The sequence below is a fragment of the Lichenostomus cassidix genome, chromosome 1 (assembly GCF_008360975.1).
Source record: "Lichenostomus cassidix isolate B80296 chromosome 1, HeHo_3.0, whole genome shotgun sequence".
Classification (NCBI taxonomy): domain Eukaryota; kingdom Metazoa; phylum Chordata; class Aves; order Passeriformes; family Meliphagidae; genus Lichenostomus; species Lichenostomus cassidix.
Window position 1 is genome coordinate 97,249,591 of NC_139479.1, and position 281,682 is coordinate 97,531,272.

Below are 281,682 nucleotides of genomic sequence, written 5' to 3' on the forward strand. Positions count from 1 at the left end.
TGAAGTTATTACAAGGCAGCCTACATACTTGCTTCACCAGCTGGATGACCTTTTTAAGGAGAAATCAACCCACAACTGTCTGCAGCGGCCAAGGTAACACTGAGAATGCTCCAGTAAGGAGCATAAAGGCAGGAAGAAGAGCAGCTATGACTATGAATTTATGGAAGCAGCTAAAGAAAATCAGCGTGCTAGCAACAAGAAAATCTCTCGCAAAAACAACTTAAAATGACTTTATTTTTTAAGTATATTAGCACAATATTTACAAAATCAGTTCATGTTTCATAAATAAAAACGATTTCTTCGGTAAAGACTATAGATCTATAGATATTTAAAATGTCTATATATTTATATATACACACATATGTACACACACAAATGAAAGCATACAGTTATCAACAACTTTGGTTTTAAATTACTGGTGGGAAAGGGCTGGCTGGGTGTACCAATGACTTTAAACTCTTGCTTTTAAATTCATACCTACAAGAAATCCAGCCCTTAACACAACAGGATGGTGGGTTTCTCCCATTTCTGGGGCAGTGTTTCTGCAGCCCACAGATGGCCACTGAGCTCCTCATGTTCTGACAATTCCTAGGAATAGCTTGGCCTGATCCCATGGTGACAGAGGGGTTCTGCTGCAGCTTGCTTAACAGAAGTTAACATAAAGCTATTATACGTAGTGGTTTTTATAAGGCAGAATACCTCAACAGAATTCCAGTTGATTTGGTTTTTCATTCCTCTGCTGCTAAGACTTTCAGCTTGCCAGAGGGAATCACTAGTTATAAACAGGGAGCACTGCACAGTACTTTATTAGAAAAATTTTTATACTGAATTGCTAAAGAAGAACCATCTCCCATCTTTAGCTAGAGATCACTGAGATTATGAAAAAACCTGTATCAAAAGATTTGTGTGTAAGAGCTCAGATCTTACATGAATATTCCACTGGACAAAGCAGGACAGTGAGTGTGAGCCATACATGCTTCTCCCATGTTTTATCGCATGGATGACCCTCTTCCCTATGTCCAACTCCCCTGATCCCACTGAGGGCTGGCCCATGGCTTGCTTTAAATGGCTCAATCCAGCAGCCTTGGCAAGAGGGACGATTACGACAGCACCTACTGTAAAATCAGACACCTCAATTTTGTTTTGTTGAATTCTCGCTGTGTCTCGGAGCTCAAGGTGCAGAGACCCAAATCCCTGCAACATACACCCAACAACATGGATATGAACCTTAGTTTGTAACATTCGACTCTGAGAAGTGCCAAATTACTCAGGATCTTTAAAATCATGGATTTTATTACATTACTGTTTGGCAACAGCTTTCCAAACCAAGTTTTAAGTTGTTAGAAGGAGAAAACCATGTGTGCCTTTGAAATACAGTACCTTAGTACAAACAGGAAACAGTGTCAAGATTTCTACAAAGCGTACACAAAGTCCAAGAGCAGCCAACTATATTGGAACAACTCTCAAAACAGCTGTAAAACATGGTAGAATCTCATGGAATGTGCAAGTCCTAGTAAACTGATTTTTAACTGCACCACTTAGATATATACAGAAACTGAGCTTCCTCACTCCTCATCAGCTCCTCCTACTTTTTATTTCATGTATTTGCGACATGATGGCAGCAGCACAAACTTGGGTCAGAAATTATACAGCTCTTTTCCATTCAAGAAAACAAGGTTTTAAAACTCTGTCAAAAATACACTAAATAGGACAAATCCTATTTTTATGAAGCATCCACGACTTTCACAAATTCACTGAGTTAAGAAAGCCTGAAATTGCTTCCAGTTCCACACACTGCACAACATGAACACACACAAGAACCACATTCAGCATTAAGATTACCAGCTCCTGTGCTCTGTAATTCCAGTGCTGAATTAGGCTCCAACAGCTGAGCAGTTTCTTATCAAAGGATACAGAGGAGGCACGGCGAGTCCTCTCACTGGACAAAAATATCAGCCACCAGAGCACACATGACTACTGTCCACAGAGAGGAATACTAATGTTTTATGTAATTAGAACTCTGTTAATAATTTCAGGAGAGCTGGGAGTAAACTTTGTACTTATGCAACTTTGTGCATAACATTTTATTTCTTTCTTTTTTATAAAAGTTTTGCTGAATGTCAGAAAAGATGTATTTGTACAATCTCTACTTCCTGCTTGTATCATACACATAAACCATACTTTGTCCATGCACACAAATAAAGAAAACAATAATCTAAATGGTATTGCAATCTCTGGGCTAAGCAGGCCCATTATCAAAGCAGTGACTAATGATAGTTTTTGAAAATAATACCACTAAGGATTACTGCAGGGAGACTCTGTTCTGGGCAAATAGTGCTTTTTATATTCTCACCCTCAACCATCCCACATACACCATAACAAAAGAAAATAAAGATCACATGTGGGCAAACACACATGTTCCTTGCTACAGCTGCTGTGACTATAAAATTATGTCATTTATATCAAAAGCACTTTTGCCACACATGCAAAACAACTAGATTCCTGAATTTCTTCTCGTTGAGTAGTGCATCTTCAAGGCCACGGTGTATCAACAACGGTGTACTTTTTGTATATGCATCACATAACTCTGCAGTTCTGGGAATTTAAAAAGAAAGAAAAAAAAAACATTGTTGTTCTTTCCAAACAATCTTTTGTGCTGCCTACACAAGTTACAGCTAAAGAATTTTATTTTCTTTTTCATTTCAAACTTTGAAAGCGTATTTAGCATTCAAGTAGTGGAAAAAGGTGTTACTAACAGCAAGTGATGTTTCAGCCTCTCCAGAACAGGAAGGTGGAAGCTGTTTGGAGCTCTCACTAGTGAACTGGAATAAGCTGAAGTGGCTCACAGGCTCAGCTGTCTGACCCATGCTGTCTATACTCTAAAGCTGGTTTACTTTCACATGCTATTTTGTAAGCTAGTCAGCTCCACCATCTGATTCATCCCTGCTTCAGTTTCTGTGTGAATTTTCCAAGTAGGGAGGTTAAGGTAGAAAGCAGGTAGAGCTCAGAAGGTTACTGCCTCCATCGTGTGAGTCAGAGCACTTGCCTTCCATCTGTAAAACCTTCTGTCCCTGGTTAGGAGCCATCTTTCAGAGCAGAAAAAGCAGACAGACTTCCAGCTCTACCCTTAAATGAAATGGGTAACTGGCAATTTCTGTGCTTTTGGAAGCTCTACCTTGGCATTAGAAGGTGAGTTTTCACAAGCATAAATAAGACCCAAGGGAAAAAGAGGCAACTTATTTAAAATTGCATCTTCAAGCAAACTCTGCCTTGTTCTTCAGCAGTATGAGGTAACTGCAGTGAGCCCATCCTGAGCTCCTGTCTGGTCTGCTCTGAATGCAATGGACTGGCAAATATCTGTTGTTTCCTGATCTCAAATGACTCTGTGAAGCAGTACCCAGTTCCAGGGCACATCCTGCCTTCCACTCTTCCCAGCTCAGACTATACTAACTGGTATATACATTTATCAGTGTCTTTATCAGACACCAGTGCAGTTGTCCTTTGTACTGTAGAAGTGCTTGTATTCCTGTTGGTTTAGAAAATAATTACACAGAGTATCTGGATGAACCATGTAATAGTCATAAGTAACACAAACCAAACAGTACATGGTATTTCTAAGGAAGCCTGTTTTTACAACTAACTCATACATCTTTTTCCAATTAGAGCTAACCAGTACCTCATATATTTCCACATCATCAATTCATGCCTCCTAGAAGTGGCATGGTATAAAAATATTTCAAGCAATCTAACAGATTTGGAGCAACCTTACTCTTTATCCCAAGCAGCAAAACTGCTTGTAACTGAATGCAGGAGTACTCTGCTAAGGATCTAGTGATGCCCCATGACAAGCTTGCTCAGTATCCAGGAAGAAACATAACTACAAACAGCATCAACAAATGCTTTTTTATCCTATTCCCATGAAAACTGTAGCTTCTGAATAGAAAGAATCAATGATACTGTTTTCATTTTCAAATCTTATCATCTAACCTAAAATTTAAGCTCTTCAATGAGAGCAATGTGAAAAACAATAAATTGAGTGAAATCTGATTGGAGTACAATCTAACAAAACCCAGAGAAATCAAGTAAAACTCAAAGAGGGGGAAAGGGAGAGAAAGTTACTTTTAAACCACTTCCTGTGAATTTCCATGGGGGACTACCAATGCAGAGAGAATGCACAGAGAAAGCTTATTTGTATCAACAACAAAAAAAACCCAAACAGAACAACCCAGCACCACGGAAACATTCCATGCATCTTAAATACTATATGAGCATAAAGGAAACAAAGCTATTTGACTTTCCACATTTGATCAGAAACATAATATTGCACAGCTCTCTCACTGAGTCATCCTCTTCACTGTTTAGGAATACACATTCCTCCCCCATGTTTGGTATAGGATACATGTATTCTTTCTTTTCAATTAAGTATAATTTGAATAAGACCAACACCTGCCCTGAAACCTGTCCTTCAAGTTTCATCAAATTAGCACTGGGTAACTAAAACATCAAAACCCTCAAATACCTAGCCATTAAAATAAATATCTGGAGATATATTTAGACTTACCATCATTCTAACATCACTCCTTTTGCATCTTTGAAAGTTAAACAAATGGATTAGTAAAGAGTGAAACAGCAAGAAATGCTTCATAATTAATATTCAGGTTAATTCTAAAATTCAGGTTAATTCTAAAATTCAGGTTAGACCTTGCTACTACTCAGCATGCCAATTAGTGAACATAATAGCAAAAAAAAAAATCAGTCATCCCTTTTCCACTGTAAATTTCCCTCACCCTAAGTGCTATCAGAGTTTCCCAACACCATGAGAGAGTTTCCCCAACCCAAAGAAATATGAAAAGAATAGAGTGGCAAAGATTGATTTTGCAATGATCATAAGTATTTTACCTAAATGAATCTTTATGAAGAGTTAACATCAATTTTCAAGACCAGTCCCTCTTTTTCCCCCTAAAAGCTGGACATTTTGCAAAGCAAAAAGGGTAGACATAGTATCGTGAGCTATTAAATTTGTCCTAAAACAATCAAACAATGCCACTGGCTAGCAAGCACAGTGGTGTAAAAAGGGAAGGCTGAAGCTGCAGGCAAAATTTCATCAAGAAATCATACTCTTACTGACTCACAGAGCCACGTAAGTTGCCACACTGATCTGCCATCTCAGTGCTGTGGTATTGGGAATTAGAAATATTGGTTCCATCTTTATCCATAATTAATCCCTTAAATAGAAGACAAGCCTTGAATATCACCTACCATTTAGTGGTTCTTCTACAGCTTTCTGCAAAACATTTAAAAATATATATATGTATAAAAAGCCTTCATGTTTACTTCTGGCTGGCCACAGTTAAATTACTCTAATTGACATATACAGTAAGTAGTGATTCTACAAAAACGAAGAAAGCTTAATGTTAATCAAATTAATGACCAAAGGTCTGAAAAAAAATTACATCAGTCAATAGCTGCATTCTCCAGGCTGTTTCCCTTACTGTGATGTTTAGCCAGATGAAATACCCCTAGGTGGCAGCGGAAGCCATGCAGATACTAGTTTTAAGCTCTAAAACCTAACTGATTATTTCTGCCATTTGATCAATGGTTAGTAACAAAGCAGCAGGACTAAAAAAAGAAAAGAAAATTAATAGCCAAGCAAATCAAGTGGAATCTCCTCAAAAAGAAATACACGACAGTTGTGCATTTAGTCTGGTAGACAATCATCAGAAACAACACACGCAATCTACAGAAATGCTAAAGAAAAAAATCAGCCCTTGGTTAAGATGGCAGACTTCAAAATACACCCCTTTTACCCCTCCAACTTAAGAAAATCTCAAGAATCGTTTTTTAAGTGTGCCCCTGTGTTAAAATGAAGTCCTTCAATATTAGGTTTTCCATAGTCTTTAGATGACACAGAATCAAAGTGTTTTCTTAAGATTACTTCACACCTATTTATTGCCTTAAAGCACAGCAACATGGGCTGAACAGGCCTTGATGGAAACAAGCAGCATATTAACACACCCCAATTTCCACCAGGTCTTTTTATATCAGCCATAAGTTCATCGACACAAATTACATCACTTGAATTCCTCTGTATCTAGCCCTCGGTTATCTGCAGCTGCAAGAAACATATTTGTACTTGCTGAGGTTTCCAATGACCTCTAAGTTTTAAAAATCACTTTTTATTTCATTCCTGTCCCCAATTAGGAGAGTAACATGATGTTCATTCCTGTGTTGCTATGGCTATTTTTTTATTTCTCAAATCCTTGCTGCCACGGAAGACCACCTTGTGAGCAGTGCAGTTCATAAAGAGAACAGAGTTCTCATCAAAGGATGCTATTTTGCATGCTGGTTTCTATCTCAAAGTTTATTTATAACCAAAACTAAGTTAAGAAAAAAGAAACCCCCTCTTGCCCCATTTACTTCCATTGTACAAGTAAATACAAGGAGGTTAGATAAAGGCAAGATTTCATTTTGAATTAAGCATATCTTCACTTCTCAGCTCATTTTTATAACATTATTATCTCTTAACCGCTTCAATTTTTTAACTCTGTTCACTTACATTCCTTCCATGAAGAAAGGCCAACTCTCTGAAACACTCTTTCCTTGAAATGAAAGTGGATGAGCAAAGGAAATAAAAAAAATTAAAAATCTCTTGTCCTAACTGCAGTCAGCTCTCACTGTTAGAAACCATCTTCCTTCAACAGCTGGTTCTCAGGCTCTAGACTGGAGACCTGAAAATGTGTTTTAAATGATGGCTGGCATCCAAAAGGTGGGATGAGCTAGTATTTGCCAGATCCCCCTGCTACAAGGAAGTTTTACAGTTGAGCTTCTTTCCTTGCTTCTGGAAAACACCAGAAATCAGGCAGTTCCCATTTATGGATCACTCAAAAGCACTGTGTAAGTCTGTGAAAATTACTGTTTTGGAAATTATTACTCTACAGTTCAAAACTACTGACTGAAAAACCTTCTTTAAAAAAAGCAAGGTATATTTCAATTTGTTCTGTGTTACCTAAAAGACAGACACTCTTTTCAGAAGGTCTCATCAAACTAAGGGGCATTATAGGACAATCAGAAAAAAGGTCAAGGCTATGCCATCTGTATAGCCAGGAACTGAAGAGAATATCAAAGGGTTCTGGAGTACAAGACCATAGGAAAAAATCTTCTAAGTCTTTCTTAGAAGCCACCTGGATACGTTGCACTCACCTTAATGAAAAAGAATTTCAATGAGGTGAGCAAAAGGTCTTCTAAAAATTCAGGGAAAGAGTGCCTTGTAAAAGAATGGCAAACTTCCCTTGACATCCACCACCTTTCAGTGACAGCAATGGAAACTCCACTTGGGCACAACAGTCGGAGTAGCCCTAGGTCAGGGTGGCAATTACAGTACCACAGACACACTCAATAGGGACAATGGAGACCACCAACTCACTCCACATTAGACATCTGTTACACAGCCAGAACTGTTGCTTGCTACCAACCTGGTCTGAATTCGAACTAGTGAAGAAAGGTTCAGTATCTCACTACAATCCCCTGAGCCATCTAGTCACCCCAAATTTATTAATTTTAAGCTTACCCCCGGACGAGGATGATCTTTCATTCTGGAACCTAAAATAATTACAAAAAAGTAACCAGGCAGATAAATAAATGTCATGATCAATCAAGTAAAAACACAGAACCATAGAACTGTTAAGACTTTCAAGAACATGAAGCCCAACCATTAACCCAGCACTGCCACCTTCACCACTAAACCACATCCCCAAGTGCCACACCTAGACATCACTTCCAGTGATGGTGATTTCACCATGTCCTGGGCAGCCTGCTTCAGTGCTTGACCACCCTTTCAGAGAAGAAATTTTTCCTAATATCCCATCTAGATTAAGCCTCCCCTGGCACTACCTGAGGCCATTTCCTCTCATCTTGTCAGTTGTTACCTAGGAAAACATAATCTACTGATAAAACTTGTAACAGAGTAGTACCACAAAACTGATGCTTCCCCTATCCAAAGTTACTTAATTTTATGATCTGCAAATTCTTAGAGCCTCTAAGCACTCTTCTGTTAGGGAACTAAATAATATTATCATGTATAGTGTGTGAATTGCCTCACTCATGCACTCAGCTCTAAAAGTGAATTAGTCTACTCACTATTCATTGTGCTTATTTTGGCATGCTATGATCTTCCCCAACAGTCACATTTGACTTCTTCAGCCAACATAATCAAACCACAAATGCAACATTTATGCAGACCAACAGCACACACCATTGAAGTCAATACTATACAAGTATATACAAGTAAACCAAAGTCAATTAAAAATACATTTATTGTTGTTATTAAAAGGCTTGATTAAAGTCTGCCATATTTTTGACTCATCTTCATTTATCTTGGATATCAAACATTAGGCATTCTGTCTTAATTTCTTCTTTACTGGAAATCCTCTCTGTCTCAGGGTCTATTTCTGGCCATGCCCACACCTGCTGGGCACACACTAAACCTGGGACTCTGCATGGTTCGGTGCAGACTCGAGACTGCTCTGATTGTGAACACTTCAGCAGCCTGAGTCTGGAAGCAATATATCCTCAACTGCACAGTTCTGAGCCCACAGAAGGTGGACAACAACAAGGTGTTCGAAGAGCTTTCATGCACAGCTCAAAACAAATGTCATTCTGACCCAACGTGCAGAATGCACACAGTGTTATGCTGTGGTGTGTCGGCATTCCAATCACATGGCATTGCTGTGTTTTGTTTATTTAGCAATCTTTAAATCTCTCATCTTTCTGAGATCTTATGAACAGACCAGTTTCTGAAACAAAGCTTTGTTATTCTTTTCTCCTGGATTTTAAAATTAAGCACAAGGAAAGCGAGGATTCACTAAAATGAAAGGTGTGCATTGTAATTGCTCTGATTTTAACCTACCTCTAACCAGTGCAAATCAGTAGGCAGATTCTGCATCTTTAAATCCATGTTTTGATAAACTTTTGTCACCACTGTCCCTCAACCCACTCTATAGAATCCCTGACAGCCTTTGCTCTCTTCATTCTAAGCTTCAGCTGGCCAGCTGTGTAAATGCACAACTTGAACAGCAACATCCCTGCTACAACTGAAACACTCCTACTTTGGAAACCTGGCTATGTTGACCTCTAAACAGTTTATGATGATAAACTTGGGGTTTCCTAACTCAAAATTCCTCACACACTCTATGAAACAAAGACAACACATACAGACATTTCAGTAATTTTTAAACTATGTAACTGAAATCACACTTTGTGCTCAAATGTCTACTTGAAAAGAAAATAATGCAGAATATTAGGTGCTACTTACCCATAATTAACACGTAAGCCAGACTAAGCAAACTTGCAATAGCCATAATAGCTAAGCCAGCAATCAGAACAGACCCATGTAATGGAGGACAGGCTGTGAAAAACACAATAAAAAAACCTGTATCAACTGGCAAAAAAAAGCACAAACTCTTATTTTCAGATATAACTGATTAGTAAAGTAAAGAAATGTGATAAAGACAGGCATGATTAATTTCGCCTTCAGAGCTACCCCAGAACTATCCCTGCATCTTTCTTTTTTTGTACACATTGTTTAGTGATACAGAGGAACTTCCTGATTTATCCTGCTTAGCTGAACTATTCTACTAGTTTAGGTACTTTATTGTCATTCACAGCAATTGACAACATTCTTTCATTAACTGTATTTTAAGTTTAAACTTAGATCTTCAATCCCAAATGTTTTGGACTATAATTGCATTAGATGACAGAATACAATACTGTTACTGATAAAAAAGAAAGGTAAGAAGAGCACAGAATATGTGGGTAGCTGTGAGGCAAATCCACCACAGGCAACAGGAGTGCTCCATGTTTACAGGGATAACAAGGCAGGAAGAGGCCATTACAACCCAACCATACTTCACTACTAGAATTCCTTGTTCTCTCTGATCCTCATTTTCAGGGATTTAAAAGTCATTACAACGATCTGTCAGCTCAACCCAGGATGAGCTGTTTCTACTGACACTTCAGGGTCACTGAGGTGAACTTCCAGAGATACAGATAACATCTACCATGTACGACCTGGGAGAAGAATGTCCTGAAAAACTAGGAACACTTTTCATTTATGAGTGTTATAAAAACACCCTCCAAAAAATCCTTGTATTAATGCTTTACCAGAAGCCTCTTTTCAGTTCATTTTGCTATTATAACTTACAAAATGTACAAATACTTCTATAAATACTAAACAATAGGAACAAAACTCAGATCACAACTCCACTGAAAGGGGTATCATTACATTCAGATTAGACAAACCTTTGAAAACCACTTCAAGAAGAAATAGGATGTAAATCCCCAATCAAATCAATCCCTAAAATGAAGAGTATCGGTACAAAATAATAAATCAGGAGTATAAAATGCCTAAAAGGGACACGAGTATGTATTCTCCTATTAAATATACTGCCATGGACAACTAGTCCTAAATTGACCCTTTTCTCTGCTGTAGGGTTCTCTGGTGGCAGGGGGAAGGCAGGGAGGGGACAAAGGGAGACCAGGGGCAGGGATAAGGGACATCACTGTGTGTGGTGTTTAGCTGGTGTTCCTTTACCACAGTGACAGTTTTCCAGTGATGAAACAGTGTCAGCCACAACCATACTTATAACAGCCCAAAAACACTTCCAAGTTCACTGTGTCTATATTTCCCTTCTTATTGTTTTAATGGTACTCATTGAAATATTCACGGGCTCAGCTGCACGCGAGCAAAGGTTAGCAAGGAATTTCTGATTTAATCACTGAACGTCAGAAAAATATTATTTAATTTCTAAATATCCTAGATCTTGGTAAGAGTAATAATAATAGTCGCCCAAAATCAAGATTAACATTCAAAATTAAAACAATTAACTTTTTTTTTTTTTAAAAAGCAGTTGCTCACAGAATGCAATCATGAAACTGATGTATGTAATACTGCCTTTCTTTCACCAGATAAAAAAGCATTAGCACAGTAGTCCTAAACTACATTTACAGAAGTTACTAGCTAACATTCCACGTAGTGAAGCCATTTTCACAAAATTTTAGTGTTAGAAATAAACAAGCATCAGGTGTAGACCAAAGTAAAAAGCACACTTTCAGAAGAAGACAAATTGCTTACCTGGGACACACAGTGCAAAACCAACCACGGCAATTATATAACCAAGAAGTTTCAAACCTATCAGAGCCAACGTTGCCTGCGGTAGACTGTCAAAAACTGGGAGAAAAAAGAAAATTATCAAGTTTAACTACAGAAACATAAAAGGTAAATAATTCACATAAAGCTGGAAATCATACTCTCCAAATTCTAAGCTCAGCCAGTCAGTGTGATAACAAAACTCACGAGTCACTGCAAGTCAAGGCTCTTGTATGTATACATATACATAGAATTATGTGTATGTAAGTAACATTATAAACAAACTACAAGCAGAAAAAAATGGAACACACACATTTTCAGAGCTAGTTATTCAACCCAGTCCCTAGACCCAAGAAGGGAGAGCAGAAATCATTCAGATGTGCTACCCTAAATCTCATTGTTCAAGTAGGTAACTCCTACTTCTTCCCTGAAGCAACTCAGCCCAACAAACACAGGATAAACATTTTGTTTTGAGATACTAGAAATGTGATGAACCCAGAATGCTATTGTAGCACCTGTTTATATAAATGAGAATATTTTGTAGATTATGGGAGTAGCTCAGTTTTTTCTATCCATGTGTTAGTGAGTAAATAAATACTCACCAGTTCCAAACATGACATACTGAAGTGGTACCAAAATCACAGCAGGGATTACAGTAAGGCCAAGACCAGCTTGACTCTGTACAGTATAGCCATCTGAAAAATTTTATGTGGGAATTAGTAAAACCAAAATTGTTAATTGCATTAAAGCACAAAGGAACAAACATAAATCATTAGTATCACCAAGTTTCTTGGGTTCAGAAAGAAATGCCACTGAAGCACCAGAAGTTATTTTGTAGTTCCTAATATTCACCCAAGGCAGTAGTATAGAAAATATGCACAAATCTGGAGTCTGTATCTTCCTAGGATCACTTGAGGGCCTGACAACCCCAATGCTGTTTCTGTAGCAGTCTGTATATTTTTTTATTTATTATTTAAAACTTAGTGGATGGCAATTAATAGGTGGAACTAACTTCCATACTACAGCACAGAAGAGATTATTTTCTGTAGTTATTCCCTTAGATTAAGAGAGCAATTTTAATTGCTTACCTTGGACAAAAAGAGCAGTGCCTACACCAGCTACAACTGCAAAGATGACAAGTGCTACAATACTGCACACTTTCCGCTGAGATTCAATTTCATACTTTAATCCTTAAAGAGACAGAGAGGAAAACAATCAGACATACAGATTCTCTCACTAAAATACACAGATTTATGATTAGGACTGTTCCTAAATAAAGAAACTCAAACTCCTAAAAATTAAAACTGTACATATTCCAAGATGTAATTTTTTTGTTTTCATTGTTTGGTATGCTTAATATGACTTACTCAGAAAAATGACACCTGGCATCGATGCTCTAGTCAAATTCTTAATTTCTCCTTCCATACAATTCAGGTGATACGTTATCAGAATAACTTTGGGACATGGCACAGGTTAATCCAGGTACATACTGCTGACATTTGAATATTACAGTGAATTTGTTACTCAGGTGAGCATCAGCAGTGATTTAGAAATTCCAGGTTTCATTCTCTTCCTCATGACACTGTGTGAGCTCAGACACATCACCTCTGTCCCCAAAGGAACTTAAATCCTAAAAGACAATCCTGTAAACAAAACCCCCCAAAAAACCCCACCTCAAACAAACCAACACAACATCCCCCAACCCACAAAATGAAGAAAACATACATTCCCAAGTATTACACAGAAAAATCATGCCAAATTTAACAACCTATCTAAAGGCATAAAGTACCATTAGTGGATTCCCAGGTTATCTAAAAGAATACAAATTACAGTAAAAAAATGCACTCAAAAAAAAAAAAATCCTGATAAACAGTAAGTACACCCATATTTATTAAGTTACAGGTAGCACAACTCTTTTCCCCACAGAGGCCAAGACCTTTCCAGGAATTTCCCAGGTGCAAAAACATCCAAGCATGCTGAAATTACTCATATAAAATGACAGAGCTTCTCCATTAAATTATTACTTCCCTAAAAATGTTGAAGTTCTGATACGAATGCAGGACAATGACAATTCCTGAACAGATCAGATGATCCCTATACCATTATAAATTACAAAAATCAGGAGTATAACAATAAAGAAATAAAATACTTTTAAAAAACAGGTATTAGTTTTCAACCTTTGAGCATGTATGGACCTTTGAAGAATCACATAACACTTTCAGAGATTCATGAACAAGTAATAAAGGAAGTTATATATAGATGGCTGAATATGTATGTTATTATTAGAAATCACTCAGTGCAATTTCTTTGTTTCTTATGGACTTGACTCTAGCTGAAATGTTTCTTTTTTAATTTGTTTTTTAGAAGTCAAAAAATTGAAAAAGGCTGAAAAATCTCAAGAACTAATGTAACAAACTGCACCATCTGAAAGACCAGGACATAAAGCACACTCCACATTGCACAGGTGTTGGACACACTAGTGTATAAAGAACATCTAAGGTTGTCTGACACTGGTGAATGAATGCAGTGCCTCTAAAAACATTTAACAAAATCACTGATGTCAGTGTTAAACTGTAACCCAGCCAGTGCTGAAAGACTAATGAGAAGTTTTACATCAAGAAGAGAGCACCCCATCCTTCTTTCATATTGATTCTATGACTATATAATGAAACATTTTTTAATTATTCAATAATGTCAATGTGAATCATTAGTGAAGAAAAGCTTTACACACACCATGTCTCTATGTATTATCTGGATCAATTCCCACACATCTTTTAGATGTGAGCACCATCTTTCATTTTACATGGATGCCTTTACGCACAGAAGTGATTTCAGGACAAATCAGTAACTGCAAAGAATTAAAGAGTCAATACTTACCAATAAAACTTAACTGAGCTGCACACAAAATAACAAGTACACATATCAATGATATGATGACAGCCCTTTCCACTAGAAGGAACCATGATCCTAGAGAATAAGCAAAGAAAAACAGTAGGAAGAGAACAAAAGCTTTATATTTATCGTTCCTCTTAGGCTATGCCCTAGATTGCTATATGTCATTTAGTATTAAGAATCACAATAGGCTAAGAAACCTATGTCCTCTACCTATGTATTTTTCTCCCTGATCTTCTGTGTGACAACCTACCTTTTCAGTACTTCCAGTTACCCCAGTATTTCCCAACTGGAAGTCTTAACCTTCACTGGAGCAGAGAATATGCTGGTGCTAATTTTCAGCACTACAAGCTACTGAATTTGTGGGAAAAAAAAATATCTGTAAATCAGAAAAAACAGTGTACTTAGGCTAAGCAGAGAAGATATGAGAAGTCCAATTTGATGCTTCCTCACCTATTCTATTCTGAGTGGTGGTAACTCTGAAAAAAATCCTGATGCATAGTAAGCAACACAGGAGCTAGCCTAAGTGAGAGGGCAACAGTGCCTTTGTAATTCTAGGTCTTCCCAACATCATCCATTTCGGCTTTTCCCCTGCATTTTGGATGCCTTAGGCTGTTCAGTCAGTCATACTTTAAGACCCTGTAAGCCACCTTCCAACATAAAATTCTGAAAATATCTCCACTGAACTAGAAAATGCAGTTAATTCCTGCATCTCTGTTCATATCTTCATTTAGACTCACTCACTGGAATCCAAAGTCTCCATTTCTTACGTTACACTTGCCACCTTTCCTCTGCCTGCCCATCTGCTTCCAAAGAAACTTCTAATCGTCATTAAGATGCATATTTGTCACATTTTTTCTCCATATATAAAAGTTGGATCTGTAGCTCCAGAAACACGTAACTAAGCAGGAATACATCACAACTTTCAATGCCAAGTAAATACCCTGAGGACAGCTTTTAAATTCACAAATTTCCCTCTTTCCCTTCCCTCCCCTCCTCCCTCAAGAGGTCACAGGACAAGATACAGTGCATACAACAGAAATGCAAGGCAAACACTAAGCTGAAGGCAAGAAAATGGAAAAATATCAGCCAGCTTCTTAATCGCCAAAACAAGGTTAATTTAATGCATTATTTGAAGGAAGGCTTTTTGCTTCATTTGCAATTTTTAAAAGGCAACTAATATTGAACAGTAACTTCAATGCACAGAGGCCACTCTCTGGATAAGCCAATTGCTAGTGATGCTGTTTGATGCAACTGAGAATAATTAAAGAAAGTATCTGCAAGCAGAGACTCTGAGCAACTTCACTTCCTCTGTAGCATTTCCAGCTGACACTTCAGGTATTACCAAGAAGCCTGGTATCTGCCAGGGCTTCAGCATGCAACACAGAACCACGTGGGTCCAGTCCTAGAGTCTGAGAGAACTTACTGTACAGAACTGCAGACACATGCAACATGCAAGAAAGAGGAACTGCTGAATGCATTTTCCTGGCAATATACTTCCCTTACTCAGGTGCTTCTTAGTAATCAACTAAACTCTTGGCATAAAGTAGCATTTTGACAGCCAATATAGGCAGTCAGTTCCAAGCTAAGAAGAGAGACTTCCAGACTGGGGAGAAAGAAGAGTGAAGACAAAAGGTAAAAGGGAAAGGAAACAGGGGAAGAAGAGAAGGAAGAAAAGAAGAAACGAGAAGGAGAGGGGAAGAAGAGAAAAAGCAGCAAGAGATGATGAAGAGAGGAAAAAGAAAAGAAAATAGGGACACTTGACAGTCACTCTCCTGATCAGGAAAGAGTGTGTGTGCACAAAGAAGAGGGCACTTGCACAGAAATCTTCCTCACTTTGCTACCCACTGCCTAGATGAATCCAGGAATTCCAAAATTTCTCTAAAGAGAGGGAGGATAGTTTGCTCTTGTATGACTATCTTCGTAAAAGCATCAATTGGAACACATTAGTAGTGACAGGATAAATTCATTGCTCAGAAATAACAGTGTGAAGACTGGTACAGAATTTCCACTACCCACTAACCATTTTCAAAACTCACTTGCTACACTTTCTTCTATAAGCTTACTGTCTCAAGAGTTTCTCTAGAACACTGAGGAGGAGCAAGCAGCAAGCAGTTTTGCCAAAGAACTGGAAGAGAGAGAGCAAGCGACTGTGTTACCTCCAGCTACATCCTCAAGCCTAAGTTTTACATTTTCTAGCATATACTCTCAAACCTAATGTGACCTCCAAACTAATAATGTTTCACTAACCACATTTTTCCTCTGGTGTTTCGTCGCCGCAACTGACAACTAGAAAATGAAATTAGAAAAGTTGTATCAGTTTCCTGCTTTGTTGTCTTTAGACCAATTTCAAAATTACAAACACAGGGAAAATAAAACTTGCAAATGGGACTTGATTCTACTAAATTCTCAAGCCTTACTTCCTCTTCTGGAGCTTAACACGGAATGGCATAAACAGTCAAAAGAGGCTGAGTAACCTGTAAGAGAATGAAGGAAACAAACTGCGTATACCTCTTCCCCTGTTTTTGCAGTGCTCTAAAAAATGAACGATTTTGTAGCATCTTCACTTTCAGAGGCTGTGCCCCTCTCAATTTCAGGATCACATCTGCTTTGCAGGATATACAGTTAACTCAAAAACTAGACCCAGCTGAGAATTACACAAATGTCTGCAGCAGAACACAAGGAACATCTGTTTGGGCTTCACAAAATATTTTATTGTGAAATGCAAAAACTAAGAGCAAAATGAAACAAAATTCTAGAGTGCATGGGTAAGACCCCATGTGTTGCACATATGTAACACATTCAGTGCTTCTGAGCAGCTCTCCAGAGGCAAGTCTCCTATGCAGAACAGATAAACAGGGCACACCTATGTCCAGCAAAACTGTCACATCTGCAGAGCACTGGACAGAGCACACATGTACAGCAGAACCCATTATCCAACAGCTGAGATGGAGAACGTGGGCTGGGACCAACAAGATAAAGTAAGACAGCTCTCTAGATGAGAAATTAATTTAGTGAATTTCATTTAACATCACTTTAAACACCGTCTTTTGAAGGTGACATTTAATGTTAGAAAACCATAACAAGTTAGCATCTAGCAGTAGCATTTTCCACCTGACTAGAAGGTGAAAACTCACCTCAAAACTGAAAACTGCCTTCCTTCAGTTTGAGTTTAAGAGCTCTTAAAGCAGAATTTCTATTAGTTCTACCTGTAGTTTTCCAGAAGAGTTAAAGATTGCAAGAAGCAATTCCTCCAAGAAAAGATGTCTGCAGCCACTGTGATGGATGTATATATTTCAGTACTACAAAGATGTTAGGAAGGTGATCAGAAATATGTAATCCTGTAACATGAGACTGCTGAATATATCAGCACCTGTATCATCAAAAAGATGTGGGAAAGCACAGATTTTCCTGTATTAGACCTAAATCACTCTCAGACATTATTACAGAATGAAAAAATGTGTTCAAATCTTTCCCATGGATGCACTCCCCTCTAACTTAAACCAACATAACCAGTATTAGGTAACAAGTTAGAAGGCCTGGGTGCTACATTTTTTGTATTTTCACTTTAAAGGAATACATTGCCATGTTCATTATTTTTCTCTTCCCCTTAAGATTTTGCTTGCTTTCCCTCCCAACAGGTTTTGAAACAATAGCAGGCAACTCACCTGAGCTGTCTCTAAGTTCCATTCTTGTTTCTCCTTCTCTGGCCAGTTCTGTTACTTCACAGCTGTAATTTCCAACAGTTGCTTCTGCAGTGCTGAGCACCAGCGAGGCCACACCCTTGGTTAAATCCGCCGGGGACAACAATCTTGCTGATGGAAACGATGGATGTAACTTAAACTCCTTTGTTTTTCCACTGTAAGAAAAAATGATTTCTCCTTGCCTCTTCCATGTAACAAACATGACATCTTCCTTGTTCTCCTTTAGATTAGTCACATAACAAGGTAAAACTACAGTTTCATTACAGTTATTTTTTTCTACAATATCTGTCCCAACAAGTGTCAACTGGGCAGAACCTGTAAAGAAAAATGAAAATTGACACATTCAGAGTTATTTCTTAATACTCGAGAACAAAGAAAAAATAATGACAGGTTGGGAAAACAAAACAAAGTCTCCCACAAAACCACAAAAAGAAAACCATGCTTTAGGGAATTAATAGAAGATGGAAAAAAGGCATTATTGTAATTTACTTACTCCTCTACACAAACTCAGCCATTCTCACATCCGCTTAATGTATAGATACCGTAACACACCAGAAATTAAAAAAAGGTTTGGATTGCCATTTACTTGGATACTTCTAAAATGCCACACGCAGAAATGCTGCCTGGTTTTTGCAGAGCACACACATGACATTAACCATAGGCTGACCCACTGATTCCGTTTTTTGCTGCTGATCACACGGGTGTCTAGAAACTGGAGTCAAGGCATCAGCTCCATACAAGCTTCCTTTACAGTTCATTAAGGACACAGGGGAAAAAAGTCTCACTTTTACACTTCTGAGAGAAGGCAGGCAGGGCATCTTAGTCAAGAAAGCTTTGTCATTTGTTCCTTCTCATCTCTGAAGGTGGAGCCAAATACCCATAAGGTTTAGATAATTTCTTGCAAATTCTCTCCTTTTTCCTTTCCAATGGAGAAGGTGCACACACAATACCATACATTAAATAAGATTATTACTTCATATTTGAGTGCATATACAACGAAATTGAAAATGGAGAATTTGTAAAAAATTAACAACCTGTGTTACAAATCACTGTGACCAATCTAACAATGGCATTCATTGCAGATAAGGAAAAATTAGCACCTCACAGGATTATGTTACCACTGCTGGGTTTTCCCCTCTCTCTCCCACACCACATCACAGTTCTAAAACAGTAGTACTGACTGACCACTGTTTCAAGACCGACTGTGACAGGATTTTACCAGAAATGAAGATCCATTTATCTGCTCTTGAGAATATAAAGAACCATAACATCAGTATAGAAATTACACCAGGAACGAGGAGAGGTTAATTAAACTCGCTTGGCGGTAAGCTATGAAGGCTCTGAATATTTTATTTTCTCTATTTTTCCTTGAGTGAAATCATAACAAAGTTTAATAGCTTTCTTAATAGTAATTGCTTCCCAAAGTCCCAGAGACATTAATAATGCAAAATGCTTTACTATATCCATCTGACAAAACCAAATATGAGAAAAAATATGTAAAACAAGACAATCCCTTAATACTGTAAGCACTGAGACTTACAAACTGAAATAGCTCAAGGGACTTCAGGAGAACTGCTGATACATCTATAAAACCAGCTCAAAATGATGATATGTATTTAATGACTAAACTTAATTAGGGCAAGATAGAAAGGAAAAAAGGGAAGAAAAAAAATCAATAAAAGTTATGTCACTATTTGCAGTAGCTCTTTTTTTTTTTCCCCTCAAATCAAGAGTCTCAGATCACATTTAACAAGCATTCCTGTTTTAAATATTGCTTTAATACTCTCACACGGGTTCCTGGATTACTACTGAATATCAAAAGCTTATAATAAACTGGCTCTGTATATATTATGCATGACAGCACAATAAAGGAAGAAGTATTCTCTGGTTTACTCATTGTCTTGCATTTTTAGACTAATAAAAGCAACAAAAGCAGAACAAAGGGAAACTGTACACAAACCTCAACCTATGCCCTAATAAAAAAACAGAAAGCCACAATTAAAACCTTCAACTGCTCTTTGTAAAATACATTTCACATCTGTTTCATTTTAAATCGCTATAAAAACTGTTTTGGGTTTGTTTTTCTTTTTCAAAGCCAGCACATTTACAACTTTGGAGAATTCGTTCACCACTGGCTCCATTTCACCGAGAAAGCTGATTTCCAACTAAAGGATATACTTCCAAGTATTTACCAAAGTAAATAAAACCCCCATCCATCTCTAGGGAATTAAACCACCCTGATGAAAACCTTCTCCCCGCTACTGGCACAGAGGGCGGGGAGCTGTCAGTGCCTGACCCCAGGCTCTGCGGTGTGCAGCCAGTCCATGCGAGCCGGCACGCTGCGCCTGGAGCCGAGCCGCTCCAGCAGCCAGCCGGGCGGGAACGGGCAGCAGCCACACAGGGATCTGCGGCTCTGCCACCCGCCCCTTCCAGGGAACAGCTCGTGTGCCTGCTCTCCCACTAAAGGGAGCCCGGCTGCTTCCTGCGGATGGTACTTCTACTGTGAATTTCCAGCAATTCTGGTGCTATAAGGAAGCCAACGGAACCCTCTGCCAATAACTGCCAAATCCTGCCGGCAGTGCACTACTGGGTGGGCTCCTGGCCTCCAGCTTTCTCGTGGATTCTCACCTTAGAGGTGTCACATGAGGGTGACAAATTCAGAGCCTTACACTAAGCAGCGTGGGGGCTCCTGAAGAATTTGCGGTTGCGAAGCTACCACAGAAAGGTTGCTGAAAATGACACATGCAGTGCAAATCGGGAACTGCTGCACAGGGTTGACAAAACTGGTTAAGTTTGGTCACTGCACCTGATGGGAGCCTGCTCTTCTCATCGACTGCAAACCATGCTGGGGCACTCGGCATTCAAGCCAGTCTCCTCCTAACTCCAGAACCCAGAGTGGAATTTTCGACACTAGCTTTAAACACGCAAGCTCCGATGCGCTGCTTACAGACAGAACAACTCTACGGCACCTGCACCTCGGTGGGAGCGCCGCAATTTTATTAGCTGTCCTCCCACCGAGTTTCTGTTTCTGTTTCTCAAGGCAGAGAAACAGGAACTTAAGACTGTGCGATGTCAGCTGCACATCGACAGCACGCAAACCTAATTTTAACGATCGAGAAACGCCGTCAATCCTAGACCCTGTGCAGCAGGGGAGCAGTCTGACTGTTTCAGGAATGCACACTGAGCTGAGCTGCCCTAAGGCACAGGGAGGCGAGGAGCAAAGCTCTGGGCACGGTGTCCTTCCTCTCCCCCGCAGCTTCTGCGGGAAGCAGTCCCCCGCCGGCCCCGGGGAGGATGCGGGAGCGGCGGGGGCTGGATGAGTGTTTTGTGTGCGTGTGCGTCCGCTCCTTCCCAAAGGATGGCGAGCTGCCGCTACGCACCCGCAGTCCCACACGCGCCTGCTGCCAGCAGGGACACCCGGGAGCTCCGGGCACAGGCGCCCCGAGTTCCCGCTCCGAGAGGCGGCAGGACGGGCGGCAGCCGCTCCGCTCCACCCCGCTGGCCCCGGCCCCCGCCCGCCCCTCCCCTTCCCGCGGGCCGCGGGGGTGGCTCAGCCCTTCCCTCGCACCCCGGGGGCCCGCCGGGGACACCGCCGGGGCACCCATGCCGGGAGGCGGGAGAGCACGGCAGGCGCCTCAAGGCGGTGGCCGCGGCCTCGGCCGGAGAAGTCAGGACGCCAAGGGAAGGGGAAGGCGGGCGGGAGGGAGGGCTGCGACGGGCACTCACCTGCGCTCAGGGCGCCGAGCAGCACGGAGGCGGCCAGCAGCCACATGGCGGAGCGGCGGCGGCGGCGCGGCCGGGCGCAACGACAGCTCGAGCAGCTCCGCAGCGGGCGAGCGGCGCAGGAGGAGGGGCCGAGCCTGCCGCTGATTGGCTGAGGCCGCTGGCGCGGGGGCGGGGCGCGGGACGGCCCCGGCTGCACGGACAGCCCCCGCCCCGCCGGGACACCGCAGGAGCCCGTGGGGTGCGCCGGCATAAGGCCTGGTGCTGGGGATTGTGTGTGTCTTTTTAAAGTAATTACCAGCCCCCGAGCCCCGTGCCGTGGTGTTGTGGGTCGCGTTTCCCCGCACGCCCAGCGGAGAGGGTCGCGTTCGGTGCCGGATAAAATGGCTGCCAGGGGAAGGTGCCGGCTGCACTAAAGGGGGAAGCGCTGACAGGGTGACTCCTCTGCCGCTTTATTGATTTGGAAAGCTGTTGATTTTGCGAAGGGTAAACCCCGTTGGCGGGCAGGGCCGCGGCCCGGCGGAGGCGGGAGGGGACGGAGGGAGCGCTTTCGTTTCCCGCGTTCCCTCCCTCAGTCAGCTGACGCTGATCCCCTCGGGGAGCTGAGGGGATCCTCCTCGTCGGTGAAAGCCTGTGGAAAACCGGCCCTGCCAGGGACACCTTTGCTCCTGGCTGCGGTTATATGCCCTCAGTGCAAGTGAAACACCAAGTGTTCCAAAAAGGTGAAGAATTTCGAAGGGATCAGTTGTTCCACTGCACTTAAAAGCGACGATAAATGCTCCCTTTTCCTACGTCTGCAGTAATAGATACATTCGACTATTTCAGGAAATGTTTCAACAAGTTTGTTTCTTTTTCCCAAGAATAGCCCTCTTTAGAACTTTTTAATGTAGAATTTTCTTAAAATTTTGAATCTATGCCTACTTTGTTCTCAAGCATAGAAGCATTGGTGAAGCATTATAAAAAGGACTGTTAAATGTATTTGGGGAACACACACATTTATGTACATTTATAGATATGGATATATTTATAATGTTGTTACAAGTCCCAAAGGTCAACAGAGGACGAAAGCCAGGGCAGAACTAAAGGTCTGTGAGAAACTGAATTTCCATAGGTTTTATGTCTCACTTGGGTTTACTGCATTTCTGGGGTTTTGCAACATCCATATTGGCTTGGGTGGTTCTACCCCACAGATACCCCACTGCTTCCTGAGTTTCTCTTCAATTCTCCCTCAGCCCTCCCTAAGTGATTAATGGGTACCGATGCCTTGACTGCCACGTTTGTTTCCTGCAGATATTCACAAAGCACTCAGACATCCTCCGGCATTCAAGTTGAGTAAAAAGCCTTGAGCAGTGGGAGCCATCTGACTCCAGAAACGATGGAGGGGGCTGGCACAGAGCTGCTGATCCTGCTCCTGCCAGTCTGACTCAGATGATGCTCTCTGGAGGCCAGAAGAGATGAGCTGGAGCAGGGGATGGCAGGGAAGACATGTCTGCGTCAGCGGTAGCTCAGATCTGTCTGTGCCCTGAGCACCAGCACGGTGATAGCCACAGCTCTGGAGTCCCCTTTGTGGGGAGCTGCGCAGCACTTTCTGTAAGAAAACCGGGGATGCTCTCCTGCTGCAAAGAGGAGAAGGCTACAGCTGCAGCACGCACTTGTCCCTGTTGCTAAGGTAACACATATCACACCCACGCTGGCCTAGAAGCAAAACAGCGCGCATGGGGAAATTTCATACGGCCAGCAGCCTCGCGTGGGAGAGCACTGCTCCCTCAGGTGCTGCTGCCTCCGGTACTACTGAGCTGGGTCTCACAAATCCCTCAAATATAACACTTTGCATGCAGTTTCCCAGATTGTGTTGGAGGTAGCTGTGCTATCCAGCTAGGTATGCACCTGCAAATACTTCGTTTTGTAATGCTCTGTCTTCTGCTGCTGAGAAATGTCTGCAATGCCTCTGCTTGCTGATGGTTTCAGGCAGCAGGATTGTGCAGCACAAGGCAATTTAGATGCCCACTGAAACAAAGGTTGGGCAGCTCTGCTTTTCATTCTGAACCAGCAACACAGAGCAAACCCCACTGTAATACAAGAGCTGCATGCTTTTAAACCACTTTCTAACATCACTCTTCTTTTGCCCAGCAGCATCTCTCTTCACGTAGTGCATGCATGCTGTAGAAGCTCATAGAGAAACACATCTCAGCAGCCATGAAAAGCACATCCCCAAAGCTGACTTGTGTATTAAGTCCAAGTGCTCCAAAAGTGAGAGGTAATATATTTTGAAAACTGACTGAGTCTCTCATTTTTGACTTCCAGGGCACACTTCTGGTCTTTAAATTAGGCAACTTATTTTATTACCACTCCTAGGCACTGATCTGCCATTTTATACTGGTTTACAGCTCTTTGGAGTGCCATTGATCACTCTCTGGGGTCAGCAAGTGAAGCTGTGGCAGGCAGGAATGACATACAAAAGCAAATGTACAGGAGGCAGCGCCTGCTGTGGCTGGCAGGAAACTGCTGAAGAGTGACATAAAAGCCTGAGTGCCTAAAGCAAAGGGTGTCTGTAGCTGTGATTTGTCAAACCGACTGTGAGGGCTGTTTCCCTTGGCAGGAAATGCAGTGGCTAGGCGTCCATCGGTGTTGCCAGACTCACTCGCCATAGGTACTCTGTCCTGACACAGAAACCACCCACACCCAGAGCTCACAGGGCAGCAGCGTGATGGGTGATACCTTCTTCTCCCTCAGACGTCACATAGCATTCTCAGAGGAGCCTTTTATCCCTTTCGCTTCTGATCTGGAAACCAAAGCATGCCGAGGTTAAATGAATTGACTAAGGTTGCATAATTAGCCACTGGCAGAGCTGAGAATAGACACCATCTCCATTTTTCCAGGCCTAACATCTAACTCTTAGGCCCTTCTTGGGGGCATAGGCAGGCTAGCAAAACTATACATCACAGCTCTATAGAATATGACATTTTTAGAACAGGCTCAACCCTGAACTTACTACAGTTCTAAAAAGAAAAACAACAAAAACACGGGGAAAAAATTTTAAAGGAAAAGAAAAGCAACAATATTTTTTTCTTATGAGTGCTCCTGCCTGGGTAAGAAGGTAAAAATGGAATTCAAGTGACATTTATAAATATTAATGGACTTCTAAGCTCTAGCACATTAAATAAGTTCCCAAGGGCCAAAGCCTGAATTAACTTTGAGTAATAGTTGCTGAAGACCTAGGCAAAAATAAAGCAATGCTGTGAAGAAGTGTTAACCTTTCACAGCTGTTTGGTAGGGCTAAAATGCAGTTATTTGTCCTCCATTTCAAAACAAACTATTTTAGGGAAACAGTGCTTCGTTCATTTTCCCACCCTCCCCTTCTTCACTTGCTCCCTTTCTACTCCTGTTGTGTATTTGAGTGCATTTTTTTGCATTTCCTTTCTTCACCTGCTGCTGTTATTCACCTGCTGCTGTAGCTGCTGGCATTCATCAGGCAACGTAGTGACATCAGTGACTTAGTGGGGGGTGAAAGTCCAGCCTGTGCAGGTCTCCTGCCGTGATGGTTCCTGGATGCAGATTTGTGTTTGAGGTCACTGAACACCTGCTGCAGGCCACAGCTGAGACAGCCGGGTAGAGCAACCTGGGGGCTACATGCTGCTGCCCTCCACTTACGTGAGAGCTGGAGAACTGGATCAGGTTATTGACAAGCCAAAAGGAATTACATGTCATGGTAGCTAGGCAGTGAAGATGGTGATCTGCTTTCACCTTAGGCATTTTGCTCCTTCCAAGAATGTCCTGTAATGGTGAAGCAGTATCTATCATTCCACAGAATGGTTCAGTTGAGTTACTCAGTTCTCAAGGGTTCCAGAAAGCTCTCATTTCAGGCAAGATTCACTCAGAGAGAGGGTCAATTCTTCTAAAATATTTAAGGAGAAATGTTCAGAGCTTTAAAGCTGTTTAAAGACACGACTTCCCATGCACTGCAAGTCAGAGTCCCTTTTGATGTCAGAGAGAATTAGGCTCTACCTGTCTTCAAATATCTGGCTCAGTCACCTAAAAGCATTTACAAAGCTGGCCTTAGCAGCTTTCATTAGTGGCTGGCAGGTCTCTGAGCACAGAGAACACACTGTCCCACACACTACAAGTCTTTGTTAGCAATGCACCCATTATGTTCAATTAGTCACAGCATGGAGCATATGCTGACCGTGCCTTGCACTTTGCCCATCCGTCCTGCCTGGGGGCACCTACCAGCCCAGCCCAGCCACCACTCAGGTTTTGCAGCCTGCAAGTGAAGGCCCAGGGCAAAACAGTGCCACTTCCTGCATCAAAACAACAAGATGTTTCCTGCATCACAGCCAGCAGAAAGAAGGTCTGTGCCTGCTCCCCCTCTGCACCGCAGCAGCTGTAGCCACAGTGATGCCCCCTGTGAAATCACACCCATGGGCAAGAACGGTATGTCTTGTGAGATGTCTGGAGACACCCATGCCCACTGACTGTCCAGTGCTGCAGACTGACTGGCTGCCTGCCTTCAGCCAGGATGGGCTGAGGATCAGCTGAGGCCTCCCAGACTTCCTTGACACAGCACACTCTCAGTGTGGTCTTGTGCTTTGTCCTCTCCCTCCTCCTCCTCCTTAGCCCCAACCCAGTCTGCTGCTGTCTTTCACAAAATCCATAGAAATATAATTATCATGGAGATGTCTGCCTCTGGCAGTTTTTGTCTTTGGAAATAATTATAATTGGCTGTGGCAGTTAAAAACTTATCGGTGTAGACAGATGACAGACAGTACAATCACATAAGCTTCCCTCTGAGAAAATAAAGCTAAAACCCATTTATCATCCTGGATGGAAACAAAAGGTCTTCCTTTGAAGAGCCAGGCTGTGAAAACACAAAGAGAAGACTGTTATACTCATGGATTAAATCTGTGGTAGGTAACCAAGCAAAGGCAGTCCATTTGCACCACGATGGTACTGTAGTAATTATCATATCACTGCTTTCATCTAAGGAATACCTAGATGGGGACATATCAGCCTGCTCAGAGGCAATAACTGAGGTCCCAAGAGGATAATTAAGTAATGGGAACCCACAAAAGCCTGAAGAGTGACTGCACCACATACACAGAAAAATGTAAGCATATTCCCATAGTGTTTGTAAGGACTATTTGCATGGGGATCTACTGCTGGACATGGATCACTTATTCCTGGAGTAAGCCATTAACTGCCCTCTCCCAGAGAACAAAAAAGTGTTGATTCCCAGGTATATGTCCTGGAGCCTTCATTCTTGTGTCAGCTCCCATGCCATCCCCAGAAGGAGACTGTGCCCTCTCCACTCAGCTTCCTAGCAGAGCCCAGGCAAGAACTGTGCAGCCCTTAGAATCATAGAAGAGTTTGGGTTGGAAGGGCTCTTAAAGATCTTAAAGATTGTCTAGTTCCAACTCCCACCACCCCCCCACCACGTGCAGGGACAGCTCCACTAGATCACATTGCTCAAAATCCCATCCAACCTGGCCTTCAACACTTCCAGGGATGGGGCATCCACAGCTTCTCTGGGCAACCTGTTCCAGTGTCTCACCAGCCTCACAGTGATTTCTTCTTAACATCCAATGTAAATCTCTCTTCCAGTTTAAAGCCATTCCCCCTTCACCTAATACTACCTGCCCTTGTCAGTAGTCCCTGTCCAGCTCTCTTGCAGGTCACTTTGGATACTGGGAGGCTGCTCTAAGGCCTCCCTGGAGCCTCCTTTTCTCCAGGCTGGACACCCCAAACACTTTGTCCTCCATCTTGGTTCCGCAGCTCTCAGTCTCCAACTGGGCAGGATAATCCAGCCACCTTGCCCACAATCTCTTTTTCAGTAGTCATTTTTTGTAAATTATTTTGACATCTGGCCTCTCTTTGGGCTGAATGGTTTCTAATGGCATGCAGGTTGGGTGCAGTTTAAGCAGCAAGTGGGAGGGCTTCTCTTGGTGCTAATTAAAAACAATTTATCAATTCATAAGAATTCCTGAGATGTTTTTAAGCAAATGAAAGCTGGGTGAGGAGAATGGTTGTCTTGTGGAAGTTGTTGACTACCCCGTACATGTGAACAGATGATAGCCTCAAATTCCATGAGATATGCTTGGATCTAATGGTATTTGCAAAGGCACAAAGAAAAATATTGTTAGCATGCAACCAGTTGTTGTATGGGAGAGGGACAAGAAAGGCATAGAGAGGGGGGAGGATGGGAGAGATAAAGACAGAACTGCACAAAATGTTTTCTGTAGGTCTAGTTCCCAGGATTACAGACAGTCCACCAGTAAATTCACATGCCTCACGTGGCCACATTAATGTCACAACTGTGTCCCTTGGCCAAGTGCTTGATTTCACTGACAAACTCCTCTGCCTTTGGATGAAATTGTAGATGGTTTCTTTTTTTTTCTTTTTTTTTTTTTAATAGTCTTCTTGGCTTCCAACAGCTTTGCCTGGTTATATTTCTCCTTCTAGCTAAAAAAAGAAATTAGACTGATCTATTTTGGCAGCTGTGAAATGCTTGCATATTGTGTATGTTTTCTTGATAAGCTTGCATGAAATGGAATTGGTTTTCTTTTGATGAATACACCACTTTCAGCACAATGTCCCCACAAGATTAGCAAGTGTTTAATTTTTTTAGAGACACTTTCTGTGCATGTAATGTCATGTATGCCATTTCTGTAGAGCATTATGAGTAGCACATGAAGCTGCTTGAATAGGGAAACAGAACTGAGGAATGTTTCCCCAGTGAGTGTGCAATGTGATTTGTGATGATGTGTAGTTTGCTAATCACAAAGCTTCAGTCGATGGCAAGAACTCCATGAGATTTGGGGTTTAATATTTACCTCTTTGTGGAGCCAAATTCAGGTTCTGTAGAATATTTGAACTGGATGTGCTGGGTCTGCCCTGAAAGCAGTTTGGCCCCATGTCCTGTAATGACAGTGCCCAGATGTGGATGCCTGGGGACAAGGGCAAATGTATACAATAGTTCTTACTTTCTTGCCTTCTCAGCCTCCAGTCTATTATAGCTCAGACTCCCTGAGCTCCCATTCCCTGCACATATTAGAGCCCTTAATGGAGAGAGAGAGAGGAGGTGCAACTTGCACTGAAGACAATAGATATGACACTGAAAAGCACTGTGGCTGAATGGGATTGCGCTGGCTTGTATAGTTGTCCATGAGACTCAGCCTAGCCTGTGCTTCAGTGCAATGCTATTATTAAGAATAAAATCAATGAATGACAAAGGAGATGTTCCAAGACAACAGTGAAAAGGCCAAAATTAGTATAAAAGGGTAATAATACTACACAAGATCTTTATTATTATAACAGTATGAGATAAAGTGGCTGGCATGCTGCCCTTCTTTTCCCCAATGTTTAATTTAGCCATGAAGGTCTTTCAAAATTATAATCATGAGAGTCCAGAGGAAAGTGGCCAGCAAGGAATCTATTGTGTCTTAAAAATAAAAGCTTTTGTGAGGTGGAGGTGGGATCATTTAATAATTTCTCTGACAGAGCCTCTCAAGAATAAATTCAAATGTAAGATAAACTAAGTACTGGAATAATTAGCAGAGTATTTTGGTTTTAGTCTTTATGTACTGTTTGCCTGCCTTTGTAGTGAAACTCTTGAGTACTGGTAGGACCCAGTAAGGGCTAATGGAGAATCACAGACTGGCATTGCTGGCAGCAGCTAGATCACCAGTGCAAGCTGGTTTAACTGTACACTGCCAACAGAAAATTCCCCACTGCCTTCCTTTCCTGTTTCCCATTCTGTATCCCCCCAAGGGGCTGCTGAGCCGACTGCAGGGGGTAGATGGGCAGAGGGGGCTCCCAGCAGATTAGTTTTCAGCCTGATCTGTGAGCTGTTCCTGCTCACCACACTGCTGTGCATCGGCAACTCATGAAGGAAAGTGACAGAAACGTGCAGATGAGGAAACAAAATGGGCAGCTGAATACACACAGAGCAGCTTCTAGTTAGCTCAGCTTATGCCAGCAGGAAAGCTGGAGTCCCAAGGCCGTATGTCTGCTTTTTCCCACTGGAACTGTCCGGCAGAGTGCTCCATCTCCAGACAGGCTTCATCCCAATGCCTGCCTGTACAGCTGAGCGGATCTCGGAGCTGGGGCTGCTGAGGCATTCAGAGCCTGTGTAGGCAGTCCAGGAGGCACTGCCATCTCCAGCTTGGTGGATCTCCGTGGAGCCAGGAGTCTTCCCAGGCAGACTGGCCCAGGCCCAGGGCACACAGACATATGGCTGGTCTGTGACTCTGGGGCAGGATGCCAGGGATGCAGGCAGTGCTCCAGCTGAACCCTAGCTGGAACTCTGCTACTGGTTTGTACAGCATTTTGGCCTCCTCACGTGGACATTTTTCTACCTGAATTTGGTTACACATGAATATTTTCAACTAACCTGTCATCACAAGTCTTCAGTTTGGAGTAGGGATAAAGAAGAAACAAGGATGAAATTAATTTTCTGAGTTACAAAAGGCTACTTTAGATTTAGTTTATGGCTCTCCTCAAGGAGCAAATCTGCAACAGATGCTTTTTCAACTAAGTTTCGTTTAACTATAACTGTCTTTAAACCTGCCTGAAGTGGTAATTGTGGGTTCTGCTCTTTGACAACAAATTTGAACTTGCAAACAGGAAAGAAAAGGGAAGTCCTGTTGAAAAGTATTAAACAGGAACTCTGCTGGAGGTACCATTGGTCAACTGAAAAAAATGTAAAACAGCTTTAATTTTGTTTGAAATGTCCCTATTACTTGTCAAAATCATACAAAATATGCAACATTAAATAATTAAATCATGTTTGTCTACCAATTAGCAGCAGTTAAATGCAGCTCATCTCTAAAGAGAAACAAGAAAAAAGCAGAGGGAAAACACAGTGCCCTGGAAAGGGTTACTTTAAGAATTTTCTCCCCTTCTCTTCAAGGCTGTAGCCAAACAAGGCTTGTAGCTGTTATGAGTAGGGCTTTGCTTGTACTACTGCAAGAGTTTACACTGCACTTAACTGTTTCATTGTGGCTGCAGCAAATAATGCAGTATCTCCCTGCAGAAGAGTGGGAACTGCTCCAGCTATTCACAGACAGAACTGGAAGAGCTGCTAACAAAGGAGGTTTATGTGGAACCCAGCACTGTTCCTGCATACTCAGCTCACTGGTCTCTGCCTTCCTCCTCCTCCCCCCTTCCTCTTCTTCCGTTTAGAATTTCCTTTGCTTGTGTATCTGTTTCTGAAGTGGCTTAGACTCATGTCCTCACCTAACCTTTTAACCACTCTGCTTTTTCTCCTCTCTTTACTTCCATTCATTTCTTCTTATGGCTTTTGGACACCAAAGGTAGCTGTGGTAAACAGGTTTGTTTGTTTGTTTGTTTGTTTGTTTGTTTGTGGTGTTTGTGTGTGGGCATAGGCTGGTGGGCATGTCCTGTGACTTGTGTTAGCTTATGTTAAGGCTGTAGAGAACTTTAATTTCTCATTCGTCTGTCCTCCCTACCCTCAATACCTCTTTTTTACCTCTTTCTTTAAACAAGCTGCACCTTTTTCCTATCGTGTGCTTTTCTCACTGTTAACTCTCATAGCAAATATGCTCATTCCAGTGCTTTTTTGCTTCCTTGCTGGCTTTTCTCCACAAATGTAGAAATCCCTTCTGCCCCTCTGCATCACAGAAACATGCTCCTCCACCTGCTGACTTTTCCCATGTTGCAGCCTTACCATTTCTTTTCTGGAATTGTTTCTCTGCGTGGCCATGTCCAACTGTTTCTTTGCATTCACCAGCTTTTGTCTTCCAAGGGAATTATCAGACCTACTGTGTCCTTAACCTTGCCTTTCTTCCCTCTGCATGCTGGTATTCTTGCAGATACCTGTAGAGTCTCAGCCATCTCCAAGGCAGAGGCACTGGCTGTACAGTCTGCAAGTCAGGCTGAAAGCAATACCCTTCTTTGGCTGAAACAACTTTTTGTAGAAACCCAGAGTCACTCCCTCCTGATAGGGTGACATGTATTCCTGGGAATATGATTTCTGGGTAAGAGCAAGGTGTGGCTGAGTGATATAACCGCCCTGGCTGGTCATGTGCTGGGAACCTCAAAAAACAGGAAAGCTTAAACAGTTGTTTCCTGCATGTCCTGGTAAGTATAATGCAAAACAGTCACTCAAAATAGCAATTGTCACTTGAAAAATGTGACTCATTTTGACACTCTTGGATGTTTTAGCTCTATAAACCATTTGTAGGGCTCTAATGACTCAGTGTGAAAATTTGCCTGAGCAGCTTGTGAAAGGCAGGTCAGTGCTAGAATTAGCCTGAGTCCACTGCAGCTCTTCTAGGGAGGTGGTCCTCAGTAAAAGGGGCAGCTGTATTCTAGCATAGGGTGAAAAGCACCAAGAAGTGACTTCCAGTACTAACCTGACCAGCCACTGAAAACAGATGCCTTTTTGTCTGGCTTTTGTTTTGAAATGGCCAATAAGAACAGATCAGCACTGGCACCATTGTCTGTAATAAATGTGTCTTCACGCAGTGGAAGACTGTGGTGTGTTGTAAACAATTATGGCACTGAGTTAAGCATAATCTATCACACAAGTGCCACAAAGGATACATTTGCCAAAGCATGTTTTAAAGATCAGGATCTGTATAATGGAGCTGGCACACTTAAGACATAGTGAAAAGGCAGTATCAGCATTTTCTAGGATGAAATAGAGGATGAATTGTCATAAGAAGACTTCATAACCCTTTATCGTTGTTGCATTTTCTGCATCACAGTAAAGCTTTATCTGCCGCTTGTCAGAAGGTCCCTCACACTGATAAACTGGTATTTTGTATTCAAAGTCTCTAAAAAATAAATTACACGTTTCGTCTCAAATGCAGACTTAGTTACTGTTGTGCACTGAAAGATCTTTCTGTATGCCATAGGTCTTGCTCATTGCTATATTCTTGAAGCTTTATGTTGGGGTCACTCTACTAAAATCAGGATTCGGGTATTTAGGGACACTCCACAATATGTAGGCACAGGGTAAAAATCTGGATTCTGCAGGGAATATTACAGCTTTCTAGAAGATACATTGTGTGGCCATATCTTCTTCCGTTGCTGCTTTTCTTCCACCACTGGACAGAACAACTCTTTTTCACAAATGAAAGGTTCCCTCCTCCTAGCCAAACCTTATGCTGGTAAAGGTCAAGTTAAACTGCTTTGAAACTCTGGGTATCAATACAGCTCTTTGTGGTGCAGATAAAAAGGAAGTTTTTTCCAGAAGCAGGTGGTTGACATATAAGGGGTTTTGAAAGGTGCAACATAAAAATGTCTGTCCTCCAGACAGAGATAAGTGATCCATCCAAAATTCTGAGGCTTTAGGTATAAAGGTTATTGCATGTAGAGAAGAGAGAGGTGGTGAAGAACTAAAAAAACATAGGTGAGGTAGGAAAGCCAATCCTTACTCAGAACATTTAGCCTGACCCCAAAAACTAGTCAAGAGATCAACTCTACCAGAAGAATACTTGAATTTGTGAGCAGGTTCTGTATTTTCTGCTCTTTAATTCATTCTGGGCAAAAAAGTTACTACTTGGCTTCTCCACCACTTTCTCCTCCCCCTGATTACAGCAATCAACAAGACGCTGAGTTTTGATTAGCTGCTTTTAGCAGAAGGGTGACAAACACCATGGTGTTCACCTTCTCTCGATATGTAGCTGTACTAGCAAATTCAGTCTGCCCAGCCTTCTACAGTCTCGTACAGGGTTTTCTTAAGCTCTGCAGAAGTTGAGGTTTCTCTGACAGGAAGTGGGACCAGCTTCCTGTTTCTTATCTTCTGAAACCCGCACTGGATTGGTGTCAGCAGTGGCTGCTCACAGGTGGCGCCCTGCAGAGACACACCGAGTCAGTTCCACCCAGCTTAGCAGATGCTCAGATGGACTGACCACATCCCTTATATTCAGGTCATGTTGTCAAACTTCCAATTATTTGGAGGGAAACATCATCACAGAGGAGTACACTGTGCACTTCGTAGGAATGAAGATTACCTAGAAGCAGCAAATCACTAAGTGAAGGCATGTTTTCTACATTTCTGCCAAGATAATATGGAAGAGCTTTTTAAAGGAAACTCTTTCATTCTGTCCATAAGAATTTGTTGCTTGTTTATCAATCCTGTTCACAACTGAGAGAAAACTGAACTGACTTTGAGTTATCTTCCCTAACACAGTTATCTGCAATTCCTTTTCTAGATAAGAGTTCTCACAAACCCAAACATACTAACAGGTATGTTCTTATTCAAACAGAAAAGTCAGCATACTGGACTACTTACAGAAAAAAACCTCCAAACCCGCCACACCTAGAGTATACTTTTTCTGTCCCAGGAAAAGTCTTCTCAGAACAGTATTTTTTATTCTTCATTGTCAATATTATATAGCTGAAGATGATAAAAATCTTCAAGAATGTCTTACTTGAGTTTGCAGGCACTCTACAGAAGGCTGTAATGAGAAGGTTGCTGGACAAATTAGTACAAAATTAATGAGTGACACTTTTAAGATCAGTGTTTTCATTGTTTTTACTGTTGTTAGACAGCATTTGATAAACGCAGCAGAAATCCTTCCTGCCATCATACCAGGAACTTGTGAACCTCCTGTAACAAAGGAAACACTGTTCAACAGATGCTGTCAAACCTTTTGAAACCTTCTGCACCAGTTTTTTGGCACTAGTTTCTGGAAAATTTTCACAGATAGTGTGTCTCCTTGGTTTGTTTACTGGCTTTCTTTTTTGAATACTGGTATTCTTTCTCAAATGTATTATTTGAAAGGAGCTAAAATGCTCATGGACAAGCAATGCTGAAGAAGGACAAGAACTCTCTAAAACCTTGCAAGAGCCCCTCTACCAAGATAAAATGAGAAACTTCTGCCTTAAAACTAGAGGAAGGATGTGAAACATTTTTCCATGTCCAGGGGATGCCTAGACAACACAGTTTAATTCTTTGTGTTACTATTGAATAACACTAAGGCGTCATTTGAGGTATTGTCATCCTTTAAAAACCACAGAAACAGGACAATATTTTTGAATGAACAATTGCAATTAGTGCATTATCAAGAGGAATATTACTAGAAATAATTATTCTGTCTTTCTGGCCTTAAAATATTCATGTTTGTTGATTTTTACACAGGTAGCTGAGGCATGTGAGTGGCCAGCATCTCTGCGACTTCTGGGATGGAGTATGGAGATACAGCCACTCCTATTTAGTAAGACCAGGAGTGAGAAAGAACAGAGTAAAAACTAGGCAGTAAGTGAAAGACTAGCATTATTCAAATAGTTACTTACTCTCAATAAAAAGCTCTCAACCCTGCTCATTCCAGTGCTGCGTGGGAATAATTGCGAAATGGTAGGGCTGTTACTAGGAGGCTGAAAGACAGACGTTTCCAGCAACACCAAGCCCTGGAGCAATAGCTAAGTATTAGCTAATACATGAGAAAGCCCTGGTAATGGCATTTGCTGAATGAAAAAAATACATCGAAAGGAGGAAATAGAAGATGAAAATAACCTTTGCTATTTCCAAGGCTTCTGTGGAAAGTCCCTACCTATAAGCAGTAGCCATGCAGTAAAGCCAGTGCTCATTATCTGTTTACTTTAACCTCACAGGTACTGATTAACTCTCCCTGAGTTGTACACCGAGCCTTCGCCAGGTATCACCCAACCATTTCCTAAAACGTGAATCCAGTTTATCAGCAAAGGGAAAGCAGTGAGGCTGCAGGAAGCAGGCCAGGGTTTTCACAGGCGTGTTGTTCCGCTGCTGGTCCCAGCCACGGGAGAGGCCAGCGTGTGCCCGGGCAGGGCTGTGCGCATGCACGTGCAGCTGCCTTGAGGGGCACACTGCAGCATTGACATCCCCGAGTGGCACACGGCCAGTGTGGCAGCACAGCATCAACCAACTCCTTCTTTTTTTAATTAACATTTGTCAAGCTTGGAGAGAAGCCCAGGCTGCAAAATTTGGATGCAAAATTCAACGAGCACAGAAGCTGGAAATGTTCACACACAGGCTCTCCATTTATGCCGGGTCTTTTTTATAGGTCATGCACAGATGACTTAATTGCTCTTACTGTAACTTATAATCAGCAATACAGTGATTTTTGTACATCACAGTGCACAGTAGAGCTGTAATCCAAAAAAAAGTGGCAAAGTTGAATAGTAGGTAGACATTTACTTTCCCTTTCAAGAAAAAACTTCCCCTGACATTCCTCTCTTTTGGGTGGGTGAAGAGGGGAAGGCCTTTAACGCCACCAGCAGACAGGAGTGAGAATATTTTGACCAGATTTGGGACTTGTTTCTACCAGTGGTTTCCCAAATTCATGTGAACTCATTCAGCTTCCTGCACAGCACTCAGCAATACAAGTTCAAATGATTAACTTGTCTGTGCTGAAACAATGAATTCTCAACATATGATTGAAATCCAGTTTTAAACTCTTGTAATTTCAGTGTTAAGTCACCAACCCTACAGAACATTCTCTATGAGAGAATTGGATTAAAAGGTAAAAAACCAGCCCTTTGCACTTTTTATCAGCAAAGCAATTCACACTAGCTGCTGACATTAGAAGGAAATGGGAAGTGGGGTATTATATATATTTTATTAAAGTAAGATGGTGATGCATGTAATCACTCTCAGACATCTTAAATGGCCTGACACCAGCACCTCGAATAGAGTACCTAGCACTAAGGCTATTTCCAGTTCCCAGCAGGGCACTTACATCCCAGCCTAGACATAAGACAGCCTAGGGAAATTAGACATTGGGTCATATTATGAGGTTTGGAGGTATTTCAGAGCTGAAGAAACCCTAAGAAGTAATATGCTGCAAGTGTTCTTTTCATGAAACTCTGAGGAGTACATGAATGAGAGTGAGCTGGACACTGATGAGCCTTCCTCAACAACACATTTCCAAGACCCAAATGTCAGCTCTTCTCGGGGTCCCATACAAGACTGAACTATTGCAGTCCTCATGGGAAGGACAAACCCCATGGCTTCTCTAACCAAAGTTAGCTAATGAAGCTCCTTCTTTCTCTCTCTGCATGACTTCTGGGTCTGTCTACAGCCAAGCTTCTACTTGGTTTCTAGGTAACATGTGACAGTGACACTGTGCCTCCACGCTGATGTTCCAGAGGATTGAAAAGGTTAAGAGACACTGGAAGAAGACAGCTGTATATAAACGTTAACTCTTGTGAATAGTCCTTTTTCCCTAGATACTCTCCAGAAGAAGAGAGACTCTTTCATAGAACAGCTTTACATGCATCCTACTAACTTAGGGACATCTCTGTTTTGTTGGTCTTCAGTTCTGACACTGCATTAGATAATGAGCAATGCAGGAAGTAATGCTAACCAAGTGATTTAATTTTAATGCAGCTTCTACTTCCTGCATTGACTCAGCAGTGGAATAATTACACAGATCTTTGCTTTTCTAGAAGGGCTTTTCAGGCTGCTTATGACACGCCTCACTGCTCTCCTCTGCTTTTAAGGAAGATCTTGTGGCCACTTGCTGGATCAGTAAGGCTGCTTTCAAAGCTGGGTCAAGTGCTTTTACCATCTCAAAGGGCAAATGCCACTCTTTGCCAGATGACAATTAAAGGCCATGTATCACTCTTGAGACAACAATGAAAGTGTTCTACTTAGATGAAAGTCGTTTAAGACAGTAGTGTTAAAAATAATGTAGATCAATTACAGATAATTAGCACCCTATTTCATGATTACTTTGGCGCAAAGGAGGCTTTTCTTCTGGAGATTTTTCTGTCACATTAGAGGGTTTTTGGCCATGCTTGTCTCAACGGACTGACTTCTAATAGAATAAGAGGCTCAGTTCACAAGGAAAGGTTTTTGATTAATCATGTTTGTTATATTAGCATGAAGGAGGAGTTTTTTGAGGAAAGTATTTGTGGCTAGCACAGGTTTTTCCCATGAGAAATTTTCTTGTGTTTTATAAATAAAGATAAAGTTTGGATGTTGTTGGAACAGTGTCCCAGAACTTGGACAGTGCAGGCCTGGCCAATCAGGCCTGGGGGAAGGCTTCTGACTGACCAATCTGGGTGACTTTTGAGAACTCTATATATGTGATGAAATCAAAACAATAAAGGTCATTCCTTCTTGCCACTGAGAACTGGTGCCTTCATTAATCTGCTAGCTGCTCAACAGCGACAAGTATTTACATAAACAGTATTTATACAATGCAACATTGCAATCCAAAAGCATCAGTGAGCTGCTTTGCAGGCACTGCAAAAGGGGGTTGCTTTATCTTGAAGTAAACCCACTGTTAAAGTAAATATGCAGTAGCAACAGCATCTAACAAAGGGAACATGAATAATAACTCTTCTAATTTCAGCTGAATGTGGGAGGATATAGGTAGGCAGCAAAAGGAGTTGAAAACTGATTTCCAGTGTGATTCATAGAGATTTTCAGCAACTGCTTGCACAGGTGAATTGTAAAAGTTGACATTTACATACAGCTTTTCACTTATTAAAATCCAATGGGTTTATGGCTTTTTCTTTTTGGCAAATGAAATACTGAAGCACAGCAAACTTACACTAGCTCATAGTACTGACTGTGTCAAGTATCTTGACTTTCAGACGCAGAACTGATCCACTGATTCTGCTAAATTCTGCTCACCTTTAAGTGAGAGAAATTAATTTTGAGATGAATGGAATCATCTACAGAAGTTAGGGGAGGATTTTAATGTCACTGGAATTGTACCAATATTGTTCATGGCTTATGAACAACCAGAACCAAAAGGCTGTACTTTAATAAGGTTATTTCTTTGCTCCACACTCCTTCATTACCACTAACATCTAGAATCACTCCCTACCTACACATTTACTAAGACAAAGCAAGCTCCCTGTTGCCATTACATTCCCAACCCCTTCCTCCTACATTTTTCTTCCCATTCTGTATTACTCAACTAGATTTGGCAACGTTTTTCCTTCACAGAAATCAAAAGTGGGCGTTCTGACACAAGAACAGAAAACAAGAATAACCCAAATTATGTCCACAGAGCTCTACTATGTACTATAAATGAAAAAAGCATTTGACCCAATGCTAATATAAAGTGACTCTGAAACAGTGATGGCACATGGGAAAGAATTAGAAAGCCAGGACTGATTTCCAAACAATCCTTTCCACCTTCTTTGGTCTTATATAGATTTTGATATTGTTGCTGCTGTTAGAGGAGTCTTGCAACTGATATCAGTTTTGACCCAGCCTGTTAGAAAGGGTAATGCTGCACTACTTCAGTAGCATCAATTAAATACTTCATACTAAATGTATGTAAATGGTGATAATAGACATCTTACCTTCCTTTCAAGTCCTTTATAAGCAATTTCCTTTCAGCACTGCAGAGTATCAAGATTACAGGCTGTCAGCATAATTTTACAGACCTTCATACTACATAACATTCTCCAATGAAGCAGAGACATGTTCACTGATAAGAATTTATTAGTATATTTGGAATAGATATGCAGTAAATCTTTACAGCACAAAATTTAACCTGGCTCCATGTTGAGTCTAAAGTGTGCACATTACTTTTAAAAAAAGTGCATGACAAGCATCTTGTTAAAAAGGATCAGGAAAAAAAAGAACATCCTCCTCCCCCAACAAAAACAAAACCTCTGAACTCACAAAAAAGCAAATGGTAGAAAACTGTGTTTTGGGCAAACCAAGTCAGGTCCAACCACTTTCAAGAGGAACCTACCACGGCTTCTGGAATCATTGTTGCATGCATATCTCTAGTCATATTGGATTTCTCTTTCAGCTTTGACTGGAGCAATGTGTGTTCCATCACACCAATCTGTATGTCCATCTGAATGGTTTCTTGCTTCAATTTTGTTAAGGCCTGTTTAATCTTCACTAGAGGAGCTGTCCAAAAAAAGATAAACAGTACAAGTCTGTCAGCCACCTAACACAAAAGCATTGTTTGCTGTAATTCACTCCTTAACACTGAAGAGTTGAATGAACAAAAGGGTGTTCTACTCCAAGGACATGATTGTACTGATATATCGTTTTTAACATGCAAAACACTTTAAAGACAGAAATAGACAATGACAATTTTGCTGTCTTCTTCACATCTAAGAGCTTCATAAAAATGTGCATCAACATTAAGACAGGGTTTTCAAATAGCTGTTTTGCTCAGCTGAAAGGCTGACTTGAGGTTTGGGGATAAGGTGAAGATACCTTCAATAGGGGATCATCTTACCTATGAAAAGCTATTAAAATGGTTTGTGCCATACACTTTGTTTCTAATCCCATCTTTCCTGCTGATATGATGCTGCTGCATCATTTTGCTCCTTGTAATTGCTCTTATTTTTCTTTAATAAAGTGCATATTATGAAATTGTCACCAAGGAAAAGGGTGTGTTGTCTGAAGCAAAAATGTACTTACCACCATCAGTCATACTGCTTCCTTTCTCTTCTGTTTCCTGCTTTACTTTCTCTAATGCTTCTGTAATCTTAAAATAGATTTTTTTTCTTAGTTAAACCAGATGAATGTCAAGTTAAAAAAAGTCTCTGCTGAATAATTGTGTTAGTTTAAAAAAACAACTAATCCATCTTACTTGTTATATCAAGAAGAACAATTTTAATTTTAACTAAATTAATGTTGTAAAAATTAGAGCAAGAAGAGTAACAAGCTGACCAAAGAGCATCAAAAATCTGACAATCTGTGCATCCCCAATAAAAACAACAATGTAAGTCTTTCAGTGTGAGGCTGGATTGAAGAACATAGGAACCAATATCCCTGCAGATCAAGACTCATCAAATAACCATGCCCACTGCCCCTCTGGAAGCATCAGGACTTCAGCATGTTACACTGGAAACCTGAGAAACAGCACTGTAGCAAAAGAAGGTGTAGCAGTCCAGCCTGCTGGCACTGGCACAGGTACAGATATGTAAATGCATGTATGAAGAATACAAGTGCCTTTCAGCACTGTCTAGAACCCAGTTTGCCTTTGTAGACAAGGAAAAAAAGCAAATGCATGATTCTGAAGTACAGTTGAGGTAATAATTCAGTATTCTTGTCTATAATATGACAACAGCCCTTCATTAAGGCTTCAACAAGCCTTTTCAGTAACAAAAAGGAATCATTGCTGCATTGTTACAGCATACCTGCAGTGGTAGTGGTATTGCCAAACGGGCTGAGGTCAGACTGCACGTCTGAAAACAAATCAGTTCTAACATCTAATGTGTCTGGCTCATCTCACACATGCACCACTGCATCTACGTAGTTAGAAGGATGCCAGCTAGTAACATATTCACCATTACTAATCAGTCTATCAGCTTCCAAAGCACACACTGTAAACCTGAAGTCATCATAAAATATTTTCTTTTTCAAACTTACTTCCTTGAGAAAGAAATGGCAAGAAGCTCTAATTCTGCAGTACTCACACACTCAGAAATCTCTGCTAGAAAACTCTCATTAAACTGCGGTATTACTTACTGCAGTTGGACCAGGTGAACACTGTAGGTCCCTTCCATCTCAACTATTCTATCCTAAAATATCTCAAACTTGTTCTACAATTTCCAACACATTCCTATTGTCTGATCTATTTTATTCAATTATTCCAGAGACTTTATTGTCTAATAAATAAAGTTGGTTTCCAAAATGCAAACAGGGCCATTTAAAAATGTTTTGAACTGGAAAAAGGGTTGAAGTATTTAGAAATCAGGCTGTAATTATAAATGAAGTGCCACGAAAGACTCAACATGTGGAGGTGTGGCTAGCACAGGTTTTTCCCATGAGAATTTTTCTTGTGTTTTATAAATAAAGTTTGGATGTTATTGGAACAGTGTCCCAGAACTTGGACAGTGCAAGCCTGGCCAATCAGGCCTGGGGGAAGGCTTCTGACTGACCAATCTGGGTGACTTTTGAGAACTCTATATATATGATGAAATCAAAACAATAAAGGTCATTCCTTCTTGCCACTGAGAACTGCTGCCTTCATTACTCTGCTAGCTGCTCAACAGCAACATGGAGGCAGTTTAGGAGACAGGAGATTTTTATTTAAATTTGTCAGAGCACTGATATAAAGGAAAAAGAAAACCCACAACAGGAAAACAGATTTAGATAATAAGATCATTTGATGTATGGAAAAAGTTACTGTTTAGTCAAATATTAATTTTAAGTGCCTGAAAGATAAAAATTTCAAATCTTTAATTTTAACTAAAAATAAGAGTTAAGCTTTTCTTCTTCAAAAAAATTTATGGACATGATTTATTGAACTTCCATAATTCTAAGACACAGGTTATAAAATACACAACATTTACTTTCATTTACAAACTGAGCTCACATTTCTTGAGTTAAAAATCAATGACAGCCTGGATTTAAAATTTAGGGACCAGACTAGATTGCCTCCCCCAAACCAAGATTAATCTTTAACATGAGAACGAATCAGAAAGAACTGGGTTCATTAAACTGCAACCACTAAATGCCAACTCTCTGAAGACTGTTTTAAAATAAGAAGTGTTTTACCTCAGAAAGCACTCTAATCCTTTCAGTTACTCCTCCACTTCCCTCCTGGTACTTCTCTTTAGCCTGGAAAGAAACATGTCTTTGCTGTAATGACAGAGTTGAAGAGATGTATGCAGATAGCTCAGAGAAAACACCAAGACTTGCTCTCATATGTTCCAATTCCAGAAACTCTCCCACAAAGCCCCAGTGAGGTTTACAAATGAGGACAGGCTTGAAACATCAGCCTCTGTAACAACTATCATTCAAAAATGTAAAGCAGTTTTCAAAATTGTAACAGTCCAAACAGACACTTGATAAGAACTATGGTTTCTAATCATTTACATGAGGAAATAAACATAAAAAAAATTTACCGTAACACAGACAGGATTGAATTCTGAAACACAGAATAATACCTCATTGACAGTAAATTACTGTCTTGAAGATACTTTAACAACAAGGCCAACAGAAGGTGCAGAGGTCAAATTCTGTTAGTTTTATTGTCAGCATGGCCACAAGCAGAAGGGTTTGCCAAAAGGCAGGCTAGAAGGCCTCCTAAACAGGGGATCAAAAAGCTTCTCAGACAGCACTCTATTGGCATAAAAACTAAATGAAGCAAAGAAGTAATCAGAGTGCTTTGTGCATGTTAGCACCAGTATTCAATCTAAGGGATGAATGTTGGACTGAGAGTGTAGTTTTTCCACTCATGACAGATGTGTGAACTTCACAGGGAAAGCAGAACTAGCAATTTACTAGCTGCTTAAAACTGGCAACAGCTATACACAATACTCAGGCAAAAACCATCTACTTTCCCCTGTAGAACAGTTGAATAGAAATTGCTAGTTTAGCTTAGGAAGAATATAATTTGACAGCCAGTCAACATTTCCCCTGCTTTGTATCCAGCAGCAGAATTCACACATAACTCACTCCACGTCGTCTTTGCCTCTACCCTCACTTAACAACAATACTAGAGAAGGCAACAACAAAAGATCAGCAATACCTCACTCAGCAAGGCTTGTGCTGAACGGTATTCTTGAACCAAGTGCTCCAACTGATTGTTGATGTACTTTTCCCTGCTATTGATCTTTTCCAGTGTTCTGCTGATTTCATTATGGAGTTTGTCAAGGTAACCCTAAAAAATCACATTCTGTGGGTTGACAGTTTACAGACAGTATGCAAAGAGTATCAAAATGGTTCTGTAGTTAAGAAAGGCTATGAAAGCTTACAGCGAGAGAGAAAAACAGTACAGAAATGCTGTGTTTAGCCAACAAAAAATTACTCCTAATGTGTTTTGGTTTGCCCACCTCCAAACACATATTTCAATCTTTACTGCTTCATCACTCTCCCCTTCTCAATTAATTACAAATGGCAATGTCAGTTAAGTCACTCCAGCAACAGTATTTGAGAGTATTCTGGGGTTTTTAACAGCACTTAAAGATTGTGTTATTCTGTTTTGTCCTCTGTGGTCAGGGTGTGCTTACGGTAATGCATTCATTAATGGACTTGATAGCCCTGTTAATCCTCACATATACAACTCTTTCCCACAAGGTATTTTGCCAGTAGCACTGTCCCGAATGATCATTATACTATCTTTCCCTTTTAAATTTTACAGCAATAGCACAAATAAAATTAACAAAAAAAGGTGAGTTTAATTCTCAATGCGTATCAAATAAAAGAGAAAATAAAATGCTGACAGATTAGTAAAATATTCTGTACATACAAGACATACCCTAGTTTCTTTCAAAGAAGAATCAATTCCATTCTTATGCTGATGCATTTGGTCTACATGAATCCTCCAATCCTGAAAAAGACATCACAAATCAAAACAGAGGTAAGTACAACTTTTATCTTTCTCTAGATACTAAACAACGATGGGTATGCAAAGCAGAGGCAGTTCTCTTTTATACTACTGCCATGTATCATCCTGCCACTGCCATGTTCATAGCCAGGGGCACTGGCTCAATGTGACACAATTTATAAATCTCCTAAATGTCACATGTGACACTCAGATCCATAAACAAACACTGACATCCTCACTGATACCATAGTAGCTATGCTTTTTAGAGTCTGATCTTCATGGAACTATTTCTGCTAGACACCACTCTGGGCACAAATACTAAAAATATTGATTGTAGCTGCACTAGTTCAGCTTAGACAAAATGAGTGCTTTGGATGCCCAACACCTACCAGTTCTAGACTATCCATTCTTTCCTTTCTATTTTAGCCCTTACTGCTACCAGAAGAATGGAAAGAATGAAAGAGGCAGAAATATCAAAACTTGGTTTTGATAATGGATACAATTAGAAGGGGTAAAATTATTTCCAGCTTCTAGATCATAGGAAACATATATGGACTCAGGGATGGGGGCTGAGAAAAGGTGCTGTGAGTTGGCACAGCACACCAGGTAATGAGCCAGTAGAGAAAATGGGCTTATGTTGCGTTTCAGGTTTGCAGGAGACTTGTGATCTCTTGTTGGTCTATTGACAATTGTTCACAATTTGCCAAACTTTGGAGTTTAAATAAAAACAACAGGCACACAACCCACCCCACCTCTATCCAGGATTTTGCAGTAAGTTCTAGTTTCCAATGCCATTGATTAAATCATTAATACTTGCCTGGTACTATGTTTACATGCACAGATTAGGAAACAGAATATGATGTTTTCTGGTAGAATGGAAAAAGGCCAAACACTTATCCCCAATTATTTCTCAAAGCACAGAAGCTAGAAAAAGAATAATCCTCTTTTCATGTTCATATTCCTTAAGGCCAAGAGATGGTGCATTAAGCTGGAAGCTAGCAAACCTCAGATCCTACAGTGGCTTTAATTTTTCATGTATGTCTTTATTAAGTTTTAATTCCTCACTGTGAGACTCAAGCATCATGTTCTTTGCAACAGATGGGCTTGCTGAGGATCACAGCAGAGTGGCTTGAACCAGGCAATTCTTCCCACAGAAGAATGCAATATAGTGTAAGACAGGCAAGCGGTTCAGCAGAAAGTTGAGAGCTTCCCCTTTTTTTTGGCAAGATAATTATCTTTCATTGTATTCATGTATATGGATTGATATATCAGTGCTGCAGATTGCTCCAATACCCCAACCAGCTGGGTCACTGCAAATGAACAATTTCAATACTGCACTGATCTGTGTGTGCTACACAAGGTCCTAGAAAGAATGCTTATGGCAATGCCAGGAACAGGTCCTGGGTTTGGACTTGCCAAAGACAGATGCCTACTTACTAGCTGCTCATTCTAGACTCCTTGAAATAGACTACAGAGAGAAATAAACAGTTCTAAGAAATTATGAATTTCACCCTGAGATAGCTATCTGGATATGGTGAGCAAAATCAGTTGAAAAAGCGCTCACTACTTTTCACTAAACGTAAGGAGAGCTCATGGTGACTAGATCGGGGGTACTGTCCTAGGTTGCAATATTGATGTAGTTAAGTATTCTATTACCACCAGCTGTGGGCCATTAGCTGCTATCACCCACTCCGGATGGCAGGCAATGGGCCATCCTTAGCTATTATCACTTGCTAACGACCCACCCCGCATGACAGGCAATGGGCCATCAGGGACCCACCGTGTGACTCATGGACTTATCTCATCCCATTGTGAGATGCTCTGCCGAGGAGGGAGGAGCCAGGTGTTCCCACCTGGATATAACCTGGCCTTGGAACTGCCTGAGCGAGCCCTGTCTACTGGGTTCCCAGAGGACGAGAGCTACTACTGGATCTTCAGCTGGAGACTAGACCTTCACAGGATCACCGCTTCAACTGGACTACTTCAGTTGGACTGCTACTACCACCCTAACAGGGTGTTAGGTTGTATCTGACTTTGTCAGTGCTTTTCCTTGTATTATTTCACTTATTTTTAATTTCAATCTTGACTTGTGATCTCCCACTGGTTTGTTTTCAAACCAACACAGGTACGTGACCTGACTGTCATGTAAAGTTCAGCAACAGAAATTCCATACAATCAACCTTTCATGTGATTGACAAATGGAACAGTTGAAAGGTAAGATCATCAGCTCTCCTCCAGGAAGATGTTTTAATAGCTGGTAAACTGAGAGTATAATTTTTTAGAAGTGTGAATACATTGGAAATATCAGAGGATTGAAAAAAAAAATTCTCCAGTTAATAAATATATAGAAATAAGGTCCCCTGTAAGTGTCAGAAAAAATATAATATTGAAAAAACACCTTACTGAAGATTATTGCTTCTAGGGACAAAGGTCCAGGCAAGATAGCACTGGAGAGCCTGTTATTCAAAAGTCTTGGCATGACAAAAGACAAAAACCACAAACAGAAAGTAAACAGCTTTGACTGAAAGCACCTTTTAATCACGACCTGTACACAGGCAAATCCATTCTTCCATACCTTATTGTCAGTCCTGACAGTGACTTTCAGCTGTGGAAGTACACGTTCCACTTCCAGATTCCACTCTGCTGCATCTGTTGTGGACTGTAAAATCTCTTCTTGCTTTGCAGTGTCATTCATGTTCTGTGTAAAAATCACAAAGTTTATACATAAAATATCGTTGTTATGCACAGTGAGAACTGTTAGAAATCACTAAAATGGCTTACAGTGTTAGTATTAGAAAAATATTTATATCCAGAATGATCTAAACTACAGATATAACAGATTTCTTTAATGGTTTTCTTTGAACTCATAAAGATTTGGAATTAAAATAAATATATCTTCTCATTATACTTAAAAATGAAGACAATGAAATTTATATAAGAAATTATAATACATTTCAGAAATGGTGTTTGTATGTATGTGAGATTAAAATATATTCAAGAAACTAATACCATGTTTCTTGAGAAGTCTCTGCAAAAAATTTCTTTTCTGCAAATGCTCCCAGCTTCAGTGATATCAGTTTAGAAACTGGCTGCACATTATTCTTTCAAAATAAGCTGATTCATTTCAGATGGAGTGTTTTTTCAAGTAAAGACTATACAACGATTTTTAGACTTAAATCCAACAGAAACAAATTTCTGGTACAGATGTAAAAATCTCTCAAGAGAGGACTGATGGGTAACAACTTACTGATGTGTACGTTTGCACCTTTAGAACATTCAGGTCAATATAATTTTCTTCATTGTCTGACTCTTCTTCCTTAAGAGAAGTTGCAAAGTAAGACCTCAGTAAGTATTGTGCAATCTTTCTCCATAATTTTATTTTGCAGAAGCACAGAACAAGGAGTATTAAGAAAAAAAACCCAAGATATGAAGAGTTTATGATAATGGAGCTTATGAAGAGACACAATATATGGGACAAGCAAAAAGATGAAAACCACCCCACATCTCCTTCAGAGTGCCACAGTATTACAAAAATAAACCAACCACCACCACCACCAAAAATCCCCAAAACAAAACAAAACACCAAAAAAACCCCCAAATCCCAAACCCTAAACCTAAGACCTGTGATATCAAATGGCCCATTATCAATAGTTGTATGGTAACTGTAATTTTTTTGTGTTTCTTAAAGCTCTACCTTAAAAGTAAAACCACACCAGACCTGAACATAGTTTTCAAGATGTTGTTTGCACTACATATTTGGAGTTGCAGAATGATGCCACATCATAAATGCAGAATAACATAACTAAAATTAAGGCAATTGATTTTTTCTTGCCCATGAGACAACACACTCAGCTCAGTTTTATAGAGATCTCTGTTATAGTCTCAAAATTCCATTCTTCCATTACTATGATAAGCTGAGAGCCCATCACCCATAAATAAAGATGCTTTTTCTGTGCATTAACCTCCACTTATCTACACTGTATTTCATCTGCCATTTTATCATCTATACACTTCACCCTTATACACCTTGTCCCGCTCTTGACTGTCTTTTCCACCGAAGGGAAATTTCATCATCCACCTCCTTTCTACAGAAATCATGAAAGCTGCAATAACACAGATCTTAGGGGAAGAACCCTTCAAGACTCGGTGAAAACCTTTATTTCTCTTTCCTCTACCAAGTTTTTAACTAATAGGGACCACAATTTTCTTCTGGCATGTTTGATCCTGAGTCCCCTGAATACTTGCAAGAAATTAATGGTGATTAGATTGAGACAATCTTTTGCTAAATGGACAATACATATTTGTGCAGCACTTCAAAGAACAAAGCATCAGAACAAGAAGCTGGTTATCAGAAGTGAGAAACCAAACTGTGCAGATTTCCTTGTACACCAAGCCTCACTGGCTACTGCTGGCCACCTGATACAGGCTACCTGATTCCCCACGATTTACAGAACTGGGCTTATCTCTGGCAGCCTCATCATTTTTATTCAGAAGAATCAAAACCGAAGAACAATCAGTTAACCTCATCATTGGCATTTAATTGCTGGAAATACTTCTAAATTAAATTATGGATACAGCTAGTATCAATATAATGGCAGCAACAATGGACTGGGCGAAAAAAAATACATTGGTATGTAATTAATCCCTGTAGAACCACCAGGGACTCTAAAAAGTGAGTATCCTTTTGGTATAGACTGCCTGATAATGAAATACCTATCAGGTAATAACGCCTCAGTGGTTTTATTAACATTCAGAAGAGCTAATAGAACACATTAGTTCTGAAAATCATGGCCTAGGACAATACCTGAGAGAAAACCCAGAGGTTCTTTAAAGGATTTCAACTGTGCTTTACTTAACTGTTTCATCCCCCACTTCCCAATTTAGGCAGCTTAGACCTTAAGATACAGAAAAGAGCAGACAGCTGACTGTTTTCCTATTTTAAACCTTTAGTTTAACATCAAGAGCTTGTATCAGTAGAAAAGAAACAATTCTTAATCTCTGTGATTTTATTGCATGGTTACATTCCACTGCATGTAAGAACATATGCCCTGTCTTGAAGAGTTAAGTTTGTCTGAAAAGCACCAAAGAACTCTAGAGAATCTGACAATGCAGGCACAGAGCTGCAGGAAAAAAACTTGAACAACTAATAGAAAAGACTTCTTAAACAATGCCAAAGAAAATGAAGAGTGAAAAAAATTTCCTCATAGCTGCCCAATACCAATATAACCAAAGCCAATTAAATAAACCTACTGCAACATCCTCTTCCAATTTACTAAGTGTTAATTCTGCATCATCTTCTGTTATTTCTTCTTCTTCTGGCTCTTCGGTTGGATATGCTGGCCTAAAATTAATTCAAAGAACAGCAGAGCTTTAAAACACAATAATACCTCTGCAAACAAAACATTTCATGAGAAGAATGGATGATGTGGAATATACCTAGACAGTGCTTAGTGTTTCACAACTTAAATAAATATATACTCAGTCTTAAAAGTCTTGTTCATCTTAGGACTGTCTTAAAAGTAAAGGTTATTTACTATGCCAAGCATTACAGTACATTTACACCACAAAGATATCTAGGAAGTAAATTTTGTGATTTTTCTGTATTGGTCTAAGATCTTAAAATTCAAGTGCAAGTCACTGCAGGCATACTGTCAGCCTACAGTAGAATTTGTGTACTAAACAGAAGTAACAGTAAAATATTTCCAAGGTAGAAATTACTTTGCAATATTGATTTCAAAACCTATCAGAAGGAAAGCATGAAATAAAGAACACTTTAAAAGATATTTTCATATACTTGAGATTATCTGTCATCTAATTTGCCCTAAGATTTCCTTCAGATTAAATAAAATTGTTGTAGTCTACTTGTTACAAGATCATACTGTGCATAACTCCAGGAACTTATTACTGATTGACAGAACCTAAAAGGACATTAAATGTTTCAACTCAAATGTCAGATTAACAAGGAGTTATGCATAAGGAAATTAAAAAAGGTCATCAGTTAAACCTTAATTAGCTAAGTCTATAATGGCCCAAACTCAGCCTTGCTGGTAATAGGCCAGTTGTGTGAAATTGCATTAGGAATTAATTGGTCTCACTGCTTCAAGCCTAGTTGAATTTTCTATCTCATGAAACGTCAAGTAAAACGTCTTTAGTCATTCCTATGTTTTGTTTTACCATCACAACTTACATCTGTTTGCTGGAAAACAATGCATAAGGGAGGGTGCTTAGAAGTGTACTTTACCTTTTCCAGCTAAATCCAGTGTGTTTCAAGGCTTCGTCAGCTAAACAATCAAGAACATAGCACACTTGCTCTCCGCAGCCTGTCTTTAATTTTGAGGGAGGAAAATCCACAGGCCTTCCCTAAAATAAAGAGATACGCTGTTTACTAACAGCCTAACAACCCAAATTTCCTCGTAGGAAGATAAGTTTCTGTACACTAAAACCAAAGTGTCCCTTGTGTACGAAGATTTTAGTAATGCTAACTCATATTCTTCTCCTAAGCAGCTACAGTCAGGCACCAGAAGGAAAACCAGACAAAGCCGAGGACCAGATGCAGGGTAGAAATCTTCAAGCATGTGATAAGAGGATACTCCCAGGTAGCAGAAGAGTCAGAAGCCACAAGGGAGCTGGATGGTCAAGCACACAAGTGACAAGCTGGCAAGGTAAGAGCAACTATGGAGAAACTCAACTACTGAGACTTAACTACCAACTTTTCAACAGCGCCCTCTTTGCTCCAGATTTTATTTATAAAATATTTTATTATAAAACATTTTAATTTATTGCTGTCATGTAGAATAAGCATATTAGTTTGTTATTGTTAACTCCTTTAGGGAACAGTGTTCTTAACAAAATTCACAGCTGCACCACAGTATAATCTTCCATAAGATCATACTTCTTGTCAGTTGATATATTCTCCTGAGCTTTGGGGTTTGATTTTTTTCCTCTTTTTTTTTTTTTTATGTACTGGGAAAAAAAAATCCCAATAGTTCCTGGCAGTTTATACAACCTTTAACTCCTTAAGAAAAAAAAAAGCACTATTCTAAATAATTTCCTACACTATGAATTACATCACTGACTTTGGCAAGAGCAGGATCACAAACACTGTGTAAATTTTCCAATTAAAATTTCTGTAAATTATGCCACTATAAATGAGCAACATATGTGGCACTACAAAAAGTAAGCCCAGGTTAATCCATTTTACATACTGGAGGATAAAATTAACTGGAATCATATATAAGACCATTCTTGTAGGGCTAGAAAAATTAGCAAGCAGGTGCAGCCTGTGTAAACTTCCAATTAATCGACATAGTTCAAACTTAAAGCTCGGAAAAGTCTGTCCAAGTCCTTGGTAGCATACCCAGCAGGAGAGCAGGGTGTGATTGCTGTTATTTCTGAAGGGAATGCAGATGTTTGCAATACCCTTGGGAAAAGAGCCTGTGTGACACTCACAAAGGATCGTAGTTCTGAGAGCACATTTGATATCACTGCATTGGGGTCATCATACTCCTGTGGCTGCTCAAAGGGATGTCCTGCTTTGGTGATCAGCCAAGCAGCAAGCGTGCAGAACATGAAGAACTGCTCACCGGGATTGGTGGGCAGGGCAAAGTAGTGCCTGTTTAAAAAGACGACAAATGGTACATATTTTGAGCTTCTGGAGCTCTTACAACATTATAAGTAAGCACAGGCTACAGAGCAGTTTCTTTACCCAATTTTCTCAATGAACAGCCCATCAGAAGTAAATTCCAGATGCCTAAGTTTCACACATAACCACAGCAGCAAGTTTCTACACCCAACTTGCCTGTTTCCAGCTTTGAGTAAGTTATTAGTCAGACTTGGCTGTCAACTTCCCCAAACCACCTCCCCTTCACAGGTTTCCTCAAGAGAGGCAAGAAGCTGGTGTACCTAAATCAGTGCATTCAGCTCAGATCAGGAGCATGTTTTGAAGTGATACTTCCACCTGTCCTTGCTGACTGTGCCTTGCGCTGCTTTGGAGAGCAATGAACACTGGATCTGATTTGGATCACACCAAATTTAAATACGTGGTCCTAACGAGCATTCAATCCATAAAACCAGACCACAGTTATTGCCCCGAAGTATAAATTACATCCACACTGGATACTGGGAACCAAGTGCTTCTCTTTACAGACACAGCTACTCACTAAGGTACACCAAGGTTTGCTGCCCTGCTCCAAACATTCCAATGCTTCAACAGCTGGCTAGAACCAACTTACAGCCGCTGTGCTCATACTTGGGCCTCCTTTCCAAAAAGGGAGTAACTTGGACTCCCTTACCAAATTGTTGCTTATTAAAAGCTTAATTCTGTGACGCCCTGCTGTGGAGGCTGGCTGAAAGTGACAGATGGGTTTAAAAGTTATTTGGGGAGGTGGATGTTGGGAGCACACTGGTCCCATTTCCCAGGCTTTCTGTCTCCCACCACAATTTAAAAAAAAAAAAAAAAACCACAGAGAAACATTATATTTGAAATAAATATGTACTGAATATGAAACCCCAGCCTTAACAATGGGTCCAAGACCCTTTTTGTAAAGGGTCAGAGTATTAAAAAATATACAGACTCCACAAACACCTATTCTGAATTCAAGAAATTTATTTAGATTAACTTAGACTTTAGGCAGAACTATTTTCTGAAGAATAGGTAGAATTCAGGTAGAATTTTTTTCCGTTGCACAGGTTCCCTGACATGCAGATACCCAGTACCTGCCGGGGGCAGGGAAGGTCAAGGGACTATTTACGTATCACATCTCAGCGGGGCCTCGCGTTTTGAAAGCACCGACCACACGGAAAGCTTTGCGGCCGGCTGGCTTTCCCCCGTCTCACAAGAGCCAGGCACTCTGCCCCGCGGGCCCTGCCCTCCCTCGCCAGGCTCCGCCGGCCCGGAGGGGTTCCTGCCCGCCGGCCCGGAGGGGTTCCTGCCCGCCGCCCCGCCCGCGGCATCCAGCGCCCTCCGGGGGGCGCGGGCCCGCAGCACCTGGAGAGAGGCCGCATGTTGTGGCGCCGCAGCGCCTCCTCCTCGTAGCTCAGCAGCTTCAGCTTGTCCAGCAGGTCCTCCATGAGCACGAACATGTGAAAAGCCGCGCCGGGGCCGCGCTCCGGCGGCACCTCCTCACCGCGCTCGCCGCGCCGCCCGGGAGCGCCGCCCTCCTCCGCCATCTTGCCGGTAACCCCAGCACCGGCGGCGGGGCGGGGCGGGGCGGGGCGGTGCCCGGAGCCGTGCGGCCACACAGCCAATCACAGCTGCTGAGGACACAAGCTGACAATTCCGCGGGACGTGGGCGTGAAAGCGGCATTCTCGCGGAAAACTTTCTCCAGCTCTTTGCCCCCCTCCCCCAGACAAACTTCGGAACGCCTCGCTCCGTGCAGGTCCGGAGCGGACAGCGGCTGTGGCTCGCGGGCCGAGGTGCGGTGCTCCGCTGCTGGATGTGCGAAAGAGTGAGTCTCTGGGGCCGAGGAGCTGAAGCATCAGCCGCTGGGCGAGCCGTGGGGAAGGCAGCGGGTGGGAAAGCTGCTTGTCCCGGGAAGGTGCTCAGCACTGCTGAGGCACCTCGAGTGCTGTGCCTGCTTCTGGATACCTCACAGCAAGACAGACACTGAGGTGCTGGAGCGTGTCCAGAGGAGGGCAGCGGAGCTGGTGAGGGGTCTGGAGTGCAGCTCTCTCTCGAGGAGCCGCTCTGGAAAGACCTTATCACTTTTCCTGAAAGGAAGTTGTAGCCAGGTGGGGGTCAGTCTATTCTCCCAGTTAACTAGTAACAGGACAAGAGGACATAGCCTCAAGCTGAGCCAGAGGACGTTTAGATTGGGTATTGGGAGGGATTTCTTCGCTGAAAGGGTTGTTAAGCATTGCAATGAGCTGCCCAGGGATGTCACCATCCCTGAAAGTGTTCGAGAAACACATCAGTAACGCCATGGTCTAGTTGAGAAGTTCATCAGTCAGAGGTTGGACTCGATGATCTCAGAGGTCTTTTCCAGCCGAAATGATTCTGTGAATGCAGGAGACACACCTCACCTGTGTGTTGCTAGTGCCAGCCAAGGGCTGTGAGAGGAGATATCCTTCTTGCCACTTCTTCCTGCATTTTGTTTGAGTTTTTTGCCTTTTCCCCCTGCACTTTGTGTGAGTTTTTTTTGCCTCTTCCCGAAAATTCTTGAGTCCTGCTGGAAACCAGATGGCACACGCAAGGCTTGAATGGTGGAGAATGAGTCACTGTTAAAATACTGTTAGATAATAAACCTCGCCCTGCAGGCAACCCTAGACAATTGCACTTTGTTCCAGGTTACCAGCTTTTTGAGAAGTGCGTCATGATTACTTACTTTTTACATTCTTCTCCTGTGCCCGCGGAGATCTGGCTGCTTCCTGCGCTCTGCCCCGTAAGGGAATTGCCGCTGTCGTTGGTGGGCGGGCGACACCGTGACTGCTCTAAGCTTGGCACTGCTCTTTGCTCATTTCGTCCCCACTGCTTGCTGGAGCTGTGAGCGTGCTCAAAACCAGGCACAATAAATGGTTCAGAGGAAAAGCTTTTTGAGCGCGAAGAGGAGGGGAAAGCAAAAGGCGTGGAAGCTTCACGTGTAGTTCGCACTGCTGAAACAGCTGCTTCCCGTAACGGGACATGCATGAACTTGTGTGTTAGTTACTTGAAATCTGTGCAGCATGGGTGTGCCACTGTGTGACTGCAGCTGGAGAGAGGCAGAGCTGCATATTTGTTTCATTTCTTGTATACATACCAACCCTGCGGGCAAGAAACATTGGAACCAAAAAGGCTTGTGAAATAAAAAGAGGTAAAAAACTCCTGACATTCTTCTGATAGATCTATAGTGCTTAAAGGGTATGAGGCGGGGCAGATTTGGAATATGATATCTGTATATTGAGTTAAAACATAGTATTTTTTTGTCCATATTCTGAGACAAATTTGGATGTTTAGATGGTAGGAACTTTCTTCCCTTGGGAGTATTTCTCAACAACTGAAGTATGAAGTTAGCATTTAAGTTGTAAATGTTTCATTGTGGGGAGGCAGGACTTAATTCTCTTTTCTACTACAGGAAATCCTCTGACGGCTCAGTGAATAAATTCTGGAAAGCTGGTATCATTGTGGCAGGTAAGAGATTTTAGCAGTATGTGATTAACATGTGTTTTTGAGAATTTTATGTTTGTTTTTCCTGCTTGCTTGTTGGCAAAAATTGAGACCATCTGGTATTTCCTAATCCTCATAAGCGTGTGTGTGCTTGAAGTGTGTTGTTGTTAAGTTACATTGAAAAGGAATTAATTAGAATCCTTTGCACTAAGAAATAAATAGCTTTTGTTTGACAGGAGGATATTTCAGTATGCATGTTTGATCTCCAAGGGGTCACAGGAGAGTACACTGAGCAGCCACCAATCCGATAGCTGTTCGCTGCAGGAGTGCTCTGGTCAGGTTTGAGCTTGAATACATAGTTCAAGGATGAGGAAAGATTTCGTTTGGTCACTGACTAACAGAAGAAAAAGAAAGCATGTATTCTTTTCCTGTAAGTGGCCAAAGCAAATGCAGTGTTCCCCCTACTGCTATTTGAGCTGTTCAGTGTGTCTTTGGAGAAGTATTTTAGCACCTTACCTTGCTCTCAGAAACCCTGGCTGAGCTGCTTTCCAGTTGAGTATGTGGTGATTCTGTATGAAATAATTCTCTTGAAAACTAGGGCATCAGTAAGTAGCATGACTACAGTGATTTTAATTCTAGTTGTGCACTGTCTGTATACATAATTTCATGTTGATATTTCACTACAAAGCCTAAGAGCATGATTTCTTGGTTGTGCCATTTAAGTCTGTGACCAACAGGAAAAGCATATTTGCTCAGTACTTTGCAGTGTGACCCTAACTATCAGCATACACTCACTTTGTTCCTGTAAGATCCCTGAACCTGCTGGTCTGAAAAGACTGGCCAGAGCCTACTCATCAGATTTTTCTACAGATCAACATACATTTTTCTCAACATGGTGTAATAGGAAGATCCAAAGCTAAGGTTTCTGCTGAACATGAAAATGTTCAGCTTTCAGAACTAGCTGTAGTTCTGTGTTTTGGAGCAGGGTTATGGGGTACAGCTAGAAGGTGGGAGGCAGTATGTACTGTCCATGCAGTCCTCAAAGGCATCACAGAACCACTGGAACCATGTTACTCCCAGAGCATCACTGCCAATAAAAGGTGACTGTCGATTAAACGTGGCAGATCCCTTGCTAAGGGAAATACAGCATTGATTGTGGTTTCAGAAATTCAAACATCAAGCACAGTATATTGTGCCAATCAAGTTGGAAGCAATAGGTAAATGAGCAAAAAATCCAGTAAAACATGGTGTACCCCCCTTGCCAATGCAAGGAGAGATGAAGATACATACTGGAAGTTGTTGCTGACATGGAGCAAAATTATATATCATAAATGTTTGTTTTACCCTTGCATCACTTCTGTCTCAGATTTAATGTTTTGGTGCCTCTGTTGTTTTGTTTTGTTTTTTCTCATAATAGAATAGTGAAAATACATAAAACAATCATTCTAGTTTTTCAAAAGAAATACTCAAAAACCTTTGGGATTCAAGATTCAGATTCACCACAAATGCAGTCTCACACACCAGTGACAATTATTCATTAGTACTAAAAGATCTGACTAGCAAGCGTGGATAAACCCGTGCCCTGTGTCATTTAGGAATGGTACCTATTAGCTGCCTTTTGGGGAGAAGAAAAGGCCTAGGTAAAATTCTTTAAAAGCTTTTCAAGTTATTTGATTCAAGAGGTAATTTCTTCACTGGGGTATGCTGTATTTTAGGACAGGAAGACTGCATTCTTCCTCCACTCAGGTAATAGTTACAGTAAGGTTATTTTTTTTCTGTTATGCATGAGAACTTCCAGTTCATTGCTATTTAACTGACAAAGCAGAAGATATGATAAGAGAACCTCCTCCTCGTTTGCATTCCTACCCTAGATTTCCATGCATGCATTTTTGAAAGTGTAAAATGCATGAAAAGTTCTCTATATCTGCAGTATTTGCAAATGCAGTCAAATTTCCTACCCCAGAAAGTCATATGTTGCAGTTATCAGAAATATATTTTAAGAAGAAAATGAGGCTTGACAAGGGACTTTTTACATCATTTTGCAAAGCTTACTTGACCAATTTTCCTTGGTGTCCTGTTCAGAAATGGTGAATTTTAATATTCCCTAGCCCTGCAAGAACACTGAGAGTAAACACGTTCTATTTTTCAAAAATGAAGTATCAATCTGCAAGGACCTACAAGGTAATGAGAGGGCCTCAACCTTTATGAAATGCACATGATCATATAATGAATGACCTTAAAGCCAAAAATCTGGACCAAGTCTCTTGCAAACAGAAAAAGTAGTCATATAGGAAGCTGTTGTGGTGGTTTTGCTTAGCCCAGAGCATCAGCAAGTTATCTTTAACATCTAAGAAAAATTTAAACCCTTCAAAAGCTGCTGTGGTAGGCCTGGGGAGGTGTCTGAGGGGTGGGGAGTGGCACAAAGGTGGCTTCTGTGTGTATCCTGTGTGAAGGTTCTGGAAGTTTTACATCAAGTCCAGCAGAGCCAGTCTCTGATGGCTCTGAAGGTGATGGACATGCTGTTAATTGGCCAAGTCTGGGCCAATTAGAGGTGCTAGTTACGCCTCTGTGAAAACATATTTAAGAATTCAAAACAAAGTAGTTACGCGCTTCTTTGTAACTAGAGGAGGAGGAGGAGGTGAAAATATGTGAAGGGAAAAGAACATGGAGACACCAAGGTCAGTGGAGGAGGTGGGGGAGGAGGTACTCCAGACACCAGAGCTGAAAACCCTCTGCTAGCTGTGGTGAAGACCGTGGGGGGAGCAGGTGTTCCCCCTGTAGCCCATGGAGCCCACGGGGATGCAGAGATCCACCCACAGCTTGTGGGGAGGAGCCCATGCCAGAGGAGCAGGTGGATGCCTGGAGGAAGCTGTGATCCAGTGGGAGTCTCATATAAAGAGTTAAAGTTGCAAAGGCCTTGCAAGAGACAGAAAGGCCTTGCTCCTGGGATGGAAGCAGCGTGGCCTGGGCTCAGAAGTCTGCATCATATAGACAAAAATCCCACGTTGCAGCAGAATTCGGGCAGGATGTTGCTTGTGAGATTAGACCCACGCTAAAGAAGTTTGCAGAGGACTGTCTCTCATGGGAAGGACCCCATGGCTAAGTAGAGGACCCCTCTCCCTGATGGACTGGCCAGAGAAAAAAGCCCTTACCCTGCCCCGTCTTCATGCTGTTGGTTGGAAAGAGGGAGGGGGGTGAGCAGAGAAATGATGTCTTAAGAGGGAGAGTGATGAACAGAAAAACAGTGTTTTTAGTAGAAGAATTGTAGTGATAAATGGATTTATGGACTAACAAAAAAAACCCCATACCCTGGCCCCTACCCAAGCTGTTGGGTAGCAACACTGTCTTAAGAGGGAGGGGGTGAATGAAAGAATGGTGTCTAAAAAGCTTATTTTTACTTCTCATTTATCCTCAGACTCTGTTAGGTAATAAATCATTTTGCAACTTTAAGTTTTGAGCTTGTTTGCCCTTCTTCTGTGTGTTCTGCCACCAGTGTCCTATCTCAACTCATTAATCTGGTGTGTGTTTAACAGTTTTTTTTCCTTCCCTCTTCTTCATGTCTTCGGCAGGAGAGAGCTGAGGTACCTGGCGTTTAGTCAGGGTCAAACCCCAACAGCTGTACAAATGAAATATGATATGGGCATGTCTTTTACCTGCATTGAAACAGGTTTTCTCCTCTGCTTTTATTTTGCCAGTTTGACATGAGTCCATGAACCAGCGAAGACATGAAGGGACAGAACATACCACCTCTTATCATCTTTTTATTTTCCATCAGTGCTACACTTTGGGGTAGGTTATAGCTGAAAAATAATAAAGAAGATCATTATTACTAATTTTTAATAAGGAGAGTTAATGAATTCAAGCACTGTTTATTAATGGTACAGAATCAATTTTTGGGAAAAGCACAACACTTTTAAAGCAAAACACTGTAAGGTGGCTGCATGGATGGCTGTGGCCATTGAGCTCATTGATTCCCCAGACTGTTACCTGCCAATGTTTCTGCCCCACGGCTCAGCACGCAGTGGTTGTCAGTTTGGCCTGAAAATAGTTTGCAGCAAATTGGTTGACTTTGCATTGAGAAAACCAAGGAAAAGTCTTTTAGATTGTCCTACCAGGTGAGCTGGAGAGGGCATCAGAACTTCTGAGAAGGCAGCTGCAGCTGGGCACTCACTACCAGCCTAACAGGTTGTCTGGCCTTGGTCAAGAAGGTCCACATGACAATGCTAAGTCAATGTAGTCAGTTTTTTAAAAGAGTCATTTAAAATTGCTCTTTTATGCCAGCAAGGCCTAAGTTAAATGTTGACAGAAATGAGATGCTAGCACTTGTGTGAATTAACTTTGAGGAATGCACACCTTAATTATCTCAAGGGGCTGGGACAGAGCACCCTAACGCTGTCTGTGGTGGCAAAGCTGTTTCAAGAAGGTCTGTCCTTCCTGTCAGTTGCAGCACCATGTCTTTTTTTGTGTGATGGTACAACTGCTTGGCACTATGTGGGGGTGGTTGGTAGTGTGGGTCATTGCAGCATGGCATTGTGAATGTTTGAGCAAGTAGGAAGCTGCAGCTCAAAATGTTTTGAAGTCCAAGGTGGAAAAGATGTGGTTCAAGGTGTGGAAACACACTTGAAGCTCAGGTCATAAAGTGTTGATGTGCTGATTTGAATATATAGGTGCTTACTCAGGATTTCTACTTAAACTGATTAGAAGTTCAAAGAGCAGAGCTCTGTGTTATAATTTTGATTAAACTGAATGGAGACCCTCACTGTCCCAAGAGACTTGCATGACAGAAAAAACATGACAGAGATGTTGGCACACTTGACAGGAATGTGTTGCCTGCAAGAGTGTTTTTTTTTGTCAGGGATAAGGAAGGGCAGAAATATAGTTGAAGAATGGATTAAACTTACTCGTTTGTACTTACGGGCTTTAGGTTTTACGGAACAGGAAAAAGTAACAGGGCTGTTTTCCAAGGATTGCATCCTCCCTTGTCTTTTCCCACCTGGACATAAGGAAGTAATTCACTGGAACAAAGGGAACAAAATAGTGCACAGTTACTACCAGCAGAAGGATCAGCTGGAAGAACAAGATCCACATTACAGACACAGAACACACCTTTTCCACGAGAACATCCCTAATGGAAATGCCTCCTTGAAACTTAGTAACCTGACCATAACTGATGAGGGCAATTATACCTGCTATGTGGGAACAGCACAAGACAAAACAGAAGTGGAAGTGCTGCTACTCCTAAGAGGTCAGTAAGACATCAAAAAAAATCCTTGGATTGCACCACTGCTAATGGGATGACACCAACAGATTTTCTTGTGTTGTTTCTCCCATGGAATCAAAATCTTCCCACCCAGCAGAGCACCTTTTGGGCCTGATGGTGATATGAAGTAGTCTGTCTTCTCTGGTGAAATGTTGTAACATGAGTTGGAAAATTGTGGTGCAGCACTTGTTTTCATAACCTACTGCACCCTTATTTCTAAGGGGTAATTATGTGGTACACATAATGTGGCTTCTTAGAACAGTACAAATCCTGGCATTGAAAGTAAGTAGCAATGCCTTTCGCTGAAATCAAATGCAGATTTTGTTCTCAGCTGTATTTATTCACCCTTATGTTATTGCAAAAGAGCAATCACTTAAAAACTATTTTGTAATTGGTAGGATTTTTTTTTCCCCATCTACAGCTCCTTCTTCTTATGCACTGGAATACCAAAAGACAAACACAGAAAGGAGACTGAAGTGCCATGCCTTTCTCACTTACTCAGCACCAGATATATCTTGGGAACAAGGCAATATATCCATAAACGAAACAGATCGGGAAGAAACCAGGAATGGAGTTCTCTATTCTCTTAGAAGTGACCAGAACATTGTAAACATGGCAGATGCTTACTACTGTCATATTCGTTTCAGTCATGAAGTGTGGTCTGCTGAATGGAAGATGCAAGGTAGGAATGAATGGAAGTCTCTTCCTGCATTGTTACTGAATTTCACAGCTGGCTTCAGTCAAACTAAAGACAGTCTTTCTGCAGTGGGGCAACATGGATATGGGACAGTGCAAAAGGATATACTTTTCTCTTTGAAACTCATCTGTTAGGATTACAAGGCAGCATTACAAGTTACTTCCAAGAAGTAGGAATGAGAGGGGCTAGCTCACCCTTCTGTAAGTTACCTTCACTCTGAACATCTTTTCTATACCAGTTTCATATTTTAAGAGATGCCTAATAAACAGACTTTACACTCTATCAATAAAAGAATTTTTTCTATTGGACAAAATACATGGAAACCTTAGAGAATGTGTGAGTTCTGTGAGGGAGGTGAAAGTTTGTCTGCTGCTGTAGATGCCTATGATCTTTACTCTGTCCATTTCCCATCTTTTGCCAGACTTTTATCAGTACTGTTTGATCCGTTTATTGTACTTCTCTTCACATGCATCCTTAAGTACCCTTTTGAGTGCTGGGGTGCATGGCAATGGAGAGCAGCAAACACTGTCTGCATTTTAGCAAACAGCAGTTGATTTTGTTAAGGAAAAGCAGGACTATAAAATTTCAGCTCTGCTTTGTCTTCCTCCTGAATTTAATTGAAACTCACTTTGAGTAAATAACTGGTACTTTTCAACCTCTCCTGTTTCTAAGGAAATATTTTTAATTGAATGAAGAGCAATGCAAGAGCAGTTCCCTCGTGAGATGTGCATGGATGCTTCCATCAGCCTGATTTCCCCCTAGTACCCAGACATTCTCAATTCCTAACCCAATGCATTAGCTTCAGAACAAGGGTGTGGTTTTCAATTTACATAGAATAGCTTCAAGTAGTAGCTTCAAGTAGTAGCTTCAAGAAGTAGCTTCAAGAAGGTTTCAAGTATGGCCTCGTAGTAGCTAACAATTGCACTGTAAGCATCTGTTCTCTTAATCTGTGCCTCTGTTGCACAAGAGAAGAAAGGAACATTTCATTACATGTTTATTTGAATTTCTCTTTATCCATCTAACCCCTCAGTAGGATATTTTGAAAGCAAACTGCTTTCCTTTTGCTTCTGTAATAGCAGTGTGTGGTACAATTTTGTTTTGTTTTGTCTTCATGATTTTCAGCCCCACACTTCTGTTCGTTAAACGCCCCACACAGAAACCAAGTGTACTTATACCATGTCAAAATAATCTATTACCTTCCTCTCCAGCTGACTGTCAGCCACCACTGCTGTCAAATCCCTGCTGTCAAATCAATAGTTGTGCTATAATGTTAATTTGTCTTGTATTTAATATTTTAGGTATTAGTTCCACTTACCTGCCTTCTCCTTCCCTGTGTTTTTTAAAGCTACTCATTAATTGTTAAATGTTCAACATAGACAAGTAAAGTACTTAAGTCCACCATAGCTGAAAGGTATTTCTAACTACATACAATCTTTTTATTCTTTCAGTTAAATTATGTTGTGTTTTATCGTTTTTCTTCAGATGTGCAGATAGCTGATTATTTGCATTTTCCTTCTGCTCCCTGCATGTGGAATTTCCTGCTGTTTTACACAGTAACTTAGACTAGACCAAATCACTTCTATTAATGAGCCCCTCAGAGGAAAAAATAGTCAAATAGAAAAAAAAGGATTTTTATAAATATTGCCAATACCAGTTAGAGTTTTTTTTTAGTGTAAGATAGGCTTGGTTTTAAAATCTTCAGATGCTTCTAGAAACATACTGTAATGTTTGAGTATGATATCAAAGTAGTGGAATATGTTTTTATATTTGTCCACAGTAGTATCAAACCTCAAAAAAAATCAGAAAATCTCTAAACAACCTTCACAGTATTTTTTAAAAAACTGCAGAGATTTCTTAATCTGTTTCAGACCACCTGTTTAATGTGGAAGGAAGTAGCACTGTAATTCCTTGTGAACACGGGAATGACATTGCACACACTGACGGTTTCAGTGCTGTCTGGACATTACACAGAAATGCAGAGACCTCAGTCCTGGCCTCCTTCAATGGCACATCTCACTCTCACCAGCCTCGAGTTCGGGTTAACGAAAGTGACTTTTCACTGATGTTGGATCATCTTACTGCAGAGGACAGTGGAGAATATCTGTGTAATATTTCAACACCTCTCTACACAAAACTTACTGTGAGAACTTTGCATGTCGGTAAGTTACCACTCTGTCCATTTCAGATGTTGATGACCAGTTAGGACAACACACAGCCAAAGAGTCAATCAGAAATTTATGAAATACTGAGGAAAAAAAACATCTTCTGTGATATGAACAGTTAGGTTGAAGAGATATATATTTTATTATTGTTGGCCCAGGGGAAAAAAAAGTTACCTAAGACATGTTTATTTAAAGACTAGAAGTTTATTTTTTTCAGTCAGCAGCTTATTGTGGCAAAGGTTTCAAAATCAGTGGCTGCTTTCAGTTGCCACCAACTGCCCTCATAGCTGATGGAACAGCAGGGCTCCCAGAATCCTGTCCTGAATGCTCTGCTGACAGCAAACATAGCTTTAAATGTGGCAGAGATGATGGGAAGCCCAAAGCATGTGGTATAAGTTTGGCTACGGAAGAAAGCTTGTTGAGAACACACAGTTGTTAATTTCAAAACTTTAATTCTACACAGCAAGCCTTTTTTTAGGCCTGGGGATATATATCGTTAAATCTATGCTTGTGTTTTTATGAACTGTACTAAATTTCCAGCTGTGAAATCTTAGTTACAGTTATTTCATTGTCAGTAGCTCATACAACAGTAGCACACAGGCATTTTACACAATTAAATACAATCACCTAAAAGATTGGGAACTAATATAGAGCGCCTCTTCTAAACAAAGAGGAGAACTTGAAACAAGCCAGTTAAGACATGAAAAATAGAGGCAAAATAATTGAAATGGGGCTCGAATAAGTGATAGTAACTACATCTTTTTGTCTTCCTTTCTTTCCCTGCCCTCATGATAGCTCAATTTCATTCTGAAAACTTGATGTTTTAGATGGCAGCAGTTATATGTGACCTGAAGAATGGGAGGGGAGTTGGATTAAAGAAAACAGTTAAGTCAGACAAACGTATTTCCCTGCAGCTTGAATTCCAGCATGATCTTCCTTAACTTGTAAACCTAGTATTGTGTTTCTAGAGTGGAGAGCATTGAACCTTTCCAAGGAGTTAACACCTTTAGCTGACACTCCTAACTTCTGTGCTCAAGCCCATAAGTCTCCCTGTACATTTACAGGAGACAGTCCAAATGTGATCAGGATCATCTGCTACAAATGCTTTTCTCCAGCTGCTCTCTGTAGATGGATCTTACAGTAGCCAGTAGTGATACAAAGCCCCTCTTTGGTGGTGACATTACTGTGCTGCTCACAGAATCTTCCTATGTGGACCACTGCTACATTATACACAGCAGAGAAGACACAGAGGGATGAGCACCTTCGTGGCAGCACAGCTTGAAAGCAGAAAGGTGGCTAGAGACAGTAGGGAATGAGCTAGACCATGTTGGATAGCAGTCATGGCACAGCAGCTGCTGAGCCATTAGAAGGATTTCCCAGAGCCACTGGAAAGAAAGCTTTTGAGGGGAAAAAAGAGATGAATTTCCAGTCATCGAGGCGGTGCTCTCCTTTGTAAGGAAGGGGTTGCAGCTTAAAGCTGCTCTACCAGAGGAACTGACAAGATGTAAACATAGGTCTGCATGTAGGTACAGAGTCAAGCTAAAGGCAATGACTAGATTAAATGCTCTGTTATAGCAGTTCTTATGTTTTAGCTGTTTGCCAGATAGCCATCAGAAGTTTCCAGAGGAGTGATGCATTTTTCAAATACTTTGGATGAGAAACAGCAGAGGAAAGGTAGTCTGAGGTAGAAGAACCATACTGCTCTTTTGACAGTTTGGTGTCTTGCAGAGGTTTCTGCTAGGTGGGCTTTGATCTCCTGTGGAATCCATTGTTACCACCCACTTCAGGATTTCTTGTGTCCACCTGGGTTGCATGGTTGCACTGTGAAGCTGGGCAGTGTTTCAGATTAAAATTTCAAAGAGTTTGCAGCAGAAGTAATGAAATTTATGATCCAGGCTGGATAACATTTACAGAGCTGCCATACTGGAAATCAGCAGTACTGTTAATGGCACTGAGCACCGTGCCTGGAGACAGTGTTTAGCATACTGGGCAGTTGATTGGTTTTAAATGGGATTTGTATTAAGAAGTTGTCAAATCCTATCGCATGAGCACACATGGAATTTGCTATCAGCACAAGTAAGTAAAAGAATCTGCTTTCAGCTATTCACACTTAAGTTGGTAAAGTACCACTTCACAGTCTTACAGTGTAAGTCAAGTAAATTGAACATTGTTGTATTTGCCTCAGTTTCCTTTTAATGTTTCTTTCTCCCTAAATCCTACCTTTTAGATTATAAATAAGAAAAATCATAGCTTTGATATATTTATTGAACAATAGTGAATATTAATTTGCGATATAAAGCACTTCTGTTTTGTGTTTGTATTTTTAAAGAAAATTCAGGTAACACCTGGAAGATTGTGCTAGGAGTGCTTGTTGCAATGGCAGTAGTGGCAACAGTGGTAATAGTTTACTTTCGCAAGGTATGTACAATCATTAGAGTACTTATTTTTATGGTGCTGTTGATGCTAAGCCCCTCAAGATTTGAATGAGGGTTTGGGTCACTTTGCTCCTTTAAAACAAGTTGTTAATTGGTAGCTGTAGGTAGACTCTGTTATGATTTGACTGCACTGTTTAGCATTGTTTGCTAGGCTGATCTTTTGTTTTAAGAAAAAGGAATAACAATCCCAATGTGAATGTGCTGTCTGAACAAGGAGCCACCAGGAAAGTGGTGAATTGAAAAGAACTGAGCAGTAAGTGGGGAAAGGTAATTCCAGCATGGGAGATTGTAACCCATTGACCACTTCCTCAAAATAGACCCCCAGCTCAAATGAAGGGAAGAATTTAAATCCAGACCTTGAATGTTTGACCAAAACCTAAGTTTGATTTTCATGGGTTAAATCATACAAAAAAGACTTGAAAACATAGGAAGGTAAATTTCAGCATAAACGAATGGTCCTCATTCTTGCGATGTTGTAAGTCCGAAGGCCCTCTGTGGCACGTCTATGCAATAGCATTTTGGTTGTAACAATGTCAACAAACCCTTCCTTTGATCAGATGCTTTCCTGTGCTTCCTAAAAGGATGAAAGAGTTGGTTACCCTTCACAATATTTTCCAATAACTTGCTTAAAGAACAATCAAACGGCAGGATTTTGCCATGTGTCATTTAGAGCAAAGAGAATCTAAAACAAAATGTGTTGTTCTTCAAACAATGCTCATACCTGGTTTCTATTAGGGTCCAAATTACTGTTTAGTTGTATCCAATGTCAAAGCTTGTCAAAACCTGAGTTTGCAAAGTGATACTAAATTGCTTTGTGTACGAGATTGTTAGAACCCTATGGTCCCTGATCTTACCTCTCTGCACACCTCTCCTCTTTACTGGAGTACAGCATCTTCAAGTGGATGCATTTTATTCTCATGTGTTTGTAGTAGGCTGGCTCTGTCTTAGAATATTCTGTCTTTTCTCTGCAACTGTAGTGAGTATCCTTAAAAATCCAAACTTTAGTTCTTTGTCCATCCTTCTGTACCTGACCCTACAGCCCAATCCATTGAGAGATTTACCTTCAAACTCCCTGCGTCTTTTGTCACAGGCTGGATTTGGTAAGCTTCAGGAGACATGTTATGATTGTTAGCATGAGGTACAGCAAAAATGCATGAGAAAGAAAACTCTGAAATGATTATGCCTCAGTCTTTTCATTTTTCTCTCTACGTAGAGATTCACTTGCATGCTTCTTATTAAACACTTGTAACATGCTTTAGAAATTAATATATACTTTGAGATGCAGTTGTCTAAACAATTTAAGCAAGATTAATCTTGGGACCTTTTGAGCCCTCAAACATATTGTAATCAGAGGAAGGTTATCTCAGCTCTAGTTACATTGATGAAGGACTAGATGGAAAAAACAGGAATGTTTCTGCACTGTTACATGAATGCTTATTTTACTCAGATAATGCTAAAATGGAAAATGCTGACTTGTCTTTATAGTGAGTGTATCTTGTTCTGTTCCCACTAGGGGATTAATTTTACACATCAGTAGTTCTTACAAGATTTTTATTTTGTCTAGAAAAAAAAAATGAATGGAATCATCTGAACACCTTGACATACAGGAAGAAAATTGCTCTCTGCACACAGGTACTACTGAGATTGTTGATGAAAAGAACAAAGAATTCCTTCACCTTCCCCTTTGAGTTACAGTAAAAGCCCATGGAAATTTGATTGTCTAGACAACAGTAATGGATGAATGAGGAGGACAAAAAAAAGTGAATGGACATTTGCATGTGAAAAATCATGTAGCAGGGCATCTCACCTTCCTCCCCACCCCCAAGCTTATCTGTTGTTTGAGTTATCTCAACAAGCACAAAGCTGTCTTGTAGTGAGTTGTTTTGGCACCATGGGATTAACACTGGTCTGGCATCTCCTAGCTCACAACAAACATCTTGCTGTGGAAGTGAGATCTGAAGAGAGAAACTGGATTTCTGACTGACAGATACCTCACCTGGTGAGCTGTGTAAGCTACACCAAGCTTTCTCAACGCAGAAATCTTCTGTGCATTTTCCTGGAAACGTGTGGAGTTTCTCCCCTGAGCAGGATGTCTACTTTGCAGTTACTCCTCTGGAGGCTGAATGAAAAAACTCGGTGTTCATTATCATAATTTTGGTAGTAAATTATATTTGACTCTTAATTTATACTGTTTTGTTTGCTAGCTTTAATACAGATATCTTGATATCATGTACTATTTTGTGTAGTTTACTGTAGTTCTTTTGTTTTTTACTGTGTCGTAAGTAACTCTGATTAAGACCTTTCAGGCGTTACCGCCTGTCTGTTCAATAAATAACTAATTTTATAAATAGCCCTGATCTGCCATCCTTAGAACTTGCGGGCCAGAGTGATTCCTTAATTTCAAGCATTGCCAAAAATCTGAGGCTAAGGCAGGGCTTGTCTGAAACTCCCCACTCGTCCCATGACAAGTGGGCATGAAAAACTGGAACTTGGATTTCCTAAAGAGACAAAGAAGTTTCCACAGAAGAAGAAATCCATACATTATGAGAGTTGGGATTTTTTTCAGGATGAGGGAAAGAGGGCTTACTGCTTTTCATTTCATTTATTATTTTAATTTAAAGCAAAGACTCAGTCTACTGTTGACAGCAGTGAGTCTGAGCCCAGCAGAGTGCACACCCTGGCTGTGGCAGGGGGAGCAGAGAAGTGTCAGAGTGGGAACAGCTGTGGGGAACAAAACAGTAGCAGACTGTGGTGTGAGTAGCTGAATGCTGCTGAGCCCAGCCTAGCACAGTGGTCTGGGACATGGATGATCATGGATGACATGGAGGTTTTGGGGGTTTTTCTGTCGTTGTTTTCCATTGTCTCAGGCTCAGGGATGGGAAACATTAGCTGTGGGAGCCTCCATGCACCATCTTGTTTGGTTCCTGGGGGCCATGTGGTGTGTGGGAATGGTTGCCATCTTGTCTGCCAGAAAACACGTGGAGCTGGCAGCACTGGAACAGCTGCCATCTTGTCCTTGTCCTGGAGGACCACATGGATGGTCCTACAGGGAGCATCCACCATCTTGTCTTTGTCCCAGTGGCCAAGTGGAACGAAGTTGAGGTGGTGAACACCTTTCTGTGGGTAAAGCATCTTCTCTTTTTGTATACTTTTGTTATTAGCATTGTTGCTGTTACTGTGCATTTTCATCCCATTGCTTTTTGCTTTCAGTAACTTCTTGTTTCAACCCACAGTCTCTGCTTTTGTCCCTTACCAGAAAGGGGTGGGGGAAGGGGAGTGGCTTATTTGGAGTTCAATTTTAGGAGTGGCTTATTTGGAGTTCAATTTTCTGGCTGGTGTTAAACCACCATAGACCAGCTCCCTGTTTAAAGGCAGGAAGAGTCTAAGAGAACACTCTGAGCCACAGGGAAGTGTCCCTTGGCAGCATCTCCTGTGCCCTGCAGCTGGCAAAGAGAAGTCCTTGACTGGTAGTAGTGAAAGCTTATAAACTGACTGTTCATATGACCACCTTTGCTTTATCTTCCCATCCAAAACTCTGGGTCCTACTGGCAGGACAAATGGAAGCTGGGTTTGTCCCAGCTTTAAGGGCTGTGCCCCTGCACAGGTTTTGTCTGTGCTGCTGTCCTGGTTCCAGCCAGGACAGGGTTAATTTCTTTTCAATAGCCATGAGGGGGCATGACCAGGACCCTAATGTTTCATGATATGACCTCACTTCATTGGAGGGTGGGGGCAGGGAGAGGGACTGGACTCCCTTTGGGGTAAAAGGGGTGCCTTCAGGGAGGGGTCAACAGTGAGCATTTCTGCATTTGAGTCACCCTCCCTTTTGTATGGTTTTTAAATCAATATTGTTGCTTTTACTATTCATTTATTTATCTCATTGCTGTTTCCAGGAAATTGTTCTTATCTCAGCCTGTGATTTTTCACCTTTTGTGCTTCCAGCTCCCAGCTTCCTTCCTGGAGTGGGAAGGGACAGGGGAAGGGAGAGCAAGAGAGTGGCAGTGTGGTTTGAGTGAGTCAACTGGGAAGTTCCATTCCTAAACCACAACAGCAGCTTTAACAATCTGCATATGAAACACGTGAGGCTGTGATGCATGACTGGATTTGCCCTTGGTTTTGATTTTGTCAGAGATCTGCCAATTAGGATTTGTTGCGACATAATGAAGTCGGCTGTTGGCGAGATGTAATCTTCTATTGATCCCTGAGGCTTGGCAAAATAGAAACACAAATAAATTAATGAAATATGCTATAGAGTCTACTTGGATTTTCACTTGATGTTTATTTCTGTAAGTGCTTATTTTTTTCTACAGTTGTGCCTGATTATATCAAGCACCTTCTCATATCTGTCAGCTTGGACTTTTTTATTCCTCTTCATGAACCTGAAATGCAAGTGAGACAGTATACAACTGTTAAAAATGGAAGCGCTGACGGGTTTTAGGGTAAATTAATAAGTAAATGACAAAAGCTTCTCTTCGCTAATACTTCTGCTCCCCAGTATTACCAGCTTGTATCTGAAATAGACCTGCAGCATTCTAGCCATTGTTTGCTGTCTTATTCCAGCTAACCATGCAGGTATCTTGTCCTCATTCTAGATTATATAGATCCCTTTGATAGCAGAGGACTTCTATACAGCCCTGTTTCAATGGGTGGTGGTGTTCTGAATCACACACGCTCCCCAGAGTTTCCAGGAAATGGGTACTAGTAGCAGTAGATAAAGTATTTCTAATGCTACAGGATTAAAGTAGTCTCTACAGTGCCCTTCTCTCCCCAGAGATGTGTTGTGATTTTTGGGACAGCAGTCGCCACCTGAATGTGTTTCCTGGCAGCTCTTGCAGTTGCTGTCACAAGACCCTTCTTGTGGAGTTGAGACCTCTGCGTGCACCACTGAGCACATCTTTTGGCAGAGTAACACTCTGCTACAGCCAGAGCTGCAATTGGTGTAGGCAAACAGCATCTGACTATTAAAAACAGGCATCCACTTTTCTGTGACTTCTGCATATTTGAGGCAGAAGGAGGGTACTAGTAAGGAAATTAACAGGAACCATAGCAGTATTTAAAAAATACACTACTCTCATGGTTTAGCTATTTCAGTGTGTGAAGCCATGGCTTTGTGAATCTTTAAATGAATCTATATACATTTTCGCTTTTTTGTACGACTGGAATAATTTAGAAAAATCTGTGGAAATTTTTTACCCTTAAAAGCTGCCAATCTTTTGCTTCAGTTACAGTACAGCTTCCATTGCATGTAAATGTGTGAGAAACCAAATATTCAGGTAGTTTTAAGTAGCTTTGCTGTACATGGTGGAGCAACAGTCATTTGTATCAGTCAAAGGTGACTTCATTAGGCCAATACCAAAGCAGAAATTAAGAGTGTAAAAGGGTTTTTCCTCCTCATTCTTAGCTTGGAAGCTGTCAACTCCATAAAACTTACCTGATGTCAAGCATGCAAGTTTGTTTCACTTGCAAATGAAATAGATTAAGCAATGCCCCAGCTCCTCTATTATTCCTAAAAGTAACAACCCCACTCTTACTTTGCTTCGGTTGCCACATGGCAAGCTTAAATAAGTTTGCTTTCAGTTCCATACTGTTCTTTAAGTGCCTTTTAGTTTCATGAACATTATTCTACTACATTCAGTTCAAGTGCAAAACACCACAAATACTAATGCCTTCCCAGCACCTAAGTGACTGATCACCAATATTTTCTTTTCATCCAGCTCTCCAAATCAATACAAGTTAATTGAAAGAGCAATGTTAAAATACCAGCTAATGTGGTAATCCCCAGCCTGTATTACATACATAGAAATTTACATCATCAGAGAGAGAAAACGGTGGAGTCTTAATATCCCTTGGAAAAAGAAACCCCAAAACCCAAAACAGATCTACCAAATCACCAGTTCTGCTTCTGCTGCTGAGAACAGAGGTTAAGTGACAACATCAAGAGTACAGATAATGGGTTTTATCTAAGTGTCAGATTGCTGTCCTACAGGGTTACCTTGATGATAAAATAAAGGGTAGAGTGAAACTAAAAAAATGCAGTAACCCGAGAATTTATCCTAGTCTACACTACTTTCAGAGATCTAACGGATACCGAGCATCCACCGTAGTGTGTTAAACACTCACACCTACCCCATACAGTATGCCCATACCTTTTTCATGCCAATATCTCTTGACTTGCTCCTCAGCTTATTAACTTGAGATTCAGCTATTTCAGCCCTTTCTTCAGCATCATCCAGATCATGTTGCTGTTTTCTGTACTTCGAGAGGTACAGATTGGCTTGAGCTTCCTGGTAAGAAAAAAGAGTGCATCTGATTTCCTCCTGTCTACATGAAACAAAGCTTTTAATTTGAAGTGGGCTGGAAAGTGCTCAGCATGACTAGGTAACAGCTGTATGGGCACCACTTGCCTCCTGCAGAGCTGAGATTGCTGTTGTTTTACAGGGTTTGTCTTTCTAGTGGCATTTTCCATGTTAAGTGAACTGGGAGGCTCTCAACGTGCCTTCAGAGGGGCTAGGAGGAAAAAAGTCCTTCCTGTTCTTTCCCTTCCTCCCCTTCTCTTGCTAATTATACTGTAGTCTTTGGATAAAATGGAATATCTTTTCTTAAATATAATCAACACATATGCTAAATATTTTACTTTATATATAATATAAATACAGTTTTATATATCGGGCTTATATGGCTATGAATAGAAATATTAATGGACACAAAATGGGTATTTGTACTAAAAGCTCCTATGGATAAAACATTGTGGGTTTAGAACAAAAGGCCCAAATAGTTACTTACAGCTTCCTCTGCTTGGTGCTTGTAACTCTTCACTTTTAATTGTAGCTTGTCAATCAGATCCTGCATCCTGGCAATATTCTTCTTATCTTCTTCTGACTGTATCAAAACACCATTAATTGTGTTGATAGAGTAAAAAGGCTTGAAGCATCTCCCACAATACAATAATTATGGATGCCTTACATATTTTAGAAACTTACAGCTCAAAGCACAAACTGGCCACAGGAGTGTACACATGAGAAAAATTTTGGCATCATCATTGAAGGTGTGTGTAAATGTGGAGGGTGAAGCCTGAGAGTACCCTTCCCATGTATATATGTGTAAATATAAACATATATAAAGAAAGATATATATGTGTACACACTTTCAGAGGAGTACAGATATATACAGACAGAGTTCTTCGCTCAGGGGTGAGGAACATGTTTGTCATTATAAAGCGTGTCATTATATATTGAAGCAGATATGGGTAGGCCTAGAACTATGTAATTTGCATAATTTGAAGCTTGATTTGAAGGCATTTCTGGTAAAAGGAGCCTGGTTTAAGCTGTCACGCTCCATAAGCAGAAAGACCAGCTAATTCTGCCTGCGCACGGTATTCGAAGAAAACAACCTTCAGCTTCTGCATACAAAAGTCAAAGTAAAACAACAGGTAGGAGGCTAAATAATCCCCTAAGGCAGATGCATGGGTTTATCTTCTTAATGCTGTTCAAAGCAAAAGGATAAGTGCTCTGTGTTGCAGGCCTTTTTTGAAGGGCAAGCAGCAAGAGCAGCTATTAGCAAACCTGCAGGAGGTTCAAGACTAGACCTTGCTGCTCCATAATAGGTGGCAGAGCCTTGGGACTCAGCAACCCTACACTGAGCAGGACATTAGGGTCACCTCAGTCCTTCTGGCTCCTTTTAGCAACAGCAGCACAGCTGAGAGGGAGCTGGGCGCTTTCTTCCCTTGCATTGTGAGTAGTCATCAAAGCCTGTTCCATATTAATACTGCGCTAAAACTGTCCAAATCCCAGCAACAGAGACTTTCTAACATTAGTTACAACAAATCAGGCAGGAGGATGATGATCACTGGAACAGGTTGTCCAGAAAAAGCTGTAGATGCTTCATCCCTGGAAGTGTGCAAGGGCAGGCTGGATGGAGCTCTGAGCAGCCTGAACTAGTGGAAGGTGTCCCTGCATATAGCAGGGGGGTAGAGATGACCTTTAAGGTCCCTTCCAACCCAAAGCATTCTGTGATGGAAGCCCTAGGGAGATGTTCCTCCTGTGCCTAAAGCTTCCTGCAGTCAGAAAGCTCTGAGTAAGGCCAAGCTTCATCCTTCACAGGAACACTGAGGCAATTTACGAGGTTTCTTTCCCGTGACTTGGTGGTCACTGCATACCTGGTAAGTCAGTTCCTTTATGCGTCTCTCAAACTTGCGGGCTCCTTTCTGAGCATCCGAATTGCGGCGGAGTTCAGTCTCAAGTTCATTCTCCAGCTCACGAACCTGCAAAAAAGGAAAAACCCTTGCCATTATGCTATGTCTGTGTAAAGCAGCAGATAATTTGGTTCAAGAAACTCTGACTTTCTAGCATCTCCTTAGAGTCAAATTTCAGGAAGAGATCAAAATGTCGCCTTTCCATTCTGCTTCTTCATAAAAGCATTTCAGCTGCACCATCAGTCATAGCTGCAGACACATGAAAAGGCCAAAAACGTTTAACTGAGACAAGCATTGGAGAGGCTTTTGATGATTTTACCTGCTGGGGCTTATAATTTTTTTTAATCAAGGTCTTTGTTAATCTGTTGGTCAGCAGCTCATTGTAGCTGGATGATGAAGGGGAAGCATGCCTCCAAGAACTGCTCACCTGCATTTTTTGAAACAGAGGAAAGTGTCCATACTACCCCTTGTTGACCTCTGTGAACTTATCAGGCAGCCCTAGGCTATCTATCTGGTGCCAGTTCTGGAAGCAGAAGGCAGTCTGAAGTTGGATCACAAACTTACCCTGGATTCCAGTTTTTGGATCTGCTTCTTGCCACCTTTCAGAGCTATTTGTTCTGCTTCATCCAGTCGCTTCTGGAGGTCTTTAATGGTTTGCTCCATGTTCTTCTTCATTCTCTCTAAGTGAGCACTAGTATCTTGCTCCTTTTTGAGCTCCTCAGCCATCATTGCTGCCTGAAAAACAACCACATTTTACAGGAAATCCCTTATGCTATTGGATTGTGTTCCAGAACGGATGATGGAAGATGAGTCCTGAACTATCCCCTATTTGGATCATTCACTGTACCCAAAGCTCCACAGAATACCTTCTGTGTGCATGTCTTGCCTGGACAGAGAAAATGGCAGGACAAAAAAACCTTGGAGACCTTGTCCCCCTCCCCATTCTAACACTTTCACTTAAGATTCCACCTCTCCCTTTTTCTCCTTTTCTTTATACCTGTGCTATATCACTAGAGTTCTCATTTACAAAGCCTACAAGTAAGTGTGTGACATTCACTACAGACATTTTACAAAGAAATTATTTGGAATCTAATCTTTGTGTTTGGAGCTTTTGCAAGGTAGTAGCTTAAGACAACTGGCAGACAAATGTCCCTGCACAGCCACAGGTGAGAGCTGCCTGAGTGGCTGTAAGAGCAGAGAAACTTCTGCAGTCTGTGCTGGGATAGAGAGCTCAGCATCAACATCTTACATAGTCCCTGGTCTTTCTGTAAGACAGGTAAAAGGATGCCAAATTAGCTCATTCCTATTTTGATGTTTGTGTCTGCCACCAAGAGCCATTTGCAGCTTTGGTACCCATCACTGACCAGCCATCAAAAGACAGCATTCACTGTAATCCAGGCTGGAGCTGCATCAAGGAGAATCAGCATCTTCTCTCTGGCAGGCAGTAATAGTGCTGTCAGCCAAGAAGCAGTAAAGACCCAGGTACAGGAATAGCTTTGTTCAGGCACTCCAGACACATAATGCACAGAAATCTCCAGTTTTAGTTTTCTTTTTGTTTGTTGGTATGATATGAAGCATCAGCTGAACTATGAAGACGTGGATTTCTCCAGGTCTGTGTGAAATGAAACTATACCTGCCCAAAGACCTGTCCTCCCTAGAGGAAGAAAACACTCCCTTTCTAGGATCTTAGGCCTCATGTTTTTCCAATTCAGTACTTTTGTTTGTCACCTGGATTCTATGTACACCAGGAGACTGGTTAGCACTAGTTCAGTCTGTACTGGTTTAATCTATTTGGGTGAATTATTTCCTTGATAAAAAGGTGACATGATCTGAGACTTTGAGGACCATTGGAAATGGCATTGTTGTGGAAACAAAACCCTAAGAAAACAACTAAACCCAAACCCTAAATATCAGAAAAAAATCTGCCGTCTCTTTTTACCTCTAGCCTGCTTTATTTCTGTAGTTTCATCAGTCACCTCCAGATAACTGTGGAGGGCTTTGAATTTGTGAGCTCTATAATAAGCACAGAAACGTTGACGTAGGAAACACTTTCTTGGCTGTCCTTAGACATTGTGGTACAAAAAATGAGCAAGGAGCCACTCTACTTACATCTGTGATTGCTTTCTTGGCTTTTTCTTCTGCATTCCGGCACTCCTGGAGTGATTCTTCCACTTCATTCTGCATCTGGGAAATGTCACCCTCCAGCTTCTTCTTTTGATTGATCAGGCTTGTGTTCTTTTTTCAAGTTTTCCCCAAATGAACAGTGGAAAAGAAGGAAAAGCAATTATTAGAGACAACTCCTCTAAATACCATAGCACACTAAGGCTTCCTGTTTTTTGCAACTTCGGGATTACTCAGACGAACATTTGGGAAGGGAGACCCAGGTATGTGATGAGGGCTGCCTGACTAGCATAGATAGATATGAATAGAAAAAAATACTAAAAGTACTCTCAAAGCCGTAAATATTCAGATTTTGACTAAGATAAAATAATAAGCAACAGGCTGAAATAGAAGAATGAATAAGGCTGTTCATTTTGGTGAATTAACAATGCTTAATCAGCCAGTGAAGTGAATAAAACAAGCCCAATGCCACCAATGGGCTGGAGCAAACACTGCAAAACATTGCCAGCCTGTAGCACATACTCATTTCTTTGTGACTCTAATTTGGTGAAGAGAAGCTTTGGGTTTGTAGTAAAATTGCTGTCAAGTCAGGACATGCCCTCCATGGCACCCTAGAAATAACAGTGCCCACCTGCAGAAAGCCCAAAGGCTGATCTCAATGGAGACCTGCAGGCACAGAGAGCACTTTGCTGCAGGTGGATTCCTGTGGTTTCCTGCCCTGCATAACCTCCCTGTTGTGAGAGCACAGCCCTGGGGTTTTCACTGCTGAATAACCAGTGCCCTGCCCAAAAGCAGTGCTTGTGTTGTTCTCCAGAGGAATGCCTCACCGTCCAGGGCACGCCTTAACTAAAGCAGGAAACTGGCTTTACAGAAGGGAAGAATAAAAGACATCAAATTTACTCGTGTTATTTTCCATTAGTGTTTTTTCTGGAAGCTATTTATAGCAGTTGAATCAATCATCAGTTCCAGCTAACTTGAACGGAGTCAGGTGTCATATCTACAGAGTGACTTAACTCCTCTCCCCCATTTTCCCTCGGGAGGGATGGCAGGGCGTGTCTGACTTGTGATGGCCACGACAAACAGAGACAGTGCTCAGCAGAGAAGGCTCAGTTTGACCCAAGGAGGGGAAGCAGAAAAAGCCAACCTGACTGTGAAGCAGGTTCACACGTTCAGTGGCTTCCAGCAGTTCGTGCTCTGCCAGCTTCCTAGCCCGTTCAGTCTGGTCCAGCAAAGCCCTCAGCTCATCCAGCTCTGACTGGAGAAGATTGTTCCTCCTGTCAGAGACTGCCAGCTGCTCCTTCAGATCTTCATTCACATGTCCGGAGTCATCCAGCTGCACCTGAAGCTCCTAGAACAAAGCAATACAACTCTATTTCAAGTCTCTGTGCTTATATTGGAGAACCCCAGATTGCAGAGGTCATCTGGGACCAACCTCAAGAATTTCAGTGGCTTGTTAATTTATTATATTTTTATTTTACTTCCAAACTGTAAGCTGAATGGCTTTTGTGGAATATGGTGCAACAGGGGGAAAAAAAAATCTGTGTGCTCAAATCTCTCAGAGCTGGCAGGTCTGCCTGAGGCAGAAGTAGCTGCTTAGGCACGGGAGAGGAGACAACAGAAGAGGTGCCTTGGCAACAAACACTTCATTTTTTTTTAAGCTATTATAAATGTTGATGCAAACAACAAAGCCGAATATACACACACTGCCTGTACTCCAGACAATGCACTTGCTCTCTACTTTTATAAGACTTGCAAGCTCAGAAGAAAAGCACAGGTTTTCAGTTCCTCATGCCATAGCTTTCTGCCCCTGCAAGAGGCTGCAGCTAGCAAGGGTTTTATGACTGGATCTCATCCAGCTTGTATGGAAGTCTGAGGAGAAATCCACATTTCAGTATTCTCTTACACCAGACGTGATCATCAAGGCTTTCCCTTTACATTTTGGGAGTAGCTTGCCTCTTAATTCCCATCACAACTGCTGGTTTGGTCAGTGCTAACAAAATCCAGCCCATGAGTGCTGCTGGGTGCTTGGGAGACCAGCAGTACCTTTATTTGTGTCTGCAAGCCACGTGCTGACTTGGTTGCTTCTGCAGCGTGCCTGTTAGCATGGCTGAGCTGGATCTCCATCTCATTGAGGTCCCCTTCCATCTTCTTCTTGAGCCGGATGGCCTCGTTTCTGCTGCGGGCTTCAGAATCCAGGGTGGACTGCAGTGAATCTATGGCACGTTGCTGGTTTCTCCTGAAAAGGACAGGAAGGATGAATGGAATAATTTTCCTCTCTGTGCAGGAGCGTAGAACTACATGCAACAGCACTTCACTTTCTGAAACTGTCTCCCTTCCAGAAATAGTGTATTTCTGACTGACATACGTAGCACACATACATAGCATACGTAGTTTCTAGTGCCTCATTGCTGTCTAACTGGCTGGTGTGCTTCTCACCCTCAGCTAACTTCTGATCTGTAAGCACCTCTAGCATCCTTCTATGTTTCCTTTGGCAGTACTGGAGCAAAGAGTGCTCTCAGAGCTCTTGTAAACAGAAGCAAGTATGGATTTGAAGCAAACAAGATGTACTTCCAGCCTAACAGTCGCTTACTAAGATATTTACTGAATAATTTACTGGGATGTTCTACATCTCAGCCTTTTGCTGGAGGCTTTAGTGGAGGGGATTAATCAAACTGAAGGTAGGCTGCTACATTCTAAGCTAATTACTGTAGGTGCTCTTTATAGTAAATAGCATGGGTAAGCTACAAGATATTGCATCATAAAATAGATGTTGAAAAAACATTTTGTATGCTAATTATAAGGGGAATGATTCATTAATAGAAATCTGTGTTACAGACATCTAAATTTAGAAGAGATTAAACCTGTGCAGTTGACAGCCTGGTCCTCCTGTGAAAGGCAGCTTAGTGTCAATTTAAAGACAAAGCAGATACAAACAGGGGCTTAATTTTCTTGATTCTCTAACAGAGAACTCCTACCATGAAAGTTTTGCTCTCTCACAACCAGAAGGTAACTCAAAGCACAGAATACGACACACTAGGAAACATTTATTTCACAGCTGGCCAAGTTTTCCCAAAAGTGTAGGAGTTCTGGGAAATCACTGAGTCAACAAAAAAAACCAGGAGGGTTTTATTGCTTCATCAAGACAATGAACTGTGCTCTAGACTCTGAGGAAACAACACTGTGTCTGCTGAGCTCTTGTTATGAAGCTGAAGCAGAAAGCACTGATTAGGACAGCTGGTCCCAAGATCTCTGCAATCCAGACATCTGCAGGACATCAGCATGTGAAAGGGCCAAAATATTCTTGGCTCTGAAACAATTAACATTTCAATCTCTGGTACACTGGCCAGGGTGGGCCTTGGACTTTCCCTGCCATATCCTACCCTTTACCCTATCAACAAACACTGACATGCTTCTTGAATAAATAGCAGTGCAACGCTGGGTAATTCAAGGCCAAAGCTTTCTGAACGATTGGACACATAGGCTAGCATGCTGTCTTGTTAAGGGTAAAACTCTTCAGACTTGCACTTCTGCTGGGTGGGAAGGGAGAGACAAAAGACATCACCTTCCTCTCATCTAACTGTTTTCCATTTTGCCTGTTTATCCCTCTCTCCTGCAAGTTCCTATCCTGTTCTATTTACACTTTCTGCACGTCTGCAGTTCTCACTGCTGACCCAACACATTAACAGCAAGCTCCTCACATCCTCCCACACTCAGTGTAGCTGTAATTGCATAAATTAATGAAATGCCTTTAGGTAACGTAGGTTTGAGCACCACTGAGGCAAGTACTGCTGATTTTGCCTGAAGGTCCACTTTGGAGGCAGCCATCCCACACATGATTAGGAGATGGCAGCTCTCTAGACTTGCTTGCCGCCCTAATGTCAACATATAGAGTTAGTGGCCCCTGTGAAATGATTATGCCAGCCAGTTTTGTTACAGCTGCAGTGTGTTATGCATGATAGGTTTAATTGTATACTGTCAGAGACTGATCTGACAGGAATATTTCAAGTGAGCAAGAGAAATGTGGTAGGGCTACCCTTTGGCAAATAGTCAGGGCTGTCTTGGTTTCTGGTACGGACAGTATCTGCCTGTGCTGGCATAGCTACCTGTGGTGAATTTAGGTGGCTTAGGTCTTGAGAATAGTTCCAGTCTTTTCAGACTTTCCCCTTAAGAAACATGCTGCTTCCTGCACAGTACCTTATATTTTCCATTTCTTCCTCCTTTTCTGTCAGTTTTCTTTCAAACTCTGCTTTAACCTGAGAAAGTTCAAGCTGAAAACGAAGGGTCTTACTTTCTTCATGCTCCAAAGCTCCCTGAAATAGAAAACACCAAGAGCTTGCAAACCAGGAATTGATTTTTTTTCCAAAACACAAACAGCTGCACAAAGATGATCCCTTCACACTTCTCTTCCTGTTTCCTCCTTCTGTCTCTCTAGGCAAGGACACGAGTAGCTTACATGGCAAAACAATGCATTTATTTGCCTTGTAATGCAACCTGACAGCTGGAAAACCGAGCAGCAAGCTCCTCAGAGGACAAATTGTCAAACAGTCCACAGCTCACAAAAAGCCCCCACACAACACACCAACACCTTCAGCCCTGCCTGCATGGTTTTGACATCAACAGATGTTCCCTGCTCCACACCTCTGTACAGACACCCTCCAGAAATTCACAGGCTTGTAAGGGACAGGGATGAGCTAAAACAAGATTGTTGTAGGGAGAGTGAGGAGGTCCACATATCCATCCTCCCACTCACAAAAATCCCTCCAAATACAAAGTGTTGAGAACCCCCCAATTACGTAGTCTTATTACGAAGTACGACTTCAAGAAAAGAAATAACAGACATCAGCTCTGTGTGACAAAATGCAAAAATACTCTGTCCTTTCCAATTAATGTGAAGACAAGTCTGTGAAACAGGTGATTTATTCCTGTGTCTTTAGTCCCACATTTCTGTCATATGTGGAAGTGAAGAACTAAGCAGACAACAGTCCCTACAAAAATAACAAGGCCTTGGACTTCAGGTCTTGCATAAGCCAGGCTCAGTGTCATTCTGTCTCCTTGCTGCTCTCATTGAACAGGAACGAAAGCACAGAACTAAACATTGTATTTTTGGAAGTGCTCTCTGAAGGGTGAAACTGCACAAGCTTAGCTGTGCTTCCCTTGAGAGAAGATGGAAACAGAATGAGGGTTCTGAAAACACAGCTGTACAAAATCCCTGCTAATCTCCAGCCAACATGCAGCAGGTTGGTCGAATACACACAACAAGGAGCCACAACATATTAATGGGAACAGCTTGTGAAAGTTCTTTGTCACCAGCAGTGACTGCCAGAGACCCAAATTCACAGGGAAGGGAGAAAACCTGCATTAACCCATTTCTTCACCATTAGAATATGATCCATCATCACTTTGCTTTTGTTAGTTCCTATTAGCACTGAGTTTTGGGAGGCCATTCCACACAGTCCAGGAAAGTAAACTGTGCCCCTTAGATCCCTCAAGAACTGATGTATTCTTCCTAGGAAGGGAAGTTTTTTGACAGAGTACATAATCATTCTCCACCTCTCAGAGCTGTGGAAGGAAGACATGCTCTTTCCTCTGCTCTGATCATGACACCTGTTTGTCAGGCTGTGAAATCCCTGCAATGTATAAAGCATCATAAAACAGACAAAAGAAGTTGCACAGCATTAAAGTTATTAACATATACCTGTCAATGGGTGATATTTGGTTTAGCAGATATTATTTAGATGCAATTCAAAAGAAATGGAGCCTTCACTAAAAATCCCTTGCTATGTGCTGTAATGCTTCAGCCAGCACCACTTGTTCCCCTTTCTTAGCTTTGTAATGCACCTCACTTTTGAGAAAATCTGTCTGCAGAGCCCTTTAAGTGAATAACAAGGATTTCCAGTTGGATTGTTCTGTATTTGTTTGTTTCTGGAAATTGAGAAGAGGAAACCCTCTTGGGTGTGCACATATTTGGCACTGTGGAAATTAATGCAGTGAGGCAAAATGTCTTTATCAAATTCCTACTGGACTGCTTTAATTTGTATTCTGAGACTACTGCATTTTTTAAAGCAAGCTGCAATATCCAACACAATATCTGAGACCTGATAAAAGAGATAGTCATCAGGAGGTTTGTTTTCTTATTCTCATAAGGAGAAGGTGGTGAATTTGTTTTTGGAAACTAGACAGTAGAAATATTTGACAAAAGAGTGTAAGACCATATTTTTCAGTATTTCTATTTTCTGAAAGACTGAAGCGTACATCAAAGGGAGCAAGGACTGAATTCTCAGGCAGTGGGCAGAAGATTTCTGAGCTTTCTGGAAGTGAAAAAAAACCCAGACACCAACCAATCAATCAACCAGAGAAGGGCAACAAGGCTAGAGGAGGGGTCTAGAAAATATGTATTATGAGGAATGGCTGAGGAAGTTGGGTTTGTTTAGTTGCAAGAAGAGAAGACTCAGGGAGCACCTCATCACTCTCTACAACTTCCCGCAAGGTAGTGAGGTGGGGGTTGGTCTCTTCTCCCTACAGTGAGAGGACTAGAGGAAATGGCATAAAGCTGAGACAGAGAGATGCAGATTGAATATTAAAAAACTATCACCATTTAGGCATTGGAATAGACGGTCCAGGGAGGTGGTGGAGTCCCCATACCTGGAGGTATTCAAGGAACAACTGGATCTGGATGATCTTAAAGGTGTCTTCCAACCTTGATGATTCCATGATTCTAACAAAATCCCAAAAGCTACAAGACACTTCCTTGCAAAAGGCCTCCACTGATGATCACAGGGCTGGTATCTCCAAAAGTCACTAGTTACTCTTGCAGACACTGGCCAGCAAGGCTGGAGGAGCTGGGTGCAGAGAGGTTGCACATGCTAAAAATCAACACACTGGCTATTTTCCTGAGAGGACTAAAAGGATGGAAAATCCTGATAAAGACACCCTCTTCCTCTCCCCTTGAGCTTTCTTTCCTTACCTCTGCTTCTTCCAGAGCCAGCTGAACTTCTGACTTCTCTTGTTCAACCTGCTTCTTGATTTTTTCTATTTCATGAAGGCTCTTGTTTCCTTCACTAATCTGATTGGTCAGATCAGAAATCTCCTCTGAAACAAAGAGGATGGATAGATTTAGCAAACAGAGTGTTTGGAACATCCTGCAATTTATGGAGTGTGAATAGAGGAGCCATGCTTCAACCTGCTACTTCAAGAGCTTTTTTGTACTCAAGCCCTGCCTTACTTTCACTTACAACAATAAATTTTTGCCTCAACAACTTGAAGGCATAGCTTTTCTTGTGAGTGCTTTTTGAAGTGGCTATAGTGATTTTGTTTTCATCTGTGATCTGCAGGCTAGGAACACTGTGCTCTGCTTTGAGAGCTGTCTAGGCTTTATTCACTGCACCTTTGTCATCTTTCTTGTTCCTCCCCTGAGACTGCTTCCTCTGCCAGTGAGCATTGGCCAGAGGGCAAAGAGATGCCTTTTTTCCTCTGGCCATACCTATCTCTGTGTTCAAAACACTCATTGTTAGCATCAGTGTCCCAAATGACATCAGAAAGCTCATCTCAGGATGAGATAAATACTTTCCCCACAGCTGCTGCAGGGCACCTGCATCCCTTCAGCTGTTCTCTGATGCGGCTCTTGCACTGGCTGCAGGAGCCAAATGAAGCCTACCTTGGAGGTTCTTGTTTTCCCTTTTCAAAGTCTCCAGGTGGTCCAGAGTCTCCTCATAGGCATTCTTGAGCTTGAAGAGCTCAGTGCTGAGGCCACGGGCCTCCTTCTGGGAAGCCTCCAGCTCAGCCTGTGACTCCTCGTACTTCTGCTTCCAGTCATTGATGATCTTGTCAAAGCCACGCTGCTTCTTGTCCAGAGCAGCAGCTGCTGAGTTGGCCTTCTCCAGGTCAATCATCATGTCTTCCAGCTCATTCTGCAGCCTGTGCTTTGTCTTTTCCAGAGAAGAGCACTTGGCATTGGCAGCCTCAATTGCTTCCTCAGCTTCTTGTAGGCGAGCAGCAAGCTTCTTCCTGCCAGGTGGGAAGACACAGTGAAATGACCAAGTGTCACTGCTGCCGTGTTGTACAGAAAAACTGACACCAAAACAATGACTCAATAGATCAGTTCTGAAAGGGAAAATGGGGAGGGGGTGAGGGTGAGGATGGGGCAAGAGGAAGGGAGAGAAAAACTAGAGAGAAGGTACTATGATGGAAAAAATCAGCTTAAATTGTGCATACTGGTATGCAGCAGATAATTTTGTGTGTGCCTGTGAATACTTGAAATTGAACTTTTGAATTCTCAGGCACCAGCTTGCTACTTACAAGCTGTAACCAGTATGGGCTGGTTGTAAATTTTTTATAAGACCTGCTCTAAGTGACAGCATCATTTTCCTCCAGTTAAGAGATATGAGACAACCACCTATTAGGAGGCTGGTCATGTCCTGGGCTTTTGTTCATAGACTATTTGTATTGGGAAAACAGGGAGTCCTGGCAAGAAGAGGTGCTGGAAAGAAAGGATGGCCTAGAAGGAAGATTGTGGAGGTACTAGATGGAGAAAGTATGCTGAAAGTTGGGTAAGATCCTGCAGGTCCAAGATGTGCAGAAGCAGAGGTTGGAGATATTCAGAGACCTTGCCCAGCAACGTGAGCCTAGTAACTGGGAGCAGCTCCACAGTGTGAGTCAAGGTGACTTTCTGCTCTACTTCCCAGGGCAGCCATCATCTGCCAGTGGGAAAGGGAAGTCAAGCCCAAGGAAACATAGTACTGGGCTGGGGCAAAGCAAGTGTGAGAGTAACCAAGTAAGGCTAATTTCATTAGTTCTCAAATAAACCCCAGTATCCACAACCACTACTCCATGAGCAAGCACTCAGCAGAAATATTGACCTGCCCAAGCAATATAAACAACTGAAGAAGGACAGCCCCAAATTACAGCAATGAGTCAGAGGGATTTTCCAACCAGGGTTGGAAATTATTTCTTTAGTGCACAAGTCCCAGTGAGCACAGCCCTGCCAGTCAAGGGCGTGCTGAAGCCAAAGTAACTCACTTGGCATCTTCCAGCTCCTCAGTTCTCTGGATGGCATCAGTCTCATACTTTGTTCTCCACTGTGCCACTTCTGCATTTCCCTTGGACAGAGCCCGCTGCAGCTCTGCCTTGGCTTCCTGCTCCTCCTCATACTGCTCTCTCAAGAGATCACAGTCGTGCCTGGCTGCTTGCAGGGCATGAGCCAGGGCGTTTTTGGACTGCAGGGATAGAAAGGTCACAACATTGCAAGGTTACCTACAGCAAAACCAAAACAACCAGCCCCTAGAAATTCAAATGGAGGCTTAAGTTTTTCTCTTTTAGCCTCTGGCTTTGACAATCCAGGTTGAGTGAGGTAAGGAGTGTTTGAAGTCATCCCTAACTGGTGACATGAGGAGGAAGTTACCAAAACTGAGACTAATTTCATAACTTTGGAGAAACACCCAAACTTTTAAGATATAAGATCTGAGATTTTGGTTATCCTACTGGGTAAGTTTTATTTAGCATTTATGTATACTGATGATTTTTCCAAACTCTTCTTGTGACTTGCCTCAGTCAGGGGCAGGAACTTATATCAGTACAATTATCAGGAATCATTGTCTCTCTTCTCATTTCAGCTTTTACCCAGGCTGCAACTGAACATGAACATTTTCCGCCATTCCATCTCAAGGAATGGGACACATTTAAAGCATTACCTTGGTTTCCTCTTCTAGCTGTCTCTTAAGTTCTTCAATCTGTTGTGTAAAGGACGTTTTCCCCCGGGACAGCTGACTTATCAGTGATTCCTTCTCCTCGAGTTGTCTAACAAACTCACCTGCCACAAGATTTGACAAACAAACAAAAAGAACAAGATGATGAAGTCAAAAGTCAAAAATCATAGTCCCACCGGTCCAGTTCTGCAGAGGAAAAGAACTTACAGTGATTGTGACTGACCTCTTGTTAAGCTTCTTCCAAAGTTGTAATCATCAGACACCTCACAAGGATAATTTTTCTTAGATTTTTTTTTCTTTTTTTGTGCGGGTTTTTTGGTTTGAGTTTTTTAAAATGTTTTTGGTACTGCTAATACCTTGATTCATTATTCTTACTTCAGTTTGTGGATCAGATTAAACTGATGCTTATTTTCATGGGCAGTTGTAGTTGGTTTTGTTTATACTTTTTTAATGACTTCACTTTGCTTTTCCATAGACTTCAGAGGGCTGTAAAGCACCCTGAGAACCTCACAACAACCAGCATACAGGATGAATACATACAGAAAACTTCACTGGGCACAGGAAGTTTTTCACTGGGGGGTGAAAACCATAGTCTTATGGTTAACACAGAAGTTACAGCACACATGAAATGAAAAATGTCCATGAAAATACACAGAACAGTGATATGTGATGAGGATGCAGGAATTAAATAATACTGCTCTGGCCAAAAAGGTAGCAAGAAGTTAGAGGATATGTGCTATTTCTGGCCAGATGTGAATGTCTTCCAGGGCACAATGTCCAAGGTCAGGCTGAGGAAGATAGGATTCACACAGTGCCAACTCCTTTTTCCCTCTAGCGTTTCTAGATGTACACATCCTTGTTCCCAAAACAACAGGTACCTAGGTAGTCTGGCACATCCTGGGTACTGAGCTGGCATATCAATTTTGGCTCATGAGATGGTACCTCAGCATGCTGATAAATGTGAGTACAGGTTTGTTTTAAAAGCCAGTCCAAGGCAAGGTTTCCCCACCAAAGTTATAAGAATATTGAAGGTAGAAATGTCAGTAGACACAAAGCTACTTCTCCATTCAGCAATCGCAGCCCAGCCACCTTCAGAGCAAATGCCATCACAGAATGCATCTCACTGATGCTGTGCTGAGGTGCCCCTGATAAATTCCTGGGAAACAGTTTATCTGGGCGTAACATGCACATACCATTCTCACTCTGTAGTTTTGTCTTCTGAGTAGTGAGGTCATTCATGAGGCGAGTCATTTCCTCCAGTTTTGTTTTTGTCTCATTCAGATGGTCTTCATAAGTGCGACAGAGCTTCTCTGCATTGGCCTAATGGGAATCAGGAGAAAAGACAAAGGAAGTTGTAGCCTCCAGGCAGACATTTGGAAGCTGTAGCCTTCAAAATGTATCCTTTTCTCTGTGTGTTTGTCTTTCAAAGGAATGGCAGACAGCAAAGACACAAATATCACAGCAGTAGAGCAGGGAAGAGCAGCCCCATGTCTGTGATCCCAGGCCATGGGACTCCCCATCACCTTCCCCATTTGTTTTCCCTGAAGTCTGTTCTGAATGTAAGCACCAGTGTAAAAAGACTCCGCAAGAACTTCAGCAGCAGGCACATGCCAATGAAGTTCAGGCATAGCCTCCTCATAATTGCTAGATGGGAAAATCACCGCCAATGAAAATTGCTCTACTGATTTGGCTTTAATTGCCATTTATTATAAATTGGGTTTGATGACAGCTTTCTAACTCTGAGAATACTGACATTTCTTTTCCTCACTTGCACTGAAAGAAATCTATTTAGAGTGCTCTGAAAGCTACTGAGATTATCTACTCAGGAAACAAAATCCACAATTCAGCTGTAGGAAGTGAAAATCACACACAGTGTGATCATGCAAGCCTTTGCTTTGCACTCCATGATAACATGGATCAAAACTGTGAACCATGGGCAGGATCTGAAAGGACTTTTTAGGGTGAGAGATACCCTGCCTTGGATGGTATCACTCCAGTTGTCACCAGCCTGGAGGAGCCTAATTTACGTGACACGTTTTTGTGCATGGAGATACAGGGATAAAAACTGTGCCTGCGACTGGGGATGCACTGGGTGTTTCAGACAGGCCATCTTAGTTGCTGTCCCTTCTCCAGGGAAGAAGGGTTGTACCACCAGCTGGAGATGGGAGACAGGGTGCAAGACACCACCCTCTAAAACACTCCAGCCATACCAGGTGTCCTGGGAAACCTTCAGACCAGCCTTAGCTACACATGACTCCTGGAGACTTTGGAAAACCTCAGGATCCTTACTTTTCCTTTGACCATCTGCTCCATGTTGGATGACAGATCATCCACTTCCATCTTCAACTCGCTTTTCTCTTTCTCCAGTTTCTGCTTGACCCTCTGCAGGTTGTCCAGCTGCTCCCCCATCTCGGCCACACTGTCTGCATGCTTCTTCCTGAGCGTGGCGGCCGTGGCCTCGTAGTGCAGCGTGGCCTCCTCCAGGTCCCGCCGCAGCTTCAGGAACTCTGCCTCGCGCTTCTTGTTCATCTCCAGCTGGGCAGCTGTGGCTCCCCCAGCCTCCTCGAGCCGCTCACTCAATTCCTCCAGCTCTCGGGCCAAATCTGATCTCTGCTTTTCCACCTTGGCTCGAGCAGCTCTTTCTGCTTCCAGTTCCTCTTCTAGTTCTTCTATGCGAGCCTGCCAGAGAGACATGAACACTTTTGGGTCACTTTTACAAAGATTCCCATCAGAAAACCATGAAGCACATTACAAATTGTCAAACCCTCTGCCAGCCCACATTTCACAATACTGGCAGAAGCTCAGCAGTTAAAGGACTTGCCCATTTGTGCTAGATGATCAGATCCTGAGCTACAGTAATGATGATGAGTCACATCTTGCTCGCAGTAGATTGCTCTGCAAGCTCTAGTTCAAGACATTTAGGTCCAGTGCATTGACCTTATCTTCATGTATTTGGCATTCTGCTGGAGTACATGTGAGGACTTGCATGCTACAGGAGTTACAGCAACAAATTGTCATTTTAAGAGCTCAGTGACAGAAGTAATTTCTTTCTAGAAGTGTTGAGACAGAGTTTCAAATATAGCAGTGTGTAAAACTGTATGGATAACAAATATTTATCGGAAGCAGTCTTTTTATTAAAAGGTTATTTTCACCAATGTGCACTTCACTTCCAAGTTATCCAAATATTCTTTATTAACAAAAAAAAAAAGCAGAGACAGTATTTTTGGGTCCAGACATTTTGTTTGGACTGTACTGACTTTCCTTGGCCTTTTAATTTCTGTTGAAAATTTCCTGCATGTTTAAGACTTTTCTCTAAATTTCAAATCCATGCATATCACTGCTGAGCTCCTCTCCAGCAACTACCCTCACCTCCATGGTTTGGTACAATATTATTTGCTTAAAACAAAATATGAGAGCCTTTCTGCCTTGCCTGAAAGCACTACCACTCTGTGGTCATATGTCCTGCTACTGGGAGGAAACACTACAGAGCAAGCATCCTGAGGGAAAAAAGGGATCTCTGTGGGAAGCCATGGAGATGTACCACTTTGTGTCCCAAAGAGGAGCTGCAGCTAGCCATGAAAAGTTTCTGCAAAGTCTTTCAGTGAGGCACAAAGAGAAACTCATCCTAAGATACACGATAAAAAAAGCATGCTGACCTGAAGCTCCTTGATCTTCTTTTGCAGCTGCATCACTATAGCTTGTTCATCTTCTATCTTGGAATTCAGCTGGCTCATTTCAAATTCTTTCCTGCCACAGAAAGGAAAATCCTACTGTGACAATTTGCCTTGCAGCTTCAAGTTAGGATTTTGCAATTTTTAAAGAGTTGTTCAATAAAACTTCTAAAGTATCTAAAAATGAGAACAATTCTCATGTATTGCAATTTCCATGAAAACACATTTTCCTCTGAGCAGCAGTTTCCAAGGCAAGCCTCTGCAAGCATTTGTGCAATTATATTTCTGTTTCTTTGTGTCATACAAAAATAACTCTATTTTCAGACTCAATGGAAAAACATATTTAAGTCAGGTCTCCCAACAGTAATACCAGCTAGCTAGGATGAACAACTTTAGAGAGTTCCTTTAGCTTTCTCCTCTAAGCAATGAAAAACATTAGTAAGTTTCTAGGTGGCTTTTTCTTAATGTGAGAAAGTTTAATGAATTCTAGTATTTCAGGTACTGTGTGTACAAGAGTAATTTTCCCTCCCTCCTTCCATTTTCATAATGGAATTTTCTTTGAGCCACCTTCAGAGCAGGATGCCATACCTGAAGGCTCTGAAATGATACTGTAACTATGCTGCTTTATTTTGTACAACAGAATCAACTTCTTACTTTTTCAACTTTTCTTCCATCTGCAGCTTATCATTCTCCAAGTCCATGACACTCTCTTGGGTCAGCTTCAAATCCCCTTCCAGTTTGCGTTTTGCCCTTTCCAGATCCATCCTCACTTTCTTCTCTTGTTCAAGTGATCCCTCGAGCTTTAGGAACAAAGTCACTTAATAAATAGATTGAACACAGATGGTTTAAAACAGTCAGATGTATGCTGTACCCAGTTCTGTGCTGAGTTCTAGCAAGCTGTGAACAAGAAGCACTTAACCACAGGCATCCTAGTGCACATTTTTTTGGTTTTTAGCAGCCAGTGGGCATATGGGCTAAGGAAAGAGAACAAAAGGGTTAGTCCATGCTTTTGTGTAAACATTATAGCTCTCTTAATGGCAAAATTCTGTTTGACTTCATGCCAGTTACACTGCAAATGCAAGTTGGGAGGATTTTCCCTTGTCATTGCAATCTTTTCCAAAGGCTGAACACAGAAATTTTTGTAGTGTTCCTGTAATTGTACCTTTTACAGACAGTACTAGGACTATGTTTCTAAAAGGACAGGAATACATTTCAAAGCTTTGCACTGTAAGTGGTGGTCAAATGAGCCTCGTGAAACATAAAGGCAGAGCCAACTTACATCATCCACTTGCTGTTCCAGCTTCACTTTAGCTTTGCTCAGTGTGTTGACCTTGTCCTCCTCTGCTTGTAGGTCATCTAGAACTTGCTGATGAGATTCCTGCAAGGACTTTTTCTCCTTGGTGAGTTTGCTGATATTCTCATCAAGTGTTGCCATTTCTTCTGTCAGATTTTTGACCTGTGTGACAAAGGAAGATGTATTTGTGAGACTTTGAAGGAAGGGATTATCATAACATGGCTCAAATGACTGCCTGGTCTGAACTTGTAAGCACGAAAACAAGAGAAAGAAAGGGATCTCTACTCTCCCAGCACCTTATGGCTTTTTGTGTTAAATTACCATCAAGGGAGTTAATGTCTGCTAGTTTTTGTTGTGGGTGTAGTACAATATTTCAAATATACTAATTTCTTTTCAGAGTCACTCCCATTGTGAGGACTCCAGCTTCTGATTCTCTCTGGAAGAAATAGGAGATGAGCTTTTTACATTTACAGGCTTTAAGGAGGACACGTGGAGGAATTCATGGTTACAGCAGAAATTGTTTGTGATAAATACATATCATAATATTGGCTTTTTGCAAATATTAAAATAGATACTATGTGTATAATTTTAATTTTTTACAAAGGTAGCCTTGCTGTGAAAATACAGTTGTGTAATGATGACCAATGCCTTTCTTTTTGCTAGCTAAGCTTAGACATAGTAGTGAAATAGCTGATATAGTTATGTTAGAATGCTTGAACTGCCTGCTTGAATTAAATAACATCCAAGGAACAGACATTCCAGCTATTAGCACCTGTTGTCTGCAGAAACTACAATCTAAGAGTAATAACATGACTAATTAAAACCACAACCAGAAAGATGGTGCATGTTCTGAAGAAGCATATCCAAAGAGAAGCTATGCTAAACAGTTCCTAGAACATGTAAATTAGTTCAAAGAAAAATTTGAATATGCATAATTGGTTATGAATGTGCATTAAACTGAAGAGTATGTAAAAAGTGTCTCTGTCAATACCAAGCATGCTTTCTGGCGGAATGCCAATCACCCAATGCTGTACTTTTACTATATCTCTGTCTCCTAAAGTCTTTTGTTAAAGTTTTAAATCCTAACAGGAGAGTAAACCTGGTTTTTCACATTGTTTACTTAAAAATGCCCCAAATAGATAAAATTCTTTGGCTGACTTGCAGCAAAACTCATTTCAAAAAAGGGAAACTTAGGCTCAGAGTTAACAATTTTTATCTCATAAGGTCAAATTACTGTATCTACTGATCCTTCAGTGTGGCCTGTCTAACAAACAGTGTAAAACCATCAGAAGACCAGTAGCAGTCATCATAAAGGTAATCCATGCCCAACCTCTTTTGAATACATGGGGAAGTTCTGAATGTACCTTGTTTTCAGTAGCATGCTTCTCTTTCTCTACTTTTGCAAGTGTTATTTCAAGATCATCAATATCCTTCTTGAGCTCAGAGCACTCATCTTCCAATTTTCTCTTCTTAGAAGTCAGCTCGGAATTCATCTCTTCCTCGTCTTCAACCCTCTCTGTCAGTTCCTTGACTTTGGCTTCCAGCTGAATCTTGGATTTAATCAACAAGTCGCATCGTTCCTCAGCATCTGCCAGAGTGTCTTGCTCCTGGTGTGGCACAAGGAAGAGGACAGCAATGACTGCCTGGCCTTTTCTCTCTGTCACTTGTCCCCTAGCCTGTAACTAGTCAGAGAGCCTGATCCAACACTATGGAAATAGTTGGATCAGGACAACATAAGGACAATTTCCTACTCTTGATTTCATAAGACTAGTAATTAACAGAGCAGAATGAGATAGTGGTGAGCATGGCTAGTCACATATGAGACTACTTCCAAGTGGTACTGCCATGGACATTGCCTTGTACAGAACCTGTTAAGATTTGCATTGCTAGCCTAGCTGGTTATATACTAAAACATGAGAACTTTTATTCACTCTAATTTTTGATAAGACTCTGACAAGATCAACAGCTTATTTTCCTTAAATTCCACCAACACTCTGGTCTGTAAACCTTTGAGTTTCAAAGAACACCTAATAAGTATATATGTGTCTACTCACAGCTTGGAGCTGGAGAAGCAAATCATTTTTTTCCTGAACTAAAGAGACTTGCTTTTCCTCAAGTTCCTTTCTCCGGGCTTCAGATTTTTCCAGGGCCTCCTTCAGTTTTAAGAATTCTTCTTTCATATTGGCCATCTCCTTTTCAGTTTCTGCACTCTTCAGGAGAGGCTTGATCTTAAAGAAAAGCTTCATCCAAGGCCAGTTCTTGACAGCCATAAAAGCACGGATGTTCCACTGAATTACAAGAAGGGCGTCCCTGGTTTAAGAGAAAACAAACAAAACTCCCTAAATCCTAGTCTGAATTTAAAAAGCAAGATCTTTTTTTTTATTCTCAGTCAGTTTCATAGGTTTGTTCTGAGCAATATTAGGAACCTGCACTAATTGCCAAGAGATACAATAAACTTCCTTCAGATCTCTTTATTTTTGGAGACATGAAAAATTTCCAAATCTCATTTTTCACCAGAGCTGCAGGCAGCTAATGTACAGTTGCTATTATTTTTATCACACATCCACTCAGAGCTTTTAATTTAGGGTTATCCATAGCCTTAGGGACTGTAATTAATGGCTCTATTCAACTTCTAATTAAATGGTAATTACTATTATCTGCTAAGATTTAAGGGGGTTTCTTCATACCTGCGCTCCACTATCTTCTGATACTCAATCCGCATCAATCTGCCGCGCGCTCTTGCCTGGATCATCGTTAGGATTTTTGCAAGTCTCTCATCCCTCATTTCTTCTAGATGGCCCAAGAGACCAGCCTTGAAGAACACCTGGTACATGCACAGATGTCAGTTCACCATAATGAAGGATTTAAATCAGAGTTACACAGATCTAGCTGAAATAGTTCAGAATGGTATTCTTATTGACACCTTATAAACTAGAAGAGTACAGAGGGCCAAATAGCACTGCATCAGGGGCTTGACTGTTCCAGAGTTGTTTTTAAACTGGGTTTTATCTTCCCAGTTTTGAATAGGCCAAACTATTTTATTGCCACAATACCTTTCAGCTGTGGCAGGGTTCCAAGTAGGTCAGCTGAACCACAACTCCTGACTCCCAGAAATCCCTGCTAATGGGATCATGTGAGAATTGCACATGGCCTCATTTCAAAAGCTGCAGCTGATCTTGTGGTCCATCTATGTTTGAATGTACCTATATTGTATGAAATAAGCTATTGCTTTACTGGGGGGCATGGAGCATCAGCTGCTGCTGTGTCCACTTGCAGAGTTGCTCTAATAAAAGCCTTGTGGGAAGTTGAACCAGAGAATTTAATTTCCTCTAGCACAGCTTACCTACTAAAACCTACTATCACTCTGCTGCTATTTTGCTGGTTTCTTCTATTATTAAGTCTCCATTGATCACCACAACTGGAAATTGCAGTGTCTTATTCTCAAAATTAAATACGAGATCTATCACTTTTCTCTTTACATAAGCAATGATGGTCTTCTCTGGTTACCTTGGTGTGTCCAAAACGGTATTGGGTATGGTCAACATCTAAAGATGCCATCAGTTTTTCAGCAGCTTTTCTGCTATCCACAAACTTATCCTCTGGGATTGCTCCTGGATTCAGGATGCGGTACCTGTTAATAACAGGTGAGCAATGAGTAAAATTGGCCTAGATTTTGCTTTGGCTTTTTCCCCCTCTTTCCTCAGAGCTTAAAAAAAAGCCCAAAACAAAAACACACAGGATAATCTCCTGCTTTGCATCTACACAGACACAAGGAAGAGTGGAATTCTTGTCAGGCAAGCTGAATGGAAAATAAACTGGAATGGAACAGGTGACATCACAGCTCTGCATTACCTTTGTTTGAAGTCAGCATAAAGCACCCTGTTTGGGAAGCCCTTACGGCAAATGCGGATGCCTTCCAGGACACCATTACAGCGGAGCTGATGCAGGACAAGGAATGCATCCATTTCACCTGCAGGGGAAAAACAAGGCTAAATTAAATGGAGTTCCTGCATAGGGCTTCATCTTCATTTCCCTGAGGAAATTGGAAAATGTAAGATGTCATCTCCTGAAAGAGCAACACCATTGGTAAAAAGCACAGACAGTATTTAAGTACAATCTGGTGACTCAGAAGTAAGTAATAGAATGACAGAGTTAAATATTCTAAAATGTTAAGACTATTGTCTTCCATACCTGGAGTTTTTGATTCATTTGGGATAATGCATCGTACGAAGTGAGGGGCTGTTGATTTTAGGTTAGTCATCAGCTTATTTAAATTTTCCTAGAACAGACACATTAAAAATAAGATTAGCAGTTTAGTGGAATTCCAATAACTTATTTCTGTGGTTTGTTGAAAAGTCATCTTTCTAAAGTCTCCTACAAAATTATAAGCTTACCAAAATTATTACAGAGAAATGTGTTCAAATAAACCACAGTACAATTTAACTTGATTACAGGATTCCACATGAATTTTAGCAAAGAAGACATGTGCTTCACCTACAACCCCAAAAATGTCAAAACCCAAGATGAACAGCATGCAAGATTCAGTACATTCAGTACCATCCTGTGGAGTATTTCTGTGAAGGCCACTGCATCTTTGCCTAGTCACTTCCCCACTCAGTGTGGAGAGCTCACCTTTCCCACCTGTTCCTCATAAAGGCTGGGGTTTTGTCTCCTGGCCAAACATGTTCCCTTTACTGGTCTTAATCAGACATGTCCCAGGCAGACAAGAAGCTAGCTCAGAAGAAGCCAACCATTCAGTGATCACCAAGCTCTGGGGAAAGTGTTTTGTGTAGTAAGAAAATGGAGACCATGGGAGGTGGAATGCAATGCCTCAGCACAACTGTGCAAACTGCAAATTTCTCATACACCAGCCAGGACAAATTGCCTGAGCTGGGTGCTACCAGCTCCTTATGTGCCTTCCATCTGTGGCTTATTAATTACTGCCTGAGTGCTCCTTCAGCCACCTTTCTACCTCTTCAGCTGGTAAGACACAGGTCTGCATTTCCCATGATTTTCCTTCACGGGGAGTATCTCCAAACAAGATGAAGTGACATGACTCGTGGGTAACTACATCTTTCCCATCCTGAGGTTTACCTACATTACAGCTTCCTCAATGTTACCCACAGAAATGTAATAATGCTAAAATAATGGTAAAAAGATGGTAAATAGCCCCATTTTTCCTCAGGCACGATCTTACTGACAGCTTCCACCGGGAGCACATGCCAGTCCCAGTAGAAGGGAATAAATGAGGGAAAAAGAGGCTTTATGCACTTCATTCAACAACTTTTGTTTCCCATGACTGTTCTAACCCTAGGATCTAATTACAAGCAGTAATCAGATAGGGACTAGCAAATTACTTGTAATCAGTTCCTGTTCCAAAGACAGGGATGAAGCTGTAAGCCACAAAATAAGTGCTGAAGATTGTTGGCAACATTTTGTGATACTTTCTCAAACAAAGTAAAAAGAACAATCTCCTGACTGCTCCAAGATGATGAAATGGAGCAGCCCCTGTCATGCAGTTTTAATAGAAGTGTATTTCCTTAGCCAAGGTCAATAACCCTGTCCACGAGTCAGATTTCAATGTTGGATTTCAACTTTTTCTGGTCCATTACAATCTTTAACATTCTTCATCAACACATTGTCTTAACTCAAACTGCCAGGTGAGGAGAGGTTACAAACCTTGTGCAGCGAGGACACTGTTTGGAAAGAAGCACCTTTCTTGCGTTTCTTTTCTCCACCCTGGTCACCTAAGGGGGAAAAAAGAAACATAAACCAATCTGGATCTCAGCAAGGGGTGCAGGCAGAGTGTGGGAAACAGAGAATTTTAATTGTGCTACTCCCTTTGACTAAAAGGTGCTGATTGCTCAAATATTATACAAGAAATTCTGAACATCGTGTGTGATACATCACACATTTGCAGCTCTCTGTCCATAGTTAGGAATTTTGTCAAAGACCACTGTAAGCTTTCTGGATTGCATTTGCATTTCAGATCTATGCTGCATCACTTGTTATGCAGAAAAGTCCATAAATATGAATAAGGCTGAAAAATAACTTTTAACAAAAGTAATTTGTAGTTTGTTAAAAGCCCCATAGGGTGAGATGATGCAGAAAAAAAAAATTAAAAGAAAAATAATGCTTCTAGAAAATTTATACTGCACATTGTACTGCATAGAAACTGGTTCTCTGCTATGCAGACACTGAACTTGTGCAAGAAAGATTTGTCTGGAATAGAGGGAAATAAATATTTGTAATTTTAGATATAGTAGCTTTGCATCCCCTGAATTTTGCTTAAAGCTTCAGAGTCAAAATCACTCAAATCCTCCCAAGGAATGCTAGCTTCTGACAAGACCTTTACAAAGTTTCACAAGTTTCAGACATGACCCAAAAATGTACAGCAGTTGCTGCAGCTTTCTGAGCAGTGGGCCATTAGATCATTCCCAGGAGGTCTGTCATTCTGTCACCTGTCAACAAAAGTCAACATAAAAGGAGAAGTGAAGAGTGCAATATGCTTGATGCAGTTATCCACAGCCTTTCCCCCTTCAGAAGGTGACACTGCTGAGACTGGAAAAGGCTAATCTGGACAGGCTGCTCCTTTCTCCTGACACCAAAGAAAAGCAAGGTAGTATTCTGACAGACAGGAATATCCACAGGCAAATAGGCAGTTAGTAATGTGCAAGGATTTGCTAGTGGCAGCATGTTTCTTATTTACATTCAGCTTCATCTCATTCCCATTACGAAGTCTTCAGCCTGCTTGTTTCCTAGGAAAGTGTCATATGATTCATGGCAAGAGCATCTCTTGAAATGAGGTTGCTAATAAACAGACTGTAAGTGATTGCATCTTCAGGACATAAGAGCTGTATCTTTGTAATGAATACCAGTTATTCACTTAAGATCCATTTTCTGGATGTTTGCTACTTGTCTTCTCACAAATAAAAGAGTTTTGTGTCCTCAGATATACATCATTACATTTTATATTAGTAAAATGTACACGATCAATTAAAAAAACCAGCAGCAAGCAAAAAGGAAGACATATTGGCAAAGCTTTCTGCTGTGACCAGTGTGGAATGGTGTTCCAGTACCTCTAGTGTGTACTTGCTACTAATCCAATAAAATACTCACAATTCTCTCTTAAAATTGGCATTTCTTATTTATTTCAGGGTGGCTAGCAAGAAGTACTACAGCCTGGGAAACAAGAGCTGTTCTTGTTCATTGGCCTTTATGTACACAATCTTTTGTGCAACACTTGGCTGCATATCTGAACACTTGCATGCTCAATCCCACTGGATTGTTCACAACACAGTTTTCCCTGCCAAAGTCGCTCAGAGGTACTATACATTCAAACTCGCTGAGTTAATGGTCTCCTTCCTATAACTGGCAAACTCCTACAGATGCTGTGCACATCTAAATAATTAGTCACTGCTTCATCTAGCACTGAGGCAATTGTAGTTGAGAGAATTGCTTAGTTTCTGAAATTCATTGCCAAGCACACATCCCAAAACCCAAAAAGAGCTGGTTCTGCTTACCGCTGTCAGCACCAACGTAGCTTTCAAACAAGCTGGCCAGGAGTTTGTTGGATGATTTCTGGAAAATACCTACTACAGTTTCATTAAGGGGGTCCTTGTTCTTCTCAAGCCACCCAATGATGTTGTAGGGAACCTACAGCAAGGCATTGAAAAGAAATCAGAGGTTGCAAATGTTTCCCTTCAGAACAGCCAGGAGTTCTTTGTGGTTTGGCTTGAAGCCCATGACTTTTTGTGAAGAGCTCTGCTCAGAGCAGTACCAGCTGCCTGGCTTTTCACCACTTCCCCCCCCAGTTCTCTGCTTCCTAATTCCCAAACCTCTCTTCCCAGTAATTAGCATCTGAATCCCACATCTCCCTTCCAAACTATCTGGTCCCTACATCTTCTCATGGGCTCCATGTTGTTATCTGTAGAGATACCAAATGGCATTGGTGTCCCAGGAACCCTATTAATAAGTACTGAAGTACTTATTAATACTTCACTTATTAATAAACCACACAAGTAATAATTTAGCTTCCAAATAGCACGCTACACTGGAATAATTAGAGTTTTCTAACAGAATCTTAATGATTACAAACTAAATCCAGGACTTTGCCACAGCTCTGTTTAGTGGGAAAATATGTTTCATTATCAGTACCATAAGGGAATAGAAATTCTAATTTTCTTTGCTGAATACATTAACAACTACAGATAAGTACCAAGATCAGCATTATTTCTTTTATTAATACAAAATTAGCTTAATGCTCAATTATAATTTGAAATTAACAGCATCAGGTAAATTCCTGCTCTGCTATGCTGAGGCTTCTTATCAATCATAGTTTGATTAAAAAATTCCTATGACTCTCTGAAATTCTTTCTGCCTATCTGGCCTGAAAACAGAGCTCTGAAACTGGACAAATTTTGGCTCAGGTATCACAGTACTGGATTATGTTCTTGTTCACATCATCACCAGTAAACCTGTAAACTGAACCACCACCACAGAGCTAACCACACTTCCTATTTCTACTTTGACACACTGGTCCTAAAATAAGTAAAAAGTGATGTAATTTTTTTAACTGTCCCTTGATTTATGGGGGAAATTGAAATGAATGAAAAATTAGTTCATTTTTCCAGGAAACCAAGGAAAAAAGTCAGATGCTGCTGCTGTTTAATTACTAGTCTTAATCTGATTCTACACAAAGTGATAAAAGCAAAGCAAGGCATATTTCCAGCAAAAGTACTATTAGCCTTCCTCAGTTTATTTAATTCTATTTGTGCATCTAAGGAGCAGATGTCCTGGAGTCTGGTGGCATCTTACTCTGCTGCAGCACTTGTGCAGAGAGAGTAGATGTTTGCTTTTCTCCTCACTGTTCCTTTCTTCCCCTTTTCATCCTTCCCACCCTCCCTTGTTGTGTGCTACAGCCAAATCCCACCTGGAAACCTTCTGATACAAAGTCTACCTGCCAGCAGAGGAACTTACTGCCCCAGCATAATGAAGGAGTTCAAAGTGAGCTTCATATTTCCTTTTCTTATCCGGCCTGGGCTTCTGTAAGTTGGGTGACTTGCCAAGATGGTTGTCGTAGAGCTTGGATTTGAATGTCATATCTGTCGCTTTTGGGAACATGCACTCCTCTTCAAGGATGGACAGGATTCCCAGTGGCTGTGGATTGAAGAACATCTTTGTTGGAACATCTTTAGGCTACCTGCTTTCAGTGGCTATGCAGCCTGTAAGTGTTATCTGATGGAATTTTAAGCCTGTAAAATTTCTTCTCCACCTGAAGAGGAAGCCTTTGACTATGCTGTTAAGATAGTGAGCACCCCTTTCACTATTCACTGTGTCACCTTTGACTACACAGTATGTCACTTCTCTCTTAGGAGGCTTTATGATGATTTCCAGAAAGGGTTTGATTGACCTTTCAAATGCTAGTTGGACCAACTAGGATTTTATCATTCATGTCTCAGGAAGAAATGAATGAACTTCCTAGCAGTGGGCAGATTGGTTTTGAGGGACTAAAATCATGCACAGATATCCTGCCCTTGGATAAGAAAATTATCAAATAGAAAACCACTTAATAATGTCTTTCTACTTCTGCTGTTACAAATCTCCTGCTAATGCAAGATGCAAAATTTCATGTTTCCTCACAGAGCAGCAGGGTTAAATGCTCTGCCATAAAACATGGTAGAAAAAATGATACAGAGAGGTGATACAGCAAGGGACAGCTGTCCCCACCAGGACCACATTATACTCACAAAGAAGAGAAAAGGAAAGGCATATCCTATGCTGGGGAAGTGGTGAGGGGTCTCTTTCCTTTTCAGTGTAGGAAGAGCACAAAGGACTTTGCACATCAGCATGTAATGTGAGAAAGATGAGGCTCACAGGAGAGGTGCAGGGCATGAGACTAAAACATTGCATTTGCCCTGGAAAGCTGATGAATTTGATGTTAAGCATATATGGTGCAGGCTAAATGGAGGAACAGCAGGGACAGAGAAAGATAAAAGTGCAAACCAGGGAAGATAGAGCTGTACAAATTACCAGTTACACCTTGTTGGCTGCTGTTGTCTCTGTAAGGCAAACTTACAGAGGTAAAGCTGAGTAGCCACAAATACTTATTTTCCTTTGATTCTGTACTGCAGGTAGAAAGGCAAGAAACTTATCATGATGTTCATCCTACTCTGTTCACTGGGCTGTAAGGACACATCCAAGGGATCATCATGAATAAAACCAATTCAGTAAGTACTCCTTAGCATATACACACCTTCTCAATCAGATCAATGCAGGCCTGCAGGTCCATGCCAAAGTCAATGAATACCCACTCAATGCCTTCCTTCTTATACTCTTCTTGCTCCAGGACAAACATGTGATGATTGAAAAACTGTTGCAGTTTCTCATTAGTGTAATTGATGCACAGCTGCTCAAAGCTGTTAAACTGCAGAAAGAGATAAAAAAGAAGCATTTGCATTGCAGTTAACTTGGTGGAACAGCAAGAAGGAAACTGTTTAGAGCCCTAAGCATATGAAATGTTGTCCCCAGGAACTATTGGCATGTCCAGCCAAGTGGGTTTTATATGTGTTCATAAAAAAACCAAAAAAAAACCCCATGTAAAATCATATACACTATTTGCCTTATGGCTTTCTCAGCGCTTTGCCTTCTGTTCATTTAGAAACACCCAGCCAAAGGCTTTCTCCTGGCATCTGTTATGTCCTTCCACCAAGTCCTCACACATTGATACTCACATCAAAGATTTCAAACCCAGCAATATCCAGGACTCCAATGAAGAACTGTCTTGGCAGCTTGGTGTCCAAGGTCTTGTTGATACGGACCACCAGCCATTTGAACATTCGATCGTACACTGCCTTGGATAAGGCCCCAACAGCATACAGAACCTAGAATACATGTTTCAAAATACCACTGTGTGAAGCAAAATTCACTGTGAAATACAAGGGTTTCAGTGCAGTAGCCTGTTTAAATGTCTGTTTACAGCTTAAATGAAATTTCACAATGGTTTGTATAATCACCAAGGCACAGTTAATACTACACACAGCTTCTCTGCTGTACTTCCTTCAAATCACTGCTATATATATGTATGTGCACTAACATTACATAAAGTGCTCTCAAAGTACATCTTGGGAAACAGCTGGACAGCAAGTTCCAGAGGTTTTAATCCATTATATTTCTGTGGAAGTAAGGTATCAGAAAGCTCACAGGCCAAATGCCAGCTATGATGCCCAGAGCTACTGCCAGAATAGGGGGGAGGTCTATGCTCAAGTTGGTCATTGACATTTGTTTCTAATTTTTGAGGGATTCTACGGCATGAGCAGGCAACAGGAAAAGTCTGTCCAAAGTCTCTTCTTTAGCCCATTAGGACAGATCTCTCTGTAGCAGTTTTCTAATTTCTGAGCCTGTACCACAGGCTGTCTTTAAACAGCAACTTTCATTGTAACCAAAATGCTTCTTCTAAAATAGCATCTTCTACCATATTGCTACAGCTGCAGCATAGCAACCCAAGGACTTTTTTTCCACTAAATTAAGAGGATACTGTAAGTGGCTATTGCCTTTAGCTAATTGAGGTCACACAGAGATTAAAATTACATGAATAATGAATGAGTGATGAGTGAATAAATAATCCACGGCTCAACTCTTGTAGGTAACTATTCTCATCCAGAATTAGCTATCAATCCCCATGTGGTTTTAGTGCACCTGGTTTCCTGGAGTGGCTGCTACTAACACATCAGAAAAACAATTCTGTCAAAGGCAGTGCTGGCCAATATTCCTTTGTCAGTCTCTTCACCAGTTTTTCTACTTTTCACCGTGTATTCCCTCAAATTTGGGGATATAAAATGGGAACAGGTACTAGAGGTTCATGTTAATATTTCTAGCAACTGTCTGTCTCTCTGAGATTTTACAGGCAAATCCTCAAGGCTTGCAGGACAGGTATCCAAATGTCCTGAAAGCTTCTCCTTACCTGTTCAACACTTTGGCCTTTGGTCACATACTCATTGCCAACTTTCACTCTAGGGTGCAACAAACCCTTAATCAAGTCAGAGGAATTGATTCCCATCAGGTAGGCAGCTTTGTCAGCACCTGGTCAAGAGAAACAAGGTTTCAATTAGCTTTAAACCTCTACATGAAAGCATGCCCAGCTAAAAAAAAAAATAAAAATTAAGTACATTCACTTTGAGAGACAAACTGGATAAAGACCTTGGTCTTTTAGTGATTTGTGTTAGGTGTGCCTGTACTCTGCCTTGTGGTAGGTCATCTAACTAGCTCTATACCCCAATTGCTGCAAAAATCTCCCTTAAGAAACTCTTCAGGTTTAGGGGAAAGAACATATCTCCACACTGGTTATAGACAGTTTCAGGTGCAAGAGAAAGTAAAGAAGCAAGATCTGAAGTCATGAAAGTTTAGGCAGCAATATTTCACAACCATTTTGCGCAAAAGGTCTCAAAAATGGAATCTGATCCTGTTAGTCTGGCTGTGTCTGTTCATGTCCTGCTGAGGAAGGTTACCCACCACTGAACAAGCCTACTGGAAATACAGCACTCTTGGCTGAGCAGGAGCTACAGTGTGCAAGAACAAAGCAAATGGGCTGCTGCTTCCTCAGCACAGTGCCTGGTACACGCCAGACTTTTGAAGGTGAGGAGTTATTTTAGGTGATATTCTTACTTTCAGTGCCATCAGCCTCTGCCTGCTCTTCTCTGGGTCTTTGTTTGAATTTCATATTCCCAAAGTGCATGATGGCACCTGTGAGCTTGTAGGAACCAGCCTTCTCGTCAGGCACAAATCCCAGGATGTCCATGGCTTGCTGTGAAAAGGAAACACAGATATTTCAGACTGCCCTGCTCAAAAGCAGTGGTGTTTTGCAGCCCCACAATCTACCTTTGTATGGCAGATATTGCTATCCTGCCAAGGGGTGTTATCACCCAAGGCAGCCACTGGAACACCCTGAAGACCCAGCAGTGGCAAGGGAGCCAACATAGAGCTCTCTTTACCTTGCAGTTTATATATAAAAATTATTAAAAAGGACATTACATAGAGCAAGGCCAGATTCAAAAGCATGACAGTTTATGAGGCCTTCACAGCCTAAATGCTACTAAGACCCAATCCTGCTTTTGCTTTAGTCCAATAGTGTCAGTGACAGAAGTCAGGCTCTTCCCAGAGATCTGCCTCCCCAGCCTAGGAAACCCAGCATCAAATCCATACAGACTTACATCTGTTGCCAACAATTCTTCTCCATCATCCAAGTTGTCCACTGTAACTACTCCTTGTGAGCAGAAGTGGTAGTCATATGGGTTGGTAGAGATCAGTAGCATATCTGTAAAAGAACTGCCAAGGTCAAAACTGCCATCCATTCAGGCTATCCTCAAAAATGTAGATGGAAAAATCAACTGTGACCTACATTTGTCTCTGCACAACTGAGTTGTTTAGTTGTTTTTATTTTAATGACTTCAGGGCAGAAACCGACTCTCTTATTCTACTGTTTTAGTCTGAAGATGTACAGAAAGTGTGAATAAAAAGGATGTGGGAATATAGCATACACATCTATAAAGCATGTATTGCAGTATTTTGAGTTCATAATTTTCTGTATAGCCCTACTTTCTGCCTTCCATACCTTTGGGGATAAAAATCCCATCTAAATAGAGAGGAGAAACAATTTTAGTATGATCCAAGACAGAGAGTTTAGGCATGGCTTCCCATTTTTATAAGACTCACAGAATAATGCCTTCCAGCACCCTTTGCAGAAGACACTTTGGCTTTTGATAAACAAAATTCAGAATATGGCTCACTCCATCTCACATCTTTCCTTTATATCAAAACACAAAAATGCAGCTATTTTCTACAAGGCTAGCTGGCTCCAAAAGTACAGGCAGAGTACCTGCTTCCTTAAATCAACTGAAAGTTTCACCCACATTCAGCAGACCAAGGTTTGGTCTAGATTTCAATCTTTTATATGCAGACACATATCCTTACATGTCTAAATATGTATGTATGTAAATATATGTCTCTCCATATATGTTTATATGAAATCTGATTCTCTATAAGCCTGTCCTACTCTGCTATGTAGTCACTATGATATGTATTAATTATAGTTATGCTCATCCATACTTACTGACATTTATACTTATCCATATTTAGATACAGATGTGTTTATACACAAGCACATACATTTCTTGTCTACAAAACACAAGTCCCTGTTGGTTTCAGCCTGTTCAAGAGCCTGCAGATGGGCTCCTGCTGGCCAGTGAGGTGTGTGCTGTTGTGGGGTATACAGAGACTTTATGAGAAATAGTGCATTTTCCCAGCACAGGGATTCTCACAGAAATCTCAGTGCAAAGCTTCCTTGAAATCTTTCCCATAATTGTTATTAATTAGGCCACATAAAGCTTAGAGTGTTAGAGACTTGACCACGCACTGTCAGGATAATAAGACTTCAAAAGAGATTATGATTGCTACGGCTTAGTGGGAGTTTAGAAGAGCAATAAAGTGACTCTCCAATGTATTTTACAAAATGTGCTCCTTCAGAGCACAGATGGAAGTCAGCAAAGCACATCGCTTAAATAACTAGAGAAGGTTTTATTCACAGCATTTAGAGATGGGAGCAGAGAGAGCTTGGCCCCTCTCTGCCCTTCTCCAGCGTGTCTGTGGGACCACACTGAGCCAGGGGAAGCTTGAAAGGGGTAATCGCCACATAATCAGCAGCAGGCAGCTTTGAATATTCTCTCCTGCTACACAACATGCTGGGATGCCAGTTTTGTCACTTGGGGCAGAAAGAAGAAACTAGCTTTTCTTCATGGACCTATAAGCAAATCTTCTTGTATGTGAAAATCTGGATAATTAAAGTTTTATCACCACAAATGCTTTTGGAGGCATGGCATTTTCCAGATGTTTTGAGACCTTGGATTACGCAAATTCAGTGTGACACTTTTTGCCTTCATTGTGCTATATTTTGAAAGTCCTGCCTGAATCTTACTCCCATTAGATTAATCTGTAATATGAGAAAAAAGTCTCTGCTGCTGCCACTGGAACAGCATCTCTAAAAGATTGTATTTGACAGAGGAAGTTCAGTTTCATCAAGTGGAAGCATAAGGGTTTTTCTGCACATGGGTTTGCCCCTAACCCCTCCTTATCCAGTCTATTGAGTTTCAGGTTCTTAAAAGCTGTGGATCCACATAATGCTTACCCAGTAACTCTGGTTTCTTTCCTGATAGGATTTGGTAGAAGATATGATAGTCTCTTTCACCAGGTTGCTGGAAAATCACTCGGGATTTCTCCAATAAATCTAGTTGCACAAAGGAAAATTCAGTGAGAAAGGCTCTCACAGCTTTCAGATGAGCAATTGTATTTTTTAAAAGGAGAGAGTTTGCTGCTTACAAATCTCAATGTCGGCAGATGACAGCTTGCCTGTAGTTCCAAAATGGATTCGGATAAATTTACCCTAATTCACACAGAAGAATATTCTAATTAGTGCATATAGTATACACAGAAGGAAACAAAAGATGCTGCTTAAAGGCAATCATTTGGCCCAAAGAATCAGTTTATACCAGCTCCTTGGCTTTGCCCAGGCATGTTTTCAATGAAGAATATCAAACAATCATATTACTGTCTTCCAAGTCTAAATCTGTATGTAGAGCTATGTAATCTGCTTGTGGAGAAAGGATAAGAGTGTACTTATCTACCAGGCTAAGATATGGCAAAGCACATGGCTTCCAGTTGCCTGATGCAGATTTCCTGTAATGCAGGACTCAGAACAATAAGCCTGGGCTTAAGACACACAGGCTCCTTTTTTGGCTTCTCCTCATCTGCAGTCCTAACTTACATGCAACTACTTATGTCAGAAGAGCACTGTGATTTTACACTGCTTTGCCCATTAAATTTACATATCCATCCCTCCCAATTCATAAAAATTTAGTGGTTTTAATTTAGTTTCTCATATTCAAACATATGAACTTTAAAAAATAATTAATTTCTGTTCCAGCTGACAAGCTCCTTATACAGTTGTGTAGCTTTATAGATGCTTACAACCTCTGATCCTCTCCACCCCTTCCAATTTAATTTTTAATAGGATTTGTTAGGGAATCATGGGCTCCAAACTCAGGCTTGTCGTCCTCATGCCAGTCCTTTTGGACCTCTGGGACAATGCCAACCAAATGTGGCAGAGGCAGAGCCCCCAAGAGGATTGCTCTCCTGCAGACTTCATGGAGAGGAGGAGAGGCCCGAGGTGATGGCAGCACGGAGGGACAAGCAGGGACAGCTCACTGAGCCAAAAAGGTAAATGTAATGGCTCAAGGGTAGCAGTACTGCTGCAGGGTGGGTCTGCGGGGGGGAGGATGTGGGAGGGAACAGGGACTGTGGTGTATTTGTGACACTTAGTGGCAAAGTACAGCTACTGTAGGAAGGGCGAGAGACAGGCTGGTGGAAAAAAGGGTAGGAAAATAAAGCAGAGGCAGCTCTGGGGAAGATCTACCATTGCTCTTCAAAGGACTTGCTAAAACCAGCCTTTGCTTGTTTTCTGTTCATTTTAAACAATTTAAACAGTTTAAACTGTTTAAAATGATTCAAGCTTGATCTTTCTTTGTTTCTCTTTATTTTTAATCATTTCAGGAGGGGGTTTTTGTTAGATCCTACTATGTTATTCTTCCACGCTGTGGAAATCCAATAATTTTAGTGGACAAAATGCAATCTATGAAGGGATTATGACCTAGGTGTTATTAATTGGCCATTGTTGAATAAGACATCACTAGATTATGCTGCAGACTTACGAAACGTGAGGAATTGTCATTTCTCAGGGTTTTGGCATTTCCAAAAGCTTCTAGGGCTGGGTTTGCTTGAATGATTTGATCCTCCAAGGTTCCCTAGAAATCAAGGTTGAAATACTGTTGAGAAACTTACAGGCCACAGACTCAGCTGTCGGCTCTAACTCAGCCATGCATTCGCTTAGAGAGTAGAGCCTCTGTAGCAAAGTGATTTATTTAGCTTCACCCCAGGGGCGGCACAGTGTGAATGGCAGAACAGCGAGACCATCAGTCAATTATGAGTGCTTAAAAGGCCTCGAACATTCTGCTGCTCCCTACTGTTTAGCTTTGCTGATTTATATCTTGTGCCATCTGCATGAGACAGAAATCACCGAGTGTTCTGCGGAGCATGTGGGGACATCCGAGGGAGGAACGTGTGTGGGAGAGGGGCTACTGGAGACAGTGACAAGCACTAGAATGCATTTGATTTGAAAGCACCCAGAGCTTGCAATAGTTGGGATTTTTGGAGATGGGAAAAGCTTTAACTGTGGCTCACAGAGACTTCAGTTTGGGAAGTGAACGACTTTTCCTGCCATTGTTCACCGGGGAAACACACAGAGTGAAGTGCTGAGACTCGTGACACATCTGACAGAGCCCAACACCAATTTTGCCAGGGAAAAAAATAGCAATGCTGATGACTTACCCCAGTTTTGGTAGCTGGCTGTTGACAAAATAGGAACACAATGGAGAGAAAAAACAGAGAGAATGTGAATAGTAACTAACACAAAGAACAATACAAAAGACAATACAAGAACAATTAGCAAGGTTAGCTGTCTCGTGGGCACCCACACACCAGCAGTGCTTTTTGAAGCCTTCAAAAAGCACGTGTGGCTGTGACTTTGCATTCACTATGCATCACTATGGTGCAAAAACAGATATTGCAGCTGGAAGATGTTTCATGTAGTTTATCAGCTCAGGTTGCACTTCATTTTCATTATCATCACCCTTTTCTTTCCCCAAATAATCCAAAAGTTCAAGTACAGCACATTCTTATTGCCTAGAACTAGTCTGTTTGCATTTACACTCTTTTATTCTTGCCACCTGGCAGCTGTCTCTTTTCTCTTTTCCCTTAGTTGGTGTTTTGGCCCATCGTGGGACATCCCTAGCGCAACGCCAGGTAGATTTCTGCAGCGGAGGTTAAAACAACAAACTAGGGGTAGGAGCACCATTGTTGCATGAGCAAACCAGGTTTTAGACACCATGATGAGCACCAGCCTCATTGCATGCAGGAAGCTGGCTTTGGAAAACTGAACCATTTGTTAAGAAAGCCTTGCAGGCCTCAGGAAAACATATATTAGATTTTGATGATGTGAGTTCTGCATACAGACTTGAAGCTGATTGCTGAAATTTTGGCCTTATAAATACAGTTCATAGGAATCAGTTAATTCACCACAAAAGAGCACTGAACCCTTCAAGTGCAATGAAGCTCATAGCAAATAAGCTCATAGCAACACAAGATAAAAAGCAGCGTGATTACAGTATTCACTCTAACCTTAGAGTGCACTTATAAGCAGAACAGCACTTATCCAAACAGAAATACAGAAAAGCTGTTTAAAAAAAATCTTTTGTCAAAACAATCCTTTTTTTGTGGACAAAAAAGCTTTCAACAAAACAGACATTTTGATGAGAAGTTATAATCCTAGTCTCTTTGGTGACTATTTTCCATTTGAAAAGAAAAATTCTTATTCTTTACAGTCTCCCCATCTTTTGACCAGCTTTAACACAATCAGAAGGATATTTAGCACACACAAAAACTGAAACTCTTGGGGGAAGGAAAAGAAAAAGAAAGTGGCAGCAACAAGCATCTGTCCAGAACCAGAAGTGGTGTCTCTGATCCATCTGGAGCATGGCAAGTTCATGTGTGCATTGCCTTTCTACCTTCAGAACAGCATGCTCTCAGCACTGCAGACTCGTGAGGTTAGCTGTACACAACAGAGGAAACTGGGAGTCTGAAATGAGTCAGCCACCAGCAGACTTACATTCTTTTTGCCAGTTTCACCCAGGGCTGCCACTGTGGCAAAGTACTGGATGACTCGTTTTGTGTTGACAGTCTTGCCAGCACCGGATTCTCCGCTAGAAGAAGGGGAAGGAAACAGGCATTGCTCAAACAGCTGCAACTCACCCTTTTAACCCCTGTCCAGCCAGCTCCTCCCCTCAAGGCTGTTCTCACACTCACTGACTCTGGTATCTGCAGCCTGTTGCCCAACCATTTCCGTGGAAATCACATCACACTGACTGAATGAAGAGGTGAAGTCCTATGATAGCAGTAACTTGTACGTCATGCAACTGAGCTCAGAAGTTCCATACAAACCCACGTGACACTGAGCTTTTTTAGGGGCATGAAGTTTTATTACAAACATCCAGACTATCTGGGGTACACCTATATACAGTTAATGAGCTAGAAAAAGTAGAGAAAAGCCACAGCAATTTGCCAGCATCACCCAGGGGCACATGTAACTTAGTAGAGACACCCAAGTCTCCTTCTTTCATGCTTGCCAGTAAACATCACACCTCCTCCTTTCTACCCTGGTCATCTCCCTCTCTAGATGCATCTACACAACACTCTGAAATACAGCTTTCAGCAAGAGTAACCACACTGAAAAGGAGTCCTCTGTGCCCAAAGAGGATAGCCACAGAAGGGCTAATCCTGGAAGGAGCTGTTTTAATTGCCTGCTGATTTGTTTTCATGCCTACATGGAATGTTCACCAGATGGGGATAAGAAATGGGCCAGGCTCCATCAAACCTTTAGCTACTCTTTTCTTGTGGAGCTCAAGTTAATCATCAGATGACCACATTGCCAGTTACTCAGCTTGAGTCAAGTTCTAGGCAATTTAGCTGAGATTTTAAGAGTCAACTTGTATTTTATCAGGATTTTTTTCTTCAAAGTTTTTCACAGCAACAGAGTCTCAAATCAGTCAAAAAAGAAGCACTTACGTGATCAGCATAGACTGATTCTCCCGATCTGTGGAGGGGGAAAAAAGAAAAAAGAGACAAACTTAGTAGGGTGTACAAACCACTTATTATAATTGCAAACAAGTACCAGAATCAGTCATGCAAGGACAGGAGAGAATTACATGAAGCAAAACCAGAAAGATAAAAACTAGTATCATCTAGAATGATTTCCAGAAGTGCAAGTTCCACCTCTGCCCTGAATCCTCCTCTTGTATTTTGCTCAAATTGGTATTAAATACCTGTCATTTGTACACATTCATCTCTGTCTGGGAAACTATAATAAAGGAAGTAATTTCCTGTTCTCAAAACATTTATTCTCTTACTCCTGAGTGTGTCTTTGCTCACGTCTGACCTTTCTGCTCCTGCAATACTAGACCAACCCAAGTAATTTTGCTCTTCTTTCACAGGCTGCTCCTTAAAATGCATGTGTCCTCCTCTTCAGTTGGCCCTGCTGCTAGAATAAAGCAGCCTATTGTCCAGGCCTAATTGCCTGATCAGAAACAAGCATTTATTAGAACACTCTGCAATCCTAATATATTATTAATCAAGTTCAGTGAATGCTAAATCATGGCAGCTTCACAAGTCATTGAGCCTAAATTCCTCTTTTCTTTTTATAATTCCAGCCATCATGGCAGGCTCCACGTTGAGCAGCCTTATCTGATAAAAGAGCAGCTCTTTGCAGCCACACTCACATCCCCTCTGCACGGTGCTTTCTGTCCCCTCACAACTGAGGCGCTTTCCATTTTATTAAAACCAAGTGACAGTGGGATGTGTTCTGGTCAAGGCTGTTTTGGATTTATCCTGCTGCCTCACAGGACCTGTTGTGAGCACATCGCTGCTGCCCTCTGCTGATAAACTCTTTTTTTCCCAGTAACTTGAGGGTCAGGGCAAGGAAATTTCCCAGGATTGGTGCCCAGAGCCATGGCATCTGCTGCCACACTGCCACAGGTCAGGTTCACTCCAGCAATGTGCTCACAGCACCCCACAGAGCTGCCCTTCACTGGCCTTTGAATGCATTCATCTTATCAGTGTCACAATACGGAGCACAGACTGACTGTAGGTTTCTTTTTGAGTCTGGGAAAGCACTTACAGGCCTTTGGGACATGGCCTCATTTCTGCTGTGAGCTGATGGATTCACTCAGATCAGACAGCTAAATTTGTGCACCTTACAGACACTTAACCAGAAGTACCACAGCAATGCGTAGGGCAGTTTAAAAACAAAATAAGTACACAGATACACACATTTATATAAAATCATCACAGACTGCCAAGCCCCGGTTGCTTGTGGAGTGTTTTGATGTTTGTTACATGCTGCAAAAGCTCTCACACACTTCCCTGCAGCACAATCCCATCAGCTGAAGGAGGCAAAGCAGTGCCACTTACTCCTCAGCATGTCGTGGTAGGCGTTGTCAGCGATGGAGAAGATGTGGGGAGGAGCCTCCGAGCGCCGCTTGCCTTTGTACGCAGCAACAACCTCCGACTTGTAGACTGGCAACCACTTGTAGGGATTTATGGTCACGCAGAATAAACCGGAGTATGTCTAGAGAGGAACACAAAACCAGGGTGAAAAAATTCACCCCGGTGATAAGGCAAAAATTCTTGGTTAACCAAGCAGGGTGTGGCATTGCCAGCTTCGGATTTGGGTTTGGATTCTGACTTGAATTTCAGATTTTCTGAATTTCGGAAGCTGCTGGTCTGCTAAGTGATTTTCTAATGGAAACTCATACCAAAACCACAGATATTGAACAGTTTTCAAAAGGGGAAAAATGGTTTTGAGGTGTCAACCAGAAATGGAAACATACCCTTCAGTAAAACAAAGGAGCAGCAAATAGATTTGTGTCTGATTTTGTGCCTTACTACTCCATGAGAGTTGTTTCCTCTTGAAAGCAGACATTGCAATGGAAACTTACAGCTTCCCTGTTTGAACTCCATTTTTGGGAGGAAAAACAACCTCCCATTATTAATTTCATGAAAGAACCTCGAGACAATTTCTGGTGGGCGTTCAAAGAGAAAACCACTTCATAGTGTTGTACCCCAAAGCTGTGGAACTTTTTTCAGCTTTCAGAGATGGCAGGTTGGTAAAAATCTCTTTATAGTCGCTCTTTGGATGATCTACATCAGTTCACTGGGGCCTGGTCACTCTGAGGAAGAATGATCTTTGAGTTTTAACTGCAGGGAATTGGTGTCAGCTGGTAGCTTTTCAAGTACTTTGTCCAGCTTTGGGCAAAAATCTTCAAAGAAACCCAGTTATATGGGCACAATGACTATATGCACACAGATTAATGAGCTCATTTAAGTTCTAAAAGTTTCAGGTGAAATTCAGGTCCCTTCCCCTAAAAATAGCATTAGGACATGCTCCTGAACAGCCTTGGCATGAATCCTCAGTCCTGTTTTCTAAAAAGAAAAAGAATGAACCCCTACCAGTAAACAGACTAGGGCAAGGTGCCATTTTAATTTTCTACCTATACTGATCTGCAAACAAAGCTATGCTTTAGGCCTTACATGTCCATATAGAGGTTACTAGAGAAACACAGAAAATGTTTGACAATAAGAATTTAAATGGGTAATGTTGGATTTGCTCTGATGAACACCAAAAACCAGAGAAGGGATTGGCTGGAAAATCAATGGATTCCTTTGACTGATTTCAAAAGCAATTGAATGCAGCAAACTGAGAGCAAAATTCTGGCCCCATAAAACTTGAGGCTACTGAAGCTTGTTCTGGTGCTGACAGAAACTATGTTAGTGATGTCATGGGGAAGATACAGAACTAGGGAAAAAGCTAGAGTGAAACAAGACAGATGTTAGCACTGAAAATGAAGGGAGTATAACTACTGAAACAAATTTAAGAACTTGTGTGTGTAAAGAAATCTAAGCTTGAGGCATTTTTTCTTAACAAAGAAATCCCCATGGCTGGTGTTGACATGGATTAGTATTAGAAGATGACAAATAAACTGGGTCTCCCCAGCACCTTGACTGAAGAAAACTGTTCCACACCACACCTTTCCTAGGCAAGCAAGCAAAACCCAGGAGCTAAGCACCATCTTATTAATTCAGTTTTGTCTGTCTGTATTCAGCCAGCTCCAAGTAGCATCTGTCTTGAGGAGATGAGCAAGACCCTCACTCACTTTTGTGACTTATCAAAGTTGTAAAATGCCCATGAAGAACACAATACTTTCAAACACGGTGTCTGCACTTGAAAAGGAGGTTGCTAAATCTACCTCTGTAGCAGCCCTTACATAGATCATCCAGTTGCTGTAGCGCTTCCTCAGGTTGTACAACACAGACGCCTCGTTCAGGTGGGTCAGCATAGACATGTCCTCAATCATGTCGAATTTGGGAGGGTTCATTGTCTGCACGTCATCTTCTTTTATTGTCATGGTCTGCAAAGACAAACCAATACAGCAACACTGGGAGACACTGGCATTTTATGTTGCTTCATGCGCCTTATAGGAGAAAACATATTTTTCCCCCAGCAGAGGTAAGTCCTTCAGGTCAATCCTGCCTATGTGCACAATACCGTGTGTTTGCACAGGTATCAGAAGAACCGGGGAAGCCTGAGGTGATAGAAGTAAGAAGCACGATGGTATGCCTGCAAAAGGAGCCATGAAATTTGGCTAGAGCATGGGCTTTTAGCTCTGGGGACCAAACCAGAACTGGCTGGTTGCAAACCTCCAACCCACCCCTGGCTGTGCAGAGGCTGATGCCACCCACCCATCGCTGCATTGATGGTCTTCCCTGGGTGGTTTTTGATGTGCTATCCTATCCTGAGCTGGCATCAGTTACTGAAGCTTCCCTTTCACAGCCCATTTCATGAAACAGGCAACCAAGCTGAAAGCAGGACAATTCTGGTGCTTGCAGCTCTGGCCTTGTTAGTCATGGATCATACAAAACCAGTTTTGTACCCTTCCATCCGATGTCTGCACGGTCACTTTGCCTTCGCTGCTTTCTGTAATTTCAGCTTCAACATAAGCTTTCTTTTCATCAGGAACCCAACATTTCTTCTTCCCTGTGAAATTAAGAAGACTGAGGGTTCACAGCCTTGCAGCAAAAAGCAACACCATGCCTAGCTAAGTGAGATTGCTGGATTACTTTTTCTGCAGGAGTGACACAAAACCTCTGGGATTGCAGCAGATTGGCAGTGCTGGGAAGCTGCCTGATGAAGCAGAAGGCATAGGGCTCCCAAATGTTGTCTTCCTTTGAAACTACTGCTCGGCTTCCTCTAGATCCTTCCAGCACAAGGTGTCAAAATATTTCACAAATGCTGGCTAAGCCTCAGCCTCCATGGGAAATCCATAATCATTATCACCAGTGTGCAGATGGAGGAGCTGAGATCCAAGCCCAAATTAAGGCGTTTGCTAAAAAGTCACACAGAGAATTTCAAAATGCTCAAGGAATCCAGCCCACATTACTTGACTGCCAGCTATCAGATTAAACCTTATTCCTTCACATTCTTCTGAGGTTTGTTTTGAAAAACAGCAATATTAATAACTCATATTGAGTTATGTGTGTGCCTTTTTAGAGTTTGCAGCAGCTGCACTAGATTTTAGGTCTTTAGTTACAGCAACTGTTGTGAATAGGGAAAGGCTGTGGTTATTGATGTATTTACACTTACTACTAAACCTCAGGGCTCATTGAAACCCATTCCATGAAAAATAAATTATGAGAAACTAAAAGCTAACATCACATTATCATACAGGCTGCAAAACAAATGAGATACCTAGTCAGGCCACAAAATCCCTTATTACAGACACATCAATGTCTGTTGTTTTTCTCTGAAACTGACAGAGACATCATCCCCCTTTTAGAAGAGAAGTACCAATAAACCTTGCTTCTAAATCTAGTTAAATATTTACTTGCCATAGATTATTTTTATTTTGTACTATCTGTGGCTTTTTAATAGCTTTGCAGAATAAAGGAGCCCAAACTTGGTTGAGCCAGCTGCCTCCAACTGCAGCCCCACAGCAGTGACAACAAAGGCTTTGCACCTTGTGTTTCTCTGCATTTCCTGGCCTACATTTGTGTGTAACCCTTGTCCCTCTGGACCAGGCCCTGGCAGCACACAGAGGCAGCAACTCACCATCGAAGGCAACGGTCTGAGCCTTCATCAGCTCCTTCTCGCTCTTTCGGAGGTAGGGAGCAGCCTCCCCAAACTCTGACATATCGACCATCATCTTGGCAAGGCTTCAGGGTGGCACAGCTCACAGAGGAAAAAGAAAAGCACCTGGGCTACCAAAGAAAGAGGGGAAAAAACAAAAATAAAAAAGTCTATTTTGTGAACAATCTGAGGCAATATAAAATGCTCAGCATAACATGGCAGGTGGCTGATCAAAGGAATGATTAATTTTAAACACAAATGCCTAACACAGATTTGGGACTATACTGCACCTTTAGTTAAACCTTTCCTCGGATCAGTTTATTAAAAGCCAGCCAGGTCTTGAAGGGCTCTAAACCTCAACATTGGTCACAGTTATCTCCACAGGAGGATTTAGTCTCTTCTTTGTGGCAAAAATGGTGCTTAAGAGAGGGAGGGACCACTTGAAGCTGTGATTTTAAAAACCACGTAGCAGGGGCCTCTTCTGGCCTCTTTGAAAATCGCCTGGAGCAGAGGTATGCTCTCCCGCAGGTCTCCCTGGGGCTGTGCCACTCAGCCACTTCAAGCACCATCTCAGGCAGGCGTTTTCTGGGAAACAAGGAATGAGCCTTCACCGCTGCAAAGCTCCAGGGATGTATGCCCACGCTCTCCCTGCAGAAAGTCAGCACTGCAGCTGGAGACAGCTCTGCTCCCTGCAGCACACTGATTCAGGAATTGGCATGTCAATAAAAACAGCACTAGCATGGCTCGGGGGTGTCCTGTGCTGGTGCAGCTTCCCAGGTTGCTGGTCCCCCTGAATTCCCTCTCAATTCCCCAGGCTGGGCACCTCCTGCAGCAGGGCATGGCTGAGGGACAGTGTATCTGCAGAACTGCTCAGAGGGCTTTGTGTGTTTTCAGATTGCTTTATTAGTCCAGCTTAATAGCTACACTTGTTTTCTCAAATGACAAGGGCAAGGTTTTTAGGACTCTTCTATCATGAAAGGGAGCGCAGGGGACATGGGTATCAGTGAGACTAATTTGCTGCATTTGTACTGCCAAGTAATTAATTTGATTGTTTTGTACTCTTTAATGTGATCAGATATGTTGGGTTTTTTTGTTTAGTTTAGTTTAGTTTTTTTTCAACACACAGACATAAATACTTACACACACACACATAAACTACTCAGGGTGCTGTCCAGAGAATGTCTAAAAGAAGTTCCAATGCTACAAGATGTACACACACAATTTTAGAATTTTGTATATACTTATATTCAAAGGAGTATAAGTGACCCTCAGGTTAATCTCTTCCCTTATTTTATTTACTGTGAAATATCCAGAGCAGCAGGACAAATTTTCAAGACCCCTATCAAGACAGACACTGTATCTTTCAAAATTTAATTCAATTTATCTCTAGCAAAATCCTGGTAGAGATAAAAACTCCTCATCAAGCAAGGCAGCTTTTTTTCCAACATGTTCCTCCTGGGGAGCGTAAAGCCCTTAGACAGCTGAGTTGCCAAAGTGTTATATCCAGCCCTCTCCCACTGCTGCAGTAAAAGATTGATACCTTCTGTCTTGTTGCTGTAGAGCAAAAAATTTCCCAGAACTAGCCTTAATTTTTTTCTAGATTTTTAAATAATCCTTCTAACCTTAATATTTTTAAAGATTAAGCATCTACATAAGCACAAGTATTGCCAATTCTTTTAATATTCTCTGAACAGACCAAAATTCCCAGCTGGAGACACAACTCAGTGGCAGAGCCTGTCTCTCTCTGAGTGTGTCTCAGCTCCCATGGAGCAATGAAATTACATCAATTCATACATTTAAACAGAACAGTGTTAGAGCACTGAAGCGTCATTTCACATTAAACGTGCAAATGCCAGAGGGGCCACTCCAGTGTTGATCTCCAGGACTCTGGGCAGAGTCTTATAAGTCCTAGAATACACTAAAGTGCTCTGAACAACTTTTGTGCAACCTGGCTCCATTTGCAGACCTCCTAGGGACAGTTCCTCAGCTATCACCTTCCTAGCTCTTCCCTTGTCCCACTCATATTCAGGATGAACCACTATAGCAACACTGTTATGGTGTAAAGCAGCTGGGAGAGAATCCCTTTTCCTTCAGCAGCCTGGGTGTTTGGATTTACAGCAGAGGCTGGAGCCCAGGCAGTGCACACCCTGTGGGTGCAGAGAACTCAGTGAGGCTAATCCATCAGCAAATCCAAGAAATGGGAAATTTTCTTTTGTTATGGATGCAGGATTATTTTAAAATGCAGAATAGTTGAGAAAGACAAGGCTAAAGCTAAAGGTGTTCCCTTTCAACCTGTTCTAGCTAACAACAAAAAGAGCCAACCCTTTTATACCAGCTCTGGGAGATCCTTGAAAATATGTGCTCCCTCTAGAAAGCTGATATTATTACACAGAGTGAAGTGGCACACCGAGGACCACCAACAGTTTAATGGTGCATTCCCACTGAGAAAGGAGGGACCTCATCTGTCTCTGCTGGGGCTGTTGGAAGTGACTGTGGCACTAAGGGCAGGCAGGGACAATGTGATAGCAGCGGTGGTGGTATTGCCTGGCCCAGAAAGAGAACCCAGTAATGCTCCAAGGGTTGTAACTCAGCCGGGATCAAAGAATGCCTCGGACCAACAAGCTGCTTAAAATTGCAAATTGCACAAGCCATCATCTCTTGCAGATGATAGAGAAGGCAGAAGAGATGACTTGCAGGCATTAGCTAATCATTTCACTCAGATGCATAATTACAAGGGACCTGACACTTCCCTGAGTGGTTATTCCAGCTGGTTAAATGAATGCACTGATGTTAGAGAAGAAACATGTACTTGCCATTCTAGCATTCATACAGCATCCTACAGTGACTACCATAGGCTAGATGTTTACTGATACTACTATGAAAACTTCAAGCCACATGAAAACTTTAATCATATCAAACCCACGGCACAGTGTTAGAGCACAGCACCCACACTTAAAAGTGAGAGAGGATGGTACTCACCCTGGAGAGCACACAGAAAGTGTCACGACTCTGCCTGTCCAGACTTTATATGTCCCTATCTCAAGGTCACTGCTGATAACTGTTTAAAGGCAGCAGCAGTTTTTCCCCATGCCTATATTTGTCTGCTGGATCCCAGCTGAGGAGACAATGCCCAAGGAGGGGACACGTGTGGCTGTGCCCTGACGAGGGGGGCAGGAATGTCAGTGGGGAGTGGCACTCTCGGTCCAGCCACCCCTCGCCGCACCATTCTTGCTCCATGACTTCATGGAAGAAGCCTTTCCTGCTCCTGTGTTTTCACTAGGGCAAGTCTTCCTTTCCCAATTGCTTCAGAACTTAATTACCATGGGCTTTTTTTTTTGTGTGTGTGTGTAAATCAAACCTATTCAGACATAACTCCTCTGGAATATGAAAAACAAAGCTTTTTGCACCAGGGACAAATGATTATTAAGGGAATTTGGTCACGTGAGCCAAATCCCCTTCAAGCAACAAAGCTAGGATGTGGGTTCTCACATCCCAGCCAAGGGTTTTAAATCCCTTTCTAGAGTTCTAAATCCCCTGGAGTTTTAAAACCAAGACTGTAGGCTCAGATTTCAGATACACAGGTGCTCCCCAGTTTATGAACAAGGCAAGACAGTGGAGAATGTATTGATTCTGCCCGGAAAGTGAATCACAGACAAAGGACAAAATAGGCATCAATTTTAGTGATTCCTTTGCTTTGGGAAACTAATTTATGTGTCCCAATTTAGGCAATGTCTGGCCTTCTTATCGTAAACTCATTTTTCCTGTGAAACAAGCGTCATGAGTAACTCAGGTCTCATTTCACTGCAACCCATAAATTACAAAACAACTCACACTGCCAGATTGATTTGCTTTTACCAGCATAGGTAGATATATAGGTTTTCTTTGGTCCTAGCATAAATTGAATATAAAAGCAGAAAAGAAAATAAATGCTGTGGATAATGCTCGTTGGCCACAAGGGAAGACAGTATATTAGTGCTTTACAAAACTCAATTCCAAGGAAGCAGGGAAGGAGCTTATCCACAACTTCACTGAATTCCTAGATACCCACAGGAACAAGTGGCTTGGTTTGTGACCAGGCAAGAAGGAAAATGTCTGCATACTGAGTCTGCTATTTTTAAAGCTGTTGAGCTGATGACTGGACAGGGACAGGTTGTACAGACAAAATTGGTTTGTAAGAAACAGGAATTTCTGGAAGTGATAGGCTCAAAGACAGGAGTGATGTGCAGACCTGAGGATCTGAGTTCTTTAGTAACTTGGTATTTTTAGCCCTTGGGGAATGCACAGAGAATCACTACTGCTGTGCTAGAGACATGCTCACCTCCAGACAGACCAGAGAAGAGAGTGCTCTGCTAGAGCTAGGGATGAAGCTTTCCATCCTGGTCTGGATTCATCTGTGAAAGGAACCTGCACTCCAGCTGAACACCAGAATTGCTGGCCAGCCTGCTGCTTTAGAGGTGTTTGGTGCCCTGCAGCACACATGTCGATGTCAGATCTAAATCACCATCTCTTTGCTTTATATCTGGCAAAAAATGAAAAGATAGGTGGTGATTTTGGCTGCTTAGGTGAAGAGCGAGTAGTTGTGTAAACTCAAGCAGACAGTCCTGATCACATTGTTTCTACAAGGTAAATCACAAGCATCACCAAGGATTATGGACATTGTTAATCTGCTGTGAAGACCGAGAATATGATTGTTTCAAGCCATGAGGATATAACATGCTGATACTCTCTCCCTCTTTCTCCTCTCTCACATTGCCAGGAGCTTTACTTCTAAACACAATATTCCCATTACCACCTACATGGCTTAGAAGAAGCCATCGTCTTACAAATATGCTGTTATCACTTACATCTTTTCTGTTCTACAAATATTCAGCTTTCATCAGTCCTTCATGAACACTACAATCTTTCTCCCACGCCTCCCTTTTCTTTTTTGGTGTTGCAAACAACTGTTTCCATAGCTGATTCTAAAGCAATTTCAATGCTTATGTCTCTTAGAAAGGGACACAGCTAACTCTGGTTCAAACATGACCAATTTATTTTCCTTGCTAGCCTGATGTGAATGGATACTGCATGGTAATCCCATTTTTCTGGAGTCTATTTGCTTTTTCTTAATATGAAAGAGAAATTGCAGCACATTTTCCCTAGATTAAATTTGTAACAGGGACAAGCAAAGACATTTGTCTCTTGCAGGGGCTACTTTTAGAAAGGTTAATGCTGGTCACTGTTTCCAGGGAAACAAGGGTCTTTGATAAGGAGCCCTTGTGACTAACCTATTTTTAATAACATTACATATTGGAAAGGAATGTAATAACATTTATCAGCTCTAGACAGAAGATAGTGTCAATATTGTGGTCTAATATAGAAAAGTTGACATCTTCGCCAGCTTCATAAAAGCCCAGTTATGGAACCTCTTTCTTTTCTTAGACAAAAAGATCAACCAACCAGCTGGGTTTTGACAAAAGCTGGCCTTTGGACTACTCTTAATAAAATGTGTACTGTAATAACCTGGCACTTCTGAAAAGCAAGATCAACGAGAGAGAAGGACACCAGTTCAAGATACAGATGCTTGGAAAAAAGATCTTTGGAGTCAGGATCCTCTGGGCAGCTCCATAAGCAAGCAGAAAGACCATCTCTCCACAAGATACATCTAAAGAGACTGAGAACCTATTATTTACCTCAGGGGCCTTTTTTGGCCACTGGTCCCTGCTGCTGTTGTAATCTCTGTTTAAAACACAGCTGGAAAAGAACCAAAATTATTTCGTTGCATGAGGAAGTTCATCCATCTGGGAACAGTTTCAGCAGAAGAAAGGTGCTAACATTGTACCCCTTGGCCAAACCAGGCCCATTCTATACAAGTGAATGTATTTTGTCTTGTGAAAAATTATGGCTTAATTCTTCAAGCTGTTGATTGTCCAAAGAGAAATTGGAGGGGGAGAGAAGATTTAAAAATAGTTGCACTTTGCTACATCTCATAAGGATGATAAAATTGGCACTAAACAGTACATTAGAAGTGTGTTTATGACAGCTAAATTCCCATTATTAGAACTGAGATTTTCAGGTCTCCGCCAGCCTTTGTGCTCCCCCTGCTGCAGTGCCTATGCTTGGCCATGGACACACATGTCTGCAGCCTGAAGAGGTATGGGAGCATCTCCTTGCCTTCCTTTCAGAATCATCCTTTTAAATACTTTCCCCCAATTAATTCTTTGCTGACAGCTACTGTGTGGTGTGACAGTAGAACGGAAATTTAAATCTCTCTATGGAAAGCATCTGCTTTCATACAAATATGCCTGGAGAAATAATTCCTAAGCCACCAAAAATGTTTTAAGTGCCTTTTAAGCCACTGTAATCCGTGATCTATTGCTATCAACATGCAGACCCCTGACACATCTTCCCGTTTTGAACAGCGAGAGGTCACGGGGGACTGCAGAGCATTAACCCCCAAACCACAGGAGTGTTGCTGATCTTCCCAGCTTGGCAGCACTCATTCCCCAGCCTCTCATCCCCAGCCAAGCACCGAGCTCCGGGCTGCAGCGGCACGCTCCCCTCCTAGCCCTGCCTGGGACAATAAACATTTCAGAGCTGTCACTGCTGCCTCTCCCCTGCTGACATTCAATCATTACGGTATCTTAAGAACGTTTAAATAGGTCAGGTTTTTAATGGGAGAGCTTGGCTTCTGGGAGTGAGACTGACAGCCTTTTGAGAGCAGATTAACAGCACTGATAAATCAATCCCAGACTGACACACAGCCATAAGAAAAATAAGAAGATGAAAAGGGAGCCTAGTAAAATAAAATGGTCTCAGCTCTTCGGCTCTGGAGATGTACCAAGGAAGGGAAAGAAGATTTTTGTCATGTGCTTTGTCACTCTTCTTTTTCCAAAAATTAAACACATCCCCCACTCCACCAATTCCCTTTGTGAAAAGTTTTCAGGCTACAAATATCTTGAGCATCCCGCCCTGCCCATCAGGTCAGAGATTAATGGCATGTTTTGAGAATTGCTGTGCATCCTTTTCCCAACTATCACATAGCCTAATTGCCATTAGCGAATTCTGGGCTTCCCCCCTGCACCTCAAACTACTCTGCATCATCCATAACCGCTGGGGGAAGGCAGGGGGTTAAAAGCAGTAATAATGCATGTAGCTTGTTCAGGTTAATCTCTTCAGTATTCATTAAGCATTTGTTTGCTGTAGCCCAGCCACAAATTCCATCAAGCCCTTCTGAAGCTAATAGCAGAAGTATTTTAGTCTTGATCAATGCAAAGAAAAAAGAATAAAAAATCTAAGCATCTCTCTAGGGTTTGCATTATGCAATCTGACTTCAAAGACAGGGTACTTCATTAGCCTACTTCAGCCTCCAACTACGATGCACTCTCTGCTCCAGCAGCCTGAAAACCACATTTCCATTTCAATAGGCAGCACTGTCCTAAAATACTCCTAGGTCTTCAGACACAACATATTCTAGCTCCTGGTGCCCAAGCTCCTGCAAGACAGCTTGCTTTTTTTTTTTTTTTTCCTTTTTTATGTTTCAGCTTCAAGGATTCAGAGCCTGCCCTTCAGGTATGGGTAGAGGTGGGCACAGCCCTTGCTGATTGCCTGGCTTTGCTGCTGTGAAAGCTTATTTTTCAGAAGAGCTGAGGGGAAAAGAAGTAAAATATTAATGCCCTTTTAGACACAAGAGGTTTTGTGATTTTTCAATTTTTCGCTGCTGTAACTCCATGAGTCATAACTCGACTTTCAGTCAAGGATGGTTTGCTATCTTGTGTTTACCTTATGCCAACTGCAAACTACACTAAAACATGCAGAGACAGTTTAATTGGTGAAATAATTGTCATGGGGATACTTTATGAACATTGCAAGTGCTGACGGAATAAACCCAATGTGATTGGCATGATGCTAAATGGCAGGAAAACACTGCAGGAAGGAAACGGCCTGAGTTTTCCAGCATTTACATTCTGTGAGCCACAGCACAACATTATTTCTGTCCAAATACAGATACACTGGGCTGGTCACTCCACTGAAAATTCAGTCAGCAAAGCTCCTTGAAATATTAAGGCCAGTTTTAAAGGAAAATCTATTTTCAGGAGTATTACTTTCTGCCCGAAAAAGCACAAGTCTGTGCTTCTCAGATTGTCTAATGGCTTGATGCTTTTTGTCAGTTGAATTTAAACACCTCCAAAAACGGACATGACATCCTTCTCTCCAGCAGCAATGTTCTGGAGTGACTGGCTGGGGTGTGCATTTAAGTGTATATATATAGAGACACACATATATATTTCTGCCTCTGTGTGTGTATCTAAACATATCCATACATATATATAGAGCTATAAATATGAAAACAGGTTTATTTTCCAACCTCTGCCCTCCCAGCTGTGATGCTCCACACTGACATCTCAATAGTGGATAAAACAGACCTTTCCTTGGGAGTGCTGCAGCAGCACAGCCGAGCCGCGGCAGCCTCCAGCCCTGCTGAGCTCCCCTGGTGCTGGAGCTGAAATCCTGCCCCCGGCAAACCCCTGCAGTGCTTTAGGCTCAGCCTCTGTTCTGCACAGGGCGTTCCTGTTCTGGGGGACGAGCACATCGTGTCTAACCCCAGGGTAACTTCTGGAGAGGCACAGCAGGGCAGGGTGGGGAAGGGGTGAGCAGCAGCAAAGCCCCACTGCTGCAGCACTGCTTGGGGAGGGCAGAGCCAGGAGTGATGAGGTGACAGGAGTTACAGGAGAGAGGGCTGGTGACAAAAGGCTGTGCTGGACCACCCTGAGCAACCCTGAATACTGTTGGAGAAAGGTTGCACTACCTGCCTAGACCAAAACGCACGGAGAGACTATTGCAGAGACCAGCCAGGCATTGCCTTCGAGGAGGACAACCAATTTTATCACAGCAGCGAGCAGCAGTCGAGATTTCTAGTGATGCTACAGGCACAGCTCTCTTCAGAGTCACACCGGATCCCCAGAAACAGCCAATCATGCTGTAACAGAATTGGTTTGAATTGATTTTAAACATATTTTTCTTTTTCTTTTCTTTTTCTTTTGTAACTGAAATACACATTTTGTCTTTGCAGGAAAAAAAAATGAGGAAGCAGATGGAACCAAAAAAACCTCAGATCATATGCTTGAGGCTTCTTGCACAAAGCCAAAGTATCTGCTACATACATAGTTTTAGGCACTTTGGTCTCACACAATGGTCTGCAAAAGAAAAGGGGAAGAAAATGATAACATATGTGGTATGATGCTGCAAAACTAACTGCTGTAAAAACACTGAACAAGAATGGAGCACAAGCCCTGCCTCAGTGGGTGCCTCTGAAGCTTCACCTTAAATACCAGCAGCTCAGCAGCATGAAAGCACCAAACAGCTCATTTGACAAGGCCACCAGCCCAGCTGAGTGATTTGTTTTCATCAAAACTCCCTCAACAGAAAACCTTGGATTTGGATCTGTGCAGGCTGTCCCACAGAAACTTCTCACCAGCAGGTCCATCTATTCAAACCTCTTCACCAACAGAGCATTTGGGAACAATCTTGGCTGAAGTTCTGTTTACCACCCTGTGGGTGCACACTGTTACTCATCTCACCTTTTCAGAGGCCATTCTGCAGGTCTGGTGGCTGTGCCTTATTTCTGCTGGAGAAGAGAATGGGATCCTAACAGTAACTCTTGCAGGGCAACAAAATAACATTTTTGTTAACACAGCTATAGAAAAATGTATATCATGTTTTAAAAATCAAACGTGATGTTTTTCTGACAAACCAAATTTACAGCAGGAGGCTAACTGCAAAATTTAACACAGAACTTTGAGAAAAATATGGGCTATTTTTGGGTATGAAAATATGCCACATTAAAAAAAAAAAAAAAAAGAAAAAGAAAATAAAAGGAAGCTGTATTATTTCAGTTAGATTGTTCTGCCTCTTGCCTGTCAAGCTACACCAGTCCTGGTAGAATCTCTGGCTCTTCTTGTATTGCAGCTGATCAACAGGGATTTTCCAGAGCAGAAAAGTCTCTGCTGTTGTCATCACCCAAACGTGCACCAGAACCACAGAGCAGGAATTGCAGATCTAAAGTCCAGGTGTTTTCCATTGTATTGCCAACATGGCTTGGATACCTATGCTCATCCATCACTGACACACCTTCATACTTCAAGATATGCAAGGAATCCATGGTCAGAAAGAAAAGCAAATTAAATAAACAGTGTGATGCAGGAATTACTGATACCTTTCTAGGAAAGGGAAACTGAGGCAAAGGTACATCCATATAAACAATGAGGCTTTTAATTCCCTCTGCTTTCTCTGTGTGGAGTTACAAGCTGATTACCTTCAAAGAAGAAGGACTAAGCAGTCTGTTCATGATCATGCTGTTGGACCAGGAAAAGCAGCCAGGCAACAGGGCTGTAAGAATTTGACTTTCTCTGAAAGTCCCACTCTTTTGCATGGGTAGACAGGCTTCTCACCACATGTGTCATCTTTTTCACACTTAACTTGGTTTCAGAAGTAGGAATTTTACCTGTGTAAAAAATAATGGCAAGTTTTTTTTTTCCCAATCAGTTTATTCTGAATCAAGAACGAGAGGGGCAGATTTTAGATGCTGTATGTGTAAGGAGCAATGCACTAATTGGCACTGTTGTTCAAAACAGAATTGGTAGGTGCATTCAAAGGCAATAGCAATGCCCCTTATACTTCCAGCTGTATTGAGGGAAGATTTGGCTCACTCTTCACTGGACACAGAGACTTGAGTTTTAGCTATTTGAAACATTTGGAAAACTACCCTGAATGCACCTGAGCTGCTTACAGTTTTCTATTGCCACACAGGATGTCTGTACCTTGTCAGGTAAAAAGCATGCACATTAAAGCGATGAGACCATTAGCAAAATTAATTTAAGTGAGAGGACGAATCAGAGAACAGATGTATAGATCTATTCCCCAAAAATAATAAACCAAATGACATTTAAGAACAAGTCCAACAGTAGAAACCAATTCTATCCCACACTCATGCAATGCCGACAGGTTTTACCGATTTTTTCACAGCATTTGTATAAAGTTCAAAGTTCAAACCCGAATACTTCCTTAACCAGAAAGGACACAGTCTTTCAGACTCCAGATTCAAAATGTGTTTTAATGAGTGTTAAAAAAGTATGAATCTTAGGGGAGGAGATTCCAAAAGGACAAATGGAACAGAATCTTTCACACTCTCCCCATTCCCAATACCACAGGCTGTTTGTTGGCAGTAACAACGTGTGACATGTCACACGGGGCTCTGCTGAGATGAGCTCCACACCCCTGACCCTGAATCCCTGATAAAGTAATGACATGGAAAAAAGGGCAGCCTGAGTGCCTTCAGAGCAGCCAAGCTCTGGGACTCAGCAATGCCTGCCATAATCCTGTTATCTCCTCTAAGTGTCTCCTACCATCATTATCAGAGCCAGAAGTGAGGAGGTATTAGCAATGGAAAGGTATTTTTGCACTCTGTTCCTTCTCTGGATGGGGTTCCTGTCTGTCTCCCACTGTCCAGTCCAGCAGCAATGGACTGAGCAAGAGGAGCCCAGCCATGATGGCTGCTTGGAATGGGGGCATTCAAAGAGAATACTAATCAGTCATTCAGCCAGGCCTGAACAAATTCAGAGCATTTGGGTTTCCTTAGCATCACCTCCCTTCTCTCCCTGCCCTCACCTAAGGACAAGATAGTCTAGGAGCCAACCTGTGATCTCCCTTCACACCTTTCTCTTCTTGGACTTGGGAAAAGCACATGGCAGAAGGAGAACACCAGCAGACCTCATGGCTTGTGGCTCCAAATTTACAAACCCAGACAACCAGATATGGGCAAGAAAGAACAACTAGCAGATATTTGTTTCAATCTTATTCCTCCTTTATTCATTAATGTCTTCAAAGATACCTCCTTCCCCCCCAAAAATAATTCCCTGACTGAAACAACAGGGTGGACACTTCACCTTGAGTAGCAACCTGACCAAAGATAACTAAGCACTGACATCATTCCCAAGATTCAGCACTTGCTATGTTTTTCAGAGTTTCTTTGGAGACCTCAAATATAAAAAAAAAGGAATCCAGTACTTGCCAAGAGAGTATCTTCCTAGTCATAAAGGATTAGAGTTCCTAAATAAAAGAAAAGCTGAAAATTCTGTGTGAACTGATGATAAGAGCAGATCATTAATATTAAAAATGCAAATACACAGAGGATATACCATCCTCCTACACCAACAGTATTTCTGATCAGCCAGTCTAAGTATTTATGTACTCAGCTTGAAGTAAAATTTTAAGGACAGAATTACAGTTAGGAATATGACAATGATGCTGCCAATAGCCTCCAATCAAGCAACACTAATCCAGGAAATTAAGAGATGAGATAAAAAGAAACCCAACTGAAACTGAACTGAAATAAGAAACATGCAGCTATGGTCTTCAAAAAGTCTTCATGTTGTGGCATGGTGAGGACAGATTGTGACTAAGGCATCTGTTTGTATTCCTACAAGCCTTTTTAGAGCTGATTCCACCTTTCTGGATTCATAGCATGAGTAATCACTAGCATTCATTCATTTTATCAGGCTTTTTTCTTCTCCCTTTCAGGAAGTTCCTATTTCAAAATGTCTGTGTGGAGACTGAACGAGAGCCACCAGCTGGGGCTCCTGTACAAGATTTCTGTCTTTCTGGAGGAGCAGAATGCTATTTTAAGGGCAGAGCTACTGGAGAAGCATAAGACAGCCAGCACCTAAAGTCCCCAACCCCTAAAGAGGCTTCCACAAATTACATGACTGGAGGCTCACAAAAAGCAGCCCATTCCACACAGGTCTGGCTTTTAATACGGGTTAGGGTGGTTTTTTTTCTCTGAAGGGAGAACACATACAAAAAAATGCTGTAGGGATCTTTCCAGCACTGAGTGTTATCTGTGGTTCTCCCTCATTCCCAGCAGCAGGCAAGGTTTCAGTGGTATGGGGGACATTTCAAGCAGAAACATGCAAGTCACTCAACCATTAAACCATTTAACCTTTAGAGGCTAAAGCTAAGTGACACAGCTAATCCACCAGTGCAAGTCTGTGTGTTCTCTGTCTCTCCCATAAGAATGACATTGCAGCCACTGCAGAAGACTAATAGTAAATTGCATTATTTCTGATATCATGCCAGAATTAGTTAGAAGTTTTTAGGCTATACTCTATATGTAACATTAAATACAGCCACTGCTAATAACTTGGCTTAATTATTAGCTGATTTGTTCTTATATATGCAGACAGAAGATTTGAATTACTTTTAATTATATGGAAAGTTCCAAGTGTCTGTTTTATTCCATTAAGATCATTCAAAACTCTGTAAAATCTGCAAGCGCTTAATTCTTTACATGACAGTTTTTAATTAATTTGAACTCAGGCTAATTAAAATATTTGTAGACTGCAACAACCTAATTCATTTTTAAAAGGCAAGCTTTTTCATCTACATTAAATATGCTCTATTTTCCACTGAGATTAAAGATCCAGCCCCTATTTAAAGTGCAAAACCCTCTTCAGCCTTAGCAGTGGAATTACAAATGACAGCAGGTAATAGAAGTGCTCTGTTGGTTTGGGCTGTATGCTACAAACCATCTCCTGAGCATACTCAAGTCCACTGCTCCCACTTGCATGAAAATCTGGGCACTGGAGGCAGGAATAAGAGCTTTAGCAAGCCTTTGGTGGTAACATTCTTGGCTTAACTCCTCACCTATCAAATACTTGCCATTCTGTGCAGCACTGGATAAAGGGGGAAACCAGTGGCCAGCTCTGACAGCCACAACAGCCACCCTGCAACAAAATTTTCTTGGCACCCCATGGAACCTCTGTCTTCAGTGGGTAGCTTCGAAAAGGAAAGACAACAGACTTTAAATTTGTAAGCAACAAAAAGAAGGCTGTGGTTGTGCTATAGATGTCTCGCCACTCACAGCTACTGGTGTCCCCACTGATGAACTCTAATGTCATTGACAAAGGGAAAGTGGCTCTCATGACAATCCCACAAGTCAGTAGCTGACTACAGGCTGGACTCTGAGGCCAACAGAGTTAGGAGTTGTTTTGGTCATATTCTGTACCCCAGAGCCCAGGTCTGCTAGCACCTCCACAATTTCCAAGCCAGCATCATGACATGCCATTTCCACCCCAGCAGAGCAACCTCCCCAGGGATAGAGTAGAGACCCCATTGCTGGAGGGGTTTAGGATGTGACTGGACAGGCTGCCATACAATCCCATCCAGGTTCCCTTTCCCATGAAAGGGTGGACCAGATGGTCTTTCTAGGTCCCTTCCTACCTGGGCTGTTCTATGATCTCTAGGGATACAGAGAAGAAGAAACTTTGGTGTAGAGCAGAACAAAGGCTTAAGGAGGACAAAGGACATGACCCCACAGTACATAAATTTTGCTTTCAGTCTGCGCTGCTTTAAAGGCGTGAAAGTCACCAAGTCCTTGACTGGCATGAGCTGAGTTGGATTTTCATCACAACACCTTCACACAGCTGCTGGCAATGAGCTTCCTTCATCTACAAATATAGTTAATGTATACAGTGATTGTTGGCTTGATTCCTCCATTTAGAGTGAGCACTGCATATAGCCATAGTAACCAGCTCCTGCTTTACAGAGTAACTGAATCCTCCTCTTCTGAAGTCAATCCATTTATGCACAGCTCTGTGAAGAGGAGTTCACATTTCTCCTGGCTGGTAGAGCAGGAGAGGGAGATCTGGCTCTTCAGCTCTGCCACACACTGCAGACATGACATGGAGTGACCTTGGCTATTGTTCTGTAAGTGGTTTTCCAACACGCCACATGCATCTGTTACCCACTTATCGACCCACTTGAGTCTGTATAAACCAGCCAATATTCTCTTTCCTAAGCAGGGTTATTAAAAATGCAACATTAATGTGCAGTAATATCTCCAAAGAAATTTCTTATTCAAGGTATTAATATTTTTAAAGTGTTGGAAAAACATTTTCAATGAGTTCATGGAGTTTCATAGCAAAATATGCTTGTAGCTAACATTCACATTAGCATTTTTCCTGCCTAAAGGATATTGAATCTGAGGACGTTTAGCTTTTAATGCTTTAAAGATATGAGCATGCCAGAGCCTTTAACACAAGATAACAAAATCCAATTTCACTTGTCTCGATCAGCCTTTGTAAGTGTTGCTACTTGAGTGCTGAACTCAAGTCCCAGATCTGATCTAAGCTTTATCCCTTTCTAAATGGGTAAAAATAAACACATCCTTTCTTGCCCTTTATGGAGACAAAAACATTGCAAAGAAGGAAGAACACGTGTACTCTGAAGAACTGAGCCAAGGAGCAAAGATTACCTCAAAAGGGCATGCAGCAAGTGCTACTTTAGTTTTTGAGTTCTTTACAGTAAATAGTGGTGTTTGTATATAAAATAAATGATTCCTATGGCAGCTTAAACCACAGACCTGTTCCTGGAAGGAAAAATCCCACCTTCTTCCCCAGAAAGCCCTAAAGAGGTCACAGAGACCTTTGTGTAGAGGAATAATATGTAGAGACCAAGAAAAAGCCCAAAGCTATTGTGATACTTTTAATCACTACACAGTACCTTACCGAATGAAAGGGGAGTTGCCCATATGCATGGACTGTGGGAAGCAACTATTTTAGACAGCAGTAAAACAGCTTCGACCTAAATGCCCAAATCTAGAACCTACCAGAGCCCAGCTGGCATCAGTAGCCCACTGAATCCCTGAGCTGTGAGACATAAGTGTAACTATGCAACAAAAAATTACCAGTTTCTATCAATGCTATGAATGGTCATTGTTTAGTATTTCAGTCCAGCACAGTTCTTACCCAAGCACATGTCCTTGTTAGATTTTCCTGGGACTGATGGTGTTTAATGAGTCTGGGAGAAATCCAGGAAAATGTTATCACTGAACAACAGACAGAGACTAATGCCAGACTTCAGCTACCTGATCTAAAACTGTTATCACACTTCAACGAATGGAAAATAGTTGCCAAAGATTAGGACCATTCCTTCTATCTCTAATTACTTTCTGCCTTAAGTTCTGAGAAATGGAAGAACTTAGGGGAGGTGATGGTGTAGAGGACGCTCTGGTTTGTGTAAGACAAGCCCTGTGCTTCTTAGCTTGTGGGGAAAAACCCCCATTCTTACATCCTTCCATCCCTGGCTGTAGTGCAGTAGGTTTTTAAATTGCACACATGTGGGTTAAATTCTTACAGATTTAAACACCAATACTTCAAACACTTTCCCACTGAGACTTATTTACATGAAACATCATCTTTATCTCAACAGGATAATAAGGAAAGATAGAGGAGACTTAATAAGTATCACCCTCAAACAAACAGCAAAGTTATCACCTGGAGACCTGCAGCTCAAGACTTGCACTTGCTTGGGCTCAGCCAAAAGGCTTTTCACCCTCCAGCAATCGTCACTTTGCAATCCCTCCTTGTGAGCAGAGTTGGTAAGCTAATAAAATCTTGCCTGTAGTTTAGGTCTAGCTTCTATCCTTTCTTCTCACCAACTTATGAATAAACATGACAGCATCATCAGGCCTTGAGTAGTTAGATATATAATAAACAAAGTTTGGGAGCAGGAGGGAAAGAGGGAAAGAAAAATGTCATTTGAGTACTCCAGGCTTCAGAAATAGAACTCAAATTGGAGGCTGTGTGACCTCTCTCCAGCACCTGTGTGCGTAAGCGCTCCGCTTCCAGTGCTGTGATTAGACGCTATTTTTCCCTGGGGGCTCTGCCTCATTCTGCATATGAGATAGGTCTGCGTGGGGAAGAAGGCAGAGTCAGGTGGTGCAGGAGACACGGCTGTCTGTTTGTCCCTTTCCACTCTGGTGCAGAAGCTGCCTTCTGTGTGAATCAGAAGTGGGGAAAGAAAGATGATTTTAAGATTCAAGTAATTGCTTGCTGCGTTAGTATGCCAGGAGGCTTCACTACAGAGTATCTGTGTGATGGCAAGCACGTCATTTACACCAACTTTTAGACAGACAGCCACCATAACTGGTTGTATTTCTATGTAGTTAGAGGCTGAAACCCCTGACTTGCATGGAATTGCTGAGTGGAAGCACATGAAAGTGCTGCATGCCAGGGCTGCAGCCAAAGCCACCAGGAACATTCTCTGGAGCTATGGAAAGCACACTTTTGCATGCAGGTGTGAGGTGCTAGGTACTGACAAATGGAGGTTTTCAACTTTTCACATAAAGAGCCCCAAATCAGCAGTTTTACCCCAATGCACCTTGGCTCCCTGTTGGTACCATGAAGGTAATTGTGCATAGATACCATTACAATAAGTACCCAACAGAAATGAATGAAAAAGACTACACATGAAATCTTTTCTCTTATGGTTTAATAGCTACATACAGTCAAATCTTCACTCATACAGGACCACAGAAAATGCTGAGTTGGAAGGGACCCTCAAGGACCACTGAGTCCAGTTCCTGGCCTGCCCAGGACACCCCAGGAATCCCATAGTGTGCCTGAGAGCATTGTCCAAATGCTTGAGCTCTGCCAGGCCAGTGCTGTGACCATTCCCTGGGGAGCCTCTTCCAGTGCCTGACCACCTGCTGGGGGAAGAACCTTTGTCTAATAATACCCAACCTAAGCCTCCCCTGACACAGCTGCATGCATTCCCTTGGGAGTTCCAGCACAGTCTAAGCAGCAGCAGCCTTTGGGCAGTTACACAGCCCTGTTCTGCTCTTGAGGGGAGAGGCAGGAGCAGCCTCTACTTGGCACTCCAGAGTAGAGCAACCTGTTAACCTCTCAGGGGCAGAACAGTCACCTGGGAGAGCAGCGTGCATCAGCCAGCCCAGACTGTGCAACCTAAGCACACCTTGCCTAAAAATACAGAGCACTTCAGCCAGACACTAAGTGCTGTTTCCCAGTATACTCACACACACTCCTCCCCAACAAAAATGACTGCCTTGGATAGTTACAGGCGTGAAGGCATTTACTTGGTCTTTGCAGAACACAAGTAAAGCAATAGCACAATGCCTCAAAGTAAATTCTAAAGAGTTTTTTGGTGTTGAAGCAAACTACTCAACTGATAGCGAAATGAACACACTAACTCTGAGATTTCCCACTGCCTTAGAAAGCCACAACAAAGAACTTACATTGTTTCGCCTCATCCTGAATATAAGCAGGAAAATTAAAAGCTTCTTTCAAAAGTAGATTCACTTCCAATTACTAGATACATGATAAAAATAAACCTAAGATATTTCTCTAAGCTATAACCTCAAAGGGTAAAAAGAGGAAAAATTAAGGCACACACCATGAGACATGAGCAAGTAGATATGGCCCCACACTCCAACCCTGATTAAACAAAATATATTGTAACTGATCACCACTGGATTTTTCCCCCTTTACTATCAGGTTTATCAGTAGCCTCTGGCTTTTAAAATTAGAATAACCTCATATTTCCTTGTAGAACATCGTGGGTGTGCTGTAAAACACAACTGAAATTCAACTTGTGAGTATCAATACAAGCAAATAATACACCCAGATAGATCATTCTGAAGTAAAACTGAGTCAAAAACGAGCTGCTTGCTTAGAAAATTAGTTTTTAATAACTTAATACAGTGTAAAACCCCAGATTGTTAGTTCAGTTACTCTGAAGAAAAATTTAACCAGGGCAGTATTTGTCCTCCTATGTACAGGCTTAGCTACATCTGGGCAAATAAGGGCTGACCATCCCTGCTATGAGGGGGATCCCAGCAGTGTGAGGTGCTTGTTCTCCATGCAGAGATAACCTTTTCAAACATGTACAAGATCCTTTGGAATTTAATCAGCGCCTATTCAGTGACAACTCACAGGCTGGACTAGAGACCCTGTAACACGAGCTAACAACATTCAAAAATCCCTGCAGTCAACTGTGATACCACAGCAGCTCAGCCAAAGAAATTTGGGATTTTTCCACTCCTGTCTTAGGAGCTGGTGGCACAATCTCCCCCTTTCCCTGCAGTTTATTCTTTGCTTATCCCAGAGTATAAGCTGTGCTGGAAATGTCTCAGAAAAACAAACAATCAAAACTGTGTTGTCTGTCTCCCTAGGCTTGCTGTGTTGCAATGAGGAATGTGCAAGCCACCTCCATCACATTTCTCAAACACTGATCATTTCTGATGCAGAGCTTTGGAAGGAAAAGATCTTTTAACACCCTGCAAGCAAGAGTTCTTTCAAAGTCCATCTAAGCAACAAGAGTGCAATGCCCACTCCCAAGTAACATGCTGTCCTTGCCTTGTCACTTCTTTCTTTAAGGAGAAAGCCCAGCACCTTGTATCACACACATGTGCACAGTACCCTTGTGCTCAGGACTGGCATTTGGTACTGGCTAAAAAGGTACTTCAGATCACACCCAAATATGCTTTAAGATCCTCTGTACCTTCTTCCTTCCTACCTCTATACACCTAATAAAATGTTTAATTACCTGTTTTCCTCAATGTAATGCAAAGGCTCAGCTATTATCCCAACAGCTTTGGATTCAGTTTTACAACTATGTACATTTGATACAAAGAGGTTGAATATTTCCTATTGCCATTATGACTTCTTGCCTAGACTGTGGCCCCTTTTATCCACACAGTCCATTTTCCAAGTTAGGCCAGAGCCTGCACTGCCACACTCAAATTCTGTGAGAGGTTAACCCACATACCTTTCCTCACAGCCAGAAGTCTTACCCTCAACACCATAATTTTTGTTTCTTTGTTTCCTCAATCAACATTGAAAATACAGAAGGCTAAATTAGAAAGTTGTACCCCAATAGTTTTGTTACATTCATTTCCCTTTTTAGGGGTTTTTCCACAAACCTTCTGTTCAGAAAGGAAGATACTGGCAGAAGAATGCAGCATGCAGTGATGCTCTTACACATTTCTCCTGGAAAGATGGGACAGTGGGGCAAACATCACAAAAAAATTAATAGTGAAACACCAGGAGTTTGCATATTTTCATTTCCAAAGACATCCTCAGTAACCAAACAAACCAAATCTGTTGTTATCAGCAAAGTGGCTGCAATGTTAGCTCAACACCCAACACAGCCCAAAAATAATAGGTCAAGAGACTATACACTGGTAGCAACATATTACATAAGGGATCCCATAACTCCTGAGTTCCCATGTTTAGACAAGAGCTAATGGCCATAAAAAGTCCCAACCGAAACCAAATTCCACCTTCTGGACTCAAACTTGCACTTAAAGCTCAGTTAAAAAGTCATGTAGGCAAAGTCATGCAGGCATAAGAGGAAACACAGAGTTCAGTGGTAATGCTGAGCAGGAAACTCATACATGGACCGAGCTGGCTTTTACTAATTGCCCTTTACAGGAATCATTCCCAGCAAGACAAAATCTTCCAGCCAACCACCAGCTCTTCAGCCAAGACCTTACATAATCTCAGGTCTAAGAGCAACAGGTCAAAGTGACATGAGGTTGTTCCTTAGGAAAAGGTTAACATACTGCAACCATGAGAACCTCAGGCATGGCAGATTCAAACAGAAGCTGGATGTAAATACAAGGCTTGCACTACCTTGTTATTTCTGCTCTGAAATGGATGCCTCTTTGGGACAGCTGAGCAGAACAACCCAGACTGCCATTCAGGAGGTGGGGAAGCACCTGGCCCTTGCCTGTCAGGTTCCCAGGACTCCCAGGATACTTACATCAACAGCTGTACAGCTTCTAGTGTGCATAACTCAGCCTAACTCTTTACCCCTCATTTCTATGTACTCCTAGGAAAGGATCCAATTTAGATTGGACTGGGGCAGAGAGAAAAAAAATGTGTCACTGGGGACATAAAACTAGCAGACTGTTCCAAATTTCATAACTCTGCAGAAGGGAAATTGGTGAGGGAGATGGAAAGGAAGCATGCTTCAGTGAACAAATCTGAAGATTTCAAAAGTAACCAGATGGGAACACATGGAGGAGTTTATTTATATATAAACCAACTTTGCAAGGTTGAAAGCATTTTTTGTGAAATAAGTACTTGCCTAAAAATACTTCCTCTTTGGCTGCTAACAATAAACTCTAAGAAAAAGGAGCAGAGAACCTCTTCTTACATCTTCACAAGAATGTTGAATCAAACCTATAAAGCTGGGTGTCACAATTTCAGTGGAGTTTGTCCCATTTTTGGCCTGCATTTTCTCCAGAAAAGTGCACTGCCAGATAGCTCCTGGAGAACTGGGCATGTCCCTCTGAACCAGGAAAAGCGCAAGCATAAAATAGACATAAACCCTGACCAGCAGCTAACACTTTCTGGCACTGCTGAATCCCTAGCATAAGTGGCTTTTAGATTTCTTTACTCATGATTTTATGTTTTGTTTACACCATCACTAAATAAATCCTACTGCTCCCTGTGAGCACTAAGTGCTTCCTGAAAAATGTATCCAAGATCATACTGGCTGTTCATTAGGTTTCTTGTTTCAAACGGCCTACTTACCAGCCCTTAGATTTAGGATCACCTTCTACTTCCTACAGCAAAGCTGTACTTTCAGTCTGTAAAGCTCAGAATTCCTACTGTTTGTGCAGGATATTATCCTGAAGTTAAGAAAATTCCAGCCAAAATTTCACAAGGTTGGGAGGAAAAAGTTGTTTGCTTACATTATGTTGCATATGCTAGCACAAATACCACAGCATAGATATTTTGACAACACTAATAATAATTATTAAAAAGCTCTGCCTTGTTTATGACAGAGATAAGAGGGAAGGAGGGGAACAATGAGAGCTGGGAATTGGTTCCAGCAAAGCTTTCCATTCCGTCTTCCATGGAGGTGAGGATGATCAATTGCACTTACTTCAAAAGTGAGAGTACCATTCCACAGCCCGTTTTATCCCAGAGGTGGGAAAGACTCCACTAACAGATCCAAACAGCACACAATAAAAGCTTTCTAATTTCAATAAAAGAAAGATTTCACCAGGGAAAAGCAAGTGGTGGGCATTGTCAGCTGGAATCAGTGGTGAAAGAGAAGTGAAGAGATGGAGAAGGGGAAAGTGAAAGCCTGAAATAAACCACCAACAGGGAAAAAGACCGAAGGATGCAGAATCGATACTAAAGAGAAGGGGAGTGCTAAGATAAAGACAACACACAGCAGATAATGAAGCAGCATCAACTCCAAACCCTTTATTATGTCATTTTTCCCAGTAAGTACACCAAAAGTGAACTAGACAGCATAGAAACAAATACAGAAAACACATACTAGAGAAAAATAAATACACATTTAGGGGTATTTTTACTCATGAATTAAATAACATACAAAGCCATATAGAACCACAAGCTGAATAGAAAACTCTCTCCAGATTATGTAGAATAAAAGGCAGCTGCTTTCAGATAAGAAGTACTGGACTGCCTGATATTGAGACATGAGTGTGCTCAGAACAAAGACAGCACAGAAATCCCTGCTTGTAGAACAGGCAATTGACAACCTGACATGACACAGATAATTAAAAATCGACTCTATTGGAGAGCTATTTGTTGTGCTGGTGCCAGCTACTCCCTGCACTAAATGAAGGAGCCTGTGGGGAAAGGGAAAAAAAGTCCAATAGCACAGTGGATACAGCACATAACATGAATATTAAAACAGCACAGGGAACTTGACTGCAGAATTATTTTGATTACAGAACTGATAATATCAAGATATCTAAAACCAAAACACCTTACACAGGTATTTCTCAGCATGAATTAAGTACAAAAATCTCCAGGTTTTTCTACAGTGAAGAGAAACATATGTTTTGAACAAAATTTTAAACAGGCATCAATTTCTTTGTTAGCTCCATTAGCCACTCTTCATTAGCATTTGGAAAAACACTGCCACGAAAGACCACAGAAATGCTGTCAAAATACCTTAATGTATCCATGCATTTATTTGCTATGCAACCCAGAGTTCAGCTACACTTTGCTTAGAAGAGCATATTGAAACAGCACATTTTTCCAGGGGGAAAAAGAATAAAATCAATATTTATATACTCTGGATTCTGTCACATAAATGCTAAAGATTCATTTACCATTTTCTGCAGATATGTATATTGCTGCCTTACTCTGGTGAGCAGCCCGCTGTTTTTTCCCTCCCATCCCACCATTTAAGAAAGTCATACTGGCCTTTATCAATTTAGTTATTAACATGCTTGGCATTTTCTACTAGAATTTGTTCACTCAAGCATTTTCTGGTAGAAAAGGACAAAAAAACCCCAAACAACAAAATCCCCCCCAACATTTACTTACCCTTTCTCTATGAGCAAGAGGTTTAAAGGAAAGAATCCACGTCTGCAAATTCACCTTGACATTAAATGTTTTTAACCCATTAGACAGAAGCAAATATTCATGGTTAATGATGCTTTCTTTCCCAACTGAGTTTGCAAAATTCCAACAAAACTCTTTAATTCAGCAATTCTGACAACTTTTTTTCTTTTTTTGTTGCTGACCTTTGTAAGCAATAACTGCATTATGCAAAAAGGCAGTCAAACTGCATGCATTGTGTACAAAGCTAGCAGACATCCCTATAATTTAGCTCACTTAAAAGAATCCATAAAACACAGGAAACAGAGCCCTACAAACTGAGGTTCACTGTGTCTGCATTTAGCTTGCCACCACTTAGTTTGTGAATTATGGCAATCATGCTGGCATGTTTGTCCAACTCTTCCTTCTGTAGATTTACGAGTGCTTCTTTTTCTTCCAACTGTCCTTCCAACTGGGATTTTTGAACTTCCAGAGAAGATGCCTGCAGAAACAAACAAAATGTTATCGTTTCCTCCATTACCAAATGAAAAACATACAGTACAGAAAAGCTGAGTGGCCTGGTGGTGAACTTGAACAAGTAATTAAAAAGCAGTTTTAAAATTCCAAGTTTATTTCAGAAATCTCTCTCAGCTATACATTTGGTGCACATGAGTGATTACAGCTACTGCCATTCTGCAAAATGTTGGATACCATGGGAAAGCACCAACCCCCCTGTTATCATTGTGCTACCATCTACACTTCATTTTAAGCACCACACCAGTAAACATTTACTGAGAACAAAGAAAATATTTGCTATATAATGGATAATATTGTCAGAAGAGATTAAGCTTTTGCTTCCAGGAAATGGGAACACAGTAAATGTGTTTGTCAGACTGCACATTTTACATTTGCTGGTCAGTTTGCATGTAAAATAAATCTCTGCCTTGTTATTTAACAGGGAGTCTTACCTGCAGTCAAGGACATATAGGATACACTGAAGCTTGGGGGATTTAGTTGGGGTTTTTTTGTTATTTATTTTTATTATTTATTATCCTGTTAACCTGGTATAGTCCAACTGGTCTTTCTTTTGAAAAAAAGACTCTTTTCTTGGAGATGAAAATGTTTTTTTATTAGAATTTCAAAGATCAAAAATACCCCAGGTGCACTTCGGTGCATACATATGTACCTTAATTCAGGATGTGAGAAGAGGAGGGAAAGCAAGCTGATCCACATTGTCAGTAGTCAAAACTACTGAAGGGGAATGTGTTAGACTCTGTTTTTTAACATTATGCCACAGGTTTGGTGAGGTTTTTCCCTTCCAAACTTTATGTACTCACATACCATGCCCAAAAAAGCCTCATTAGAACTTGATCCTGACTTAAAACTCAAGAGGTACACAATTAAAGTTGAGAGAATTTGTTCTTGTCCATTACTACATAGACCACTCAAGGGTCTTCAGGTACTTAACCACCAAAACAGCAATTTACCAGCTCTATCAATTAAACAGATACTTAAAACTCCAGTGTCAGAAATGCAGGCACAAAGAATTCCTTACCTTGATACTCAGTTCTTCCCTTGCTTGCTCTGTTTCACTTAATTCCTTTCTAAGAATATTGATAGTTTGTTCCATATCTGTTTTTTCTTCCTCTTGAGTTTTTATTTTTTCTTCCAGAACATTTATTTTCTGTTGCAAGGCTAAAGAAAATGAATACATTAAAAGATTGGATGCCAAACTTAGAAAACAGATAATGCATTGGCCTGAGAAACAAGGGTTTTTTAAATTAATTTTTTTTTAACTCAACATGGCTGCTAATTGAATTACTGAGTAGTGCCACCTACTGCTAAATTTTAGTGGTTGTTTCCAGTCATTTGCAGAAAGAATTAAATTAAGCTCTTCTATTTTGCAATTCCTACAGAAATTAGTTCTAATGGACATGTTGTAAGAAGATCCTGAGGGGACATATGATGCTATGCAGACTTTCAGTGAAGTCTGGGAAATAGACTTCATGTATCCTTTCTAAAAAATTAAAATCTGTATTTGTTTCATTCAACTATTAAATTACGGATCTGTGGCCAACTTTTAAGATTTACAAGTTGCTCAGGAAGATACAGCAGCTTATCTAGAGCCCATAATAACAACATGTAGTTAATGCAGATAGTTCTCTAGCTTCAATGACTTTTAGATAGGTGACTTACTCTCTATTTTGCCATCTCTCTCCTGTAGCTGTTCCTGTAATTCTTTTCTATGATCTTCACTTTCTACTAACTGTGCAGCAGTCCTAAAAGTGAAGAGAAATTATTTTTAATGACCAAAATGAGATATGCCACAATTTCCCTGTCCTAAGAAGTTAGAATGATTTTTGCATCATTTCCAGTTGCTGTCAAGAGCTTCAGCTCATCAAACCTATGAATGGCTAGGGTGTGAGCACAGACAGATCTTATTTCCTTCCCACCACCATGAAACAGTCACTGTCCTTCTCTGACATGGTAGAAACTACTGAAAAGGCTGGTACCTGGAGCACAAAACCCAGAAACTGGTGCCTTTCATCACAGTCACAAATCATTCAAAATACTGTGGCAGAACTGAAACTGTCAGTCAATACAAGTAAAAATTCCCTGCCATTAGTGATTAAGGATGCTGGGGTTTTAGCTCTTACTATGCTTCTGAAGAGACAATGCCATTAGTATAACCTGTTTCAGGTATTATCCATGCAAGGACATCTATGCTCAAAAACTACCTTTCAGAATATCTTCCTAATTGTCACACAACACTCAAAAATGACCATACCATAAAGATAATGCCACAGCTTATGTACAAGCCTGCCTCAGTTCACACTGGCTAGGGCAATGCTCAGTTTCTACACCCATTTAATACATAGGCACTGTCACCTCCCAAGAGTACAGCTGTAACGTCAGCTCTTTATACTCTCTGAAGCTGATCTGCTTTTTCCATTACCAGCTACACTAATTTCTAAGGCATATTCTACTTGTCACTTGCCTTGCCTAGATGGCATCTTCTGTCACTTTTGTTTACTTGTTTATCCACTTCCTGTCAAACAAGTTTCTAAGCTACAGCCTCGAGCAAGAGGGAGGGACATATATTTGCATGGTCTCCATTTTTGTGGCAGTTCAAGAGTATCTATATAATAACTGCTCCTCCAACCTGCCTTTAACAAGAGTCAGCTGTCATCAGAATATCTCCCCAATTACCCTGAGCTTCATATTGCACTCCTGGATGTAAGTGGCCAAATTTATTTAGTAGCAAATTGAAGTGTCAGTATGAAAATTTTCCATTTGAATCAGAACTCAAGGCAGTGTTTTGGACTGCTCTGATTACTGACAAGACAAGAGCCTGGAAGGGTGAAGTGAACTTTGCAAGTAAAACCAAGAATAGCATTTTATTTCTCAACTGAATACAAGGCCTGCCTATGAACATACTTTAAAGACATGTTCTGAAAAGTTATGTATTAAATACAATCTGTCAAAGAAGAGTCCTATATTCCCTTAGTTACCTTGGTGAAAGGTATATCCAACCTCTATTTTAAGCCATCAAAAAGGAAAAATGATAATTATTCCTCAAGAAGACATAGCTAATGCTAATTTTATGGTTGAAAAATGTTTTATACCACAGGCAGAACACCAACCATCATGACTTCTAACATAATTTTCAAATATGTTCATTTAGAAGGGTTGGTTGTTTTGTTTTTTCCCAATCTGACATTAAGAGAAAACTTGCAGGCTAAACGGGAATAAATGGAAATCGTTGGGTGATAAAAGCATTTAAGACTTCAACAACCAAAATGACACCTCCACACTCTCCCAAATGCACCCAAGAACTGGGTCGTCATCATCTTTCTCTTCCTACTATCACTGAAGTCTGTGGATATTCCCTCACCACCTCCAACCAATTAAGCAGCAAACAAAATAAACCACTGAAGCCACTACTACAGATTCTCATCCAACATAAACATATAAACCAACCCTGAAGCATCCTTGGCTCCCTCTAACTTCACTTCTCAGATATTACAGTTGAAAAACTGAGACTCAAGTGCTATTTAGTTTTACTGTTTAACTTGTTTAAAAAGACAAGCCTGAACTTACCTGTCATTCTGCTGCTTGAGTGATTCATTTAGTTTCTTCATTGCTTCCACTTGTTTATTTAATGAATTGCATGTAATCTGTAGATCTTTATATTGTTTTTCCATTGTTTCATACCTATAAATGAAGCGTAATTGCTTTTGGAGAGCTTTTACTTAAACAGTTTGTAAAATAAAAATATTTGATGTGATCTGTGCAATCATCCCACTCAAGCAACAAGCAAGATGTTTTGGGAAAGGGGGCTGCTCTGTTTTTTTGTGAGGTTTTTTTTGGTGAGAGTTGCCTGTTGGTGTGTTAGATCTTTTGGGTTTGTTTTTTTAAATGAACATACTTAGAATCATAGAATCATTTATGTTGGGAAAGACCCTTTAGATTATTGAGGCAAACCATTAATCCAGCACTGCCAAGTCCACCACTAAAGCATGTCCCTAAATGACCCATCTACACATCCTTTAGATACCTCCAGGGGTGGTGACTCAGCCACTTCCCTGGGCAGCCTGTTCCAATGCTTGACTTGGAAGAAGAAAACAAACAAAAAAAACAAACCAGCCAAGCTTCAGAGGATCCCTTACATATTCTTAATTATTTATGATCAGGAAGCAACCTTCCTTCAGTAGAAAACTCTTAGGAATTGACTAAACTATAAATACCTTTAGAAATTGGCAAAGAGCTAATCCATTATAGTTTGTGTATATAAGTCATCTTTTAAGGGACCTTTTAAGTCAGGTTATGACCTCCAGTTGTCTCATGATACTAAAAGCTGAACATACTAAAGACAATGCAGTGTGCAATTAATACAGGTTTAAGAGGCAGATCTCATGCTCTAAGCAAACATTTTCCTACCTTCCTACCAAAAGGCAAATTCTCTCTCCTGATGTTAGTTGATTATTTTTAAGAAGCAGTGTATTCGAAGTATTAAAATTGTTTTAGAAAGCAAGTTTTTGTTTTACAAACACTTCATAAGGATTAGAAAGTTTTGTTCCTAGTTTAGAGAATTTAAAACTTTTAGTTACTAGGTTGAGGCTGATTTATTTCACATGAATTAGTCAAACACATGTTCACAAAGTGTATGGCCGTGTACAATTCTAGCAAAATTGGAGGCATGTCCACAATGACCATATTAGACACTTACTCAACAAATCTTATAATGGAGAAAAGTTTTATACTTTTTCCTCCCTCAATGACTCCTTTATTGGCAGCAGTATGGCTTCAAAATTGTCTAATATAATGCCTGCTCCCATTAAGCAAGAAACTTGCTTTCAATTTGATCAGTTTCTTTGCCTTGCTGACACCTAGTGACCAGACCAGCTCATGTGACAGCTCACAGAAGTCAAAAGCTCTTTCAAGCCTTTATTCTTCCAAAGCACATTCTAATTTCAAATATTTTCTCTTTTTGTGTACTTTATGTGTCTCACATGTTCTTTTTAGCTTAAGATCCTCAAGAAATAGTGCTTATAAATAATTCAGGACACAAAATTGCCTCCTTCCTCCCTACCTCACTTTTACCTAATGTAAATCAAATTTGGTACAGACTTGACCAAAGGTTCAAAGTCCTAACTTATGCAAACATACTGATATTGGCTGTTTCTCCAGAATACTTGTCATCAAGACAGCACATAAGATGAAAGACACTGAGAACATGGTAAAATGCTAACAAAAACCAGGCATTGTTAATTCTGTGTCTTGGAGAACAATGCTCCCTTTTATACAAAGCTTCTGCTATTTCCTGAACTGGACCTTCAGTACCTACAATTCAGTTCTCATTCCACTGAAAAATGTAAATTTAAGTTCTTGAATCACTTAAGTTAACCTCATTTACATGCATATAGAAGAAAGGGAAAATAATGAACTTTTCACTTAAAAACATGACACAGCATATAACATTACTCTTCTGATGTGCCAGCACAACAAAGGACATCATCACACTTTGAATATGAAGTTGGTGTATAGAGATCTTACATGCCTTACCTCTGGAGAAGATCTAGAGAGGATTTTTTCAGTACTTCATGTTCTTCAGCAACTGCCTGCAATTTCCTGTTGTGTTGAAAGAGCTGTTCAATATCAGTCTGTGCTCTTTCAGATTCTACCTGTAGAGCTTTCAGCAAATCGTTAAGCTCTTCATTTTTTCGTTCTGCATCCTTCAGCATTGCAGCAAGAGTTCTTGCCTTTGAGTGGAAAGACACCCCCCAAATAAAAAGAAAATAAAAAGCCACATACACCATTACAGGGAATTCTGTTTCACAAGTTATAATAGGCATGCTTGAGGCCATAGATCTTAGACCAAAATGCCATCATCTACATTAAGAAAACAAATGTTCTCACCTAATATTAACTAGAAATTAATTTGTTCACTAAATTCCTTTCACTCCATTTATAGACTATGTAGAGAAGAACAAAGTAAAAGATGATACATTTTAACTATGGATTTAGTAATCTGTAGCCCAATCTTTAATATAACCTTTAAAGAATAGAAATCATTCTCACTTTTCCATGTACAGCTCAAATACATGCCCCACAGAAGCAAGCTTTATTTGAAAGTTCATCTCTGACAAGTGAATTCAAAAGCACAAACAGGAAACAATTCTTCATATACAAGCAAATTCTATAGAGAATTCTAGTAAGTGGCTTTATTAATTTTTAATATTACAAAATTAACACTAATGGTTAACAAAGATAATGAGCACAGTAAGTCGGTTTTGTTGAATTCCTGTAAGGGACAGGACATTAAAGAAAACTGTGCCAAAGAACGACCCAGAGGAAAACAGGATGTTCATGATGAAAATTAAGACTGCCCTAACTTATAAGCACAGCTTACAGATAAGCAGTACAGTATCCACATGCCATCACAGTTAAAGCTACACAGACAATAATTCCTCAGTCCCACCTCTGAGCTCTGCCTGCTTACCTCAGACTCAGCCTGGGCTCTCTGACAGCGGTACTGAGCCATCATCCTCTCAGCCTGAGCCAGAGCTACTGCCTTTACTTCCAGAAGATCCTGCAGCCTCATTTCTTTAGACTGTACATAGGCAGAACATTTCTCATTAACATTTTCTGGAAGTACCAACTGCAACATCCCAATGTGTGTTAGGTTGTACTCACTGCTAATGCCGACAGCTTCTGCTCATAGACATCCATTATGTCAGATATTCTCACATCAGCCAAAGGCTCCTTCATCTGTGGAAATGTTTCCCAATTACAGTTAGTGGAAATTTGTATTTACTTACACAGCCAACAGGTAACTAAAAAACTCAATAGTTTTGTAAGCTCCACCTGCCTACTAGCTTTTTGAATTCTCATTTTTGTATGTGAGGCTGTCTACTCAAAGATACCCACCTGACTCTTGTGGAAAATTTGTGAGCAATTAAACTGGTTAGGCTTAATAAGAATATTAGTCCAGCACTATAAAAAGGTAAAATCACCACTCTAAAATCATTCCCCTTGGTTTAATGTTTGCTGGAGAATTAGCAGTCCCCTCATAGGACACCTAAAGTAATCTGCCCTAACATTAACAGCACCAAATGCATATGGTTAAAACTCCTTGTTCATCCTCTGTGGCCTTCTCAACATACAAATTAACAGAAAAGGCCCAGGAAAGTGTTCTGAAAGGATACTTTGGAGGACAGAACCTACTGTGTTAACCCAGTGACATACTAGAGGAAATGTACCATGTATGGCACAACAAGTCCTAAGTGTTTATAAAGTATATGCCCGAGCCAAGCAAGAATACTACTTAATGATTTTAGGATCTTTTCCCTTAGGCAGTGCTGCTATAACACCAGTTCTGAGCAGCTGTTCATAGACACTGATGCATGACCAAGTGCAAACTATGCCAGCTGTTCATACATTGAACACCTACAGAAAAGCCACCATATCTGCACCATCTTGAACCACTATGTAAGAATGGTTTTTCCAAATTAACAGGAGACCCTGTGTAGCTCCAGTTCTCAGCTCATTTTTCTGTCCCCAAAGTATGAAACAATTAGTTTGTTTTCCTACTTCCACACTTAAAATATCTTCAAGGACATAGAAATGACTACTGTGAGAAAAGCTCTATGTTCCCTTCATTTTCTCTGTAGAGTAATACTATAAAAAGTGTTTTCTCAATTATGTTTTTACAAGCATTTGAGCTTCACACAATAGTCACATGGAAATGAAGTACTGGATATTTTAGGTGAACATGTATATTGATTTTTAATTACTAATTAGAAGGTCTAAGAAAAGAATCACTCAACAATTAATCAACAACTTTCTCCTCTAAAAAAAATAAAAGTCGAAGCAGCTTTACAATCTGTCACATTACTGGAGGATGCTGCACTAGTGCTGTGTAGGCACCTGTGGGTGCTTTGACTTACATTAATATAAACACAGCAATGCATCCACAGACTGTCACATGCTGTCCTGAAAAGGATGATCAATGGGAGCATTCAGTGACAGAGTAAAAAGCAAGCCAAGGAAGACTCATCTGACCTTTTTCACTATTATTCTGGCAGCTGAATGGAACTGGTAGCTCTCTGAGTTTCACTTTTATCAGTTACAACAAAGATATGAGAATTGCAAAGCTAAGGCCGGAGGCAAAGCCACGAATACAGATATCAAGCTGTTATCAAGAACCTTTCTATTCCTTTTCCCAATTTGCATACTGTTCTTTTAAGCCAAAAGAAAATAGAATCAACAATCCATCACTCAGTCTTAAGCAGCTGCAAAGCAGCTAACTTGCTTTGAACAGAAAAGGGAAAGAGGAGATGGCAGAGGCAGGATGGCAGAGGCCATCCATCTGCCAGGAGGCCCACAAAGCAGCAATATGTGGTGCCTGGCTGAGTGTCTCATTCATGATGCAAGTCGCTGCAGAGGGCAGTAAAAACTGTCGTCAGGAACAATAACAGCACCTTTCCAGGAAGAGAACTGCAAAGCTACAGCCAACAAAAGGAAAATGTCAGTATGTGTGTTTAGGCACACAAGAGATGCACCACACTCTTCTAAAGCAGAGTAACATCTCTATTTTATTACAGGCTATTTCTTAGGAAGCAGAGGGAGCAAGTTCCTTGTAGGTGTCCCAGCAAGTCTAGGCAGCTGGGCTGTACCTGCCTCCAGCCCCTGTATCTGACAGCTGAGAGGACTGTGGCAAACCCCTGGAGAGGGACCTCAATAGGGAGCCCTACCTTCTGGTGTAGCTCAACATAACATCTCAGAATTCTACTCAGGAGCTCAGTAAAAGGAGCATAGTTCAAATAGACAGGAATCTAAACCAAACTCAACTGTTACACACACAGTAGATCGACACTTGCATTTTAATTTCCGTCCCTCCCATTAAAAAAAGTGTCAAATATTTCAAAAGGGTGTTTAAATTCTACTAACCTCTAGTCCAGAATGAAGTTTTTGTATTAATTCCTCAATATTTGAAGCTTTGGATTCATTACTTGAAGGACAGGATGAAGAACACCTCACTGAAGCAGCATTGGTCACAGGTGACTGCATTTGGATTCTCTTTGCTGTGTGCTGCATTTCTTGTTGCCTGTAGGCATTATTTGCTGCAATGCTTTCACCCAGCCTGTATAAACAGGAGGCTATTAATAACACAACCTGCTACAAATATCATTGCAAGAATTGAAGAGGAGAACAATTTCATAACAAAATTTACAGTCACATTTGTGACTACCACAGAATATGAAGATGTGTATTGGACATGTGCCCAAATTGGCCAGAGATACAGAAAAAGGGGGGAAAAAATACCATGGCTAACCTTTATAGACAAATACAGAGTCAGAACAGGCATGGTACTCAGCACTTTTTGAGCAGAACAGATCATGAATCTGTGAAACAGTGTACTTCACCTGTTATTCAACTGAACTAGGCCGCTGTTTTGTTTGTCTCAAAGGAGCCTGAGAAAGTATTTCATAAGAATTTTTATGGGGCATAAAAGTAAGAAGATTGAATCAAGAAAGGTAGATTGCTACCAATAAGCCTGTTTTTCCTTGTCTGCAATTCTATTTTACAATACTGTATTGTGTACTGCACATTTAATTTTCTAAGATTCAACCAAAATGTAAGTATGCAGATAAAAGTGCAATCTGTTTAAATTTGTATAGGGAAGAGAACTCAAAAGCTCAGAAAAAAAAGTAATTACAGCACCTATATTCCAGTGTCTTTATGTAAATTGTGGTTGGTATTTTCAAGGCAAGTACAATAACATGTTTCAAATAAGAATGATAAATCAGAAGAGCTGATTTTAGAGGCACCAGTCATAAATTTTTTCCTCTTGATAAATTCCTTAATTACTAAACTATGCCAACCACTTCACTGAAGAGCTGTCTCAATTGCTTCCTAAGTGGGCAAAGACTATTTTTAACTTGCATTTATAGATGTGTTATTTGGCTACTCCATTGTACAATTCCAGACATATTTGATTGTACAGATCCTTCATTCTTTCAGCCAGACTATTCGTTACTGGCCATTATAAAAATGCTTCTCATATCCACAAACCCATATAATTACAGAATAATTAAGGTTGAAAGGGACCCATCTACAGACCACCTAGTTCAACTCTCCTGCTCTTAGCAGGCTGCCAGGACTATGACCCGTAATTTTGAATCTCTCAAAGGATGAAGACTCTGCAACTTCTCTGGGCAACATTTTCCATTTTGACCTCCCCTTACAGTAAAAGGGTTTCTTTTCTGATAATTAAAGGAATTGAAAAGGTTTTTTCTTATGTTTCATTTGTGCCTACCTCTTATCCTGTCAATGGATACCACTGAGAATACCTTGGCTCCATCTCCTTTGCTCCTTTCTATCAGACATTTCAACGCACTGATAAGAACCCCGCAAGTCTTCTCAAAAGTAAACAAGCTCAGCTCTTGCAGTCTCACCTTGCATAACACATGCTCATCCCTCAAACACCTTAATGGCCCTTCACTAAACTCACTCTAGTATGTCCCTGTCTCTCTTGCATGGAGAGCCCAGGCCTGGACACAACGTTCCAGGTGTGATCTCAGCACAGCTGAGCAGAGGGGAATGATCACCTCCTTTGCCCTGTCATCAGTACTCTTCAGGGTGCTACAGATCATCTTTGCCATTCTTGAAGACAGAAGTTACATTTGCTTTCTTTCAGTCTTCAGGAACCTCTCCCAGTCACCATGAATTTTCAAAGGTATTCTGGAGTGGCCTTGGAATGACATCAGGCAACTCCCTAAGCACTCAAGGGCACATCCTGTCAGGTCTTATGGACTTCTGTAAATCCAGTTAGTTTAAATGTTCCATAACCTGACCCTGTGCCACCCAGAGTAAGTCTTGCTTCCTCTAGGCTTTCCCACTGCTCTCAGGGACATAGGATTCCCAAAGGCAAAGAATATCAGTGAAGACCAAGAAAGACATTCAGTATGTCAACCTTTTCCATGCCCTTTGTCAACAGGTCCCCTGCCCCACTCAGCAGAAAGGCACTCCTTTTCATAGTCTGGCTTTAGCTGCTGATGCAATGATCTTACTTGTTGCCCTTGACATCTGTCTGGTTCAACACCAGGTTGTGATACAACTTAAAATCTTTTTTTTTGGTATTTTATTACATCTACAAGAAATAAGGACTCTATAAAACAGAGTTTCTCAATACTTTTTTCCTTGTTTAAATCACCCTAAATACTACCTGAACTACCATCTGCCTGTGTCTTATCCTAATCTGTTCTTTCTTGGAAGCTACTGCAAAGGGGTGAGCAGAGCTTTAGGAAGTGAAGAATGACATGTCTGACAGTTCAGTAAAAAGAAACCTGATAGTCAGAATATTTAGATGCAACCTAAATTCCAAGCACAGACTTCAGACAAATGAGCACTTAGGGACAGAAGTCAATCACTCTGTGCTATCTAGGATCTGACATAAAATGAATGCTACATCAGCCATCAGCATTGGGATGGCTTCCTCTGGCCTCCAGGATCACTACTGTCTCATAGGTGCACATAAAGAAGAAACAAGACAATTTTTCTTAAGTTTCTACCTCTGATAGAAAATAGAGCTGAAAATAGTACTCCAAAAAACATGAATATCACTAAGCTCATAAAGATGTCAAATCTAACCAGAGTTACACAGAGTATCACAAAAATACTTACACTATGGCAGGAAAATCTGGTAAGGGTGCAGCCTCAAACAGTATTTTAAGTCCTACTTGGACTTGCTCTCCATGGTTTGATGTTAAAGCAAATGTCAAAGGCGTAATCAAGCGTTGATCCTAACAAAGAAAATAGTTTGGTCAAAACAAGATACAGCAGCAAACAACAACAAAAAACCCCACCAAACACAACCTACCAAAACATCACAGTATCAAGGCCCATGAGCACAGAAATGTTTTATTCAAAACTTCAGTTACCTTCTTAAAGTTTGCCCTTCTAAGCCCCTGAGCCTGAAGTTAACAAAAGACAAGTGATTTAAAAAATCGTCTATACTGCTGAGTATTTAAAACCACTTTTCCCATTAAAGCCAGCACAAGAGGTAAAGAGACTAGTTAATTCCTGCAAGTTTTCAAGTGCTTGATACTCAACATGAAAGGTCACAAGCTGAGGTTTTTAAAAGATTTATTGAGGACTGTAAAACTCATTGTTACCCATTAAATTACACAATTCCCATTCTACAATGAAAAATCTCCAAAACAGCAAGAAGTGTTTGACTATCTGGATTGTTTTTCCATATACAAAGTAAATTACTAAGGTATCATCTGACCAGTAGGTACCAGAAACTGTTTTGGCCATACAAAGTTCCAAATGAGATGCACATATTTAATAGCAACCAACCCCACAATTAATTGTATTGTTGTGATAACAGTTTTCTACTTAGCTATCTCTAAACTGCAGTCATAATGCAGTTTTAAAAGGATAATTCTTACCAGGCAGCCGAAGTATGATTTCAGATGCACTACTGAAACAAATGACTGGAGCAAAAGCAAACTACTCTTATTTTAGAAGAGCTAACAGTGAAACAACTTTTAAGAATTGTCCACAAGGGACTGTATTTTCCAAGGAACTTTACCATTTCAGAGATAAGCAGGCAAAATGTTTAGAACTAAAACTACTGTAGTACAGTAACATTTTATTTCACAGATACATTTCATAAAACATTTTAAAATAATACCTGTAACATTTTGTAGAAGCTGACCTTCATACCAGGTACATCCTGCTGCAATCTGCTCATAAGATCAAGTGTTTTCAAAATAATATCAGCAGCAAGTTTGCTTTTAAACATCCAAGCAGAGATGGAAATTGCATGGGGGGGAACAAAAAAAAGGTAGATTTGTCAAATCAGCACTGACAAATTCAGTCAATTAAAAAAATTAATAAATACTTTCACAAAGAAATTAAAAATGTCTACCAAGACAACAATGATAAAACCAAAGAGATCATATCTTTTTTCAGAGTTCAGAGTTCCTTTGACATGTGCCTGAGCTTCTCCAGTGTGCCAAGGATGGTAACAATGAAGACCAAAAAAAAACCACTTCCAGGTTGAAAATGAGCAGGGTTTAATTATAGATCCAATTATATTTCACTGGGTTTTGGCCATTTAACTCTTAGTTATATTGCCATTCTGGTTAATGACAATAAGCTGAAGGAATATTTATTTCATTTTCAGTGAAACAAATGCCCCCATACTGATGTGTGGTATTTTTGAACTCTGATTGCGTAAGATCAAAATGAAAAATTACGTGCCATGAGCAGCTCTGGTAAGCTTCAACTTGGATCAGCTTGAACTACTGCCTGAGGTTTAAGGTCACTGTTTCATAAGTGCATCTCCAGCTTATGCCAAGAACATTACCTGAATGTACAAACTAGGCTTTACTTATTGAACTGACCAGAAAGATTATCTTTTATTCCCACAAAAATACTAACTTTGACTTAATACCAATATTGATTTATATGCATTTAAACAGTACACTCAGCTACCATACTCTTTCCATTGCAATAGTATCCCAACTCTCACACCAGTCATGCTAAATTAGATTTTTGATAAATGTGTGCACTCACCACATTTTAGAATCCACCAACTTTGTCCCAAAACCAGTATCAATCCCACTATAAGGAAACTGGTGTTCTATCAGACATGTGCATTGGCTGGCAGTCAGCACCTTCGAGACACGCATTTTCAGTATGTCATCTCTGCAGAGCAGTAGGCAGAGTCAAGAATAAATATGCTCAGGTATTGGCACCAAAAGGCAACATTTTCCAATAATAAAGGACAAAAAAGGTAGTGAATCAAAGCACAAGAGCCTCCAAAAATATTTTTAATACCCAACTACATAAACCACTTAAATCATGCCTAACTCCCAAGCCAAGAAGGCTTCATTTTTCAATTAATACACACACTTATGGGAAACAGAGAGCTAAGGGAAACCACAATAAAATGGGTGACATAAAGAAACAGTGAACAAAAGGCAGGGACCAGGCAGTCACTAATAACAGACCCAGTTACACAGAAGCGAGCTAGCAGAGACTTCACAGAACTCAGCTTAGATGCAGGACTACACCCTGCAGTCACATCCTCCTTACTAAACTTACTGCAGACTGTAAGGACTCAAAGAGGAGAGTAAAACTTTATCATTCCACATTAGTTTTCCTTGTTTCTCTGGTCTAAATTTTCATCATATTTGGCTGGGAGCTGCACTTGACTTAGCTAGGCAATAATGTGATATAGATCAAGAAGATGGCCACCCAAATTCCCCACACAATTTCAAAAGAAAAAACTCATCTTCCTTTTTTATCTGCAAAGTGCCTCTGTTCTGTTGAATAGCCACAACATTTTATTCTGCATCGCTGTATTACAAAATAATTTCACAGCAATTAGAAAACTACTTTAGATCTTTCAAGATGACACTCCTAAGTAAAATTATTATTATTAGAAGCTATTAAAGTGACCCAAGATGGACACGTCTTCTAACATCTTAGGGCAGATCATGGTGGAGGAATAATAAATCAGCTGCCAATAGGCACATAAAAAGGATATTTGTCAGGACATTAATAGCCTTGACAATTCTTTCACACTTTTTCTTCACTAATAGCTCATCCACAATCTGTTCTGGCATCTGAAGATGATCAAGAAGAACCGGCAGCAAAAGATCCATAAAGTGTTCTGCTGAGACGCCGTTCCTGTTGTTAATAACATCCTGTAATACAGACATTTTATTTTATGTCAATATTTAAAAATACAGCAGAAGGAAGCCAAGCTTACTCTACCCCTTCCTGCACCAGCCTATGTTCCTGCTTTCCCAGCCTCTTGCAATTTCAGGTTTAAGACGGCTGACCAGTATCATACTGGAGGAGGAAGTTTAGCAGAGAACAGAAACAGCAGGAAATTCCTCACTACTCTAAGTCCTAGAAAGGAATTCTGATAGTTTTCTGTCTACCTAATGACCTCATAAACTCCCATGTCTTCCACTTACACCACAGACATATTTCTAAAATACTCTTGTATGTCTTTAAAAAGAACAGTTGTTTTACAAAGTATGTTTATTTCCACATAACTACTTTACCAAGAAGTTTATTACAGCAATTTTTTAATGTGCTATTTTTCAAGTCAAATTATAGTAGTTGTTTAAAAATCATTGAAAAATAAGAGCTGCTAAGAAGCTCTTTTAACTCAGTTATCAGTCTTGGTACCTCAAAAATCTCTTTGAATAGTTGCAATGCTAGACCTGAACAGTCTTCAGAGCCTTCCAATGGTTGGTTTGACAAGTGCACCAATGCAACAGATGGTTCAAAACTCTTAGAGCGAGTCACAAATCTGGTGTTTGCAGAGACTGGCAAGCCAGCTGGTTCCAGTATCGCCTGCCGCAGGGTATGACGCAGTTCTAGCACAGAGCAGAAGGCAAGCAGCAGCTCTAAGATCTGTGTGGAGTGAAAAAGAGTTCAAATCCTTTTAAATCCAGAACTTATACTGAAACTGCAACTCCCATAACACAAGTCTAAAGAGATATGCAAGTTCTATGCAACTCCTTTTAACACTTTAAAGTTTCTGAGGAATAATTTTCTTTCTTTAAAGTCAAGTCAGCACTAGAAACAGTTCATTGGACTGGCAAAGGCTTGTGAGAGTATTCAGTGTATTGCTTTCTTTGTTTTTTTAAAGGACATGACTGCTGGCTAGTGATATAGTAAAAAGTGCAAACATGTATATAGTAAAAAGTGCAAGCATGAAGAAACCTATTGAAGAGAAAACATTCTGAGACAGGAATGGATGCACGTGTCTCTGAGCATGCACAAAGAGAAAACCATCCTGGAAAACTCCTGTTAACATGCCTCTCTAAATAAACCAAATAAACAACAATAACAAAAATCATACAGAGAGAAATAGAAGCATCTATTATTAACTACATATTCATATTTTATGAGTATGTAACGTACCATTAAGAAAAGCTCCAGATCTGTTTCACAGATACATTTAGTCACATCATTTTCACATTTCATATTTTAGTCTTTAGTGACAGCCAATGTTTCATTTACATAAGGTGGTAGTGAGACAAAGTTGAATGTAACAGTTCACTGCTTAAACACACATGGCATCTATTTGAACAGTGAGTTATTATCAACTTATTCCTAAAGCTTAGAAATTAGCATCAGGGCTCCCTGATCATCAGCTGAAGTCTCAGCAGTATTAATTCAAGTTTTAGAGAGCGAAGTGGGATACACTGCATTCCTGGTAGATCCCCAAGTTTCTTATTAGCCAAAGCACAAAAGGTGTTTATGTTGGCTTTTTGCCTTTACTTCTGTTGCCTGAACGCAGACACACAGTCTGCAAAAACCCCAACATCAGCAACTCAACCTGACAGCCTTTTGAATAACTAGAAAATATAAACTTGGCGAATACCGTAGGTCATTTAAGAGTCCTGAAGTCAAAGTACTTCATTATCAACCCTAGTATATAAGGAAACTACTTGTAACAACAGAAGAACTAGATTAGGATTGTAGCCTCTCAGCCTTTAACTGAAAAAGTATAAATACCTTGGATGATGAATCAGGATCCCTTCCATGAAGAAGATCTAATACTTGACGAAGGCAAGAGGTAAAGTGCTCGTATCTATAGCATGCATAGAGAAGAAAAAAAATTAACAGTGAAATTTCACCACATTTAGACATTTACACCAAACGATGAATAAAAGTGTCCTATTCTCCTTCTTACCCCCAAGCACTTCAAGTAGTGATGGTTTTGATAATTTAATTTCTATTTGAAACAGCATATGCATGAAAAATATTCTAAGATTGAAAGCAAATTCTTTAAAATAAGCTATGATATTTCAGCTATTCATACTGCTTGATTTAGACTGAAAATCAGCAACTAAATTCTGCTAGCTGAATCCACAGAACTACTTTCTGTAACACCCCTCCCCCCGCAAAATTGTTACTTCTTACAATTTCAACCATACTATTCCACTTGAAGATTATATAGCACTGCAAAAGGCAGGATAGCTACTCATGTTCTCTCTCTGCCAACACCGCCCAGACCAAGAATTACAGAACATGGTATTCAATATTCCTTCAGTGACAGTGAAAAAAAAAGGTTTTGATTCACACTTCTGTGTCAAACTAGTAACCCAGCGACCCTTCAGGTTTAGATACAGCAGTTATAATTATAATCAACTAGCAACATTCAAATAGCATTTTAGGATTTTCTTCCACAATGCCTGGTTTAGAATTCAAAGAGAAAAGAAACTGAACTAGAGCTTAGGAAAAATATCTTCTACTTTTAGGAAATGAAGCCATACCTGGTAAGATAATCTGCAACTTTGGGGTTCTTCATAAGATCCATGAGTAGATCAACAGAATATTTTCTTGTGAGAGTATCTCCATTTACAACAATATTGAATATTAACTGAAATGTCTGATGGATATTTCGAGCATGAAAGAGCTGAAAGGAAGAAGAAAGTTATGTGCAGGCACATACTTTGCTGGGTCTCTTGCTTATTAAAACTAGCTGGAATTAAAATTTTATTTGGCTAGTGTGACAGTTAGTTTTATCTACAACTTAAGAATAGAACAAACTTCAAAGACTCACTTACTTTTTCTCCTACTTCTTCATTTAGGGTAAGGCTTGATAACACCGAAAGTGCAAACACAACCATAGTCAAACTGCTATGGGCCAAGAAACTTATTAAAGTTCGATAGAAACTCTTCACGTTATTCTACAGCAAAAAGGAGAAACACAGGTAATACAAACTCACCAAGCTTACAGATTTTACATATTTATAAATAATCCATGAATAATACAAGAATAGGCTAGTATGGTAACAGTTCTCTAGGAAAGCTATTTTGCTGTTATACTGTATAATACTGGCATTGATGTTAATGTTCTCTGTTTAACCTGTACAAGGAAAAATGAGGAAAAAACCCTCAAACAACAAAGAACCAACCAAGGAAGAAATTCCATCCTCATTTTAAAGAAAGATGAGAAAGTAATTTTGCTAAAGCTTGTAAGAGAAAATAATCACTGAAAATTGACTCCCATCCCTTCTCTGCTCAATGATCTGATCTGACAATAATTCCTCCTTTTTTTTTGCCCTCTGCCTCTCTTCCAAGGTAACAGTACATTTGCTGCTATGTAGATTAATTTCTATTTATGAAATAAAAAATAAAATGTTTGCACTGATTTATGAAGACACGGGAACCAAGTAGTTTAGATAAGTATATATATTTGAGGATTCAACGGCTGTGAGATGAAGAGCAGTACTATCTTACGGGTTTATCTTTTGAAAGGCAAATCTCTTTCTTGCTTACCAAAAATCAAACAACAGGTTTTTTTTGTGTTTTAACAACAGTTAGTTTTTCTAAGGAAGAATGCTCAAATTTTAAATTCACCTTTCAGCTGCAGAGAACAGCAGCAAAAACTAAATGCATTACACAAACCAGGGCAACACAGCAATGTACCAAAGGAAACAGAATACCCAATTTCCTGTTCTGCTGGTTATTTTCTCCAACATGAAACAACTGCCTATTTGGCAGAACAAGCAGGTCAGGGTTATCATTGCTGAAAGAAAGTCTAGGTTCAATTAGCTCTTATCCTTAAGCCAGACAATCATGACACAAAAGCAAAACTCTTACCAAAGATTTTATCTGGCTTTGAATAGACAAGTTGTGACGACAGAGGTTTGCCAGGAGTCCTAAACACGGTATTGTTAACTCATCTTCAGTGGATTGACTTAAAAGAAAAGCCCAAAAGACGTTTTTATTGAAGCATTCTGAATTCAATTACAAGAAATTGTAGGGTGGGGGCTAGGAGAGTTGGGTGGTTGGGGGACTTTTGTGTTTTGGCAGGAGTTGTTTTTTAATTAGACACCATTTCACCAAGCAAAGCAAAATTCAGATTGTAATCCATGTGGTGTGGGCAGCTTTTAACTGAGTACATGTGAAAAAACCCCTGAAGTAGCAGAGAGCACTGCTATCAGAGGTCATTTATTGCATATACTTCTAATACTCATTGGACTTCTTACAAGGACACTTGAATCAAAATGTTATTAATCTAACCTAACAAGTCTGCTCCTAGTGACAAGCATGAATTTCCTCCAGGCTTTTCTCTTCGTTAGCTCCCTGCTCCCAGAGTTGTGGGGGTGGGCTAAGAGGCCAATTAATATTCCATCACCCAAAGTCCCACAATCATTGCATTTCACAATCTGTAACAAGTACATGGTTTTCAAAGGAAAGTCTGTGTTAACTTCAGAGAAATCAATGCCACAGCACGCTCTGGAGACCAGGTTAGTACAGTACTCTAATGGCTTTCAGAAATTTAGAAATTTAGCTTGCTGTTTCCCATAAGAAAAGACACTGAGCACACACTTACACACGATGCATTAGAAATGAAATTAATCCATCGATGTTGGCACCAGCACAAAAGACTGGAACATTGTAGGTTAGTCTCTGCAGCAGCTGAATACCCTGAGGAAACAGAAAGCTGTTCATATGTCTGTCCTAAAGCACAGCAGGAGGAATGTTATAAGTTACCAAAGATGAAACTGAAAGGACAAGTATCAAGACACCACAACTGAATTCATTTTCAGACTCTAACGTAACAATTACACAAGCTGCTGCAAGCACATTCTAATGTTATACCATACCTACGTACTTTTTAAAAGCAGAAAAATATTATTAAGATTTTCTTTTGACAGTGGAATTACCTTTTCAGCCTATCCAATTCTCCCCTTTGCCTCACCAGCAAGTTCTCCTTTCTGTAAGTGATAAACAGGCTTTGCCCTATTAAAAGGTCTAGAAGTCTCATCAAAATCCAAAAAGCACTTTGAGCAACCACCTATAGAAAGGATGCTTTTAGGAAAACAGGTTTGCTGTAAAGGCTGCCAAGAGATCTAAGAGAAGCAAAATCCTTCATACAACACTTTTTGGGCACATAACTGAAGTCAATAGACTCAAACATGACAAAAATCACAGAAGAGGTTAGCAGTTAAACTCACACCATTTAAATACCTAAGAGCTTCAAGGTTTTAACATTAGATCTGTTGACTACAAAATCTCTCCCATTGACTGGCCAGTCACTTGGATCCCTAAATTTTGTGGTAGTGCTTTGAGAAATATGCAAAACAGGAGAAAAGTGATCTTTACTAGATGCCTGACTCATTTACCACAGAACAAGGGCCACAGGACTACTAGTAAATTAATTTTCTGCTTTTCAGGAACAGACAAGTGACAACAGGCAACCAGCAAGTACTTGGTGAAAGCTTAGGAGAAAACCTGTGCATATTAAAAAAAAAAAAAAGAAAAAAAAAAAAAGAATATTTAGGGACAGGTTAAAATTAGTGAGGTCATTCACTGTAAGCTTTGATTAGTACACTCCCTGGCATTCACTGGCAGATGGAACTGACCAGAAGGGAGGAGGCCATGCACTGACCATGCATGCCCTACAAACCTCCCTTGAAAACAGGCAGCCACAGCTTTCCCTTTCCTCCTTCACAGTTACCTGTCAAAGTACTGATTAGACAAAATGATCTCAAGGCTTGTGTTATGAAACAGGCTTGTGTCAGGAGAGATAACCGAATACCTCAACTGGAAAACAATCTGATGATGTCTCAAGCAGTGACTTCTTGAAACAATTTTTTAAAAGCTGCATTTTTTTGTTTGGTTGTTATTTTTGCTTTGTGGGTTGTCTTTTGGTTTTTTTTTTTTTACTAGAGTAGGTAAGAAGCACAGTAAGATTAAAGAGAGTACAAAAAACTCTATAAAAGTGTTAAATTCCTGTCATACCCACCTTGTACAGCAAAGCACACAGCCAAGATCAACTTTCCCTCAACACATTATTTCCAATAGAGATTTTGAAAAGTTATTATATGAATAGAGTATAATGTTTATTGTGGAACAGTAACCAAATATTAAGTATTAGCTCCTTTACCTGTAATAAGACTGGGTCATTCAGATTAGTAGAGCTTCGATGAACCACTCCTGCCAGCACACTGGTCAGATTGTAGGTGTCATGGAGAGCTTCTCTCGTCTCGGTGTCTGAAGCTGGAATTTAAGAATTATTAGGAAAATCCCCATCTAATAGAAAAAGTTGTATTAGCTACCAATCTAAGCAGAAGCCAAAGTCTCTGACCACATCCTCATGTATGTTTTAAAGGTAACTACAAATAAGTGACAGCTCCTCTCCACCTTACTTCTAAACATTACAGTTAATTATAACACTAATTCATTTCCATAAGATGCTTGGACACTGAAGGAATGGCCTACCTCCTACCTACCAAGTTTCAGTCCTGAGATCCTGAAACCAGCATTTCAAAGGCTTTAGATCTTAAACTCAATGATCTCAGTTTCTTGCTTCATGCTATGGTGGACAAGTAGACTTAAACTGATAACTTGATAGGGTTATTTAGCATTAGTTTAATAAATAAATAAATAAAAAGCCAGTTCTGCTTAGGCAATGCTGAAAAGAGATGTAGCAAAACAGATAAAGCAATAGGGTTGGAAGAGGACTTAATTCTTAAAATTTTCCAGACCCAACCCCAGCAACAATTTTACAGTAACTGTTCTAAAAATGTAAAAGGAAGCTCAGAGAGGCATAAACTCCATGAATCAGAGAAGACAAACAATGGAGCATCATAAAGGACTCAAATCTTGAATCCTTGAATTCTCATATATGATGAGAAAATAAGCAGTGAAGAGATAACTTTCCCCTGTATATGTAGGTTGTGCTCTGAGCACATGTCCCTGAACACTGAAGTCCCACTTCCATGAAGTAGAGGGGAGAAAAAAAAAAAACCAACAAAAAAAGGACATCTCAAGACACATATAAAAGGCAGTAGAACCTCTTTTGCAGTTGGGAAACTTGATGCACACAGGCCTAGGCTATTGGAGAGCCCACACTGCCACACACTGCCAGCAAACACTCCAGTGAGAGAGGTAAACTGAGGTGATGACAGTTGTTTGCTGTGGCATGACTTCTCCCTATCTTTGCACCCCCTAGCCAGGTTTCTCACTTGATTAAAAAGGTAGTCTGTTCCAGCTCCAAAAATAAAGGATAAGAGAATAATTCCTCACCCTACCCAGTGGAGGAACAAATTCTGACAAACACGATCATTGTCATTTCACAAGGGATGACTTCAAATATGCTTCTCATGGCAATATAACATGAGAATTAATCCACAGGTGGCTTAGCCAAGCACTCCACTACAGTGAAAAATACTTCATCTTTCACGCCGTATACTTCTTCAAAGAAATTAATCACCCACACCACAGAATCAGCACCTGTCTTATCTTCCCTTGCCCAGGCAACAGATAAAAAGCTCAGATGCAAACCTTACCTAGCTGTGATAGCAAAGTAACCACAGACAAGGCCAGAGATGGGTTTATATTAGCATCCTCCAGGAGCTCTACAAGACAACTGAGACATTCACTTGGTAGAATCTGGTGTGAAGCAAAAAAACGGGTAAGCTTCAGTCCAGAGATAACCTGGAGAGGAAAGGAGAAAAACAACCCTACTTACTCAACTGCAACAATGTAATTAACACAGAAGTCAAAGCACAGAGTTTTATTAAACAGATTTTGTCCTACTTGACAAACTGAGAAACTAAGTGCCACTTCAATGGGACATTTGTATTCACATTAGCTGGAATTAAAAAAAAAAAAAAAAAAAAAAAAAGAAGTAATGGAAAAAAATCTGGTTTTCATTCCTTTATGCTTGGAAAGTACCAGGCTTATTTATTGTGAAAGAACAACTCAACAGATTGCTCAACACAAACACAGCAATCAGCCTGCCCTCCAAAGCCATGGGCAGGAACCCAAAGGTGGCACTCTGCAAGGAGGATCAGCAGCTGCAAAACAAAACAGGGCTGTTTTGTTTTCTGTGACTGGCATGAAAAAATGGAAACCGAGCTTGGGGAGCCCTCTGTAAGAGGACACCAAAAGTTATACACCTGCACATCAATACAGGCAGACACGATTTATATTTTGCATATTGGAGACACATAATGTTGGATTTGCACATTCCCTCTGTGTCTCTTTACAAGTGATACAGAGAAAAAAGCGAAGCTAGGCACTAACTCTCATATAAACATTTTGGCAATTAACATAAGTCTGTATTTGAAAACCTTAACTCGCAGATTAGTTCAGTCAAAAGCCACCACAAAAGCTGTACACAAGGCTGGAGGAGGTCAGGGGAAAGCACTGCACCAGCTCCTTAGCAGAAGCCACGTTTGGATACGTGCTGCACGGAACTGGAAAACTCCAGACACAAGACCAGTTCATCATTCAAACTCCATTTTTTTAAGCTGTGAAAACAAATTATCCTCGTGGGCCAGATCTTTGGGGATGCATAAATAAAAAGTCCCTCATAACACATACTACCTGCTTAACCTGGGTACATATAAGCTTACTGCCCACCTCCGTAAACACACAGACACACCATAAAGCATTATAATAAGCCGCCCCTATGCCTCCTTCCCCCGGGCCCGCGGGCCGGGCGCCTCTCCCACCTCCAGGCTGCGCTGCAGGAGCGCGGCGCTGTGCGGTGTCTTGGCGGCGCGGTACTCGGCGGCGGCGAGCAGCAGGCCCTTCATGCAGCCCGGGGCGTCCATGGCGGCGCAGCGCTCAGCCGCTCCGCGCGCGCCGCTCGCTCGCATTTCCCGCCGCCGCCGCCATCTTGCCGCACCGACCACTGAGCGCGAGCGGCCGCCGGGGCCGCGCGGCACCACGGGAGGCGCCGCCGCCGCCATCTTGCTTGAGGGAGAGAGGCGGGCAGCAGCTCGGCGGGAGAGGGAGGAGCCAGGGAATGCGGCCGCTTGGGGCGGTGACACCGCCTTCAGCGCTCGCGTGCCGTCGGGGCGATGCACAGAGATACTTTTCCTAAGCGAAGCTGTACGTGGCTGGGGTAAGCTGAATCTTCCAGCTCCCCAACCTCTGGAGAGCTGCCTCCCGGTGGAGCTGCCATCGGTTCCCACCCGGCGCTCACAGCCCTGCTTCGCCTTCCTGCTCGCTTTCTAGTCCGCATCATCCTTTCCTCTCCTATTGGGGAGGGCTTAAAGCCGGCCAGCAGCCAGCCTCCCCTCCCGCCCGTGGCTCCCTGGCCTCTCCGGCGGGACGGGGAAGCCGTGGCGGTGGCGGGGATCGAACCGGCGTACCGGGAGCTGCCCGCTCGCACAGGGACCCCCGCAGGCCGCTGTGGGCACAGCGCCCTTGCCCGCTGCCTGCGCTGCGGCGGGAATCCTTCCCTGGCGCTCCCTCCAGCTGGAGCGCACTGAGTGCCGTCTGACACCGGGATCGTGCCCTTCTTGCACCGTCTGCTTCCTTACACCCTGTGCTCGCACCTCCCGCGTGTGCAAGGGGCTCTGCCCCCGCACTGCTCAACCCCCCGAAATGGACACATACGCACTCACCCAGCCACCCACCTTTGGGATGTCGGCAAGTAGATGCTGCTGCGTGAAGCTTTTGAACATGTTTTCTCGACTCGTGCACGGATTGTTTTGTGCATAATTACGCCTGCAAATATGTGTAGGAATATCTATATTGTCCTCATTTTCCTACACTGTTAATAGGACAAACATTACTTTAAAGCACAGGCGAGTAATGTGAATGCAACGTTAATGTCATTCTGTGTCTCTTTTTCCTTTTTCCTTGATCCTTCTCGTGTCCCCTGTGTCAGGAAAATTAATCCACAAACGCCAGAGGTTTATGTCCAAAAAGGAGACAGAGGAGTCCTGTAACTTTATTAATGAATAAAAGGAGAGGTCATGGGCATTTCCCATGGGGTCTCTCAAACTGATAGAGGACGCAGCCTCTTTTATCCTAATTCCCGGCCGCAGTTCCCCTGTCTTTCCCCATTGGCTGAGGTACTCGAGAGGTACAGATTTCCCGGAATGCCTAACTAATATACATCCCCCCCTAATACAGACAACCCCAATATACAGTCCCCTTTTCTTCTTCTTGTGTGTCTGTTCCTGTAGTTCATTGACACAGTTTTGGGTAAATCTAATTAGGGAAATTCCTATGGAAATCCTATTAATTGTTTCTTCTATCTCTCAGTATCAAAGCTATCTTACCAGCAGACTCAGGTCTTCTCTTTACCAGCCATTTGTTTGTAAAGACACTCCCTTATTCCTTTCACCTGCTTCGCACGACTGCCGCAAGGGAACGCTGGAGAAGTGACTGGTGTGGGCTTGGAGTCACCCTCAGTCCTGGATGCCACATCAGGAGCTGCAGCCACCGTGACTGTTGTGAATCTGAGTCCAAAACATGGCTGCCAAGTGCCAGCTCGCCAAGTGCCAGCTAAAAGGCACTACAGCCCGGCCCTTGTGCCCTGTTCAGCCATCAGTCACCCAGGATGCACCGTGAGGCACAGGCTGGGATTCCTTGTCACTCAGTCTTTCCCAAGTGTTGCTGAGTTGAGCACCTGGGGGACTGCTGAGACTGTCATTTCAGAAAAACTACAGTGTTGTGCTTTGTTAAGGACCAGGCTGCTGGAGGTGGGGTGTCTCAGCACAGCAGTTCCTCAGTCTGGTACCTGTGATAACCAGCTATCAGACAGGCTGCTCAGTTCTGCAAATAAAGAGGCATGTCATTTATGTGCTTCTACAGAGCAAGGCCTGGGGTTTTTATGTCCCATAGTACCATTTTTCATCGACAGCTACTTTATTTTCAATTAATGACATTTTGGACACATATTTTAGTATTTCTTGACAATGCTAGAGTTAATTAATAGTCTCATTTTTTTGGTCTCCTTCATGCTACAAATACCAGTTGAGCCTGGAGCCAAGAATTGTGCAGCACTATTAAATTCATAATGAAGTCTAAAGCACTGAAAGGTCTAAAATTCCTTTGACAAATAATGGTGTGAGAGAAACATAATAGAAAAAAATCTAACTAATATTACCCATTAAAATACATAAATAATTTGTGAAAGGTCTTAAACACTTAACGAATACAAATGTTTTCGTGACGGTCTCAAATGGTGAGAGAGTGTGTACGAGTGACTGGCCACCTTCAGAACTAAAGTATTAAATATTTAAAATTGGGGGTAATATTAACCCAGATTCTTACATTTAAAAAAACACAAAAAAAGACATACACATAATACAGAGCTAATGGCAGTAGCAAATGAAATGGAATAAGCACTCCCATATGTACCGAACCTATTAAGAAGAGGATGCATTGATGTCGACATGCAGGTAGAACTTGTACACCTCTTGTAAGCTGCCAGAACCAGTTCTCAACATTAAAAGTATTTCAAACCATTTTCCACTGGTTGATTAATTTTTATGGCATGTATTTAACACAGAGTAACACATAGTAGCTGGTACTGGATCTAAAATACAGCTGCTCTGACAGTCCACAGAAGGAGAAGGCTAATTCCAGATCCAGAGTGGGGAGCACTGAGCTGGTAGCTCCCAGAGCTGAAGCATTGTGCTGTGGCACAGCCTGGATTGGCAGCTTCCCAAATCATCAGGTGCACATCCTTCAGGGTAACACAGTGATGTAATCACCGCTGTCATCAACTTCTGTAAAGTAATCGATACAAACAAAAAAAAGATGTCATTGCAAGAGGCTCTTGTGAAAGGCCATGGGAAGCAGCACTGCCTGTGGCAGGGCAGGGATCAATAACTCACTGGTTTCTCAGTGTTCTCTCTGCTATTGCAGGGCCAATGTTTAGGCCCCCTGTCCTATGGACTGGATTCTCCAGGAGCCCACATGGAGGCAAAGCCTGCCATTGTCTTCTCTGACCCAGCAAGCACCGTTATAAACAATTGTATCCACATAAGACTCCTCCTTCCTGAGGAGCAGTCAAATGTTGGAAATCATCCATTGTTGGTAAAACAGATCAATAGCTGAGATATCTGTGACTCACATAACACAACACCCCCCCTTCTCCTGTATATAAATACCCAAAAGAAAAGTTTGCATCCCAACTAAGAGAGGAGAGCCTGAAAAACCCCCTCTCTCTTACACCTTGTTAGATTCATTCTGGGTTTTGAGAAGCCAGGGAAAAGGCAGAAATTCAGTGCTTGGGACTCAAAGCTCCACTATGGAAACCTACTGCTCTTCAAGCTGCCCTCAGAAAAGCTGTCCCTAGGCCAGAAAACAAAGGTGAAATATCTCCAACCACCAGGATCGTGACCCCAGTCCCTTGAGGTGTTCCACTGGTTGCACTGGAGCGGTGGCACTGCTCGTGTGAGCAAAACCCCAGCGACTGCTGCAGAGAGGCTGCCCCACTCCACCGTGCTGGGATGCTGTTGGGCTTGAGATGCAAATCACAGGGCAGGGTGGAGACTCCAAGCTTTTGTTTCCTTTCTGACAACCGAACTCAAGGAAAGGATTTCCCTTGCTCACGTGTGCCGGGCTGTAGTTCTTGGCACACTCTGCCAGAGGTCATGGAACAATTTCAGGATTATTTTGCAGCCCTCGGCCTGATGGATGCTGCGGCTGAGTGTTGTACAGCAGGAACATGCAGAATGGCTTTTCAGAGGTGTGTGAGGTATGCTGGCGGGTTACCAACAGTATCTCCACTCACTCTTCTTGAAACAAGGACATAAGGATAACATAGGGCTATACAACACAGTCTAAAGCTTTATGAAAACTTCTCTCTTTCTTGTATCCATTTGCATAATTCTGTCAGGTAGAAGCACTGTATCCTTGTCCTACACCTGGGACTCATTAGCAGAAGAGCCACGAGAGGCTGAACTCTGGTTCCAAAGCTGTTATCCTGAGCACAATGCTATATGCTTGTTACCAGGTAGTCGTGTTCTAACACAAATCACAAGCTGGCTTGCATACTCGCCCATCTCAGAACTAACTGAGTAGGGTTTTGATATAAAAAAATCTTAGAACCTCGACAATGAAGGTAAAGGACAGCCTCAATGCCCAGTGAAGTGCAAGGGCCTGGTACCTTGGCAGAAGCACATTGGGAAAAACTGGTTCTCAGCTTTCCCCAGCCTAGAAGCATTAACACCCATGAGGGAGTGAGCTGTGGGCAGCTTTATTCATCATTCTGTATCTCTAGTGATTTTCATTGGTTCATTTGTAGTGGGTGAGGGTAAGTAACCTGTGAGCTAAGAATAACGACTTCAGTGAACACAAGAGAGAAGGGAGGATGTTGAACTTTTTTCCCTGTGAGAGGACATTTAGCAAGTATTCACCACAAACCTGTCAATGCCGTCATCTTAAAAAACCCACAAAGGCAGAACTAAATTTCTCACCAGCATAAACACTGTCCATTCCTGACTTGAACCTCTGGCTTCTTTGGGAGGCCTTCAATTTCTTCACTGGGTAGCGGAGGTTTGTTATTAGTCCTTGATTTGGCTTTTCAAAAGTGTATATTAGGTCCTTTAATGTTTTGAAAGTCCTCTCTGGAACACCTTCAGAAGTCTGTAAGCAAAGGATAACAAAAAGTGTTTGCAAGTGCCCTTCACATAGAGTCCCCTAAATGAAAAGAATGATAAGTCGATTCTTATTTACCAAAGAGCTGTTTTGTAAACAGATTTGGTGATAGAATATTGCATTGTCCTGAAAACACTAGGGACACCTGTTTGGTGGCGTGGTTATGGCACTAAAAGTAACCACCCTCACCATCTTTTTTTCCCAAAAAGAACATCAGTGTAAATTTTTGGCATAAATGCTCGTGTGTATTTGTGTGCTGAGGCCTCACTTTCCATGAGGTGGCTAAACATTTGCCTCCCAATGGGAAGGAGTTGCTAAACTCCTTCTTTGCTTTTCTTGCATGCACAACTTTGCTTTACCTGTTTAACTGATTTTATCTGGTCCAGGAATTTCCTCACTTTTGCTCTTTGTGTGTTGCTGTTGAGCCGCTAGCAGAGAAAAAGACCCAGATTCTCAGCGTGGCATAGAAAAGAGAGCTTTATTATTTTGATTCCAACTTATATAGACTTTTCAGAGGTCACCCAGATTGGTCAGTCAGAAACCTCCCCCTAGGCCTGACTGGCCAGGCCTGAACTGCCCAAATCTCGAGACACTGTTTTTAATCACATCCAAACTTTATCTTTGTTTATAAAACACAGGAGAAAATTCTCATGGGAAAGACCTGTGATAGCCACATTTGTGTTCTCTTCCCCTCGCACTGTCCTGCTAAGGAGGGAGAGAGTGAGAAGCTCTGGGGGTGCTTAGCTGGTCAGGTCCAACCTACTGCACTCTAGGAAGCTCATGGCTGAATCTGGCCTTTAAAAAAACCCCAACCTACCTCTCCTCCACCATCAATATATTATTTCAATTTCAGTAAGCCAAAATAATCTGAACTAAATTTTTTCAAGAACTGAATTCTTCTTTCACATTATTGGCAAAACTTTGTAAGGAAAATGGGTTTGAAAAAAATAAAAGTGTCTGAGTTATTGGTTATCTGCCAATAGGCATGACAGCATAACCCCAGTGGAGTGGCTAAGGTCCAAAACAGAATATTTTTTGAAAACAAACCATTCTTCTTCATGGGAAATTGTGTCTTTCATACTCAGGCAAAACCATTAATAAGCAATAAATTACCAGCATGTGAGAGCTCAGTGTGTCCTTTATGAAGTGATTTCCTCATTCCACTTAAATGCTACTTAATTATTGGCAGTGCTCTTGGCTGTCCTACTACAAGTAGAGGAGTGAGCCAGCTTTATCTATGTCCTTTCACATTGCCTGGGGATTTGATTGAAGGATTAGTCTCTCTTACACTTGTTTTGCTTGAATAAGCAGCATTTTCTGGCGTCATCACTTCAGGTGACTCATAATCACACAGAATTATATTCTTTAAATCAAAAAGATCATTGCAATATCCCAGATCCCCATGAAATGCTGTGTGCAATGGCAGAGCTTTCAAGTAGAAGTAGCTAATTAGGAACAGGAGAAAGTAACAAAAGTAATAGATTTTTCATCAGTGCTAATGAAATGGTCAAATCAGAAAGCAGCTGGTTAATAAATAACAGAGCCACTTAGATTATAAGGAAGTTCTGCAAACTCAATAGCTACTTTTGAGCTCATATGTAATAAGACAAGAATTGCGTGGAGAGCAAACTTGAAAGTATTTTCTATGGTATTGTGTGCATGAATTTAAAAAAAATCTATGATTTATCAAATGATCATAGACTAATATGACCATAGATTAAAATGGTCATTGATTATAGATGCAGCTAAGATCTTTTAATCTATGAAGTTTGAAAATTTATGATCCTTAGTGCAGTCTTTAAAGATGTAATGAGAGTTACTCACCTGCATTCTAAAATAGCCTTGGTGTTCCCTGAAGATACGGTAAGTGTAGATGAGGTCCTCAAAGCTGTGAAAAACATTGTTGTATACATTATACACTACATGAACAAAGTGCAAGACTGGAAATATCTGCAAATATTAGGTGGTATTAAAGACATGAGAACTTGTGCAGTAAAGTTGAACAAGGCAGAGACAGAAAGGGAAAACATAAGAGATTACAAAATGAGTATCTTGAAATATAAGATTACTCTAACCAGGGGTTTCAAATAATTTATTAATTAAACCTAATTCAGGCCTTTTATAAGCATAATTTGATTCCACAGCTATCACCTCCTGTTATCTCTCTCTTATCTTCTTCACGTGTGATACCTCCCTAGTGCATAGAAATGCACTTTATTTTGCATTTCTGTGACAAGAAGGCCATTGAATTCTTGGAGAAATGTTAGCAGAAAATGGCCTCCAGTCACCAGCACCCAGAAAATGACTATATGGCTCCTACTTTTAAGAATAAGGTTCTTCCTTTGCATTTCCCAGTTTTTTAGTTATTTTTGATAATATGCATGTGTTTGAACACTGAGGCTACTGATGTCTTCAGATATGCTTTGTCAACAGAAATCAAAGCTTTGTCAGATATGCAGTGGCAGTGCAGGAGGTGAACTGGGGATCATGACTGTGATCAAAAAAGGTAGCAGAGTTGCAAGAAAATATACACCACAAATAAGTGAGAGGGTTGGGGAGAGGGGGAAGCAGCATCTGAAAACAAGTCTTTTAAACTAGTATGCCTCCATCAGGACGACTTCACATGTACCTCTGTGGCTATGTGAAGTGAACTGTCATGGGAGGGAGAGTCTTAAGGTGAATACCTGGCTCACAGACTTGAACATAAATGAGCAGTTACTCTGAAAATAAACTACTTTGTTCTGCAAAAAAATTTACCATGAACTGAGATCAGGATAAGGCTTCCAGTTACAATAGATTTGTTTTAATTCAAAGAGTGGTATCACAGGGATGCATATTTTGATTTTTGCCTTCCTGAGAAACCTGTTGAAATCCACATGTTCCTCGCTGAAGAGTACTTGCATAAATGTGCTCATTCTTTGCACAGAGACAGAGAAGTGAGAAAAAGAAATACCAGAAACTGATCATTTTTGAAACTTGTTCTTTGCTGTTCAACGAAATTTTAAAACGTTACTGCCTGGATATTATTCAGCTACTATAATTTTTACTAAATAAACATGAAACTACCATTAAAATGGAAACTTGTGTTTCCACATTAACTACTAAGTGCTTACCAAGAACTAGTAATAGGGTACAAACAAACAAACAAAGTGCTTAGTCTGGAAGAAAAGTGAGGTGAGAGGAAGTGTGACATGTTGAACCACAAAGAGAATAGAACAGCAGCAAAACCTGTAGGACTGAACTGAGGCACTGTCAGAGACCTGGGATAATTCTGGATGAAAGAGACAATGTGCTGGGGAGGAAGGTGCATCAGCACCACGCTCCATTAGAGGAGAGATGCCTTTGAACTGGTCTCACCATTCTGACTCCCCAGTCCTCCATGGGAGTGCACTTTCCCACCCATATCCCAGTAATAAAGGATAAAAAAAGTTGTTTGTTTGCTGTAGCAAGTGGATCAATATCTCTGCCCACGGATCAGTTAATTTGAGAAGGGTGCATCAGTTTGTACATCAAGCCCATTAGGTGCTAAACAAGGTTTTAAGATGCAATTTTAATCCAAAAATTGCCTTGGAACATCACTAAGAGTTTCAGTGTTGACTGCGCCCAGTTTTAGGGCAGTTTGCCTACTGAGCAACTGCCGGACAGCCCAATCTCTGAGGCAATTCTCAGCCAGTACACTAATACCATCCCATGTGCTGTGTGAACACAAGCCTTGCTCTTACCCGTGCATGCCACCATCTGTGCACCATTGCTGCCACCCTTGCAGTTTAGCTGTGGCATTTGTTAACGTCTGAGTTATGGTCAAATCCACTAAACCCTACAGTTCTTAGCAGCTTTTAACACTACAAACCCACAGAGGCAAACTGGAAGTCACATGACTTTTCATGTGCCTGCCCAGAATATTGTGGCAGGCCAGATGTGACAGGCCAAAGCATGTCGGCGAGATATCACAAGGCAAATCTGCTTTGCCCTTAAAGAAGACAAAAGGGGAAGCAAACATGTTGGTGTGGCACAAAGCTTAACCCAGGTTTTTACATTGTCATTCTTCCTCTGTGTGAGGTTCCCCATTTGTCCCCTCTGATAGGGCATGTGTACCCATTCCCTATTCCCTCCCATCTCCTTCAACTCTCCTTCCCTCCCCTCACCCCCTACATTGTCTCATTCCACACCATACTGAAAGCAGGTTCCTCTAGGTCCCTCCCTGAGGGCTGTTTGTCTGCCACTTATTACTTCTCTTCTCCTTGTTCTGTCATTTTGCAGACCTCCTTTCTTCTACCCACCAATCCCATAGTACTCCATTTCTCTCTCCTTTTTCTCCCTTCTCCATTGTTTTGTTTCATTAGAAATGCATTTTTAGTGATTGATAAAAACATCTTCTTGTATTTTTTAATTAATTAGAGGTATTAAAAAGTTTTCATGTCACACTCAAATGTCTCCTCAATGAGAGTGTAAAACCTCATAGGTTCAAACAAAGAAAGACCTAGATTTTAATTTTTTTAACTTTGAATGCATTTTGAACAGATCATTTATATATGAAAAGTGTAAAACAGCCATCTTGAAAGGAAAATAAAAGTGCTATTCCCTATAGAAAAAGAAAGTAATAAAATTTTAATTGTAGTAATTAAAGCTAAGGACTAGAAATAGTCTTCTATGCCCATCCTCTCTGTGGATTTGTCATATGAATTCAAAAATAATTTTGTAATTTTCAGTCTCAACCTATGTTCTTATATCAGGTAAAATTCCTTTGAAACACAAGGCTAGGCTTTCATCAGACAGAAATTCTACCAAGAAGGATGTGTTTTGTAACATGCTGTGAGACTTTTCAGTGTCTCAACAGTGCTAAACGCTGTTTTACCCTTCGTTACAGAGGCAGTTACTTGCAGTAAGGTTCTTAACATATTTTGGCAGGCTAAACTATTTTCTCTGGGCTCCCCTTATTTTCTGCAGGGAGAGACCAGCATCAACATATTATAGTTAATTTATCATCTGTTACATGAAATTTTTTTGTTTTTTTGCAAATGCCACCCTCTCACTAGTCACTATAAAGGAAACCTAAGACCAGCACTACTTGAATACTTAGACATACTCTCTTGGAGTCTGTTAAAATCAGGGAAGAACTATTAATGTTAGAGAAGATGATTGTTGTCTTTGGATCCATCTGAAAACTTAAAAAAAAACTTTTAAAAAGCTACAGGATAGCTACGTTGACACTGAGGTATGGTTGTATTTTTAAGTTAACTTTTCTGTTTAAAGTGGCTCAAAGCCCTGAAAATAGGGTCCTATGCTTCAGGAATAAGTCAGGACTGTATAGGGGAGGATAAAATTATCTAAAGGCATTCTTGTCTTTTCTCAGGTGATTTTAGGTGATAATCAGGTGATTAGAGTACTTACAAAACACAGAGACACAAGGCTCCTTCCACGCTCTCACTCTCTCGTATTAAATAGCTGCCATTCTTTTTCTTCTTGCTCAGCAGCTCTTCACAGGTTCTTCTTGTTATCTTTCCATGAAAAAATGGGAGCTCCATGAACAAAAGAAAACAAGGTATCTTGCCTTTCAGAGCAATTCCAGAGCAAGTCAGAAGCCTGGCACGAAAAGAAGACTTATTCCAAAAGCAGCTTCCTGCAGGCACCTAAAGTTGGAGGTGCCAGGGACACGCAGGAGTCCATCTGTGCTGTTTACTGAACTGTCCCCAGTGAGGTGGATTAGCTCTGCAGCTTGACAACTCATGAGCTCCGTGGGGGCAGGAAAGGGCTGGTCTGCACTGGTCACAGTCCGCATCGAAAAGGAAGACACTTTTGTCACATTATACCAGCAGACTTTTGGGTTATGTGCCACACCACTAAGCTGTGGAATAGCTAAGTTGATATATTTTTAAGCTAACTTTTATGCTTAAAGTGGCTCAAAGCCCTGCAAATAGGATCTCATGCTTCAGGAGTAAGTCAGGACTGTACAGGGAAGGATAAAATCATCTAAAGGCATTCTTGTCTTTTTTTCAGATGATATTGAGAAGAGAAAATGAGTGTTTGTGATGTTTTAATCAGCCTCAGTCACGAAGCCCTAGAAACTGCGAGAAAGAAACTTGGCAAGTCTCTGTTCATGCAGATGTTTAAACAAATTTCATCAAAATAAGCTGCACAATGACACAAGGTGTTTAATAGGGGAACAGTGTGAGATGCAGGGACCGCTGTCATCTTGACAGAATCTTCTCACAGAATGAGAAAAACAACCTGTGAAAAAGGTAAATACTGACCAAACTCTGTAAGCAAGAACAGCCATGTTGTACATGCAGCTGTTACTTTCATGGTTTTTCTCTGACAACTTTGTACACACAAAAATTTTATATTAACATTTGTGTGTTTAACTGCTGGTTAATCATGTGTGACACTAAGACCATTTCCAGATGGCATCTTAGTTAGTTTAGGAATAGAGTACCTCTAAAAGTGTACTGTTTTGTCTCAAAGAAATTTAGAGACTTAAGGAAAAAAGATTACCCTAAGTGAGAAACCTAAAAATGGCAAGGCCAAGGTGATGCTATAGCTGAGGTCTGTGCTGCAGTGACCACAGTTTACTGATAAAACAAGTCCTGATCCCCAAGGGGATGAACTTGTGTTTGTACTTAGCTCCTCCAATTTCAGTTGTCTGCAGATAGCTGCATTTGGAATGAGTCTTCTTTTATCCTCCAATGGGATGGGGGATAGTGATACTGGGGGGGGGAAATACCCTGGTCTTGTAAACAACCTTAAGAGCATGTGACAAAGATTCTCATTGTTACCAAATGCACTTGTATTTTCCTACAAGTTAAAAATGTTTGTGGCTTTTTTTCTACACATCTTATAAATAAACAATTTCCATGAGGTATTGTGAGATGAATGGCTTTTCCAGAAAGCCAGCTCTGTAAACGAAGTGCAGCAGCTGCTCAGCACTGTCCTACTTCAGGTGGGTTCTGTCCTTGCATTGAAAGGAAGGTAGATGGAAAACAACTGCAAATTCCTCTTTCAGGAAGGTAATAAATAGATGTTCTTCATAATTTTCCCAAAACGACCTCCTTACCTAAGTAATAGTAGACAGTAGTTTCAGTAGATCTTGCAGGTCTGAATCTAGAAGTTGCTTAAAGGGAAACAGCAACAACTTGCTGACTGCTGACAGCTTAGTAGAGTGTTTTTCTGATTAAAAATCCTTGAGGAGAAAGCTCTTGAGGAGAAATGGGGGCTGGGGTCTCTTTCCAGCAGCAGTTCCTATCCCCTGGCCTGATCAGCTTCCTCCTCAGTTGTCTCCACAGCTTCCTGAGAGCACTCAGGAATTAACATTGTCCTTTAACCTCACCTTACCTGTCTGTAGTATTCAAATGGACCTGAGAATAAGAGCTTGATTTAAAAGCAGAAATAATAGAAATATAGCAGAGAAAGGGGTCTGGGAAGGAGAAAGAGAGAGGCTATAAATACAGTCTGGTTAGTCACTAAACCACAAGCACAATTCAGTGGCCAGGCACCAGAACTTCCCATTGTGTTTTGTATGCATACGCACATACATATATATATATGTGTGTGTGTGTGTGTGTGTGTGTGTGTGTGTGTGTGTGTGTGTGTGTTTGAGGGCTAATCCAGGGCACAACACACACAGCTTCTGGCAAAAACAGAACAGAACTTGCAGATCCCAGCCTGAGATACCTGTTGATGGACGCTGTGTAATCACCTGGAAGGTGGGGGGAGATTTCCTTGTCATCACCACAGAGCTGCACCATGCACCTCACCACAGCTTGTAGCACACAGCGTTGAAATTTTACTGTGTGTGTTTGGGTTACGTAACAATATATTTCTATGGGAAAAAAATGTATCTGTAAACTCTGAGCAAGTATTCCCTAATATAAACATTTCTGGCTTCACAAATCTTGCAAGTATTTCTGGCTTACACAAACCTGCATACCCAGGCTGCCTTCTCAGCAAAGTCCTGAAGAGCAGTCAGAAATATGAGCTGATGGTATTAATTCTGATTAAATGTGTGATGAGAGGTCTGGGGAGCTGGTGGGGCTTAGGTGGTTGAGGCAGTTGCACCAGGCTGACCCTCTGGGAATCTTAGCTACACCAAACCAAGCAAAGGCTGTGGTGAATCTGTTCTTATAGTCATTTTACTCCACTCCAAAATAAGACTGGGTTGTTTTTTATTCCTCATCCATTTAAGGAGATTTCACAGGATAGCTGCCTGCACTGACTATCCTTTCAGATTACAGAGAATGGGGAAAAAGCAAAGTTCTTTTCCCTGAGAGACTGCCTCTTGGCCTGCTTCTACCATAGCATGAGGAAAAAAACAGGTAGAGTTTCACTTCCTAAAAATCCTCTGTATGTTGAAACAATTAGTCAATTTTGTGTTTTCTGAACTTAATGCAATCACTTCCTTCAGTCTTTTTCCACAAGCCACCTTTCCTTGCAATTGTTCTGTTTACTTTTCTCTGACACCACTTTGAGAACTACTTCTGTAAAATTTGATACATGTAAATGAGCACAGTGTTTTGATTAGATGAGCAGGATAGTTAGCCACTCTTCCTTTCACAAAATAGCTGTTACAGAAACAAGACCTGCAGCATTTTGGCAGCAGTGCCATGCCCTGGGTTGGCCATATATCTATTTGGTTTTCTGCCATTCAGGTACCTTGACTAATTTTCTTTTTTATTTTTTTCCCCCTCCTGTTGCTGTAGGGCTTAGTGGGGCCATTTCATAGTGATACCTCATGTTAACAAGCACACTTGGAGCTGTGGTTCTACAGCGTTTCCTGGCTGCAGCTCTAACACAGCAAAGCTCTTGACAGTGCCTTCTGTAAGAACAGGAAATCTGGGGGAAAGCTAGGCTGCTTGACAAAACTGAGGGTTAGACATTCAGTGAAGCATCAGGCAGAGTGTGGGATATCAGGGCTAGATAAAAGCAAAACCAGTGTGCTTGTGAATAAAGCAAGAAACTGAAGGATCATTTTTTACTGGACCAGAAACAAAACACAGCCACAAAATTAAAAAAAAACAAACCAAAAACCCAGAAAGTAAGTCGAGTTTTAGCTAAATCTCCTGAAAATCTGAGCTTTCATTGAGCTGTGTTGCTGGGCAATCACATTCCTGTGGCTTACTCCAGAAACAGAACCAATAAGGTTTTTGCAAGAGGTACTGTTACAGCAACAGATTACATTCAATTTTGCAAAATCCACAGCTGTAGCACAATATCTACACCAGTCTGTACTTCTGCAATTTACTGTGCTTTGGTGCAAAGGGTTTTTTTTGTGGTATCTGTAGATGGCAAGATTTACTTGAGACTGAAAGAAAGATCATTCTGATGTAAATTCAAGAAGAAAATTGAACTAGTGTGTCTATTACTTAGAGATTGCTTCTAGAGCTGTCAGTGGAGCCCCAAGGCATCAGAGCTCTGCCATTAGATTTCTAATAAAATACAAACCTAGGAGGAAAAGCCTATTTTATAACTCTCTGACCATATTGCCAGTTTTTTAAAATATAAGTACAGTGAAAATGGTAGTTCAAAACGAAATGAAAATGGTAGTTCAAGCTTGTCTGTGCTAAAATTTGAATTTAAAAGTCACAGAGTGACTTTTAAAAACAATTTTAAAAAGGTTTTATATCTGTAAGATATATGAGCATTTGTAATTAGTGGGGTTTGGTCTTGAAGTTACCTAGAATTTTGCTTCAAAGATTGTGTACAAAATAGAGTCACAAAACAATTTCCTTTGCACTGGAAACTGCATTGTCAGGGTTCAGAGTGATCTACCTTCAATTAGTCCCTGAGCTTGCAATAGCTGCAATTTTTGTAAGTGTTATGACCTGCCTCTGAGGATCTTGTTAATGGATCCCTTGGGGTGAATTAGAGTTAATGACACTGAATGACCAGTGCATATGTATATATGAGACATATTTATTTTAAAACAATTTAATTGCAGCAGAAGGAAGTGTGCAGCTGTTTTAGTTCTTTTCTACAAAAATATAAAAATATAATCTCCTGAAAATTCAGCTTCTAAGACATCTTTCACTGGTCTCAGATATCACATAAATCAACTAATGAAATGCAGTAAGAAGTCAGTTAACACCATAATGCCCCCAAATACTGCCTTCTTGTTAAGAAATGTGCAGATAAAGCTGTAGGAAGTGATAAACCTCTCTTACACTTAATCATGTTTCTATACCTCTGCTGCATACTCCATCAAATATAACTGCACTATAAAACTTGGAGCTTTTGTCCTAATATTAGACAAGACTGAGACCAGGGTGTTCACCTAGAGTCATGTTAACAGTTACATCATTTTGACCCTCTGAATTTTCTCTGACTAATAGATCTTTTTACCATTACTGATATTTTCCTAGTCACTAACTTTCAGTGCCCTGTCCAGAACGCTCTGTTCTGACAACTACATCTTGCCACTTTGGAACGGTGCCACTGGTTTCTCACCTTTGCATTATACTGAAAACAACACTTCCACACCCCTTCCCCCCACGCCCCGTAGTAATTAGGAAATGAATAATGTAAAGAAAAACAGGATGATAACATATAAACTTCAGAGGGCTCTTGCATCACTTTCTAAACCACATGGGTGCCAGCATTTAATTGTTGTCCTACAACTACCAAACTTCCCTCCCATAATCCTATTCCTTTACTGGTGGTGTGGGCAACACTACAGAGAAATTATTAGAGAACCAGGCTCTCTGAGAACATGCAGTGCATGCACAGGACAAAATGATGGTCCCACCTCTCAAGAGTTTACAAGACAAATTCACGTAGAGCTTGGGCTTGGATCCATATCTTGGTTAAGACAGACATGAATCCCCATACAGAGGCTTATACTTGAAAGTATCAACTAGGCTAAAACTCAAATGGGAGTTTAAGTCATAAAAATATAGTCATAAAAATAATAGGGTCAAAAGAATAGGCTAGGAGAACTGTTTAAAGCAGAATTTATAGAGCATATCAAAAGTAAAGAAAGCATTTAGACTGCCCATCTGGTTTGAGCCAAAAACCATTTTTATATCCCACTTCCAAAAATTGTTACTAGTGGATATGTAGAAAAAAAAAGGTGATAGCAAAATACACTATTTTTTGACAAAAGTGAGTACAGTTCTTATACAAGAGAGGATAAATACTGTGGAAGGACAGCTAGGATAAGAACCTTATCTATAAAAATCAGTAGGAAAGGCCATGTCCTTGCTAAACAGAAGCTACAAAGTTCAGGTGAAGACCGAATGTGGTAACCTAGAGATGCCCCAATGAAAGTAACATTTGGCTTTGTGTCCCTTTAGTTATGCTCTGGGATAGAGAACATAATGGAAGAATGGTTTTATGGAAAACTGGCTTGGAAGTCGTAGATTCCAGAGAATGCATCAACTAAATTAAAGGGGTTTGTCAGCCAGTTGTCTCAGTCAGAATCTTCTGGGATTCCTCAAAGGAAAGGCAGAAAGAGGCAAAGGCAATCCCTCAGGGAGAGTGCAAATCACAGCAGAACAGATCAGAGGACAGAAGGGAGGGAGGCAGACAAAAGGGGCACAGAACGAGCAGCATGCAGTAGGAAGCACAGGTGAGATCCTGTAAGTAGTCCATAGAGTCGGGTCACCAATACCACAGGAAGAGTGACAGGTGTCTCAAGGCCAGTGACATCCAGCAGGTCCATGGCTGAGCTCAGCCACACAGCAAGGGAAAGGCACAGGCAAGACAACAAAGGAGGGAAAGGAAGGGAACTAGGAAAAAAAAAGACGATCGAATGAAACAAAATCTGATTTTCCTTAAAAACAATCAAAGGCTGGTGAGAATAATAAAAAGGGAGAAATATCTAGAGACCATTTAACTTTATTTTGTTTTAAGACTTATGAGCAAACACTGATCATATGACAAGTGATTTATTAGGGCAGTATGGAGTATAGATATCATGACTTTCATGTGAACATAGCCATGAACTGCACTGCAGGATGGTTTTCCTACACTGTTTCAGCTTCTCTGATCAAATTCATGCAGCTAGTTTTGATCTTCCCCAGCACAGTTCTATCTGAGCAGATGAAGTTTTCTCTTTTTCAAGGACAGTTTATAAGAGTGATCTGAGTGGAGGCCATGTGAGGATTCACAGCTTTTCTGTGGATTTCAGAGCCTAACAGCTTCACTTTGGAAGCCCACTATTTGCCTGCAAAGGCACCTGCCTCTCTCAGTGAGAAACGTTCTCCCTAACCTTCACTGGTCTTCTGCTAGTTTTCATTATTTTGCAAATAATTGGGTGGAAATTTAGTAAATTAGTTTATAGTGTATTATTTCAGCCCAAATCATCTCTTACAGACCCCCAAACTAGTTAGAGAACCTTAGTTCTTTCTGACATAAATTAGTAGAGGCCGACATGTAGAGAGGGCTTTGTGTTTTTGCAGCATGCCTAGATTAGAAGTGCTGAGCCAGGCAGGAGCACTTTTTTTGTCACTTGATTAAGAGGGGTAAAAGAAAGGACTTGAACTACTGCAGCATAGCTATAACAGACTAACTCTTGCTGATGGAGTTCTCAGTTCTGCTCCATTTTGACTCCCTTTGACAGATAAAGCTTCCCACTGCTACTGTTGCTACTATCAAATTCATACTCAAACCCAAATGCTCCATCTCACAGCATGAAAGCTGAGTGAAATGATTCTCTGGCTTGGTGCCCCTGAAAATAACTCCACTGCAATGGTTAAATTAATCATGAAGAAGGAAGCAGAAATGAAAATTAACAGCATGAACACTTCAATTTTTCTTTGGAAGTCAGGGAGTTTATCAACAAGGCTCACTTAACTCCTGTAGAGGAGAGAAGGCTAAGAATTTGCGCTAACATAAAGACTGTTATAATATATCTGTACAGATGAGCTCCGTTTAAAAGGGGCAAAAGAAACCTTACTATGCAGTTGTTTGTGGTTCAGCTTAGTTCTGCAACCTGACATGTTGGCAGTGTAAGTGTGACAAGCCCTCACTGTTTTGTTTTGTTTAGTCTGTCCTACTTGCAGCTCAACACCTCACTTCTGTGATCTAGAGAACACATTTGTTTGGCTATGAATTCACAAGGACCTTATTTCTCACCTGTGAAGAAAAAACTTATAAGACACAACTTAATAAATGTATGCAAAAAAATCCAAATGTTCTGCACCTGTAATTAGGACCAAGAGAAAGCAACAGCAGGGCAGAAACCCTTCACTTACAAACTACAAGGGCCTCGAGTGCAGCCCCCATGGGATGACTGGCATGGCTGCGAGGTGCCCTGGGAGCTGCTTCCAGTCCAGGTCCACCAGAAAACCATCATCCCAAGGGGTCTGCCTGGTGCTGGCCATGGGTGCCAGCCTATCCCCAGACCCATGGAAAAAGCCCTGAACATGACTGTAAAACTACACAAGTGGAACATCTGGTTTTGCACCAAAACTAGATTTTACCCGCAGGTTTCCTTGCAAAATTGGAGATTATTAGTCAGATACTAAAAGGAGATTTTTAACAGCAGAGCTCTCAGCAGACTATCAAGTGGATCTGTTTTCTTGTACACCCTCTGAGAGCCCTAATAGGCCCTTCCGCTCTGCAGCCCTTGCTCTTTACTACATGCTGGGCTTTTTGTTTTAGTGAGGAGTTTTTTCAGCAGTTTTACTGCTGAAAAATATGGAAGATCTGTCATGCTGGTTTGCCACTTCATGATCCATTAAATTGCCTTCTCAAACTGAGAGCTGCTCTGTAGGCTTCCTCAACAACTTTCATAAAATAACATCTCACTCAGCTTGTTACAGACAAAAATGCAATGATTACATCTAATACTGGGCTACCAGCTGGTGGGATAGACTTTGGTTTTAGAAAAGTACTCAACTTTAGATCCCCAAAACAAGCAAGAAGTACCTTTCATAATGGGAAAGAAAACAGATTTCTGGATAATGTTACAGAATTTTTCCAGTTATTTGTTTTAATCCAAAATTAAATTATGTACAGAAACTAAGAAGGAACCAACAAGGTAATTGATATAAATCAACAAAACAAAAATATCTCATCTCTATATTAGCATATTATAATTAGGCAATACACATATCTCTATATCTATCTGAAGAGAGGCAGAGAGGGTTTTTACTACTATTCTTAAAGTAACTCTTTGAAGGGATAGGACCCATAACTGAGACCAAGCTCAAGAAGCACCTGTGGGGCTCCCTTGTATAAGTATTTTTGGTTGGAACATACTGTAATTTTCTTTCCCCTTTTGACATTTTACTCAGTTGATTTAAGAGAGTGAAAAAAAAGGAAGGTTCATTTTGTCATCTCAGAAAAAAGTCAGGCTGATGGGTACACGGTCACTCTGTGTCCAGTGGTGACTGATAACCCCCAATACACTGCATTCCTTTTGCTTTGACTTGCCTCCCTGGATTGAGGGCAACAGCAGGATGCTGAGGCCACCCTCCAATTTTTAATATGTCCCATTTTCATGAATCAATTCCAGTCTTGTATAAGGTGGAAAAAACCTCCTCTTGCAAGTTAAAGAACAGGTACAGAAGGCAGCAAGGCAGGGATTTACACACCCAGCTGAGCATGGGGCTGCCCTGGTTTCTTCAGAGACAGCATGGTGGTGGTGCAGGAGGAGCAGGGCTACCCCATGGGCTGCACAGCAACTGCAGGAGAAAAAAGCAGTGGTGGGGCTTCCTCTGGCTCTCACATCCTCAGTGCCCCAACACAGACACTCTACCAGCTGTCTCAGGGAGGGCTGAGACTACTTACCCTGCATAGTGGTCCCTGGATGCAGATATGCACAATGGCTCTTCCTGCAGAAGAGAATCCTGGGCTAGCTGTGCTAGTCATCAAGCTTCTAGCACCATTCTGCTTTCAGTTCTCAAGGGGACAAAACCCTTTCATGAAACAAAAACAACATAGTGAGATGGCGGTATGATAGCTAAACACAATCATATGCTGATTCCTGAAGCAACAAAAAGCAGGGTCTCTCTCTCTCTCTGCCAGTGGAGGAGCAATTTCTTCAACAAAATGTACTTTGGGAGATGTGAGGGTCCAGTAGGCCTGCCAGTGACTTCTCCTTAACCCACACAGTATGTTTTCATTATCATTCAGTTACCCAAACTCCATTTTCACTCTGCTTAAAAGGGAAAAATGAAGATTTTAGGTTTGCATGGTATGCAAAGAATACATGTATTCAGGCACCTGTGGCAGGATGCTGTGCCTGGGGGTACAGCAGCTCAAACTGTGCCTTATTTACAAGTTGGCAGTGATGGATTGAGCAAAGAGGATTTTTAGTGTTGAAGAATGCTGAGACCATCTTGCCAGACAATCTCAATTTAGACCCATCATAAGCAAGTGCCAGACAGATGCTCCCGGGCTGAGGTTGGCACCAGCTTGGTGTTCAGGCCCTGAGAGGGATGTGAGTGCCAGAATTGTTGAGCAGAAGAAACGCAAGAGCTGATAATATCTCTTTCAGTAATAAAGTGCCTTTTGCTGAGTGGGTGTATTGGGTCTGGCTGAGCTGGAGTTCATTTCCCCACAGCAGTCCTCACAGAGCTGTGCCATGCGTGGGGAGCTGGAAAAGTGTTGATAACACACCAGTGTTTGGCTCCTGATGAGCAGCACTGGCACAGCATCTCCAACATTACCATCTAAGGGCTGGGGGTGGGCAAGATCCCAGGAGGGGACACAGCTAGGAGAGCTGACCCAAATTAACCCAAGGGATATTTCATATCACAGGACGTCAGCTCAGATATAAAAGCTAAAGGAAGGAGGAGGAATGGGGAGGGGGCTTTTGCTATTTACAGTGTTTGCCTTCTGGAGCTTCCCGAGAAGTGTCTGAACACCATTTGCTGATGGGAAGTAGAGAAGAAACTTTTTTTTTCCCTCTTTGCTTATGCACACCCATACTTTCACTTTTGCTTTAGTAAACTCCCTTATATCAATCTACAAGTTGTTTTTCATCGTATTCTCTCTGCCCTGTCCAGCTGGGAAGGGGAGCAGTGGAGCAGCTTGTGGGCACCTAGCACCCAGCCAAGGTCAGCCCCCCACAGTAGGCACAACACATAATTGTATATGATTGACAGTCAATCACTTTACACTATAAAAGACCATGTTTTCATCGTGGGGATTTCTATCATACCTCCCTAAGGTGTGTGAAGATCCTTCCCTTGTGTGGGGATGCCCCCCAAGGACACCCCTCAAGGCTGGGTGAAAGGGATTGCCCATGGCCATTGGTAAGGGTGAGTTACATCAATCTACATTGGATAAGCTAGTTCTGATATTATTGATTTAATAAGAAGTACACTATATTTGTAGTTTTACTGTGTAGTAAATAATTCTGATTAAAGCCTTTTGTCTTTTTGACCTTTTGTCCTTTTCCATTTTCACCTTTTTTTTTACATTTTTACCTTTTAAAAACATTTTTACCTAATCAGTAACACTTTAAATAAATTATTCATTTTATTAGTATTGAATATCTGGTTTGCCATCCTTAATCCTGCAGGACAAACTTGTATAAAGGTTCAATTTCATGTATACAATTTTGTAGACATAAACTAATGACCAAGTCTAGGGATAGGACTGGATCCAGCCACACCTTGACTCCTCTCTGAGAAGGAATTTGAAAGTGTGATGATCCATCCTACACCTCATGACTCAGCAAGGGGGTGTCCCTGATAAACTTTCCCTGAAGTTCCCATTCAGTTCTGTGACAGCATCCAGTGTAAAGGCTGTGGGTAGCTGCTGTCCCAGCTTTGAAATGGCTTTACAGACACTGAGAAGGGCTGAATGGGGGAATGCCAATATGGTGGAATTTCTGAGCTTTCCAAATAACCTGTAAAGCCTCCTAGGGCTCCAAATCTTCCTCTTCCTTCTCCTTCAAAACACCAAGAATATGAAATGTAAGCACAAATTATGGCATCTCTGCCGGCCATGGGTTCCCAAATCCCCAGAAGTGGGGATGAAATGAAGTGTCTGCATCTTGACCACAGAGACAGGAGACATAGCCCAACTGATTTTGGATGCCTGACTGAACTACACAAACTGTGGCCATGAACCATGTCACCCAACTCCCAAAACTGGCTCTTTCCTCTTGGGCCATCTGAATCCCAAATTGTCAGACACAGATGCAGGCAGCTATTTACAGGGGCAGATCTCAACCCCTGCTTCAGGTCTGAGGAAAATTCAGAGTGGCTTCTTGTAATTAGAAGACATTAATTAAATCTGTTTGGTTTAATTAAAAAAAAAACCAGAATGTGTTACCTTTTTCATTTGCTCATCCCAGATTGTTTACCTTGGTCTCTCTGAGTAAGTGGCTTTTACCAAGTGTCTGTTCCTCACGCATTATGGAGCAGAAAGCTCCTCAAACACTGCACTCTGCCTGCCTGCCTTCCTACAGGTGTGAAGGCTGTGTTTTCACAGCCAACACTCACACAGGCTTCCCAACACAACTCTAATCAGAAAGGCTGGAAATGCAAAATGCTTCCTGTGGGAACTTTGCCTCCCATCCCAATATATAGAGCAAGGGAAGGCATGTGCCACTTGCACTTGCTCTGAAGTTCTCTTGGATTATTTCATGAGAGCACAGTGCCTTCTGGTGTATAACATCACAGCTGCACTTCAGCCAAAAATACTTCAGGGGCTCAGGTTGGTTGACAGGTTAGTTTTGTTTAAGCCTGCTTTCACTATCTTTGCATTTTCATGTTTAAGATCAGATTTCAAAAAAACCCAATGGAGGCAAGAGGTAGGCTCGTGTTCAAAACTGGATATTAATAACTGCAATGCAAGCTATTGTTTCAGTGAAAAGCAGTGTTCTCGAGGCATAATGTTTTAAACCTAGGTATGGCAACAAAGCCTTCTCTGCTCCTCAAGTGTCAGTTCTGAAAGCTGCTCAGAGTCTGTCTGCAGTCTCTAGATGGCACTGTGACTCTTTATAATGATTAATCTAAAATGACCAAGCCTTTTTAAAAAGTGTGCTGACAATTGAGTAAGAAGTCACAGCTGCCAAATGACTAGCTTCCATCCTTTGTGTATCAGACATATAATAATAGCTGTATTTATAGTGCTTATTTACTTCTTGGGTCACAACACAAGCTTCTGCTTCATAAAATACCTCCCTCATCTTGTTCATAGTTAATAGCACACATATAGCCAGCTGGCTGCTGTTTTACTGCTTTGTTCTTCCTTAAGTAACTTGAATTATCCAGTTAGAGATTCACTTCACTACCATTCAGTGCCTGTACTCTGGATGTAGCAGTGTCTATACCCAGGTTGTTACGTCTGATTAGAAGCACATAACTTCAGTTATAACAGGGGTATAACAGGGTTAATCAGCTGTTCACAGTTGCAGGGTATCAGTGTAATCAGTCAGTGCTAGTGAGTTCACTGCTAGCCATCATCTTATTAAAGACATGGAGAGATATATTTATCCTAAGTCTTAAATCAATAGAGATAATATTTTTTCCTGCTTCCAGGGTGGAAATGAATATAATTTAAAAGTTTTAAAATAGAAGTCAAATTTCAAATCTGCATTACCATTCAGAATAGCTACTTGCAGAAACACAGGTGTAGGTGGTGGGGGATGAACAAACCAGAAGAAGGTTCAAGATCACAGGGATCTTTTGTATTATCAAAGACTGGTATTTAGTCACCGCCTGATTCATAATGATAAAAGCCTCTAACATGATTTTCTTAATGGAAAGCAGCATGATAACTATCATGATGAAAGATCAGGCTTAACATTTTGTATAAGCATTCTGTGTCTTTGGGCTGCAGTTGGATATCAGCTCTAAGAACAAGAGAAGAACAGAATTTTCACAAAGAAGCCTAATCTGTTCCAGCCCTCTGAGAAGTCCAGTACATTATATAATCCTTTCTTATTTGTAATAAATACTTCTAAACAGTGATATGTGTTATCATTATGTGGCCACATTATATTTCAACAGGAGATATAAAGAAATATAATGAAGGTACAACAGTTGGAAAAAGGTTATCAAGTGAAAATGACAGAATCCTTTGTGGTCACATACCACAGGGGCCTGAGGTGTTCTACCCTCACCTCTGGGATGCAAAGGTATGAATTTTTCCTAACTTCAAGCCAGATGTTTCTGATTTGCACAAAGATGATTTTACTGCTGCAAATCCAAGGAGGAGCCCAAATCAAGCCCAGAGGGCCCAAGGCAGTCAGTTGGTTCAGTTTCTGTCCTACAGAGTGGATGCAGACTGTGTTCAGACTAGGTGCTACTGATTTCTTAGCACAGTCATCAAAAAAGATGGCGAGAGGAATGGGAGAAACAATGATCACCATGAATTCCATCAAGTCCTAGACAAATGTCTCCATGTAGCAAATTTCTTTTTAACACCCATAAGGGACCGGAGACCATTATGGTATAAGGATGATCCACACAAATATTGTCAATAAATAATGCTGACTCACAATTTTGTGTCTCAGATCTCAGTGGGAAAATGAGAAACAACTGTAAGATATAATTAGTAAATTCTTGAATAGGTGAAGTGAGGAAACTTTAAACTTCTTGCCTTTAAGTTGGTTTTCAAGTGCTACATTTAATTCTTCTAATATCCCCAATGTTCCTCCAAGATTAATTACCTATTTTTTGACAATTTTCATAGCAACAAGGAGCTTTACCAGATGTCTTTACACAGAGAGAACCCAAGCAGTGCCCTGCCCTCGGAAGTGGGCTTGAACATTCCCTGGAGCAATTATGGATACTCAGTGCCAGGGCAAGGTGGGAGAGGAGCGCTGGCCATTTGGGGTCCTGTTCTGGAGGATAAAAACGATCAGGCTCCAGTTGCTGCTGGTGCAGTGTGCACTTCTGGCTGGCTTGGACTGGGGCCCCGAACAGCCTAGAGAGGAATGTTTTAGAGCAACAAGTGTTTTTTGTTGTTATTGTTGTGTAAATATGCTGCTATACAAGGAGCAGCATGGTGGAAATAGCAATTACAACTGATTGAGTTCTGAAGATCAAAAATCCTCTCCAACAACTAGGCATCATGTGCAGTTCAGCTGTCACAGGGCTTGTTGAAATGGATGGACCAAGGCAGGCCCTGAATTACAGCAATAAATCAGTTTATACCTGCTTCTTGCCCCAGTCCCAATGAGGCTGTGTTCCAACCTACATTTTTTAGCTAGAAATGTGAACTAAATGAGAAGTTAATCTGAAGTAACCTAGTTTCTGTTTTGCAGAATGAATGCCATATTTTTACTGTCCGTGTCCAGAGAAGAACCAAAGTGAAAGCACATTTTGTTCATGGAATAGCTGTTGCAACTTTTTAATCTTATCTCCCATTCCCTACATCTTCATTCAGACACAAGAATAAAGCAACTGATGGTGCACATTACAGTAAATATGACACTTCAATAATTCTGCATCTCATTTGTCAACTTACACTGAGCTCCTTGGAAATCTGAAGATCCATTGGTTTTATTCATACCAGAAAGCTACAACAGATGATTTGCCAGTAAGATCTACCTGCTTCTGGTTCTCAAATGCCATTTACTTACACATTTAATGCCATTTTAACACTCCTGATTCCAGAACACCAATTCACATCTGGCTTCTTGCTACATTAGAGAAAACAAAGCCCAAACTTGTTGTGTACCAAGATGAGAAATATGTTTTTTCTAGGAAACAGAAGTAACATTCAATGACAATTTACAAATCAGGCTTTCAACTCAGTGGAAAACATAAAAGGTAATTATGAAAAATAAAAGTTGTTTTGAGGAATATTTTACGGGGGAAAGCCTTATTTCTTACATATTTGTGCCATGAAGTTCCAATTTTGATTGCAACCCACCTGTTTAATGGGGCACAGATTTTGATTCAAAACTTCCTATGTGAAGGGTTCAGATTTTGTTTCACTTTGGTGATCCTGACTGAAAAAATTCAACATAAACTCTTTTGTTTCAACTCAAAGATCTGAAAAGATAATTTTGTTTCAAGATTTGTGATTTGAAAATTTCGGAACTTTGCTCTGACAAGCAATAATAATTTAACCATTGCCCTGCATCACAGTAATATATATAAACTTTTAGCTGATTTTCCTTCTGGAAATTCCATTTTTTAAATGTCCAGATTTGCACTGTGATTTTCTTCTTTCTTTTTCTTTGCACCTGCCTCATCACCCCAAGCATATAAACACAGAAACAGATAAATACATTCTTTGAAAAGCTTCTCTGGTACCTACCTAACGGTATAAACCTTGCACTTGGACTGTCCTGGAAAAGTTAGGTTACCTTCCCTCATGCAAAGTGAGACTGGGAGTTTACACAGAGAACAGCCTTTGTGTACCAGCTGTGATAATTTCGATAGGGGTAAACCCTCCTAGCTGGCAATACAGCATTGGCAAAGTTTGCCCTCACCATCTGAGAAATCACTCCTGTGCTCCTGAACCTGAGGCCTGAATATTTTCCTCCTTTTCCTGATAATTCACTTTCAAGTAGTTGAGATTTTTTACAATGGAATGTTAGTAATAAAAATAAACTATTAATTAAATGGAATGTAATAAACTATTAATTTTCTTTTCCTAAGGGAAAAATCTGCAATTTATTCTGTTTTGTCAGGATACTCTTCATAGGCCCAGGCTTTGTAAAACTTCTAAAATCAAAGGACTCATTACAAGCTTTCAGGATTTTAACTTGGAATTTCCCTGGGGCTTCCCTCGGCTTTTACTTGAATCTCATTTTTCCTTTCTTTGCTGATGATATGAAGGGATTAGTTGAGTGCAAGTAGTTACTGCCAGTCAACAGTTTCTCTTATAGTCCAGCCTATTTACCATGCCCTGAGAGTCTCAGCTATTTTCTGGGTAATTTTTCTGTCCATGTGCCTTCTTTAAGATGCTAGTACAAATTTATGGACTATTTATGTTGATGAGTATTATTGAATCACCAGTGCCTTTTGCTGCACCTCCTTCAGTTTCCTTGTTATTCAAATGCTTCTGACACATTTTGTGTCTTGTGCTTCGTTTTACATCAGTCTTTTTCAATATCTTTTGCAGGTGTTCACAGAGAGCACAAGGCTCACCTTTTCTTGTTTACTTTCTTAATATAGATTTGAAATTTACTCATTAGAAAATAAACACAACAAAACACCCAAGCCATTAGCAAAGTGATGTTTCTCACGACAGAATAAAAGGAGATTATAATGTGATTGTGCAAGTCCATCTTTTTGAAAGTGGAACCCTGCTCCCCAGTATTACTTGAAATTGTTGTGATAACATCTTTTTTATTAGCTGGTTGCCATTAGCTGTCTTAGTGATGTCTGGCATTTTGTTCCTTAATTTTCTTTTTCTTGCTGTATAGCAAGCAAGGTTGCATTTGGGGTCAGCTCCTTTGCACCTTGGTGTTTCAAACGTGAACCTTAGTCTGCTGAAGGCCACATCCAGATTACCTGGCTTACCCAGTGTGGCTCTTGCTTCCTGCACTGAATATTGCTGCTCCCAACTGGCCACAAGGGTCCTGCAGGCTCTTTGGTGGAGACCATCACTGGCAGAAGCAGTAAACACGTCCCAGGTGTAACCCCCAGGCAGGATAATATTCTGATATAGAATTATAAAGACATAAATATGTATACAGGATATTTATCAGTTCCTGACCTTTAATTCAAGACTTTAGAGATTAGCAGAAACACAAGGGAATCCTGTTTGATCAAATATTATATTCTGCTCTTAAAAGAGGGAACAGTCAGAAAAAGTTTCTGATTGTGTACTGCTATCTGAAACACAGCTAATGTAGCAGCTAGATACTGCTTTGCCTTCTTGCCTGTTACTTCAAATCACAAAAGAAAATATCAGCTTCAGTTGTATCAATAAAGAGAGGAAAGGTCTTGTGATTGCCAGATTTGGCAATCTGTAATTTAGGCATTAGATCTCTATCAATACAGACATCCAGTCATAATGTTAGTCACTGCTACATGGAGAGGGGGATTAAATTTTCCTTTTATTCCACTGCAACTCATGAGGTGATCTGAAGTATTAAAATAATGGAGCAAAACTGGCATACATTAGGACTCAAGCCCTAAAACATTTGTTCTCAGTAATTTTCTGCTGTTACAAGGTAATTATTATTTTACATTTAACATCTTTCATGCTTTTAAGCCTATTATAGACAGCTACAATTGAGTGCCACCTATACACTAGTCAATCCCATACATTTTCTATTACTTAATTATAAATCTTTATTTCTGAACAATATGTACTGTGGAGTCAAACTGTTGAAGCCATAGAATGGTATTGTTTCTAACAGCAGTAAGGACAAAACCCAAAGGCTCCATTTAAATGGATTATACAGCTTGCAGCATATTCTGAGTGTGTTCTGTAGTGCATTGAGGGGCAAAACACACCTTTTCTTTGTGCAGAGAGAACTTCTGTCTCGGGTTTTAAATCAAGCTCTGTTTTGTATGAAAAACCTCTTTCAAGCAATCACAGTATTTCCTTTGAGAAGTGAAAAATCATGCGTCAAACTGAAGGTGCTGTCTAGAAAAGCTAAAAAGCTATTCTTAAACCATTTTGAGCAACTTATTTAGTGCTCATTTTGCTTTGTAGGCACAGGATTAAACGGCTCATGATTGAAAATAAGGAGCTGAAATTGGGAATCTTTCTGCTTTCTCAAGCTAAGCACTACTGCCCATGTTAAAGTGACTTTGTGATACGGTTTGTAATGCCTTTGACCTCTGTACGCCTACCCAGCCTTTTAGATATGTTCTTTGTACTGAGATTTGGACTACCACACATAACCTTGCTTGAGTAACCAAGGTCAAAATAATTCCATCTGTCAGTCTTGAATACCATAAATTATACACCTTCATGTGCTCTGAGGCATTGAAAAATCGTTCAGCCAGTGTTTCTGGTTAATGAATTCAGCCCTTCAGTGTGTTACACAAGGGTCATCTTGCCATACACCATTCAGGCAAAGCAATGATTGGAGAAACAGGCCCAGCTGCTTCTTGGAAATTTCTCTGACAAGCTTGCAGCACAAAGCCAGTGCTTTTCAAAAGACTTCCTCTTTATGTCAGTGTTTTAGCATGACACCTTCCCAACAGTCCTGTTCTGCCAACTTCAAAAATGTATTCCCTGTTGGTATCCTAACCTTTCCCCAGTTGCCCTGAATGACTTCATTGGCTGACCATGATTATGGGCTCCAGCTCAGAAAGGAAGGATTGGTGCTTTCTGGTCCAATATGCACCATTTGCTCTTCATGTGGCCTATCAGGCTGCCCATTGCAGATAAACAAACACTGACCCCAGAAATAAATTCATGTTCAGATAAAACAAAACCAACAAATATGGCAGAAAACCATTTGTACAATCACACAAGAGTTAAGGGTTTTCAAGACCTTTACACAACTTGTCCTCGCTTTTTAATAAAACGTGTTCAGTTATAGTACAAAAAAAAATGCAGATTCGTGTTGGGGCATGTGCTAAAAGAGGGCAATCAGTTACATGCATGGCTTGAAATTGTCCCCTATTTTTGCTTTTGGAACAGAAGTCTTAAACCATCATATTTCTGGCACCATTCAGGATCAGACCTAAGTTTTTGCTTATGCTTTATACATATGTACAGGTTAAAGGAAGAGCTCAGTCACAGAGATAGAGGGCAGCCCTTTGCATCAGAAAGAGTTCCCTGACAATTTAACTCTGCATTGTACTGTGTCATTCTCTTTAAGCACACAGATCCTGCTCAAGCAGTTTATATATCAGACTAATTGCTTGATATAGCATAGGCAAACCCAACATTAAAATATCTTCAATGAAGCAGACCATTTAGACTCTTTATTCCCTGCTTTATGACTCACTGTAATTGAGCAAGCATTACAATCATTGCCAAAACTCAGAGGATTAAACCCTGAAAGAGTCCGTCATAAATGCTATGTCAGCTCAGAGTTGGGCTATGGGAGTAAAACATTCCTCAGCAGTTAGAAGGGAAACTTTTTACAGCTCAGATTTTAAAACTTCTTTTCCAAGGCGGAACAAGAGGTCCAGAACAGACAACACACAGCATTAATGAAATTGGAGATTGTATCTCCTACCTTTGGGGTGCATGTAATTTTTGTTACTAATCCCCTGTAAATTTAAACATTTCAATTTTCAGAAGGAACTACTTGCAATAAATAAAGTGTCTGAGATGAATGCGTGTCGCTGTTGAACCGCTAGCAGAGAGAAGTCCAGGTTCTCATTGTGGCATCAAGAAGATCATTTTATTAATTAATTCCAACTTATATACACTTTCAAGGGTCACCCAGATTGGTCAGTTCGAAACTTCCCCCTAGGCCTGATTGGCCAGGCCTGAACTGTCCACATCTCGAGAAACTGTTTTAATAACATCCAAACTTTATCTTTGTTTATAAAAACACAGGAAGAAGAGAGAAAGAATTCTCACGGGAAAGGTCTGTGCTAGCCACAAATGTGCATTAGATGATTTGCACTCATGAGATCTTGTCTTCTTAACTTGCATTGGTTGCAAGAGGTCATTGTTGTGGCAAAAGGCTGGGGAGTTTTGTGTGTTTAACACACCAGTACTCCCTCAGCATCCCCCGTTGGACCATGCAGTATTCTTACTGCACCTGTGCTGATGGTCCCATTGCAAGGATCTTCCTTACAGACAATCCTTCTGGAATGCTAAAACCTGGAAACAAATGGGGGAAGCTCTGTTGGCTGAGCCCTTGAATCAAAAATAACACAAGCAAACAATCAGAGCATGGTCTTTGGTTGCATGCTAGACCACGAAATGTTATTTCAGCGTGGAGGACAGCATTGCTAGGTGAGCTGTGATGAAGTCAGAGAGGTTCACACACAACTAAAAACATGACTGTTGTATTACTCATATGTTTTCTTTACCCCAAGAAACAACTATACCTCACAGAAATTTATCACCCCAATATATTAAAAATACAGATTTTGATCAGTAATTTTCATTGCCTGCAGCCCTGACAGAGTTCAACATCAGAATGAATGGTAACCCTTGAGAGATGGATTTGCTGATGCAGCTGGCTCATTCTATGTCTAAATGAAGCATGATCTCCCTAAAGCTAAAGGTTGATTTAAAATTATTTACTTAAAGATTGATGGTATCCATGGACTTATTTAATTACTTAATTACTTATTTAGTTAAGTTTCCCCATCTCTGCCCTCTCTTACCAGCCTCTCAAAGAATGGTTTAGCTTTACATTGCCTCTGTGGTTAGCACTTTATTTTCCCATTGAGAATACCTGCATAAGTGACTGAAAAACTTGTGTACTTTTTGCATAACCAATAGAATCATAGAAAAAAAGCTAAGTTACACTTTGTGTTTGTATGGGAGGTGCCACTTTTCTAATTTGGCAGCTACATTAAACAATCTGTTCACACTCTGGTTTTGAATTGTACTTTTTGTAAATAAAACTCAATGGAAGAACTTAACATTACCAGTGTGAAGGTATGGGACTGATATACTTGTTACAAATACATATTTTTTTTCCTTGTTGGCACTGTCTGAACTTTTATTTGATTATTATTATGTTGATTCTACTGAAGAAATAAGTATTATAGTACTTTTTTTATATTACTAATGGACAGGGGCAGACTTGACTTGCCTTCTTTTCTTAAAAACATTTGGGTGTTTTCTTCAGTGAAATGGCCAATTTTCCAGATTCTTATATCACAAATTTATTTATTTATTAGTAGCAGTCATTAGGCTAGTTGAATATTCTTGTATTCAGTGTGGCATATTTAAATTTTGAGAACAACAGACTGACAAAGTATTTGATTTTTCATGAGATCCATCATATGAAAATAATATCAAAGCTAAACAACTTTAAAAAAACCAAAATGCAATACAGTAGTTGGTTAAAAAGAATTGTCTAATGTTTTGTCTGAAAACTGTTTCTCCTCTCAGCTTTAAGGAAGAGAATAATTTTAGAATGAAGGAAAGATTTTGCTAGGATTTGCATGCAAGTCAAAAATGAAAGATCTAGAAATAAACTTTACTGAATCACCAACAAAAGACAAAATGAGCTATCTAAGAGAAGTGCAATGATTAGTAGTGACACACTAAGAGAAGAAAATCTAGCAGGATGTAGGTGGGGTGAGGTGGTGGTCAGGACATCTTCATTTGAGTAACAGTGATCCAGCTCTCAAAAAAACGGCCCAAAGCTGATCATACATATGCATTTATTTAGAATAATTGTCTCTGTTCTCAACACTGTGTGGATTTCCGTAGGTAGAAGCCTTTCATTTGAAATTAATCTTTATCTTAGCAACATTCCAGACTGAGAATTTAGGTAGTTAGTTGCCTTGCACTATTCTGTACCTTAACATTCCCCTGTCTGTTAAATACATATTTATAGCCTGGGAGGAAGGCTCATAACTAATGGTGGTTATATCTAAGTAGTTACTTTGGTGGCTTCTAAAGAGTAAAGCAGTGCTTTACAGTGACACATCAGTGCTTCTCTCTTGCAAGTTCTGCTACTTTATTCGCAGTAAACAGGATCTTGACAGCTGAGAATTGCTCTGAATCTACTCCAGTTGAGTGTTAGAATGCATCCTTACCTTTAACTATACAAATATCCCTGCTGAGTTCAATAGATGCACATAAGATAAAATATATGCTACTCAGTGCTTTGGTGAATCATGACCAGAATGCACAAAACCTGCAGGATTGCATCACACAGGGATTATTTCCATTGTACTTAATACTCACACCGATATTTATGGGGATATCACTTTTAAGGCAAATACAGGCTGGAAAGCACAACAACTTGATCTACAAAGGTAAGCAATTTAAAATTTCAGAGTGTATATTGCATGCTTGACACTAGGGATCATATCTAGAGAAACTGGGGTTTTACAGTTTAAAACAAGAATCCCAGACAAAAAATTACTTTTAAATGCAGATGGATATTCTTCTTTCCAACTGGAACACACTTTGTTCTTCTTTTGGTGATCTTTACAGAACTACCATAGTCAGAGAACTCCTTTTACTTGTCAAAAAAACCCCCAGCTATTTGTTTGGTAAGAGCATCTATTACAAGTCTTATAAAATTTTGGCAGAATTAATTTGACTATTGATTCAAAAATATAGACTCTTTCTTCTGCTGGTACACAACTTTAAACCCATGAAGGATACCATAGTGGATAGGAACCTGGTAAAATAGTGACAGAAATAGCCAGTGACTCAAACTGAAAAGGATTTTAGGCTTTTGTCACATGAAAAACACATAGGGCTAAAAACAAGATCTTGACGTGGCCAGGTTCACACACCCCCTTTTCCATAGCTGGAGCAAGCCCATTCCCCACAAACAGCCAACCTCTGGATCCACAAGATTCAATAAATAGCAACTCAATCCCCATGGCTACAACCTAGGGTGGGCCTTAATCTGAAGTACTTTTTATGGCTCAACTTGGAAGACAAAAAACATACTTACAACTACCTCATTGGTGTGGTGTTTTCACACGTGCAACTATTTTCAGAGCCATTTCTACTGGCACAAGTGGGAGCCAGGGTATACTTTTCTATTCAGCTCTAGGATGAGAACAATCTTTAGAGACTGCGCAGTTAGTCTGGGAAATAGGAGAGATTTGTTTGGTTCAGGCTATCCCTCAATTTTCCAATACTTTTGTCATCCCTTATGTGCTCTGAGGGCCTCTACGGCTTACACACTACATTTCCTTTTCTCTTCTGGGCTTTTGCAGGAGTGCAGTACAGAAATTTTTCTGCTGGGGCAGCTGGGAAGAGGCTGAGCCAGATTTACACAGGAAAGAGTGGAGATGGAATTAGAGGAGGGGTAAATCAGACTCTTCATATCTGCTGCTGTTACAGAGCTACTCCAAACCCCTTGAATAGCCCAGGCGACCCATATTTTAGCACTTCCTTCCAGCCAGAGGTAGCATAACTAAATTTTGTTATTAACAAGGATGTCTAGATCCACACAAATTGGGCTGGTACAATGTGCCAAGTGAGATGGTTATCATGATCCTAAGTGGAAAAGCACACATGTGGAAGAAAAGGCTCTAAAGGCCTTCCAGTTTCTCAGCAAGACAAGCCATGAAAAGATGGCCTTAGCAAAAGGAACACCTAACATTTCCACTCACCAAAACCTTAAATCTCCTGTTCTTCCCTTTGCCCTTCTTCTCTCAGTTTAGGGTGACCTAGGGATTTTGAAAAGAGAGGAAAAACTGATGAAAGGGCTCAATTTACCATGAGAACACTCAAACCTTTCTTCTGTTCATTTGCTGAAACATGATTAGGGTTGCTGTTAATTAACTTATCTTGATTTTGCAATGACTTGTCACCTCAGCTGCCAATTTTCTCTTCCATATTTTCCTGGGCATAAGAATGGCTTGCTAATGTGGGAAAAAAAGCCAAAGCTTCTTTGGTGAAGTCTGAAGTATCCTGAGGCTGGTGGGGAGACAGGAATTAAGATGTAATGAAGCACTGAGGTTCAACAGGGTAAACACTGCTTGGTTCCAGGCATGCTTTCTTTCAGCCAAGAAGTGCATGAGATAGGAAATGAACTTTTAAAAATCCTGCTGGTTTTAGGAGACAATGCTTGAAGCATTCATACTAGTTAACTTCCTCACTAACTAAAACCAATTCACTGTGGAGATGGTTTAATACCACCTACTTTTGAGAAAGAGTTTTCCTCTCTGAGGATGGAGAGAAGTAAATAGCAAGGTATTGATTTCCCTTCACTTCTCCATATTGATGGAATGGCCCAGCACAGGCTGTGGCACATAAAAGGCCATCAGTGCTGATCTCAGACGTTTGTGTCTGATATACTGACCAAGACTGGCAGAACCATGGCTGTTTAGGAATTGTCCAAATGGAGTCAGTAATGTTCCCTGTTGGTGTACTATGCTAACATTAGTTCAAGCAAGTCAGCTAAGCAGAGGCTAGGGGAATCACTTGATCAATCCCAGGGGCTGGCAGCAGTTCTGGTACTACAGCTAGTGGCCTTTTGCTTGGCTTTGCTGGGTAGGGGCGAAGGTCAGGTTAGGAGTGACAGATCAGATGACACTAAGTAAATAGCTTGCTGATGGGATCTAAACCACACACTGCCAGCCCCTCTCTTCCTTATCCCATAACCCTAACACGTCTTTAAAGAGGGACATAAGCTAAAGAGCCAAGACATGCTAGTTATAATTTACCAAACCTGAGCACTCTCCAATTGAAAGAAATCTTTGTTCTTTAGAAAGCCAGAGACATCTGCCCCAAATCTCTGCAATCAACACTACAGTTTTACCTTAAAGTCCATTTTGAGGGCTGTGGCTCCAAAGGCACCTTACAGAGGACAGTACTAGAGCCAGCAGGAGAAGTGCTCTCTTCCCAGTGGAGCAGTGCTTTGCAGCATTTACATCAGTTTGGCCTTCCCCTTGAAGTGCTTTCATTGCTGGTCCAGGTGGCCACACGGCATCTCTGGGCTCACAGCAGGCCAGCAGGACGTGGCAGCTGAGCTGCAGCAGGCAGGGTGAGCTGTGAATCGCCAAGACTGCCAAGGCTGTAGCGCAGTGACCAGGCAGCTTCAGTCCCTCTAGCTGCAAAGCCCCAGCTTCTGTGCATTAGCTGCTATGCTGCCACACAGATGAAGCACCTCTGGCATTTTAAACTAGCCAGGCTTTAGTTAAATTTGATAGAAATTACCTTGCTCCGTGGCTACAACAGCTGCCAAGATACACCCTTTACATCAAGTTCTTAGGTACCTGCAGGAGAGGAGCACACTGTGTATCATGTGCAGCTTTAGACACAGGAATTACATTCAGTTAATACTCTAATTCAAGACTGCAGCCCTGAAAACATACTCTCCCATTTCACTGACCCTGTTAGGATCTGAAATTTCAGCCATACTCCCCCCCAAAAAATCTAAAAGCCTCCCCCATTTTCTCATATACTCAGAGATTCTGCTGTGTGAGGTACAGCAGGGTAGAACTTAGGTGTTTGTTAGTGCTGGAGTGAGCAGAGAACTATTCTGCATCTCAGTTTCTATCTCTAAAACACAGATGCTGGCTCTTCTCTGTACAGTAAGAACATCATGCCCATATATGCACTTTAACCCCTGGATACTGCAGTGAAAACAGATCAAAGGCAGACTTTGTTACGTGTAAAACTGTAGAACTTGGGAGGTGACTTGTTTCCTGCATGTGCAGTCTGTCCTTTTTACTCAATCTGAATAGCAGCTTCTGGCACATCTCTGAACCATCTCCATCAGCATGGAACACCCAAGGCTTCTCCTGAGCAGCTTGGCTGTCTGCTGTAGGCAGGCAGTGCTCTAAAGTCTATACCAGATTGCTCCTTCATCTCCCTGATTTAGTGAAATGTGGGATGTATTAATCTTCAACTGAATATGTCTCACTTGCTCCTACCTCCTCCTCTTCCCCTCAAATTGTCTTTCTACTTAATATGCATACAAAATTACAGAAAATTGATTTCATCTGAATTTGAAATGATCTCTGCATTAGCCTTACTTTCTTAAAACCCTTCATTTTCAACCACACCTTTTATGACCCAAATCTTAGTCTGAGACTGATTTAAAAAAAAATTCATAATAGTAAAGACTGGCATTTCTTTGTAAAAACAGCTGCAATAATGATACATTTATATTCTGAGGATGAGGCACATTTAAACTTTCAGAATTCCTAGGCACCTGTATTTGCCCCAGTTACGCAAAAAGCTCATGTCTTAGCCAGACAATCAGTTTTGTAATAGAAACCTCTAATTTGCAGCCCTTCCGTAGCTTCACATGCCAAAACAGGATTTCTTGTTGCCTTTGGAGTCCATTTAATCAGCTTAGCTTTTGGTCTGCCTGTCTCTGAAGTTGAGTGTAAGAGTGTCTCAGGTCAGAGCTTGTGGTTCTGCTTAGCGAACCTCCAGCTATTTCAAAAAGTCTTAACATCTTTTAAGAATTTTAGTAATTTTCATACATGTTTTATAGACTCTTGAACTGTTACCCCTTCCCATCTGCTATTTACTCTTCTCTAGTTCAGGAGAGCATTGTTATTCCATGTAGGACTAATTCAGTGCAATGGAGGAATCCAAACGCCAGACGTAATCAAAGTAAATGGTTACTGATTACCAGTGGGATGCAGATTCCTTCTCACCATCTGGGAAAATAAATAGTGGCTTTTTTTTTTTTTTGTCAGGATGTCTCCAAGGTAAGAGAAAATGTACAGTTTTATGGGTCACAGGAAATGTTAATCAGCCCTCAGAACATCAAATATTGGCTGCCTTCAGACACAGCACTTCAGTAATTAAAAACTTAATTTATCAGTTCAAAAGGCAATGTAGCATCACAAGCAACTTCTACTGTATAACTGCATTCTGTATTCCTGCTGCTATGACAGGCCATACTTTTTCTGGGAAGCCATTTTAGAGCTGGACCAAATAAAACTAGTTTACCTCTATCTGAATTCTTTGTCTCAAGTATTTTAAAAATTCCATTTACACAGTGTTTTGTTGGTGGTGGTTGTGGTTTTTTTCCTAATACCAAGAACAAAACATATTCTGATTTAACTGTGAGAGTCCAGGTGCTGGGTGGGATTCTTGGTCTAGATCTGGAACTCCAATGCTTCAAGCCATTCCGTGGCAGCAAGGCAATTTCTATAAGCTTCAAGTACTCACCAAGTGTATTGTTTCTAGGCCATCAATTCAGTTCTACCACAACTAAAATTAGAGTTACAAAGTATTTTCCAAATATCATATATCTGAGCTTTTAATTTATGCTGAATGCTTGACTCTATTTCACCAGCTTGTTTTTCAGAAAGAGAAACAGAAGCAGAACCTTTTACAACACTCCTCCTCACTCATCCATGATGTGATTTGCAGACATCCCTAACAAGGGAGCATGGAAATTAAAACAAGTTAGTTGGAAAATAACTGAAAAGTCATTAAAGTGATCTTCACAACCTTATAAATGAAAGGTAATTATAAAATGGAAGTATGACATATGTAATTAAATATAATATGATAAAAGTTTGTATTTGTTATTCCATAAATCTTTCAAACTAATTAATATGCCAAATTTGAGAGAATTGTACTGATTAAAAAGGGAAAATGAAATAAATAATGTTTTCTTCATAGAAAAGATACTTGTCTTGACTACAAAAGGAAGAGTTTACTCTAAAACCCCAGTTCTTGTGAGTTAGCTGAAATGCTGCATCTCCACTGGATTCCTCTGCCATGCCTCTTGCACAAGAATGTGGTGATTGTTCTGGCTATGAACACTAAAAGGCTATGAACATATATCTGTTCTGCAGAAGTATGTTCTTAGGTCTGTTCTACATGCAGCCAGGTGATTCCCATTGTCCAGACCTAAAAATCACCTTTCATTCATTGCAGTGATTATTACACATAAACTTGCACAGAGGATTATTTTCATCATTTCCCTTAGTTGTGTGTCCCCCCCAAGATCCATGATTAGTCACCCCTCAGACAGTTCTGAAGGCTCTCAGCTTTTAGTGAAGACATCTTAGCCATTTTTTTGCTAAAATACATGCAGATAAAGGTACAGTTTTTTGTTTTTTTTTTTAAATCAAGAACCTAATGTGGATAGGGCTATTTCTGGCTATAACACTTGAGGCACTGAATCTGAATTTAACATTTTCAGAAATACTCCAGAGCCTTAGGAGCACAAAGGTGTGCTGACTTCTGCAGGCATTTTGCTGCTGTAAAGTATTTTACAGTTCATGTAGCACAAGCACCATGTGGTATGTAGAAGTATTCTTTGCAACTCCACCTTAAACTAAGCGCTGCTTAGTTTTTTTAATTTACTTTGAAATATTTCACTTTGAAATCTCTAAGCCCTTGAATAGCTTAGAAAAATGCAATACCTCTCTCACCCTCTGAAGGAACCAAGAACCACTCAAAGGACTTTCCCACAAAGATGCTCCAGCTTGGTGTTAGGGTTCTCCAGTGCTTTGACAGGTACCAAAACTGAGCAGGAATTCATAGTTTCGTTATCTCAGTGTAATGTGCACATGCCAAAGTCTCTCAAAGCAAGTACCTGCTGCTTTGTCCCCAGTGGCCAGTGCTGGTGGAAATGCTCCAAATGATGATGAGTCCTACTGCACTTGGCTCTGCAGAAATGCAGATCACACAACCTTTCTTTGGTGGATGATGGATAGAACAGGACTTTGGGTATCCAGCTCTGGTGCTTAATCAAAGCCAGACCATTTTTAGATGTGAGAGTTTAGTTTATGTAGGTTCCCCTAAAAAACTCTTGTTACAGAATAAATTGTGTGAATTACAAAATAAACAGGATCCTCCCACTGACCTGCACACAAAGCAGTGATGTTAAACAAGTTGTTGTAGGACAACAGTTGGGCATCTCCCCACTCCAAGGCTGTGTAGTTGACAAGTGCTATACAGTATTAACAGTGCTGCTTCCACAATCCTAACAGGGGTTTCAGGCTTAGAATAGAGGCTATTTTTAAATACAGTAATGCCAGTAAATGATTACACCAGGATGCAAATGATTCTTTAAACTACCATGATAGCCTAGGACTAATTTTGAAACATTAACTGAAGAGCAAGAAAAGGAGCAGAACAACACAGACAAATCTTTTAAGGTTCATTTCCCTGCACAGCCTGTGTTTAATCTGGCACATCAGTACTGCTTGATTTATATTCAATTTCAAGACTCTGTCTGATGCTGTGTTTGAAGTCTAGTGGAACAGGCAGCTTCTAAACAACACCCAGAAGAAAGTAACCCTGTATTCTGAACATGCACAGGCTGAAACTAAAGACATCTCTGAACATGATGGGAAAAACAAAACTGAAGGCAATCTTCTGAGTGGAGGCCTTGGTAAGTGAAGACTCTCCAGCAAAGAAAAGAGAAAAACCCCCACAACTATCTGGCATCCAATGAAAGAATGTTAAATTCACAATAATCTTAAAGCCTCAAATCTAAAACAGCAGTCATAGACACTGAAATCCTGTGCTTATACACAGGCTGAGAGCCAGTATCACCATGAATAATTTCCAAGTTTCCTTACAGTCCTACACATCACTCCTATTTTGGCATAAAGGTGTGCTCTGGTCGTGGGCTTGGAACAAGTCAGAGTCCTGTGGCTGCTAGAAATCCTGGTAGTAGCAAGGTGGTGGACAAATCATGTGTTTCACATGTCAGTTCACTCAAAGTGACTTCTCATTTATCAAAGTAGCAAAAGCTTACAGCCTGGAAATGAAATCCTATATTCCTTGCCACAGTTACACCAAGCAATCAGCAAACAATGATGGCATATGTATGGATTTTGGCTTAAAGCTTGAAGAGATGTCAATCTCTGCCATTTACTAATACTCAGCTTTAACAAAGTGCTGTCAAGCAAGAAGGACCTCTAAAGAAAATGTGTGTACATTGGCTATTTAGGCACATTCATTTTTTTAAAGCATTCCTGTCACAGGTTTGTGTTTTCACCTCCTTTCTAATCTGTGGATCTGGTTTATGGCAATGAAACCTTTTCACCTGTCCTTCCCTTTCCCTCCCTTGTTCCTGAATTTGGGCTCTGTTTGTAGCTGGGAGGCATACTTTGATCTAATTTTATGAAAGTGTGCAAAAACTTACCGGGACTGGATCTCAATTTAGAAGTTGTGTGACTTCCTGTTTAGAAGTAAAGACATCACAAGCCTCTTCTGGGACATCAGGTGCTGAGTTTCTTCTCTGCATTACAATTGTGGCAACTTGTGCATCTGGCATAGTCACAGCCATGAGTAGTTTGTAATGGATAACTGTTTCACTTTAAAAACATGTATGTCCTAAGTGGGGTGGAAAAAACCCAACCACCTCATCCAAGGGCTTAATTCACCTTAAAAAGGGACCCTGTTAAGAAATTTTTAATACAGCAGCTTTTATCCATATTGCCATAGTGGAATAAGGATGTAGGAGATCTTCAGTTACATCTGACTTTTCAAAAGCTCAGTTACATTACAAATTAACTAAATTTTAGAAAATCTATGTTGGTACAGATCTCATTGACAACTATAGGTTCACTGGCTTGGGGTTAGATACCTTGGAAGCTTTCTACAGTTTGCATCTGAAAGGAACATTGTATGGCCTCAACACTTTCCTCTGTTAGGGAGTGAATGACCCTACTGTGCTGGAGAATGTGACACAAGAACAAATCACCAGAGAAAACACAGGGACTAAAACCTAAACTGTATTTATGCATTAACTTAACATATGCAGTATGTCTCCTTGAGTGCAATTCATTTCTCTCTTCTCTGCCTCAGTTTCCTCTTTTGAATGAGAGGCAGAAATGTCAGCTGTGTAAATACTTTGAACTTCATGAATGGAGAGGCATCAGAATAAAAAGACCCCAAACCCCAGCAAATATCAGGACACTCACCAGAGCATTCTGCTGCAGAGTTTTTGAAGGAACAGGGGCACCTGGTATCTGCAGTACCTCACCACCTCCTCATTCTTGCTTTGTTGGAAAACACAGTTTTCCAGCAAAACTTTTGTTAACTAAATAAACCTGAACAAAGCCTCAGCATACTCAGGCCTCAGTAAAAATCCTAACAAGCTGCAATAGCTTGCTTCCCTGAGAACATTTCGTGAGAAAATATCAAGAAGATGCAGCTGTGTAAGGAATGTACGGGAGTGAACTTGTGATTAACAAAGAATGCAGGAGAGAACCCTGTAGATGTGAGAACAAACTGCAGATACATGTGTAACTATAATTAGTAACATCTGTAACAATATATAAGTTTCTCGTTTGGTGAAATAAAATGGAGCTTACTCTATATCTCATATTGAGACTGCCGTGAGTTCCCTCTCGCCGTTTCGTCATTGCTTAGTGAATTACAGGACACATTGAGAAATAGAGATAGGCACTCAGGTGATCACATTCCTTGAAAACATTTTCAAACTGCAGAGATCACATAAATACTTCTCTTCATTTAGCTGAGAAAGAAATATCATCAAACAACTGAAAGGAAGCAGCAATTAATGAAAACTTTTATGCAAGATGATACCCAGATCAAAAAGTCTCCAGTGGAATGGATACCTTCCCAAGTTTAAACTAGACACATTTGAGTGACAGCCATTATGCACAGGACTAGGGGCTGAATACTCTCAGATTCTTGTCATGCTTCCGGTGCTTCTTGTCCATCTCAGGTTTTTGCTCATACTTTCAAGCACTTCAAAATCTTTTATGTGTAATTTTTTATTGTGCCAGCTGCTTATTGCTGGTGTTATCTAACAGGACTAGGGAGATGCAGAAGGTGGGGATGTGGTGGCCCTTTATTACTTTGGGAGATTAAATGTTTTCTTTATAACATTTTAAAGCCTAATTTCATTTTGCACCAATTTGAAATGGAATGATTTCTCCCCTCCCCTCCTTCCCTACCTCCTCCAATGTTTGAAGAGCAGTGTGTCGCCTTGAAAAACAGCATGTGGGATCAAGATGAGAGAGGAAGAGAGAAAAGCTTTCAGGAGCAATCTGTAGTCCTGTGGGAATCAAAAGTGTAAATCTGAAAAGCACAGGATTAACTATAATCTGAGGTTTCAGTGTGAGAAGTAATGAAACAGCATGCTCTTGTGTATTCTTGTTAAAAGTAAAAGCAGCTTTCTCCTTAGAAAGAGAGTGGCATAAAACATCAGGTAAGATTTATCATTGTGTCTCAGAAGCAATTCAAAAGGAACCTGATACATTTGCAAGAATTCTGCAGTTTATATAGCTACTTCCCTCTTTTTCTACAAATTAATTTCTAACAAGTGGAATGGTGAGATAATAAGAAACCCCATTGCCCAGTAGTTAATTAGAAGTATACCAGCACAGGAGCCCACAGATCTGTCTAGACAACCTCCTATGGAAATTAAGATACATTACCTGACATGCTGTTACAGCTGTGCTGATGTTCTTGCATCTGAATGCAATGTGAATGGTGACAGATAAAAGATATTGTTCTAGGTAAGGATATATTGCTGTAATGGACACCTCATCCCTTCCATGAGCAGAGCACTCGGAGGGAAGAAAGATCCTCTCCAAAGTAGAATATTTAAACATAAATAAAGGCAAGGGCAGGTATGCTTCACAGGAGGCCTTGCTTACTTTAATTTGGTGCCAGCTGCTTTCAGATACACAGCAGAGTACATTTACTGAGGAAAGTGGCCAGGCTGCAGCAGGCTTTCACCCTGACTAGCAAATTCTATAGGCTTGATCTCCCATCCATGAGTCTCTCTCATCATATTTAACTGCTCACACATGACACAAGTCAGTGCTATCACGAAGCAGCCTTATTCCTCTGCTGCAGACACATGCCAAGAGCTCTTAAGGAAATGAAATTAAATCTCTAGGGTTTGGTCAGAGGAGTTTCAGATCCAGGTTGTGGTCAAGGCTTAACTCTTTACTCTCTAAGTCAGTGACTGTTAATTCACGCATGAATCACTATAAGAGGAAAGAAAATCACCCCAGCTTTCAGTTATATGGGTTGCTTTGCATTTCAGCTTTAAATTTATCCTTAGACTTTCCTGAATCCTATCTCTTTCACCCTTTCTTTCCTACCCTGTTCTCTACCCCATTTCACCTTTCCTACAAATCTGCATTCTGCTGGATTTTAAGTCTTACATTTCCCTGTGATTTTGATCTACACATAGGGAAACTTAATGTTCAAAACCAGCAACTAGCGTTATGTCAAAGCTGCTGGAATGAGCTGAATTATGCAAGCTGACAGGTGAGAACCCTGCCTTTTATGTATTTACTTCTTCCACAGCAAATTGATCAATTTGCTATCAGTAAGAAGATGCTCAGCATAATTCTAAAGCAGAGATTCCCATCCATCTTCCTCCACTAATCTTCATGAGCATTTGGCTTGAAGGAGTCATTACATCCCAAATTCATCTCGTTCAACCTCTCTATTAGGCCATTTTATTAACATCTGTGATGTGAGTGAAGCATTCCAGGTTTCATTTGTAACCTGTACAAACCCCAGCTACAGGCGTTGGTGATAAATGAAGCACCAGGTTCTACGTGAAACATTATTACACAATACATCAGTTTTATGCCAGAATTACTGATGTTTTCATGGTCTCTCTATTCAGAGAAATGGGCCTGTACTCACAGGGGCTTCATAATTTGAATAGCAAGCATCTTTTAGATTGACAAAGTCATTTATAAAACCTGTACCATGACTCAAGGCTAGTTATGTAAATCAGAAATTTTTCTTGAAGTGAGAGTTGCTGTTGCTTTCTGTAGATGGATGTGGTCTGCATGTTCTCTGGAGAAACTCCTAATCCTTACCAGTATCCTGAAAAAAAACCATTGTGCTAATAAAGGCCATTTTTCACTTGTAATCCTACCCAATTAAATCTGAGCAATGGCTTTTTGCATATGGACCTATGTAACTTGATTTCCTGAGCAATTCCTTTCTCATGACATAATCAGAGTAAGATCCCACAAATTCTGAGGCACAACACCTGCAACAGCTGTTCTGAGTCATGACAAAATGCATGTTTCCTACTTTGGCCCAACATAATCTGAAAAATGAAGGTTGAGATAAAGCAAATAGCCTTCAACAAAGTATTTCTGAACCCTCTCGGTAAACCTGAGTTGGGCTGGTAGACCCTTTGTTGAGCTGAAGGAAATAAATCAAATATTACCAAGTAGCAGCTGCTTTTATTTGTTTTTATTTCCCCCCCTAAAATATGCTTTAAAATATCTCTTAAATGTATCTCCCAGCTGTAAATTAAGGAAAATTGGATTTAATGCATGGAGGCGACCAGTTGCCAGCAATACCAGACTTGATGAATTAGCTCAAACTCTTTATTGCTCCAGTTCTTGCTATGAGTCCCTTCTTTTTTTCTGAATTCCCTGTCCTGTTGCTTTGCCAAAATCCTGATAATCTGAACAAAGAGACACCCCAGCAATGCTATTGCTGGACATCATGCTGTGTTCTCACTTGCTGTCCTCGTTACCCAAACGCAAATGAAATATGTGTTTCATATGAAACAAAATGAAATTAAAGGTGGATCTTGAAACTTCAGCGTGACAAAGCTGTTCTGCAGTGTTACTCTCATGTGGAAAACAGGGAAACTGGAGGAAAGTTCAAGGAGTTCATCATTATAAACCAGATAACCCTAAGCTGCTGAACACTACATTGCCTCATGTTTGTCTATGACTCAACTTTCTCTTGTTAATCCTGTTATTCTAATGCTCTACTAAGATGTGAAACAGTATTTTAAAACAGCTTTAGGAAAATGGTTGAAAAGTTCTGAGTCCATCTCAAATCCTAAAATATCCAAATGTGAATGTTTTCTATTGACTTCTGACGATAAAAATAAGGGAACAAATTCCCTTTTGGTGTGAGGCTAAGAAGAATGGTTCTGAATCACCCTTTCCTTCCTACCAGTGAAGCAGTGAGGGTCTCACTGGCAGCTACAAAACTCAGCTTGCTTCCCTCCGAGCCTGTTGCAATCTCTGGTTTATTCAGGGGAGGCAGGAACCTTCCATAATTTAAGATTTTACTGTGTTCCCATGAAATACTCTGTTTTGATCACCTTTTATATTCAAAAGGAAGAAAGATGAGCTTTCAAAAGGCTCAGTTTCATTATCAGATAATATTATCTAAGAAAAGCAGCTGTAAGATTTAAATAACTTCAAGTGGCCATTTAGAGATCTGCAAAGCATTCAGTCTTTTCATATTCTTTAACTATTGTAGGACTCATTCAATAGCCATGAGAGACTAGAAAATGTATTTCTAAATTAATGAGAAAGTTATTAGGAAAAAATCTGTAGGTTGATGCAGATAATCTACCTACACTCTCTTCATTTTAGTGTTTCATGTTGAGCTAATTAGCACTTTCTAATGCAACACTATTTCACAGCATTTGCATTCTAAGTGCTGGAGAGGGAAAACGACTTAGATGAACAGGTTTGGAAATCAGTATATTGAAACTTTGGGAAATGTTTAAACATGAGGGGAATAAAAGGTACCATTTATAGGCTGGGTAGCTGCACTGCTGAAGAAGACAAAAGCAAGTAAAAGATACTCCAGCTTAATGCTTTCTCAAAAGTGATCTTCAAAAGAAGATTACTTGAAAACAGCTTAACAGATATTGCCTATGAGGTACAGGAGGCCCAAACCTTTATTTAGTGTCAGGACAGAAGACAAAGGACTTACCTGTTATCAGTTCATTTTTAATTCCACTTACTATGTGTCTGACACTTTGCAACCACAGATAAATATAGTCCCTCCTCCAGGATCCTTTCTGCCCTCAAAGGAAGGAGCCTACTGGGCAAAAAAAAGCAATAAATTGTAACAATGACAAGATTTTCCATAAATATTATAGTAATTATGCATGTAAACTGCTGAGTTACTCTGGGGGCCTCTCAGTGAGAGGAGACATGAAGCAATCTATGAATACACATATACATGCGAGCATATATGCAAATGGATATTAGTCCAGAACAGTAAGTACAAAGTAATCACATGGGTAGGTTGTGCAACATTTAGAATATATTAAAAATTTGTCCTTTATTCCTATTTTTATGTTTTTGCAGTAATGTTTGGCAAGCAGTGTAATACTGATAGTTATTTATGTATACATCTAGTTTTTGAAACAGCATTAGTCTTTCTGGCATCTCAGGAACTTTAACATCCTTGCCTAAAACATACACATAATAATTTAATACAAGGAAATCTAACTGCAGTCTTTTAATGTATAAATTTACCAATGCAACTATAAAATAATGCATGAAATAACTGCAGGTTTCCTTCATGTTCTTCCCAACTTCAAAGAAAATCACCTGCTAGATCACATTTACAGCCACCAAGAGATTCCTTATTATGTATAGATATGAATATTAGAAGACTGAGTACCAAGAGTGAAAGATGAATGACCCTGAACTAAAAAAATAATTATGTTCTCCTCCTCTTCTTCCTGTACATTGCCAGGAAAGTTAGACATAGTGCATTTTACATTGAAAAACCTACTGGTTCAGCACAGCATGCAGGTAGCACAAACCCTGCTTGGTTTTCTTTTCTTGAGAGCCTTAAAATTTAATTTTGTGTTGCCAGCACTGAGCAAATGATGAGATATCATAATGGCTAAGTTCAACTTAAATTATACCACCTGCCCTGAATTGAATATAGAGTATTTCAGAAGATCACATCCCACCTTTCCTGAATTCGAAATAGCTCACCAAAGGGGACGATTGTTTCCTCTGCTATACCCTGCTCTAGCCATTTGGGCAAAGGGTATCTTGTCACCAGACTTCCTGGAGCCTGCTCTCTTCACCACAAGCCACTTTACTCCTTCGTTACAAATTGTCATTCAAAACGAAAGTGTGGCTGAAGGAGGAAGCAGGATTCACATGTTCATAGAACCCCAGTCCAAAGGACTTGTGAATTAGATCCCTTTTTTAGCCAAGAATTGCAATTATAACCCTTCTCTATATGGTTATTGCTGGTATTTGCTCCAGCAGTTAGTTTATGAACCCACCAAGCAACTCCCTAAATATTTTGTGTAGCTGCTGCTAAATGAGTTTGATCTGGCTTTACTTGGAGCTCTTGCAGCTGTTCTCTTCCTGACCCTCAGAAGGGAGCTGATTTCTCACTGTCTTCCTTGACCTAAATTACTCAGGAATTAAAAGGAGAAAGACTAAGGTCCAGGACACTGGATGAGAGATATTAATATGGAGCCTGGAACCCTGCTGCCAAGACACTCAGGAGGAAATTAGTTTTCCAGGACATCACATCTTCAGCCACACACTGCTTCCACTATCAAAAGTACAGCTCACCTACTACTACAAGGAGTCTGCACAGTATAGTTATCTAGCTTTTAATTTGTAAAGGAAAATTAAATATAGGCTTTAGCCTCACTTAATTCTCACAGAGCTGAAATAGGGGGTAGGAGTGGTGGATGGAATTAAGATTTGAAGAGGGTTTGGTGAATTGTATTGGGTTGGATTGAAAAGGTTCAGACGGGCTTCTCAGCCAGTCAGGCAAGGAACATGGAGATTATTCACTGTGCAGCAGTGCTGCTAACAAGAGCTGCATATCAGAAAAGGTCAATGACCTTTTGTCATACCCTCAGCATTCTTCTTCTAAACCATTGTCTAATTCCTTTGATTTGCTTAGTCGTGTTCAGCAATCCCTTTGTGATTTTCAAGACACTGCTCTTGCCCACTGAGAGTGCCAGGGCTGTTCTCTGGGAGCTGACTGCTGCGACTGCTGCTTAATGCCCCCATAACAGCATTTCCCATCAGGCTGCCCTCGGGCTTGGTGAGATGTATTCTCATGCAGAGGTGGGCAGCATTTTGAACAGGCGAGAGGCAGCAGACACCAGCTGACTGAAGCCCTCAGCAAGTCACTTAACATCTCATGGGTGCTCACCAGCTACCCTACATGCTTGCTGCTTGCTGCTTGCTGCAGTAAGGGATGGAAATGTTCCAGCCCCTGGGGATTTGGCTTGAACCTGCTTAAAGCATAAACAGAAGATTTTCCCTTTCTTCCTCCACTCACCTTCCTGTCCTTATGAATTCACCACACTTCTGTCTCTACGTCTCTCCATGTCTCATTTCAAAAGTGATAAAATACTCTTCTTGCCTTTTGCTTTGGGGTCTTCTTTTTTATGAAAGTGTCCCCTTTCATTCAGGTGTGTTTGGTTCTATTAATTGTTTGGCTATCTGTCTTTTGTTGCCCTCATTACTGCTCCTTGCCACCTATTTTTCCACTTCCCGTACAACTATGTATTATTTTGGTTTCACAGCTTCCTGTCTCTTCAGTCCTTGTTCCATTCCATTTCCCTCTGCAGACCCACTCGAAGTAATAAAAGTTGTTTTGATAATAAACTCAGAAGAACATGTTACACTGTACTGGCACAATAGTCTGACTAGTCATAGCTACAATACGCTTTGTCCTTTGAAGGAGTCCAAGGTTTCAAAAAGCTTTGACCCCAAAGGAGACAAAAAGTCAACATTTTAAAATGAGTTTCTGAAAAGTAAGTACTATATATCCACAATTTTTAAGGGAAGAAATATGTGGTTCTGAAAGAGGGGATTTGGGAATGTGTTCAAGAAACACTTGCTCGAGCTTTTCCAAAATGAAACATCAAAACAATTTTTAATAAAAATTTTAGATCTCATTTAAGGCGACATTTTGGTGGAAAACTCATACCTCCAATTGTGAGCTTTCTAGGGAAGTTACTCAAACAGAAAAAGGTGCATATTGCCTTTCATATAGTCGCTGGGTAAATATAAAGTTGCCTAATATCAAGTTTAAAACCACAAAAGAATGGCATTATCATGGGTGCACACATTTATAAAGGTCATCAGTGCTGGACATGAGAAGCAAAAGGCAGCAATGACTCACCTGTGGCAGAGCCCCACTGTGTCCCCTGCAGCACCTGTACTTCCAGCCTGCCCTGGGCTGGGCTCTGACTGGGGCTGGGGGAGTTCAGACCCCTGTGGGAAGGTCAAGCTTTCCCTACAGTGGCACAGAAAGAGCTGGCAGTGGATTATATGGACTGAATAAGGTACTAATGTTGATGCAAACCATGGGCAGGCACTGGGGATATGCCCCCCAGTGCTGTTGGTGATCAGCTGTTAGATCAATTACTGACACTGAAAAGAGATTTCATCTCTGCCTCACCTGCCAGAGCCCCCACTGTTCCCCTGCTACCTTTGTGTCTGCACAGGCAGTGCAGGGAGTCTTCCACAAACTTCATGTGTGGCAGCAACTAGGAATTCCTTGAGAAAGGGCTCTTTTTAACTCAATGGTATTTTGGCCTTAGATACAAAGGAAGAACATCCACAGAAGTATTAGAATTACTACTAAACAAGCGACATCAAAACCAAGATGACACATAAGGTGTCACTATCCTACTGGCTCCCCAAACTTCCCAGGAATAGATGATAATAAAAGTAATTCCTAGAGAAAAGTCAAGTTTCAAGACAAAATTTTAAGTTTTGCAAGCCATTGGCATGGAGCAAATGACAAATACACAGCTAGAACACTTTTCTATTTCTGTTTAGCTTTATTTTATTGGAGTGTTATATCTTACAGGTAAAATCTTTCCTTGCAGTTTAAGACCAAACCCTCAAATTCTCCAGAAGTGTCATGAATTATTTCACATTGCTGTGCCTAAAACCTAATCTTTGCTGCAAGATCTGTCTGAGCTTCAAATCTGAAGAGATAAAAAGCTCAAAAGCCCCCAAATGAATGTGCTTTTTTTTCTTTACAGACCCACATTTTTTCTTAGGATAGTGAAACAGTTTTTAAAATTGAGCTATATAATTAATTCCTGCTAGTCAATATTCAAAGATACAATAGCTGCACTACTCATTGTAAAAAACAATGTAGATAACAAACTCTCCTATCCAATCTAGAGATCAGTTTCTGGTCCTAAATATATTTTGTTGTGAAATATTTAATTCTCCTAGCTACGGAATCTCTCACCAATTGTCCATTTGATTTTCTTTACTAGACAAATCAGTTACTACTGCCAAATTATTTAATACAGAAAAAAGAAGCAACAAAATCTCTTTTCAGTTCACCTGCTGAGTGAACAGGAATCTGCAATGCAGTCAGACAATAAAATAAGAAAATGGCTTAAATGAAGTATAGAGCAAGCAAATGATGCTTTTGTCTGGCAGGTTTTGCCAGATGAGTGTGACAAACTTAGAAACTCTACCCAGTTGTATCTCCACACTTCCTCATTCTTGTATGAAAACCAGAGTGTATTATGATAGTGAAAACCAGGTGTAAATAAATAATTATATAAACATAAGGGCTGTTCCATAGTAAGCTATTCCGTATTTTTGAACATTTTTCCCTCCACACTGAAATAAAAAGAGCTAGTGCTTTCCTCAGGTGGATGTATTTTCACACTAGCTGAAGGTATTTGGGCCCTAGTCCCTCACCGAGGCACGGCTGCTGGGCATGTTAAATGAGAGCAGTCTCCATTTCCCGTGTCCTGATCCCAAAGACCTTGCTGTCCTTCTGCACCTGTCACCTCTGTACTGTGCTGTTTTCTAATACAAGGAGGGTTTTGGAGAGGACAATGGAGACTATTGGTACTCACAAAACTGCGATCAAAACATCTGGATATTGTCCAAACATTTAGAACCTGGTGTGCCACAAATAACAATTTCTGCAGCCTGTGTTGGGGAGCTCTGCATGAGTGTTCTGTGCTCAGGCTCCCAGCTTGCTTTAGGCACTACTGCTTGCAAACAAGCATTAGCTGGTTTTTGCTTGGTCAGAAAGTGACCACCAAGTGCTCTCTGTGACCATGGAAGAAATAATTTGCTATGAAACATCTCAAGCCTGTATTCAAAGTGTCACATTTAAATATGTAAGGTGCCAGAAGTATCATTTGGTATAAGCCTATGATGCATAAAAGCCTTATATATTTCTTTTTGCTCATGTTTGTATCTCTAAGCAAGGTAAGGCAGCAGCAACTTCATCCAAGTCTTACATTCCTCTGACATTAGGAAGAAAATGTTCAGAAGAGTTGAATGGTTCAATGGTTTACTTGTCCCTCTCCCTGCCAGGAAACAAGATGCTACTATGGTTCCAGATATGTTTTTGTATTCAGTTCAGAGATAATGGACATAAGCAGGTAAAAACATCTTTGCCTGTCTCTGTAATCATCTGCACTAAACTGAACTGAGCAGATTGTTCAGTTTCTGGTAAAACAAGGTTTGTAAGAAGAAAATCCCTCTACTAAATCAGCTGATTAATGGAGGGGGAAAAGCCAAACTAAAACCAATTCCACTGGTAGCACTTCACTATCCTGAGGATCACTTTTAAAGTTTTTTCACCAAACAGAATACTCAGTTCTAAGACTCTCCCTCCCCCTTGTTAATATTCTGACTTTATTCAATCTGTTCATATCTACTAGATTTTACAGAAATTTAGAAATGCAGAACACCCAGAATCTTTAAATTTGTAGCAACAGTTGCTGGATCTATATTTTTATAATTGACTGGCTGATGGCTGGCAAGGTGGGGCCCAAGGCATGAATTGTACTCTAGATTCCAGTGAATAAGCTGTGTACTTGCAAATACACTGCTCCAGCAGGAAAAGATGCTGTAATTTCTATTAAATGGAGGTAGGCAGGGAAGAAATAGCAAAGACAGAACAAAAAATAGTTATGTGCTAATACAAAGCCTCACAAACTTGGGCTTTGCTTAGACATTGAGTATTATCATATATAAACATTTTTCTATTAGTGACCTCTGGAACATCTCAGCACTAAGTGGTGCTGGTGTACAACAAAAGAGGGAGCCTTGTGCTTCTGTAAAATAGGAAGCAAGGCCATGCTCCCCCTTCATACATCATCAGGCAGTAACAAGATAGAAAGATTGCAACATTTGAGACACAGATATCTGTGCAGGTCTGATTGTTCCTGTCAGAGCCCCCTTAAGGCAAACTTAAATTAACTAATCTGAGATTCTAAATCATGCAACTTCATGCCCAATCTAACACTGAAAAAGAGGCCCTGATTATGTAGCACTAGTCAGTGATGGGGAAAAAAGATTGAATATAGAGTTGGTCCTCCCTAGCAGGAGGGGGTAAGTCAGGCTGACCAAGATCCAGAGGGACAAAAAGTGCACTTTCATTTTAAGATTATTCCAGATTTCTCAGATGAACACAGCACAGTCTGCCTAGGAGCTGACAGAAAGACGACCTTCATGACCCACTCCCATCCACAACAAACTATGACAGTGCCAAGCCCCTGAAGGTTGTGGAGTGTTCCAAGCATGGAGCACATAAAGCTGTGAGGCAAGGTTGTCACAAATCACTCAGCTCTCAGCTAGGAAGCTGGTGCTGCAAAGAGGTCATGACAGTCTGTGGAAGTTCAACAAGCTTTTCTAAACTGATACTGAAAGCAACTGCCATGACAATAAGGATTAGGCAGGCAGCTGATATGTTTGCCATGCATGTCTATACATATCAAGGGGGCTAATGAGGCCCCTTCTTTGCTGGGATGCTGAGGGTCAGAACAGACCATGTGCAAACACATCTTCTTCTCTATCATCACCATTAGGAAGGTGAGTCAATAGTTCAAATATCTTTCTACTGACAATCAAAATCCAGATTAAAGTCTGTATTCAGAAAGCCACCAATCACTTGACTAAGGTGAAGGTAAAGGAAAAAAAGGCTTTATATACAAATGGTTCATTTTCCTCTGCATCAGTAGATGGTGCTCTTCATATTCCCTCGCAGGTTACTTCTAAGCACAGTGCTTTCATGCCTGGGGGTGAAATCTCTAAGTGCTTTTTCCACACACCCTTCTTCATCTCCTTAAGTTGCCAGACTTTCTTCCCTCTAAAGTGGCTGGACAATAATCATATTAGTGCTCCATGGGTTCAGTTAGGAACTTTAGATTAATCTGTCATGGTAAATAACCAAAGGAGGCAGAGAACATGTAGGATTTCTATGCCTTTCTGGAAGGCTACCACTCAGTAAGTACTAATGTGATCCTTTTTTCGTAAGTGCTTCTGAAGGTTTCTCACCATGCTTCTGTCCATGGTTGTCCTGGCAGGAGTGTGCTGAGCAGCAGAGTGACACCCTGTCTGTGTCACTTGTGGATGGGTGCTTGTAAGTGCTTGTGGGTGCACAGTCTTTGCAGCCAGCATATAAAATTGCATCACACACTGAAGGTGCATGAAAACCACCCTGCACACTTCTGTAACACCACTTACTACTATTAGTTGACTCTGAATCCTAAACACCCCAAAAAGTGACATTCAGATAAAGTTTCCAAGTGCAGAATGAGGGAGGACACATCCTAGGAAAGCAACACAAATACCATCCCATTTTCTGATACCCAAAACAGAGACATCCATGATCTATCCAGTAGCAAAACCAGCTGTCCTCATCCCCACAGGCAGGCACAAATGCCCTTTCCTTGCTCTGGAAATGGAGTATCTGAGCATTTGTTCCACTGTATTCACAGTGGAACTCAGGCAGGTGATGGAGTATCACGCGGTCTGTAAATAGGCTCAGAGGCATGACGAAAGAGAATCAATTTCTGGGATAATAGGAAGAAAATAACTCCAAATATACATACACATAAATCAAGGAAGCTGGCACACTTACATAAAAGTGCTATAAATGATGCAGTACTGAGCAGAGCTCTGTCCTTTCTGAGTTTCTCCTTTTAAGTCTATAGCCTTCTTTAACCAGCCTTCTTTTTTTCATGGCTTCCTTCTGAGTCTGGCTCTAGAAGTTGCTCTAAAGCCAATGTGTTGTATGAAATGACCTGAATTTATTAAGAATACTGTAAAATGCAGCCAGCCCATGACAAGAGTGGTAAGACCACAAACCACAAAAAGTGTCACTGACACCACTGAGGTAGCAATACACTGCAGTGCTTGTCCACCAGCTTTCACACCAGAGGGAAAACAAACAAACAAACAAAAATGAGCCAAAAATTTCGCCCCCACCCAAAACCTCCCCAAACTCCAATGGTGTGCCTGTAATGATTATTGCTGCTTTAATTCCAAAGCACACCTGGTAAGGGTGTCGTTCCTCAGAGGCCTGAGATTGAGTCCTTAAATCTCTGGCACTGAAGGTAACCCACAGCAAACCAATGGAGAGAATCTAGACTTCTTCAGGAATTAGCTCGTCCACAATTGCTCCCTTTTTAAACCCAGAAAAGCCTCTCTGGTTTTTCTTTTTGTTTGTTGTTAGTCTTTTACCTTTGTATAGAGCCTGCTCTGTGTCCTTGGCAGGAAGCATAGTATTTCTTCAGAGCAGGTGAGAAGTAGAAGCATGTACTTGTAATATGAGTCTCTTTCTAAAGTAGCATGATTCATACACTTCCACAGATTTTTTTTCACATAAATGGATAAGGTTTATATGTCCATTTATATGTCCATTACATGCTGCCCCTGCCCTGGCACAACGCTTATGAAAGGGCTCAGTTTTGCTCTTGCAGCAGGGTTCTCAAGAGATTTCAAGAGGGATGTTGTCCAAGTGCTCCACTACATAGCTTAGCACCATTATGTGAGGCTCAGTGCCTCTGGCTACTTTAATGAACCATGGCTCACATCATGGGGCCTTTGTTATCTATCCGTTAAGGAAACAATTAGAGTTCTGCTCTGTGTCTTTCACCCACATATTTTTCTTTATTTGTTACCACTCTCTCATCTTAAATCTTGCCTCTCTTCTCCCTGCAGTATTGCCCAGTTGTCCTTTCTAGTAAGACTCATGATCTCATTCAACCTTTGATGTAACAGGGTCATCATTAAACCCAAGTGTCCATAACCCAAGAAATTTGCTCTCAACAATTTCCTGAGAGCAAAGGAATTCAGCTTCAAAATGTGCTGCTGAAAAGCATGCACAGAGACTCTGGAACTCACTGTCTAAGTCTGCATTTTCATGATTTCTTTCTGAGCTAGAGCATTTGCGTTGAGAAAGTGCTGAATATGGCATGAAGATAAACATAGCTTTGGCATGTTTATCTTCATATTTGCATATGTTTATCTTCATATTTGCATATGTTTATCTTCATTTTGGCATATTTTTCTCCTGACAGAAGCCATGTATCTTATAGCCCAGAAGATCCCTTTCTGTACCTTAAACACCTCTCTCAGAAATGCCACCCTGCTGTGGTAAACTGCATTATGTATCTTCACCTGATGCTTACTGAACATGTATATTGGTTTGTTTTCACTCCATGCTCTGCTCTCTCAAGATAAGACATGCTTTGAACAGTGAAGGGAAGAGGTGATGGTAACAAGAATATGAAAATTTGCTGGCACTGGGAAGACTCTAGCTACTGCTGAGGGCATAGGACAGGTTCTATTAAAGGTATAAAGGTAAGTACAGAACAGAGCTGACCTGAAAGAAAGGAGCTTGAAAAGCTCTCAAATTAACACAGGTGTCTGCTGGAAGGATCTGATGTTCAGGCTGCTCATCTTATCATCATAAGAAAGTCTTTGCATGGGACAGATGGATGTATTTACCATTTTTAAATCCTCTAACTAGATCTTAGTTAGGGTTAAGATAGCAGAAAAGTCCTTATGCTTGCCAGAAGTCACAGACATTGAATATAAAACAACACAGCTATTGATTCCACTCCAGGATAACAAACATCTTCATCTCTGAGCTACAGCAAGGCAGCTGCCAATTAATTGGCAGCCTCAGTGAGCTGATAAGGGAAGGATAAAGCTGATCTGTACAAACTAACCCTGAAGTGAAATAGGATCTCTTTTGACCACTAAAGAAACTAGTTGGCTCTAAGAAATGCTAGTTTCATAGGTGACACCTGACTACCTGGTCAGCATTTTCTAAGTTTAAAACATTTGCAGGCACTCCCTTCCATCCTCTATAAGGAGACACCACTGACATGCTGCTGAAGGCTCAAGCATGCAGCCAAGGCTCTTTTCTTTCTCCTATTAGGGCTGTCAGGTCTCTCATCTGAGATAAGACAACCTTGCCCAATTGTCTCTCATCACATGCTTCACTGTCATCAGTGCTTTCCTTTGTGAATCAGCACAGGAGAGACACTCCAGCTCTGCTCTACAGCAAGGAAGCAGATCAGGAAAGACAGTGCTGAAAATGTAGCCTGCCCATAGCAAACTACCAGCTATTCAGCCCAGGGTGGGTGCCTCACCCACCTCAGGACCAGGAGGCTCAAGGCAGCAGGTGTCACATCAGAATAGCAGGGACATAAAAGGATGGTACAGTCAGTACTGTCAGCTGCACATTGGCCAAGTGCCTGATAACAGTGCTCTGCTCCCTCCTCTGCTTCTCCAAACCTGAAATGTAACCATCTAAATCATCTATATGACATTTTTAAAAACACTGGCATCAAAGTGAGAAGTACAGGTAGTATTTCATAGTTACCTTGTCAGGCTCTCTACAGCCACAGGGAAATATTACTGAGTTGATACATAAGTCACGTTAAAAACTGCAAGCCTGTTAGGTAGGGTAGAAACTGCCTCACTCCAGGAATTGTACAAGTACTAGTGCAATGCTCTTCCTGAAAACCTGAACACATTTATCTTTAAATGCATTAAATCTTCTGATTTCTTCAGTGCTAAATTACACATGAATTAATGCTCTCAGCAAGTCACTGGAGACCTGAACTTGCAAATACAGGAATGCTCAAGAGAAATGCAGAGCCAATACTGTGCATCTATACCACAGATCTGTTTGCACAAAGAGAAGAAAGTTACTCCAGTGTGTGAAGGAAACTGTGTGTTACTACCTGCACTCAGCAGAAGCCAACCTGCATTCCTCATTAGATATCACCCTTCCATAATGGCTTTAAACAACCTTTCAGAGCTGCTGCTGGGTAAGGTGTGTATTCTAATTCAAGGCTGGGTGTATGATCATGCTCTGTATCGTGCAAGGTATTTATTGATTTCACTTTATGAAGATACATTTCAAAGACAGAGGGTCCTGTAATAATACCAGGCTTTAAAAAGCATTTCAGTACAGATTCTTTTTTGTGTAGCTTGTCTCTGGATTTCATTGCCCAAGATAAGCAGGCACATTAAAATACAGAGCTCCATTATATGATGGCAGGGAAAAAAATTAGCTTCAAGTCACAGCATTAGTGTATGAATCATGCATCCAATCATGCATTGAACCAGTGACATAGAAAACGTAGTGAGGCCTTGGAGCTTTTCTCCTCCAAACTGAAAGGAGAAAAAGCTATCAACTTTTGTTTTAAAAGAACCTCCTTAGCCTCCAATTATGCAGAAAGCAGCTCTGGGTTTTGATGTCAATATTGCATGTTTGTTCAACAGTGTTTTCAGTGCTAACTTTTGATGTATACTGGAAGTTAATAATGGTTAAAAGAAAACCAGTCATGTACATAAGGAGAAAATTCCAGCTTTTCTTTGCATGCCACAGTTTTGCTATTGCTACTGAGTGAGCACAGCTCCAGGAAAACTGGTGCAAAGCATTATCAGAACCTGTCATCCCTGTGTGATGCAGTGACCCTCTGTGAACTGTCCCATGAGGTTAAGTCATGATGTGCACGGTTTCAAACACGGAATAAAAGCATTCAGTAGTAGAAAGCCACAAACCAGAATGGTCAGCCTTCACCACATTTTTTTTCTCCCCAAGTAGCTGCAATACCCAGGCTGTGACTGTTCAGGTGAAATGGATAATTGTTTTCAAAACTGACGGAAAATAATTTACCCTTTTCTCTCAATTTTATCATGGTGCTCTAACTCCTAAAAAAATGTTTCATTTCAAGTAAAGGGTAGAGCAAAATGTGAAACTGGTGCTTTATCCAGGATGCTTGAGTCACAGCAAAGATGAACAGTTTCAAGCATGTATTTAGTTATGTACTGAGAAGAAAATAAAGCTCTGTGCACAAAGACCAAATACTGACACTAACACTATTCTCTTACTTGTTTCACTTCACTTTCAAGCTCGACACATGCTAGCACTGTTTTTGTTCCCTCACTGAGCGTGGGTACAGCATTTAATCCACCTCCTTTTTCCTCTCCACCCCCGCGTACTACTTAATAACATGCTACTTTGTTAGGGAGGTGTAGGTAAGGTTGGAAAACGGCTTGATCTACCTGTCTCCTCTGCTGAAAGGAATGCCATCTAGTTCCTGAGCTCCATTGAGAAGGATCTTTATTTTCAGCAGCTGGAGACTGTGACCGAAGGAGTGTTCTATGAACTATGTAGCTGTGGCACACTTTCTGCCAAAATGACAGCCAGTTTTAAAGATGGAAATGACATCTATTTCTGCAGTGCTCACACAGAGGGATAGCTTTGCTGGCTATTTTGGAGTCATTCAACTCCCATCTTAGTCACAATGTCTTTGCTCCCACTGGCCATATCTGACATAGAGAACTGAACTGACACACACATGTACATCAGTGGTGATGGAGAATGATGTGTTGTTTTTTTTTAATGCATCAGTTACATCAGTGTCTGAACAGAAATCTCTAAATAGCAACCAAATCACACAATTGCCTATTACCTTTAAATATTAAGTAATTTTGTTCTTTAGTTTATAAAAAGAGAAAAACCACTCATGCAAATATTTCTTCATCCCTGGACAGTGTGGCAAATAAAGCAATGACTAAGCAACCCAGCAAAAATTTATTGGCACCAGTAATAGCACACAGAGTAACTCTTTCCTAATAATCAACTATGGTAGTGGGAGCTGCACACACACAATAGACAAGACAGAAAATACTCTTAAGGAGCATATTTCTTAAAAGAGAAAAACACCTTTCTTAACCAGTCAGACTCAAAATAAGAGTTATTAAGGGCAGAACAGGAATAGAAAGAACTTCAGTACCCAAGATTAGAACCAAAGCAAAAGCTGAAGTCATGAGATATTCTGCCAGTTCAAGGTAGCCATAGCAGAGCTTGCTAAGAGCCTATCAGTGTTTCAGCAATGCCAAACTCCTGAAAGAATATGGTCTTGTTAACCAGGAAGCTTAGTGAAATGTGTCATGACATTTCTCTTGGGGAAATTCTCTTGGAAAAATTTATCATAGAATCATGGAATGGTTTGGAAGGAGCATTAAAGATCATCTATTTCCAAACCAATTTTCTCCCTTTGCAGCTGCTGCATTTGCACATGAGAGAAAGTAAGGCCACCCACAACACCTAAGGAAGTCCCTGACTGCATTTTTCAGCTCTCACACAGAGACAGAACTTCTGTCCATGCCCTGCCTCCTTCTCACAGACACTTTAATCCAAGACTCTCATGCCCAAAGAAAACACCTTAACCATGTACAGTACCGAGTTTGGCCTCTGAGAAATGCCAAAATATACATGCCAATGTAGGACAGTCACTTCTTAGGCTTTCAACATTTTGTGGGACAAGACAGCCATTTTCCATGCACCTGGGCTCTTACTTTCCACAAATGCTAGCAAGTCTCTGACAGTTTAAACTACAAGAGAAGCAGCACACACTTTGCTGTGCCCAAATGTGCTGCTCAACAGGAAGTAGTAAGAAAACAGTGTTTTAACAGCCGTGAATGTGGCAAGATGAGCACTTTTATCTGCTTACCAGAAACTGCTTTAAATAGAGATGCAACCACAACACTGTTAAGCTGTAAGGTTCAGTAGCTGAGTGATTCAGTTCAAATTCACTGCTCCAATGTATCACTGACCACTTTTCAAGGCTTAGCTTCACAGTCATTATTTCAAATCTTCCTCTTAATCTACATGCACCCTAATTAGACCTAAGGGGTCATTAAGCTGCACTGCAGAGATACCTTGGCTTACTGGTAAATATTTGCAATCACAGCTTAAGTTGAGGCAGGCTCATGCATTGTTTTCATTTCCTTGTCACTGTTTCTGACTTGGCAGACATGTGCATGACCTGCACTTGACTCCCAGTTCAGTGGTTGCCCTACTGCCCTTGGGCAACTGTGCCATGTGAGGGAAACTGTGTCCCTCTGGATAAAATGCACGAAGGATTTTAGAAGAGAAAACCATGTAGCTCAAATGCTTTTTCCTGCAATGTCATGTCAAAGAGAGGTGGGAGCATTCACATATACACCAGAGTTTGTCTTCTAACAAGAACTCTCAACAAGACAGCCTAGACTAGGTCTCCATCAGATTTTAAAGAGCTCAGAACTTTTCTTGTGCCCAGGAGGACAGGCCGGAATGAACCATGCTGTGATAATACAGGCTTCAAAAAGTGGTAGACGAGACAGAGTTCAAATGCACAGACAGCATCCTGAGTTACAACAATTCATTAGCTGCAATACCAGTCACTCAGTAGAGTGCAGGGAGTTGCTTTGTCCAAGCAAGGGCTGGTTTCATTCAGAATTTTAGCTGGGAACACATCAGTCAAGGTAGAACAAGTTTAACTCATTGCAACACAGAGGACAAACTTCTGACATTCCCTTAGCCATGATGAGAAAGTCCTCTGTGAAGGCTAAGCTGGTTAAGGACACACTGCAGAACAACTTAATCACTTCAGCAATGAGGACAGGTGGGGAGTCAGTTTATTAGCTCAGCCTTAGGGCCAGAGCAAGGGACTTAGACTGTTCAGGGTGATTCTCCATTCTCCACAATGCTTCAGGCCACAAACACAAGTTTGGGTTTTCTACACTAGCTCCAACAGAGCCACATGGATGTGCTCGTGGTAGCCCCAGGAAACTTTTAAAAGAACAAGCTCAGTATTTTAGGGTCACTAACTCTTCTTGTACTTCGGTAAAAGTTGATAGAGTTGTAAGCTTGCTACCAAGCACGGCGTGGAGCCTGCTGGCTCACACAAGGAACAGTTGCAGGGCCACGTCTTCGGCTGCTCAGCAGAAAGTATTTGACCACACTCTTTGTATCAATGTGACAAGAGGGAGCCAGGTGATCCTAAAACCAGGTAAATGGATTATACCACTTTAATAGGAAATTTGTTTTTCTCGTGCCTATTGACAGAAAAATCACTAGAGATTACATCTCTCTCAGGATACAGCGTCTACCTGAACAGAAAATAAAATCTAATGAAGTCAGTGGAAAAGCCACACTATTTCTGCAGCTTTTGGATGAAGTGGTATCTGTTCTGTTTTCTCTCTGCTAAGCACACAGGGACTGCTCTGCTACCTCACAGCATGCAACACAGAAAACCCCACCCAAAGCTGCACAAGCATGCAGTGTTAGCCTTCAATGGAAAATTTTCAGTGCAGAATTACCAAGATAAGAAATTTTCTCTTTATAGTCTTTGATAATAGGGTTTTGTAACATTCAGACAAAACCTACCCAGTGGTTTCCCCACAGGAAACCCATGATACTGCTTTTCATAGGAGCCACAATTTCAGGGGCAGTTAATGAGATAGCATTGTGCTTAACATTAGTTTTAAGTCTAGTTTTAAGCAGTGATTAAAGACAGACTTTGTCTACAATGCACAAATGACTCTGATTAATTTTTTTAATTTCATCATTAAGTACAAAATTCACTGTAAGAGACAGGAGAGCTCTCTGCAGCATTTGAAGCTCACTTGAAAAGCCTCACTCTTTCTGGCAGCTCTTTTAAACCAACCTCTCTCCTGCAGCATTGTTGCTCATTTGTGTTCACTGCACAAGGAGCACCAGGTCTGCACCTGCCAGCTAAGCACAGAGTCACATGCTCAGCTTAAAAGAACAGTTCTACTTCTGTAATATGTTTGTAAGACTAGAACCAGAGCAGACTCTACTTCAGCATAAACTCTACTCAAAACACTTCTGCTGTAGTTACTTTGCCCAGCAAATTCTGAAACTTCATTCTTCAAAATATATTCCCACTTCAAACAGAAATATAATTTACATCTTGCAGGAATACCTATTCTTTTCAAGACTTCTACTACAGTCTCTTACATTCTTTGCAAGGGGATTTCCACTACAACACTGAGCATAGAAAATGACAGGATTCTTCAAAGAAAGGTTGTAATTTGAGTAATAACAGAGAAAGTAGGCATTTGAGGCCTGATGGTGGTGTCAGCTGTGCAACTTTATTCACCTTCAGAAAGCCAGAATAAAAATGTGTTCTGCAGTCTTAGAAAAGCACAGCTTGCTGGCAACATGCATACATTACGAAAATATACTTATGCACTGGTTTTTTGACTCCATTTCAGCACAGACTTACTCCTTCACATACATCTGTGCACATCAATATTTAATAATGCTCCATTTACCTTCTCCAAGATCATTATTAGCAAAGCTATTTCCAGCCAAGTCAGATGTCCACTTGGGGCAGACCCTTATCTTGGAGGTACCAGCAGCATATATTTACCAAAGATCACATAAGTAGTTAAGCAGGGAGAGATACTTTCCCAGAATATGCACCCAGGAATTTATAGCTTGGGGACTTGCAAAAGAGGAGGAAATGCCTTAGTATGCAATAGATGGGGATGAAGTAGCATTACCTTATGTCCTGTCATTATAAATATAGCCATGATTTGTCCTTGTCTCTATTATCTGGAATAACAGCACTTTAAGCAGACTACTGGCTCCTAAGTTTTTTAACATAGCACCGATACAAAGGAAAGGAAAAAAAGAAGCCTTATATTCACAATGGATTTTACTGCCTGCAGCGAATATTTTTTTGCTATCTAACAGAGCTTTCAGTCTCTTGCAGGTTGCCCAAAATAGCATACCCAGCTCATGTTCAATCCAAGAGACTTTGCTTTTGCAGCCACTCAAAGCTGATACAGTACAGCAAAGATTTTTTTCTTGGAGAGCAGATTTATTAATGTACCAGCAGGACCACAACCCCAGAAACCCCCTGCTTCATTCTCAGTATTCACCTTTCCATTATGCTCCTAAATAGCTCCAAAGGAGTTTATTTCTTGTAAGCTTCTTCTTCAGGCTGATAAGCATTTTACTCTGAATCCTCTGCAGATCTCAGATTTACTCCTTGTGCTCTTAGCTGAGAAACTAAGCAACTGTCTTCATTTTCACAATGCATATCTCCCATCCTCCAGTTTCTCTCTCAGTTCAGTATCCTTCGATAAGAATCCCCACAATTTTGAGTATTTTCATATTAATCCTCCTGCTCTGTTCACTTCATTATGATAAAGCTCTGAGTAGTTGAGTCTACATCACCCTTAGACTTGAATGGAAGGATATATTACATTTATCAAGACTAATCTGTGTGTTCATGTTCAAATAAGATGCTAATCCAGTAAATTATTTCTTAAGCACTGATCTAAGGCAGTTAATATAAAAATAATATTCCAGAGTAATAGCATCCCAAGGAAACACAGATTGCAGAAGACATTTTCTCACATTAGAGTCTTTCTTGAAGAGCAGAGTTTTACGCTTCTCCTTAGACTACACTGAGGGATATTTCAGTTTATGTATTCCAAAAAGACAAACATGGTCATGTGATTCATTTTTTTTCTTAAGAAATCCTTTCTACTTCTACATTAAACATCATAGGAAGTAAAATAGTTTGCTCTGAAGAAAAACCCCAAAACCCAAACTGTATCTAAAATATCAGAAGTTAACAGAAGGTTTCTTTGACAGTACTCAGCCTGCAAGCTTCCTCTGGAAGAAGCTACTCCAATTCTGAGAATAAAATGGCTTCTTTACTTGAACATAGACATATTTCATTAAATTTTAAAGACAAATACACGCAGTAAGCCACATGCTGATTTACCTTTTCTTTCCACAACTGTACTGCACTTTGGCCCCAGAGTCACAAACTCTAAAGAAGGGAGGAAACACATTATGTTATTCTAACCTGACCTTCAAGCACTGGCAGGGTTATAATTCCTTCATCATGCCTCTGAATCCTGTTGTTCCTAAACTGTAGGCTCTCAGCAATGGATTTTCAGACTTGGTTCAGAAACTTAAAGAGAGGAAGAGTCATGGAGCACTCGTAGGTAAAGTAGTTCTGTAATTTAGTTGAAGAGGTATCTAAATACTTTTGTTGAATTCAAGGTAACTTTAAACCCCAGAAGACTTGAGGTCTCATATGAACATTACAAAATTAAGTTTGTATCACATAAATGAAACTAATAGTGCTGTATATGTTCTTCTGTGGCAACGCAGGTGGATAATAAATGCAAGGGCACTCATAAATACTGTAGTTCTCTCTGAGAGGCAGACACTAAAGGAGACTGTGAGTTTGCTTGTAAAAGCCTGAACCACATTTCCTGTTTGTAAGAAAGGAGGTGAAAAAAAAGACTGGAGGGATTTGAGATTGACAGCAACTCTAAAGACAGGTTCATGCTGCCAGGTCCAAAACAAAAGGGTTTCCAACATCTGCCAACATAACTTGGTTTCCTGTTGGATGAAGGGGAGGGGAGTATTCCTAGAGACAGCAAAACCAGGTAAGCCTTATCTTTTAAATGTGTAAATACAGGAGCAGTAGAATCACACTATGGTAGATTAACAGTCTTGCAAGAAGGTTGCTCAGAGTGCTAAACGTTCATTAATTAAGGTTTGGTAATGAAGGCTAAGCATTGGCATTAGTTTTATGCTGAAAATACTGTGCTAGGGGCCTTCTTATTTTACAACGCACTGTTTCCCTTCTGAAGTATGAAGTTGATATCTTACAAAGCAATTAGTTGTGCACTAATTAATTGCAGTTTAAGGAATCTTTTTCAGAGAATTAATCTTGTATTAAAAGCTCACACAGGTGGAAGCATTTTTAATGCTAATTTAACATTCATCAGTCTCTTAATGGGTTTCTTTTTCTAAGGGCCATTAGTACCAAAATATTATTTATATCAACATTTAATTGGAAGGGGGGAGGAAAAACAGTTTTATCTCATCTTTGACAAATTTGTAGACAAAAACAAGATGGAAGGAACCATTTTGGGCTCCAGATCATCCCCTTAAAAAAAAAAAATCTGGTAGCAATTAATCTGCCTCTGTGGATAGAGAGCTGATACCACAGATGGCATGTCCAGCTAGATGGTATCTGCATTTCTCACCTCACGTTCCTTTTCAGTAAAAAAACCTGGTAGAAATATACTATCTTCCCGTTATCCCTTGTGATAGATTCTCTAAACAAAATATGTTAGAGCAAGGAGGAATGAAACACAGCACTTCTGCTACCTATTCTTATGTTGATAAGAGGACAAATATCACAAATTGTTACACGGATTGTTATATCTGGCCTCTCTCCCCTTAGGTGAGTACATTATTATGCCCACTCCTTTGAGTTGCAATAAATTGAATTGCAGAAATTTATCCAGGAAAGATTAGAATATTTTTGAGGCTTTTGTTTTTTGGTGTTATTTGGTTTTTGGGATTTTTTGCATCTTTTCCCTCACAGCCCTTCAGTGACAGTATAATGAACGCTGTAAAGAGAAAACCTATGAACAAATAACCAAAACTCTATTTATTCCCATGTCTTCTCTCTGTTGGTGGAGAAATTTGTCGATAGATTTTGAAAAAGAGAAAAAGCAAAATTAACTACATATTTGGAAAGTCCTTTGTTTGCCTGTGTTTTGTGGTATGAATGTGGTACCTTCAGTTTATAGCAGGATAAAATATACTAAGAAGTGGAGAGTAACCCCATCCCTAAAGTCAGAAAAGTAAAAACATAATCCAAATGAAGTAAACTACGTAAGATAGGTGTTCTACTTGGATGCTACTCCAAGTTTAACCTGATTTTGAAATAGAAATGGAAGAACATCAGTGCAAGCATGTATCTTTAATACGAGAGAGATTCTGATATTAGTTTTTCAAAATACTGTCATCTTTATAATGATTAAACATACTGCTTTCCCACTCACACGTCCCAAATTCTTCTAACAATAAAACAAGAATTGTTGTCCCTCTCATGAAACCTCTGGGTATATAATGAACTTTTTTCTTTCACAGAGGAGGACATTATTTTAAGAAAACTTCAATATTATTTGTTGTAACAAATTGCTATCACCCTTAAGTTTTCCCATCACAGATAGACTATCACGGAAAACCCTGATGGAATTTGAGTTTATCCTATTAGAATCATGGTGTACTATTCCCAAGGGGCCTAATTTTTCCATATGACTTTTTTCCAAAGAAATAACAAGTTTTTAAAAAATATTTAATTTGATGGCTTGAATGAGAATGCCCCTAAATACAGTGTCATGGGTTCTTTGGACTAACTATGTAATACGTAAAAAAGAACAATCTGGTTTTGCTCTGTTTGTGAGTAGATTACTTGAATGAGAATTAAAATTAGATAATAGAAGACACTGTTTCAAAATGGAATAAAATTAGTCTAACAGATTTCTCTTTCTGTTTATTTCTCACTCACCATCTACAGTCACATTTTTGTTTTTAGCATAACCCGTTCACTGTGAGAGGCTGCACCTGCTATTGTGCATTTAGAGACAGCACTGTAGTTATCTGTGGAGGCAAATTGTTCTTCACACACATTAGAAGGCTTTCCTTCTGATGCTGCTGTTGTCAAAGTAGTTAATACTGAAATAATGCAGTAATAAATGTAAGTAGCATATCAGAAACGCCTGTAAGAACAAGAAGATCTGGGAAAGATCTGGGAGTTGCATATCTGTAAAGCTAGGATATAAAATCAAAATTTCTCATATTTTATGTCTGGGTAATAAGATTAACTTGAAACTGACATTAGAATGGCATGGAGCTCTCAGAACAGCACCATTATGTCTCTAAACAAGGTGCTTATTATGGTTTTATGGGCTAAGTGAAAACTGCTGTTGTTTCTCCAGTACAAGTAGTGTTGCCTGACAAACAAATATCTTGTATGAAAAAAGAAAAAGATACTGAAGTCGCCCATATGTTTGGATACACTACTGAAACACAAACAGATGTTTAAGTCAGAGTTGCAGAAAATAAATTTAAAAATAAACTAAGTCGTGCTCATCCAGGAAGAAATTTATATGTTCTTTTCTTAATCTATCCACACCCATGAAATTTCCTAAATCGTGTTTAAGAAAGAACTATAGATTGTGAGATTTAAAACATTGGTATATTTTATTAGAAATCCAAGCTTCATATCCTTTATTGTAGAATTTAAAAAAAAATTCTAGAGAAGTGAGATTGCTCAAATATGGTAGAATTTAAACTTGAAAACTGAAAATAAAAAAAATTTATCCAACCTTTACTATTTTCAGATAATAATTCCAATTAAAATCAGAAGCGTAAACAGGAAAATAATATGTGTTATCAAAAAGGGGGTCAGGTAAATGAAAATATTCAAATTGAAACTAAGAGTTTTCCTTCTGCTCTGGAAACACCAAGGAAAAAAAATCAGATTCCTGAATCAGAAAGTTAAATTACAAAATTTTCTATCAAGGAAAAGAAATACCCTTAGATTGTGACTGTACTTTAAGTATCTGCTCACTCCTTTTATTCTAATGAATGACAGACTTGTGGCTTGTGGAATGAGCTGCCCCAGGAGGTAGTGGAGTCACTGTTGCTGGATGTGATTAAGACTGGATGTGACACTCAGTACCATGGTGTAGTTGACAAGGGGACGTTCAGTCACTGGTTGGACTCGATGATCTCGCAGGACTTTTCCAACCTTATTGATTCTGTGATTCCATCACAGTTACAAGTGCTTCCCTTCTTGTGGGCCACAATGCTGCTTTTGCTCCCTGAAGAAAGTGTTTCTAGGAAAAGAAATACAAGATGAACATGAGAAGAATGGAAAACAATCACATCAGAAAAGATAAAAAGACAAGACACAAATGAAAGAGGATTCTGATTATTTAGGCTCAACAGCGAGACTTGAAATTTCTTGCCCTGAACAGCCTTGTAGAGTTTTGCAGGTTGCATAGGATGCAACGTTGAGTGACTAATTGCAGAGTAGCCAATTGCAGATTCCAAAGACTGATTCTTCATGTAGCCTTATAATATCTTCTCAGCATAGGATCTCTCATTCTTTTAATTCCTTCCGTGAAAAATTGGAATGATGTATAGCTGCTTCATGGGGGTGTTGTCTCTGCTAACAAATGTCTGTGTCTCATGGCAAAATGTGCCTCTCAACATGAAAAGAAGCATTGCAGTGATAGAGAACCCTCAAATGCCTTTGGGAGAACTCAAGTGGTAGAAAGGAATGGAAACAGGACATTTAATTTAAAAAGAAGGATAAATGGCCACTGAAAGCGCCATGTGCAAAAAAAATTTAAAAGCCTTACAGCTTATTTGCTTTGCTTTGTTCCTTTTAAAAGAGAGCTCTGATCAGGAAAGAAACCTGCACCCCAGAATCCCAGGTGGTTTGTAATTTTTTACTACCAAGATTTATCTTGTTTCATTTCATCACTATAAAAACATCTGGGGCTTGGAGTACAACAAAACAAAAAGAGCAACATCAGCAGGACAAGGGAACAAAACCTGTAAGAAGGTTTTCAGCTGGTCAGTCAAGGAAAAAAGCTCTGTCCTCTCAGCAGAAGCAAATGCATTGCCACCCTCCCCCAGCCAGCAAGGTGGAAATACGGATTCCTGTACTCCTTTACCTCAGCTTTACTTAAGAAGCAAACAAAATGTCAGCTTCCTGAAGGATTCCAGATTTGTCAAAAACAACGAAGCGCATTATGGATCAGTATCGTCTTATCCAGCCTCGTGACTGCTCTGCTCTGCTCCAGCTGCACTTTATGCACTGTTAAAGGACCTCATTAGTTTTGGGCACCAGGCTTTATTTCAAGCACTCCAAGTCTCAGAGAACATGAAATATGCCTCTGGGGAAAGGGAAGAATCAAGCTGCAATCTTCTTTCACTCACGTGTTTGGCTCAGTGTTTCCTCAGTCAAAGAAGGGTTTTGCAGGCCATTTGCAGCAACACTGATCATTTTGGCCACTAGACTGTCACAAATAAGCTATTCTCTTCAGAATGGTTTGTGGAGGAAAATTTGTATGAGCTGGGTTAATCAAAGAATTAATCAAATGAAAAAAAAAGATTTCGTGCAGGGGCATTCTTACTTGTCTTTCTTATAGGACTCAAAGTACAGGCAAGTTTAGTGCAAAAGAAGACCTTGTTCAAACAAGTGGACCTACCTTTTAAAAAGTGATTTTCCAGGAGCTGTTTGAGCTTTTCTCTGCAGTAGTACTGGGGGCTTCACTGTTTCACAGCTGATGTTTATCCTTTATCATCACTTCCTCTGGTTTCTCAGGCAAGAAAATGAGTACAAGCAAGTGGTTTTAATAGCAGGAAAACAACACAAGAAAACGTAATCAAATCTTGACATTTTTTGCAGGAATTGTTAAAATGTTACAGTCTTAGCTATTATTCAGAGACATTTCCAGTGAATTAGTTTTGACTGAATGCAAAACTACTTTCATGAACTCTAAAATTAAGCCAATAATTAACTGCAAATACTGAATTAAAGACAATTTTAGAAATAATTTCAAAGCTATTCAGTAAAATTACTTTTTCTTTTTTATTTCTGATTGTTACTGCATCTCACAGTCACATCACTAGCCTAATCTTTGGCTGAATTCCTATGAAACAGTATTTCTGCTAACAGTTTATTAAACTTGCTTTCTTATTATTTAGCATCTGGTTTTGATATTAATTATTTATCTTCTATAGCAATAGCTATCAGAGAATAAACAACAAAACAGCAGCTTCAATTACAGAAAGCAAAAATCAACCAAGCACAAAGAACACAGTAAAACTGTTAGACAACACAGACCATAAAATATTTTTCTTTCAGTTACAGAAATGGACTGCCCTTTCTTTGTCTGGGGATTTTTGGCATTCCTAAGTTTGGCTCTGCTTGTTTCATTGGCACTGAATATTTCACACTGTATGAAAAAGAAGCAAGGTAAGTAGTGTCTCAGCGTAAGGAATGGAGTTTCAATCTTTAAAGCCATCACTGCTCAGAGATACAAAGTCGACAGATTGATTCTTCTGAATCTTAAAATTATCTTTTGGCAAGAATGATTGTACTAGAGAGGATTTAGCTTTTAAAAATTTTTAGGAGATTCAGGTATGGTTACAGAATGATTGCTAACTTCCCAATCCACTACAAAAAAGAACAACCCAAACCCATTCTCTGAAGGGAAACCAAGAGAACGAGAATTTAGTTCTGACCAAATTTTATTTTAAAAGCATAGTTTTAATACCTGCAATTTCCTTTTAAGTGTACTTTTCCTATAATTAGTTATTATTTATACTTCCATTTAAAAATTATTTTAAGTAGATGCCCTAATACAAAATTCATTTGAGAAAATTTTCTCCTCTCCAAATTCCTGAATGCCCATTTGAATTTCAGATTTTGTACATTTTATGCCTAAGCAGTGTATTTTGGAAAAACATTCTAGTTGTTTTTCATCATAGGATTGTACTGTATTTCTTAAACCAATGTGTCAGTCACATGGTTACAGTCATACTTTGGTTTTGGTTGAAATGAACTACTCCTTTTTGGACAGAACTGATTATGCCAGTGCAACCTCTCTTACGCATGCAATTCTATGGTTAGGAAGTTGTACAATCCTCACCATTCCCTTTCCCCAGGGAAAACTGCACCTGTGCAGTACGTGTAGGGGTGGGCAGGCCAACAAGGGTGACTTCAACCATGCTGAACACACTGTGGTATATAATCTACATAAACAGAAGGCCTGTGCTTGTAAACTGTACTCACCAAGAATCAGATCAACACAGGATATTAGGAGAGTTGCTGGAGTGTTTTGGGATGAGTGTGGGTTGAGCTTTTTTGTTTATTTTGTGTTTTAAGGCTACTAGGCAGAAATGTCTATGAGGAAGAATTGCAGTCATTTACAAAACAAACCTGACCAAGGTTTGGATCAGATTGTCTGATGCTGCATTACTCGTGGAATTGGAACTTACTGTGGTAAATTCTGGAGTCCTGGTGCAGAGTTGAGAAAGTCAGGCATTCCTGAATTATTAATCAAGCTCTAGCAAGAAATATCTTTGTAGCCATTTGCCTCTCTGCTTTGGTTTCTTCATCTGTGTGGATGATAGGATCTCTTTTTCAGATATACAAGCAGAACTAGTAAAATAAATAAACCTGTTGCTTTGTTATATAAACACACAAAGCACCTCCCCAGACTGAAAAAATCTGAAGAGAGAAAAAGATGAGGCAGAAGGTGGAGGAGATGAGGAATGAAGCATGTGTTATAATATATTTTTTGGGTACTGTAAATTAACAGACTTTGCAGCCACAGCACAGGGTCATAACACAAACATTTCTTGTATTAGACAAAAGTATTTGAGAAAAATAGAGGGATAACTGAATGTCCTGAGAGCCAGAGCTTTCAATTGTGTTCCCTAAAACGAAATCAAACCCATGTCTGTTGAGACAATGATCTGAAGTGTTTTAAAAAGCATGTTTCATTTTCTCTTTTATTTTTTTTAACAAATTTTCCAGCTAAAATGCATAAAGACTACGAAGAGAACAATCCAAGGTAAGTTACATTAAAACGTTTCTTTCTGGCACGGGTATAAGCAATAAATAATGACAGATGGCTTTGGAGGGATGGCATAGAGAAAAATTCAGTATCTCATGCAATCTGCCTGGAAAACTTGGTTGTTGGAAAAAAGTTTTCAAAAATACCCAGGAAAAAAATTCATGTGGCAGATACATCCTCCAGTCATTTAATCAACAATGAAATAATTGCATGCTCATACCATAATTTTATCTGAAAGTGCAAGATATTGAGCTGAACCACCATGTACTATCACTTAAACTCAATAATTACATAATAATTTACAAGAACTCTCAGCTCTCACAAACCAGTGATAAATTATAGTCTGATAGTTAATACTTGTGGAGCAATAATTTATGTGCATTTACATTTCATAACCATCTTTTACACATGACATCCAAAAGCAATAAAACAGTCTGTTTACAGCTGCAGGGTACCTCATGATCTGTTACACAAATCTGTTGCAAGTCTCTCTCTCTTATGCCATACAGAAAAAAGCAAAAACAAACCCAAACTTTAGAAAACAGAGATGGAGTCTCATCTCAACCCAAACATAAAAGGCCCTTGAAACAAAAATACAATAGCCTTCACCTGTTCCCCAAAACTAATTCTCAAATTACTAATTTTCTTGAAGTTAGGAAGTCTCTGTTTGCCTATTACTGCCTGTTCAGCTGAAAAATACCACTGAATGGGGTGTAAGAACACAACTTCAACCTTGAGGAGAGGCGGTATATGTATGGAATAAAAGGTTACACAGGGCTTCCCACTAACAATTCCCATTTTACAAACACCAGGTTACTTGAAATGAAACACAACGTACCACTAAACATCCAAAGCTGAACTTGGCTTTGGTCTTCTCTGTGTTGACATAAATATTTCAGTTGAGTCAAGAGGGGACCTTTTAAGAAGACACCAAAAAACACCTATTGTGCTTTAGTTAGTATTTCAGAGTGATCTCAGAGGACATGAATTGGGTGCCTTTCAGTGATCATTAATATTTCTTAACCTACATCAAACTTTAGCTTAATAGTCTTGAGATTAGCTTTATAATTAAGTAACTTACAGAAAAGAAGTGTTCAGTCCTGGGCTAGATAACAAATCTCTCCTGAGAATCCCCACATTGCCATTTCTGCTCCCTCCAATATTTTTGAACTTGTTTATAAGATCACATACAATTTGCTATTGCTATATATATAGATATACACACACAATCTGCTTGCTGCCACACTTGCATAAAACATTCACTAAAGTAGAATATTGGGGCATAAAATAAAGCACATTCTATGAATTACAAGTATTTTCCCTTCCCACTTGTAGCTATGATGAATATCCCACAGAAGATTATCCAGTTTATGGCAATCTCAATCAAGGTATTTTAGGTAAGCTTTGTTTTAGGAACATGTGTCTATTCAGTGGCTATAAAAACGTATGATTGAAACCTGACTGACTGACATATTTTGCATTTCTCCAATGACAAAACTGAGAATCTACATATTTTCAACTAGTGATAAAATTAAAATTATTAAAAGATACTTGAGATTGAAATGCAAACCTTCATACGGCACCACTATTTATAAGAACAGATCTCATACCAAATTTGATTTTTTACAGTCCATATGGTCCTTTACAGCCAACTATCTCAAAACAAAGAGCTTGTCTAGATGTAAAGCTGCACTAATTGAAGTAACAGCTTGATCCATGCCTATTAAGGCAACCCAAAACACTTATTACTCATGGTCCAAAGTCAGTGCTCCCACAGAAGCAGGCTGAAAAAACCACCAGTTCTCTGCTTTGGCTATCCACAGATCATCATCAGCAGTGACAAATATGCTGAGGCCCAGCAGCTGAATGGTGGGCAGACAGCTTTGCTTTGCCTTACTATGCTCAAGTTAATAATCCTTGGCAGAGAGACACCACATTAAACATCACATAACTGCAGCTAGAGCTAGATGTGCCGAGGATTTGCCTCTTGAAGCCCTTATGGTGTTAATGCAGCATTTAAGTAATGTGAACACAGCTTTCTCTGCAAGCCTTATTGGGGTTAAGCAAAACTAAAGCACTTGAACTGCAGGAAAAAAAAAACCCCAAACCAAACAAATCCAACTTTTTCATACAGTTTGCATAAATTTAATCAAGTCAACACTCAAATGCATTGACATTGTAAAAGTCTGAAAACTGCAGGGAAGAAATCTGTTTTACTGGTGGCTAAAATGAGATTAAATAGAGAAAATAACTAGGACCATATTTACAGAAAACTGAGGTAGACTCAGGAATAGAATTTAATCACCAGCTGCTGCAACTCACAGCCTCTTTCTCAGCCAAAGAAAAGGCTGCCTGTGCTGAAAAATACATCAGTATGTGGCTACCTCTTCATTCCAAGAAGACCCCCAGCATACTAAAATGATGCCCACTTAGGGAATAATGAAAAACCTCCCCTCCTTTTAAACAGAAAATGGTTTTCATTTTCACAGTACTTGTGTCTGAATTTCTTAGTTATTTGCCTCTCTATAATTAGAGGGAGAGATCTGTGTGGGATTTCAAAACAAAACAAGCATCCTACCAAACAAAACTGGGGGGAGTGCATTGACAGACAGGATCTGTTGGTCTGATCTTTTAAGGCTCAATAGCATGTCTTAATAAAAATATTTTCTGTTTTTATTAATTACAGATGAATGTTGTTATGAGCAGATGAAGTCTCAGCCTCAAAGACCAGTTAACCAGCTACAGGTATCTTTAATTTTGGTTATGGATTTCTGAATTAGGGTAGCGTGGTCTGTCTCAGAGTTCCTTTGTTTATCCTATGACAATATATCACACTCTCACAAAAACATGCATTAGTGCCTCAGTTCATCAAGGTACTTCAGTACAAACTTGACTCTCCATTCAATGAGTCATTAATAAGGAAGCAGAATTATAAAGTTCCATGCATACGGCATGATAAAGCTCAGCCACAGGCATGCCAATCACATGGAATTAAATCTGCATCCATGACCATGGCTTATGTAAAGAATTAATTTTATTTGGTTATCAACCAAGTGAAAACACAAGCTGCTTCACATAATACTCGTGAGTTTGACAGTCTCTCTCCTGCCCAGTGCAAAATCTATATGCCTTAACAAGTGAAAGACTGTTTTCTATTGATTTGTATTTTGTTGAGATACCTGTATGCCTAAAAGCATGCAAGCTTCAAATGAAAATTGCCTGTAATTGAAGCATTCCTACCATCAATTTCTTGAGCTGATTGCCATGTATTTCATAAGGATTGATTTTCAGCTTCTGCCTCAGGGTTTTTCCAGCAGGTAAAGAATATATTTTTTAATCTAGACATTTCAATGTCAAGTCATTGATGGTATGGCTTGAAAATCATGGAGAAGGAGGGAAAGACACAAAAAAGCCTACATTTTGCACTGGAAATGAGATCATATATACAGACAAGAATCATCCATCTCTGGTTTTCTGCACAGACAAAACATGTTAATAATGTTAATAACTGGATTCTAACTAAAAAAAAAAAATTGAGAAGAAAACCGGATCAAATAATGTTGTGCATCCCAAAGAACCCAGACTGATTACATAAGCATCCCTCCTTCCCACAGAGAATAGTTCCAATGATACCTTGATGAATTTTTCCATACTGCCACTACTAGTCATTTACCATTAGGTTAATCTGTTTTCCATTCTCCCAGTTTAACCATTTGTACTTTTAATGAGTTGCTTTGCAGCTAGTTTAGGCAAATTTCAGGCAGAAATATGATTCCGGTATAGACATACTCAAAGTTTTAGATATAATTTTAAAGCAAAGATAAATTCTGAACATTAAAGTGGATTTCCTTTTAGGTGGAGTCTGCCAATCAGATGTGTTATGCCTCACTTGATCACAGTGTCAAGAGAAAACGCAGAAAACCAAGGAGACAGAAAGATCCTTCATTAGAGGAAGATGAAGAAGAAAGATCATCTAACCCTATGGTGGCTTCCAAAGTTAGCATTTACCTCAATAGCGAGCAGCTGGCTGCCGAAAACACGGCAAAAGTAGAAGCCATTCATGATGATCCCATCAGATTAATGGGCTTGATTCATAATGCAAAAGGAGAGAACCAATTATGTAATGAACCCAATATGTAAACTTAAAGTGCGATTTGCTTTTTCATTCTGGAGGAACAATGAATGATTAGAGATAATATCCTGGAAAGCTGACATACTAAACAGTGGTACAAAACAGGTAAGTTAAGTGTTCTTAAACTGTCTTCCAAGCATATTTATAGACTAAGCAAGACATAAGTATTGGTCCAGACTGCCATTGAGATGGATCTGCCCTTCTGAAGACAATTTGAAAGAGTTGCAGAACCTGGTATCTCAGCACTTACATGGGAAGTGATTCCAGTAAAAACTGATCCTGTTTTAAACAATCATCAGCTTTCAAGTAGTACAAAAAGACCTCTAGCAGAGTACAACTATTCTATATGAATTTCAACAATACTTTTGAAATGAGATTGTGTTTTGTACTTGCACACGTGGTGATTAGTTGTTTTACCATTTAAGAACTGGTCTGCTGTTCCACACTGTGAACTTTCCCCAGTCACTGGTCTATGGTAATGACTGAAGAATAATTTAAGAGCTGATTTAAAGTATTAATTGTACATATCACAAGACTTAGCAGTATCTATATATATAACTTTAGTTTCTATCCTTTAGCAATACTAGAATACATCTCAAATTGCAATTCTACTAGTGTAACATTCTATCCAGCTGTATTCAAGAGTCCACAAAGATATTATCAAACCATCTCTAACAATAAATCTCATAGGGAGGATTTCTTCCTAATACTCTATATTATATTTACATTCCTACTGGGTTTTACATTGCCATCCTTACTATTTTACCAAAAAAAGAGCTTTTTATTTCCCCATACCTTTCCCTTATTATGTGCACATTCATCTGAAGACTAAACTGTTTAAATGTTAAGTTTTATAGGGTAGGTATCTATTTTTATATTCTGGGAGTCAGTAGTAGTTGCAGCAGGAAACAGCATAGCAAGCTGATGTAATATGCCTTGCCTCTGGGTGTTTCCTAGACACTTCTGCCTTCTCAAAAAGAAAGGATTTGTTAAAGTGCCTTTGAAGTCCACACTGAGCAGTGCCAAGGAGCTTGAAGCTCTGAAGCACACAGAGCCCTACTGCTGTTTCAGGTCCTGAAGGAAATAGACCTGGAAACAAAAGGCCCATAGTACAGAGAGCCAACACTGCTCCTGGTTAGTGTTTGGTTCACAGTTAATGATCTTATGCTATAACTTCCATGCTGGACCAAAAGTGGGCAAGCCCTGCAGCCAAAGCCACCCAGTGCCACTGCCTATCCTGTGCTAGCACTTGCTTTTGGGTGCAGAACTCAAGTCAGTGTGCTTGGCTGCTACACCCCAGAAACAAGGCAGACATGGAATGAAAGTCATTGTGTTTCATGGTCTGAGCCCAGCTACCACAAGATTGGCAAAAATAAACCCTGCTGAAGAGCCATAATGAAATTATAACCCTGACTAAGGCCCTACATGGGGAAAGGAGGTAGACAAATCAAAAACCAAATATCCAAGGTTAAACATCAAGATATCAGTGCATGAAACACTAACCTAATTTGATTAGACTGGAAGGAACTGTATTTTGTTCTGTAGTAGGAACTAAGTAATAAAATACATATCCACATACTCTTTCTTTGACATACATATCAAAACTGAACAGAATGAATATGCAAAATATTTACATAAAATATTTTAATTGAGCTGGTATCAATCAGATGCAATATTCAGACCTCTGAGAAAGAGAAAGCTTTCTTAATCTCTAAACCAAATAAGCACAGGCCCAAGAGTCTATTATTAATTTCCAACATATACATGAATTAATGGATACTGTATTTTTTATGACTTCTATACATTTTGTACAGAAGTTACTATTTTCTGATTTTCTCACAGAATTTGCACTCTTGATTGTTCCTTTCTTATAAGAATTTAAAAGCCAAAGAACTTGCATGAGATGTCTAAATTCAACCTGTCATTTCAATGTCATAATTAATTTAATGAAAATTAAGTACCCACATCTCTCATTGAGTGTACATATAACAGTAAGTTCACTTAATGTGATTTTGGTACACTTAGTTTCCTCTATACTCTCAATCTTCATTGTTTAGTCCACCTGTGTGTTTAAGCTAATCTTCATCAGCTGCTTTCCCTTGCAACATATCTTGTTAAAAGAGCAGGGCATTTCTGTAAATATTCTCCATATATATAAAAATATATATATACACTTCCTTTCCACATTTAATCACTGCCTCCAATCAATTACTGATTGTGGCTCTCAGACAGGATGATTTTTAATGGCCTATCAACTATTTCCAAGGCATTTCTAATGCTACCACATTCAAATTTAATTTTATTCTTTTGGCTCTTTATCCCCCATCTGCTTAAATAAGCAACTGAATGATCTAATTTTTTTAAATTAGTTTTGGGGTAGTTTTTAAATGATTGCTGAATCCTTTAATGAAAAAGCATGTTAAGCACTGTTCCCTCTTCAAGCCATTAGAGAAAGACCTACACAAACTATCATATACTAAATTCTTTACATATAAAGCAAGTTTCAACTAAGTACAACATAAGAGGAGGTTCTAGATTCTAGGTTTATACTGTTTCAGTAACTTCATCTTTTTTTCTTAATGTTCCTTAAAATTTTTTTTCAAGTAAAGAGAAGCAGTGTAAAGCTGTTTTTACTAACAGTAAGCTTAGCATTCAAGCGTCAGTTCAATGGAACAGTAAAGAATAAGTAAACAAGAGGAAATATGATGGAAAAAGCAAAACTGTTTAGAAGGGAAGAATGGAACTCAAAGCACAAGAGAGATGAAAGTTTGTAAGTTGAGACAGATATACTCCAGTGATAATTATAGCATTTGATAATCACTGCAGTTGTACCTGCCTAAACAGTATTGTTAGGAAAAACAACACAGACTTTTGCTTATATCATCCTTTAAAGTGGTCTGTTGACTCACATGGTATTAGAGTATCAACTCTAAAAATAGTTGTCTAATTTTCTCCCTTTTTTGGGAGAAAATGGCATTGGCATGATCTTACTTCCAACACTTCAAGGTTTTCCAAGAATGTCCTCTTTAAATTATTTCAAAGTAATTTTCATGGAGACAATTTTGCAATGTTGTATAAACAAACTTGCCTTCCTACTTGGGTGAGCTGCATTAAAGTTGCTGTGTAGAAGTCTTACCTAGAGTCAGAACAGCTCCAAAACCCAATTCCAATTGACTTCTAAGTTACTTTAGAATTGAAAACATTAGTGAATTACAAAATCTCTCAGTCCTGGTGTATCAGGAAATACAGGGAAAGAATTACTTCAACAAATCCAAGAGGAAGATAGTTCATAAAACATATTCCCTACATTGCATCCATGTCTGGAAAAGGAAGAAAATTGAGCCACAAAAGCATTTCTAAAAGACAGTCTTTTGTTGCTGTCATTGAAACAAGCCTAATATCCAAATTACAAAGGACAGAATGTGTGCAGAAATTCTTATTGCAGAGAAAACCTCACTAGAAGCTCAACAGGCTTCTTGTCCTATTCAAGAACAATACTTAAGACAACAAGATTTTGATTTTAAAAGCTAAAATAACATAAAACACTCCTGTGTGTCTGGAAATAAAGGCAAAGAAAAACAATGTTTTCCTTTTCTGAAACTCAAAAATCTAAGAAGGAGCAGTGCTAATAAAACAGCAAGTACTTGACCTGACACCACTAACACAAGCCCCTTGACAAGAAAGGCCACAGCAGTGAAAACCCATGGGACCCTCACACCTCATTCTCATGTATTTGCTCACATAGTTATACAAACTCCTCGTGAGAATTCACGTAGCTGAAATAAAAATGTTGAAAGCAGGTATTTGTTCAAAACAGTTTTTTATTTAGAATATATAGTGTCAGGTAGAACTTTGTCAGAACACAGAACATAACTATTAAAACCACTATAAAGAGTAAAATTTTATTGAACCATCAACTTTGCTGATGAACTTGGAAAATTTTAACATTAAAATTGCATAGCAGACAAAAGTCTAACATATAACGGAATTTGGGTCTGAACTGATAAATCCAGAAAGCATGAACAGGAGGAATTTAGGTAAATGAGCTTGTCCCTTTTTATTAATACAGTAAGAGTCCAAGCTTACTAGGAAATAGAAAGAATGTAGATCACCTTCTGCTATTATAAACACTGTCAAATACGTAATTCCAACTTAGCAATTAACTGAGTAACAAGCGCCCTGTCAGAAGGGACAAACTCTTCCCTGAAGATTTGTATTCCAAAGAAGTATAAATCAGAACTAGTTTTGTATTACCAACATATGATGATACATCCTTGACTCTTGGAAGAAGAAACAATAAAATCCAACCTATAAAAAACTATGTTTTATCTGTAGCAGTCCATGAATGCTTCTCAGTGAGCTTTAACCAGGGAGTCATCCAAGGGATTGCTACAACTGGTCTTTCCCATCAGTGTAGCTTAATTTTCTGTATACCCTAAGGAGAAAAACCAAAACAAAACTCCGGTTTAGATGATGAAGTAAAACACACAAAAATGCTGTATTTTTCTGAAACTCCAATGAACAGAATGAAATTGAAACAAATTGTCAAAGCAAGGCATCTGAACATCTTGACTATGAACAGCAGTAGGCCTCCCTGTCTGCATTCCTATGTACTTTCAGATGGAGAGGAAGCTTTTCATGTTATGTCGTTTTAATGTCTCAGTAGTGCTACTACATCAATTTAAGTTATGCTTATCTATTAAACTTTGAGATGCAATCATTGAATGTATTCACAAATAGTTAAAAGTTAAAGACACAAGTGAGAACACAATTATTTCTCTGCATATTACTTAAGAAATTGCATAAATTTTCTCTCATATATTTTAAACGAATTTGGTTTACATCTGACAATTAAGTACAGCAGTTCAGCTGTAGGACAGCATTCCCACACAGCTGAAGAAAAGTTCATTAGTTATGAACATTTCCTTTTCAGAAATCTCTTTCATAATCATCTTCTAGATAAAGGCAATCTGGGTCCAGATAGAAAGACAATGTTCCTTTTTCTTCCCAACCATTCATTACAGCATACAGCATTTTGCCACATGGCTTAGGCCTAAAATTTGAGGGATCTGAAGTCATTAAAGAGCTTTACTGCTGGGAACCATAGAAAGCTAAAAATATCACACCACAGGCCTAAGGAAGCTTTCCAGCTGACATTCCATTTTGGCTACAAATCAGCAAACATGTCTTTGTGTAATTAAAGAACAAAGAAATAGATTTTATTCCAGATGGCTTGGAAGCAAACTCTGAAATCTTGATTTCTCTACTTATACACATTGAAGAAAGAAAAACCTTTTCCTTTAGAACAATAACTAAACTTACAGGAATGGCTATTTTGTATGGGGAGCCAGGACAATGAAGCAAGGAAAAATAAAAGGAAATCCAACAACTGAGAAGGACTTTGCTCAGCTAAGTGAGCATACTCAACATCACAGAAATGTCCTTGCATACTCATCAGCTTGTCGCCAATCTACCATTATACAAAAAATAATCCAAATATAATCTGTATCAATGTATTCGTAATACAAGCCTCTGAATTTCAACTGCATCGTTGCTTAAACTGAAACGTTTTTCTTTACATCATTAAGCCTCTTTTCTAGCTAAATTCTCCACACAAGTAATTTAGAACTTCAAAGGAAGGCTGAAAGCATTTCTAATTCAAACATTATCAGAAAATGTTGATATCAGCTGTATGATCATCTCAAGCATAGTGAAAGTATTTTGTGACTGAGTTTGAGAAGCCAGCATAACTTCTGGTGACAAATTAGGCTTTATGGCAAAAAAGCATGTCAAAAATGTTTTGGTAAATAAAATTAGGAATTGTTTAGAGAGCTTTTAATGCTTTTCAAATCCTGTTGAATATTAAATGTTCATAATTAAAAACCCAAGAGATCTGAAACTTGATAATCCTTTAAGAGTTACATATTTTCTGAGAAAAAAGACACAGTAGGCCAGCCAGTATTCAGGGAACTGGAAAGAGTGTCCTGCTTCCAGAGAGCTAAATACACTACCTGTAGTGACAACAGCAGGAAGAGAGAATCTCTGGTATCTTCCAAGCAGAGCCACTGTTAGTGTACACAGAGCCAAAATGCAGGTAATGAGGTCCAACTGCACAGAGGCCAGCTTTTGGAAGTCCTTTTAAATGGTAATACACTGCACCCTCCACACTCTACAGATCTGAGAGGACTTGTCAGCTCAAACAAACACACAGCCACAATCAAAACAATTCTGTAGCATATCTAAAATAATAAATGCCTCTATAATGAACACCAAATAAGGACTACAGCAGCTATTCAGTTAGGTCATCTCACTAAATTTTACTCAGCAGCTCTCCTTGCTGGACTCTGGCTAGTTTTGACCACAGACATTTGCCTCTCAGTCTTCAAATCTGCAGGTGTGATTACCTTGGGCTCTCCCATGCTCATTTGCATTCTACAAGTATGTGTGTAACCGTCACAGCTTTAATACAGGGACAGAGGAGTAAGAATTAATTTTGAAATCTTTTTTCAAGAGGCTATTACCTTCGGTGACCCTTCCTCGTGTTTCTGGGAGAGCTGCAATTCTCCATTGCCCCAGGCCAACAAGAGCATGCACCTGCAGTCCCAGATTCTGGTGATGAGAAATAGTATGAAAAGGGCAAGAACAATATTGAGTAGCATGAACATCACAGAATGTTGTTAAAATATTAGCCTATTTAAACATTAGAAATACTTTACTGGGCAAATTTCCTTACAAAAATATTCTCACACAAATTAATACAGTGTCTGAAACTAACCTTGCAGGGAAGTGTCAGGAATACCAAAAGCTTTATCTGAAGAATCATGAAATCCAGAACCCTGAAAATAAAGCATCAACATATAACATTGATTAAAAAAAACATACTATATCTCAGCTTGCCTCAGAAGAAATGACTGTGAACCTGGAAATAAGTCTCTGATTTAAATCAACAAGTCTAATGATTCCAGAGAAACCCAGTAACGGTTAATTTGCTTCACCTTGTCCATCCATAAAATTAATGTCATCATTTCAGAAGGATAACCCCATAACTGAGTTACTATTTGAGACCATTTTAACCAGTGACATTGTCTATTAAAATGGAATAAAATCTTTCATTTATAACCATTTCAAAGTTATTAAAAATAGAGAGCTTCCTCACATGATCCAGGAGATCTGATACAATTTATATTTTATCAAATAAATAACCCCAAGCCCCCAGAGCTGTAAAACATCCCTACTGACCAAAAAGCACTGGAAGTATGCTATCAGTAGTTCAAACAGATTGCAGCTCCAATCCATTTTTAAGCCCTTTTCCAAATACCTAAAAGTGGATTATATTTTTTTATTTTCACAAGGTCCTTAAATACCTGACAATGACAGCTGTGATTTGCAAAAATGTGGGGGTGGCTGCAGTTGTATGTGCTCAAAAAATCCATGCCAGCTACCTGAAGATTAAACTTTTCAATGTGGGAAATCTCTTGACATTTCCTTGAAGAAAAACAACGTTTTGGTATAAGTTTCAGTCGCTTTTCTGGTGAACAAGGAAGAGAGTTTTGAAAATTTCCTTCTCTTTTAACTCTGGAAATTGCAGAATAAGCTCGAACAGGAGAGTTCACAAGAGCATTTACAGTTTGAGGCATCTGTATGTCTTCATATTTCCTTAAATTTGAAGCTCTCTGAAACCCAGGAAATTTTGGAACAGCTTCCCTACACACTTCCTCATAGATCTGGTCAAATTCCACATCACACTGTTTAAGGGATTTTGCGCTGTCCCCTAAACTGCTCTTTACTAATCTTCCTTTCTCTTCAAGTTTCTGTGAATTTAAAAGAGGTCTTGCCAATGTCAAAGGCTTTTGGAATTCTTCAGAACACACATTGTAGTAGAGTTCCTGAAATGCATCTTTGTATTTATGGGGCATCTTTGAAGGACTCTGCTTCATAAACCGTGGGGAAAATGAGTGTTCGTGCTGGAAAGAAGCTCGTCTTTCAAAAATTTTTTTTTCAGGATTTATGAGCACAGTACTTGATGATCTTGCAGGAGAATAGTTAGTGATAAGCATACAACTGTTACTATTGCCATGGGAACTGCAAGCAGGTGAACAAAATTCTGAGGTACCAACACAAGAAAAGTCAGTTTTCTGAGTGTTTCTCTTAGTCTTTTTTACAAGACAAGGCACTCTTGAATCTGAAGTGACAGTAGATGTTATAAAGCTGTATTCTGAGGAACGTTTGTAAGCCAATTTTTCACTTTCTGTGTTCTCTGAATTCTTCGGTGAGGCAGTAGGCTGTAATTCATTTTCAACTAGAAATGTGTCTCCCATTCTAACCATAACATCAGGAAAAGCAGTGTATTTGGAAACTTTTTGGCCCTCTCCAGACGCCAAATGTTGTTCTAAACTTGAATCAGAGTAGTCCATTTCGATTTCATTTGTATCAGTATAAGCATAAGGTACCAGAGCAGATGAATTACTAATGAGGCAATTGTCATCACAAAATTCACTGCTCTCATTTCCGAAAGTTGGATTCTCCTTGTCTTCACTTCCACAGCTGTGAAATGCTTTCTTTGGTTTACAGGATCTGAACCCTCTCATTTTGTCTGCAGTGACACTGAGCTTTGGTCTTCTAGAATGCCATCTTTTGGACCTTAATTGTTTAAATATGTATTTTAACACTTTTGCCCGGGACTGCTTTGTCATGAGCCTTGAAAGCATCTCTACCATTGCAGGATACAAGTCTGCAAGAGTTGTGTCATTCCAGGAGCATTCCTCATCTGCAGACTGGTATTCTCCATGGATACTATCACAAAAAGTTTTACTCAGTTCTGGACAAGGTCGATGCCTGGTTACAGTTATTGCGTTTGATGAAGTGGGAACACCTGAATGTTGTAACTGCAGATATTTGGATGAAGAACATTCATTTGACAACTCTGGTTTCTTTCTGCAACCAGCAGCTTGATTGCCTATTAAAAAAAAAAACAAACAAAGAACAACCAAAACCACAATCATTGAGTCAAAAAACAAAAAAAGAAGACAGAGAGAAAGCCAAAACTATTAAGGCACTTCCAGTAATATATAACTTAAAACTAAGTGCATACGATACAGATAGTCTTACTGTAATAAATATCATGTTTCATTAAGCTTTAATGCCAGGCTAAATGGATGATTAACATGCAATCAATTAAGGGAAAAATTAGTACACTTCCTAACCATATGAAATCCACAGATTATAGAGGACAGAAATTAAATGTACTGGGGAAAAACCCAACTATTCAAAGGAGCATAATATACAGATATTCATTGCAGAGTAAGACTTCTTTGCCCTTTGTGACTTCTGGTCAGAATTAACAGATTTATCCAAAAGGTTTTGTTACTTTTTTTCCCATGCTCCTTGAAAGCTTTGTACTTGGCTAGTACAAATGCAGCTTTTACCTCCACAAACCATGATGAAAATAATGCATTTTGTAGTTGTTAAAATATTTGTTCTTAGGTTTGCATCAAGTCTGGAAAGCTTCTGAAGAAAGTTTACTAGCAAAGTACCACTTTGACTAGCAGTTACCAACAGCCCCAAAGCCAGTCTATTACATTCCTTGAATTTAAAATAAGCAGAACTAAAAAAAATATTGCTTTCAGTGAGCTAAATGCTGCTGAATTTTGTAACCATGCATATTTTTTTCCCGAGGATATGTAAGAAAAGCTGAGTTAACATACACATTATTATTTCTGTTTTACAAATACATTTTCCCATAAGCAGAATCATGACTAACCTCCATTTGAAATCCAGCCTAGTGAACATTTCAGCTGGATAAATAATGCCTTTGCATTTACAAGTAAGTACATTTCTTTTTCTAATAAATTTTAATAAAATCACATTTTTAAACTAATATATTTGAACAACAGAAAAGATTTAATCGTACCAGTCAGTTCTTGCACTGGTAAAGCTGAACGATGACTTTTTGACGAACCCAGAACTGGTATCTGAAAAACAAATAAAGCAAAAAGTCTAATATTCTAAAGTTTTTTCATGTTTAAGATAACATCAAAACGTTCCTTGTGACTCCCCCTGCATGCAGTTCTAGGCCATGTACAGTTATGGGGCTCTTTAGGGGCTCAGCCAAGCTCATGCAAAGTGGAAGACATCAAGTCTAAGACTTCAGTAAGAAGTTTTAGGAGTTACTAGTTTAATCTTGGAAAGCTATTCATCGTTTTTCTCAATTTATGCATTATGTATCATGCATTAATCGCTTTCTCCAAATATAAGAATTTATACACAGATATATATGTATATATATATAAGCACACACCCAACCCCCTGCCCCTGGATAATCTATACATCTCTGGCAGCTCCAGCAGAAAACAGAAGCTGTACCACGTATACCATAGCACTTCAACTCCAGTCCCCCTCACCTCCCAAATCAAAATTCTTATTTTCTCTACAAAGCTCAAATTTGGACTTTTTGGAAAACTTATTGATCAAAGATCAAACTTGCACGTCAGGGTTCAAAGAACAAAATAGAAAAGTAAAAAGAAAAGTAAAAGTAAATTTGTAAATAATTTGCTCTGTTTCTTACAAATAATTGCTGACAAAAACCTGAGATAATGTATATTTAGGCAGGCATTAAGCAGGAAAAAACAATGGTAGAACCACCGAGAAATTGTGTTAAAATTCAGTGTGCTACCCAGTTAGAGAGTTCTTACTTTATTCTAACCAGCTAATAACTTAGAATAGCAGAAATATGTTACCATCATCCATTTGGGAATTCCTCTCTCATCATCTTGTACTATTGAATCCACTTGTACTCTTTCATACTTTAGGATTTTTCCATCATCTACATCCATATTCTTAGAGGAAAATGAAATTATTAAAACACGTGGAAATTATTGGCACAGACAAACCCAAACTTATTACTCAGATTTATTGCAAACTATTATTATTCAGATAAGTATATGCAACCATCATAAGCTTACTTTTAAAGTATACATTTTACACAAAAAAAACCAAACCAATCAACCAACAAAAAAACCCCCAAAACAAACTAACAAAAAAAAAAGCACACAAAAAACCCACCCCAAATAACAAACCAAAAACCCCTACCAAATCCCAAAAAGGAACTATATGTGAAAACATTTAAAAAGGAACAATTGACTAGTTTATTCAGGGAAAAGCACACAAGGCCTTGAAGATCCACTGATAAAAACAAACTAACACAACACCCATATAAAGAAAAGGAAAAAAAGAAGGAAAATGGTTACAAAGCTCTGATAATTACAGCTGAAAATCTTAACATCCCTTGAGAACTCATATTAAGGTCTTATCTGCAATGCTTCTCCATGCAAAATCTAAGAGAATTTAGTAAGAAATGGCAATTCATTAGTTAACTGTCACCTTCTGAAGCAGATTGCATTTGCTGTTGTTAGAGAGAAGACACTAGCACTATGCTAAACAAGTACAAAAAGTAAATCACATTTTTGATAATGGTATTTGAGCAAGCAGAACACAGGATTAAAATGTCTGCACACACAAAGTGTGAGTTGTATTTTTCTTCAGCAGTGGAAATACTCTAAGTAGTCCTGTCAACTATTACATTATCTTAGACACCTGAAATTTTTACCTGGAGGTGAAAGTCTTCTGATTTTTTTCTTACTGAAACTCTATTATGTGCTCCACCTGCAATTTGAAGGTAAATAATACATAAAATCTAATTGAATTCAAAACCAAAACAGAGATGCTTAAAAGCACACACTGTGTGTTAATGACTACACTGTTTTCATTTTAGAAAATACTTTTCTACTATAAATTTTAGGTGTATTACATTTCCATTTCAATTCCAATTGAAAAGCATGGTTGGTGGGTTCCTAAATGACTTGAGTGGAACAAAGAAGGGTGAAGGTAACTTGTTCACAACCAGTGCCTCAAGATTTATGTTAAACATTTCAGAGAGTAAAGTATTTTTAAAGCTTTCTCTTCTTGCCATGTAACATTCATTTTTCATTAATGCATAATTCCCACTACATTCCTAACTATCCCAACAAAGATAGCAAGGACCTTCTATCACACTTCTTCTGAGTCGCTTCCTACTGTCAAGACCACCTTAGAGCTCACAAAGTGAGAAATAAGGCACACTTGAGAATATGAAAAAAAAAATCCAAATATTTTAGCTCAATTTTTAGGTATTCTATGGGTATTTGTGTGAAAGAAATGTAAAAAAATGTTTTTTTTGCTATATGTAGCCAAAAGATTAAATTGTACCAGTCAGTTCTTGCACTGGTGAAGTTGAACGATGACTTTTTGACGAACCCAGAACTGGTATCTGAAAAACAAATATAGAAAAATATATAGAAAAATATATAGAAAAACAGATAAAGAACAAAACAAATAATTGCTCTCAAAAGCCTGAGATAATGTATATTTAGACAGGCATTAAGCAGGAAAAAAACAATGGTAGAACTACCGAGAAATTGTGTTAAAATTCAATGTGCTACCCAGTTAGAGAGTTCTTACTTTATTCTAACCAGCTAATAACTTAGAATAGCAGAAATATGTTACCATCATCCATTTGGGAATTCCTCTCTCATCATCTTGTACTATCGAATCCACTTGTACTCTTTCATACTTTTGGATTTTTCCATCATCTACATCCATATTCTTAGAGGAAAACGAAATTATTGGCACAGACAAACCCAAACTTATTACTGAGATTTATTGCTAAGTAGTATTATTCAGATGAGTATATGCAACCAGCATAAGCTTACTTTTAATGCATACATTTTACACAAAAAAACCCAAACCAAACCATACCCCCCCCAAAACAACAACAAAAAACCCCAAAACCACCCTCCTGAACAAAAAAAAAAAACCCCAACCAAAAAAAGAACAAACCCATAAACCAAACCCCTACCAAATCCCAAAAAGGAACTATACATAAAAATATTTAAAAAGGAATAATTAACTGGTTTATTCAGGAAAAGCACACATGGCCTTGAAGATCCAATGATATAAACATACAACACCCAAAAAATGAGAAAAAATAAGGAAAATGGTTACAAAGCTCTATAATTACAGCTGAAAATCTTAACATCCCATGAGACCTCATACACTCATACTAATTAAGGTCTTATCTGCAATGCCTCTCCATGCAAAATCCATGAGAATTCAGTAAGAAATGGCAATCCATTAGTTAACTGTCACCTTCTGAAGCAGATTGCACTAGCTGCTCTCAGAGAGGGGCACTAGCATTACGCTAAACAAGTAAGGGAAGTAAATCACATTTTTGATAATGGTATTTGAGCAAGCAGAACACAGGATTAAAACGTCTGCACACACAAATGTGAGTTGTATTTTTCTTCAACAGTGTAAATACTCCAGATAGTCCTGTCAACCACAGTCCAGTCTGGGAAGCAGCAGCAGAAGATTCCAGTCTGATTTTGTTAAATCAGCCACTATTTCACATTTATCTTTTGTTTTAAATTATTTTCCCTATTCATGCAAGATTCTCAGGTGAATGACCATATTCTTTATAAGTGTTCTCACTTTATGATCCCTCTGGTTACTCTTTTTTCTTACATAGAAAAGTCCTTCTCAGGGTTGCCTGCTGATGGAGTACATTGTCTGCCTTTCTCTGGCCTACTGGTATTACCAAGACAATAATATAATTTGTTATTGGTCTTTGTGACATTATTTATTGAACCTCTCACTTGCTGTAAATGCTAAAAATGTGCATTAAGATGTAGACTATACTCAGCCTTCTGCTGACTGCATCAACTCATTTGGCATGTGTGAACTATTCAAATAGTTAATAATTTCTATTGAACACAAAATCATTATATATTATTAGACACCTGAAATTTTTACCTGGAGGTGAATGTCTTCAAATTTTTTTCTTACTGACACTACATCACGTGCTTCACCTGCAATTTGAAGATAAATAATACATAAAATCTAATTGAATTCAAAACCAAAACAGAGATGCTTAAAAGCACACACTGTATGTTAATGACTACACTGTTTTCATTTTAGAAAATACTTTTCTACTATAAATTTTAGGTGTATTACATTTCCATTTCAATTCCAATTGAAAAGCATGGTTGGTGGGTTCCTAAATGACTTGAGTGGAACAAAGAAGGGTGAAGGTAACTTGTTCACAACCAGTGCCTCAAGATTTATGTTAAACATTTCAGGAAGTACAGTATTTTTAAAGCTTTCTCTTCTTGCCATGTAAGATTCGTTTTTCATTAATGCATAATTCCCACTACATTCCTAACTATCCCAACAAAGATAGCAAGGACCTTCTATCACACTTCTTCTGAGTCGCTTCCTACTGTCAAGACCACCTTAGAGCTCACAAAGTGAGAAATAAGGCACACTTGAGAATATGAAAAGAAAAAAATCCAAATATTTTAACTCAAATTTTTAGTTATTTTATGGGTATTTGTGTGAATGAAATGCAAAAAAAATTTTTTTTGCTATATGTAGCCAGATCTTCCAATTCATTATTAGCTAAAGTCACAGTCATCCATGATCGTAAAATATGTGACTGCATTGTAAGGTCTTATTTCTGAATTTCCCTGGACTTACCACAGGGAAAGAAAAAGCAGAGGAGAATAACCCTGAAAATGCTGAGTGAAAAAAATCTTGGTAATGCTATTTACCACATCATGGCCTCATCATAGTACTCTTAAATTGCTATTACTCTTTCTGCCATACAACCTTATTCCTCCAGTAGAATTGGGCACAAACCTGTCAGATTGCTTCTTAAACACTCATCAGGATGAACAGACTAGACTGCTATAAAAATGGGAAGTTCTTGAGATAAAGGGAACAACTCCTGTGTCCAGAAATGGTCGACTCCAAAATGCTAATTACAAATTATTAGAAAACAGCTTGTATCATAGAATGGATTGATTTGTGTTCAAGTTGAATATTCTAGGCATGAATCCTCAAGACACTAATTTTAGTACATCTTCAATGTACTGTCAATCACACTTTCAAATCACTGGAACTTCAATTATTAGCAGAGGGCCATGGCACAGAATGGAAAAAACAAAGTATTTTCTCCAGAGAATCTGAAGGTGTTTTTAAAGGCCAAAAGGGAAATTCAGTAACACCTTTGTGCCTCAAAGGTAAAAGAAAGAGAAAAGAAGAAAACTTCCACTTTTCTCTCTCAAATGTTTGACCTATAATACAGAAAGCTATTTCACTGGAGATGCACCCAAACACTATTATTACCTTAGTTATATCTTATAAATCTCTTTCTCCAAATAAATTCAATTTTCTGTGGTAGCATCCTGCTAGATACAAGAAATTGTTCAGATATACTCTGCCATGCTACTTTCTGTGAAAGTAAAGAGGGTAACCCTGAAAACTTTCCTTACTAAGGACAGACTAATACTTGTGGGTCCAGGTGAGAGCTGTTCCACTTTACTTTTACCTGCTGTAGACAGGCTTTGCATATTTTCACACAAAAATAGTGTATAATACCTGGAAGAAACACTGTTTTCACTGAGAAGTGTGAAGTATTCTGTATGAATACTAAAAATGGAAAACACCTGCGAAAACTAGAATTTTAGCTAAAACAGCAAAAGACAAATTTTTCCTAAGTTAGTATGCCCTACTGGTAACCTTTTGTGTATTAAAAAAGCCACCAAAACCGAACCAATAAAAAAAAGCGCCCAAAAACCCCCAAGCACCAATTTTTTATGTGAGGAATCCAATCCCACACCTCTAAGAATCTAATTTGTACATCTTACAGTATTTGGAGATAGCTGGGACACATGGAAGTTTCTATAAATCCTCTCCAGTCTCTTTGTAGACCATTCATAAGAGGAGGAGAAGTGGATAATCATATTATTGTATACTGCTGTCCAGGTATCAGAGTCTGAACCACTTCACTTATTTATCCCATAAGTGCAAAATACAAAGGACACTTACAGAAGCCAAGCTACTGGCGCCTCTGAAATTTCTTTCCTATATTTCATTGAGCAGGTTGAGAAAAAAGTCATGTCATCTAAATAAGCAGAAATTATTCTATCATTCAAGTAGTTATTTGAAATTATCCTCTCAAATGATAGGATGAAACATTTCACGTTGCTATTTTCTATTTACCTTCAACATATAAGTGATTGTCTGCTTTAGAGGAAGCTATGTAGATTAACAACCCAAAGTTATACCCGAGTACTTAAAGCCCAGCTAACCATATTTTACTGCAACTGCTCTTTCAGCCATTAACTGCTAGTTAGCACCTAGCCATAGTTTAAGTTATTAAAAATAGTAACTTTATTTGCTAAAGAATCAAAAATGTTGAGTAATACCATTTTAAAATATTAAAAAAAAAACAGTCAAAGAATGTTGCCACTAATTAATGCAATCAAATAATTATTTGGGAATGCAAGGTCAAAACCTCCCCAAAAAACTTTGCAGACAAGCCACATGACTTTTGTAAACCTTTACAAACACTACTGCAGAATTTTTGCAACTGACTGCAAACCTCTGGTTACTGCTCCCCTAATATTTAATGTATGTTTTAGTTATTAGTAACATTTCTATTGACACCTAGGCCGATGTTTTTATTTCATTGTTCCTTTCTTTAATAAGGACAGTTGTACATATTCCACATCAACTTTTCAATGTATCAGGGGATCATGACTGAAATTTCAACAAGTAACACGAATATTGAATTCATAGAATTACTGGTACCACAGACTCTTGCTATTCCTATTCTCTACTTTCTGAAAGGGTCAGAATATGTATAAAAACTAATTTAACTATATTAGAAAGTGATGAACAACTTATTTGCAATTTCCTCAAAAAGTTAAAGGGTAGTAAGCAGTAAATTAAAAAACCCACCTGTATCAGATGTATCCTCAGAGTTCTCAGAAGATTCCTTAAAAGCACATGAAAGGAATTTTAATACCTGGTAGCTTAAGCTATAATAATTAGTCTGTAAAATGTTTTGCTTTCACTACTTACTCAATTTTTTTTTGGGGGGTGGTAGTGTTGGTGAAACAAGTGCAGTTGTATTCCACAAATTCTGTCCAAATCACACCATCTTTATTAACAATTCTTTACACAAACTTATTGTGCATCAAAAGAAGCTATTCTACATTACACAGATTTTACAAATAATAATTAAAGTTAGACCCACATATTGTATAACTAAAAAGGCACTTGATGGTTAAAAGCCTATATTAAACTGCTCTCTCATTTCCCCAAAGAGGCTGTCAAAGAATCATACAATGGTATGAGTTGGAAGGGACCCTGAAGATCACCTAGTACCAACCCCTCTGTGATGGTCAGGGACACCTTCCAATAGACCAGATTGCCCAAAGCCTCATCCAGCCTGGCCTGGAACACTCTATAAAAGCAGATGCAATGTGGTGTCCATACCTGACGTACTGTTGAGTGCTCATCTTCAAAATCACTGCTCTGTTGCTTTGATATTTCTTAGCATGAATGGGAACAGAAAAAAACTATTACTTTTATAATATTTAACCTGTCTTGGGTTTTTTTAAAATATTTCTTTTATTTTTCCCTCTATTTTTGTCCTATCACCAGTGGCTCTAGTAATTGTTTTCTTTTTCTGACTCACTTCAGCCAGTCACACTACTATGAAACACAAGCCAAAGTACTCCAGCACACATTTTATCACTATTGAACAGTGCAGAAAACCTGTTTTGTGTGCTTTACACTGGAAGCACCTGTGCATATCTTCTAGCACAGTGTGCACTATTTTTACAGCGGAGTGTGACATCCTTGGTAGGCTCAACCAGCTTTCAAAATTGTCTCTTTCTGCATTTGATTATTCCCAGATATGTCTATTACTTTGAACTTCTTTCCACAAAATTACCCAAATGGTACTTTCAGTTTTAGCCCAAATTTGTCAGACATCTTTCTCAGTGGTCAACCCTACTTAGTATAATCTGAGATTTAATTAAGGGTATCCCCTCTTGTACTGTTTACTTAAAAAAATATAAACTTATCATGTTCACAGGACAAATCCTGTAAAAAAAATCCCCCATGTTTCCCTCAAGTTTGGACACAGACCATCCATAATTATTCTAACCACAGTTTTCCAACCAGTGGGCAACAAAATCAGTCTCTCATATAAAATTCATCAAGCGTATTATATAACTAGAAGGCTCTGGTTTAAGGCTGTACCCTTCTTTGGAAATTTATTTTCATTATTTTGCAAAATACTACAGTAATACTTCCTTTAGAATATTTTTTTTAGAAGCTGAATAATGCATTTTCTAAACATATCTGGATTGGGAACACAGGAAATTAGAGTAACACAGTAGTGTCCAGTTTAAATCCCTTAACCAAGAAGAGTTTATAAAACACCACATAGGATGTTTTGTTTAAAAAAAAATTGAGGAAAGAAAGCATTTTAAGTGGCTAATATATGACAGAAACATCACTTCTCTTGGAGGCTGACATTTAACATACCTGGTCCTCCCTTATTGAGAGTTGCCATATATAAAAAAAACCCCACCACTCAAAGGTTTGTCATTTTAACCAGTAAAACTCGATGAGGGTGCTGGATATTCTATCCAAATAGTAAAACTTGAGTCTAGCAAAATTCAGAACTGTGAGTTGGAAAAAAACAACACAAGTTATATTCCAAGGGAAGAGGTTAATTTATAAATATTTGGCTTAATGTTTAATTCTGACACTTCATAGCACAAAACTTTATGTATCTTAATTGAAAACACTTAGTAGGCCCACATGAGTATAAAACATGAAAAAGTAAAATTTGTACTTAGCTTTAACAATCCATAATCAGAAGTGTGGGGTTTTTTTTTTGATTGGTTGGTTGAGGGTTTTAGGTATGTATGTTGGTTTTTTTTGTTTGTTTGTTTTTAAAGCTAACAGCAACCACAACCAGACACTTCAAACATTTACTCATGTGCCTTTGTATTCCAAATAAAAAAAGTCAGTGCAAGATATGGTTTTCTTAAACTGAGTAAAATTTATGAGATTGTATTTTTTTATGGAATATGTAAATATACATGTATAAATACAAATCTATGCAGGTGTGTTTTCTTATAAGAAAAGCTGTTCACCCAACTTTAATATTTATTTAAGTATTTCTTCTCTAGGAAAACTTAAAATTAAATAATAAAGACTTTTTCCAAGTTATATTAGAAGTTGGAAAAAGACATATCATCCATCTTTTTGCTTCTCTATGTCATCTGTAGTGCAGTATGCTTAATTTAAAATTAATTAGATGACTCCGTGGCATTAAAGAACTCCAAGTAAACTCCTTTCTTTTAAGGGCTTCTAAGACATTCAGACCCTGAATTAGATTAGCAAAGATTGGAAAAATATTTCTTCTAAAAGACTTCAAATACCATATTTTTGAAAAAACTCATTTTCTTTCCAAGTTTTACCACAGACTCTAGCCCAATTTTTTGTACTCCTCGGCCCCATCATCTGAATGGAGCAATTAGAGGTAAAGATCTGGACCATCCGAACCTTTTTGTATCAGAACCTTATTTGCCAGCTGTACATTTAAATTTCTTAGGCTGATTCAAAGTCTGTACCTTTCCACTGTATGGACAAATTTTTTGTGTTGTAGAAGAGGAGTGGTGCTAGGCAGTGTTTTGTCCTCTGGTGTTTCATATAAAAGTTTCTCAGATGAATGTCATAAAACAGCAAAAAACCCACACTTCCACCCCATTATTTATCCCAGTAGAAATATATATTTTATTGGACCATATAGCTCCTTTTCAGAAAAATCTTCCAATGTTACACCCCTCCCCCGAGTAGTATCATATTTACACTCTGGTGTGCAAACTTATTTTGATTTCAGTACTGAAGCTTGATTTCTAGTGAAGTAACAGTATGTTACTTTTTCCTGAAGGCAGCCTGATTCATTGAGTATACTGAATAATCTGCTAAATTTTCGATAGTTCATTATGCAACTTCATGAGATTCTTTTAGTACATATTTTTAAATATGCCTAGTTATCTAGATATTTTCAAAAAGCTAACAACATTCATAATCCTCTACTATAACCACGTAAGTCAGGGTTGGAATTTTTAGATTCATTGATCATCTGACAAAACTGACAAATACAACAAAATCCTCTTTGATTAATTTATAAGGGGAGCTTATTTTAATCAACTTGTTATGATGGCACCATCAATTATAATGTATTTACCCATCTTAAAATTTTAAACTATATTTCTGAATCCTAATGAACATAAGTATTGTTGATTTATTAGATGGTTCCTCACACAAAACCCAGTGAATATCCTAAAGAGTTTAGCATCAACCTGAATATCTTTATTAAGTCAAGACTCTTTGGATAAGATAATTTATAGCAGGGTGTTTTTTAACACTTTACCTGTACTTTTACTCCTTTGTCTTTGTCTATTATGCTGCAATTAAAAAAAAAAAAATCTTAGAATAGCAAAATTATTTTAACCATTGCCTTTACTTACTTTGGTATAGCCCACAACTACCTGACCAGTCAATTTACTCAGGTTTGCCAAGGCCTGACCACAAAATCCACAAGTATTTTGTAAAACTTACCTGATCATTCACTTTTTCTCATACTGATGCTGCTAAAATCACTACAAGAACATATCTTGGCCCACATAAGAGGCTAAGAGGGAGAATTTCCCTAACAGTTCTTAATGGATTTAGTTGGGAAACTTGTGCAGCAATGCTTAGTAGATTGTGCACAAGATATTTCCAGGAGTGGAAAGGAAAGGGAATCATAAATGCAGCCTCTTTTTTGTCTCCATTAAATCCACTCTTGTTCCCTCAGACTGAATTTCATTCCTCATCCCTTCACTCTGTGGGGTTCAGAACAGCTTGTTAACTACCAAGGCACACTATATGGGCAATGACTTTACCCAACACATTGAGTGGTGAGACTGCAAAGATTCTTTAATTAATTTAGCATTATTTTACAGGGAAACAAAAAAGAAACTAAAGATGAAACCAGGAAGCCCTGTTGCATTGAAGAACTGATTACCTGAACCAAGATAAATTGATTCAATGCCTTAATTTCACTGAAAATATTCTGATGAGTTCCAAAAATACACATTCCCAAAAGACAGCAATTGAAAAAGAAACACGTTTTCCTGATTTAGAAGTGGTGCTAACCACTGATAAATGGTCATCTGTTTTAGTCTATTGCATCTGAAAATCTTAAAATATCCTAAAACCCTATTTTAAAGCAGATGCTGACCTCATTAATACCTCTTTAAACACATGGCACAGGTAGATTAGAATATAATCTTATCTATGCATATATAAAGAAATATTGTTACATTTTCACTGCATAGTAGGACTCTATTATTAAATACCTTAAATTTTTTTTTCTTCCATTTTTTAACATCCTTTCTTGACATATCCCCCCATCGTTTTGGTCCTAGAAATAAAAAGTAATAATATTAACACAGCTTTTCTTATAACACCATCTATACTGCATATCATTTTAAAAAACATAAATATTTGGGAAGAACATATTACAGAATAACAAAGCATTACCAAATCTGAACAGTCTCTATCACAATTGCTGAATTAAAACTTAGAGGAAAACAAACCAAGAGAATATGGTAATTCAAGTTAATTGAGAAGTGAGGCAAGGCAAAAAAAAAAAAAAAAATCACATGCTGAGTCTAACAAGACAGAGCTACAATCTAAAGAGCATTACAGCCCCATACACAACCAAGGGGGTGAAAAAAGGCAAATACTTTCAGTTTTTAAATTTTATTTAATGAATGCAGACTACATGGTATCTGAGGTTAGTTAAAGCCATAATCAAGGCTCTACAGGATTGAGATCCATATTCATTCTATATTGAATAGAGGTTACTAAACCAAAAGCATAACTAAGCCTTACAAACTTGATGCTGTCTATTACAGTACTGTGTGAATGTTTCCTCCCTCTCCCAATGTGAAATGTGTATCAAATGCAAGCTTGCCAGTCTGTAAAAACCTTTGGTGTCCAGCTGGTACTTCCTGTGTATGTCCAGTAAGTTACAAAAACTGATATGGCAGTAATCCTCACTTCAGTGATAATAAAACCTGGCAGAAAATTCATTTCCTAGTAAATACTGAGTCATAAGTCCCACTAAAACCCTGGGCAATACATTTTAAACCAACAGCTCTTTTTCCTCAATAAGATTTCCATAAGCATTATTGCTCTAAAATGAATCAACCACTACAATGAAAGACTGGGTAAATATTGCCACAGGCCCACATGGCTTAGATCTATGCTAACCATGGAGGAACATGCAAAGAAAAGTTAAAGAGACTATCTCCCTACTCCACCCTGAAGTTTGGCATAACAGAATTTTATCAGAGTAGTATTCAGAATATCAAGTGGAGATGAAAATACACAATCCATTCATGCATAGCAACTCCTGCTAATATCTCCATTCCTTTGCTTCCTCTCAGTCATCTCCATTTTGATTCTTCTTACAAGTCATTCAAGCATTACCCATTTTTACCCTCAACTTCGCTAATAGCTCTCATCTTGTCTAAAATGGAGAACCCAAGAGACTAAGACTGCACACAGGAGTAAGCTCTTGATATAATACCAAAGTCTACATATGAACTGTCATACCTAAGTGAACAAAACTCATTATCTGTTGCACTTAAATGTTCTATAGCTGTCAACACTGCATGCTTTACTAAGTCTAAATATACAAGTTGTAAACATTATAGCTTTAAGAAGTTCTTACCTTGAGGTGTATCGTAAGTGAGAGTATCCAAGGAAACAACAAAGTCATCTTCAAAAGGATGATTATACTAAATAAAGAGAACCATTAAATATTAAACTATCAAAGCAACGTTTTTAACGTGTTTTATGTATTGTTTTTAGGACAACTTTGTTTTATCTGAAACATGAAGTTATCAGTATGTTGTTCTATTGGCTAAAGCTAGAAGTCAGCAATCTGAAAATATTAACTTCTACAGGAAACCGGCGTATTTTAAGCATGTGTGCAAGCCATTCAGTCTCAAGGCATAAACCAGCCAGTGCCAAAACAGGGCTCCAGAGACCTTTCAAAAGCAATTAAACTGCTCTCTTACAGTTTCATCCAAACTTCTTCAGCAGTAACTAAAAGCAGCCCCCACCAAAGACCAACAGCTCATGACATGCAAAAATATCCAATCTGACAGCAGACGAGAAAACCCAGGAGCCAGTCTGAGCCAGATGGCAGCACAAAGCATCTCCTGAGCAGGAAAGCCTGCCTCCCGGAATAAACACACGCATCTCTGCGCGGAGCTGACAGTCCCCACACCTTGAACACAGAGCGGCTCTCAAGGCAGGACGATTCGCCCAGGGAGTCTCCCACTTCCTGTAGAGGAAAATCCCCGCCTAACGCAAGCTAATCGGGGTTAAGGACACTATCAAGCCAGCTCGCGTTTGCGATGAAGTCGCTTATTCGACACTGGCAGTCCCAGGTTTCCGTTTTGTGGATGTACCCGGGAGCTGGCCCTTTGCTAGCTCGCTCCTGCAAAGGCACAGAGCGCTCAGCTGCTTCAAGGCCCCGCTTCCCCCCCACCCCTCCGGACGGGCCCGGAGCCCGCGGCCAGCCGGCCCAAGAGCTTACCTGCTCCAGGATGCGGTTCATGGTGGCCACGAAGCGGGCGTTGCTCCGCCGCAGCCCCTCCTGCAGCTCTGCATCCCGCTCCATGGCGGAGCCGCTCCCGCCGGCGGCGGACACTCCGCGCTCGCCCCGCGCTCCCCTCAGCCAGGCCGGCCGCTCCGCCCCGCGCCAATTCAAACCGCGCGCCTCTGCCCCCTTCGCCGCCTCCCATTGGCTCCTGCGCACATCAGTCCCGGCGTTGTAGCCAATCGAAGCGCGCGGTGGGCGAGCTTTATATTCTGATTGGCTGCTGGGGCTACTGAGTGCCCGATCCCCCCCGCCTCTAAGTCCTGGCTTTGGGCGCCAAACCAGGCACGGCGCGAGGTCGCTGCTCCACTTGGCAACAGTGGCCGGCCGGGGACTCCCATTGGCTGCGGTGCCGGCTGCAGCGGCCGGCCGGGGACTCCCATTGGCTGCGGTGCCGGCTGCAGCGGCCGGCCGCGGGCTCCCATTGGCTGCGGGGCGCGGCGCCGCGTGGGCACAAGGCCCTTGTTGCACCGGCAGGACGAGGCAGCGCTGGGCACAGAGGGCCTGGGCGCTCCTCCGGCCTGGGCTGCTGCAGGCAGCGCTTCACAGAGTGCTGTCTCTCTGTGCGGTTCGGCCAGACGGTCAGAGCACTCGGGGCTGGGGAATTTGGCGCTCGATGGCTGCCCTCCCCAGTCCCTCTCCAGCCGGCCCCGCAGGGCTGCAGGCTGCAGGCCTCTGGGGAGGAGTGGAACTGGCAAAACCAAAGCATTACCTGCCCACTGGCACTGATGTTTTGGATACCATTCCGTTCCTTCCCAATGGTCTTCAAGTAATAATTCATTTTCTATAAGATTTTTAAAAAGCAAAATGCCATCAGCACATCAAGTTCCCTAGACCCTCCCATTACCAAAACGGTTGTGTTTTGGGAGTGTCAAGACATGCATTTCTCATAATGCGTTCTTTTTAAAGCTGATTTGTCTTAGAGTTTGTTCAGTTATAATAAATGTTATTTTTTAAATGGCAGGGCTTCAGAAAAATACATAATTTTATTAATTTTAAGCATTCTTACTAGTATGTGATTGTGAAGTTTTCACAGCTGACAGGTTAAGGCACTAAGGCCTTACCCTGTTTCTGACAGGTGTTACCCTTTTCTGTGGTTGTTCTGTGCTGAGGCATTATCCTTTTTCAAGGTATGATTTTTCTACCACCACTGCATGAAACTCTGTGCTCAGTGGTTAAATCATGCGTGTGGTGAGCAAGCCAGGTAGAAGAGTGCTGAAGTGTTGATTTCAGCTTGCAGGAAGAGAAAAGATGACTATGGCAATTTAGAGAGAAACTAGATCCCAGTCCTACATTTGTCACTCTTCCCCCACCAGGATGATTGTAGGACAGATCATCTGTCCTAAAAAACCCCAGAATCTCACTGATGATCAACTAATTTCATATTTATTTTCTTGATAAACACTTGGGAGTAGATTTGCAGAAGCTCTCAATGCTTTCTCTTTATATTCACTTTGATGGAAGCTGTGTTTTGAATTTATCAAAGCTTATATAAACTTACTGAGATTTAAAAAAAGGAAAAAAACCATATAACTACCCTGAATAAATTAGAATCGCTCTGTCACAGGTTGGCAAAAATGGCGGGCACTCAGTAATTTAAAGCAAGTCCCTATAATCTTTCCCATAAGTAAAATATACTACTAATTTTACTCCCCTGAATAGGTGAAAAATAATTACTGTGATACTTTCAACATGGTCAAATATTGGGATAGTTTGAAATAGTAGTAGGGATTTTATTAGTAGACAAGTAAATTTATACATATTCAGGGCAAGCTTTACATGATGTGTAGAAAATAAGACCTAGAAGCCCTCACTTAAAGAAGGATAAAAGGAAGTAACAGGTAACTAACTAATCAATACTTTCAAGAAAGTGCTAATCATATTGAAAAAATGCATCATTAAGTCACTTGTGGGGAAAAAAATGGCATCAGAATATCTCTGGTTTTTCACCAGAGGGGTTAGGGCCATCATGGTCTTCATTGTGGTGTTCTGTGATCTCCTTTCACAGCTTTGATTACTAAAAATACAGTGCACACATAGGATGACATTAATTACTTTCCTCTGACATTTCCTAACTTAGGACTCACTCAACTAATGTATTTTAATTCCTTAATATGTAATTTTATACTAGAAATAATAGAAGTAGTCCCTGACTTATTTTATATTTGAGGTAATTGCCAACCTAGGAAAACAAGCGTATGATCTCATTATTTCAGTTTTACCCAGTAGTTACTTTTGTCTGTTTTGAATTTATGATACACCTCAGTAGAGTGACAGGAGCACTCAAGTGCAAAAAATTTCTTTTACCTGTAGGAGATAATGAGTGTGATATTCAGCAGTTCTGCACGAAAACTACCCTAAACCAGCAGTAACTGGTATATTTGATAAGGTGTAACCAAAAAATTTCAAACTGCATGACCTTAGGAACCACAAAGTCAACAAAGATTAGCTAATGCTTGGGTGAATTTATGTAGACTGCAAAGCAAGGTTGTGGATCAAACTGTTGACAAGCTAAAGAAAGAAAACAAGGAAGAACTATAGTATAAAAGCTGATGTAAGATCTCTATAGGAGGTAGCAGCTGTTAATTTGTCTTGTGTGAGTAGAATAGCCTCTTCTAATAATCCTCAGTAGTCCTTTTTGTGTCTGCTGCTTGTCATCCCTTTGTTTAATTGTTAAGGTCATAAATTAACAGAGACTTCCCATTTGTCATTCGTTTATGCAGTACCAGGCTCAACAAAATCTTTGTCTCAGGTTCTGCTCCAGTAAAGATACTTAATAAATCATTAAACTATTTCTGAAGCCATGAATAAGCTGAGTCCTGAGAGTAGCGTTTTGCAGCCCTCATTTGGGTGGGGATGCCTGGGTTGTAAAGGTGTAGCTGTGCTGTGTGCCATGAGGAAGCAGGGGCCTTGGGCAGTACCAGTGGGGAGATGGAAATGTCCTGGTCCCACAGCCAGACTTCCTGAGTCTTGGCTCGTAGGTTCTCACTCTTGCTCTGCTACTGGGAAAGGGCACACTACTGTCAGCAGGAAATTTCCTATGGTGTGAAGACAGCCAGCACCTTTTTAATCTTATGACTAAGTAAATAATGAACATTGTGCTTTTTTTTTTTTTTTTTTTTTTTTTTGCTATAGAAGAGAATATATTAATATGGTGCAGAAACAGACACTTCAAAAAGAAAATTTCTTTGGTTTTTGTAGCACCAGATGCTCATTCTCTGTTCTGACAGAACCTTCTCTGTCCTGTCCAAGCTCTACACCCTGCCATTCTGTTGAGTAGGTCTTTGCAGAAATGTTTGACAAAAGATTTAGCTTCAATCAGTCTTTGGATAGTTTGACTTGTAGAAGAATAATTTGTGGCTCTGAGTAGTGTGTGTCATTCTTTACCCTGTGGTTTACTGCCATGTGTAATTGTTTTATTCATGGTGTTTACTCGTATTTAGAGAGGCCTGTGTCCTCCCCAACTCATAACTTTGTCCAGCCTCAAGCTGTATTTTATCCCTTTAATCTTTTTATCACTTTAAAAAAAAAAATCAGAACATTTGCACTAAGTGATCATTTTTCCTATTCTGCTCTGAACTCTCTCCAGTCAGTCAGTATCCTTGACTATCTGGGCATCTGGAATAATAAATAATTTTCTGAAAGCAACCTCTGAAGAACCATATAAAAGCAATTTACACATCTATTTTCTGTAAATGTTGATCTTCAGATACAGCCAAAACATCACATTGGCTATTGAAATGACACACTCCTCTCTCTTCACTATATTTCTTCCGGATTGCATGCTGCTCTCCCTCTTTCATACTCTCTCTCACAAGGGAGTATGAAAGCATAAAATAACTGTTCTTTTCCAAAAAGCCTCGCACAGCTCAGCTTGTGTCAAGCCAGTGAATATAATTAGAGATTCAGAGACTGTAAAAAAACACTGAGGGGTGTGGAGGGGGGAGTAGCTGTGGGCATGCTGGAGAGCTGTGGAAAAGGGAAGCATGAGCATCCCAGGAAAACAGCACAGTAAAAGTGAGCATGGACCAGGTGCTGCAGCAGGCGCTGTGGACCATTCCCTCTGCAAGGAGCCTTGCCTTTCCTGCTCTGTAAGAGGTAGGAGGGAAAGCACTATTTTACTCCTTATGACTCCATCCAAAGTCATAAATTAGTTTCTTCACATAAGGCAGTCCCTGCATGAGTGTCTGTTAAACAGACAAATGTTTCCAAACCTTATAATAATTAAACACACACCACTACTCCATAATTCTGCTTATATAAAGCATAAAGGAAATGAAAACAAAAAAAACAACCACACTTGCCCATCAGGAAGGCATCAAAAATCTTGCTTGTCAAGTCAAAAACTTTGCTGAGCTCCCAAACACAGCCTTGGGCTGAGTAATGTTATTTAGCTCCCTATTTCTGAAAATTGTGTGCAGGCCTGCTGGAAGCACATTCAGAGCAGGCTTTAAGGCTGCACTTGCTGGGTCGCTTGTTTTCTGAAGGCTTTGTACTGCCCCCAGTTGTCAAGAGCATGTGTAATTTTCTTTGAGAGTAATTTAATTAATTCCAGTCTAATCATTCCTCTGCCAGAATGGGACTTTTACTATTTTCATTTTTTGGTCCTGATGTACTGGCTCTGGCTGGGATGAAGCTAACTCTGCATACCAGCCCTTTGGTGCTTGGAGTTTTGGGTTTGTGGCTAAAGTGGTGTTGGTAAGGCCTTAACTGTGTGGCTATTGCCACAAGGCTTTTGCATTTATCCCCCCTGTGCCACTCTTCCCCACTCCAGTGAGTATGAGTAGGCTGGACCTGTTCAAGGCTGGGAGGAGACCCAATAGGACAGCTGACATGAATTGACCAAGGGGATGTTCCATGCTGTACAACGTTATGCTCGGCAATAAAAACTGGGGTACAGGAAGAAGAAAAAAATAATTTTTTTTCTTTCATGTTGCCCATTGCTTGAAGACTTCTCTTGTGGGAAATAATCATTCTCTTGTGGCACAGTAGTGAGTGTCTTTGCATCACTTAGTTTTCATAGGATTGTTTCCCCGCTTCCTTTACTTACTCAACTGTCCTTATCTTGACTCCTCAGTTTTCTTTCATTTTCTCTTCCCATTCTCTCCCCTGTCCTGGGGTGCATGTGGGTGCTTGGCTGCTGGCAGGACTCAACCTACAGGACCTGGTTATTTCTGAAGCCTTCTGATCACTGAAATATGTCTGACTGCCAGCTCATTTATAAAGGCAGGTCCCAAGTTCAACCACCATGTCTATGAATAGAGGAACAAGCAATTACTAGGACAACAATCACCATGCGATGGTCAATCCTTTTTCCATCACGTGTGGGAATGGAGAACTGAGAACTAAAGGAAGTCTTAATCATGAAGGACTCAGGGCACAAAGCTCAGGAATCTGACCTAATAGGATTGTATTACCATTGAAGCAAAGGGTGAGAATTTTCTTGAAAAGGAGTGAGTGATTCTTGTCCCTTTCACTACTCACCACTGTCCTCAGTTTTCAGCATCTGTTAAAACTGTCTGGATTGACTTTTGCTCCAAACTCTTAACTCTCTGGCATTTTGTAGAAGTAGGTCTGTAGCTCTGGCTTGGGTTGGCAAAAAACCAAGCGTCACCAATGCGCTGAACAAATGCCATGAGTCGACAGTCACATCATGCCTCTCTTGCATAGATATCAAACTGCTTCACAAAACATGGCAAGAATTATTAACCTTGCCTTGACAGACAGAAAACCCTAGGCACAGAGCTAAGTGGTTTGCCCAAGGTTGTGCCCATGCTGTTGGCACATCGGTGAATAGGCTGTAAGCGCACCCTACATTCTGGTCTAGCATCCCCCCTACTTGACAGTATTAACATCTAACTAATCATAGCCAATTCCCCTGGGTGCTCCCACACACATCAGTATGGAAGGCTCAGGATCTTCCCCCTGGATGTTAGTCCTCCTGAGGCACACACTGCTGCCTGTCATGTCCCTTTCGATCTGCCTTTGAAGGAAAGGAAACAACTGTGTGTGACCCCATCCATTCCTGCCAGCTTGCACAAATGGATGACTGCGGTCAGATACCTTGCAGGTGATATCAAAGCACATTCATCTGTAACAGAGGCCACTAAAAGATGTGCTGTAATCATCACTGCTACCTAACCGCTGCCCTGCATGAGCAGATTAACTTGTTTTAAAATGTTTGAACACAGCACTCATGGTGATCAATGTCACTCTGTTGATCAGATCAGTGGGAATGAAGAATAAAACCACATTTAGTGAACAACAAATACTGGCAGTGTTTCCGAAACAGACCAAGGGCTTATTGAAAAGAATATTGATTGAGCCAAGAAAACATCGAGCAGTTATAAAAGTTTAATCATATTCTCATTCAAGCCTGCCTTCAGTGCCAGGAATTAAAATTCTCCCATCTCCTGAGGATGGAAGATACATTTCCATAATGTTCTGTAACCTTCCAATGCTTAGCATCTGTACTGAATGGTGGAATTATTCGTTGCAAGTGGTTTAGCTAAGATACACGGCGCTGTCTGCACCAAGTGTACAAATTGCACACAAACAAGCTGTGATTTCTTCAATGTTTCTCATTTGCAATTGTTTAACAAAGAGCTGGGCAAGCCAATGCTAGCCCACAAGGTATTTTTTAAGTGGTCAGAATAAATATTTGGTCTTCATGATTGAACAATATATGCCTGGTCCCTCAAATCAGATGGAATTATCATGATTCCTCAGCTAGAAAAGATTGGCTTCACTATGAGGATGTATCTGTGTCTTTATTAGAAAACTGCTTATACACACTTACAGTTGCTTGAGAGAACTACTGTATGTAGGGAATGAAAGGCCATGTTCAGAATGGCACAACTGCTGTAGCAGTGGTTAGTTATAGACTCTGTATGGGCTTAAAGAGCAAAAGAAATTACTGTTTGCCAGGCGAAAACAGGAAATAGTTTTTGTGGGCTGTGGTTGTGAAGACTCACACCTTTCTAAGCTAAGCTCATGGCTGTGGAGAACAAATAATAGAGCTGTGTCTGATCTAGTGTTATCAATTTAGCCTCATTATCCAATCAGAGACGTAGATCCAATTAAAAAAATTTATTAATTAAAAGCAAGCGGATATCAGTCAAGTCAGCGCTGGACGGGCAGAGATTCAAGCATATCTCTATGCACCGCGCCTCGGGCCTGCAGAGGACTGAATTTTATAACCCTTTAGTACCCCACTCCCCCCGTATGTCTTGATTGGCGTCTCTTCATGAATTCTTGATTGGCTGTTGAGATGTCTTGGGCTGGTGTGCTCTGCGTTGGGTGATGGTTACTGGGCCTCCTGGGATGGTCTCTCCGTGGGGGTTGCACAGGGGGAGGTTTTTATGGACCCCTGAACCACATTCCTTTTGTATCTGCCTCATAGGGGCTGCACAGGGGGAGGTTTTTTATGGCCCCTGAGCCAAATTCCTTTGTATTTGCCTCATGGGGGTTGGGCAGGGTTCCTAACAAGATTCGTTTTTATAACAGCAAAAAAAAGAAAGAAAGAAAAAAGAAAAATAAAAGGAAAGGCAATTTTAAGACTTATCACCTTTTTCAAACAGTTCGTGAACTAAACTGATTGTAATTTATTACAATCCCCCCTCTCTCATGTTCATTTAGTTCACGAATTTGTCTGGATGATAATCTAGGCTCTGACAGTGATGACTAACTTGTTTATAAGTCATCTTCATCTTCGAGAGCCGAATCTTCATTAACTGGAATGTCCTCATACTGTATTGTAATAGGCAATAGATGTGCTGCTTCTAAACGGTTTTTAACAAGTGTAATTAAACGATTAAAAATGCAAGGTCCAAACGTTAGGGCTAGGATTAACATAATTAGGGGTCCAGCAATAGTGGATAGTAAGGTTGTTAACCAGGGAAAAGATTGGAACCAATTTTCATACCATGCTTGTGTGGCCTCTCTTTCTCGTTTACGCTTTTCTAGTCCTTTTCGTAGCTCTGCCATTGCATCTCGGGCTACTCCAGTATGGTCAGCATACACACAGCATTCTTCATTTAGAGCTACACACAATCCACCCTCATGTGCGAACAAAACCTCTAAACCCTTTCCGTGTTGTAATACAACTTCAGACAGAGATCTTAGAGAACTTTCTAACGCAGTAATAGAACTTTCGATTTTTACAAAGTCCTCATCAACTGCTGTTCTTAGTGCGGAAAACTCTTTTCCTTGTTGTACGAGGGAAGCTATACCAGTGCTAACTCCAGTAGCTCCCAATGTTAATAAAGTGGCAATGGTTATAGCTGTGATTGGCTCTCTTTTTATTATAGGGTGTTCTGGTATCATGTGATGATCCAGCACATATTCATTAGAGTGGTAAGTAAGTCGGGGAATAATCATGACTTGAATGCAATGATCCGTGGTTTTAAAAGCATTCGAGGGTATGCATGGGGTGACTCCAACACTGGCACAAACCCAATGTGCATTTTTTGCGGGTAACAACCATTTAGCTGGTTGTTGATTGTTAGGATTTTCCACAATTTTACTGCACAGGCTTTGTTTTTCTTGTGGCACTCGACCGATGCAGGTGCCAGTTCCAGTTACTTGTGCTAAGGTGATTTCAGTTTTTATATTTAAATCACTTCTCCATTTACACTGGGTAGGATTGCTGTCATTGGTTTTAGTCTCTCTTTCATTAATAGCAATAGCTTCATAAAAGGGTGGTTTAGAGCTGTAACAAAGCCAGCAATGTTCTGTTAGGATTAGTAGCATTTAAAGCATAGTAGCTATTTTTTACTAATTTTCATAGATTATCTGAATCTGTGATGTTAGTTTCTGGTAGCATATTCCGTGGATTGATTGCTGTGTTTGGACTTATAGGTTGTGGGTCTGGAAGGACTATTTCTTTTTTTATGTAAAAGAGGCCTTTCGGATCATGACTGAGACCATTCCCCGGTTCATTAATGGGATTATTGCTTGGAATCTAAAGTCTAAACTCTCATTTTTTTTCCCAATTATCTACCCTGGATCATCGGGTTGTTTCACATGTATATCTGCAAATTGACAAGGAACTCTCTTCTGTTCTTTTAAACCACTCCTGGCATATGGATTATAGGCAGAAGGTCCCTTGTTATATCTAGGTGGTTTGCACCCGTATGGTCTCCACTAGACTGTGATAAATTGATCTTTTCCGGCTCTTGGAGAATAAACTGAGTTTATAGTTTCATATCTGTACCATGCACAGTACGAATTTTGTTTGACGCACTAAATCTGGCCCCTCTTAGTGTCTGCTGGATTTGGATTAGGGCACATGTAAAAGGCTCTTGGTCCCACTCATCTTTTTGCTCGTGCTTCTGGGTTTTCACAGGGTGAGTAATCAACCATGTCACACGAGGTGACGGTGAAAACTGGGGCTCCTACCATAATGTGGGTTTGTATTACAGTAGATTTGTCTAACCTGCCTAGTGTTCACTTAAATGGTTGGTGTGGGTGGTGTGAGAGTGTCAAGGCTGCATTGCTACATGGCATGGAACAGGCTATTATCAGTAACACATAATATATTTGCAAGGCTTGAGTGGAGGATCTCACTGCCTTTGATATTTTAAACAATGTCAGATTATTCTCCAATTTGATTGGCAAATACCCCGGTTCACTCCGTTTTGTGAAAAGGAAGTTCAGAGTCTTATTTCCAGGTTGCATTCTCACATTTGGTTTCTCACTTCTGCTTCGCCTGTCGACTGGGTTGCTTCCAGCCACAGGGGTATCTATCTTCTCAGCAGCAAGGATACACCTCTGTGAAGCACCTGTGCCGCTGCTTCCAGCGGTTCTGGTAACTAATCCAGTTTGTGTGTTTGACTGCTCCTTCCGAGCAGGGTAAGTGCGCAAGTTTGACTCTGCATTCGCTCTTAACAAGCTCGGCCACCATGGGTCTGGGTTTATCGGAGTGATAACAGTACAAGTCGGGGTGAATGCCATGGGCGAAGGTCTCCCACCATTCTTTAGACCCCTTTTCTAATCTGCCCATGATAGGTGCCAATTATAACATTTGCATTGTCTCAGCTCTTTCTGCTTTATAGCAAGGGAGACAAACCCCTGATGGGGGTCTCTCTTTTCTGCAATGGATCCACTACTTTTCATTACATACCTTGCAAACAAAGCACACAAAAGGATAACAATCACAATTAGTATCATAACATTTAACCACATAATCTTGTGCATATAGGCTAAGAGCATATCCAGATCTATAACTGTAAGCAGGCTTCTTTAAATGAATGTTGACAAGATTCATGTGAGTTATAGGAAGCTTATTGCTTCTTAAGCCTTAGCTTTAAGTCCTCAGGCCGTTGCGATGGGATGATCTGCCACGTCGGGTCTCGGGTGAACTTCTTCACACGGCTGGCGTGAGTCCACCCTTTCTCAGCAGTTCGTATGGCAGACTCTGTGGTGAGTAAGACAACATAAGGTCCCTCCCATTGAGGGGTTAGTGTGGATTCTTTCCATGATTTTATTAGTACCTCGTCTCTCACTTGAAGTTTGTGTATCGGTATCCAGAGGGGAGGTCTTTGAACTACCAAGCCCTTTTGTCGTAGTTTTTCTCTCCGTTTAAACAACTGATTAATATAAGCTTGTAAATGAGCATCAGAGATTTTAGGATGATCTGCAGGGATTTCTGCATCAAAGGGCATTCCATACAACATTTCAAATGGAGACGCTCCTACATCTGAGCGAGGCTGTGTCCTGATGTTTAATAAAGCTAGCGGTAAGCACTTTACTCAGCTCATTTTTGTTTCAAGCATTAATTTAGTTAATTGTTTTTTTTTTATTTCTCCATTCATACGCTCTACCCTCCCCGAACTTTGTGGGTGCCAAGGTGTGTGGTATTCCCAACGGATTCCCAATGCATCTGCAACTAATTTAGATACTTTAGAGATAAAATGTGGTCCTCTGTCTGAGTCTATGACTTCAATTAACCCATATCTGGGAATTATGTGTTCCAATAAAGTTTTAGTAACAGTTTGTGCCGTGGCTCTAGTTGCAGGAATGGCCTCCACAAAGTGGGTTAGGTGGTCTACGATAACAAGCAAGTGCTTATATCGTCCCACTTGGGGTAAATCAGTAAAATCTACTTGCACATGTGAAAATGGACGATGAGCCAACTCCCTTCCCCCTGGGACTGCTTTTCTCAAATGCTGTTTGTTTACTCTTTGACAGGTTATACACCCCATAGTTATCTGTTTAGCTAGGTTGTACACCCCTAGACACATATATTTATTGGCAAAGTGGTCCACCAAGGCTTGTGTTCCCCAGTGTGTTTTCTCATGTAATTTCTTTAATACCCGAAGTGCCATGCTCTTGGGTAAGATCTCCCTCCCATCAGCCAGCATCCATTTCCCTTCTGGATTTTCAATTGCTCCCGTTTGTGTTAGTTTCTCTTTTTCTTTTATAGTAAATGTTAGTAATTTTGGCACAACATATTCTATGTCTCTACAGTAAGGGTTGTAGGCAAGTTTCTCATGATCTTCAGTATCTGTGTTACAAGCATAGCAATAGTTTCTGTAAGGATTGTAGCAGCTACACACAAATGCATCCATTGGGTCTAATTCCTTTAGACAGGAATAACAGGGTTCACTTTCGGGATCTTGTTTGCAGCTCTCACAACTTAACTGGGGATGTCTCCAGGGGTCACCAGGCTTACTCACAATTCTTATATTTAGTAAAGCTGCACGTTTGGCTTCTTGGTCGGCTATGTTATTACCCCGGATAGTTTTACTAATCGCCTTTTGGTGCCCTTTTATATGTACCACAGCCAATCGCTCTGGTTTCCTGGCTGTTTTTAGGATCTCTTTAATTAGCTGTTCATGGATTAGTTCTTTTCCCCGAGATGTAATCAAGCCTCTTTCTTCTCATATTTTTCCAAAGGTGTGTATTACCCCAAAAGCATATTTAGAATCTGTATAAATTGTTCCCTTACTGGAGCCCAGGATTTTTAATGCCTGCAGCAAGGCATATAACTCACAAGCCTGCGCTGACCAAGCAGGACTTAAGGGTCCTGACTGAAGTACTTCAAAGCCTTCACCAATCACTGCATAGCCTGATTTTCTCTTTCCTTCTACCACCCTGGCAGACCCATCTATATAGAGTTCTCTGCCCTCCCCAAGTGCTTCCTCTTCGACGTCAGGCCTAATTTTTGCTTGTTCTTCTATAGTTCGAAGGCAATTATGTGTCAGTGGTTCTGTGGAGGGGGTTCCATATAGAAATTGTGCCGGATTTTGGAGAGATGTGGTTTCTAAAGTCAGTTTAGGTGATGCCACTAACATTCCTTCATACTTTAGTAACCTGGCATCAGTAATCCATTTGTCTGCTTTTTGGGCTAGAATCCCCCTTATGTCATGTGGTGAAAATACCCGGATCTCACTTCCAAAGGTGATTTTTATTGTCTCCCCCACCATCAGAGCGGCTGCAGCTACTGTCTGTAAGCAAGTGGGCCACCCTTTACTCACTGGGTCCAATAGTTTAGACAGATAAGCCACAGGCTTTTTGCTCTCAGCCCAATCCTGAGTTAGCACCCCATACGCTGTGCCCTCATCTACATTTACAAACAGACAGAAAGGCCTTGTTAAATCTGGGAGGTTTAGCACAGGAGCATTAATTAATTCTTGTTTTAAAACTTGAAAAGCTTCATCATCTTGCTCTGTCCATTTTAGCAAGCCCTCATGAGTTAGCTTTTCGTATAGAAATTTTACTCTTTGGCTGTAATTCAAAATCCACTGCCTGCAATTTCTTTTCACATGCTCCGGTTTCTGACAATAAAAACACACAACTTTACTCATATCTCTTCCTTCCCTTCTCTGGGGGGGGTGAAACTCTCTCTCAGCCCACAAGCTTTCAGACCAAAGAAGCTGACTTTCCTTTTCTTGCCTTCTTGCATTTCCTTGTTCACTCTTCACCACTGCGGTCATCACTCTGGCTTGCCTTTTATAACTTTCCTCTTCCCTTCTCACATACACTTTCTGTGCCTCCCTTAACAATTCATCTAACCCTCTCTCTTGCCAATTTTCTAACTTCTCCAATTTTCTCCGAATGTCAGGCCATCCCTTTGACACAAACTGCACTTTTAAAAGGGTTTGGCCTGCCGGATTATCAGGATCTATTCCAGAATATAATTGCAAGTTTTTCCTTAGCCTTTCCAACCAGGTGGTTGGATCCTCATCCTTCCTTTGATTCTCATTAAAGGCTTTGTGCATATTTTGCCCTCTAGGCACAGCCTCCTTTATTCTTTGAATTATAATAGCTCTCAAGTCCTGCATGTTAGCCCGATCTTGTGGGTTTTGATTGTCCCAATTGGGCCTTTGCAAAGGCCACTTTATATCACCCATGGGACCCTGTGGGTGCTGGTTTTCCCAAATACGCATGCCTGCGATTCGGATCATGCGTCTCTCTTCTATGGTGAAAAGTATCCCCAAAATTGATTGTAACTCATCCCATGTATAGAGACTATGACCTAGGAATTGATCCACTCGCTCTGCTACCCCAAGTGGATCTTCTAAAAGATGCCCCATATCTTTTTAAATTCACGGACATCCATGGAGTTCAGAGGAACTTCTACATACCCTATGCCCGGTACCTGGCCACGCCCCTCTTGGTTTACCATCCCCATAGCCACTTCCCTTAGAGGGTATAAATTTTGAGCTCTGCTCTGGGTAATCGGACCCTGCAGAGTGTTGACCTCATACTCAGATAAGGGACTTTCCCGTTTCCCAGGAGACGATGGCTCAGCACCTCCCCCCGGAGTCAGGCTGTCTCCCTCTCCTCGGGCTGACGGAGCTATACCCCCCTTTTCCTGATGTAACAAAGCCGCACCTCCCCCCTCCCGCTGTGGTGGGGGAGTTCCTCCCGCCTCCCGCTGTGGTGGAGCTGCAGGAGGTGGTGGTGCATATGGTGGGGGTGTATCAACAAGTTTCTTTCTTTTGTCTTTTCTTTGGAGCACAAACACTCCCACCCCCCTCTCGTAAGGGAGCCAAAGAGCCGCATAGTCGCTCTCCTCTGGGTTAAATGGTCTTTTGCTGTTAACCCAGAGATTTAGGGCTTGACATAGAGATTCCTCGTCGGATCCAAAGACCGGCCAATATAAGGAGTCTGCCCTAATCTGTCTTCCTCCCCAAATTGCTACACAATAGTTAATCATTTTATTTTTACTCTTCCCCTGGGTCCGGGGATCATCAGCCCAATATTTCAGCTGTATGCCTAATGGACTGTCAGGGGGAATCCCTGGGAGTCTCCCATTTTTTTCTTCATGGAGGCAGAAGGCTTGCTGTCCCTCTGTCCCATCTTCCGGAGTGCCCTCACACGCACCAACAACACAACACTCGCTTTCTCTCGGTCGTGACCTGACCCCTCGCGGGGAACAGGAACTGCACTACTGGAGAGTCCCAATCACTTCGTCCGCATATGGACGTCTCACACGCTGCACTCCGGGAAAACCACCCCAACCACCCACGCCATGTGTGTCTCTGTATCTCAACCGATACTCACACTCCGCTGTCCGGCGTCTTGTGGCTTCTGTGCACGGAATTTCAGGGGCCTTGAACCCTTGGCTGATATCCGAAATTTGGGTTCGTCGGTTAGGGGTGCCAGTGGAGTGTCCCCTCCAGGCCGTCAAATCACAACGGGGCGCCTCCCTTTGGGGAACTCCAGAGGAATTTCCCTATCCGAGTCGCGGCACCAAAATTTGTTATCAATTTAGCCTCATTATCCAATCAGAGACGTAGATCCAATTAAAAAAATTTATTAATTAAAAGCAAGCGGATATCAGTCAAGTCAGCGCTGGACGGGCAGAGATTCAAGCATATCTCTATGCACCGCGCCTCGGGCCTGCAGAGGACTGAATTTTATAACCCTTTAGTACCCCACTCCCCCCGTATGTCTTGATTGGCGTCTCTTCATGAATCCTTGATTGGCTGTTGAGACGTCTTGGGCTGGTGTGCTCTGCGTTGGGTGATGGTTACTGGGCCTCCTGGGATGGTCTCTCCGTGGGGGTTGCACAGGGGGAGGTTTTTATGGACCCCTGAACCACATTCCTTTTGTATCTGCCTCATAGGGGCTGCACAGGGGGAGGTTTTTTATGGCCCCTGAGCCAAATTCCTTTGTATTTGCCTCATGGGGGTTGGGCAGGGTTCCTAACAAGATTCGTTTTTATAACAGCAAAAAAAAGAAAGAAAGAAAAAAGAAAAATAAAAGGAAAGGCAATTTTAAGACTTATCACCTTTTTCAAACAGTTCGTGAACTAAACTGATTGTAATTTATTACACTAGTATTTCCCTTCCCTTTCAATCCTCTGCTTCTCTTATGTCTGTGGCAATCTTCATGGAAGTCAAGTGTTGCTGGGTCTGTCCTGCAAAGGGAGATGTGAACATAGCTGGGGCAGCAGTATCTGAGTGGCTTCCAAATAAGGGAGATTGCAGCATTAGCAAGGACAGTGGGGTTACACAGGGCATGGACACCATCTCTGCACACCTGGGTGTCCTCAGCCAGGCTGCAGTGTTGTCAAGGATTTTTGTACACCAGGTATGACTGAGACCAATCTGATTTTTATTTATGCCTCAACATATGTTATACATGAGGTGAAAAATTACCTTAGGGTCTGTGTATGTGCTGGGAGCTCTGTCTCCAGACAGGCTTCACCTGGCAGCCAATCAGGAGAGACAAAGCTTCCACTGCTGGCCTGCAAGTGACCTCCCCTTGCTGGTGGGACAGATCCCCGGATGCCCGGGAAAAAATGCATAGAAAAACTACGTGGGACATCATGCTATAGGAGGGCCAAGCACATAAAAGCAGTTAACTGCGAAACAACCCTGGGCCATTTTCTTTGGGATTCTTGGAGGGAGCGGGGGCTCGCCTAGAGGGTCAGCTCTGCCCCCCTGCCCTCCTCACATTTTCCCCCCTGCGGTCCTGCTTCTTCCCTGGCTGGTTGTCCTGTCTGCCCCTGTCCTGCCACACTCTGCTTCGCTGTTTCCCCGAGGCAGTTCCATCGCCCAACAACCTCGTGCTGCGCTGTATCCCCGACGGAGTCGCCGCCAGCTGCACCCTGCCTGCACTCAGCCCGGAGCCACCGCCCCTGCTTGCACCCTGCCTGCACCCAGCCCGGAGCCGCCGCCCCTGCTTGCACCTTGCCTGCACCTTGCCTGCACCCTGCCTGCACTCAGCCCGGAGCCGCCGCCCCTGCCTGCACCTTGCCTGCACCCTGCCTGCACCCTGCCTGCACCCTGCCCGGAGCCGCCGCCCCTGCCTGCACCTTGCCTGCACCTTGCCTGCACCCTGCCTGCACTCAGCCCGGAACCGCCGTGTGTTCCACAGCAGCTCCGCAGCCGTTCCCGTCTGCAGCCACCGTGCTCTGACCCTGCAGCTGCTCCTCGAGTGCGCCTGTAGCCACGGCAGCCTGTTCTTGTTCCTGTTCTTCGCCCACGGAAGGCACATGCAGCTGCTGGTGTTCGGAAATCACGCCCAGCCTGCCGCGGGAGCCACACAGACTCCTGGCAGCTCGCAGCACACAGATCCATCTGCCAAACCCTCGCCGATGGGGCGCCCGGGGTACAGTGGGAGCGATCTGTCCGGTGTTCTTTCTCTCTCCGTTCATTTCCCTCTTTGTTCCATTTTATATCCCCCTTCGGTAGGAACACTTTCCCTTCTTTATCAATAAACAGTTCTCAGATGTAATACTGCCGCGTTTGCGCTTTATTTTTTTGTCTGAGAAATCTATTAAAGAGAATCCTTCCCGATTTTCCCTTTTTACAGCAGGACGGGAGAAGGAACCTGGCTAAGTCAGAGTTTATGTGGCGTGTACATGTATATGTTGTAAAATTGACTTATATCCTACCCAAAAAAAGGATGCATCCTTCCTCCTTTGCAAAGCTTGTAAGAGTTGATGGCTACAAAGTCAGTGGGTGGCATACCTTTACAGAGATACCGTGATTGCCTTGGAGCTCTGATGGCTGTGAACTGCAAAATGCGGAGTTAAACCTCGCTGGACTCACAGGCTTCAATTTTCTTTGTCTGGCCTGTCATTTTTGAGATGCAAAGGACAGTTGCATTGGTGTATGGAGTTCTGAATTTCTGTTCTTCCTCTTTTTTTGCCCCCACCCTTCAGTTGCCTTCTTCTGTGAGATCTCTTCAAAGAAATGGGAGGAAATGTCATATATGAAGAATACTTTAAAATTAAGATAGGGTCTGTGTGAAGGTGGCTGAAGAATTGGGGTCAAAAAAAAGAACCCAACAAAACCCAAAAGGCATAAAGATGTGGCAACGAGTCCTAGGGTAGAAAATAACCTGTATAGCTTGAGTGACAAGAGAACTAAGAGCAAGGCCAAGAGGAAAGGGGGAAAACGTGCAAAAACTCCTTGAACCATCAACAGATACACACAATGTTGGATGCTTGGAGGCTCTTTTCTCAAGGCAAGAAGAAGGGACTACGTCTCCCTACTTGAGAAAAAAAAATGAGCAACACAAAACCAACAAGAAGATATAAACTAATTCTTTTTATGATTTATCTGAGAAGGAAGCAGTCAAAATAGCAAGTCCAGAGCACAGGGCTCTGCAGAGCTGTTGTGTCCTGAGGCACATTGCCTACATTCATTTATCCAATCCTGCATTTAACACTCATGGCTTCATAGTGTTACCCCTAGCTCCAGCTAGAGTACCTTTAGCTCCAGCTGTACCCCTGCTATGTACAAGCCAGTACAGTGCTTCCCAATGAAACCCGTGCTTGGAAATACCCCATTTGAGGACATTTTTTCAGTCTACACTGTTATACCATGGTCCTTCACATCGTCCAGCACCCCTAGTGCCTGTTGTGTAACTGAGCTGCGTGTGTGTTCACCGTGCTGCTTTGACTAGGTGAATGCTGTGCTCCCCATCACTTAAACCAATATTTTGAATGTCACACTTCATGCTCAGTTAAAGATTCAGTTTGCTTTTTGGCACAATTAAACCAAATAATTTAGAATGAAAACAAAAGTATTGCTTTGTACCTTTTTCTGCCTTACTCTTATGATGCACGAGGTTAACATCTATTTGCTTAGACATTCCTCTGTGATCAGAGGAGGTCTGGTAAGGTTAACACAGACCTGTATGGTGAGGTGGGGGGTAAGATCATCTCAGCAAGGAGATGGGTGCTGGGAGGGAGCAAAGGAGCTGCTACTGAAGGGGTTGTAAGGTTTTGCTTATGTGTTTTAAAGAATTACATGGATTAGCAGCATGTGGAGAAACTACTGCTGATCACCGATCATTTACAGATATATAGTAGCATTATTTTTAGAGGGGAAATTACAGCTGGTTTATATAGCACACTGTATCTGGTCCCCATACAGCCTACAGAGGTTGGAGTGATAGTGAGTCTCAAAAAAAATCTCTTTTAAGAAAAATTTGTGATTATTTGGGCTGCTCTATCTCTGCACTCTTTTTGGTATCACAGAAACATGTGGAGATAGATTTGTTGCCAATACTAATCTCACAAACTCCACAAAAGTTAACTAACACCATCTGTTGCAGTTTTTACTGCAAATTACCACAACATGTGAAATGCTTCTCTCAATCTGATCAGTAGAGCCTTGTCAGTGTCACAAGGCCTCCTTGCACCATGGCTCTCACTTCTAGATGTCTGTGTTTTGAATACATATAGGAAAGGATGCTTGGTTATATATCTTCAGTTAAAAGGAAGATTATTTCTCTCAGTGTGCTTTGAATGTCAATGCAAAGCAGAAATAAAAGAAATTAGGCCAAGCAGCACGAGTAGCACATATGTAAGTAAAAATTTTCTGTCACAGAGCTACTCCCCAGATGCCAAAAAGCCATTTTTATCTGTCCTTTCCTGCCTGTTCTCAGGGTCTGGTTCCCTCTCCCTTGATCTTGCAGTAGTACTTTTGACAAGTGGAAGAAAGCAGAAAGGATTTGGAGCGGGAAAAACCCCACCTCAGCAACAAGCAGTGCAAAACAGCGAGAACAGGAGAAAAGATGTGAACAATCAGCAAGTCCAGAGGAGAGCCACCAGGATGATTAAAGGGATGGATCACATCTTCTAGGGGAAAGGCTGAGAGAATTCATACTGTTCAGCCTAGAGAAGAGAAGACTTTGAGGTGACTTAATTGAGGCCTTCCAGTACCTGAAGGGAGCCTACAAGAAAAATGGAGAGAGACTTTGTTCAAGGGCAGGTAGGGACAAGACAAGGGAGAATGGCTTCAAACTGAAAGAGGGCAGATTTAGATTAGATATTAGGAAGAAACTTTTTCAGTGAGGGTGGTGAGACTCTGGAACATGTTGCCCAGAGAAGCTGTGGCTGCCCCATCCCTGGGAGGGTTCAAGGCCAGGTTGGGTGGGATTTTGTGCAGCCTGGGCTGGTGGGAGGTGTCCAGGCTTATGGCAGAAGGATTGTAACTAGATGATCTTTAAGATCCCTTCCAATCCAAGCCATTCCATGGTTATGTGATTCTATGATTTGTTAGACTGTTTCCCCCTAACTTTTATGCCTGCAGGACAGTAATTTCTTACATGTCTATCCTCCTTTTGGCTGTTTTAAGATCATTGATTGACACTTCCCTTCAGTCTTGGCAATTGCTTCTTGCCTGTTGTGCACATTTGGCTTCTCTTCAAAGGTGTGGCAGCATTTGGCACTTTTCTAGAGAGGAGGCTCTAAAGGTGGCAGCAGAACACATACTGTATCTGAGTGGGCACAAATGTGCTGTCTACAACAATCAAAACCATCAGAAAATAGCAAATTAAGATTTATAATTATGTTCTCCACAGGCATTTACTAACCCTGGCAGACAGAACACATCGTTCTAGGAACTACCCTTTGGGGAGCAACACTGTGCATTTATCTTGCTTGATTTTTTAATATCAGCTTCTCAAGACAGTGGGTCTCATGTGCTGACCTACCACTACAAGAACTTCCTCTTTCCACTGATGATCTAAGAAAAAGCAGCTCCCAGCTTGGGTGCTTGGGAATCTCGCCATCTTAGATGATGAAAAAAATTGACTGATCATTAAAATGTTTGGATTTTTTAGTGTATTTTTGTGTATTTTTTCATTACTTAGAAGATGACTAAATTATTATATTCTTTCCTAG

The 281,682-nt window shown here is 40.5% G+C and overlaps 8 protein-coding genes and 4 long non-coding RNA genes across 27 annotated transcripts; 6 read left to right on the forward strand and 6 right to left on the reverse strand.

The window, feature by feature from the left end:
• Positions 1–203: 203 nt before the first annotated feature.
• Positions 204–21,597, reverse strand: CD47 (CD47 molecule). Its single transcript, XM_085072818.1, is given in 12 exon segments — positions 204–2,571; positions 2,573–2,595; positions 5,260–5,284; positions 7,568–7,599; positions 9,311–9,403; positions 11,129–11,224; positions 11,746–11,838; positions 12,232–12,333; positions 14,021–14,110; positions 16,286–16,324; positions 17,704–18,054; positions 21,466–21,597. Coding segments are annotated over 12 exon segments (1,029 nt in total). The 5' UTR covers positions 21,512–21,597; the 3' UTR covers positions 204–2,532.
• A 32-nt stretch (positions 21,598–21,629) lies between these two features.
• LOC146445369 (uncharacterized) lies at positions 21,630–35,219 on the forward strand. Of its 5 annotated transcripts, none has more exons than XR_014854773.1 (4): positions 21,630–22,184; positions 22,753–23,341; positions 23,596–23,719; positions 34,568–35,219. It is a non-coding gene; the product is annotated as an uncharacterized LOC146445369 (long non-coding RNA). The 5 variants fall into 5 exon arrangements; XR_014854774.1 differs by having other exon boundaries at positions 22,753–23,131; positions 23,593–23,719; XR_014854771.1 differs by having other exon boundaries at positions 22,753–23,131.
• A 1,720-nt stretch (positions 35,220–36,939) lies between these two features.
• LOC146445370 (uncharacterized) lies at positions 36,940–39,039 on the forward strand. The gene is made up of 2 exons (XR_014854788.1): positions 36,940–37,313; positions 37,584–39,039. It is a non-coding gene; the product is annotated as an uncharacterized LOC146445370 (long non-coding RNA).
• Positions 38,852–52,867, reverse strand: IFT57 (intraflagellar transport 57). Its single transcript, XM_085072804.1, has 11 exons — positions 52,657–52,867; positions 51,120–51,282; positions 49,912–50,030; positions 48,921–49,011; positions 46,918–46,986; positions 46,246–46,368; positions 43,602–43,673; positions 42,873–43,004; positions 41,897–41,959; positions 39,812–39,878; positions 38,852–39,289 (listed from the first exon to the last, which is right to left on the reverse strand). Exons 1-11 carry the CDS (start codon positions 52,836–52,838, stop codon positions 39,111–39,113), a joined length of 1,260 nt encoding a protein of 419 aa, XP_084928930.1. The 5' UTR covers positions 52,839–52,867; the 3' UTR covers positions 38,852–39,110.
• Positions 52,868–52,901: 34 nt separating this feature from the next.
• HHLA2 (HHLA2 member of B7 family) lies at positions 52,902–85,735 on the forward strand. 8 transcript variants are annotated; one of them, XM_085072872.1, is made up of 10 exons: positions 54,101–54,458; positions 54,720–54,775; positions 58,447–58,540; positions 59,676–59,996; positions 60,433–60,693; positions 62,577–62,867; positions 65,200–65,288; positions 66,283–66,405; positions 66,870–66,937; positions 67,228–67,655. In XM_085072872.1, the coding sequence occupies exons 3-8, from the start codon at positions 58,477–58,479 to the stop codon at positions 66,283–66,285; spliced, it is 1,029 nt and encodes a 342-aa protein (XP_084928998.1). In that variant the 5' UTR covers positions 54,101–54,458; positions 54,720–54,775; positions 58,447–58,476; the 3' UTR covers positions 66,286–66,405; positions 66,870–66,937; positions 67,228–67,655. The 8 variants fall into 8 exon arrangements, with proteins under 8 accessions (XP_084928954.1, XP_084928990.1, XP_084929017.1 ...); XM_085072854.1 differs by lacking the exons at positions 66,283–66,405; positions 67,228–67,655 and adding an exon at positions 85,223–85,276; XM_085072845.1 differs by lacking the exon at positions 66,283–66,405.
• Positions 69,562–115,249, reverse strand: MYH15 (myosin heavy chain 15). 2 transcript variants are annotated; one of them, XM_085072792.1, is made up of 42 exons: positions 115,101–115,249; positions 113,926–114,029; positions 113,260–113,403; positions 111,407–111,563; positions 110,006–110,033; positions 109,050–109,143; positions 107,714–107,731; positions 107,038–107,130; positions 105,650–105,713; positions 105,459–105,557; positions 103,489–103,592; positions 102,944–103,082; positions 102,243–102,361; positions 101,014–101,163; positions 100,536–100,706; positions 99,260–99,439; positions 97,804–97,936; positions 95,960–96,027; positions 94,472–94,559; positions 94,133–94,250; positions 93,788–93,911; positions 92,968–93,104; positions 92,335–92,590; positions 91,645–91,887; positions 90,266–90,442; positions 89,641–89,786; positions 88,972–89,062; positions 87,605–87,994; positions 86,509–86,635; positions 85,301–85,419; positions 84,630–84,826; positions 83,269–83,618; positions 82,579–82,703; positions 79,809–79,924; positions 77,658–77,850; positions 76,759–76,962; positions 75,603–75,728; positions 74,058–74,228; positions 73,458–73,562; positions 72,086–72,181; positions 71,449–71,586; positions 69,562–69,681 (listed from the first exon to the last, which is right to left on the reverse strand). In XM_085072792.1, exons 1-42 carry the CDS (start codon positions 115,192–115,194, stop codon positions 69,664–69,666), a joined length of 5,814 nt encoding a protein of 1,937 aa, XP_084928918.1. In that variant the 5' UTR covers positions 115,195–115,249; the 3' UTR covers positions 69,562–69,663. The 2 variants fall into 2 exon arrangements, with proteins under 2 accessions (XP_084928918.1, XP_084928909.1); XM_085072783.1 differs by having other exon boundaries at positions 107,714–107,734.
• On the forward strand, positions 90,438–97,414 carry LOC146445374 (uncharacterized). The gene is made up of 2 exons (XR_014854782.1): positions 90,438–90,528; positions 90,678–97,414. It is a non-coding gene; the product is annotated as an uncharacterized LOC146445374 (long non-coding RNA).
• LOC146445375 (uncharacterized) lies at positions 99,381–110,333 on the forward strand. Of its 2 annotated transcripts, none has more exons than XR_014854784.1 (3): positions 99,381–99,506; positions 100,414–100,509; positions 108,144–110,333. It is a non-coding gene; the product is annotated as an uncharacterized LOC146445375 (long non-coding RNA). The 2 variants fall into 2 exon arrangements; XR_014854785.1 differs by having other exon boundaries at positions 108,766–110,333.
• A 21,909-nt stretch (positions 115,250–137,158) lies between the features above and the next one.
• CIP2A (cellular inhibitor of PP2A) lies at positions 137,159–162,916 on the reverse strand. Its single transcript, XM_085072952.1, has 21 exons — positions 162,286–162,916; positions 161,116–161,263; positions 159,711–159,823; positions 158,154–158,248; positions 157,418–157,514; positions 156,379–156,501; positions 156,085–156,227; positions 155,324–155,399; positions 153,986–154,213; positions 153,333–153,492; positions 152,357–152,498; positions 151,470–151,569; positions 150,455–150,573; positions 147,719–147,911; positions 145,463–145,537; positions 145,269–145,379; positions 144,332–144,528; positions 142,367–142,480; positions 140,462–140,544; positions 139,821–139,960; positions 137,159–138,767 (listed from the first exon to the last, which is right to left on the reverse strand). Exons 1-21 carry the CDS (start codon positions 162,523–162,525, stop codon positions 138,597–138,599), a joined length of 2,868 nt encoding a protein of 955 aa, XP_084929078.1. The 5' UTR covers positions 162,526–162,916; the 3' UTR covers positions 137,159–138,596.
• Positions 162,917–165,092: 2,176 nt separating this feature from the next.
• On the reverse strand, positions 165,093–182,915 carry SH2D1B (SH2 domain containing 1B). Of its 2 annotated transcripts, XM_085072967.1 has the most exons (5): positions 181,904–182,915; positions 172,571–172,677; positions 169,004–169,067; positions 166,999–167,167; positions 165,093–165,303 (listed from the first exon to the last, which is right to left on the reverse strand). In XM_085072967.1, exons 1-5 carry the CDS (start codon positions 181,982–181,984, stop codon positions 165,263–165,265), a joined length of 462 nt encoding a protein of 153 aa, XP_084929093.1. In that variant the 5' UTR covers positions 181,985–182,915; the 3' UTR covers positions 165,093–165,262. The 2 variants fall into 2 exon arrangements, with proteins under 2 accessions (XP_084929093.1, XP_084929103.1); XM_085072977.1 differs by lacking the exon at positions 181,904–182,915 and having other exon boundaries at positions 172,571–173,050.
• Positions 182,916–226,658: 43,743 nt separating this feature from the next.
• Positions 226,659–238,409, forward strand: TRAT1 (T cell receptor associated transmembrane adaptor 1). Of its 2 annotated transcripts, XM_085073013.1 has the most exons (7): positions 226,672–226,815; positions 227,489–227,621; positions 232,113–232,223; positions 233,790–233,826; positions 235,165–235,226; positions 236,516–236,574; positions 237,685–238,409. In XM_085073013.1, the coding sequence occupies exons 3-7, from the start codon at positions 232,121–232,123 to the stop codon at positions 237,967–237,969; spliced, it is 546 nt and encodes a 181-aa protein (XP_084929139.1). In that variant the 5' UTR covers positions 226,672–226,815; positions 227,489–227,621; positions 232,113–232,120; the 3' UTR covers positions 237,970–238,409. The 2 variants fall into 2 exon arrangements, with proteins under 2 accessions (XP_084929129.1, XP_084929139.1); XM_085073003.1 differs by lacking the exon at positions 227,489–227,621 and having other exon boundaries at positions 226,659–226,815.
• Positions 238,410–241,764: 3,355 nt separating this feature from the next.
• On the reverse strand, positions 241,765–261,690 carry HJURP (Holliday junction recognition protein). Its single transcript, XM_085072991.1, has 16 exons — positions 261,525–261,690; positions 260,652–260,718; positions 259,270–259,334; positions 258,306–258,333; positions 255,338–255,393; positions 254,798–254,834; positions 251,807–251,862; positions 250,502–250,600; positions 250,205–250,265; positions 249,567–249,622; positions 248,698–248,796; positions 247,872–247,932; positions 245,326–246,917; positions 244,737–244,797; positions 244,483–244,570; positions 241,765–242,396 (listed from the first exon to the last, which is right to left on the reverse strand). Exons 1-16 carry the CDS (start codon positions 261,606–261,608, stop codon positions 242,351–242,353), a joined length of 2,556 nt encoding a protein of 851 aa, XP_084929117.1. The 5' UTR covers positions 261,609–261,690; the 3' UTR covers positions 241,765–242,350.
• Positions 261,691–281,682: the final 19,992 nt, after the last annotated feature.

What these genes read in the sequence shown, in the direction of transcription:
- IFT57 (XM_085072804.1), bottom strand. Translation starts at nt 52,838, where the DNA reads ATGGCGGAGGAGGGCGGCGCTCCCGGGCGGCGCGGCGAGCGCGGTGAG. An exon ending in CTGTCAGGACTGACAATAAG is followed by an intron (nt 43,674 to 46,245) that starts GTATGGAAGAAT and finishes TGTCTTTTTCAG; the next exon opens with GATTGGAGGATTCATGTAGA. An exon ending in GGATTAGAGTGCTTTCTGAG is followed by an intron (nt 39,879 to 41,896) that starts GTAAAACACTTC and finishes ATCTATTTTAAG; the next exon opens with ATTACAGAAGCATTAGAGAA.
- HHLA2 (XM_085072828.1), top strand. Translation starts at nt 58,477, where the DNA reads ATGAAGGGACAGAACATACCACCTCTTATCATCTTTTTATTTTCCATC. An exon ending in CATCAGTGCTACACTTTGGG is followed by an intron (nt 58,541 to 59,675) that starts GTAGGTTATAGC and finishes TACGGGCTTTAG; the next exon opens with GTTTTACGGAACAGGAAAAA. An exon ending in TGTGAGAACTTTGCATGTCG is followed by an intron (nt 62,868 to 66,869) that starts GTAAGTTACCAC and finishes TATTTTGTCTAG; the next exon opens with AAAAAAAAAATGAATGGAAT.
- MYH15 (XM_085072783.1), bottom strand. Translation starts at nt 115,194, where the DNA reads ATGATGGTCGATATGTCAGAGTTTGGGGAGGCTGCTCCCTACCTCCGA. An exon ending in AGCTAGAAGAGGAAACCAAG is followed by an intron (nt 84,827 to 85,300) that starts GTAATGCTTTAA and finishes CTATCCCTGCAG; the next exon opens with TCCAAAAACGCCCTGGCTCA. An exon ending in TGGCTCTGGAAGAAGCAGAG is followed by an intron (nt 79,925 to 82,578) that starts GTAAGGAAAGAA and finishes TTTCTATTTCAG; the next exon opens with GGAGCTTTGGAGCATGAAGA.
- CIP2A (XM_085072952.1), bottom strand. Translation starts at nt 162,525, where the DNA reads ATGGCGGCGGCGGCGCCTCCCGTGGTGCCGCGCGGCCCCGGCGGCCGC. An exon ending in ATGAAGAAGTAGGAGAAAAA is followed by an intron (nt 156,228 to 156,378) that starts GTAAGTGAGTCT and finishes TCTTCCTTTCAG; the next exon opens with CTCTTTCATGCTCGAAATAT. An exon ending in TCTCTAGATCTTCTCCAGAG is followed by an intron (nt 142,481 to 144,331) that starts GTAAGGCATGTA and finishes CTTCATTTATAG; the next exon opens with GTATGAAACAATGGAAAAAC.
- SH2D1B (XM_085072967.1), bottom strand. Translation starts at nt 181,984, where the DNA reads ATGACTAGCACAGCTAGCCCAGGATTCTCTTCTGCAGGAAGAGCCATT. An exon ending in TCCAGGGACCACTATGCAGG is followed by an intron (nt 172,678 to 181,903) that starts GTAAGTAGTCTC and finishes TTTCATGGAAAG; the next exon opens with ATAACAAGAAGAACCTGTGA. An exon ending in AAGGCTATTTTAGAATGCAG is followed by an intron (nt 167,168 to 169,003) that starts GTGAGTAACTCT and finishes CTTTGCTTACAG; the next exon opens with ACTTCTGAAGGTGTTCCAGA.
- TRAT1 (XM_085073003.1), top strand. Translation starts at nt 226,776, where the DNA reads ATGAAGGGGAGGGGAGTATTCCTAGAGACAGCAAAACCAG. An exon ending in CCTAGAGACAGCAAAACCAG is followed by an intron (nt 226,816 to 232,112) that starts GTAAGCCTTATC and finishes TTTTTCTTTCAG; the next exon opens with TTACAGAAATGGACTGCCCT. An exon ending in GACCAGTTAACCAGCTACAG is followed by an intron (nt 236,575 to 237,684) that starts GTATCTTTAATT and finishes ATTTCCTTTTAG; the next exon opens with GTGGAGTCTGCCAATCAGAT.
- HJURP (XM_085072991.1), bottom strand. Translation starts at nt 261,608, where the DNA reads ATGGAGCGGGATGCAGAGCTGCAGGAGGGGCTGCGGCGGAGCAACGCC. An exon ending in GGAAGAAAAAAAAATTTAAG is followed by an intron (nt 258,334 to 259,269) that starts GTATTTAATAAT and finishes TTTTAATTGCAG; the next exon opens with CATAATAGACAAAGACAAAG. An exon ending in TCCTGACACTTCCCTGCAAG is followed by an intron (nt 244,571 to 244,736) that starts GTTAGTTTCAGA and finishes TCTCATCACCAG; the next exon opens with AATCTGGGACTGCAGGTGCA.